Source organism: Balearica regulorum, chromosome 11, assembly GCF_011004875.1.
Source record: "Balearica regulorum gibbericeps isolate bBalReg1 chromosome 11, bBalReg1.pri, whole genome shotgun sequence".
Classification (NCBI taxonomy): Eukaryota; Metazoa; Chordata; class Aves; order Gruiformes; family Gruidae; genus Balearica; species Balearica regulorum.
Window position 1 is genome coordinate 24,128,917 of NC_046194.1, and position 270,929 is coordinate 24,399,845.

The 270,929-nt window shown below is 59.5% G+C and overlaps 13 protein-coding genes and 1 long non-coding RNA gene across 38 annotated transcripts in view; 10 read left to right on the plus strand and 4 right to left on the minus strand.

The window, feature by feature from the left end:
* The window catches only part of TSC22D3 (TSC22 domain family member 3), a 430,696-nt gene extending 379,813 nt beyond the window's left edge, over nt 1–50,883 (plus strand). Inside the window, exons 2-4 of one of the 2 annotated variants that reach the window (XM_075763838.1) lie at nt 48,605–48,730; nt 48,995–49,046; nt 49,609–50,883. In XM_075763838.1, coding sequence (XP_075619953.1) covers nt 48,609–48,730; nt 48,995–49,046; nt 49,609–49,854 — 420 coding nt within the window. In that variant the 5' untranslated portion in view covers nt 48,605–48,608 and the 3' untranslated portion in view covers nt 49,855–50,883. Of the gene's footprint in view, nt 1–34,137; nt 34,653–48,604; nt 48,731–48,994; nt 49,047–49,608 lie in introns of those variants that run through there. The other variant, XM_075763837.1, reaches the window with a different exon arrangement.
* Nucleotides 50,884–95,642: 44,759 nt separating this feature from the next.
* Nucleotides 95,643–102,912, minus strand: LOC142603410 (uncharacterized). Of its 2 annotated transcripts, XR_012837337.1 has the most exons (4): nt 102,751–102,912; nt 102,077–102,182; nt 99,981–100,143; nt 95,643–98,065 (listed from the first exon to the last, which is right to left on the minus strand). It is a non-coding gene; the product is annotated as an uncharacterized LOC142603410 (long non-coding RNA). The 2 variants fall into 2 exon arrangements; XR_012837336.1 differs by having other exon boundaries at nt 96,842–100,143; nt 102,751–102,882.
* Nucleotides 102,913–103,605: 693 nt separating this feature from the next.
* Nucleotides 103,606–112,042, plus strand: FAAH2 (fatty acid amide hydrolase 2). The gene is made up of 11 exons (XM_075763852.1): nt 103,606–103,826; nt 104,165–104,247; nt 104,554–104,687; nt 104,993–105,202; nt 105,635–105,754; nt 106,260–106,395; nt 107,267–107,384; nt 108,125–108,244; nt 109,210–109,321; nt 109,995–110,189; nt 110,916–112,042. Exons 1-11 carry the CDS (start codon nt 103,650–103,652, stop codon nt 111,089–111,091), a joined length of 1,581 nt encoding a protein of 526 aa, XP_075619967.1. The 5' UTR covers nt 103,606–103,649; the 3' UTR covers nt 111,092–112,042.
* A 639-nt stretch (nt 112,043–112,681) lies between these two features.
* LOC142603409 (uncharacterized) lies at nt 112,682–120,255 on the plus strand. 2 transcript variants are annotated; one of them, XM_075763839.1, is made up of 8 exons: nt 112,682–112,752; nt 114,402–114,573; nt 115,047–115,167; nt 115,631–115,806; nt 116,797–116,975; nt 117,450–117,603; nt 117,906–118,030; nt 118,999–120,255. In XM_075763839.1, the coding sequence occupies exons 2-8, from the start codon at nt 114,519–114,521 to the stop codon at nt 119,794–119,796; spliced, it is 1,608 nt and encodes a 535-aa protein (XP_075619954.1). In that variant the 5' UTR covers nt 112,682–112,752; nt 114,402–114,518; the 3' UTR covers nt 119,797–120,255. The 2 variants fall into 2 exon arrangements, with proteins under 2 accessions (XP_075619954.1, XP_075619955.1); XM_075763840.1 differs by having other exon boundaries at nt 112,738–112,752; nt 118,996–119,935.
* Nucleotides 120,256–126,098: 5,843 nt separating this feature from the next.
* LOC104642228 (chloride intracellular channel protein 2) lies at nt 126,099–135,319 on the minus strand. The gene is made up of 6 exons (XM_010311134.2): nt 135,185–135,319; nt 130,248–130,357; nt 129,681–129,806; nt 128,531–128,637; nt 127,904–128,085; nt 126,099–127,764 (listed from the first exon to the last, which is right to left on the minus strand). Exons 1-6 carry the CDS (start codon nt 135,239–135,241, stop codon nt 127,603–127,605), a joined length of 744 nt encoding a protein of 247 aa, XP_010309436.1. The 5' UTR covers nt 135,242–135,319; the 3' UTR covers nt 126,099–127,602.
* A 374-nt stretch (nt 135,320–135,693) lies between these two features.
* Nucleotides 135,694–147,354, plus strand: LOC104632195 (protein eva-1 homolog C). Of its 6 annotated transcripts, XM_075763846.1 has the most exons (9): nt 135,694–137,763; nt 140,754–140,953; nt 142,372–142,638; nt 143,994–144,117; nt 144,334–144,486; nt 144,653–144,796; nt 144,960–145,031; nt 145,406–145,495; nt 146,205–147,354. In XM_075763846.1, the coding sequence occupies exons 1-9, from the start codon at nt 137,385–137,387 to the stop codon at nt 146,588–146,590; spliced, it is 1,815 nt and encodes a 604-aa protein (XP_075619961.1). In that variant the 5' UTR covers nt 135,694–137,384; the 3' UTR covers nt 146,591–147,354. The 6 variants fall into 6 exon arrangements, with proteins under 6 accessions (XP_075619961.1, XP_075619962.1, XP_075619963.1 ...); XM_075763847.1 differs by lacking the exon at nt 145,406–145,495; XM_075763848.1 differs by lacking the exon at nt 142,372–142,638.
* A 3,527-nt stretch (nt 147,355–150,881) lies between these two features.
* Nucleotides 150,882–155,483, plus strand: CCNB3 (cyclin B3). Its single transcript, XM_075763853.1, has 12 exons — nt 150,882–151,024; nt 151,660–151,778; nt 151,861–151,944; nt 152,133–152,251; nt 152,486–152,567; nt 152,909–153,007; nt 153,185–153,277; nt 153,537–153,674; nt 154,137–154,292; nt 154,585–154,734; nt 154,973–155,103; nt 155,269–155,483. The coding sequence occupies exons 2-12, from the start codon at nt 151,686–151,688 to the stop codon at nt 155,339–155,341; spliced, it is 1,218 nt and encodes a 405-aa protein (XP_075619968.1). The 5' UTR covers nt 150,882–151,024; nt 151,660–151,685; the 3' UTR covers nt 155,342–155,483.
* Nucleotides 155,484–155,720: 237 nt separating this feature from the next.
* On the minus strand, nt 155,721–178,461 carry LOC104637016 (diacylglycerol kinase delta-like). 4 transcript variants are annotated; one of them, XM_075763842.1, is made up of 30 exons: nt 178,342–178,461; nt 177,102–177,346; nt 167,462–167,572; nt 167,267–167,347; nt 166,948–167,052; nt 166,591–166,723; nt 166,277–166,383; nt 165,696–165,821; nt 165,452–165,554; nt 163,348–163,510; nt 163,154–163,262; nt 162,830–162,969; nt 162,609–162,690; nt 162,050–162,141; nt 161,688–161,787; nt 161,113–161,353; nt 160,700–160,798; nt 160,492–160,591; nt 159,896–160,003; nt 159,233–159,329; nt 159,043–159,150; nt 158,743–158,856; nt 158,422–158,556; nt 158,162–158,328; nt 157,892–158,009; nt 157,716–157,802; nt 157,486–157,602; nt 157,280–157,391; nt 156,621–156,751; nt 155,721–156,170 (listed from the first exon to the last, which is right to left on the minus strand). In XM_075763842.1, the coding sequence occupies exons 2-30, from the start codon at nt 177,297–177,299 to the stop codon at nt 156,096–156,098; spliced, it is 3,459 nt and encodes a 1,152-aa protein (XP_075619957.1). In that variant the 5' UTR covers nt 177,300–177,346; nt 178,342–178,461; the 3' UTR covers nt 155,721–156,095. The 4 variants fall into 4 exon arrangements, with proteins under 4 accessions (XP_075619957.1, XP_075619956.1, XP_075619958.1 ...); XM_075763841.1 differs by having other exon boundaries at nt 166,591–166,726; XM_075763843.1 differs by lacking the exons at nt 177,102–177,346; nt 178,342–178,461 and adding an exon at nt 171,543–172,038 and having other exon boundaries at nt 166,591–166,726.
* A 3,884-nt stretch (nt 178,462–182,345) lies between these two features.
* Nucleotides 182,346–194,909, minus strand: SHROOM4 (shroom family member 4). Of its 10 annotated transcripts, none has more exons than XM_075763860.1 (11): nt 194,666–194,909; nt 191,142–191,293; nt 189,834–189,965; nt 187,300–189,289; nt 187,006–187,067; nt 185,990–186,589; nt 185,620–185,735; nt 185,319–185,385; nt 185,050–185,236; nt 184,145–184,417; nt 182,346–184,066 (listed from the first exon to the last, which is right to left on the minus strand). In XM_075763860.1, exons 1-11 carry the CDS (start codon nt 194,789–194,791, stop codon nt 183,797–183,799), a joined length of 3,975 nt encoding a protein of 1,324 aa, XP_075619975.1. In that variant the 5' UTR covers nt 194,792–194,909; the 3' UTR covers nt 182,346–183,796. The 10 variants fall into 10 exon arrangements, with proteins under 10 accessions (XP_075619975.1, XP_075619974.1, XP_075619973.1 ...); XM_075763859.1 differs by having other exon boundaries at nt 185,620–185,738; XM_075763858.1 differs by having other exon boundaries at nt 185,319–185,466; nt 185,620–185,738.
* A 2,631-nt stretch (nt 194,910–197,540) lies between these two features.
* On the plus strand, nt 197,541–200,712 carry BMP15 (bone morphogenetic protein 15). The gene is made up of 2 exons (XM_010298089.2): nt 197,541–198,598; nt 199,091–200,712. Exons 1-2 carry the CDS (start codon nt 198,277–198,279, stop codon nt 199,864–199,866), a joined length of 1,098 nt encoding a protein of 365 aa, XP_010296391.2. The 5' UTR covers nt 197,541–198,276; the 3' UTR covers nt 199,867–200,712.
* Nucleotides 200,713–204,895: 4,183 nt separating this feature from the next.
* Nucleotides 204,896–227,508, plus strand: PHKA1 (phosphorylase kinase regulatory subunit alpha 1). Its single transcript, XM_075763866.1, is given in 34 exon segments — nt 204,896–205,096; nt 205,272–205,430; nt 205,966–206,013; nt 206,545–206,713; nt 207,087–207,169; nt 207,348–207,428; nt 207,835–207,933; nt 208,048–208,194; nt 208,511–208,564; nt 210,172–210,294; nt 210,410–210,505; nt 211,189–211,296; nt 211,501–211,579; nt 212,014–212,148; nt 213,246–213,355; nt 213,996–214,140; nt 215,060–215,138; nt 215,567–215,742; nt 217,663–217,839; nt 218,203–218,297; nt 218,500–218,639; nt 218,788–218,944; nt 219,113–219,192; nt 219,386–219,464; nt 219,551–219,680; nt 220,044–220,145; nt 220,540–220,655; nt 221,002–221,040; nt 222,116–222,160; nt 222,394–222,564; nt 223,101–223,133; nt 223,135–223,155; nt 223,297–223,497; nt 223,750–227,508. Coding segments are annotated over 34 exon segments (3,729 nt in total). The 5' UTR covers nt 204,896–205,018; the 3' UTR covers nt 223,924–227,508.
* A 170-nt stretch (nt 227,509–227,678) lies between these two features.
* HDAC8 (histone deacetylase 8) lies at nt 227,679–254,895 on the plus strand. 5 transcript variants are annotated; one of them, XM_075763867.1, is made up of 11 exons: nt 227,679–227,781; nt 228,349–228,401; nt 229,809–229,939; nt 231,697–231,838; nt 237,931–238,082; nt 239,088–239,165; nt 239,581–239,689; nt 246,876–247,048; nt 248,719–248,813; nt 249,559–249,664; nt 254,351–254,895. In XM_075763867.1, the coding sequence occupies exons 1-11, from the start codon at nt 227,740–227,742 to the stop codon at nt 254,371–254,373; spliced, it is 1,104 nt and encodes a 367-aa protein (XP_075619982.1). In that variant the 5' UTR covers nt 227,679–227,739; the 3' UTR covers nt 254,374–254,895. The 5 variants fall into 5 exon arrangements, with proteins under 5 accessions (XP_075619982.1, XP_075619983.1, XP_075619985.1 ...); XM_075763868.1 differs by having other exon boundaries at nt 237,931–238,043; XM_075763870.1 differs by lacking the exon at nt 227,679–227,781 and having other exon boundaries at nt 231,697–231,797.
* Nucleotides 254,896–256,995: 2,100 nt separating this feature from the next.
* On the plus strand, nt 256,996–257,859 carry CITED1 (Cbp/p300 interacting transactivator with Glu/Asp rich carboxy-terminal domain 1). Its single transcript, XM_075763064.1, has one exon. The coding sequence runs from the start codon at nt 257,141–257,143 to the stop codon at nt 257,591–257,593; it is 453 nt and encodes a 150-aa protein (XP_075619179.1). The 5' UTR covers nt 256,996–257,140; the 3' UTR covers nt 257,594–257,859.
* A 799-nt stretch (nt 257,860–258,658) lies between these two features.
* RPS4X (ribosomal protein S4 X-linked) lies at nt 258,659–263,190 on the plus strand. The gene is made up of 7 exons (XM_075763873.1): nt 258,659–258,762; nt 258,979–259,056; nt 259,644–259,824; nt 260,262–260,359; nt 261,495–261,666; nt 262,302–262,459; nt 263,028–263,190. The coding sequence occupies exons 1-7, from the start codon at nt 258,760–258,762 to the stop codon at nt 263,127–263,129; spliced, it is 792 nt and encodes a 263-aa protein (XP_075619988.1). The 5' UTR covers nt 258,659–258,759; the 3' UTR covers nt 263,130–263,190.
* Nucleotides 263,191–270,929: the final 7,739 nt, after the last annotated feature.

Sequence of the window (270,929 nt, forward strand, 5' to 3'; positions counted from 1 at the left end):
GCACAGCTCCCCAGGCGAAGCAGCCTGTTCTGCTGTGGTGGCCTTCGCAGACCAGCTGTGGAGCACTTCGGTGAGGACAATGTCCCTGCAGCCGGCACAGCCATTTATTCACAGCTTATTTCTGAAAGAAGGGCTCAGACGCTCCATGTAGGCTCAGGAAGTTTGCAGACCCAATGTGAAACACAGTGCAAGGCAGCCCCGGACGGCGAGCGGGTGCCACAGGACACGGATGGGCATTGCCCAGCGTGGGGGGACGCAGTCGCGCCCCACAGCCTGGTGCTGTGGTGGTGGAAAGTGGAAGGGATAAGCGAGAAGGGAGAGAGGCCCGACCCTCGTGCTTCTAACGGGCAGTGGGGAGGGATGGGCAGGAAAGCACCGCTGGAAAACATTTCTTATCTGAAGGTACCTGTCTGCTGAAGTCAACAACAATTTGTCAAAATGGCCCGGTTTTGCCCAATTTGCAATGGAAAGCACCTGTCTGGCTCACAGAGTTTGTTTGAAAAGAAAAAGAAAAAGAATGGTGCTGCATTCTCCGTAGAAGCTCAGGGAAGGCAGGATGGCTGCGGGGTGTTTTGTGTGCCGTGCCTCCTCCCCACCTCTAATGACATGACCCAAAGCCTGCAAATTTACTGGGCGTAAGAAATACGAAGAGTTACGAGTCTAAAAGGAAGCCTGCATGAAAATCTTTCCCAGTGCCAGCAACACGAGAAAAGAGCAGACCCCCTGCAATTAAAATATTTTCTCCTCTGCCCAGGTTTTTAATTTGACTCCAGATTCTTTGGAAATAAACATACATCAAAGCTTAAATTCAGGAATCCTGGCTTCATCTCTGTGTTGTTTACCCGTACTGTCTTTGTTTCCCTGTAAACTGGTACCTGGCATGCCGAGACGGCGAGATGCAGAGCAGCCATCAGATACAAAGCTGCTGTGTCAGACTGAAAATCCCATGCGCTCCTCCACCACGGAAACCCGCGGCAATTCAGCCAGAGCTGGAGCAGCCCCTCACGGGGAGGAGAACCTCAGGGAACGGCTCTCCCACACACAGACAGCCCGCTGGGAATGCTGCCTCCATCTCAAAATTGTATTTCTTTGCATGTCCTTGGTTCAGCAGGAGCACTTGGTACCAGGGAAGTGGGAGGAGAGTCTAAAAACTGAACTAATTCTCCACTGGTGTTGCTGTTTTCTTGGCAGTGCTTCCTCTCCATTCAGATGTGGGAGAGCCGACTCCTTGTTTCCCATGGGTGCAGCAGCGGCTTTGCCACATAGTGCCAATCCTCAGGGTTAAAAAAAATATACATATTTGGGTTTAATTCTAGTGTCTTATTTATGGTTACGTTTCTGCTGACTCCTTTTAAATCACCATTCCGGTAACACTTCCCTTTTCCCAAGCAGACCCATTTTTCACACCTAACCCCCCCCCCTTGAATTCTCTAAGAACAAACAGACGTTAGAAGCACGCCAGAAATCACACAGCTTCACAGGCGGGAGGGGTGTTCCCCGCGTCCCCAGCCTGGCCGCCCTCTCCGAGCAGGACTCTGCACCTCTGGGTGCCCCTCGGGTGGGGGGGACACCCCCGCCCTCAAGCACAGGTCTGGAGCAAAGGGCTCCCTCTGCCACTGTCCTGGAAGGGGCGGCCGCGGACACTCTTATCTGGGCAGCTCACAGCTCTTTGTCCCGGCGTTTGTAACCCTCCTTCCGTCACACCCCCTTCTCATCCAGGCAGCTGATCGTGCAGCTGCAAACAGTTTTGCTCGGGTACTGCTGCGCGGGGAGACGGTTTGGGTACAGCCAGATACTTACTGGCCCCCACCAGAGAAGCCTGCTCCTCTCCCCGGGAGCAAAGGCGACGGGATGTGCAGGGTGTTAGGGCACCCCTTTATCCATCGGGGTGCACAGCTGTCGTGCTCAGCAAGAGCAGAGGTTTGCCAAAGCCTCCTGGCGTGATTTAACCCACAAGAGGCCAGCGTGAGGCTTCCCCTTCGTTCTGACCCCTCTGCTCCTGCCTTCGCCCCGCAATCGCAGTTGCTTATTGCTCGCTGAAGCTGGGCAGGCAATGCCAGAGGCAGGCAGACGGCGGAGCCTGGCAGCGCAGGCTGTGTACCATCGCATCCCCATCCTTCCATCCCAGCAGTTTGCCAAAACCTTCCCATTTTCTCGGTGCCAGTGGCTCTGTTGACAGGGACTTGCTTTGAGAGAGCAGCAGGACAGCGAGACCATTTGTGCTGCCGGCACCCCCCTGCTGCCTGCACCCACAAGCACAGCTGGAGCCCCACATCTGCAGCCTCCATGCTGCAGAAGATTCTCCTGCCTGCTCTGTCAGCTGCAGGCAGCTGTCTTTGCCCTGCGCAGCTCGACTGCCCGCATTGCCGCCCTGGCAGCGGCGGCACCTGGTCCTGCCAAGGACACCCCAGGCTGCCTCCCCAGACAGCGGGGCGAGCTGCCCAGCTCTGCATCTCCAAACAAAAGGTCTTAAAGACCTTTGTGGGAGAATGTGGCATTGCTGAGGGCTAGAGGTGCTCTTTTCATGTGTCGGCCCCTTCACAGACATGGCAGGACCTTTCTCCCTGTGCGAAGGCTGCGTGGGCTGCTTGCTCCTTCCTCCTGGGCGTGATTTCTTGGAGCAGGGAACGGCTCTGCCCCACGTGCAGCTTTTGTGTTTCAGAGGAAGGGTTTCTAGGGAGTCCTGCAGTCCTTCAGCATGGGTATGTGCTCCTCCAGCCGAGATGACCCCCTCAGGGCCTCTGCCCGTGGTGCTCCAGTGTGGAAAGATAAGTAGGGAGGCGACTCTGATAGCGCGGGTGCAAGCGATGGCAAAACTGCCGATGGATGCAGAATGGAAGTGATGACGCAGCCAGTCAGCGCAGCAGCAAGCTGCAGCCGTGCCCTGTCACATTAATCTCGCCACGTGCTGCTGTGCTTTTGCAGACTGAAGCGAGTCCTTCTGACAAGGGCCACCCTCCCTGCGATCAGTTTTTAAGCCTCTTCCAATGCCTCGTCCTCCTGCCTGCGCACAGGCACGCACACCCCGGCTGCTGGGCGAAGGAACGGCAGCTGGAAGCCCCTTGCAGAGAGCAGCACCTGCGGCCACGCCACCCTGCGAGCCGGCTCTCAACCATGCTGTAAGCCTGATTTTTTTTCTTCTGTCAATATTTAAACTCTGGCAGTCTGAAACCATCCCAGAAAATACCTCTTCTTCTCCTGCAGCTCGCTGATGGAGCATTTGGGTAGCACCGAGTCAAGGGGGGAGACCTGCAGCATCCCCTTGCGATATCCCTGCCGTGCGATGATCTCCAACTCACAGGCGAGCTCTATCAGCCAGGAAAGATCTAGTCTATCTGGTGTACGGTTTTACAGAGCGGTAACTTTTGAATCAGTTGTGAACGCTACATCGAACCCTCACAAGAGGTAAAGTCAGCATGAGGACATTTGTTAACCCAGCTTGTCGCCCCATGGCAAGTGATCTCAGCTCTATTTGACAGGGTTCTGGTATAGTTAAATTAAATTTACTCACAAACAAGCCTTCAGGTCTCCAGCTCTGTGGCGGACAGAGCTGGGAAGCATGGCCAGCTGAGGTTGCTGGCATGCTGGTAGCACTGGGCTGGAAGCCCAGCTCCAGGCATATGGAAGGGACCCACTGGCAGTTGTGGGCGTCCCTTTCTCCTTCACCCCCGCCTGGAGAGGTCGGTCCCTGCAGTGAGCTCCCTGGGTGCCTTAGGACAGGCGGCTGCAGCTCCCTGTGCTGCAGGCTGTCTCTTTGCAATGCCAGTGCCGGCTGGTCTGCACCAACCGCCTCGAGGGGCTTGGTGGGGAGCACCCGCTTCCCTCCTCTCCAGGTTTCCAGAGGCTGAAGACCTGTGTTTGTCTTCTTATTAATGCTTTAGCAGCAGAGATGCTCTTGTCGCACATTCACGAGATGCCGGAGCGCTCCATAGACACCCCGGTCCCCAAGGCAGGGATGTGCAGGAGGACGATGCTGCCCCAGACATGCTGTACCGCACATCCCACTGTCACCATGCCACCAATCAATGTCACACCATCTCAAGCACGTCCTCTGGTCACCACTCTGGCCCAGGGGCTCTGCTGCACTGTGCACACAGGAGATCCGGTCGCCCACGGGTGCAATGCCATTTGCCTCCTGCTGATGTGAACATGCAGCAAACGAGAGTACAGAAGGGATCTGGGCTAGGAAGAAAGCTACACTGATTTATTTATTAACCCAGATCCTGCAAAAGTGGGAGAAGCTACAAAAGCCAGCCCTTCCTCCCAGCTTCCCTGTGGTGAAGCTCAAACGTTGAAGTAAACTCCAAGACCTCAGTTCAGGCCAGAGGATTCCTTTCAAGGCATCATCGCTGATGGAAAAATGATCTCCTGCCTCGTCCCTTCCCCAGCTCCCCCTGTGTCCCCCCGCCCCGTTGTAAAATGGATGCGCAGCTGTGTCGCAAACCAGACGGGAGGATTTGGGTTAATCTAACCAGGCAAAGCAGAAAGGCAAGTTTTAGTGCCAGAACCTCCTGGCATTGGTTCCTTACAAGGCCACACAAGCGTTTCCATGGGATTAGGGGGAAGGCAGCACCACGTCTTTTGGCAGCCCAGCTTTGCAGCATTCAGGGCTTTACAAGGCTCAGACCTCGCGTAGCTGCACCCGGCTGACTGGATGGAGCCGCAGCCGCGGCCGTGCCCCTGCCCTCGCCCTGTCCTTGCGCTCGCTGTGTCTTTCCTCAGCCCTTTCGGCACAGAAATCCTGCCAAAAGCACGGCCCAGCCAAGCAAAGCGGCTGCTGTGCCGGCAGAGTTGCGCGCTGGGATGCTCACGCGGGTCAGAGCTGGGGTGAGGCAGCGGGACTGGGGCGATGCGGGCTGGCTGCGGGTTGCAGGGGTAGCAAGGAACCTAAACCTTCTCAGAGAGTGGCTACACAGAAAGAGGTGAGCTATCTCTGAGCAAAACTACCCAATTTGACAAGAAATGCAGAGAAACCGTCCAGACACGGTCCTGAGCGACCAGCACAGGGTGACGCCGCTCGGGCAGGGGGCTGGACAAGGTGACCTCCTGAGGTCCGTTCCAACCACAGCCGCCCTGTGGACGTCAAAACCAAAGCTGGGCACTTGCTCTATGGGTAAATGTCTCTTCCCCTTTACGCCTGTACCTTGGTGACAGCATCTCGAGTTTGGTTTTAAACCTCGAAGGAGTAGATATAATCCCATCATTTATGGAGCAACTCCTGTTATTTGAGGAACTGCAAGGATGTCATTTATTTCCTTCTCAAAGCCTGTTCTCTAGAAATGATGTGCGTGACATGGCATCAGAAGGAAAAGGGATCGCAGAGGCCAAATACTTGGGGAACGGCAGGTTCAGAAATATTAAACGCATTTTTCAGAAAGGAGGATTACTGTTAAGATCTGTGTAGCGCAGGGGAACAAAATAATTAAAAGAATCCAAGAAATGCATTCGATGCCGGCGCTGCCTACTGCATATTGGCAAAAGCAACAGAGAAATTGAAACTTAATCCAAAACCCCATTTGACAACGATCTGTTAGGAACCTTTCCCAGAGGCCCTGAGCGGGGGATAGGGGTTGAGGGACGGCACGAACGCCCACGGTGGGATCTGCAGGAAACCCGCAGAAGCTGCAAGCACGCCAGACCCGTGGGCCAGCCAGCTGGCCAGACCCTTTGCCACGGCAGGGCTAGCAGCCTGCCGAGAAGCTGTGAGATTGACTGCAACCATCACATCGCTCTGTCGATCCTGGAATAGATGTAGCTGAAACCGATCCTGCTGAGCGAACATGCTTTCCAGCGGGACCGCAAGGCAGGAGGGTGTGGACTGCGACGGGCTAATGCTGTACGCATGTTTCCTCCTTTGTAAGCTCAAATAAAGCTAGCCTAAGGGAACATCAAACACTAACTTAAAGCAAGTGCTTCTGATGTTTTAAACTAATCCCTTTCAAACAGGGACTGGGGAGGGGAAAGCAACACAGCCATTGGAATGCCTGCGGAAAAGCCCCCTCCCTGCCCCCCCCCCCCCGAGAATGACTTCAAATGTGATAAACATATTCGAGAGGCCAAATAACTGATAACTGTTGGCTTATAAATAAATGCATGAGGCAGCCTTCCTCGTACTGTCCTTCTATAATGCTGCTGGACCCAGAGACGTGCGTGCTCCCTGCTCCAGCCTCTAACTCATGCTCTGGGCAGGTTCCATCACTCGCTGTCCTCCCAGGGTGGGCTGGGATGCCCGAGGACAGGGATCCCCGCACACTGCCATGTGCTCTTCAGATCCCACCAAGCAGAGCTGGTCTCATCTAACAAGTGTCCGTGGCAGAGCTTGTTCTTTGGGATCCCTATAGGGTCACTGCAGAGCGTGGCCCCATATAGCCCCGGGCTATCAGACATCTGCAGGGGCCAGGCAATCGTGCTGCCAGCCCCAAGTGATGGGACCCAGCTGCCCCACGCCAAGGATAACCTGCAGCCTGCACTGCCTGCTCCAGGGCAGCCGAGAGAGACTGAATCCCTCTGAGCTGTAAAACCTCTGAGCTGTAAAATTCCTCAGGCAAGGAATTCTCCCACTGGCTGGGTAAAGCTCCCCATCTCATGCAAACAAAGTAGGACAGACTTAAAATTAATAATTCACATGCTCTGGTCCTTATAAAAGGGCCTGTCCTTGTTAATACTGTTCAGATCTTGCTGATAGTTTTCATCCATTTTGTCTGTATGTTGACAAGGTCATCTCTTGGAGCTCAGCTGTAGCTTATAATTGGTGCTTTGCAAATTTATAAACTTGAGCCATGCTGTGGTTCTTGTGCAATCAGCTAATAATGAGCAAGGGGCTTGGTCTTCTGCCTTGAGGGATGCTTGTTCAGCCTCCACTGCAGTCTGCACTGCTGCAACCTCGCTTGGGCAGAGTGAATTTGGCTTTCACCCTTTTGGTGCTCAGAGACGCTATGCCTTCCCAAGGTCTGTGTTTTCTGGGTCCACATATTGCAAAATGTAAGCTCACAGGACTGTGGGTAGGTCTTGATACAGGAACAGAGGGGGAACCTCTGGCCAGATGCTCATGTATATGTGTGTGACCATTTCTGCTGGGGAGCTGCAGGTACCAGATGTGCAGATGCCCGTGTGTGTTGGTTGGAGCCATGCATTTTGAGCATGTCACAGATGCTGCACGTCACCCATGGCCGTGTGGCTTGTGAAAGCGTGTGGGAAAGGGCTTGGGTTTGTCTGTGTGCAGTTTTTCCTTCCAAAAGCCCAGCCCTGTTGCTCTGATGAGGTCCTCTGGCAGCACCCTTTATGGGGGATGCTAATGCTGACGTGTCGTGGGATATCAGAGATGCAGCCTGCAATTCCTCGAGAGATGCCAGCAGCATCCAGGTGTGGCCAGCAGGCAGGGAGGGGGGCCCCAGCCAGCCCCCCATAATGCCAGGGAGAAGGAGCACAAGTGCTGGGAACTGCCTGGATGAGTGTAAGTCACTGTCAGGTGATGGGTTATTTTGGTGAGTGCACACTGGGGCAGGGCTGTGCCATGGCTCCCTGCCCCACAGCTCCTTCGAGGCTTTTAAAGCCCATGCACCAAACAGGCCACGCTCTGCCTCTGGGCTCCTAGGAGATCTTTGCTCCGGAAAGTGCTGGGGTGAAAGCACCAGCTCTTAGCGTCTCTCTCCCTTTTGCTCCAGCAACGGATGTGAGACTCAGACTTGTACCAAGATACTGGAGATTTCCTTCAGTCCCGCAAACACATCAGCACATCTCCTCTCCGTGTCCTTAGTGCATGCTTGGCCACAGGACCAAAACAGGAGCAAAACCAGCCAGTGTGGGGCTGGGACAGCGAGGCTGCAGCACGTCCAGGGCTGACTGCAAGCACAAACACGCCAGCTCGGTGATAGCTCTGAGTCATTGGCTTCTGCTTTCCACTGTGCTCCTCTCTGCTCTTCGTGTGGGCTTCGTCGCCAGGCAGAGACGTGCTCGGTGCTTGTGGATGATAAATCCCCGTCCAAGGAGGGATTAGGTGACAGTCAACGCTATCTCTCACTGCAGGAGGTTGCTCATTTCTCCAGGAACAGCCGGCTGCTTGCTTCTAACTTTAAAACGTATGGCAGCAGGGTTAATTTTATAGCTCTCGATGACTCCCCTGTGACTGAACCCTGCAGAGAGCAAGTAACAGATGGACCCAGGCCCATGCCCTTTCCAGAGAGCTGCTGGGGGACCACCAGCTTTGGGCACACGGGGCTGCGTCTAGGAGTAAGGATGACCCTCTCACATGGGCAAGGACTGAGGAGAATAACTAGATGCTGGGGAGCCCCAGACTGGACCCATTGCCTGGGCTTGATCTCTCCAATGCCCAAGAGAAGGGAGGAATTCACGTGAGCCCCTTCAAACCAGAAATTTCACACAAACAGGGCTCTTCCACAAGATTTCCAGACTTTGGCTGGATGAGAAATACCAAGGACAAAGCATTTTCAGGGAGAGGAAAACCGAAGGGCTCCAGGAGGGACCTGGAGTGTCTAGCTGGGCTCATGGCCTGGAGGTACGGGCGAGTTTGGGGCAGAGGATGGGGCCAGAAACCAAGCACCAGCTGCCACGTTCCCAGCTGTCCCCTACCTGGCACCTTTGGCTCACGAAGATGCAGCCATCCAGTCAATGCAAACACTGCTCATGCTGCAAACGCCGTCCGCAGTGCTCGCCTTGCCCAGTGATCAGCAGCAGGAGGGAAATCTGGGCTTTAACCATCCTGAATCAGCTGCTTTTAACTTATAATGGGGGTGTTCCCCTGAAGGTACTTTAATCCTCGCTGGTTATTAAATGCTGTTTCTCTGAACCACTTTCGGGGAGGAACAAGAGAGCAGCTCTGTGCCTCACGCCCTGCCAGGGGAACCAAGACCTTTTCTGAATCTAGTTTGACTACATCAGGACAGATTAACAGGAGGTAACTCTTCCTTTGGAGAAAGGAGACCTTTGGGCTGGCCGTTCAGAGTGGACGTGAGTTTCTGAGCCCATAAACCCAGCGCTTTAATACCTAAAGCTAAACATACCTGGAAGCTTCAGAGCCTCGGATTTTTCCATCACAAATTGTCCAGGACTTCAAAGTCTTTATCGGCTCTCTCATGCTCTCGCTCGGAGGAGCTGTCGGCAGTAATTGCATCGAGCCAGCTCGCCTTTCTGCCCTGCTTCACTCCAGAGCTTGCATTTTTTAACAGGGCTCTCCAGCAGCAGCTCCAGCTTCGTGTGCCCACCATTGCCAGGGAACAGCAGGCTGGGGGGGGTTTGCTCGCATCGCCCGCCTCTGTAACGAGGCCTCAATAAAACATCACACGGCTGCTGCAGGGACCGCAGCCGGCGCGGTACAGGCAGCAAAAGGGGAGGAGTGAGATAAAGCCCAGCACAAACTCACATCGCTGCCACATCTCATCTGGAGCAGGGGAAGTTCTGTTCCACTGCGACTCGCAGAGCGAATGAAGCTTTATGGAAATAGATTCGGCCAATATTAATCAAAACCCCGTCTTAATCGCAGAGAGGAAGCGGGTCGTGCAGCCGGGCTAGAGCCACTACAGAAAGTGAGACAGGGAACAGATCACAGCTTGGATAAGAAAGTCCCTGAGCATTTTATAATCCAGAGCTCCTCATTAGCAACATTCAGGCAAGTCGTGTCTAGAAAGCTGCCAAATTAAGCTGGTAACGTGAATAAATAAGAGACACCTCTTTACCCCAAGTCAAACCAAACACGCTAGGCAGCAACGGATCCGCTGGAGGGTGCAGAGGCTGTAGCTAACGGTGCATGGGCTCAGGTAGGGCTCCACCAAAGCTACACAGAGCCCTCAGCTCCGTCCAGTGCCTGGGGCCTCCAGCTCCGTGCCCGTGAGGGATGCAGTGCCTCTGAGCATCTCCACAGCTCGCCCTCGCAAAGGGCAGCGAGACCTGGGCACGGCAATAGCTCCCAGAGGGAGTCAGACGTCTGTGCGTTTAACGGATCACGAAATGCTCTGCAAAGCACCCCTGTGCGGTTGGGTCCCACAGGATGCTGGGGGCCCTGGAGCCCTGCTCAGGTGGCGAGGATGCTGGCGTGGCAGGGATGCTGAGCTGCCTGCAGACCAGAAGAAGGTGCAGGATGGTACTTGCGTGTGGCTCTGAGAGCTGGTCCCAGGTGAGAGACCTTAAAATGACACTTTATGCTGCTCCTTGCCCCAGGCTCTGGGACAGTGTCGGGGGGTGCCCTGACTGGACCACGGCTGGCCAGGCAGGGTGCAGAGCAGGCAAGGAATGATTCAGGCTGGGCTCTCTGCGCTGACCGTTCTCCTTTGTCTTTCCTCTTACGCTGGGCTCAGGGCAGAGGTGCAGACTTTGAGGGGTCCCGGGGGTTTTCCAAGAATTTGGATTTTTCCATCACAAATTGTCCAGGACTTCAAAGTCTTTATCAGCTCTCTCACGCTCTCGCTCGGAGGAGCTGTCAGCAGGTGGCAAAGCTGGTGGCATTCCCTGAAATATCGCCCGTGCCAGAGCAGAGAGAAGGGATTTAGCGGTGTAGATTCCGGTAGGAATCTGGTAGGAGAGACAGAAAAGCTTAGCTGGCACCACAGGAGTCCTGGGCAGGGGGGGATTTAAACTAGAGGGCTTGGGAAGGCAGCAAGCGGGGCGCTTGGTCCAGACTGATCTGATTTAGAGGTGGATGCAGCCAGAGCTCGGTGTGCCTCTGGAAAGCCTGGAGGGAGACATGCCATCACAATAAATAAGCAAGGCAAATCAGGCTGCCTGCGGGGGAAAATCCCAGACTGTAATAATGATAGGGCTGATGTGGAAAAGTTAACTAGGATTAGAGAAACTGCAAATTTCAAGTGGAAGATGACAGCAGGAGACTTCAGCTACCCTGTATAGCTCTGACTGCTGTCTTGTCAGGATAGACAGGTGGAGATACATGCAGAGATAACATTCTTGGACACAAATTATGATCCCTGAACAAAATTGTCTAAAAGCCCCAAGAAAAGATGCTGTTCTGGACTGAGTGTGGAGTGCTGCACAGGACCTGGTTCAAGCTGTGTCAGCGGGTGAACCGCTCTGTACCAGGGACTACGGTACAATTAGGTTTAATGCTGCAGAGGGAGAGTGCAGGCTAAAGAAATCCAGGGTACATACAGTCAATTTTAGGAAAGGAAACTATGTAAAAATGAGACAAGTTGTCAAAACATGAAAGAAACAGCATCAAAGAGAGGAAATCCACCGAAAGCAAGAGGCGTTGACGTTGGTGGGACCAGCTTGACGGCTAAGGCGTAATAGGTGCTTGGGGATGCTGAGGCCACGGCAGAGAAGGTCAGTGATTTCTTCGTGTTGGTCTTTACTGTCAGAGGTGCTGGGGACACTTGTGGTTTTCTGTAGCAGCTCCATCAGAGGAGGTGCATCAAGCTGAAGTAACTGTGTGGGTCATATTAGACCCTTGGGGGCTCCCTTGGCTCCTCCTTGTCCCCCCCCCCCGCCATGGCCCTCGTGCCACAGGAGCCACCGATTGCCACTGACAGTGTTCTTTATGAGAAAATTAAGTAGAATAGCAGTCTTATCCCCACATCATAACAGCTTTTCCTAATGCCAAAATAAAATACAAAAAAAGCTATTTCATGCTGTAATTACAAGTCATAAAAAGAGCTGTGCTGACAGATATATAACACCCCAGTAACTGCCTCTGGCAGCCAGGCCCCACTAACACTAATCACGATAACAATCCCAACAATAATTAGAGATAAGACTCTCCCTGCGAGCCCTCGCTCCGCATCTGTCCCCGTGGCAGCCCCAGTTTGCTGGAGGAGACGTGCGGTGCTGGGGCAGGGGATGCGGGGAGCCCCGCCGTCCTGGGCAGGCGTCTGTGCCCGCCAGCTCCAGCACCTTCCGCAGCTCTGAAGCTTCCAGCCCAAACCCACGATGGTGCAGACACCTCAGCAGCTGGGTGGTGACACTAGAAGGGGTTGGGGGGCTGGCCTCTTAGGACTTATGGCCTCCACTGGCTGTTGGTGACCCACGGCATCTCTGGAGCTCTTTGAGACATCATGTCCTAGTATTCCTGTACTGGGAAATACATTCTGGGACAAGAGAAAAGTCCTAAATGTTTCCTTGCTTCTCCTTGCCACGAGGAACCAGCCCGTCTTGCACAGTGCGAGCGCACTTGCACATCGCAGAGAGGTGTGCCTGCAGTCTCACCAACATGGGCACACGCGACCCCAAACGCGCGTGCTGCCAGCTCCAGGTTATCTCCCGCTGCCCCATAGCTCCTCTTGCTCGTGGTCGCAGTGTGCCAGACCGCAGGGCCAAGCGTGCCCCCCAGGGGCAGGGGCTGCTGGCTCCCGCTCTGCCTCCCGCTGCCTGCCTTCCCCGCGGTTGTGCCTACGCCCCGCTTCACTGCTTGCTCCCTCTTGCATTTGCGTATCATGCATATTCATGAGAGAGGTGGCTAATTAAATATTCATGTACACAGTCATTGAACTTGCAATTAATCTGAAACTTGCAGTACTTCTTATATCCCCCCACCCCGAGAGGAGTCACGAGCCAGCTCTGGCTGCCGGAGGATGCTGGGCTTGCTGGCTGCTGTGGGCTGCAGCCCGGGAAGAGAGGTACCAGCACAGGCGTACCCTCTCACTGACCCCCTTTGCCCTGATCCACGCTGTTTTGCAGGAGGGAGCATGACGAGAATTGTGAGCTGCCCTTCCTGGTCCGGGGGAGGCCGTGGTGCATGGCACGAGCACATAAATACAGCAGCAAAAATTCCCAGCGCTGCAGGGTGCAAAAGCTTTGTCTCCGAGTGGGGCTGGTCTTACGGCAAAGCTGCCCCCCCGTCTGGCACCAGCCCCACGGTGGGGGTATGGCAGGGCTTGGGGCGAGCGCTCCCGCCCCAGCAGCCTGGCTCTGCCCGGGCCCTGCAGGAAGGACGGTGCTGGGGGGTTGCTGGATGCCATTGCTCCTCCATGTGCCCCAGCCCAGCCTCTCTGCACCCCCAGTGCCTGGCTCCTGCTCCGGTGTGCCCGAGGGGGATGGATGGGCTGGAGCGCTCACACGGAGCCCTCTCCCTGCTCCCCAGTGCCTTCTTCCCCGCTAACGAATTGGAAGCTGCGCCTCGCAGCATCACTCTGCAGCTCCCACCGCTCCCACAAACCTCCTCTCATCTCCGCGTACTAACAGTGTGTCAGGAGCTTCTGCTTCAAACCACATCTAGTCTGACAGCCCGCCCTGGAAAAGCCAGCTTCAAACAGCGCCGAGACTGACAGAATCAGAGCAGAGATGGGACGGGGTGGCAGGGAAGGTGGGGGGAGGAAGCGGTCGCAGGGCTGCGGAGGTCCCCAAAAACGCACGGCAGGGCTGGGCTGCCAGCTCCCTGGGGCCACAGAGCCCAGCCTAGCTGGTCCTGCCGCCCGCGTTCCCGCGAGCCACGCACAGCACTCATCCCTGGCCACGCGCAGCCCCGCGCACCGGCACCCAGGTGTCACACACAGAGCTCCGGACCTCCCCTTCCATCACAGCCCCCCGTCAGAGAGACGCAAGTGACTCCCGTGTGAATACAACACTTAGAGCTGTCTGTCCGTCTGTCTGTTTTATCAGGAGCGGCCAACAAAAAACGTGGGTTGTGTTGCTTGAATCTATTTGCTCTGGCCAGGACATGGTCTGATGTACTGGCTATGCTGGGTATATCCCAGACAGCAAACATTTGTTAAAACCATCAGAAGTGGTTTTTAAAACTCTCTCTAGTAACTCCCTCGGTTTCTCTGGGGGGTCTGGGCAGAAATCGAGATGTTTGGGGCTATTACAGCTGACCCAGAGCATCTCCCCAGATAAGCAGAGGCCACCTTGAAAATGCAGTCAGAGCAATCCAGAGTGTTTGCTCACCTAAAAAACTTCCAGCGATATTCTCACCCTCCCCTAGCCTTTTTGTACTGTCAGTGATATCCCTGTCTGTTATTCTTCACTTTTCAAGTAGGTTTTGAAACCCGTCCTCTTTGAAAAGCCCTTGTTTAAAGGAGGAGAAAATATCCGGCAGGGTTGCAACTTGTCAGCTCGGCAGCACTGGCTGTGGATGGAAGTTTGAAGGAAGCTTGGCTGAAAGGGAGCAAGGTGTTTGGAAATGCTTTGTGTGGAGCTCAGGCTCCAGCGCCACTCCGCTCCCTGCACGAGCGGGCGATGGCTCCCGTCTGCCGCTGCCTTCTCCTGTGTGGGTTTTCCATCCGCAGCTCGATCTCTGCAGACGCCCGTGTGGTCTGCATCAGGAGAGCGGAGGGTTGGTGGTTTTTTAAGGCAATAAAGTTGTTTCCTTCCTGTCACTTGCTTAAAGTCACCTAGGGAGCTGGTAGATTTTACATCAGTGTCTACACAGGAGACCTTCCTGGTTTTGCGGGAAGAAAGATTTCCAAATACAGCACAGCTCCCAGACGTAGCAGCGGAGGTACCGGTCTTTTGCTGCAGTTCAAGTTTTAGCTCTAATTATGCCATCGAAGTTTGCTGCCCCTGGGTGAAAGACACTCGTTACAAACCTGGTGTGTTGGGAACAGCCGGGCTGGTTTGCAGAGCCCCCAGGGGAGTCGTGCTCGGCAGCTGGACGCGCTCGTCCCCGTGCCCAGCAGCACACACTTGTCCCCTGGCACTGGGCACGGTGGGTCACAACAAAAATCACTTGTGTGTGGGTGTGGGGGTGTGTGTGCGCGCGTGCATGCACATGCACAAATCCTTCCTGGTCCCAGTTCTGGCCGATGACTTGGTGACTAATGCCCCAGTATTAACCTCAAAAGTGCCCGGTCACCCCCAGGGCAGGACCAGGAGCAGGGGTGCTCCCCATCTCCCTCCCGGGGTGCAGCTGGAGATGTACCCCAGACCCCACGGAAGGACTGGGTGGCAGTTCCTAGCTCTCCCCACGAACATTAGCAGGACTGAAGTGGCTCAGGGGTCCCAGGCAGGCCGTAGGGGAATGTTCGGGCTGCCAATTTAATGGCATTTTGCAGATGACACCCCCCCACTGAAGCCAGCAAAAGGTGACGTCCAGCCAACTCACTGGGGCTGTGCTGGGATACTGGGCTGCGGGCAAGAGATCACAGCCTGCTTTGCTGCAGGAGAAGGCGGTAGCTGGGGACACAGCATCTTAACCAGCCCTCTCTGGAGCTTCTTCACTGAGCCCCAAGCCTCGGACAGAGCTGAGAGCAGTTTGGTCACTCCACAGCCTTCAAGCAACGATGGAGGCAGTCACGGCAGCGCATGGGGATGGGTGCACGGAGATGGGCCACCAGCATCCTGGTGGACACCACAGCCCTCCGTTGTCCAGCAGCAGGCTGATATGGCCAGGTTGTAAGGCAGTGAAATCCCTACTTTGGTGCCTCTGAAACCCGGATAGGGGCCCTGAGGCCACATCTACAGGTGGAAAAGCTGAGCTGGGGGATGTGTCCCACAACAACTGTGCAGCAGCACAAACCTTCTTCACAGCCTGGGCTGTAAGCGGCTTCATCTGGCGGGGGGGGGGGGGGGGTGTACAAACCATCCTTAATGGTCTTTTCTGCTGGCATTAAAGCATCCATTTTGCAAGTGTGATTGCTGCGTGCATTGCTGAGGCGCTGCTCTGCTGAGCTATCTTGAAGACATGAATGCAAATAAATCTGCTCTGAGAGGAGGCTGAAGGGCAGGAGGTTCAGGGCTGGGTTTTCTTCCTCATTGTAGGAACATTAACATCGGGCTCCAGCTGCACTATCTACTGCTCTGATCTGCTCCACATTTCTTCCTCGCATTGCTCAGATGCCAATGGCAGCTCAGAATATCTTTCCGGGTGAATACATTGCACTATTTGCCAGCGACTTCTCACTCCTTTCTTCCAGACTCTGTCAATGTTGACCCAAGGGTCGGTGGATGCGAGGTAACTCTCTGGGAACCCTCCGTAAATACCAGCAAGGCATTACAAGTAAATGGCACAAATATCAGGGATGAGGTTGCTGCCAGGAGCTGGGGAGGGCAGCCTGAGCTCTGAGCAAGGCAAAGCCTCGTTGCTGGGGGCAGGACTGCAGGAGCTCGATTCCCACCCGCTGGGGTGGAGGAGCACAGCCTGGGCAGCTTTACCCAGAGGAAAGTCTCGTTGCTGATGTGACAAGGAACAGCAGCCGTGCCACAGCCGTGGTCACGTTAACATCTCGACGTGGTCCCCCATCTCCCCCAGTACTCTGGAAAGAAATTTGCAAGTGGCATTTGCATGGATTTACCGTCACGCACAGGTGCCCAGGCTCTTTGCAAACAGTGCGCTGCCACCACAACCCCCTGATGAGGACAGCACGAGTCCCAACCCTCCCTTGCTATACAGAGGCACGGGGAGGAGGAGAGATGGCTTTTGGCCACAGCAAACCCAGGACTGGTCAGGATGGGGACTCGGGGTGCCTGCATCCCACTCCTGAAGCCTGTGCTATCCAGAGGACTGCTAACTCACCTCGGTTCAGGCTGTGCCCAGCGCCTGGTGCTTCAGAAGGGATACAAGCATTAACCTATCCCTTGCCCAGACTGGTCCCAGCTGGAACTGCTGCACTACGGAGCGGTGCATCGCATCTGTCCATGTTTTGCTGTACAAGGTCTGAAGCACAAACCGGTCCTCCGTGGCCTGTGTTTGCTCCTTGTCCATCCCACCCATCTGGTATGGTGGGGGAGCGCGTGGTCCCCACTGAAAGAGTCTATTTGCTGCCAGCCAACCCCAAAGTGTCCTGGTCCCCCACCTCCTGCCTTGGCAAGATTTTATCAGAGCCAAAGCCAGCTCAGTTTACAGAATGATAATGCTGCTCTTGTGGGTGTTTAGACACTTTCAGCTTACTGTGGCTTATAAATAAATATTTATTATTAATTTTATTCCCACTCTGGTGCCAGGGTGCACAGGATAAATCACCGCTGCTCTGTGATAAAGGATCCAGGAGCCAATCTTTAGCCTTGCCTGAGATTTATGCCCCTTTAAAAACAAAGATCCTGACAGAGAGATTTCCTGGCACAGAGCAACTCTGTTTAATTAGAGAGATGATTCATGTTTTCAATCACAGTTTAATACCAGGCCCTTTACAGTCAGCAGTAAAGCAGGAGCCTGCGGGTCTGCCAGGCCCTTGAAAACAAGCCCATCCCGGGTTCCTCCGGCGGAGGCCACGTCGGCACGACACGCTGCTCTGCAGGGTCGCAGTGCCGAGAGGCTCTGCCGGACCCCAGCACCTGCCGACCTTCGCCAGAGCCGCCCGTAACCCTTTCCCAGCAGATCCGGTGCTCCGGGGAGACAGACCCCCCCACGCCCCAGGGATGGTGGCAGCTCCAGCAGGGAAATCTCCCCCTTCCCCAACCCAGCCGACGCGCTTCAGTCCTGGGCTGCTCCGGGCAGGAGCTTTGCTCTCCACGCCCCATGCTTTGGTTGCCAGCATCCCTGCAGCAAGTGGCCAAGGTCTGTGCCACGGGCCACTGCCCTCCCACGGCAGCCCCTGGCCACGGGGCTCAGCAGGCTGTGGGTGGAGGCTGGCTCCCATGCTGGTGCTCCCCCAACTGGGACCAGCATTAGAAACACGCTGGGGATGGGAAGGCCGAGGTAGACTGGTCTGAGCATCCTCAGGCTGAAAAAGCTCCACCAAGCTTCTGTGGCCATGGAGGTCTAGTGGAGACTAGCACTGGAAAGAAAAGCTTTGGCCCTAATTCTGCTCCAAAGTGGGGGAAAAAGGTCCGGGGGGGGGGGACACGACAAACTCATGATGAGGCAACGTCATGCTGAGCTGGCCCCTGAGAAACAGGGACACCACTGTGGAGCAGACCCCGTTCCTGGCATGTGGTGCTTGGACTTGGGTTCAGCCGGTGCGGAACCAGGGCACAACCCAGCCAGGACAGGGGACCGACCCAGCATCTTTCTCCTCTCTCTCCTGCTCACCTGGGCATCATACTGGAGGGGTAAGAGCAAGCCTGGTGAGGAAGTTAAGCGAGTTACCAGCCTCGTGCACGGCTGTCAGCCACATTTACGAGCCATGACTGTCTAGACAGTTTCCAAGAGTCGGTGGCTGCCTCGCTCACTGCGCTCCCTACCATCACATCCTGGGCATCAATTCAGAAATAAAACAGACACGGCAAAGGCCCATAAAATTAATTAGCTCTCACTTTAAATTAAGCATCTCAAATGGGTGTTTCATGGAGATTTAATTAAAAGCCTTGAAGTTATACAGTAAGCAACGGCTGGAGCTGAGCCGGAGAGGATGGGGTGTGGGCATGGGGCTGGCAGCCGGCACCTCGTCCCCGGCCGTGCCGAGCGGTCGGACAGGCAGTGTGCACAGCGGCGGCTGCTGGGTGTGATGAGTGTGGATGAGCTGGTGTGTGCCCCCCCAATGTCACTGTGTCCCCCCGCCTGAGCCCGTCCTCGCGGGGGCTTCTGCAGCCCGAGCGGGGCACAGAGGTGTGCAGGAGGGAGACCTGAGGTGGGTGGCATTCTGCTGATAGGGAGGGACTTCTCTGAGGCAGAGGGGATTTGGGGTCTGTCCCCATGCTTGTCCGTGGCCCTGGCGACCCTGCCTCAGCACCGGAGGATGTGGCACCTGGAGTCACACCATGTCCCTCTCCTTGCGCTCCGCCACCAGGTCCCCTCCAGCCTAGCCTTGGCAGGGCTCCACGTGGCCACAGCAGCGTCCCAGGCTGCGGCAGGCTAATGTTCATGGTCCCAGCACACCACTCGAGCTTGATGCTAATGAAGAGGAAGAACTGGAGAAGGAAAAGAAAGTTATTTCCATCCCTAAAAAGCCCTGAGGTTGCTTAGCAGCGTATCCAGGCAACACCCTTTCTGATTATAGAGTTGACTTCTGCCCTTCTCCGTCACTCCTGCCTCTAGACCTTCGGTAAATTCAGGGCAGGATACCGGGAGCACACAGCAGCAGGAACACATTGCAGAAAAAACCCATCTTCATTTCCCAGCCAGGCACACTCCTCCCCAGGTACCCCCCACCAAACACTCAGCTGTGCTAAGGACTGGAGTGCCAAAGAATTTCCTTCTGCTGGCGAATGGGCAGGTCTTAAAATCCAGCAGCTCTGAAGCATGAGAGCAAAGGCTCCCTTCTGAAGCTCGCCAGCTCTGCCACCTTCGCTGTAGCCTGGCAGTCCCTGGGGACCGGGGCCTTCTTGTTCAGCTTGCTCCTGCCAGCAATAGCAGTGCTAAGGCCAGACCAAATGCCCGGATAACCACAGCCCTGGTGTCAACCTGGGACCGGAGCCATCATCCCGTGGAGAGGACCGTCCTGTCCCATGCTGTCCTTGGAGCCCGTGCTCCAGAGGAACCTCCCGCGGGCAGCCCCCGGAGGCAGGCACATTGCCGGATGGCTGCACGGCCCGGCTCTGCTGTGATTTTTCCTTTGCTTTGGTGTCATATTCTGATCTGAGGTTCCTCATCGGTTAAACTGAAGCCCTGCAAGATGTCAAGTAAAAACCAGGCTGCAGCAGGCTGCCAGGGCTATTTTTACCCTGGGGAGCAAACCGGGACCAGGCAGCCTGTCCTTCCCCGGTCACGCTGAGCACCGCTGGCTCATGTGCCTCCCAAACCAGTGCCCAAGGAAAGCAAGTCTTTGGGGTAAGAAAAGACCTCTCCCAGCTTCCCGAGGCTGCCCAGCTGGGTGCTGGCAGCACCTTGAGGGTGCACCGCCTTGGCCAAGCACCCTTGCATTACTCTGGCCACCATGGAAAACAGCAGCACAGAAGCGAGGGAGCTTGTTACGCTGAATCCCAAATGGAAAGGGTTGATCACTATCTTTAGCGATGTGCTGCTAACACCAAAACCGCCCCTCCAAGGCCTCCCGGCTCCCCGGACTTCCAAGGGGCTCTCTCTGCCTCCTGGGGTTTGGCTCCTTAGATGAAACCCCACGTTGGGTGAAGAGATTTGGGCTGGGGAGGGAGAGGCCCCTTTGAAGTCTGCTGGGGACTCCAGTCAAAGCACAAACGACCGCAAGGCTTTCCTGTATTACATAAACTTGATGCTTAAGATACCACTTTTAACATTTCTCCCAGGAGAGCGCCGATGTTGGAGTCTTGCTGTTTCTTGACGTACTGTTTTCTGGAGAGGGAAGGGAAGCTTGAATTTGAATAATGAGGCTTTGACAGGAAAGCATCCTGCCTCGCTTTATTGCTTTGTGCTGAAGACCATTCCTTCCCCCGAGGAGCAGGCAGACCCAGCCTGGCTGCTGGAGGCTGGGGAAGACGAGCGAGAGACACGGTGCTCGGGAACACGAGTCCAACAGGTCGCGGTGCGAGTGCTCCCCCCCCGCTCCCCACCTTCCTACACCCGCCTGCGCTGCAGATGTGATCCCAGCAGCTCTTACTCATAAAGGCCACACACATAAGACAGGCCCAAAGGGCATTATTAAATGTGCATGTCTCACCATTATGTAATGGCTAATTTACCTTAATTATATTAAACTTATAACAAACTTTCATTTTATCTCATTCGTAAAGTATTTATGCTGCTTAATTTTTTGCTCTGCCCCAGCTTTCTGACGAGCAATTCTCAGCTCTTTAAACAGTGGCCCATTCACAGCACAGCCTGTTGCTACCTGGCTTATTTTGCACTGGAAATTTTAATCCCCATACTGCTACTGATGTGCCAATACTGCCAGTGCCCCGGTTACTTCATCAGCACTTTACATTTGTGTCCTGCACAGCCGCAGCCAGGCTGGGCCACGCCAGTTCTGCCACCCGCCTTCCCTCGGCCACTCGTGCATCTGGTCCACACGTGAGCTGTTAAAGGTGACGTTCTCCTCAGCTTTCTCGAATCCCCTCAGACTTGCATTCAGTTCATGAGAGCCCGTTAATTTGTGTCTGAGGCTTGGAGACATCCCCAGAGGAATATCGCTAAAGCGCCTACCCGAGCCCAAGTGGGATCAACAATCCTGGCGGGAGCATGAGGCTCTTTGCAAAGCTGCACTGGTATCAGGCTCCCGTGGCTCAAACAGCTCCTTCCTCCCCGATTTCCTCCCCACCATCTCCCTGGGGGCTGGCTTCGTGACCTCAAAAACATGGAAGCAAGTGGCCCTGGCTCCCAGCGGGACCAACCACGCCATGCTGCCCTCGATCCTCCTAGTCCTCGTGGTCCTCAGTTCTGATTGCCCTGTGTGGTCTCCCAACCCTTCTTTCCCTGCTGGGTCTGGATAAGTTAGCGGTGCTGCAGGTTTTAAATCTCTCTGCCTGTGTGTGCTCAGGAGTCTGTTCTCCCCTTGCTCCTCTCCTCTCGTGCTGTACTGTGGAGCTAATCCCCAGAACCATCTTTGGGCCATTTCACTGGATGCAAAGATGTTGGCAGACTTCATCGTCTCAGGGCAAAGCCCTCTGAGTTTCGCTTCCTCTGCAACTGAAACAGCAGCATCCTGCACCCGCTGGAAACGTTTCCAGAGGAGCTCGGTGCACATCTGGGTTTCTGCAGCCAACAGGCTGAGACCTGCTTTTCTCTTGCAAAGTTCCAGAGAGGTGTAAAATGCCTGAGGTCAGGTCAAAGTGTCATGCTTACACCTGTGCAAATGCACGCTTCTGTGCAAGGTGTATCTTCATGATCAGAAGCCATTTGCTACAGAATCCTCTGAAATATATCCAGTTTTAAGGGCTGTTCTCCCCAATACGCTTATACAAGTGGCCACCACAGGAGCTGCAGCCAGCGTGCTTTCCTTAAGTCTGCAATAATTAGCATCGAAGGCTCAGGAGGACGCCTTATGGGCCAGACAGGAGCGTCGTTCGCTCCATGGTGTCTCTACCACTTGCATTTGTGCGGGCTGGTGCTGTGCCCGCCGCTCCTGGGGGAGCTTCCAGCACTGCTGGGCTGTTTGCGGCAGGATCAGCCCCGTCCCCCGCTGCCCCGGCTTCACAGCAGCCCCATCTCTGCCGTTTGCTCCCCGAGCAGACATCCTTTGCGGTGAGATCCCCACGGGCCACCCCGGCTCCAGCCACCCGGACCACAGGGAAACCCTCCTCCCTCCTCCCCCCGGGGCACTCCAGGGACTCCGCCTCCCCTGCTCTGCTCCCCACAACTCCCCCAACCCTCGGCAGCCCGCTCGGCACAAGCCGGCCCAGCACCCCTCTGCAGCGGCGCTCAGCACCGGGGACTTGCTGCCACCCAGCGGCTGCCGCAGGCGGTGACGGGGACCCGCTGCCAGCCCCGCGCCCGCCGTGAGCAGCTCGCGCAGGCGTGTGCGCGCGTGTTCACAGCCGCGTGACGGTGTTTGCACGCTGGTGGCTGGCTGCAAGCGCGTGCGTTTGCGTGTGTCTGCCCATGTGCACGCGCGGTCTGGGCATGCGTGTGAGCAAGGGCATGGCCTAGTGCAAGCCGCCAACGCGGCCAGCGTGCGTGTGCATGAGAGAGAGCGTGCACGTGTGCGTGCACGGCCGTGCGCGTGGCCGGGAGCACTGTGCGCGTGTGCAGGCGGCGGGCGGGTTGCAGCTCTGAGAGCTGACGGTATGGGCAGGTCACTTGGCCCAGCCGCCCCGTAGCGTCTGCCCCGTCCCCAGCTGCGGGGCTCAGCCTCGCGGGCTCGTACCGGGTGAGCGTGAGCCCAGCAAAGCAGCAGGCAGCAGGGCTGGCTCTGGAGAGAGCTGGCACCTCTGCTCCAGGCGGCAGAGCCAGCGACACGCGTCTGGTGCGCTGGGCTGGATGTGCGGCAGCATCCTCCCCCGGCAGTTTTAGCCTCTGGTTTTGGCTGTTTCCTGAGGCATCTCAGGGTGATTCTTGCAAGGGCTGCAGAGCAGGAAGCAGCAGACTGTGGGGATGTGTGTTGCCTGGCCCAGCACGTCACGATGAGAAAAATGGGAGAGCCAGCCCTGCTCCAGCTGCTGCAGAGCTGTGCACCTGCTCCCAAGCATACGGCTCTGCTGGTGCTGATAAATCTTCCCTCACTCTCAAGACTTCGTGTAATTGATGGCAGAGCTGAACTGTATTTAACAAAAGTCTTTTCTGTTTGGCAATATGCATCTGCCACCCAGCTGCAGACACGTGAGATACGGAAGAGGGAGGTCTCTCCAGCTCTGTACTCCTCCTCGGGCACAGAAGCGGTGCATGGTGCCCCACTCCAGACAGCTCTCCCTGATCTTTCCTGTAAGCTGCTAATGGACTAGGTGGCCTCCTTCACCCAGGACATCCTGCCCCATCAGCAGCAAGTACAAGGCAGAGCCTCAACTATGCCTGCCAACCCTGGCTGAGCATTAAAGGTCCCAGCTCATCCCACTGCCTGCAACTGGGAGCCCCAGGTGAGATGCGGAGGCACGTGTCAGCCAGAGGAGCAGGACATCTTCTCCCGGGAGGATCTGCAAACACGTGCCAGGTGGGGGACAGAGCGCAGGCCAGTCATGTGGGTGTCGCTGGAGCACAGCGGTTCCACAGCAGTCCTGCAACTGGATGCAGGGTTTTGGGGTGCAGCATCCCCATGGCACCCCCCAGAAGAGAGCTCAGTGTGAGTGTCAATGTTCCAGCCCTCTGCTTCCTTTCCCTTTTCCAGGGTGTGCACTGGGCTGTCACAGCCAGGGGGGTGGCAGCAAGCTCCTGGTCCCAGCCGTGCCTGTGGGCATCTCCAAGGTGGGAGTCTCCCCTGGCACAGATCGGGGACACGGCAGCTCCATTCACCTCCTCCCCAAAGGCAGCACGTGGAGGTCCCTGCCACCGGGGTCATTAATTAGTACAAGTCATTCTCTGTATAACTTCTAATGGCTATTCATCGTTGCTGCTGCTGTGACCTCCCCTGACCACCCCCCAATGCAGCCAGGCGAAGCCCCACGGCCCCATTCTGCCCCCACTGCCCCGCACCACGCAGCCCAACGAGGAAGGACCTGGAGGCGACAGGTCTGCTTTGCCCTGGGCAGGCTGTGAGCAGGACCGTCCCTGTGGACCCTCACCACCTAGGGACATTCGAGTGGGCAGCTGGAGCCACAGGTCCCTGTGTGATCGAGGCTTAGCTCGTCTCAGGAATGCCCACAATTGGACAGCCTCCATCTTCATCCTCTGACCACGGGAAAACTTGGCAAGAACGAGACTTTGTCCATCAATCTTGGCACTAACTGGACAAGCGTTGAGCACCATTAAATTAGTTTCCGCACTCAATTGAACATAATGCAACTTCATTCATATTAATAAAGCCCTAATCTCCATGGTCACTCAAGTGAGTGTCTTAGATGGGGGTTTACTGTGTGGCAGCTGCTGGCAGTGCCACAGCTGGGCAACCCATCACCAGCATTAATTAAAGGCAGAATTAGAAATTATAACCATGGCTGTGCTGCTTCTGTCCTTTTGATAAGTTGTAATATCTCCCATAAATTAACAAGGGTAGGGAAGAAATGACCCTGTAACTGCAGGGGCTTTCCAGGGAAGTGAATTGCTTTGCAGGGATGATAATTTTTTAGTATCTTGAATTACGTGGTTTTGGAAGCATCACTGCTGTGTCACGCCTCCTCCACCAGCGACTGTAAACAACCTTCGTGGCAGAGACCAGGGAGGGACGGGGGCACTCACCGGCCCCAGGACAAGGGAGATGGAGGATTCCTTGGGGATGAGCCCGGCTGGAGCAAACACCGGTCCCTGGCTGGTGGCAGCACTCCAGGAGCACAGGCCAGGCAGATGGCTGGAGGAGAGGCTCCTTGGGCTGCCAGGGGTGGCCAGGGGACCTGGCTTCCAACGTCCCTCGCTGTGTCACAGCGGCAGGCTGGAGAGCCGTGGCACGGAGCTGGGATCCACCTGGGAATGACATCTGGGGACACGCGGCCAGGAGCGGCGTCTCTGCCACCCAAGGGGCAAAGGCGGTCGGGCGGTGGGATGGGACTCATGGCTGCCACAGGCTTTGGCCCAGGGCTCTGGTGCTGGCATCCCCCAAGCTGGGTGTGCGAGACCTGAAGTGAACCCAACACAAGCAGTCTGCACCCAGCCTGGGCACACAGCACCCGGCCCAGACAGCCCAGCACCAGGAAAGCCTTTGTCCTGCCGTGTCGGCCCTGAAAAGCCCCCGTTAGCCTCAGTGATGTGACCCCCTAACGCAGAAGCAAGAGCCCATCCATCCCCCACCCACCCAGTCCTCTGCCCACAGCCCAGGGCGGCAGGAAGGGAGGACTGCCTTGTTTTCCCTGAGGGCAGCTGGAACCTGCCACCGGGTCACAGATCTGTGCATAGGGCAGTTACTGTCCCCAGCCTCTGAGCCAGTCCTCCCTGGAGCATCCTGGTCCCCGTCCCTGCCCCCTCTCCACAGGAGTTCCACACACCTTTAACACCTGGGAAATCAAACACTTTTAACAGGCCATAACTCACCCTCCTTCCCCTTGTTTTGTGGCTCAGGGAAACGGAGCCAGAAAGCCTGTGCTAACAAATGCTAACACAACCGCTGCAGCTGGGATAGGCAGCGCGGGATGGGGTAAGTCCTCCTCCTTGGCCAGGCACGGGCGAACATTCCCCCGGTGCTGCCCAGGGCTCCCACAGTATCTGTCCTAAGGCAACTGGACGATTTTGTGTGGGGCTGGCACCAGTGAAGAGGGGCTGAGTCTGTGGGGATCCCAGCAGGTTCCTGGGCTCGGTGCAGTGGCCGTGGCTGTTTCAGCTGTCCCTGCAGAGATGGTGGCCCCAAACCATGTCACCCTCTTCACCAGAACCAGGGGATGCTGCCGTTGCCAGCTGCCTGCTCGTCAGCTCGCTGCGCAACGTGGCCGTGCCACAGGCTGGGCAGGTCCCTGTGCAGGAGGATTACCGTCCTCGCGTGCGCTGGCGTGCAGAGCCCTTTTCTAACGTGCAATCCCAGCCAGGTCAAGTCGCTCCTACCACCTCACAGCTGTGCAAACGACCTCCCTGGGGAGGATTAGCCTTGCTGCAGGAGACAGTGTCTGCTCAGATTGGCATTGGGTGCACCCGTCAGAAACATACTGAGCTTTGGAAATGGAGGCTGTTGCCTCCTGCACCTTGCCCCACTCCTCAGGCCCCCAAAGGCAAATCTAGGTGGCATTTGGGCTATTGCTTGGGGAGTTTTTCTGTCCGTGCCCCCCCAACCAGCACTTGCTCTGTAGAGCAGACAGGGAGCACCTCAAGGTACCTTTGTGCACGCTGCAATCGCCCTGGCACTGTGCGCTTTCGTTAGGCAGGAGTCACTCAGCCCTGCTCAGCTTGGCACCAGCACTGACACCTCCCTCCTGATTAGGGACAGGGAAGACAAGGGACATTAGGAGCTCGGAGGAAGCAGTTAGCCAGGAGCTGGCATCATTCTCTGATGCCTGAGCTGAACTAGCAAAGCACTGAGCAGGGCTTGGGGGGGGTGGAGAGGATGGGAAGTAAAGCTGCCATGCCTGACAGGAGCAGAGAGGCCGGATCACCTTTTACTTCTGAAGTCTGGGCTCCAGGGTGGGAGCAATCCTCATCAGGCACTCTGGAGAGGACACACTGGGGGCAGGGTGTCCAAGGCTCCCAGAAGAGCTCCCCTCTTTTCCCCCAGGTACCCTGTGCCAAGTCTTCCCCTTTTGCCTGAGCTGCTGCAGAGGGACCCTGGGCAAGTGTGCGGCTCCTGTCCCTGCAGAGCTGGTGTGTGCATCTGGGCTGGCCGAGAAGGGTCAGCTGGACTTTCCCAGTGGTCCCTCACCCTCTGCCAACTGCCCAGCCCCACGGGCAAGGGCCACATCAGGGCACTGCTCCTTGGCACGCTGCAACAGATGCCTGGGGCAGGGAGGTCTTCAAGGCTGCCTGCCTGCTGCGTGCCCACTGCAGGGATTTAAAGGCAGGTGTAGGGGGCTGGGCAAAGGAAATGTGCTGGGGAAGGTGCCTCAGTGGGGTGGTACCCCAAAAAAACTCTCCAGATAAGGCTCAGAGGAATGAGGAACTGCTTGGTACCCGGCCAGGATGAGGTAGGAGAGCTCCAATGTGCTTTTGGGCCACTCCAGACAAAACACATCCACAGCCCCCCATGCTCCCGCCATGCGACCATTCAGCCTCCAGAGATGAGCCTGGAGGGGGATATATCTCCTGTATCTCCAGCAACACCCCAGAGGACCCTGCCAGAGGATTGGGACATCGGCATCAGGTCTGCGGTGACACCAGTGAGGGGATTTATCTGCCGCGCCAGCAGTTGCTAGGCAATAGCATGTCAGGCTAATGCCACCGCTGCTGCTGCGAGCTGGCGAAGGAGCTGGCAGGGTGGTCCTGGTGGCATCTCTTGGGGCAGCACCCGCGTGTCCTGCCCCCCCTTCCCAAGGAGCATCAGGTGTGATGGCCTTCCTCCAGCCCTGGAGGCTTTTCTGAGATGATTTCCCTGTGAAGCGCAGCCATGACCTGGCATGTCCTTAGGAGCCAAGGTCAGGCTTAGACGTGTCCTGCGAGACCTTGGCTCTCCTGGTGCTCCCAAGGGGTGGATCTCCAAATGGCGAGCTCACATCAGCCACAGAGACCGAAGGGGATGTCCAGACACGCTCCATGCCTGCGCCTGCATCATCCACGTAGGGTCTGCAGGATCCATGTCTAGGCGCTGGGACTTGCTGCCCTGTCAATGACTGGGTGCTTTCACGTCAAGGGTATATACTGAAAACTCTCTTTGGCCATCTCCCGCCTTGCATCAACATGTTGCATTGAACTGCAAAGTCAGGATGGGCCCTGTGGGCTTGGCTCATCTTCCACCAGCAGATATGAAACAACATTATCGACGAGGCTGTCCTGTGGGTTGTTACAAAGCTGCCTCTCCGTGTGTACAAACCTCTTTCTACTTGGGCCTTTCTATCTAAGCAAGGGTTTTCCCTCCAAAAGGGCTGGGAACATGGATTCACAGCCAAAAGCATTGCTTATAATTCAGAATGCTCAAAATTGGAGTTTATTGCCATGGGGAAACAGCTAGCAAGTCCCAAGGGAAAGACATAAATGTCTTGTTGAATATTTGTGCATTCTTTCAAATGCCACCAAAAATAAGACATTCCTGGTACTTGCTGTGACTGCCAGAAATGACTGGAGAATGGAGAAGCCCTGCAGAGAGGAGAGGATGAGGAGGGGAAGCGCACACGAGCGTGCACATGTGTGCAGGCACACACGTGCCTGGGAGAAGCTCGGGGCTCGTGGTGTCCACGTTCCCCTCCAGACTGCTGCCGGCTGCCGCCACGCAGATGCGGGGAGATGGAACGGCTCCCACCATCTCCTGTACCCCCCGCAACACCTCGGCCGCCCCGCGTCCCCTCCTAGCCTAGGACGATCCCGCTATGGTCTAGCATCGCCTGCGTCCCATGTCTCACCATGCCACCCCAGCAGTGCCCCGTGTCCTCTTTGTTCCACCTGCCAGCTGGGCCAGAGCCACCATCTCCTGCACGTCGTGCTGGGGTCTGTTCCACCTGGAGCAGGCCAAGGGGGAACGGGGTGGCTCTCCTAAAGCACAGAAATGCCAGCGGGCGACCGGGAGGGAATAACCTCCCCAGGTGCATGGGAACAAGGCAAGAGTCGCAGGCTGGAAATTAAGGCAGAAGAGCGAGTAAGTGAGAAGCTGTGTGCACAGGAGAGAGGGGCACCTGCCTGCAGCGTGGCCCTGCGGGGTGCCTTGTCACCCACAGCCACTCTGAGGAGAAGCGGGCACCGCAGGAAGCGTTTTTCACTGCGGTATGACGCGTCTAATCGCAGCCACTGACTTTATACCCCCCAGCGCAAGCAATTCTTGCTCACCAGAGGAAAGCACAGCCTACTTTACATTTCCAAAAAAACGCTGGAAACTGCCCAAACCGCCAGCGTGGCTTCGTCCCTGCTCAGCCCCTAGGCAAAACCTCACCTGGCATTTTCAGAGGCTTCCCCCGGTTCCAGGCCATGGGCAGTATACAGCCAGCCCCAAAACATGATTTCCAACGGGAGGAGCAGCACAGAGCTGTGCCCCATTGCCTGCCCTCAGCTTGCTCTGTGCTCTGCCAGACTGCCCAGCAGCAAACCCACACCCCTGGGCGGCCGTCATTATTTTAAGACACCCACCCCAACGCATCCCCGAAGCTCCTACCACCCTTTTGCCTGAGGGCAGTTTAACAACGCCGACGGGTGCTCGCCCCAGCGGACGCGGCACGAAGCTGCCGTGCTTTAGTTTTACCCCCTCGCTGTGAGGCTTTCCCAGGCTTGCACCAACCCCGTGGGAAAGCCGATTTGACTGTAACCCCTTCCAAACGTGCTGAAAAGTCTTGCATTGCAATAACCCGTCACCCTCTGGCCCAGCTGGAAGAGCCCCTCAGCTGCTGGCACTCAGCCCCCCCGGTCGCTCCCCAGGGCCGTGCAAGTCCCCGCGCCGGAGCACGGGCAGCGCGTGGAAACCCACGTGCCAGGAAGCTGCTCGGCTGGGGCCTGTCAGGGCATTTCCAATGGTTTGCTGGAGCGTTACACAAAGAGGAAAACATCCGAGACTCACGGCGGGCTGCGTGACTCACGGTCGCCTGGGGAGGAAGGGCTCCATCGCCGCTTATGCAAGTGCCGGCAGCTGCTGGGCTGCGCTAGCCCTTGGTGGGAGCGCTGCGTCCCAGCAAAACCCACCCGTTTTAGGGCACAGCCGGGGTGCTGGGGGAAACACCGCGTGCAGGTCCTCAGAGCAGGAGCAGCAGCTCTGCTTTCTGCTGGCCCAGCCTCGGGAGCCGCAGGGCTGTGCCAGGGTTGCCATGCCCTGGGGACCCAAACTGGGTGTCGGGGAAGGTGATCCCGTCCCGGACCCAGGAGAGGAGGAGGAGGAGGAGGTGTCTGGGTAGGGGATTTGCAGGCTGGGGGCAGAGGAGGTGACCTGGGCTAGGAAAGGCTGGGTGTGGGAAAAGCTCCAGAAAAGCTTGGCAAGGGGAAGGATTGGGGATTTTTTTATTGTTATTTTTTATTTTTCCCTGCTAAGTCCTGTTTTCTCACCATCCGGATTGCTGCCTGCAGGAGAGCAGACACAAGGATGGCCACACCAGGATGAGACCCTCTCACTCGGTGCAGCTGGGAGAGAAGGAGCCAGCAAGTCAGGGCAGAGCCGGGCAGAGCTCTGGGGAACAGTCTGTGTCCCCCTGCACAAAGGAAGGCAGAGCTGGGGGGGGGGGGGGGGCATCACGCCCACATTTGCAGTCAGCGTGACAGGGTCCTCTCGACAAGCAGCTCCGGGGTGTCTCTCTCATCCCCCTGGATGGAGGAGACCCCTTTGCCAGGCCACAAAGCGCAGCTGGGTCCCCGTCCCTCTGTGCGCGGCTCCGGCTCTGTCGGCAGCCGTGGGGCAGGGCCGGGGCAGGAAGGCAGAGTTATGGCCACCCGGCCCTGGAGGCTTCCTGGGGGTCCTGCAGAGCTCGGGACGAGGCGTCTGTTTATGGGACACTGGAAGAAGCAGGACAAGGTGGGCCAGCAGCTCCCCGGGTCCCCACACTGGGTACAAGGATGCAGGCAGCAATAACCCCATGTCCCACCGCAGCGTTCATGCTCCTGCTCAGGCAGGAGGGGGGGACGACGGACCCCCCCCCTCACCAGCCACACGTGGCCCCCCCAGACTGCCCACCCCGTCCCCCCTGCGTGGCTAGCGGCTGACGTCAGGCAGCAGATGCATCCTGTGCCCAGCAGGCTGGAGTGGGGGTGGCACCAGCGGGCGCCTGCAAATATCACGGCTGCTGACGGCGCTGGTTATTCTTAGCACCCCGCGGAGGCGCAGGGGGGTCTGCCTGGCAGCATAGTCGGGAAACGGCGGGCTCCCCTGGAGCAGATGGCCCGGCTACATAAACCGGCTCCCTCCAAGGCATCAACGGGGAAGGGATGGGGAAAGTGGCATGGCCAGATTGCATCTAGAGCCCTGCCTGGGAGGGATCTATGAGGGGGTGGCTCTGGAGACACCCTGAGATCAGGACAGGGTGCAATCTCCTCCCCCAGACCCAAAGCGTGTGCTGGGAGGATGGGCTGCAGCTGCAGGACCTGGATAGACCCTGCAGCTCACAGCTCCCGGACAGACAGCACATGGTTTGGGTCCCCCTGTGAAGAGAGGAGAGGGCTGCTCAGCCCATGGCTGGCACAGAGCTGGCTGAGCCCAGGTCCCTCCACAGCCCTGCACACTTCCCTGTGTGCTCTCCTTCCCAGCCCATCACCCCCTCCAGCCAGGGGAGGGGGCTGCAGGAGGAGCAGAGGCAGGGCTGGGGTCCCTGCACTGAGCCGGGAGCAGAGCACCCCACATTTCAGCCAGGAGAAGGCAATCCCACTTAGAGCCGAGAGAGTGATGTGGAGCCTCTCTGTGTGCACCACGCCGGCCTCAGCCATCCCCTGCTTTCCAAGTCCACGCCAGCCCTGAATGAGTCCTCACCCCCACCGGCTCATCGGCTGTGCCGGCCACGGCACAGGGCTGGCAGTGCCTCTGCCTGTGTCTGGGGTGCAGGCTCCGCCTGGGGTGCGGAGCAGCTGGGTGCCCTTGAGGAAAGCGGGTGTGCAGAGCTGAAGGCAGAAATCAGCACTGTCCCAGCCCTGAGAACAGCAGGACCCAAAAAGGCCAGAGCTAAACATAGGAAACCTACTTTTCAGCTGTCGCTGCCAACAGCGGGGCTGGATTCCTGCTCCTGGCTGATACCCTCGTCCCGTCATGTGGCTCCAGGATCTGGGGCTTTAGGGAGCCCGTCATGGCTTGCAAGGCTTGCAAGCAAGAATGCGGCAGCCCATGACACGTGCCCGTTGTGGATGAGGAGCGAGGAGCTGATGGCCAAGGAGTAGCAGGGCTGGTGTGGAGAAGCCCTTCCCGTGGAAGCGTGCCGGCCGTCAGGCTGCCCCGAGCCCCAGGCAGCAGCTCCCGGGGTTGCCGGAGGGGTCGCGGGCCAGCGGCCACAGCCGAAGGGCAGAGGAGCCTGCAGGAGCCAGCGACCTGTACCCCGGGCTCCTTCCAGGACAAGGGAGGTGATGCAACCTGCTGAAAATAGCAGCAGCCCCGAAACGCTCCAGGACCGTCTGCCTGGACCAGCCTGGCAGGGCACAGGCCGCCGGAGCCGGGCAGGACCCCCGGGCCTCGGGCACCGCGGAGGGACAGAGCCGTGGGGGGCTGGAGGGGCGGAAAGGGGTGCCAGCGCTGGGCGGACAGGGGGACGTGTCCTACCCACTGTGCCCACGGGATGGCAGCAGCCACCCGCGGCTCCTGCTGGGCACACACCCCACACGCCGCCCCACAGCGCCCGGTGTGGGGCACAGCTCTGCCCGGGGCCGCATCCCGCTCCCCGGCTTGTGGGAGATGTTTTCCAGCCGGAGGGATGGAGGAGAAGAAACCTCAGCGCCTTCTTGCTCCCGTGGGCCCTGGCAGCAGTGGGGTCACGCAGGGACCTCTTCGCCAGCAGTGGGGTCACGCAGGGACCCCCTCGCCAGCCCCACTGCCAGGTCGTGCCAATGCTGCTGGCACACCCCGCGCAGGGCAGATCGGCAAGGCTCTGCTTCTATTCCCTCCCACGGTGCTCAGCCCCTCAGCGACCTCTGGAAGGGGTGAGGAAGCACCTCGAAAACAGTCCTCAGCATCCACCAGCCCCACAGAGAGAGGGGACACGCATGGGTCGCCCCTCCTTTGGGGGTTCGCCTGGTTCCAGCATCATCCCAGGGCTGCCAGTCACCCCCGTCCCGCACCTGGACCCCCTGCTAGTGCCACCTCCACTGGCAGGGCCAAATCCTGGCCCGTCCCCAGGACGTACTGCTGTATTGGGACAAAATGAGAAGCGCTGCCCGGAGATCTCCTTGGCCACTTTTACAGCTGTTTATCTGTGGTAGACGTTTTCTTGTGCCTTCCTTGGTTACTAATGGACTGGAAAGCACTTCATCCTCATGTGATGCGAATGCATCTTCCTCCTCCTTGCCAAATAGGGAACAGAAATGTTTATTGAACACTTCTGCCTTTTCTTCAGCAGCTTTAGCCGCCCTATTAACATCTCATGTGAGCGCTGCTCTGCCGCCAGGATCTCTGCTGTCCTGGTGCTTTTGGTGGTTTTGCCCTGCCGGATTTTGACCTGGTTTATCTCTTCTTATCAATTCTGTGCACTTCAGACCCGCTCCTGTCCTCCGATTGCTCCTTTCTGCAACTACCTCTATCAATCCATTTGCAATTCCTCCATACAGACTTCCTCCTGCAGCCTTCACTTCCCCTCCTGCCTGTGGTGGGTTTTTAAAAGCCTGCCCGCTCCTTCCCTCGGGCAGCTCTGCTGCCTTTCAGATCCTTGGCCAACCCTTCTTCAGCAGCTCCTGGTTGTTTTGTCCAGATGTTTTCCTCTCCGAAGGGGTGAGGGATCTCCCGGCTGGCTCGCACGGTTCATTGACTGACAGTGATGGCAGCCCAGCCCAGCTTCCGCCCCACACGCCGTCCGCCCTCTCTCACCCTGTTTCTGCGTGTGCTCCTTGGCCGGGACCTTGGCACCCTCCCATTCCTCATCCCAGGTGTCACAGCCCGGCCATCCCCACATCTCTGCCGGTTTTGCCCTGTATCCCAGCACCATCAGGGCAGCACAACGTCACCAGCCCGCAGAGATAAGTGCATCTCACTGGCAGGAGAGATGCTCCCTCTGGGACGCAGAAGTGCCAGGGAAGTCACTTTTCCCCCTCTGCAGAAATTTCCTTTTCCCCTTGCGTACCCCCGGAGCCCCCTGCACACTGTGGGCAAATCAAAACTTCTCCCCACGTCCTCGGCCACCCCGGCTCTACGGGCTCGTGTTCCACCTGTGCCTTTTCTTGGCTCTGGGTTAGCGGCTCCCAGCCACAGTGGTGGTGCCAGGTCACTCCGGGCTCTTCTGCCATCCCGGCATCTTCTTTCCCCTTTCCCTCTTTCCTGCCTCTGCTCCGGAGCCACGTGGGCTTTTGCGGGGCCCTGCCGAAGCCCCGGGGGTTGATGCGGTGGCCACGCTCCAGGCTCCCCGAGCCCCTCTGCTCCCTCCCCAGGAGGCACGGCGTGGGCCAGGGGGTTCCCTCCGGGGAAGGGAGCGCCGTGGCCCCTTGCCACCCCTTGCCACCCTCTCCCGGGCCACCCCGAGCCGCCGGGTCGGGGGGGGCCGCGCACCCCCAGAGGTCCCGCTGCTGGCTCAGTGCTGCCCGGGGGGGCGGGGACACGGGGACACAGAAAGCGCCTCGGGGACCCACGCGTGGGGTGTGCCGGGCTCCGGGGGGCAGGACCGGCCAGGGGGCGGGTGCCCGGGGGGGGAGGCGGGCGGTGGCGGCGGCGGGGCGGGGTGCTGCGGCGGGCGGCCCGTGCGCCCGGGGCCGCCGTTACCAATCAGCGCGGCGGAGCCGGGGCGGGCGGCGGAGCCGGGGCGGGCGGCCGGGCGGGGCGGGCGGCGGAGCCGGGGCGGGCGGGCGGGCGGCGGTGCGCGGCGCTCGGCAGCCGGGCGCGTCCTGCCGCCGCTCGCCCTCCGCGGCCCCGGGAGCGGCCCCGGTTGCGCCGCCGTGGCAACGCGCGGGGGGATCCCGGGATGTCCTCGTCGCCCGCGGAGGAGTGCCGGTCGCCCGTGGGGCTGGACTGCTGCAGCTGCTGCCTGGACTTGGCCAACCGGAGCGGACTGGAGGAGGGGGCCGGGGGCGAGAACAACAACCTGGGCAGCCCCACCGTCAGCAGCTTCCGGCAGCTGCAGGAGCAGCTGGTCCGCAAGAACCTCAACACCGACAAGCTGAGCTCCATCATGCGCCAGGACTCGCTGGAGCCCGTCGTGCGGGACCCCTGCTACCTCTTCAACCAGGGCATCTGCAACAGGAACATCGACCAGACTCTGCTCTCCATCCTTCTGCTCTTCCACAGGTGGGTGTCACCGGCGGATGCCAAGGGGCTGCCCATATGCTGGATGCCCCTGGAGCTGGACTAGGGCTGACTGTGCGCTCGGGCGCTGGCAGTATGGGGGCAAGATGTGGGGCCTGCAGCCCCCCAGGCTGGCAGGGGCAGGGGGATCCATATGACCCTGGAGCCGGGTAAGGGTGGCAGCACTGAGGGTTTCTAGGTGGGGCGAAGGATGAGCAGCCACGTGTGGCAGGGAGCCCAGTCCACCCGCCATGGGTGGTGTGAGCCCAGTCCCTGGGCGCAGGTCCGGGTGGCTCTGCCCCACGATGCCCAGCGGTGCCCCTCCGTTAGTGCCCTGTGCCTGTCCAGGCAGTGACAACAGCCTCCAGCTGTATGTCTTGGCCCCTGGAATCTGTGCTCATCTCCCTGGCTACATCTTATCCACACAGACATTGCCTACAGGGGCATGGACAGTGTCCAGCGTCAAACGGGCATCGTCCTCTTAGTCCTGCATGGAGACGGGCAGCTTGTCACTTGAGAAACAGCCGTGCTGCCTAGAAAGCCACCTTTAGAGTTAGTGAGAAACTGGATAGGGAGCCCAAGAGTCCTGCTGCCAGGTCCTGCTCTTTCAGCAGCTTCCCTGTCTCTCCTTGGCATAAATTGAGTGGAGGCATATTTGGCCTGGGTGGTATTTCCCATCCCTGGAAAGTGACTCTGCCCCTGACCGAGCTGCTCCCTCTTGGCCCAGGGCAGGCCGCTCAGGGACGGGGCCGCCGGTGCACAAGCAGCGGGACGTGCTCGGGGCTGGTCTCATCCGCTTACCAAGGCTGGGGATGGTGGGAGTGAGGGGTCCGTCCCTGCTCTCCCTGCTCCGGGACTGTGGGCAGAGGAGACCTCCCTGCCACCCTGCGGTCTCCAGCCCTGGTGAGGGGGACCCCAGGGGTGGGGAGGGGACAGAGCTGTCTCAGGTCCTGCACTGGTGCCTCTGGCCACCCTGGAGGGGTGGTGAGACAAGGGGAGCAGCCTGTGCTGCGGGCTGGCAGGCCCGGGGCTCTCCAGCTTGGCCTTGGGAAAGCCGAGCTGGACCAGGGGGTGCTGCAGGGAGCCGCAGGGTGGTAGCACCCAGAGCTGCCTGTGGCTTCAGCAGGTGGGAGACATCCTCCCTCCCAGGGCTGAGGGGACACGTGGCCCATCAGCGCGTATGTGACAGGCATCTGCGTGACTGGCAGGGCAGGCAGTGGCTCTGGGGCTCGATCCTCTGCCATAGGTGGGGTAGCGTGCAGGTGCGCTGCATGGCAGCACCCACGCGTTTGCAGACACCTCGCCATCACCTCCCCTCCTTGCATGCACATGCACCTGTAGGTGTGCTCCTGGTCTGTGCACAGGCGTGCAAGCCACCCTTCACACCCCTTGCCTGGCGCGGGGAGGCGGGTGGGCTCACACGTGGCTGCCCCACGCGTGCGAGCCACCCAGGCGGTGCGTGCACGCCTCCTCGCCCCAGCCAGCGTCTCACGCTGAACAGGCTGCTCCTTCTGAGCCATCCTCGGCGGAGACGCTCTTCCTGCACTTACATAACGCTGAGCTGCCGCTCAGGTGGGAAAGGAGGAGCCGGGACGCCCGCCAAGGCACCCAGCACCCGGCACGGGCTCCCGGCTGCACGGCAAGTAGCGAACCCGCCCAGCCGGGAGGAAAACAGGAGCAAGAGATTTCCCTTCACTCCGGGAGGCTGCAGCCAGTTGGCATCGTGGGCAGAGAGGGGAAGCGAGACACCGTCCCCAGCGCAGGCTGCTGGGGCTGGGTGTCAGAGCCAAGCATCCGGGCTGCTTGCCTGGGGAAGGCGGTGACAGTGCCTGTGAGCGGGAGGCAGGCGATGTGGGCACGGCTTGCTGCTTTCCAACTAGTCCCTGCTGGAGCAGGACCCACAGTGCTCCTGGCAAGCACTGGTCTGCCCTGCTGAGGTAGGGAGCAAGCGGAGGTGCCAGGGGACTGGGGTTTCTCCCCATCTGTGCCCCTCAGTGCCCCTCACTGCGGTGTCCAAGCCTGTCCTCCATGCCCCGGTGTGTGTTGTGTCCCGAGAGGCTCCGGGCATTCCTGTTTATGACAGGCTGTGCCGTAGCGTGGTGCGAAGCTGTGGTGTCCCTCCATTGCACCCTGCTGCCAGCCTGGTTTGGAGACTGCTTGGGTGATCCCCCCCAAGCCGCCCCTGGGTGGCACAGCGTGTGGGAGCTGGGGGGCACGGCCCCGGGCACTGGAGGCAGGTGTGCCCACACCTGTGTTTGCTGTTGTTTTGCTCCAGCCTGAACTTTCTCCTCCTGGGGAATGAGCCAAGATACCCAAGAGGTGATAGCATACCAAGCAGGGGATTGTGGGTGCCAGAGGAACACCCCGATAACAGGCCCGATAAGGGCACCCTTGCTGCTGGCACCGGGGAACCCGAGCACATTTGTGCCCCTTGTTTTACCTGATGTGCTCCTACATTGGCACAGGAGGAGAGGGAGGTCACGTGGATGCACACGCTTGTGCATGGCTGAAGTCCAGCATGGCACGGGAGGACCAAGCAGCTGCATCGGGAGTCCAAGTCTGGCTGTGGGGCTGCTGGAGACAGTTCAGCCCGTGCTGGATCAAGCCCTGGGCTCTGCAAGTCAGGCTCACATCAGTGCTGAGGGTCTCGGACAGCTTACATCCAGCATTTCCAGCCTTTTCTCTGGGGGTTGCCCTCTGGCTGGGTGGTCCCTGCCAGGCTCTCCACACTCTTTGCTTGCTGCAGGGATGCTGTGAGGGCTGCATGAGGTAGGGATGCTCTGGATTGACTGCCTACAGGGCTGTCGCTCCTGCAAGAAACCCTCCTGCTCAGGGAGTACGTGGGATCCTGTTGAAAAAGGGCTTCTCCCCTCCGTGCCCTCACATGGGTCATCGTGAGCTGCTCTCCAAGGACACCCAGGCGGTGCCAAGGGGCCAAGCTTGCACGGAAACACCAGGCAGAGGGAGGCCAGCTACCGCTATCCTGGCTGGGTTGCTCATCTCCTCGCCACAGATGCCGGCGCTGTGGGCAGAAAGCTCTCTGCCATCCCTCCGCAGTGCCAACGTTACCCTGAGATTGCTCATTCAAGACCCAGGCGTGAGCCCGACCAAGCGTGGGCCGGGGAGAACAGCCCCATGACTGCATGGCACGTTTCCCAGGGCTGGGGGGAGCTGGTGGCTGGGAGGGGGTCAGTGCTGCGGGGGGAGAGCAGCACCCTCCCGGGTGCGTACTGGCGTGTGATTCGAGCAGGGCCCCGCCTGGCTCTGGGGTGGGGAGAGGAGATGTGTGCCAACCTGCTCGCCCACATCGACCAGCCTGTACCAGCTCTCCGTGCCCAGCCTCTCCTGGATAGGGTCAGGCAGCCTGGCCAGCCTGTGCCCCGTCCCGCTCCGGGCAGCAAGGGGACATCTCTGCCCTGTCTGGGCACTGTGGGACCTGCTGCTCCACCCAACAGGGTGGGCAATGACCCACCCTTTGGTCTGTGCTGTGAAAGGGGCTGGGGACCACCTTCCCCCGGATCCTGGGCAAGCCAAGGGAATTGCAGGGAGGCAGGGGAGCGCTGTGCTGCACCGGGAGGCTGCGGGAAGGATGAGTCGGGGCGAGAGAAGCTGGGCAGCACCGCCTTTCCCACCATAAGGTCAGGCCGGCGAGCAAGAGCTGCCCAGGCAGTGGTGCCAGGGTGGCATTTGTGGCATGGCACCACTTGTTCCCGTCTGTCGGGTGTCACTTTGCGGCAGCGATGCGGGAGGAGGAGACGGAGCCAGGGCATAAAGGGCATCCTGGGGCGGCGGGGCCGGGGAGCGCATTCCTGCTGGCCGAGTGGGCTGGAGCAACAAGGAGGCATTGACGGGGAGAGGGGCCGCGCGCGGGAGCACGTGTGAGTGTGAGAGAGGTGTGGGTGTGAGACCGGAGAGCTGTCCCGCCGGCCGTTCTGCCTTCCCCAGCCCCGCAGGGCAGGTCTGCCCGGGGAGGGGGCTGGGAGAGCCACCCTTCACGCTCAGGACTGGTGCCCCGGGTACTTGTTTACTTTGCTCTCGTGGGACAGAGCTGCACGTGGCGTGACCCATGTCTTGTAGCGTGGTTTGCCGAGCCCTGCAGACTGCCGAGATGCCGGGGAGCTTTTGCTATAGCAGCAAGAGCCTCGGCTCCGGGGAGTAGCTGACCTTGGCGTGCCCAAATCCTCCCACTGCCTGGAAGATGCCAGGCAGCCAGTCTGCTGTGCCTGCCTTGGTTTCCACTGTGGGCACCCTGCCACCCTGGGACCCCCACCCCGTGACCCAGCAGGCTTCGGAGTGGTGTCCCTTGCAGGCCAGGCTTGGCCGTGGCACACCGCGCTTGGCTCGGCACAGCTCAGCAGGGCTGACGGCAGCACGCGCCGCACCATGCACCATGCACCATGCACCATGCACCATGCCCGTCCCTGCCTGCTTCTGCAAGACCCACCTCCCTCCAGCAAGGAGATTCCCCAGTGTGCCCTGGAGCACGGGAGAGTCCTGCTCAGCACCTCCAAGCCCTCAGGATGAAACCATTTGCCCCTGGCCATGTGGCTATGGCCAAGGGGGCCTGGCACAGCTGAGCTGAGGTCGGGTGATGCCAATGCCAGCTGCACAGAAACCCATCACCTTGGCCTCCCGCGGATGCTCAGGCGCTGTCTGTCTGCCAGGGCATGTGCCCAGCTCCGAGCAGGCAGGGTGTAGGTGTCCCAAGGGCAGGCAGGGATGGGCAGAGTGGCCGCATGGGCAAAATGCTGGCCAGGATTTATTTCAAGCTTTGAACTTTAGGTGTGGAAGAGGTTGGAGCTGGAGCAGGCTACAGGGGTCTGCCCCAGTCTCAGCATCATGCCCCTCCTTCCCTGGGGACATGTGGCCCGATCCTGGATGGTGCTGAGGACGGTACCACCGAGCTTGGCTGCGAGTTGGGGCTGGCACACAGGGGAAGCCTTTTACAGCCTGACAGGCATCTCAGCTCCCACCAGGCACAGGGCATGGCTGTGGGCAATGCCTTTGCGGGCACATCGTGCCCCTGGTGTGCTCTTCTGTGCTGGGACCCGATGGCACCTCCCCAGCCGCCTCCCAGTGCAGAGAGGGTTAAAGCCGACCCTGTAGCTTGGGGGAGCACCGTGTCCTGTGTGGGACTGAGGGGTCCAGGGCACTTGTCGGCAGAGCCTGGCAGCTGCACGTGCGCACAGGGGATGTGACGGTGGCGCGTGTATATGCACCATAATGTGGCTACCAAGGGGAGAGAGGGTCCGGGCAGATCCTGCCCTCGGGAAGCGACTGAGACCCTGTTTGCAGAGGGCAGAGGATACCCTGCGGTGCGCGGCCAGGGGGGCGAGGGCTGGAGAGGCGTTAAAGGCTGCAACCTGTCCCGAAGCCATGCTTTGCCAATGAGCTCCGGGTTATATTTATCCAGGTGCCACACATTGCTGGCTTCGGGACAGGAGTTCGTCATCCTCCGTCTGTGTCCTTAGAGAGGTGTATACATATATTTGAGGGGGTTTTGCTGCAGAAGGACTCTGGCGGCAGAGCAGAAGCCCTGGGCCTCTCCCTGCCCTGCTGATCCCCTGGCCCCGGGGTTAGGTTGTCATCCTGTCCTCGCCACCCCATGCCTGGACTCCCCTGGGGATGGCAGCCCTGCCCGGGTGGGCGGCGAGGCGGCCGATGCCGCAGGGTGGGACAAGACATCCCCGTGGCCTCGAGTGAAACCATCCCAGTGATCCCCCCGTGGCACGGAGCAGGGCTGCTCCGGGTGGTCCGGAGGCAGGGGACGGTCTCAGGTTGTCCCCAAGGGTTGGCACGAGCCAGGTGACGGCTGGCAGCCAAGGCTGGGCACACGGAGAGCCACAGCAGCGCCGCAGGTACGTGTCCTGCCAGCAGCTTATTGTCTTTCATGTTTTTATTGTTCTGAAATGTCAGCAAGGGAAGGGTTTTAACGAAGCGTCCCCAGTTTGAAATGCCCGGGATTCTTTGCAAAGGCCAGGCGGGGTATTAATAACCGGCTCTGCTGAAACTGTGCAGCCCCAGCGCGCGTCCTTGTCTGACCTCCCGTGGGGCGGCTGGCTCACGCGCCGGTGGAGTTCGGCTCCTCTCCCACTCCTGACCCTCACCGGGTCGTGTCTGGCCAGGCTTCGCACCCCCCGCTGGGTCCAGCCAGCCGGCCCCCGGGAAGGGGTGTTGAGGGGCTGCCGGGGCTCCCCCCGAGCATCGGGCCAGGCAGGAGAGCGCAAAGCTCGGGCACCCTTGAAAGGGGAAGGTGAGGGATTCAAGGGTTTCCTCGAGCGTGGGTTAATCTGGGCTGGAAGAACAGCTTTTGGTTGCACGGGGTGCCGACGCGCTGCTCTCTCGCAGCTTCCCAGCCGCTGTCCTCTCATTATATAATGAGCTGCCTTCCAATTAGCGAGCAGGGCACTCCCGCACGCCGCAGGGCAGCAGCTGCCGGCGCTGAGCGTGGCTCCGGAGCACCCGCTCCTGCCTGCAGAGTTGCCTGGGATTTCTTTTGGCGGATGCCGGAGGCCCTGCCTTGGGGTTCCTCTCTTGGGCTGGGGATCTCCGGAAAAGCCGGCTCTGCGCCAGCGAGGGGCTCAGGGAGGGCAGAGCCCAGGCTGGCAGCCCCCTGCCTGCCATGCGCTCTGGGGTCCGGGGGCACCGCGTGGCCCTGGTGCTGCAGGGGGTCCCTTCAGCATCACAGCCACCTCCGCTGTGTCCCCGGTTCCCTGAAACCGGACTGGAGAAGGGGAGCCAGGACCTAGGGATGATCCAGCTGGGACCGTCCAGGATGATACAGTGGGCTACGAAACGAGGTCAGACCTGAAGTTCACAGCCTGGGCTGGCAGGAGACCTGCGGGGCAGGGCATGGCTGACCAAGGGAGGTGATAACATGGAGTTCAGTTACGGGACTCCACCCCACAGGGCCCGTGGGTGTGAAATGCTTGCTCTGCGGACAGATTTGTGGATGAAAACTCTGCTGAGGGTTCAGTCCACCCATCCTCCCTGGGGCTGGGCATCCCTGACCTGCGGGAGGGGCAGGGAGCGTGGCCAGGGGCTGGCTGTGCTCCCCCCCCCCGCAGCCAGGCATGATGCTCGTGGGAACGCCACGGGGTTTTTTGCCGGGCTGTGCCATACCTGACGCCTTCCCCCCGCAGCGTGCTGTGGTTGTGGGACCCTGCACGGGCCAGGCGTGAGCAGGGGAGCAGCGGGGTGGCGAGGTTTGCTGCACGGCCCCTGGCAGGGCACGCGCTGGGGTGGCCCGAGCTGCGCAGGCAGCAGCGTGGGGCTGGTGTCGACAAACGCAGGCAAGGCGGGAGGTTGGGTCCAGGGCTGGTAATAAGCAGATCAGCCCCTTTTTCCTCTTCCCCTCCTACCCCAGCATGCCTGGGGAAGTCATGGCTTTGGGGGCTTCCTGTGTACAGCATCGCAGGGAAGGCTCTGCGGGAGCCGGGTCATCTCTGACCTCCCCTCCTCACACTGCTGCTGGGGGGCAGCTGCTACTGGGGTGCACCGGGTAGGGGGCACGGGAGGAAGAAGAGGGGCTGGTGACAAAGTTAGAGAAAGAAAAATTGCAGCTCTCAGCAGGCCGGCTCCAGGGTGTGCACTCGCACGCCAGAAAAAACAGAACTGGGAGTACAGCCAAGTACCTTTATCAGAGGAAGCAGGCAGCCCAACAGCTGGACACGGGAGCCTGCCAGGGCTCCCTGCTCCCGCCCCACGCTGCCTCCAGCCCAACAGGTTGGAGGAGTCCCCACGCCGCAATCCGTGCCCGTGCCCCGCTGCCCAGCCGGGGGGTTAGCCATGTCCCCTACCCACAGCTCCCGGCACTCTGCAGGTCCCCGCTGCTCGCGGGAGCTCGCTCTGCCTCCGTCACTGGTGAAGGGAGGGCAGGACGGGTTCCCCATCGGCCTTCCCCGATTGCAAACCCTCCCTAGGCTTCCCCAGCATTGCAAAGGCCGTGACCGCCCTGCGCAGCTCACCCGTTGCTCTGATGTCCCCTAGCCCTGGGACTGGGACTAGGTCTAGCAAGGCCAGCAGCACTGGCTCTGCAGGCAGGGGCTTGCATACCTGCCTGGGCACTTACAGATATACCCAGGAGGGGTTGCCCTCTGCTCTGGGGCAGCACGTGCCCCGGGCTGAGGGATTAATGGGTCCTCCAAAGCTCTGCTGGGCGTGAACCAGGTCCCCATGTCACAGGGCTCCTGGTTGCACGGGGCTGCCACGGGTCCCGCGCAGCCCCTGGAAGGCACCAGCTGAGCCGGGGTAGTGCCAAGTCTGCAGTAAACAGCTTGGCCAGGACGTCTTCAGGATGAGGAAACCAGGAGCTGGCCAACTGGTGTGCTCCGGCAGCCCACAGCTCTGGCCCCGCAGCCCTCGGGACTGGCACAGCAGCCCCACGCCAGCGCCGCAGGGCGGGCAGGCGCAGTTTGGGACACTGGGAGCGGGACTGCCGAGTGGGACAGCAGATGGCACAGCTGCCTGCTTGCCCGTGGGCAGCTCCCTGGTGTTACCTCTCCCTCCCCAGCACCAGGATCTGGGGCAAGAGTTGGGGCTCCACAGCCCTATCCCACGCCCAGCCCTTCCCACCATGGGCTCCCACAAGACCCCGCCATCACTGATGTCCCCGGCCACCCCTCCTTCTGGCGCTGGCATCCCCCGTTCCCTTGGCCGGCACAGCCATGGCTGCAGGATATCAGGCTGTGAAAGGCAGAGTTTTCTTAGCTGTGTGTTTGCAAGCAGTGGCTTTTCCTCTCCCCCTCTGCTCTGACCCTTTGAGCTGGAGATCTGGCTCTGCAGAGCAGCCTGGGCAGCTTTGGCTCTGAGCCTTTCCCGTTTTGCTCTCCAGTGTCTCCGAGGCCAGGCAATAAACATTTCCCACGCCTCGGACCCTCTGAAGGGCCTTCCTCCCATTGAACTGAGTCCTTGGGAGAGAGCAAGGCAGGAGCACTGCCACAGAGCAGCGAGAACGGCCTGGAGCTGGGGGAGAGCAGAGGCTGAGGAGCCAGGACTGCTCCCGCAGCACTGGCCGTTCCTCCGGCTCCCACCAGCCGCTGACAGGGCAAGGGCATCCTTTGGCGTGTGGCACCGCAGTGCCTGGCACAGGTTCAATGCACGAGGCTCAGTGCAATAGCAATCTCGTCCCTGGGGCCGTGGGGACGGGGCCACAACAGAGTGCAGGCGTGGGGTGCCAGGAGGCAAGAGAGGTGATCCCGTCACCCTGCTCCCCGTCGTCCCTGGCTCCAGCCAGGCTTAGCCCTGCAGGGGCTGCAGCCCGGGTGCCTCCATGCCTCCGCGTCCTGTTGCAGAGGAGGAGGGGGTCACTAAATGTCACCCTGGCGATTGGGGCTGGCGTCTCCCAGGCTGGGGCACAGGCTGGCTGCGGGCTGGCTGAAGGGTTGCTAGCAGCTTTGGGGTACCCTACAGGGCCATTGCTGGGGGTGACACCAGCAAATGGTGGGTTTCACCACCTCTCCTAGCTGCTCAGTGACAGCCACCAGGTTTTTTTCCCCTCAGAGAGCGCAACGATTAGTGTCACAATTACACCGTATCGTGGCTGCTGTTATTGTTCCCAAAATAACCACAGGCACGAGCCAGAGCCCTGCCTGACGAACCTCCCATAGCTGCACACGAGGCAAGAGCTGCCGCGCTGCTGCCCCGGGGATGTAGCTCGCACCGCTGGCCCCTCTCACCCAGCCTGCTCCAAGGTGCCCGTCACCATGGCCACTGGTGCCACAGGGTAGCAGCGAGTCCATGGCCCCCTGCTCTGTAGGAAGAACCAGGAGGGACATTGCCCACCCCGCTCTGCTGCTGCCAGGCCCTGAAGGAGCAGGAGCAGGGTGGTGGGAGAGGAAGCGGATCCCAGCAGCCCTGCTGGAGTGGGGCCAGCAGCCCGGCAAGGCTGTCTGCTGGGGCCACGGGGGGCTGGGAAAGGTCCCCCCACCGCTCAGGGCACAGCTGGAGCCCCACGCAGGACTCTGCTGCTGTGGGAGGTGTTTGGACAGCCCGCAGGGGCTCCCGTGCAGATCCCTGGGGAAAGCCGAGCACAACCCGGGGGGTCCGGCAAAGAGCTGTGAGCTGCTGCTCCCAGCCCTGAGTTGTGCTGCAGTGGGGCCGCCCCATGGGCTGGGGGGTGTCTCCCCCCTGCACAAGGGGACAGCTGGGCTGCCCCCCCTCCGCACTGCCGACACCGTGTGTGCGTGCACGGGTGTGCATCTGCGTCAGCTGTGAGTCAGGGCAACGCGTGCACGTGCAGGGGGAGGTATCTGCAGTTCACAGGCGGGATGCATCGGCATGCACGCAGGATGGGTGGGCATGCACAAGTGCATGTGCATGCACCTGCGTGCAGGATGCATGAGTGTGCGCGTGTATGAAGGGTGTCCACTTGTGTGCAGGGTGCATGCCCACGTGGGCTAGAAAATGCCCATGTACGTGCAAGGGGCGTGGGCGTGCCTGTGCATGCAGGGCATGCCTGCGCGTCTGCAAGCAGGACTGGCACGTGTGCGCGTGAATGTATGGGTTGCAAGGCGTTTGTGTGCACCCAAACATGCCCAGGCCACGTGTCCAGGGTGCCTGCAGCAGAAGCCACATCCCCCAAGTGGGTGTGCGGGCGAGGGGCTGCAGGGAGGTGGGCTGCATCCCTGTTGAGGCCGTGCCAGGAGGAGGAGGCAGCCCCGGTGCCCAGCATGACCTGCCCCGGGGCCGGGCAGGCTGCCTTGGGATTAATTAACTGCCGGGAAGGAAAGAGAAAGCAGAGCCTTTTGCACTTCCATCCCTAAAAAGCCATCCCTCGCCTGGGGGTCTCATGGAGGAGGGCAGCATCCTTCACAGACGGGGAGCCCGTGCCCCAAGCAGTGATGGCCATGGTCAGGGCTGTGCAGGGCTGGGAAAGACCCCAGGAGGGGGAGCAGGGAAGTCAGCGACTTCTGTTTATTTTTGCAATAGTCCCAGCTCCATGGGAAAAATATTGGAGGTGACAGAGCTGAAGCAATTTCCTCACGAAGCGCTACGCTGCTGCGCTTCCCCGCTTTGCTCCAGCAGCCGCGGAAATTGCCGGCTTTGCCCCAGCCCTCGGTACTCGAGCGCTGTGTGGGGAAGGGGCTGCGCAGGGTCCAGGACCCCAGAGCTGTGGGGCAAGAGCCACAAGCCAGGCTCCGGTCTGTCCATCCTGGAACCTTTGGTCCCTGGCACTAATGATTTAGGGCTTTCCTTTGGGAAGGAGGCTGGCCCAGGTCTAAGGGTGCTGTAGCACAGGAGATGGGGAAACTGAGGCACAGCTGCCAGGGCTAGGGGCAGGCTGGGGTCTGCCTACCCTATCTCCCTGCTGCTGCCCACCTCTCTGCAGGAGACAGGAGGTGGCACAACCAGAGACGCGCCCAGCCATGGGAGAGAAAATGTCTCTCCCTTTCTTCCCTGCCCTCTCTGCAGTGAGACGGACACCTTCCCTGAGCTGTGATGAGAAATCGAGTCACGGGACCCCCGCGGTGGGTGGCCTGGGCTTGTCTGGGCCGAGGGGACAGAGCTGTGCCCCGTGTCCCAGGGGCTGCCAGCCTGCCCACCACCAGCCACCCTGGGGACAAGTGCACACAGAGCGCCTTTCATCTGCCCGTGGAGGGGGGCAGCTGCCCGCTCCCCGCTCAGCACCCGCACGGCTCAGGGTGGCACGCTGGCCCGCCGGCCCCTGAAAGGGCTGATTGAGCATGGCTGAGGTCATCCACCCGGCGTGTTTACGCCGTGCCCGGGGCCCCAGGATGCAGCCGGCACCCAGGCTGTCCCTGCCACCCGGCAGGCCGGGGCGACGTGGCTGCGGGCAGAGCCGGCATCGCTGCTGGAGCGCCGGGCTGCTGCCGGGGAGCGGAGGGGCTGGAGTGGGGTCGCAGGTGCCAGCATGACCTTCCAGCCGCCGTACTCCCCAAGCCTCTTCAGGAGGAGGGACTGGTGAGTAGGGCCTGGCCGCGGGCAGGGCGGGGGGACACGCGCCAGCCCCGGGGCTTGGGGGGGGAACAAGCCCCCGCCAGCTCTCTGCAGCACCAGCCCCCCTGCTCAGCCCCTGCCCAGCGGCTTTGCATGGGCCGGGCTGGTGCTGGCACGGGGGGATGTGCATCATCCCCCCCCGCAGACAGAGGGGCAAACAGGTCCCACACGTGCCCAGTGGGGAGAAGCACCTCTCCCATGCGCAATCCCCCCACCAGGGAGGAGGAGATGCTTTCTCGCATCCCCACAGCAGACCTGTGTGTCTCAGGCCACCTGCGTGTGCCCGGCCGTGGTTCATGGGTAGCACAGTGTCCCACGCAGGGTGCCCGTGCCCTTCGCTGCTTGGGACACCGTGGTCCACATCCTGCCCTGGGAGGTGGGGGTGCGATTTTCTGCAGAGCAAGCTGGCAGAGCCTCGCTCTAAGCAGCAGCCACGCTGCACCGTGCCTCAGTTTCCCTTTCTGATGGGGAAATACCCTTCCACCCACCCTCAGCCCTTTCCCCGAGGAAGGAGCATGGCAGCACACCCGCCAGTTGGGACTCCTTGGGCTGCTCCCCGTGCTGGCACCCACCAGCCAGGTGCCGGGCACCTTCGGCACCCCCTGGATCACAGGATTTGGGGTCCTCTGCAGCACCTCTGGGGTGCACATGCCCCTGCCAGCACTAATGCTTTCTTGGACGCTGCACCGTGGCACGAGCTGTCTCGCAGGGTCTCATTCAGCATCAGCACCCGCTCCGGCTTGTGAAGGATGAGCGCCGTGCGCAGGGTCAGGGGCAGCAGGCAGCAGTGGGGCGACCGCCCGGGGTGCTGAGCAAAGTCCCTCCAGGTCCAGAGGGCAGAGATAAGCGCTGGGGCTGGCAGGGCAGCCCAGGGAGGGCGGCCGAGCTCACGGGGAGCATCACCCGCGGTGGGCAATGCCACCCCCGGCCCCCCCCGTGTTGCTCTATGTGCACGTCGCTCCGCTGGTGCAGCGCGGGACTTGGCGTGACGCCGGCGCTTGCACACGTGTGTGCACACGCGGGGACGTCGCTCCGCGCAAACACAGCGCAGACCCGGCCCCCGGCCGTGCATCCCCCAGCATTCCCCCAGCATCCCCCCAGCCCCACGGAGCGCCCCGATCTCCCTCCGCGCGCAGCTCGGGGGGCGGCCCCGGCCCCCTGCAGTGCCGGCCCTGGCCGCGGGGCGGCGGCCCCCCCCGGCGGAGCGCGGCCCCGGTGCGGTGCGGTGGAGGGTTATGCAAGGGCGGGGCGGGGCCGGGGGCCGGCCCGGGGCTTGTTTTGCACCCCGGAGATTGTTTTGCAGGCCGGTTTTGTTTTTCGCTCCCGTTTTTGTTTTGCACTCCAGGTCTTGTTTTGCGCGCCCGGGTTGTTTTTCCACTCCCGTTTCTGTTTTGCGCTCCCGGTTTTGTTTGGCACGGCCGTAGCTGCCCCCCTTCGCCGTCCCGTCCCCCCCACTTGCACCCCGGCGGATCCTGCTGTGCGGGGTCCTGCAGGGGTGCGCACCCCAAATGCAAAGTGGGTTTCCTCCTTTTCCCAGCCTCCCAAGCGGGTCCCCCCACAGCTGAACCCCAATCCCGGGGGGACGTGGGGAGCACAGGAAGGGGGTGCTGAGGCGTGTGGGCTGCGGAGGAATGTGGGGTGGAGGGATGGGTGCCGGGGGGTGCCACGGACGGATGGGGTGCCAGGACTCCGGTGGCGGAAGCCGAGGGGTGCAGGAGTGGGTGCACAGATTAGGGGTGCAGACTGGCGAGGACGCAGCGCCGGGAGGCAGGGGCCCTGCGCTGGGAGAGGGCCGCGCTGTGCCGGGGTGCCGCGCAGGGGTGCAGCACCGGGGAAGAGGTGCCGCGGCACGGGGGCGGTACCGGCCGTGGGGCGGTGGGCGGGCGCGGCGCAGCTGGCACCACCCACGGGGCGGACACCGCCGATATAAGCGGGGGCGGTGAGGGGGGTCCCGCAGTGCGTTTTGCTGCTGCTCGTCTGTTCGCCTCGCTCTGCGCAGCCATGAGCACCGGCATGTACCAGTCCCCCATGGAGGTGGCTGTCTACCAGCTCCACAACTTCTCCATCTCCTTTTTCTCCTCCCTGCTCGGGGGGGACGTGGTCTCCGTGAAGCTCGACAACAGGTACGGGCAGCCCCGGTACCGGCCGCGGTTCGTCTCGCTGCTTCTCGCCGTGGCCCTGGGTGGGCTGGCGTGTTGCTGCTGGGGGGGGCCGGCTGCGTTGCGGCTCGGGGGGCGGCGGGACGGACACCGATTGATTCGCAATGAAGGGGAAAGCCCCGGCGCGTTGAAGCCTGCGGTGGGGGAGTGTCCCGGTGCCCGGATCCTCGGGGAAGGGGGGTGCTCGGGGGCTTGCCGCTAACGCTCTGCCTCTCCTCTCTCTTCCAGTGCCTCCGGAGCCAGCGTGGTGGCCATCGACAACAAGATCGAGCAGGCAATGGTAAGCCGCAGTGGCCCTCCCCCCGGTGCCTTGCTCTGTGACACCCCCCCTCCCCGGGTGCTCTTGCTTGGGGGGATCCCCACTCCCCGGGTGGGTGCTCTACCCAGAGTGGGGGGGTCTCTGCTCCCCAGCCTGTTGCCGGGCAGAGCAGCTCCTTTGTCTGCGTGCTGCAGCTGGCTGAGCTCATTGGCTCCGGCAGCACCGCAGTGTGCAGGGAGCCCGCTGAGGGGGGGACCTGGGAAGGACCCTCCGAGGATTGGGGGTGACCAAGTCAGGTCCCGTGGGTGATGGGGAACTGCAGCCTGCCAGACCCCTGGGGAGGTGTGAGGAGCTGGAGAGGGCCTGGGAGATGGGGGACCCGAGGGATGCTATGGGTGCTGGCCTGGGGGGAGCTACATGGGGCGAGCACCAAGCCCTGGCCTGGGTGGGAAGGGACAGTCTTTGGGAAGAGCCTTTGTGGCACTTGTCGAGTGGCTGGGATCAGAGCTTTGCAGGGCAGGGTGGGAGCAACCCCCAGGGCATAACACTGGAGTGATCTGGTCCCTTTGATGGCTTTTTGCAGGATCTTGTGAAAAATCACCTGATGTATGCAGTGCGGGAGGAGGTGGAGGTCCTGAAAGAGCAAATCAAAGAACTGTTGGAGAAAAACTCCCAGCTGGAGCGTGAAAACAGCCTCCTGAAGACCCTTGCCAGCCCTGAGCAGCTGGAGAAGTTCCAGTCCCGGCTTCCCACGGAGGTCCTGTGCCCAGAGGAGCAGAGCCCCGGGGCGGCTGCCCCAGCCCAGCACTCAGGGGGCTCTGCGGTGTAAGGTGGCTCTGTCCTCGGGGTGGGCAGAGCCACAGAACTCTTTCTACTTAATCTCCTGCAAAATCGTTTCCGCCTTCATCTCACACGAAGGACTGCCAGACCCCGGTGCTGAGCCGTGCCCCTCCAGGGCAACCCTGGCCAGCCAGCAGAGCCAGTGGCTGTCTCCTGCACGAGGATGCTCTTCTGCGAGGGAGACGCGGGCAGCTGACCCCTCCCCATCCAACCACCCGCCGTGTGCCAGGAGTAGATCTGTGGCCTGCCTGTCCTGGGCTCTGCTGAAACCTGGGCATCCGCAACACCCCGGCAGTGCCAGGCGACCTTTGGCACTTTAATGGGAATCCACGGTTGGAAGGAGTGCACGCCGAGTCCTGCGCCTTTGCTGCACTGTGCAGGGGGGGTCTCTTTCTGGCAAGGCCTGACGTTGGAGGAAGACCGTTGTTTAGTGAGCGATGCAGATTTTGTCCTGCTAGCCACCCAGGAGCGTGCTGGAACCCACATCTGACTCTGAGCAGCACTGGTGGTAGCAGTTGCGGTGTAGTGCATGGCTGTACACACATCAGTGTGGGGATTACAAGGAAAAAAGCTTGTTTTATTAGTTTGGGCATCTTCTGTAGCCGTATATATGTATAAACACACGCATGAGCGGTGCCCATGAGGCTCTAGGCCAGCTGTGCCCATCTCTGTACAGCTGGGGGATTCAAGGCAAGACTGGAATGGCGAGTGGCTGTAACTGGGTGGCCAGCGCTGCGAGTGGCCCAAAGGAGGGATGGATTCACCCCTCTCCAGCATCCACTGCGACAGAGCCACGCAGCAGCGCTGGGAGGATCTGGACTGACCACTGGGCAGAGCCACGACAGGGGCTGCGCTCCAGCCCGCTGGGTTGGGGGGAGCCAGCCCATGCTTCTGGGCTCCCCACCTTTCCCAGCCAGCTCTCTGGGAAGTGACGGGACGTCTCTTTTGACGTCAGAAGCGGTGACACAGTTGTGTAAATCTAGGTAGAAATGGCAATAAACTCTACTTTTTATAAAAACGTGCACCCCAAGCTGTGTGTCTGTGGTGGGGAAGGGGGAGGTGTTGGGGGGGGGGAGTGGAACGTGGGTCGCTGGGGAAGGGGCTGGAGCTTGCTGGGATGAGACTGGTGAGGATAGTGTGCTGCCAACCCAGTGGGGGCTGGGCTGGTGCTGCTCCCCACCTTCGAGGGGGATGTCAGTACCCTCTAAACTGCCCTGGTTGAGCTAAGATGGGATTTTGGAGATGTGAGCAGACACCCCCTTCCCAGGGGGCTGGGTGTGTGGAAGGGAAAGGTGCCCTGAACCTACAGGTCTTTGTCCTCTGTGCCATGCCTGTCACCAGGGGTGTGTGCAGGGCAGGCTGGAAGGAGGCTCTTCCCAGGCTGCCTGGAGCTTTATGCACCCCAGCTCTGCTCTTCCTCCTGTGACTTTTGTTCTGTTGCTTCTCATGGATATCACTGATTTTTTTTTTGTTTTTTTTGAACCATCTTGAAACATGGTGTGATAGTCAGCTGGACTGGGGCTGAGGGTGTCCCAACCCTATCCTAGGGTACAGCCAGCCTTGGATTCAACCCCATGGGGGGGGGGGAACCACCCCAAAACCAACCCCTCCATCTTTGGAGATGCTGAGTGGCTATGACCGGAGCCCCAGGCTGACAGCATGCTTGAAGCTAGGTGCAGTGTCCTCCCCTGAGATTTTATAACTCCTTGGCCAGCTGGAGACATCCCCAGCCAAGTGAAGGGGGCCGGCAGTGCCCCAGGCCCAGGGTAGCTGGTAGGTGGCTGTACTCTGTGCTGCCGGCAGCACTGCTTTGCACTGCTTTTGGTCTTTGCTGTGGTCAGCGCGACTCAGCCCCAGCCTGGTGTGAGTCACAGCAGAGCCAGGGAGCTGACAACGGTTGGCTCCCTGGAAACGCCGGGTAAACATCAAAACACAGGCCACGAGGGCTTGAAACCGTTACGGGGTGCCTGTCCCCTTCCTGTCCTGTCTCCCAGGGCTGGGACCCAATTGCAGCCTCGCGCAGGCAGCCCTGCACACCATGTAGTGCAAGGGCTCAGCACGTACACGCGTGTGCCTTGAGCGTGCGAGTACCATGTGTGTGATTGATTGCTTTCCCTGCTGGGTGCGTGCGTGCACAAACAGGTTCAGGCGCCCCCATACCATGTGTACACACATCCTTTGCACATACAGGCATTGCAGCAAGCTGGGGGGCACACATGCAGCACCCCCCCAGTGCTGCCAGTCTCTTGGGTGGCACAGTTTCTCCAGGAAGGGCTCTCCCCCAGGGCAATTGGGTGCCAGCAGCTTGCGCTGGCCATTTCACTGTAGTGGGTGTTAGGGGTGCTCCTGGGCTCCCAGCTGCTGGGAAATTGTCCAGCAATTTCTGCACCTCTCCGGCTGGGGAAGGTTTGGGCTGCGGTGATGAGCTCTGTACTCCGTCTGGCCGTGCTGCACCCCACACCCCAGCTGCATTCGAGAGATGCAGTGATGGGGTTTGGAGGCTGGAGCCCTGTTTGCCACCTCTCCCCCTCATCCTCTGTCCCCTCCCCACGGCCCTGGGATTCCCCACGGCCCTGGGATTCCCCACGGCCCTCACGCCAAGGGCAGACAGGCACCCGCACCCAGGCAGATCCTGCTCATTGCAACCACTCTGCAAAACCCACCCTCCCCAAACCACTTGCCTCATGAGCTTTCCTCCCACGGGTGGGCAGAGCCCGTTCCTGTCCCCGCAGCGTGGTGTGACACAGAACCAGCCAATGGCACAGGGCAGCCCCACCAGAAACCCCTCCTTGCGGCTGGCACACGCCACGGCAGAGCCGAGCCCAGCCCCGGTGGGGTCCCCCGGGAGCAGCACCAAAGGTGATGCACCCTTGGCTGAGCAGCGGCCAAGGGAAAGCAGCCGCCAACCCCAGCCCCCTGGGGAGCACTGGGCCAGCTCCCCAGCTCCTGCCGCATCTACCGACACCCCTACATCACTGAAGACACCCCATGCCCTTTCCCAGGCCCTCTGGTTATGGAAAAGGCTTGGAAATACCCTTCCCAGGCTGCCAGTTCCTTCTGGACGCAACGTCCCCTCGCGCTGTGCCACAGGCCCCGAAGGAAGCGGTACGCGTTGTGCAGCACCCGAAATGAGATAAGGCCCCCTCCCTTCCCGCTGCCCAGAGCCTTAGCCCCTGCTGTAGCGAGGGTGCCGGGTACCATGGCACCCCAGCCCGCTCCGTCAGCCCCCCTCAGCAAGGATGCACCTTGCGGGAAGAGGCAAACCACGGGCAGCAGCAGGAGGGGCCAGGCTGGGAGCTGACGGCCCCCTCTGACCTGAGCTCCCCCAAGCAATTCGTACCCCGCTTCCCAGGGTCGAGTCCAGCTCAGACGTCCCTACGGCGGGGACGCGGGGACCGCACCAGCCCCAGCCCGGGAAGCGGAGGGTTAACGCTGCATCGTGGCCATCGCGGGTTGCCCTCGCTTGCTGCTGCCCAGCGGCGCCCCAAGGGTTAACGCCCGCAGCAGGAAGTGTCTCGGAAACGGCTGATTTGTAAGGAAAAACGAGACGCCGCTGCTGCGCAGAGCGGTGCTTTCCCGGCCCGGCGGGATGCTGCCCGGCCCCCGGCCCCCCCGCACCCCGGCATCCCCGACCTGCCCGGGGGGTGCAGATGTGGCACTGGGAGGAGGGGGGGCTGTGCACCCACCCCTTCCCCCTCGTCCTTGGGCGCGTCGGGGGTGGGGGAGGGGGTGAGATGAGGATGGGGATGGGGGGGTGATGGGGATGGAGATGGGGGTGGGGGTGGAATGAGGTGGAGATGGAAGGGGGAGGGGGAGAGGAAGGGAGATGGGGTGAGGATGCATCCCCCTTCTCCCACCCTGCTGGGGCCGGCTGAGCTTCCAGGGCTCCATCCAGCCAGGAGCCTGGCGCAGCTCAGCGCCATGATGGACAAAAGGGGTTGGGGGACTTTTTGTCGCAGAGACGGGGAGTGCACGCGTAGCTGATGCTCAGTGCAGCATGCATAGGGCAAGCAGCTGCCCGGGGGTTATTCACAACAGCATGGGGAGAGCAGAAGAGTTTGGAGGTCCACCCAAGGGTCAAGTGTATGTGAGGAGACACTCCCCAACTCTGCATGTTCCTGCTCTCTCCCCGCTGCACCCCGCTGGGCTCTGCATGCCGGGAGCCCATCTGGGAAGACTCAGCTGCAGCCAAAGCAGTCGGCCTTATGCAAGCGTCCCTCCCTGCTCCTCGAACGCCATGTCCCAGCCCGGCCCAGCCCCGCGGGAGCCTCACAGATAAACGCATGGCTGGGATTTTCCACGTAGTCCTCAGAGCCCGGTTTCCCCTGTGGATCCAGATCAGCTTGAACCTCCAACTGGGCTGGGGTTAGCCCACCTCGGGCTGCTAGGGACCAGGCCTGGGGCCCTTTGGGAAGGGGAAGCCATGCTGTGAAATGGAGGTTCACCCTGGAGAGCAGCATGAGTCATGGCTGCCAGGCCTGAGCAAGCAGTGGCTCAGAGCGGTGGAGATCTGCGCACGGCCGGAGCCTGCACACGGGCAACATAGGACTGCTTGGGCTCTGCGCGCAGCAGCCTCCCGAGGACACGTACACAAGCGTTGCATAGGCACTGGCACCCCCTCCCCAGCTGGGCACTGCCCTGCAGAAGCAGCCGGAAGAGGAGAGAGATGCAGCCAGAGGATGAGCCAGCGACAAGACTGGGGCACACCGGAATGGTCTCCCAGGGACCTTTGCAGCAGGGCAGATGGGGGCGAGCAGAGGGACTAGCCCCCCCATTTGGGGCTGCACCCAGACCCAGACGGTGCTGAGGGTTGGGAAGATGCTCAGAGCCAAGGCTCTCGGTCCAGCCTGCCTCCTCCCCTGCAGCTCAGCAGTACCTGCCCTTCTGCCATGCCTCAGTTTCCCCTCTGCTGTGTTTATGTCCCCTGGGAAGGGGGTTCCTCCAGGGCAGGGCCAGACTGAGACCCCAGCACTCCTGCAGATAGTCCCCAGCTGGGGATGGCATTGTAGGGGCCACATGGCAGTCAGGATCAGGCACCAGGGTCAGGCCAGGTAGAGGGGAAGGAAGCTGTTTCCAGCATGCATGCGTGCCAGGACCAGGCTTCAGCAGAGCTGCTAGCAAGCTGGCCCACCGTGGGCACGCTGCTGCCGTGCCCTTTGCCAGCTCTGCCTGCCCATGGGCACTGGCACCCGTGGGCTGCAGGCAGTGCCTCCCGAAACAGCACAGGCAGTCCTTGCGGAGAAGCTGTTGCTGTCCCGGCATGTACCGCGCCGCCGTTATACAACCATGGAGAACCAGCCCAGACTTGCACCCTCCTGCAGAGTGCTGGGATGGGACCCAGCAGTGCTGGCCTCCAGTCCCATCAGGGTTTTTGGGCCCATGGCAGATCATGGGGCTGTTTCCCCTTCCCAAGTGCACTGCCACCCCGTCACCCCTGCACCCCCGACAGGATGGAGACCTTCCAGAGCAAGAGCCCAGCCTGCCGCAGAGGGCAGGGGCTGCGTGCTGCGACACCGGGCTCGGTGTCAGGGTGGGATCCACAGGCAGGGGTGCTCGGGTGGGTACACGGTGTTCACCAGTGGTTTGTGGTCCCTGGCACCCTGCGCTGACACCCAGTTACAGGCATTTGCTGGTGTCAGGAAGTGAAATAAACAGCGGGCAGTCGCCAGGCAGCGGGACCGCAGGCAGCCCTGGTGTGCCGGGTGTGCAGGGTGCGCCGGGCTGAGACACCACCACCACTGCCTGCCCTCAGGCATGGTGCCTCTCCCCGCCTCCCTAGGGACTGCTGGGACACCTGAAGGGAGCAGGCGGGGCGTTTCTACCCCAGCCAGCTCCTCCTGTCCACACTCAGATGTCCTCCCTGCATCCTCGTGGACCACAGGATGAGTTTTCCTCAAAACTTTTTTGGGACCAAAAAAAAAATTAAAAATTGCCCTGAACACCTCCATGGTTTGTGGCCTCTGGGCTGCAGGCATGTCCTCAGCTTGGTCAAATGCTACAGTCTGGTGAGACACTGAGTCCAGCTGTCCCTAAAGGTCCCTGCATGTGGCACAGGGGTGTAATGCTTTGGGGAGCCAGCAGCACTGTCCGTCCTTTCATCCCCAGCCAGCTGGCGAAAGGGGAGCCCAGAGAGGAGCCATCTGCCCACAGTCTGCTATGGGTCAGCACAGGGAGAGCCACAGCTTTGTCCCCATCGTGAGGTGGCTTTGTGTGCTGGGATGATCCTCTGGGTAGACGCTTCCTGGGGCTGGGACGGCGGTGGGAGCTGCTGTTGCACAGCCACAGAAGGATTTCATCTTCCCATACAGAAACAAGGTTGAACAGCCCCAAGGAGCTGAGCTTAGAGGGACAGCAAGAGAGCAGAGGGAAGGAGATGTTAAAGACAAGTGGGAGATGATGTCGAATGACAGCATCGACTACAAGAGGAGCTGAGGAAGGTGGAAACCAGCTGGATCACACAGGAGGGTGAAAAGAGTGCACCAGACACACAGCCAACCTAAGATTCCTCCTGCCTGTCTGTGCCAGAACCAGCGTGACTGCTCCACAAGGTTAATGGGATCTATTAGAGGAGATAAGGAGGCTGCTAAGCAGTAAAATGTTCCCGAGAAAGTGAACTTCCTCATTCCCGCCAAGAAAGGGAGATTCATTCAGAGCAAACAGCACCAGAACAAATAAAACAATTAGAAACAGCAAGTTCTCAAACCCAGACAAACACCCCAGGGACCCGGAAGGCTTTCACGTAGCAAGAGCCATGCTTGGAGCAAACACTTCTACCCAGGAGACTGCCACATAATGAATGAGCAATGGGAGTTGAAGAAGGTGCCAGGGATTAGACAGGATTTAGGGGCCTGGGGGACCTGGCCAATTTGCTTTAATTGATCATTAGAAACAGCATAATCCCCAGGAAAATCAGTGTGGGAAATCCGGGCGTCCAGGCTCCGGGGAGGACTTTGCTGGGGCTTACCAGTGGGCACAAGTCACGGAGGGGTTGTCTCCATCTCAGAAGGCGGCACAGAGGGTCCCGAGCATGAGCGGCTCAGCTTGTGCTGCGAGCCCCCCCGGGGGGCTGCCCACAGCCTGCACAGCCAGCTGCCCGCACTGTCCAGCCCCAGGGGCAACGCTTGGAAAGCAGCCCGGGGCAGCACAGAGGGACACGCGTTGACTCGCACCCTGGGGAAGGCTGACCTCTCCATCCTGTCCCTCCACGTCCCACCCAAGACTGCCCATGGGCCATGCCCCGGGAAGGCGCGGGCAGTGGGCTGGTGACCTCGGTAGGGGTGATAGTGGGGGCAGCTCCGTGCCACGTTTATACTGTCCCCAAACACTGCCGTGGAAATTTCCCCTGAGCTCAGCACTTGGGTTTCCCTGGCTGGTGTTTCAGGTCTGCCCTGCCAGCCGTCCCAACCTCGTCAATGATTACCAGGGACGGAGGTTGCCCAAGAGACACCGGGGCAGGAAGGGATCAGGTACGACATCCCCGAACAAACACAAACAGCCCTGGCCGGGGCAGGGTGCCAGCTCCCGCTGTCTCCTGCAACAGCCCTTTGCTGACACAGCCGGTGGCATGCCAGGCCACCCTACCACCTGGCCACCCAAGGGTGAAGACACCCCAGAGAAGCCCGACCCTCCTCCCCGCCCCTGCAAAGCCAATATCCATCGCGACAGTGGATCAGCCGCGACAGCCCCCTCTGCTGCTGGAGGAGATGCCCACCCCCACAGAGGCGGTGGCACGGCGGTGCTGCCCCACGGCCACCGCTATCGGCTCCTGTGTGCCGTGCGTGTTTGCCGAGGCAGGCGTGGTGGGGAGGAGGGCACCCGCCGGCCGGTCGGTACCATACAAGGAGAGGAATGTGGGTGCAGGGCACACCCCGCTCCCGCTGCCTGCCCATCACCCTGGCATCACCCTGGCATACTGACGGCTGCTTCCACCCCTTTCCTGGCCACCCCTGGCTCTGGGGAACAGCCAAAGTTCAGCCCTGCTTGGGGCTGGCTCCCGGTGTGGTGGGCAGCTCTGCGCCGCAGCTGGTCCGTGATCCCTGTCCTGTTTGGGGACCTGGAGGCGGTGGCAAAGGCACCAATAAACCCCAGCAGGGTCAGACAGCTGATGACCCACTGTGCATTGCCTTTCTTATCATCAGCCCTCATCACAGGGAAAATAGCCGCCCAGCTCATATACACCAGATTTCCATGGTCCCATCTGGTGGGGATGGCCCCTGCAAAGGGGAAGAGACCCCTGGAGCCCCCCAGCACTTGACCAGCTGCCTTGGAAACCTGTTTCGAACCCCATCTCTGCTGCTCAAGGCTGGGCTTGGACCGACCAGGGCTCCTCATCTCCCCCTTCCCACCCCACCCCATGGAGCCTCCAGGAAAGCCTCCCACTCGCAGAGTGGGTGCCCTGGCTGAAGAAGGAAGGGGGGTGTGGGGCTCCCCTCCATTGCACCTTAAGATGGGGGACAGCACAAAAAGTAGCTGCATCACCACCATGATGCTCGCAGCACAGCCCTGTCCCCGTGTCCCTGGGGAGGGGACTCGCTTTGCCCTCCAAGCATGGGGGGTAGAGGGAGCCTCCGTGCCCCGACACCCCCACGCCATCGCAGCTCAGCAGCCCCTGTGCAGGCAGTGCCCAGACAGGGCCCCCCCTCAGGGCTCCCGCCCCAAACTGGGCAGAGGGAACCCTGCAAAGGGGACGAGGTCGGGGCTGCAGAGGGACCTCCAGTGAGCAGCCTCCCCTGCAGCCGGCGGGGTCACAGGCCGCTGCTGCGCAGGCAGAGATAAGGGGCCCTGGAGCTGGCTGGCGATGCAGCGTGGCGTTCAAGCGTGTTTGTTTTGTCTGAGCCCTCCTCCACCCTGTGTGACTGCACGCAGCCAGCAAAGCTGTGGCTGCTGCCCGGGCGCTGCCTGCTGAAGCCGGCCACCGTAACCCCAGTGGGGCTAAGGGCTGACTCCGAAGCAGGAGATCTCCTGGGCTGTGGGATCTCCCAGGCTGTGGGATGACAAGCCGGAGTCCCTGCCATGGTTTTTGGTCTTTGCTTCTCGCTGTGGAACCTCCCTGGCGTTTCGGAGAAGGGCTCCCCAGACGAAAGGCCCTGTCAGCCCTGCTCGCTGCAGCAAGCACCAGGGGCACACAAGGCTTGGAGGAGGTGGCAAGAGATGGTCTGCGAGAAGCCACCACCCTTCTGGAGGGTGTGTGGGCCCTGTTTGTACTTGCACCAGTGCAAAGCAGCGTGACATTTCCAGCCTTTCCCCTCCACCCCTGGAGAAACTTCCCCCGAACCTGTCCGTACTGTCCCCTCAATCACTTTGGTAATTCTTTCATGCCTACAGCAGAAGACACATTGGTAAGGTCAAAGATAGTCCTTGGCCACCTTTGAGCCAAACAAACACAGCTAAACCTCCTGTCTCAGAGATCTCGGAGGCGTGAAATGGGGCTCCTGACCTGCCAAGAGCATCCCGGTGCTCTGGAGTGTGAAACGTCAGCGTGGTCCCGTCTTCAAACAGCAAACTCTAGCACAAGTGTCACACTGCCTGCCCACAGCCACGCTGCTTCTGCTGCCTGAACAGCTGCTGCTGCCCCACGCTTTCAGGAGAAGCCCCATGAGGATGTTCAAGCCGGGGTGATGCAAGCAGGCAGGATGGTCTTTGCATGCTGGAGCCTTTCGGCTGCCCCAGCCCTCCCTGCAGCACCCCAAAGCACACCCCTGCGCGGGCTCACTGTGGGTGACGCCGGTTGTGCGGTGTGGAGGGGCATCGCAGCTGGGTTGGTGCCCCGGGAAGATGCTCCCACAGGCAGAAGGGGAGATGTGCCGGGTTGGGAGCTGCCAGGCGCCGGGCCGGTGGCTGCTGCCTTGCCAGCAGCCTGTTACTCATTCTTCAGGAGGGAGACCTTTGGACTGCGGAAAGTTCGAGGCTTGGGGAGGGTGTGGGTGAAGGCAGAGTCCAGGCTCAGATCCCGCTGTCCAACCTCCCTCGACTGGGGTGACCGCCGGGCTGGGGACGCCTGTTTGCAGGGCTGGGGTGAATGCATTATGCAGCGGCTGGTGCATCTCCTACAGTGGCAAAGCACATACATCAAGAGGCCCTTTTTAGCTCCCCTGTTCACTCACGTCCCCCTCAGTTTGGGCTAGGCCAAGTGTGTGTGTGTGTGGGTCAGACCCCGCAACCCGTGTGCAGGATGAGCGGGTGTGAGCACGGGGCGTGCGGAGCCCTGGCTCTGTCTTGGGAAGGTCCGAGCTGCAGAGCCACCCTGCCATGGTGCAAAGGGGCTCCTTGGAGCACGGCTGGCGGTGTGGGGACAGCTGCAGAGAGCTCGTCCTGGGCAGGAGAGCAGCGGGGTCTCTCCATCTCAGTGTCGACCCCACACCAGTGCAGCTGGCTCCTGCACCCCGGACTATGCTCACGTGGCCACAGCAGCAGTCCCAGCCCTGCGCTTGGCAGCAGGGAGGGACCACCGGGCGCCGCGGCTGCTTGTCGGCCGCCTCGGCTCCCAGCCGGGACCGGCTTCCTCCCATGGAGGCTCCCAATTAAACCAATTTCTTGGACGGCTCCAGCGATGCAGGAGCTAGAGGCTTTGTAGTTGTGCAGCCCCTTGGGCCACCCCCGGGGTCTCCCTGTCCCCCCAGAGCCCTCCCCATCGCCGGGGCAGCACCTGCTCTCTTGTATAACACGTGGCCCCGATCCCCCGGGGCAGTGCCGCCGCCAGCCCTGCTGCTCTCCACGAGCCTTATTGGGAACATATCCCAGCAGGGGCTGAGCGCCGGGGACTGTCCCAGCCTCGCCAGGCGAAAACAAGGCAGCACCGTGCTGGGATGTGAGCCGGAGACGCCTCTGAAGCTGCCGCCCGGCCCGGGTCCCGCTGGTGCCAGCCCGCTGTGCCCAGGAGCCGTGGCGCCGAGCAAAGTGGCACATCAAAGCCCTTCTTGCCTTAGCTCCTCACGGCCCCCAGCCAGGCACAAAGAGAGGATTTGGCTGGGGAGTGGCAGGGAAGACAGGGAGGCAGGGCCAGGGCCCCTGTGGGGCTGGGGCTCGGGGACATGCCAGCCCTGGCTGTGCCGGGGAAATGGGCGTCTTCCTGCTCCCCACTTGCCGGAGCTCAGCCCCAGCATGTAACAAATACTCAGAGTGGTTGGGGTGGAGTAAGGATGGGAGCATCCGCGTGGGAACGCAGCGGATGACAGAGCAAGGCTTGCAGGCACAGCCTGTGCTGATGGCCGGGGGCTCAAGGGCCAAGAGCTGGGTGGGCTGAGCGGTTCGTCCCGGGGCACAGGAGCTGCACTCCCATAAGCCCGGGACAGACGGACGGACAGCACGGGGGCAGGGACCTGCGCTGTCTAATGGAAGGATGCTCTGAGGTGCTGGTGCAGCAAACTCCTGGGGCTGTGACTCCAGGGAGACAGACCCAAAGGCGTTCCACGCCGGGTGGGACAGTGCACGGACACGTGCCCGGGTCCCTGTGCCAGCCCGTGGCGTGGGGACAGTGCTGGGGGCAGGAGGGACGTGGGCTGGGGCTGGCCGGCAGACAGAGCCCGTTTGTTGGTGGCGGCACTGCTGCTGACCCTGGTGTGACCAGGACCGTGGGAGACTGCACCCACACAGGGACACACACAGAGCCCGGCACACACGTGCACGCACCTCCGGACACATGCACAGCTCCATGCTCAGAGGGACCAAAGCCTCACTGTGTCCCCGGGCAGCCTCTGGGATGGCTAAAGGCTCCAGAGGTGCAAGTAAGACCCTGCTGCAAGGGAGTAGGGTGTGAGCAGCTCAGCTGCCCATGAGAGCGTTTTGGGAATTCAGATCCAGTGGCAGATACGGGGTGGAAAACGCTGGTGCTGACATTGTCCAGAGCCCTGGCCCCCCCCCAGCCCCGGGGCTGAAGGCAGCGGCGCTGCAAAGAGCCTGAGTGGCAAAACACTGAGCAACTGGCTGCCTGCAGGCTCTGGCAGACAGGGTAATTGTTGTTATTATTGTTATTACGCTAACAATAAGACTAACAATAACAGCTACTGCTTGCTACAATTGCATCATTGCTGGCATCATCACCATTATCATTTCACTTAGAAACTGCCGCCCCAAGGGCAGGAAGTGCAATGGGAAGGGGAACGCACCCTGCACAAGTGCTTGTCCTGCGGCCTGTCCCCTCTCTCAGGGGACCCACAGCCCAGGATTCTGCTTTATTGCCTGCAGGTGCCTTAGCGTCTGGATTGAAGAGGACAGACGGATGGGGCTGGAGACAGACTGACAGCTCCAGAGCACCCTGCTGGTCCAGGGGCTGTGCCTCTTCCCTTGCCAGGAGCTCACCCCATCCCCAGGGGCCTGGCAGGGTGTCATTTGGAAGACAACCAGGGCCGGTGTCACTGGCCAGAGCTCTGCCTCTGCCAGGGAGGATGCCCCGCTCATGGGAAGGGACTGCTTGGCTTTCCAGCTCTCCTCCCGCCCCAGCAAACGTTGCTGTTAATGGACGGATTATTAGGGAATTAGGGGTTTGTGCGGTAAGCAGGTCTGGTCTGTGGGCTGCTGAGGGACAGGGATTACCCTGGGACAGCGGCTTAGTGCCAGCACCTCTCCAGCCGGAGCCAGTGCTGCCAGAGAGCTGAGTGAGCCCCATTAGTGCTGGCGCCCAGCCCAGCTGCAGCACCCAGGCTCTGCTCCCTCCAGGAATCTGAAGCAGGGATGCTGCATGCCTTTCTCCTTCCATGTCACCTGCCTATCCTCGACCTCCGGGTCCCGGAGGGGTCCTGCTGCATGGCTGGGGCTCCCAGCTCTACTAGAGACTGAGACAGGGCTGCCAGATCTCCTGGTGTGGTGGAGCAGTGCCTGGGAACCAATATTACTCAAAAGCTTACCAGCTGCCCTGGGCAAAGGGAAGCAATCCCCAGCTTCCCGTAACTGCTCGCTCTTCCCTAATTCCACACTTATGAGAAGCACACAGACACTCAGCACAGGCAGCCTGCACCCAGCAAAGGCCACCCGTCCCTCCCGCTCTGCCCTCACTGCCTTTGCCCCAGGCTGCCTGCTTCCTTCGGGCTGCCGTGAGGCAGCAAAGCAGCCAGCGCCTGGGGCCAGGCAACTGCTGTCCCTTGCAGGGCTGAGCCCCAGGAGCACCCTGGAGCATTTCTGGCCAGCCCCAGCTCTGCCCTGCTGCGTGCAACGCAGCCGTGACGGAGCTCACACATCTGCTGAGTGCCACCACGTCACCGCGCAGAGGGGAGGAAGGTCCTTCTCGCCGCAGAGAGCAAATCCCTCCTCTGAGCCAGGCTGGATTACACTAAGGAGATTGCTGCAGCAGCAGGTCTACCCAGGAGCCCTCCCCGCCGCCCTGGGGCTGCAGCGTCATGCCGAGGGGAGGAAGGAGCACACGTGTGGGGACAGGGGAGCACACACAGAGACCCTCCACCAGGGTCTGGGGTTGGGCATCCCACCGGTACCTGAATCACTGAGGCTGTGACCTCTTGGCATTTTTCTGTTGGGGAAACAGAGAAGCAACGCGTCATTTTAACAGCTCCAACGTGTTGTGTCGTGGCTTGTTTCCCTAATACAAAAATGCCAGCAGCGTTAATGTTTTCCTGATACATCCCAGCCCTGCATAAAATCTGCTTGCTATCAGAAGACAAGCTCTGTTGGAAAGTTTCTATCCAGCTACATTCTGACCTCCCCAGTCCTGAATCCCAGCAGCTCCCAGTCCATCCCAGTCATCTCTGCCAGCTCCGCTCCCCTCTATCTGCCCGGCACAAAAGCTTTGCTTGCTGGTGAGCCGTGGGCATTGCCAGCAGAGCAGAGCAGGGTCAGGCTGCGAGCGGGGCCTGACTCTGCACACATGCTGGATGTGATTAGGCAGCTGGAGACTGCTGAGAATAGCACGGCCGCACCATGGGAAAGCTGTAATACTAATTAATCCAGGCACCAGCTTGGGGCTGGGTTAGATCCTTCAGGACTGGCGGGGATTTGGGCAAGAAGAGAAAATGCCCCTGCAGTGCGTGGGTGCCTAACCAGCACCTGGGTCTGGCAGCCCATCCCTGGGCTGCATCCCTGCCCCACGGCTTGGGGTGACCTGCTTCTGCCCAGGGCTGGAAGAACCGTCCCCTGCTCCCCTTCCACCACCCTGGGCTCACTTCAACTCAGACCTCAGCGGCCAAGAGGGGCCAGGAGCCAGGCGTGGGAAGGTGACAGGATTGCTTCATGGCCCAGAGGGTGCTTTGAGGTCCCTGGCTCTCTGATCCCCACCCCAGCCATGGGCCAGCCTCCCGGTGTGCTCATCCCTGCGGCATCTGGGGCAGCCGGCAGCCAGGCACAGCATTCTATATAAGTCCAGCATATCTGCACTCTGCCTGATGCTCTGATGGCAGTGGCAAGTGGGCGCCAGGCCAAAAATGCCTTTCCCTTCCTACCTTCCCAGGGCAGCAGGACTGATGGAGCTGGAAAGCTCCTGGGGAAGGCTTAGGAGAGAAACCAAACCCCAAGGCTGGCCTGGTCTCCCTCCTCCCCGCCGCCTCTTCCGCTGCACCCCATCACTGGGACAGGTCCCATCACTGACGGGTTATCTGCTGCCATGGCTCAGCCAGCTCTGCAGGCTTGCCTTCAGCCTTCTCCTCCTCCTCCTTCCCCCATGAGCCTCAAGCTGCTTCTGAGCAGCCTCGCACCAGCTGCCCACCAGCTCTCACACCTTCTGCCACCCTCCGTCAGCCTGAGACCTGGCAGGGTGGTCTCTCGTAGGGCAGCTTCCAGAGATGGGTCCTCAGCACTGGGTAGGAGCCAGCCCTCGAAAGCATCCAGGCACCCTGAACCCCCGCTCATCCTATCCAGATGTCTTGGTTATGGATCATTTGGATGCACCCACATGTACCAACCAAGGCACTGGTGCCCAGGTGGGCTGAGGAAGAAGCTGAAGGTACTTTCCAGCCCAAACCACTTCCAAGAGGGATCAGCTCCCAGACACATCAAAACCAGAACATTTGCTTCCTGTTTCAAGCTTCTTTTTTTGCACTAGGACTGATTATTTTTAACTGAAGCCATAAACATAGAAACAGGCACCGTGCTTCTGCTAACTTTGTTTCTTTTGGGAATCCCCCAGTCTTCAGGTCTAAAAGATCCCACAGGTGATGCTTGACTAGCATGGTGGAAGCCCAGTGCGGAGGACCTCTGGGCTGAAAGCTATGTGCTGTGCCCTGTATTTTTAGGAGCTGGAGCCAGCCAGCTGGATCCCCCTCAGGACCCTCCCCTACCTTGCTTTGACCCTCTAAACTCTGCATCTCCAGATCAAGATGCCTCGAGGCACCCAACAAGCTTCTGCCCCCAGCAGTGTTGTGCTGCTGATGAAGAAAGTAACGCAGAATAGGGCTTATTTTTTGTTTAAAGCTGGTCTCTTCAGGTGTTTGCCACGTGTATAATATTAATCAAGTTTGATGTACCCGTCCCCAGAGAGGGAACATATTTTGAAGCTGCCGTTCGCATTGCAGGGGCTGACGCAAGACGCGTGCCTAGGGCCGTGCGTGTGCAGCAGCGCTGGAAGGATCAGGCCATCCTGGTCCGTGCCCAGCTGGGTACAGCACAGCAGTGTGATGCAGGAGTGCCCCAAGGCACCCGTGCTGTGCCACTGGATGACTCTGCCCAGATGTGCCCCAGGGAAGCACAGGTCCTGCAAAACCCCAGCTGTGCGTGGACACCGCACCCCTGCCGCAACCACTTCCATGCCTGGACTCCAGCCGAGCTCTGGTCCAGCCTTGCCGGAGGAGCTGCTGTTCGGCCTGTTACCATGTTTGGGTGTTTTTGAGCCGGCGGATGACTCAGATCTTCGTTCCCAGGACTTGTTTACACAGCCGGAGGGGGGGGCAGGAACGTGCGTGAGTGCAGCTGGCAGCACAGCGGCCGGGCAGCGTGGCCGGCCCTGCCACCCGCTCCTGTGCTCGTGCCAGGGACGGCGAGGGATGGCTTCTCCCTTCGGAGCGGAAGCTCGCTGGACCCCCGCCAAGCCCAGGAGAGCCCCTGGGGAGGGACGAGCCCAGGCTCACACGGGGAGGCAAAGGCAGACCCGGGTGCGCTGCTCCAAAGCAGGTTGTTTCAGGTTGCTTTACCCACTCCTAGCAGGATCAGCCCACCAGCTTCTTTCTTCCTTGCTTAATTCTGATGCTGTGCAGCCCCTCGCCCTGTGCCAGCTGTGCCCACGGCACGGCTATGCCCCTGTCCCACCGCCGGCTCTCTCAGCTAGCAGCTGGTACGCGTCCCCTTGCACGCCTGGCTGGTGGAGCTCGTGCCATAGGGGTTTCTTGGAAATCAAGCCACTTCTTTGGTCTGGAATTGCAGCTCAGCAAACACAGTGCAAAAATCCCCAGGGTTGAGCAACGAGTCGCTGCTCTCCTGCCTCGCCCCCGCCATCTGGCGATGCCGACAGTCTCCGGCACAGCCCCTGGCACGGTGCCCTCCGTGAGGGAGGGAAGATGGATGTTTCTGGGCTTCTCCAGGTGGCTGCTTTCAGCCAGATGCCACCAAGAAATCTGTAGCAGGGCAGGCAGAGATGCAGATGAGCGGAGGGGAAGGCTGGTGTGGGCACGAGCGTTGCGTTTCCACAGCCTCCAGCTCCACGATGCTGGAACAGGACCCCGGGGGCTTGTTCACAGCCCTGCAGCGGGGCTGGTGCTTGCACACCCTGGGAGATATTTCTTGTTCCACAATCTTCATCGTAACAGGTTTGTTTGCCGTTAAGTGTTGACTTTGTGCTGAAAAGACAATCTTTTTTCCAATTACTTGGTGCTCAACTATGAAAATATCTGGCTTTACAAAGAAAATGAGAGAGGGAGAGAGAAAAAATTATTGAAGCAGGCTCTTCCGCCTCTATTTTACTATCCCCACGTGCCCTAAGCAATGGGCTTACCCTTTAGCAAAGCTCTGCTGGGAAGCAGTGCCCAGCCCACGCTGGCACAGACCTGGCGCAGCCTGCCCGGCCAGGTGTACCTGCTTGGGGAGCTGAGCTCTGGGGGCTCTGTCTGGGGGAAAAACTCGTGGCTTCGCAAAGAGGGGGTGCTTTGGGACTGGCCAGCTCGCCCGCTCATGCCTGGTGCCAAGGCGGCACGTGGCAGGGGAGGAGAGCCGTGCCGTGCAGCCTGGCTGCTCCAGCCTTGCAGGCGCTGGTGTGACAGAGGCGACGTCACCTCCATGGTGGTTTTAATCCCTGGCTGGAGCTGAGCAGGCAAAACATGGCTCTTCTGCAGGACCGAAAGTGAAAACTGCACATTTCCTGAATGCGGAAAGAGTCGAGCAGCGGAAGAAAGCGGCTGAGTAAAGCAGCCACCCGCGTCCCAGCGCCTGGGGGAAGCACTTGGGTGGAAGCAGTCGAGCAACAGCAAATGTCTGCTGCAAGGCAGTGTGCCAGCCCCGGCGGCCGCGGTGCTGTGCTGCTGTGCGGCCCCGTGCACGGCAGGGCTTGGTGGCGGTGGGCTGCAGCCATGAGATAAATTAAGGACCGATAGTGCTGGGGAGCGTTCGTCAAGGAGCTTTGTAGGTGTCCTGGGTGCTGGGTAGTGGGTGCTGGAGCTGGGTAGGTGCTTGCAGGGTGGGAGAGCAGGCAGCTCCTGCCTGTGTGTGGGAAGCTCTCCCTGCTGAGGAGGGGTGCTGAGATGAAAGGGCTCTTCGGAGGCACTGCTCCTCGCTCAGCCCGCTCAGCCCCAGGGCTCTGGGGATGGACGTGTCACCGGTGCCACCACAAGCCCACCAGAGTGAGGGAGGCTGAAAACAAACTCTCTGAGCAACCTCTGCCCCCTGCTCTGCTTCGATGTTCCCAATCCACACTCTCATCCTCACACAGTGCATGAATGGGGGCAGGATTAGTGGGGAAACTGAGGCACAGGTGACGCTGAGCGGCACACTGGCATGACGCCTGCAGCACAAGCCACCCCACTCTCTGGACAGGCACCATAGCTGTGTTCAGCTACATCCCCCTTCGATACCCAGGCTGCGGGAGGGGAAGGGTCTGTAAAATGACCCCAAAACCCTGGGCTGCCCTGCAAGGCCTTTCTCCACAGCACCACAGCCCCTTGTTGGCAGGATGGCTGCTGGATCTGGCCAGGGAGTGGCCAAAATCACTAGTCTGCCGCAGCTGATCCTGCAGTCCTTGCCTCCAGGGCAGTGTTCCCAGGGGATCCGGGAGCCTCTCCAGCACTTCCCCCCAGCTCCCGGCCACACTGCACAGTCAGCCCGCCTGACCACGGCAGCTCCCCGGGCTCTCCTTCAGCTGCGTTCCGCGGACATCCCAGGGCTTTCCTCCACCCTGCCCTGCCCCAGCCATCCCCATCCCCTCTGAGAGCAGAAACCAAAGCCTGGCCCTTCCTGCCTGCCCACAGTGTCTCACAGCCACTGCCCAAAATAGCTCAAAAAGCCCTAAAATAACCTGCTGCTGCCCACTCAGCCCATTCGGTACCCTGAGGAAGACGTAGGCGTGCGTGCAAGGGTAGTGGTGGGCAAGCAGAGGGACCAGCCCAAAAAAATACATCCCGTGGGAGCATGATTTCCCCAGGGTTTTACAGGAAAACAGCTGTTGCTGTGGCGACAGCTCAGTGCTTTCTGTTTCCTCCCGCAAAATGGGGTGAGCATGACGTCAGCAGCCCGTCGTCCGACAGCGAGCGCAGCTCCAGCCTCTCCCAGCCATGACTCAGTGCTAGCACCAGCACCGGCCCCGCCTGGCCCCTGGCAGGGTTAGGACATGACTTCCCTGGTCACCTTGTCACCATGCCTGGGCATCTCCACCTTTCCCAAAGTGCCCGTCAGGTAGTGGGACGTGGAGCCTGGGTCACACTCAGCATGTTCAGGCTGGGAGATGGGGTGTCCCCGTCCTCTCCAGCCCTGTTCTGGCTTAGCCATAAATCACCTCCAACGTGCCACTACCGTGCAAGTGATGGTAATTCATGCCGAGCCACCTCTGTTCAGGCTCCCTCTGCCTGCCTTCCCTTTCCATCCGGGGCAGCTGGCAGGGACCCTGCTTCCCCAAAGCATCCTCGCTGCAAGTGAAACGCTTCCTAGTGCCCTCAGGTTAATCCTGCTCCGCTGTCAAAGCACCCAGGGGAGATGCTCAGCTGGAAGCTGTCAGAGGTTCACTAGCCAGGGAAGCAGGAATGGGGTAAGCTGGGTATAGGTAGAGCAAATTGCCCTCTGCCTCCCCGGGATCAGCTCTCCTGACATGCTCATGTGTGTCCCAGTGAATGCTAACCCCCCCTCTCTTAAACTCAGATTACATAAAAGTCTCTTTTTCCCGCTCTGGCTCTCCCTTCCCGCTCCAGACCACCGGAGGACTCCTCTTCCCACCTCCCCCATCTCCGACACCGGGCCAGTCTCAGGGGCTGGGCTGTCCTGACGTGCCCCTCTCCCCTTGCAGAGCCAGATATACGTAAGCAGTCCCCGGAGGGTGCCCCCCCCCCAGCCAGGCACCCCAGCAGACCCTCCGCTTGGCAGGGTGCACGGACATCCCCCCCACCGAGTCGCCTGTCCCCAGGACATGTCCACCTCCACCGCGCACAGTGCTCCATGTCCCTGTCCCACACGTACAGCTCATGGACTTCATCTGCCAACGGCACTGCTGCCCTCTCCCCTCTCAGCCCGTCACCACCACAAAGCCGTCGTGACAGGTCGTGATGTGATACAGCTCAAAGGAAAGACAAGGCAGGCGGGTGCTGTCAGCTGGGGCACGGAGCCGGTATGGGCTCCCCTTGGATGTTTGCAGGCTGCTCTGGGGCCAGAAGGTACAGTGGGGGGGTCAGACGTGGTTGACCAGAGCCTTCACCCCAGCTCCACAGCCCTGGGCACCAAGGGGTCTGACATCTTACTCGTGCAGTCTGCAGAAAGGCTGTAGGGGGTACCAGACCTAAAACCCCACACTTGGTTCATGCTAACTTCCCGTGTACCCAAATCCTGGCCCGGAGCAGCCCACAGTGGGCTCTGGAAGCAGGGCAGCACCTTGCCCTGCTCCAGGCAATAGTACGATCCCACATCTGGCTGTGAAATCCCACAGGAGCATCCCCGATGGAGCCAACTCCCTGCATCATTCCCTGCTGACGGTCAGTCTCTGCAGCCGCTCCAGAGCTATGTTGGCCAGGGCAAGCCGAGAAGGGCCATGTGCCCGGTGCACCACCAGTTCTGCTTTGTGGCACTTAACTGCCCCCTCTGCTCCTTTTTTCACCTCAAATTCACGCACAAAATAAATCAAACAAACAGCCCTGTTCTACAGCCCAGACTGGCAGCAGAGCCATGGCACAGCCGGGCATGGGGTGCTGGGTCAGGGGGTTACGGGAGCAAGCAGGGCGATGCTCAGTGGTGCACAGCCACCCTCTCCGACAGGACTGTCACCCCTCCCTATAAGCAGTTGCCACCTGGCCACTAAAGCCTTTGCTCCCCTCTTTCCTTTTGGTCCTCTGGCATCTTCCCCGCCCACAGCCTGGTGGCAGGCACAGGGGGGTGGCCAGGACCCCTGCCCACGTCGTTCCCAGCGTGGAAACTTGCTAAAGGCATTTTACAAGCTCATCTGTTTGTGCACAGAGGACGTCTGGAGGAGGCAGGGCTAGGAGCTGTGGTGTGATGTTTTTCAGGAGCAGTTCTCCTGAGAAGGCAAGGAAAGGACCAAAAGTCACGGCTGCCCTATTCCTGCCCGTTGCCACCCACCGAAAACACCCAACCAAAGGAACGGCGGAGACACTGCACCCAAAACCCCAGCCTCTCCCCAGGGCTGCAGCATCTCAGCCAGGAAAGCCAGGGACTGTCCCAGGGAGGCTCTGCTCTGCCCACGCCGCGACATGGCAGCAGCAGGCTCCTGAAAGCCTTTGGCTTGCTCCCCTGCCATCTTCTCCTTGGGGTTTCTCAAATAGGCTCTGGCCCCCCACCCACCTCTGAGCAGAGCCCAAGTCTGGGTGCTGAGACACCCCGAGTCTCTCCTTATCCCCGTGCTCAGCCCCAGCAAAGGGGCCAGGAACCACCACCAGCTCCCCTGGGTCCCCACGGCCCCTCCTCGCCTGGCCGCAGTCCAGCCGGGATCCCCTGGCCCCCGGCGTGCTCGGCACTGTTTGTGTGCTGCTGCCCTGGTTACCCGCCACTGAGTCACCACGAAACCTCCCCGCGCGGGCAGGGAAGCCCAGACTCATATTTTCCACGGGAACCCTACAACTCATTCAACCTTTTGAGGTGGGGAGAGTTGTCGACAGGGTGTTATACAGAGCAGGGACCTCCCAGGGACCAGCACTGCCTGCACAGGGAGCAGCCAAGGACACGTCCAAGTCCTGCAGGGACCTTGGGGTCCCTTTGGAGCAGTGCAGCCACGGGCTGCTTAGGGGCAACGCGTGAACGCAGCTGTGGGATGGTCTGCTCCATCACCCGTTCAGCTGCATCTTCATCCCCACGTCGTTGCCCGTGCTGCCCTGCACTTTGCCCCCCCAGTCCCACACACAGGGACCCTGCCAGCCCCAGAGTCATGAGGTTTCCAGGCAGCCCTGGTCGGCTGCAGAGCAAGGAGCTGGGGGAAGTGAGCTCAAATGCTAGCGAGATGAGGCAAAGCTTGGGCAACAGGGGCTGGCAGAGAGGCCGCAGTATGACAAGCAGCGCCCGTCACTTCATGGTTGCAGCCTTACACCAGCTTTTTCCAGGGAAGATGGAAGACGTCACCTGTCAGGCGGCTCTGCAGTGTCTCAACGTGAGCTCAGGGCTTGGCGTAGCAGTTCTGCTGCGCCGCACTGACAGGTCCCAACCGCCCCAGGGCTGATGATTGGTGTCAGGGCCACCGTGCAAGCCCCTTTGGTACGACCGCACCATCCAGCGAGGATCCAAGCCCCTGTCCGTGCTGCAACGTGTCTCTCTGGAGGAGACAGGGACAGTGACAGTGCGTGTGCAGCCTGGCCGAACCAGCTGGGGACAGGGTCGAGCACTCTCCGCCCAGCCCCAGCGTGCCCCACAGGCCCTTCGTACCCGGGAAAGTGAATGGCAAGTGCCTCCAGCACAACGCCCGGTGTGCCTGGCCCCTGTCCGCAGCACAGCCAGGCAGCCTGGGCTGCACGGGGTCGGGCAGGGTGGTGTTCACAAAGCTCCGCAATTGCCTGCACACAGGAGGCAGAGTTCGTGCCGAGCTGCCCGGGAGACATTCGGTCCCTGGGCAGTCAGGGAAGAGCACCTCAGTGAGGGTGGTTCAGAGAGCCAGGGTCTGTGCCAAGCTGGGCTCTTGCTAGAGCCTCTGCATCCTGAGAGCAGTTTGGGGACACACGGACAACCGTGATCCCGGGTTCTGCAAATACAACTCATCCTGATGTGCTGTTGCACTCTGATGGTAAAGCCATTTTGCTGCCAGTTGGCCAAATCCTGCCCCCCTTAGGGCCCAGCAGAGCCAAATAGCTCTCAAACAAACAGCAGTGAAAGCTTTTGTTGTCCAGAAAGCAGCTCCAGGGCAGATGAGGATACAGGGAGGGGGGCTGTGACGCAGGGATGTAGGGTAGTTGCCAGAGGGGAAGGGGATTCCTCCGTCCTTTTCGGGATGCTGCTTGATCCCGTCTGCTCTGAAAACCCATCTCTTCACACTCGGGACCTCCCAGGGTCCCATCACCCCCTCACATGTTCAGGTCATTTGCAAATCCCCCACTTGGGTTGGAAAGAGGAGAGAGCTGGAGGTGTGCCAGGACAGGGAACGGGCACCAGCCAGGAAGGCACGGACCCAGCAGCGGCAGCGTGGCAATCCTGCATCAGCTGCCGCACGTGGGAGCTTGTCACTGGGGATGGGACGCAAGGGACGGTTGGGATCCCTGCTTACACAAGCGCCCTGATGCCACGCGAGAGGTGAGCGGGTGCGCTGCTGCCAGGCAGGCGATGGGGCAAGCAGACTTCCTGCAGGCACCACGTCACCTCCAGTCCTTCCTCTCGCCCAGAGGGACAGACAGACCGCCGGTGCCCCCCCCGCCCCGGGTGAGCAGCCTCAGCTGCCCCATGCGTGCGTGGGGAGCGAACCCGCAAGCGGGTGCTGAGGCCGCTCCCCCCTTCCTGCCTGCACACCTGCCTGCGGGGAAATTGCAGCCAAGGGTGGGGATGGAGAGCAGAGATGCCGCCTGTGGGCACCGAGGGCAAACTCAGGCGCAGCTGGGTGCCCATGCTCTGCCATGGGCTGGAGGGATTCCCCCCCCCAGGGATGTCCCAGCTCTCCCCCGCTGGTCCATCAGCAGGCAGGGAGAGGCAATCCAGTCAGCCTCAGCCCCTGTTTTTGGCAGCACTTCGACCAAAGCGGCTGGCTCAGAGATGGGGCAGAGCTGGTGGGCATCCCCCAGCCCCACATCTGGCCCCCTCTGCCTCCCCAAGCCGGGATCAGCTCTGCCAGGCAGCCCCCGCCGCAGGTAGGACCTGGGGCTGCCTGGGAAGGGCTGGGGGCTCTGCAGGGAGCTCTTCAGCCTCCCTCAACCAGGAGCTGGCAGAGGTAAAACAGTTTCTCAAAAAACGTAGCAAGAAATGTTGCTGCTTGCTAATCCAAGCCTGAGTTGCCCGGGCATCCCTTGTGACTCCCCGAGGAGCTGGCAGCCCCCAGACCCCAATGCAGACACGCCGCTGGCATTTTGCTCCCCCCAATGCTGCAAAATCCCCCGGTTTTGCAATGCTGCAAAATTATCCCCAGCTCCCCAAAGGTCAGTGGGATCGCGGGGGGCTCCATTCCCTGCTAGGACCGGCCATTGTGGGGGCTAGCGATGTTGAAGCGGCTCCTCAAGTCCCAGCCTGCTCCCCGTGCTGCCGGCCAGCCCCGCAGCCCCCCCGGCCCCCCCGGCCCCCCCGGCACAGGCTGCAGGCCTGTGAGGAACCGGCATCTGGAAGGGATCAGCGCTGCTAACCGCTGTGGGGAAAGGGGAGGGCTATAAATAGCAGCAAGTTTCCAAATCAAAGATTAAAAACAACAACAACGAATCAAGAACACAGGCTGAAGCACTGGCTTTTCCACCCAGCATGTTTATATATATAAAATCATATTTTTTTTATTCCTAGTTTGTTTTCAATCTTCCCTCATTGCTGTGATGTTCTGGGTCTGTCCCTTTCCCACTGGGCAGCTTCCCAGAGACACATTTCTTGGAAGGTTGTAACCTCTTTAGTAGTTTTAAAATGAATCCCAGGCAGGAACGTCACAGGACCCTTTTTCTGCTAGTTTAGCAAAACAGCTCACGGGCTCGTCCCTGGCCAGGCAGTGCCACCGGGCTGGCCTTGGTGGACCCAGGGGTGCAGCAGGCACTGCAGGGAAGCAGCTGAGGGGACGCTGATGTTTGCATGGGTGATGTTTTCTGGGGGAGCTCATTGGCGATGGGAAAGTCTCAGCACCTCCGAGGAGAGGTTAGATGGACACTCGAGTGTAACCCGCGTGGCTAAGAGGTGGTGCTGGTGGAGAGATAACGGCAGAAGTATTGCCCAGCTGTTTGGAGGATACCCTTTGGCCCATCCCCAAACGGTGCCCCTCACTCATGGACCACAAGCAGCCACTCCTTGGGACTACACAAGCCCAATCCCAGTAATTGGGTCCCAGCTGGTCCCAAGGGCAATTCTGTGTCCCAGGAACAGGCGTTGCACCATGCGGGTACTTCCCACTCTCCCTGCTGGTGCCCAGGGTCCGGCACGATCCCAGGGGTCACTCTCCAGCTTCTCACAGCCACACAGCTCTTCATGGGCCGTTTGTGGCCCTAATGGCATGTCCAACGGGCATCTGTTCTGCAGGGCAGTGGTCCCCAGCTCCCAGAAAGAGTGCTACCAGTTCCTGGTCAGGCAGCTCAGATGTTGCAAGACAAGGGAGAGAGGAGAAATCACACCTTTTCCCCAGCAAATTACTCCCCATCTTGAAATCCCCAACCACAGCTCAAAATCCTCAAACCCTGGGTAAGTCCCTACCATATCCCCCTCTGCTCAGGGCACTGCAAATGATTGCAAATAACGGACAGCCTGGTTCTGGGAAGCACACATGCGTGGCCTCGGGTGCAGACCTGCTCCGAAGCCGGTGCTGCTGTGTTTATCCCAGTTTTATTGCCCTCTGAAGTTGTTTTCATGGAAGGGCTGAGGTTTGGCAGGCTCTCCACTGGCAGCAGTGCCATGATGCAGCCCAGGCCAGGATGGCATGACACACACGCTCAGCCTTCATTTGAGAAATAACCTCATAAATCTGCTTAATACAGCTGATGAATCATTCCCGCTCCCCGTGGGCTCCCTTCCCGTGAGCTGAACCTCACTGCCCCTGCTCTGGGAAAAAAACACAGACAAAAAAAAAAAAAAATACCCAAGCAGCATCTCTTGAGCAATAGCAGCAGCGCTGCCTGTCTGCACCCTTCCCCACACCCTTGCCACCCTTCCCAGCACACCTCCCCGCAGAGGGCCAGCGAGCTGCTTGGCATTTCAGTGCCAGATGCCCGGGCTCCCTGGCTCAGGGGTTGCACAACCGCAGCAGCCAGACGTCCGTCCTCCAGCTCCCCTCTCCTGGCTTCCTCAGGCCAAGCAGGGAAGAGGACAGCAGGCACTGGAAGCAGCTACAACTGAAAGACGCAGGGACAGCTTTTGCAGCCACCCCTCGGGATGCTGGTTGCTGCTGGTTAAAACCAGGTGAGACGGGGAGCAGCTTCCTGGGGACCTTTTGGACACAGTTAAAATCTGGAGCAAGGTCTTTAGGAGCTAGAACAAGGAATTAGGGTGGGGTGAGATGAGACAAGGCTGCTTGGTTCAAACAGCTTGGTGTCCCCCATCTCCAGACACCATGGGCAGGGTGTGAGGACATCCCTGCGTGAGATGGACCACAGGAGCAAAGACCGGACGCCCATGGTGGGGAAACTGAGGAAAGAAGAAACGTGAGGGTCTGCTCTCCTGGCTGCTCCTCCAGGGATGGAGGCTTCTTCTCCAGGGGTGGAGGAGGGCATTTCTCAGTCCTAACGCCTGGCCACTGCCACCCCACCACCACAGCCACCACCTCCTAAATAACCCCTGGCCAAGGGCAGAGCCACCAGGCACCACAGGGTCCGTGCTGGCAAGTGGCGAGGTCAGTCTGGGCTGCTCCGTGCCCATGTACCACTGACTCACAGCCGAGCCATGGCCCCAGGACAGGCTGCTTCAGGAGTGCCCCTCCGGATGGGTGCTAGCTGGGGACCCCCACCAGCACCCCACCGCTCGCCTCCCTTCCCACCTGCCTGGCTCACTTCCCAGGAGGGACAGAGGGATCACTGCAGGGGGGGGAGGCTGGGAATGGGGCCCTGCATCACTGCGACGATGTGATGCGTCACCCTGCCGGTGATGCATCACCGTGCCTCGGGCTACTCGCAAGCCCTCTGGCCATGGCCAGGAGAGGACAGCCAACCATGGTTTTGCTCCCATCGGGAAGGCGGGAGGCCAGTGACCTCTTTTGGGGGGAAGAAGGCAGAGCGAGGGGGCTGGATGCCACACGCCAAACTGCTGTGTCGGAGGGTGCATCCGTGTCTGACGGGTGCTGCAGGGTGGCTGGTGGACCTGTCTCCATCACACCCCTCGACGTGACAGAGGTCTGGCCCACGTAACACACACGTGAGGGGTCATGGTTCCAATACGTGATTTCCCTTGCTGTTGGCAAGACAGAGGCTCCTGTGCACTCAAGTGACTTCTCAAAAGTGCAGCTCCAGCACTGTTGTGATTTTCTTTAAATTCACCCTTAACTACCTGCTTTCTGCTGACTCCGACTGCGGGGATGCCCAATGGGTTGGACAGATGCAGACACAGAGAAGACAGAAGGAAGAGAAGATTTGGTGACCACAGTTATCCAGGAGCCCTGAAACAGCCCAGCTGGGGCAGAGGCAGCAACATCTGAGCAGCCTCAGCAGGGATTAGCACAGCCACAGCAGGGTTAGACATTGCCCTTGTCCAGCACAGACCCGGGGCAGATCCCAAGTGACCCGTGAGGTTCTGATCCTCCTTATGGCAGGGGGAAGCGGGATCCAAACTCCTTTTTGACTGCGAATTGATGTGGAGACTCGTTATGTCACTGAAATAGCAACAAGCACTGCAAACCTGATGGAGCTGGGTGGGGTGTCTTTCTTGAAGGCTTTGGCTGCAGGAGTCCCGTGATTACGTGACAATCTCAGTTTTCCTTTTAAAGACAATGACACAGAAATAGTGAGCTTCCTGCGTTCCCAATTATGGTGGGGAAAACTTGGAAACTTTTCTAAATATATGCTAACAACGTCTGCAAAGGAAATGTCATTAGAGAGATGGTGAAAATACGTGACTTGAAAGGACAAAAACCCAAAATCCCATGACGTCTTGGGACTTGAGCTCCTGGGATCACACACCACCCAGCTCCCCCGTGCTCCTATGGCACGTCTCACTCCTCTTACATGACCAGCTCACAGCATCTTTCCCAGCTGATGCCAGTCCAGCCAGTATCCCAATGCTGTGCCCCTAGGGGAAAGGACTTGCAGAGATGCGAGGAAAACCCAGGACGAGCCGTCGAGTGCTTTGCTGACACAGCACAAAGCATGAGCGCTGCGCTTGGCCGAGTTCAAGGTCGAGGACTGTAAATTCCTTTTTATTTTTAGCTCCAGGATAGTAGCTGGCTGAAAACAAGAGGAAGAACAGCTGGGATCTGGAGAGGGAGGGGAGGTGCAAGGAACATGGTTGCTTTTGCCTGCTGAAATAAGGGCAAAATCCTAAGAACCAGGCAGGAGGGGAGAGAGAAAATGGGTGCTGCAGGGGTGGCAGGGTGCCCCCAGAGAGGGGCCCGTGGGGATGAGCTGGGTGCTTGTGCCCCATCGGCCACGGAGCTGCAGCTGGACAGCAGCTGGGGTGACCTGCGAGGATGCACAAGGTGCTGCTGCAGCCCCGGGGACGTGGGAGGATCCCGGAGCACGGGGTGAGCTGGACCGCGGGTGTGTGCCTGCGCACACGTATGCAGCAGAGAGGATTTCTCCCCCGAAGGTCGTGTTGAAAAACAACAGCAGGTGGCTGATGTTGGGAAAGGGCGTTTTCTCCTCTTTGGTGCAACTGGCCAAGGCGGGGCAGGCACGCTGGCTCCCTCCCCGCAATGCGCCCCGGGCCAAGGGTGATCAGGGATGCGTGTTTGGGGCTCCGTGCTCTGTCACCGGCCACAACAAAGTCACGGTGCCTGCCGGCACGCTGCACCTTGTGCCCGGCCGAAGGAAGATGGGAGATGCCGGGTTGTGCATAGCTTGCGTGCGTCTCCATCGGATGGGCATTTCGAAACGCAGCCTACATGTCGTGTCACATCACCACAGCAACGGGAAGCACACAGCGAGGGGAAACGGCCCCAACACGGAGGGACCACATGCCTGCAGGTCCTCACACCCCCCCATCCCACACAGGGCATCAGTTTAGCTGCTGAGAGAAAGCAGTGATGTTCATGGGGTGCGAAATGTTTAAATACTGGGTTTTGAGGAGAAAAAAAAGCCAAGGAATAATAGGAGAGAGAACAGTCTTGCAGCAATTGCTGCCGGCTGTGCTGGGGCTGAGCTGTGTACAGGGAGCATGCCTGCACACACACCCACACCCACTCTCATGCGGGTATTCAGATCCTGTGGGATCCAGCTACGTACACAGGGCATGTGCGCACACACGTGCGTAGGCACGCTCTCACATGGGTGCGTAGATCCCCTGGGATCCAGCTACAGGCAGGACGTGCGTGTGAACAGACGCACGTGTGGGTGCAGGGTCCCCAGATCCAGCCTTGCACCCGCTGTGGGTCCCACTCTGCCCCCAGCCCTGCAGGGCTTTGCTCCCGGGAAGGACAGCGCGTAGCGGAGCTGGTTATCGTGCTCCAGGGGAGCCCTCGGATCCTTATCCCTGAACCCAGCAAGGATGAACCAGGTGATAAAAGAGCGGATTTCCTTGCTCACAGCCCTCAGCCTGCTGCTAGCAAAAACCTGTCTCTTGGCCTCCTCCCAAGCCTGCCCTTCTGTCTTTGCCTTATGCCCCTGCCCTCCCTTGCTGTCATCCCTGATTGCATCCGGTCCTGCGTTCTTGCTTTTCCACACATCCCACTGAGACACCAGGGATAATCCCAGCCCCTGAGAGGCAGCTGGGGTGGTGGGTTCTGCGTCTCCTGGTTCAGGGCAAATCCTCCCTTGGGAAAGCCAAGGTCTGACTTGGGAGACACCCAGGGCTGACGCTCTCTGGACTCCCCAGGAAAGCCCCGTAGGTGGTCTCTGGGTAGCCAGGGGTCTGAGACAGCCACCAGGCATGACCCCTGCTCCATCTCAGCTGCGGGTTGACAGTGCTTTCCTCATCCCCACAGCCCTATCCTGGGGTGTTGGACGGCAGAGTCCTGCCAGACCCTCCATGCCCAGGAAGCCCAAGTGGTAGAAGCAAAGTTCACACTGCCCTGCCCCTGCCCTTCCCACCGTGCCACTGTCCTCAGGGGACACCTGAGCTGCCCAGAGCATCACCCCTCCCGAGGTCTGCATCCCTGAGCAGCTCAGCCAGCGTGCACTGCCCCACCGCTGCTCCGGGGACGCAGGCAGAGGCACTGCCGGGCAGAGCCCATCAGCCAGAGAGCGTCTCTCCCTGCCTGGCAGTGCCAGGCCTGGCAGCTCTGGCAGGAGGATGGATGCACGTGAGAAGATAATTCATGCTCCAGTCAAAACCAGTGCAAACAAAGCAGGGTGATCTGAGGAGCGAGGGAAAGACCCTGCATGGGGAGAGAACCACTTTTGTTGGCACACAAAGGCCCTCTTCACTGACCTAGAAAGATGAGCAGTGTGTGCAGCCGGCACTGAAAGTAGGACAGGGGACAATAGTGGTGCGAGTCCTCCGCAGACAGAAAGGGCTTTGTGAGCCACTGAGCATCTCCAGCTCTGCAACCACTGTGGGTCCCCAAGCACAGCCCAGGCCATGGAGCGGGGCTCCCCTGGAGCCAGGTCACCCCAGACCCACCCCAGACAAGGTCTGCGTGGATGGCCCAGCGTGCGGGAAGTGCTGGGAGCACCGTCTCACCTCCGGCAAGGCTGGATGGCACCCAGGAGGCTGAGGTGTTGGGAGCCAGCTGCTTTCCGCAGCTCTGTCAGATCACCAAATCCCTGCTCCATCCCAAAAGCTCTTCCCCGTCTCCCCATCAGCGTGACTCATGCCTCGTGGCCACACGAGCTACACTTAGGAAGAGCCTCGCCACCCCACAGCCAGCCTGGCGCCTCCGAGCACTGCGTGATAGCAGGGAGAAGCAGCACCCACTGAGTCACGCCGGCTGCTGGCAGCACCCTCCCCCCCACCCCACCAGGCAGACTCGGACCTGCTGGGCTCCCAGTGGTGCAGACCCCCGGGGCTGGAGCATTGCTGGGGACTCACTTGCCGCTGAGATGTGGCTCACAGGGTTTCTCCATGGTGCCACTCACCAGATATCACCCCTCCAGGGTCAGTCATGATCGGAGCTGGGCAAACAGGGTGCAAGGTGACCAACAAGCAGGAGGTGGTGGCTTGCTCACGCCGTTGATCTGGACTCACGGTGCAGATGGACCAGCTCAGCAGCATTTCTCCAGGCAGATTTGCCGCTGTGGTCCTGTGAGCACATGGCCCATCCAAACTGGCTCCCACCTAGTCTGGGACCTAGTAGTCAATGTCTACTGAAGGGCCAAAGGGGATGGGGAGACCTGGAGGGCTTTGCAGCCCTGCCAGTTTTGGCACTCATGAGTGCCTTAGGAGCAGCGGCACCATGTAGACCTGTGCAGGCTCTGGGGTGGAAGCCCTGTACAGGGGTCCTGCTCTATCACACTGCTCTCTTACTGCTCTCTTCCCACTACCTGAGAGGGGGGGTTGTGTGGCCAGCTTGGTTCCCAGCCCTGCAGATCCCCAAGCAACCCCACAAGCTGCGAGAGGAGGTTTCTGCTGAGTCCCTGGCCCCTGGAGGAGCGTGAAGCATGAAGAGCAGCATGGTGAAACTGGAGGCACTTGACCCAGGGCTCCTTCCCCAGGGAGGCGGGTGCAAAACACAGTCAGCTTTTCAGACAGGGGCAGAAAACAGCCGCTGTGGGGGATGACAGCATAGCCAGGTATTCTTCACCAAAAGCACCAGCCACACGTCGTGCTTTCTGTAAAAACGAAGGGCTGAGTTCACCCCCCTTCTTGTACCTCCTGGTGGTCACATACACTTCCGTAAGTTTAGGATGGACTGCAAGGATGCTACACGTGCCAGAGAGCCCAGATGCACACAAATTGAGGTTTCCTCAAAACGCAATCCATCTGCCAAGTGCCGAGTTCACAGAGAGAGGTATCATATAGGGATGGCAGGGAGCCATGCAGAACACCAGACAGCTCCAGACCCTCGACGGAGCTCACTGAGATCAAAGCCCATCCCAAGTGAGTCACTGGCACCCAGCCTCTGAGCAGTGCAAAGTCTTCTGCAATGATCCCTCTTTCTGGAGGCAGGGTTTCTGCAAAGACCACAGTGCTTCTGTAAACTCAATTAAACACAAGTGGATGCTGCCAGATCATGCCCTGGGGAAAGGCAAGTTCTCTCTGCGTCTATGTTGGGCAGGCAAGGAGCAGGTAGGCTCACGCAGCAGCCTTGCCAGACACCAGAACCCTATAACTGGCATATGCCATGCCAGCTCCCAGAGCCAGCCTTTGCCCAAGTCCAAGCCCTCTACGGCAGAGGGCTGCCCTCAGGCTGCCAGCTGCAGGCAGCAGGTAGGCAGCCTTGCCTCGCTCTTCCCTGGGCCAAGACGGTGCAGCAGGAGGAAGCAGCAGTCAGCGTGTCTGCAAAGCTCCTGTTTGCAAACAGTACAGTGCACGCCTGGGGCCACATGCAACACTACAGCCACACTTAGCTGAGCCAGCCCCATCTGCACATGAAGCCAGGGCCCTGTCCCTGTGGGCAGGCTAACACCCGGCCAGGCAGGGTGGCTCATGGGCAAACCACAGTGCAGGAGCTGCAACCCAAAGAAAGAGGTTGAGGGATTGGGCTGCCAGGTCCCCAGAGCAGTATTGGCTGCGCCCCGTGCCAGTACAGAGCTACCAGAGCATCCTCACTACCACGAGTCTCAGCTGGTCCTTCCAACAGGAGGGTGAGCATCAAGGCATTGCCATGGCTGGGGAGGACCACCTTTGCCCACTGACACTGCCAGACTGGCCTGGGAAAGAGCCAGCGCTGCAGCTTCTGGAGAAAACTGCAGACTCCAGCTCCCAGCCTGGAGTGCACTGAACTGGGCTTGGACCGGCTCTGTTTGACTTGAGCTGCACAACACCAGCTCCATCCAGGCTGGCTGGGTCCCCATGCAGGTCCCTGAGTAGGTGGGAGTGGGTGGCGATTCACCCACCACCCTCTATATAACCCCCAGGACACGACTGAGTTTGGCTGGGACATCTCAGTGGCAGCCTCTAGCTAAAGGCACTTCTTGGGCTTTAAGGTGCTCTATCTCTGGGCTCAACCCCGGTGCATTTCCTAGGGCTATCCTCTTGCCCTAGGCACAAATTCCCCCAACCGTAGGACAATCCCCCCAACCTAGGCACAAATTCCCCCAACGTGGTCCGCCAGAGCCTGGTGTTCTCAGCCAGTACTGCTGCTATCCTCAGGCCTGGCTCCTCGGAGAGCTGGAGGGGAGCTACCCCCAAAGATGTGGCTGTTGGGGTCAGAGGAGGGGGAAGCACAGGAAAGCACCTGCCTTTGCCCACAGCATTGCTGGAGAGATGGGCAGGCAGATGTCTCCTCCAGCACATCCAGCACACACACTCCAGTGGCTGCTGGGTGCAGGGGAAGCGTGTCTCCCCCCAAGGTCTCCACGCACAGCCAGGAGCTGCTGCATCCCCTACTCCTTGATCTGCCACGACTGTCACAGCCCCCTTGCTGCCGCTCGGTTCCCACCAGCAAGGTGACACTGCTCCTCTGAGGGGACTCACGCTACTCAGCATGTGCCAGGAGATGGCCAAGACAGAAGAGAAACCGGATGCAAAAAGCGTCAAACGGGCTTACTGTTTCTCCTTCGGGACATGGCCAGCTGCCAGGGCCGCTGGCACGGCCAGGCCATCCTAGCTCCACGGTGTCTCCTCCCATCAGCCCGTACAGCCGCAGTGCACGGAGAAGAGGCACTGCAGAGCCAAGCAGGGGAGACCCTGGGCTTGCAGTGGGGAAATGCGGCAGGGCAGACATCCCATTGGGAAGTGCACCCCAATGCCATCCTTTATCCGACCCCCTCAGCTGGCCCTCACCCCAGTAATCCATTGCAGGGTCTGACTTGAGCAGGAGGGATGTGGGCACTTGTGGCAGAGACCTCCGAGCAAGGGGTTGCCCCAGGAGAAGTGACCCGGAGCCCAAGGGAAGGGGCCAGAGGCTGACAAAGCACATAGCCCAGCCACGGCTTCCTAGCCCTGCTTGGGTCCCTGCTGCACCAACAGAAGCGTTCCCCGGTGTTTTGTTCCCTGAGGAAGGACCACAGGTCTTGGGCACCTGGAAAAGCCAAGCCTGGAAGCTGATCTATGCTCCGAGGGCACTGCGGGGTGGACAAGCTCTCCTGCCGACAGCCAGTGCCTCGCCCCTTGTTTTCAACTTTATGCAAGCAGGGAACCCAACCCTGCGCTGGGACGTGGTGAAATTAGATCCATACGGAAACAATTAGAAAGGGGAGGGATAAGGAAGAAGCTTTGCTTTGTTGGCACAACGCTCTGCCCAAAGAAGAAAACGGAGCCCATGAGCCAGTCCACATCTATTTGTGCTGGGAGAAAATAACTCGTGAGTGAAGGAAAGACACAGAGCTGGGATTCACCCCTGAGTGCGCTGGGTTTTGGTGGCAGCCGACCCCACACCCAGCCCCTCTGTGACTTTGGTTGAGGGTGAAACAGGCAGGTCCTGCTGCACCAGGATGGGGAGGCTCTGGAGAAGGAGATGCTAGGGGAAGCTCTTCTTACCAGGTTGGAGACAAACCGCCCTTAAGTCCAAGCCAAGGCAGTCACACAATGATTGTAAAGCGCCCGCTGGGATCCCCTCTGCCAAGGCCACCTACGGGTCCCCACTCTGCCCCCAGCCCCGGTGCCGTGCTCCAGAGCCAGCACTGCCCACACAAACAGGAGATCACCTCTGCCCTGAGAACCTGTCCTCTCCACAGGACAGGGGAGAGGACAAATGCTTCATTGCAGCCCTGGATTACATTAAATACCCCACCACACGTGGTCCTGGCTCAGGATCAGCCTTGCCGCTCAGCCCGGTGCCTGGCAAAGGAACGGTCCCTCCAGACTCCTTGCATTGTCCAAGCTGGATGGAGCCGCTGTAAAAATTTTGCCCAATGTCCATGGTTTTCACTGTTTCTCCTTTTTCCCCGTTGCCCCACAAGGAGATTTATGTAAGGCTGAGGTCAGCACATTGTGCTGGGAGGAGGCTGGTGGGGGGGCACAGCAGGGCCGCAGGGTCGCAGACATGCGGAGAGCCCAGCGCGACTGCCTGCACGCCCGATGCGCTCCTGGCTGCTCGGCAAACACCCAGCAGGCTCTGCTGCTCTTTCAGGGATGTTTTATAACTGCAGGGATTGTTGACAGGGAACGCTTGCCACTGGAGCTGCTTGAGAAAAGCACCCTGTGGGCATGGCATCTTCCAAAATTAAAACGACTTCATCCCCCAAACCGTGAGTCAGCTTGCAAAGTGGAGTCTGGGCGAGCATCTTCAGGGGTGATTTCAGGATTACACCACTGCAGTGTGAGAGTTTCACCCTCTGCTTGCACCCACGGAAGAGAAGTGCTTGGTCAGCCTGTGTGGGTAGGTGTCCACTCGGACATGTGAACTAGCGCTGGTGCTGCAGGGCATTGCCTCTGCCTGCAGCACGGTACCCCTCAGACCCACGGAGCCACACCGACTCCCATACCGGCTTCAGCATCCTCCCCTCTTGTTCACCCCTTACCCTCCAGCCACAGGTCCTGCATCTGACCTGGGCCAAAACCTGTCCCTGCTCAGGCTATCTCCAGGGCAGCCGAGTGGGGAAGAGGAGCAAAGGAAGCCACTTGTTTCCAGGGTACCCGTGCAGATGTAGCCATACTCTCCAGCTCCCCTGCTGGTCTCCCCAGCAGGACCAGACCACAGCAGCAGCTCCCTCATCTCTTTTTGGGACAGGAGGTCAATGGGACAAACGAAAGCTTTGCAGGGCACAGAGTCCTGGCCATGCCTCTCACCCCAGTGAAACCTGGGAGCCTGATGCAAGTAGACAGGGAACTTGCTCTGCTGGCAACTTCCACTGTGTCTTTCATCAGCCAAATGCCTGTTCCAGGTCTGCGTCTTTCATCAGCAAAGGTCTTCGGAGTGGGAGTCCCACGAGGTAAATACCTGGAATGTGCTGGGAACAGCTAATCCCGGGTTTGCCCTTCCCCGCAGGAGAGGAGGAGCAGGACAGGTGAGATGGGGCTGCAGGCGCTGGCTTGCTTCCCGAACTGCTCAGCAGGAGCTTGCACTGCCCTCCCAGGTGGCAGCGCTCTGCACCAGGGCAGGAGCTCCTCCTTGCTCTGACCCTGCTGCAAATCATCTGCAGGGACCATGCCTGTGCCTGCATCCATCCAGACCACAGGCTGCGCATGGGGGTTTGTCCCCTTCTCTCTTCAAAGGGGAAGGGGTTTCTGCCAAACCGCTGGAGTCCTGTCATAAAAGTGTCCCTGCCGTCGCCATTTGATATTCTCTGATAAAGCACTCAGGACCCCCGGTTTGCTGTCCCTGGCTGAAGGCTGTTCTCAGCTGGTGCTCAGCAGGGTGGGAAGTGGCATGGGGACCTGAGACTTGCCAACTCTTCTGAGCTGCGGGAAGACAGCAAGCCCTGTGCAGCAGCACCGGGCTCGGGCTGAAAAACCCCGTGAGATGCAAATGGCTCAAGCCAGCACTGGGGGCCAGGAATCCATAGCCAGAGGGCAGAGGATCCGACTCAAGGGTGGCCAGAGCCAGCTCAAACCACCCCAGGCTACGGCACGAAGCACAGCCTCATACCCACGTGAGGAGGTGTGCTCATGCCAGACACAGCTTGCCTCCTTGTGACAAGCAACCACCGATGCTGGAGCCACAGCCTGACACCTCCTCACCTGCAACCTCCAGCCCTGAGCTCACCGACGCTGAGCTCTTCGAGAGTTAACGGCCTGTTCCAAAGTGCCCTAAAATACCCCAAAGCATCTCCCTGGGGTCAGCAGCCCAGCCTTTGGGCATCACGGAGTGACCGGAGAGACCACCGGCCCCAGGCTGGGCAGCCCAGCTGGGCCTGTTTTGTGACCAATTCAGCTTTTTCAGGTGGCTGTTTCCATTCCCTACCCAGCTCCCCGCCAAGTGTGGATTGTTTTCGGGTAGGAAACGATGGATTCCTTCTTTACTGCCAAATCCGAACGCTGTTTTCTCTTGCGTGTCTTTTGTTTTTGTTGTTTTGGACATGGAGAGGAAATGAAAGCAAACACTGCTCAGCTGAGAGTGAGGAGGCTGGAGGAGCTGGAAATTTTAAGCACAAACTAACCCTAAGCGCTTTCCACGTCTTACAGCCAGCCCTTGGCAAAACCTTTTGCAATGACCGGGCGTCTTCGTGCCATGTCTTAGCTCCTCATTCCCAGCTCACTGTTTCCCATTAGCTGCAGAAATCCCAGCCCAAACCAGAGCTTATCTCAGCCTGCCCTGGCCCAATGTTACCCAGGCGTGGGAGCAGAAAGCCAAGGTGTGCCCCCCAAAAGGGACGCAACCGCTGTCCACCTGGGACCACGCACCTCTGTCTGCTCCAGGGGACAATCTCCAAACTCACTCTGGTCCTTCCCTCTCTGCCTGGTCTTGCCACCATACTAGCACTTCTCTAACACAAGGACCAGCCAAAACACACTCTCACCCTCCCCAAGCCCCCCAGCAGTTCCTAGCCTTGCCCTAACTCTTATCTGCTGCTTCTCCTCTCCTCCCACCCTTGGTGAACGTGTGCCGATGTGGTCAGGGGAAACATCTCATCCTCCCGGGGTGTTCCCCTCCTCGGGGTCTCCATAGCCCCATCACTCCCGTTGCAGCGGCAGCAAGCCGGGGGGGGGGGCACATTTCCCTCCCCAGCAGCGCAGCGCAGCCCACCTGGGCTGTGGGTGCCAGCCCTGGGGAGCTCTGAGCCCGCCGGCCCCGCAGCCGTGCCTGTGGCAGCCGGGAGCTCGCTGCTCACCAGCCCCAGATAATTATAGCTCAGCTGTTTATATACCCTCAGCCTGCGGCCACAGGAAGGAAGGCTGGAGGACTCACTATGTAACAGGGTTCCCCACCCCTTTCCCACTTCCCCCTCCCACCTGCACCCCCACGTGTGAATTCGGCACTTGTGACAAGACACCACAGCACAGCCTTGTTTTTCAGAGCTGATTACAGCCCACAGTTTCCCCTTTCTGCCACCGGCCGGGGCTCAAGGGCCACCCATGGGACCCTGCTCTAGGCTCTCGGCTGCTGCCCAGCTCCAGGCACGGCTTCCCCCTCTCTGCACCATTTGTGGTCACCTCCTGCATCCCTCAAGCTGGCAGCTTCTTGGTCCCACAGCTCGTTGGACACGGAGGCTCGTCCCTGTCCCCACGCGTGGCTGAACCACGTGGCTCCTCCCCCGGCTGTGGGCTCCAGCAGCCCGCACCCATCTCCGGAGCTGTGGGTTGCACTGAAGCACCCAGGGATGGTGGGTCAGCGCTCTCTTTCTCTGTACAGGCTGGCTGCAGCATCTCTGTGCCAGTCCTCCCTCCCTGCCCTTGCACCCCAACACATGGCATTGGCACGGCGATCCCATGCCGTTTCCCAGTGGCCAAGCAGGACTGGGCAAAGTGCAAGGGAACCCCTCCCAAGCCACGGAGGTTGTCCATCTCTGCGGCGACAAGTGACCCACAGCCGTGGTTGGAGAGGGATGCCTGGGAAGCTGCCCCGTGCCAGGTGGCATTTGCGGTGGTGCCGGAAGGGGGTGCACAGCCACGGCGGGGAACAGGGGAGCGGAGCCCTTCGCTCACCCCACGGAGAGCAGCAGCAAGCGATGACCCGGCACGGCTTGCTTGGCTGCAGGATTGGGAACGGGACAGGCTGTGCCTGCCCTGTGCTGCTGGGCTGGGCCAGCCAGATGCGGCTGAGCCAGCGCTTTCTGTGTTTGTTTGGGCTGTTAGATAACTTCGAAAGCAGAAGCTGGAAGGGCTGGCGGCTGAACAGTTTGTTCTTTCCGACTTCCACACACTGCTGCCTCAAACCACAACGCCTCGCAGGGCCTGGCGGCGAGATGCTTAAACCACAGCCCAGCTGTGCCCGCTCAGAGAGGCGCTGCGTAGAGAGTTGCCAGGTGCCCAGGTCTTCGTCCCAAAGGCCCCTCCAGCGCATCTGCCCTCGCAGCCCAGCGCGGAGCTCTGCCTTCCTCTCCCTGTGCCCTCCTTGCTGCCAGAGAAGGGACCAGAGCAGCGGGAATGCTTCTTTGCAGGGGTCTCAGCCCTGCACCCCAAGCCTGGCACCACGGTGAGGGGCTGCTGCCACCTCCTGGCCATGCTCCCGGCCCCACGGCGGGCTCGGGGTGCTGCCAGGGCTGCCCCCCCGCACCCAGCCGCGCCAGCTGCGCAGGGGAAGGAGCAAGGGCTAAACAGCGCTGCGCAACCCGGTGGCATGTCCTCCCCCTGCACAGCCCTTATCTGCCCTACACGTAGCTGCTGTGAACTGGGGCAGAGAACAACGGAGGACAGCAAGGCCACGGCAAGCTGTGTGCCAGGGAGCATGTCGGCATGGCTTTGCCAAAGGGCAGCAATGGGAAGTGGGTTTGGGTTACGTTCGGGCAGTCCGTGCCTCTCCCCGGGAAGGGCAGCCTCATTTCTGGAGGCAAGGAGGGACTGCGGGGGCTGCAGTGCTCAGGTGTCACCTACTCAGGGACCAGGAGGGTCTGCACAGCTCCTGAGCCCAAAGAGGGTGTCACTCCCTGGCACAGCGCGGTGCTGTGCCTCAGTTTCCCAGCCACCAGGAGGACACGAGGCACACAGAGCTCTCTGCCACAAAGGGAAAATAAGCAACGCTGAGAGACTCTCCAAGGCTCTTCTGCTCCTCTGTACCCAGCTGAGATGATGGCAATGGTAGTGCTGGGAGCAGAGCTGCAGGCTGGGCACCCAGGTCTGAACTGGGGCCGGGATGCACAGTTCCAACAGCCCCTCAGGTGGCACAAAGCCCACCCCACAAAGGGGGACACCCCTACTTGATCAAAGGGGAGGGCATTTTTCCACAGCTGGGGTCCAACATCCCTTACTGGGGCTGCATCACATGCGGTTGGAGCATCTCAGCCAGTGACACAGGGTCCCAGTTCCCAGCAGCAACTGGGAGCTTTCAAGCAACTATAGAAGGCAAGGTTGGGCTGAGGCCAAATCGCTAGCACAGACTTTGCCCCTGTCCAAAGGATTGTGATGAAGGTCTGATCCTGTGTCTGATGATCAGGAGCTAGGCACATCACCCTGGAATCTGCCAAGACCCCTCTCCCAGCGCAGGTCACTGGGGATGAAACACCCTCGGGCTGAGACCAAGCAGCAGGTGAGGAGCAGGGTGTGCTGCAGCCCTGTCCAGGAGGTGGGGTGAGGCGGGGAAGGAATGCAGTGACATGGCCGCTCTGGAAGAAAAGGGAGGACAGCCAAGCTGAGCAGCAGAGAGGACGAGCAGGAATGGAGCAGAAGCCAAGTGAATGCGGAGGAGGGGATGCTGCAGACTTGTTCAGGCTGGGGCTCACCCAGCTGAGGACACAAGCAAGGCTGACCACCCACCCACAGCCCTCCCGAGCTTCACCCGCTTTGGTCACGCTGTGTGCCGTGGTGGCCAGAGAGCTGCGGGAGGCTGGGGGTGCCACAGCGTGACCGGGCATCACGCCTTGACTCAGGCCACCGTCACCACGCATGAGGCAGAGCAGGGAGAGGACGGTGGCCCAGGCAGGAGGCACACAAGGGCAGGCAGCGTGCTCGCCCTGCAGCGCTCAGCCAGATGCATAGGGAGCTTGTGGCCTGGCCAGAGGCAGCCCTGTGAGTCCTGGGAAAACCATTTGGTTTTGCAAGTCCTCTGGTGCCACTGACCTGTGAAATCGTGATTCTAAAAACCATCCCAGGGCTGGCACAACACCTGCTCTCCACATCCAGCTCAGGAGCCCCCACATTCCAGGAACCTCTCCTGCTGCCCACCAAGCTCCCCACGGGCAGGGGCTGGGGAGAGCCCCGGGGGGCTGACCAAGGAAGCCCCATGGATTCCTCAGGCAATGGAGGGAATGGGGTGGGACGTGTCCCGGCAGGGTTTTAGTGGTGAGGGCAGGCTCTGTGGCAGCCTGTGTGGTTTCCCTTCACTTAGGACAGGGTGTCCTGGGGAGCTGCGCAACCTCAACGGCTCTGCACCAAGCACATTGGTGAACAAGCAAGATCAGAGACAGCAAGAAAGCTACAGGCTCCTGCACTTTTATGTGGTCCCAGGGCAGACTTGTTTTCAACCTGTCTGAAACGACGGCAGGTTCAGGCTTCAGCTCTGGGGACAAATTCTGGCTCCAGCTCTGCTTTGCAATTCCCTGTGCCAGCAGCGCACCCTCTATCCATTCTTGCGTGCTCCTGGCCGTGAGATGCTATCTGCTCGCTCGTGACTTCCACCAGGTCCTCAGGAGCCCCTGGCAGGGAGACAAGAGGAAGGGGCCAGATGCTGAACTAGCGTATGGCAGGAATAAAAACCCAGCCCGCAGCATCTGAAAGCAGTGAGGTTAGTCTCCTGTGGAGTCCATTTCTTCAGCCTGAAGTCCCCTTGCTCCCTGATATGAGGCTCCTCTGAAGGGAAAGCTGAGATGCAGTGCTCCGGGCTGTCCTGCCGCGGGAAGGCAGAGCTGCCCAGACTGCTGCCTGCAGGCTTGGGAAGAGCTTCCCATAGGCAGGATGTCCCCAGTGTGGACATCAGAAATAGCAGTCTCCCGATGCAGTTGCTGTCATGCCAGGGGATGAGGAGCAGAGCCCAGGGTATTTATTCACCGCTTTGCATGCCGCATTGCTCCCTGGGAGGAGCAAAGCAACAGCATGGAGAGCGAGATAAGGCATCGCTGCTGCAGCGGCGCTCACTGGAAGCCTCCGCCGCCGCTCCAGGTGCATTTGAGGTCAAGCAGCGGAGAGACTCCTGACATCAGGAGCACTTGGCTTCACTGCTGTCCATGGCGGGGAGGGCCCGGCAAAGCTAGCCACCTTACACAGGCTGCTCCCTACCCCAGGGAACTGACCTTTGCACGCCACAGGAGGGTTGGGATGTGGTGGGCATTTGCCGGATCCAGTTGACCAGGCTCTGTAAACGAACTTTTATATAACTCTGCTTTCTGATTGCCTCTAGCGCCTGCCAAGGAAAAGCCACAAGTACCCAAAAGCCTGCACGCCTGCTAGCTATGAATGGGCTGCAAGGGGCTGGTTCCCTCAATTGCTATGAGAAGCTGTCTGTTCCCGCAGGGAAACCTCGCAAGGCGGCACTGGATCCTCTATATTAGACTCAGGCTGCTGTAGCAGTGAACAGGCTATTGCTGCACAAGGAGCTTGCAAGCCATCCTGCGGCGAGTACAGGCCCGGGAAGGAGACACGCACAGCCTGGCTCCCCTCACTCTGATGGCTTCTCCCAGGCCTCCCCAGCCACGTCCCTGCTCTCCATGCCAGCAGCTGCTGGAAACCCAGCAGCCCAAGCTTGCGTTAGTGGGAACTGGGTGTATATGGTGTATTGGGACTAACCCTGTCCCGCTGCTCTCTGCAGGGGAACGGCTTCCCAGGGGCACAGGCAGCTGTCCCCGCAGTGATGGAGAGTGTCCAGCTGACGCTGGGATGGGTCCCCGTGTCCCGCGCTCCCCCAGACGGGAGCTCAGCGGGGCGTGGTGTTCAGACGCGGTGCAGGAGCACGGTTCTCACGAGCGTGGTCTGCCCGTGTAGGCTGGCTGCCTGCAGAAGAGCTGGGAACTCGGTGGCCCGGGCCGGCTCCCCGCGAGCGGATGTTATTTTTAACTCCCAGTTCCTCTCTCGTTTTTGCCAGGCGGCAACTGATTCTGCTGTTCGCTGAATGATAAAGAGCCCTTTTTTCCCCCCCCCTCCACCATTTCTAAACTATTTTTAGGCTTTTTTCAGTGAATCTTTGCCGCAGACACTTTCAAAGGGCTGGAGCAGGTGGCTTGCTTTGTGTGCCCAGAGGAAGAGGAGAGATGCTCGGGGCGGGAGGTGGTGGGAAGGAGAAGGGCTTCCTGAACCAAACAGGGAAAGCACGTGCCTTGGAGCACCAGCTGCCCTGTGCTGCACGCAACAGCGAGCTCCTCTCCTCACACGCAGCCGTGGCGTGCAAGAGTCAGCCTTCCCGACCATGCCAGCAACAGCCTTTACCTCTCCAAAGCCCAAGCAAGGGACATCCTCCATGGGGTGCCAGCAGGCCTGGGGGTCCTGCGCTCGTCACGCTGCAGCGCAGAGCAATGTGGGGGTGCTCGAGGGAAGCTGATGGGACAGGACCTGGGGAGATGTGCAGGGCTTGGGATGCCCAGAGAGGGTGAAACACAGCTGTGGCAGTGCAGGAACCGCTGGAGGGGGCTGGCAGAGCTGGGGTCAGCTGGTGTCACGCTCAGGCTTGGGATAAGGACCAGCCCCCATGGGACCCTAAGTGGGAGAGAAGAGTGTGAGGGACATGGTACCCACCAGCGCTATGGTGTACCACTGCCATGGCCGGAGCCTCTCAACTGAGAGCACTGATGGGGATGTTGCTGCCCTGTCCCCGAAACAGAGGACACAACATGAAATAGCACATCCTGAACCCCTTGCTATGTTCAGGAGAAGGAAGCGCTCTGTGGGCAGCAAAGAAAGAAACAGCCTGTATCTTCATCAGGCAGTGAGAGTCCAGCCTGAGGCTGGGGTCCTCTGACTGCAACCCCCAAAAAAAAAGGTTATTTCATCCTGAGTGGGGCTGAGTCAGGACTCTCTCCTCTCGGGGCAGAAGGAGGAGGTGGTACTGTGTGTGGCCCTGCAGCCCTTTTCCCCCTGGAAAACTGCAAAACCTTGCAGCTCCAAGAAGCTAAGAAAGAGCCAGAACGTGCTGCAGGACAGACGCCCACGTCAGCCCTCAGCTGGCTCGAACCTTCCAGGCTGTTACGCAGAGCTGAAGCCCCACCACCACTGCTCGGCGAGGGCACTGCAAACCTTCCCACGTCACAAGACCCAAACAGTCCTGATCTGCTGCGTCCAGGAGCTGCGTTGGGGTTTGGGGTTTTTTTTTTTTGCTTTATCAGGATCTTGCTGAGATCGGCTGTGTTCTCAGCGAGCGGGTCATGTTTGTGCAGCGGTTTGTAAATGCAAATTGTTATGTAAGTGCTCAGGGTTACTCCAGAGGCTTGGCTGGCCGTGCCTCACCAGTGCTGTTAGCAGGGTAACGAGCACACGCATCCCCGTGCATCCATGGGACCTTCGTTACTGTCCTAGCTCTTTACTGAGGTGCACAGCGTGTGCATGCATGGGTGTGAGCTGCTGCAGCAGCGTCTGTGCAAGGGCAGCCACCCGAAGGTGTGAAGGGCCGTGCACCCGGGGGGTGCCTGGAGGCTGCCAGCCGTGCGCTCGGGGAGCACCACCGCACACTCCACCGTGCACATCCAGCAGCACTGTTTACCCTCGGCTTGCTCCCGACAAGGCGCTGCTCTCGCCACTGCCAAGAACACCTGCACTTGCTCCAGTAACCCAGCTCCTGAAGGTCGCTGGCGGGAGGCTGGGCTTGCGTCCCGCCTGGCTGTTTTTATTATTGACTGTCCTTATCATTGCGCAGAGAGAACACCATGTCCCAAGTATCCAGGGGCAGGACGGGACCTGCTGCCTCTTCTGATGCCTTTTGCCTAAGCTCTGCCTCTCCCCAGTGGAGAATGTGCAGGCACCGAGTGCCCCGCTGCCTGCCCTAGCCTCTGCCTGTGTGTGCAAGCCACGATGCCAGGAGCTGGGGCCAAGAGGAGAAAGTAGCCTCTCCTCTGTTCCCAGCCACCTGCTGCCATGAGCAAACCACACATTCCCCCTTTCTCTTGCCCTGTCTCCATCCAAAGACCGGGTTCCCCACACATCAGGCCCCAGCACGTGCCCTTTCCCAGGGAGTGCATCCCGTCAGCCCGCCACTGCCTTGGCAAGGGTCTGACTCCCACCATGCCCTGATCCAGCACACACCAGCCTTGAGCCTGCAGGGACCTGGGAAGGGACGGGGGAGCCTGATCTGCCACCAGCGTCAGAGCAAGTGCTGGTGCTGCTCCACCACAGCAGCACCCGGCTGGGCTGGCACAGCCATCGCACATGGTGCAGGAGGGACAGCCGAGTGCAAAATGGTACGAGCAACTCTGGGCTGTGAGCAGCTGTGACGCTGGCTGGATCCTGTAACTACAGCAGTCACTTGACTGTGCAGTAAAACCCCAATTAATCATTTTTATTCATCCTGTGGGTGAGACACGGAGCAGGCAATAGGCAGGTGCCCTGCCAAGGCAGTTCTAGGTGATGGCACTTGAGCACAAGGGAGTCCTGGGGAAAACCTGTGAATTGGGAATTGTTTCTACCTGGTGGGAAAATCTGGCTTTGGGGACTGCCAGTTTTTTTTTCACAGAAGCAAAGGAAACCTTCCTTCCTCCTCCACTGCCTCCTCTCTGAGGCCACAGCGAAGATGCCATCGCAGCTCTGCCGACACTGCCATGGGTAACGCGGAGGGAAGCAGCCCCAGGGTGGCTCTAGCTTGCAGGGAGAGTGGATGGTCCAAACCAAGACAGGGAGAAAGGGAACACAAAGGCCTCCTCCTGCCCTGCCAGACACCCTTGATGGAAGCCGGGTCTGCCTCCACGCCTGCCTTTGCCGTTGGGGACTCGCCACGCTTCCCCACCTCCACTGCATGTGGGCACAAGACAGGAGAGAAGGTGGTGTGCCCAAAGCTTATTTGTTCCTCCATAATACCAGGTTGGTAATAATAGCAATTACTCTGCATTAAAACCATGATCCACCTGTGTTCTTAGGTCAGCACAGCCACAACGTGTGGCAAGTGCAGTTATATATAGCTGACACATCAGTGGTGCCTTCCCAGCCATGCACATCTGCTCCCTGCCCACCCTGTCCACCCCACGCAGGGACCTCAGCCCCAGTGACATGGGACACAGGGAGAATGGCCCCCCTGGTTGCTGGAGTGAGGGCATTCGCCCTGGGCATGGGTCCCTTTCATGCACTGAGGGTTTGCTGGAGGACTCCCCGCAGGCAGGGGTGTCATGCCATCTCTGCAGCTCTGCCGCTGCCAGCCCTGATGTCAGGGGGATGAGCACAGGGGCACCAGCGTGGCAGTAGGGGCATGTCCAGGAGGCAGCAAAAGAGAAGAAGAAAAGGAGGAAAGAGAGAAAAGAAAGAGAGAAACAGAAAGAGGAAGTGAAAGAGGAGGAGAGAGTGAAAGCAAGAGGGAGAGTGGAAGGAGGGAGGAAGGGAGGGAGGAAGGAAGGGAGGAAGGATCCTGTCCACAAGGGCCAGACAGGGGCAGCTGGGACACCAGCAAGTAAGTCTTTGCCTTGCTGGGGACAGTTCCCCAGCAGGGTCAGACGCGCCTGCCATAGAGGAGTGGAAAATTCCTCTCATCGCACGGGCACTCCCTGCAGCCCGAGCACATCAGCTGTTGTCTCGCAGGACTTGGCATGCCCTGGAGTGTTTATCAACACCCTTTCCACCCTTTCACAAGGGCCACAGCACAGCTTGGCAGGGGCACGCAAGCTGCTTGGGCAACTGGCTCTGCTGAAAGCCAGTGCTCTTGGGAAACAATCCTGCAGCCTGCCCTGGGCAGTGAGTCAGGCCTGGGACTCCAGTGCAGGGCTGTCATCGTTGAAGTGGCCATCAGCACTTGATGGCCATCAGCATTTTCTCCTCTTTTCTGTCTCCTGAATTCAAGGCACCAAGCTCGAAGCTTCGCTGTTGGCCCTGTCTCAGTCCTGCAGACCCCTTTTCCCCGCTCCTCGCAGGGCTGGCTAACACACAAGGTTGGTCTCTCTTGCTAGGTACCCATCACCCAACTACCAGCCAAAAGATTGAGAGTTTGGCACCGATCCCACAAGTTTCTTCCAGCCTCTCTGCCTGCCTGTCCCTAGCTGTGTTATTAGGCTGTTAAACTCTGCACACTGGGACGCTCCATCTCATGAGACTCTCCCAGCACACCCTTAGCATGTACACAAACACGGGATAGTGACAGTCTCCAAGGCAGCGTTCAACTTTCAGGTCCATGGAGCAGATGTCAGCACTAGTATCCATCTCCAAGTCACATCTACATCCAGAGTTCCCTGTAAACCTCCAAACACCTCTCCTTGGCTTTGGTTTCACCTGGCAGGGTTGTAAATGACCTCAATATGCTCGTCCTCCCTTGCCCAAGGCATGCTGCTCCCTCCCCATAGGGGAAAGAGCTTGGAGGGGAGTTATCCCACTCCCTCCGAGGGGTTTGAAGGTGTCAGCGGGAGCAACACCATGAATATAATGATGGCATATGTGGCTGAGGGCTGCCGTGCAGGCATGGACCGGGCAGCTGCACACTGCTTGAGAGATGACACAAGGCCAGCGGGGCCAGCCTGTCCCCGGTTAACTTCAGATGTGCAGAACTGGCACAAACAGTCCCTTGGGCAGGGAAGGAAGCAAGCACATCCTGGTCGGCACTGGGCAGGACAGCGGACACAGAGCTGCAAGCAGACCAGCCCTGGAACAGTGTTAGCCTTGCCATTGCCCTGGATGGTGCCCCACCCTACCCCATGGTATGGTACATGGTCATGACGAGTGGGTGGTCACCAGGAGGGTGTTGAGACGGCACAGTGTCAGGAACAGTGTTCTGCACTGCCAGGAGACACCCTGGAGCCCAGGAAATGTCTTAGCTGTTCCTGAAATCTCAAGATGCGTGCCAAAGCCCTGCTCAAGTGGGAAACAGGGAGCGCGTTCATGGGATATGTGTCAACCCCCCCAGGATAAAGAAGTAAAGCATGACCCCCCTGCAGCCCCTCAAAGGGGCCAGCAGCTCCCCTTGGCACCAAGGGGTTGCAGGGCAGCTGCCTCTCCTGGCAGCCACAGCCCCTTGTAGAAGAGCTGGGGGTGCAGGGACTGAGGGTGGGGGTTCCTGGAGTGGGGACCATCCAGAGAAGGCCAGCAGGCTCCTTAAAGTTAGCACCACATAGACCCTTCCCCAAACCTCCCAGCAGCTGGGGCTTGCACCCCGGCACAGTTGGAGCTGTGGCAGAGAACAGGCTTCATGCAAGCCAGCCAAGATGTTCGTCGGAGCAGAGGCATGCATAAACATTTTGTTTAATCAAGGACTCTGGGCGAACACAGTGTACTCTGGCTCCGTGCAGCGGGAACAGCTGCGGCCCTGCGGGGCAGGGGCCGGGGACGCCGAACAGCGGTGGCAGAGCGACCTCCCGTGGCACAGTCCCAGCTCCGGGGTGCTCAGCACCATTGTTGCGATGGCAGCGGGCACAGGGAACCTGAAAACATGCAGCATCCCCAGCCCACAGCTCTGCTCCAGAGGGAAGCCGTCCCCCCACTGCCAGTGGCTCCGGCTGCATCCAGGAGGACAATCACGCTGGCAGCTGTGCCATGCAAGACTTGGTTTGGTCCGGCCCTTCTGCAGTCGTGCTGGGACAGGGGTTGAGCTGGGAGAGCTTTGGCAGCAAAACCCACAGCTGCTCTGCCAGTGGGTCTGCGGGTGCTGGCCCCATAGCAGCGTTTTACCCAGACCTCTGCAGCACCAGCTTAGTTCCAGGGCAGCATCTCCACATAGAGAACTCCCACAGCAGGCAGGGAATGCCAGTCGCCACCACCTTGCCACATAGCAACAGCCTGCCCCACAACCAGGCAGACCTGCACCCATCCCGAGCCTCAACCAAATTGTGAGGAGGAGGCACCAGCCGTGCCTGGCAGCTGGGACCCCACTGGCCTGGCCTGGTGGGTCATTACGGGGTTTTCCTGCAGGAACCGCGCCGTCCATATGTCTGGGGGACCTGCCATATGTGTGGCAGGTGGATAACCTGACAGCCTGGTAGCTAGCAAGAGCTCGCTGCAGGAGAAGACAAGGACTTGGGGAGCCAAGGAGGAGATGCCTCTTTCTGAGAGCTGTTAGCAGCAGTTAAATAAACAATGCAGCAAATAAATCAAATATCGCCTTGTCTCAGTTGTGGCTTGTTCCAGTTTTTATTTCCAAAAAGAAAAGCAGCCCAGCACGTGCTGCCATGCCCAGCTGCTGCTCAGCTCCTCCTGGGCGCAGCTCCTGGTGACGGCTGCGGGGAGCTGAGCAAGCCGGCAGACGCAGCCCCCCGCTTCTGTGGCAGCCCCTGGAGAGAGACAAAGCTGAAACCCAGCCCCTGCGCCTTCAGACAGTGAAGGGGAGAAAAAGGCACTCTTTGTATCTCTAACTGGAATTGGAAATGGTGTCCCTGTGCCCACAGCTCCAGCAGCCCCAGAGCCCAGTTCCAGCCAAGCCTGGGGCTTCCCTCCCGACACTGGCAGCGGGGCCGCCCCTAACTGGGCGCTGCACTGTCCCCACCGGACCTGACAGCCGTGCAGTGGCAGCCAGGCCTGCCGAAAGCGCTCCCAACATCGCCATAAAGCACAGGGTGTTGATGGCAAAACTTCTCCACCTCGTGGGGGCTGCAGGGCAAGCATGGACACCTGCTCACACCTGCACCTTCAGCAAAGGGGGACAGCTTCCCAAACCATCTCAGTGAGCAAATGGTCCGTAAGATGTCCCTGAGGGCTGCCCCATGCTGGAGCTCAGGTTTATCTGTGCTCCTGCACAGATCAAGTCCAAGTGCACAGGTAAATTCCAAGCCGGGTGGCCTTTCCCATGAGGAAAGAGCACTCCAGGCACTGCCTCTGCAGTGCAGCACCCTGCACCCATTTCACGGCCCCAGAAACAGCCACCCAACGAACATCTCAGTGATGGGGTCCTTGCAGACACTCCCAGGATTGCCATGTTCCCAGGCAGGCAGCATGGGATCCCTTCTGGGCCCTCCTGCCCCTCTAGGAATGGGGTGCTCAGACCCCCAAAGCCACACTGGGATTTAGGTTTGGTGGGGGATGCTGGAGGAACCAAGGTGCCAGTTGTGGCATCTCCATCCTGCTCCCAAGCTGTCCCCAAGGCCAGTCACATATGGAAGAGGGTCAGCAGTGTGACACGGGTGGCCGTGGAGCCATCCTGCCCCCCCCCCCCCCCCCGGCTCACCCCAGAAGCAATAACCAAGTCCTCGAGAGCTTCGCTGGCAATAGCAGAGCACCCAAAGCCAGACCTCTCCATGAGCACCAGCCCTGCTCCCCAGCCACCCCAGGGCACAGGGAAGAATGAAATGGCTCTGCCCCTGCCTGCCAGGGACCTGCAGCTCCTGGCACACAGCAACCATGATGCCTTCTCGGGAGGCTCCTCTGCAGCCTGGGGCGGCCAGGACAGAGGGACACACCAGGGTGCAGAGCTCACCCAGCCTGGCCCCCTGTCCCCACCCTCCCCACCAGCCAGGCAATGCAACTGCCTCAGTCCCTCTCCCCAGGGACTGTTCTCCCTCTGTGCCCAGCCAGGCTCCCCTGGTCTGGTTGAAGAGACTGAGCCACCATTTCATTTACCAATAATGGCCAGTTTGCAGGGAAGTGCCCAGCGATACCCTCCCCAGCGTGGCAGAGATGATGGCATGAAAGAGCATGAACACAACAGCCAATTGCAAAGCAAACATCTGCCCCTTCCTTAATTCTAAAGCTGCAACCAGTGCTTCAGGGAGCAGCCCAAGGAAGGCAGCCGGCACAGAAAACCCACCTGGAAGGGAGCTGGCATTTCTCTAGCAAGGCTGGACTGACATTGGCAACCTCGCACCACCAGGCAAAAAACCCTGACCAAGGCAGGTGCTCCAGGCTGGGACATGGGTCCCCAGGCACCTCCTGGCAAAGCTCTGACCCACCATGAGCACAGCATGCTCAGCACCAGGTTTGGTGAGCTCTGTGTCCCATCTGGGTGACACATGGCCCTGCTCACTGGGGCAGCGGAGATATATTTTTAAATATCCACATATATTTATATGTGTAGGCAAACACACCCAATTTGCAAAGAGATTTCTAACTTTCAGGTGAAAGTTTGTTGCCTGATATACTACTTCAAGTACCTATGCTCTCTCTCCACTGCTGCAACCAGGAGTCCAAGTCTCCCCCAGCAGCTGCTCAACGGAGGGATTCGAGCTCAGGCACAAGAAACAGGTCTGGACTGACCTTTCCAGAGGCTTCATCCCCAGTAACCCCTCTGGGGACATGGTGGCTCCTGCTCCACACGCACAAGTTGCCCCTCTATGCATCCAAGGAGCCTCCAAGCGCCGTCCTGTGCAGTGCAGGGGCCTCCGGGTACCTTCCTGTGCAACGGCAGGGCCTGTGACTGCTGCTTGAGAGCAAGGCCAGGACACGTCAGAGACCTTTCTCTCCAAACCCTGGGTGTTACAACAGAGATACTCAACAGCCACCTAACCCTGGCCTGGCTCCTGGCAAGCTCACAAGACAAGCTAATGGAAACGCAGAGCGCAGCATCCCTCAGTGGTGGATATGGTTAAGAGCAGGCTCAGAGGAACCGCCTTTAAACTTGGGGTTTTTTCTGGGATCAGCTGGGAATTAAGCATCCGAGTTGTTGGGTTTAAATCTGAACCTTTAACTGTATCTTCCCTCTTCCCCCACCCCAGCACTGTTCTACACAAAACCCAGTTTTCTTCTGAAGTTTTATTTTAAGGGTAAGTTTTAAATGACTCATTTTGCAAAGGAAAGAATTGTGCTGCCAGGCTCTTTTCTTCTTTTAATTTCCCAAAAGATATTTTTTCTGCATTGGGGAAAAGACACAGAACAGCTTTGGTGAGGTCAGTGAAGGCAACCAGATCTCAGTATTGTCGATCGGCGTACGCCTCTTTGCTTCCCACCAGCCCGAGCTCTGCTGCTGAGCCTGTTTCATGGTTTCCTGCCCAATTAGTGGTTACAACATGCATACATACGAGCAGAACCGCTCATTACAACATGTGTACATACAGCGAGCAGAACCGCTCCAACTTTCCATACATTCTTGCTAATCTCCGGTGTGTTTTTAAGTTTTTGGTAATAATGAAACGACTGGGATTAATGACAGGCATAAATTCCTGGAGCACAAGACCCTGAATCATGTTTTTGTCTAACCAGCTGGTGTACCTTAGGATAAAGCAGTCGGACAGGTTTAGATGTGTGAGCTTTGTTGCGTATTTCCAACTTCCTTGCTCTTGGCTGCTTGTTTTTTATTCAGATTAGAATTAACTAGCTGTTTAGTGTGCGTATGGGGTGATGTCTGCTTGTTTGGTTGGTAATTGAAAAGCAGTCTTAATCACTTTGACCTGAGGCTTCCAGATCTTAGTGCTTTATTTCTAGAGCACCTTCTATCCCATTTTTTTCCATTTTTCATGGAAATGAAGCTCCACCAGGCTACCACGAACTATGGTAGCTGTTCTTTTGGCTCAACCCTCAGAAAGCTCATCAGCTTGACCTAACGAGAAACAGCACAAGCTGTTATCTGGGGCAGCGCTGGTATACAGCGTGATTAACAGGGGTGCGGGGAGCTCATGCCAAGTATGCGGCAGCTGATCTGGTATGAATTTCAAAGCTCTGTTCTCAAAAGTTGAGAGACAAAGATTAAGGGGGACGCTTCCCATGGCAAACAAGATGCCAAAGCTGGGCTGCTTGGGGAAGATCACTGCTAAAGCTCCTGGGCAGCAAAGGAAGCAGAGACCCAGAGAAGTGGTTTTGCTCATACTCCACTCTGCCAACATTTGGGCAGAACTTGAGGGAAAAATAGCAAATCCACCAAGAGATTGAGGAGAAAAATGACAAAAGCAGTGCTGGGATTACACTTAGGAGGGACATTCTCTCCCTGCCTCCTTCCAGAGGACACATTTTACCATTCTAGCTCTGGAAGAAACCTGTGGGACAGCTGACTTACCCAGGCCACTCCTAAGCTCTGAGGAAGCTTTGTCATCCCTAGTTCCAGATCTAGCAAACTGCAGATGCAACTGCCAATGCTGACAGAAGATTTCACAAGCCAGGTTTTAACAAGTCCTGACTTACAGTTTCTTCTAAGGAGGTGAATTTAGGGCTCTGTTAAGCTGTGATTGCACAGAGATGCAGGTACGAGGAAAGATTAGGGCACGTGTACAAACCATTTCCAACCTCTACCTCCTGTAATCTCAGGGTGCAGCTGCTCAGATATCGCAGGGGGAAAAGGCAAAGGCTACATAAGGATCCAGATAAGGCCACAGGTACTCCAGCAATGTCAGAGAAATGGAAAAAAGCAGCTTTTAACCTGCCTTTGACTGCCAGCCACACGCACACTGGCCTGCCCGAGGAAGCGCTGAGCACAGCACTGCTTGCAACCTGTCCCCAAGCTGGCTGGAACGTGTTGTCCGGGCAGACCTGCCAAAGAAAAAGGAGAAACCAGGTGATTAACATCAGCAGGGGACAAGTGTTGTCTTGTCCTTGTGACAGTACAGGACTCCCCCGCCTTTCTGAGCCCCTCACAGGTATCTACCTGGTGGCTAAACCCGCCAGTGGATGGGGAAGCTTTCTGTGCTTTCCTAGGGCAAAGGACACTGACTTCAAGCAGGGAAAGCAGCTTTGCCTTTCCTTCTCTCCTCCATTTGCATTAGGCAGGGGAAACAAGGTCTCTTCGATAAGAGTTTGTAAAAAAAGAACTATTATCAAGATGACTTTCCTTTTATTTTCAGCTTAGGTTTTTATGGGACAGAGGTCAACCCAATATCCTCCCAGGGTGTGCAGGCTGCAGATTATTTTTATAAATGCTGACTTGTTGACTTTGCGGTCATAAAAAGATTTTCACAGGAACTGTATCCCCTGATCTCCCTTGCTTTTCACTGATAATTTAATTGCCAACTGTGCGGATGGAAATAGATGTAATAAGGCCAGCTCAGATGCTGCTTAAATACTTGCTTTAAAAGGCATTATTTTTTTTCCCCAGCATTACCAACTCATGTAACTTTCGTCTTGAGGGCTGAGGATTATCCGGTGCACTTTCAGTGCCCGTAATCAAGCAAATGAAAAATCTTAGTGCTTCTTTGAAAATATATTAACGGCTGTGTTTTATGAAAAGCCCGAGAATGAAGCTCAGTGTTTAAAATGTAAAGGAACAATATAATTAGATGGCAACTTTTGCGTTAAGGTCCCGTAGCTCGGTAACGCCCGCCCCGTTCGTGTGCGGAGCTACACCTCCTCCAGGACAGGCCTTCGGTGGCGGACGGGCAAGCGCCGGAGGAAACGGACGCCCCTCCTGCTCACGCCGGGCACAGGACGCTCCCGCAAGCAACCCAGAGGCGCGGCGGACGCGCTTCGCCACGTTGCCGCTCAGCCCCGGCCCTTCAGGCTCCTTCCACACCTCGCCCCAGGCAGCTTGCCAGCGAACACCTTTCCGCACAGCCGGGTTACGCTGCCCTAAGGCGCGCCTTAGGAGAAGCGCGGGCCTCCCTCACCAGGCTGTTCGCAACCAGCGGCCCAGCTGCCGCGTTTACCCTGACCTGCTGCCTTTGCCCCCACCGCGGCAAGAGGCGAATCTCCACGGGCTGCAACACCGCAGCGCGGCCGCCGCTCGCACCTGTGGCGGACAGAGAGTCGGCCTTAGTTCCGCGTAGTGAGGCCGACGGTGGGCCTCGCCACGCGTAGCGGGGCCGCTCGTCGCCCCGCCGCGGAGCAGCGCTGCGCTCCCAGCCCGCAGGGAGGGACGGGCGAGCAGGCCGAGGGGCCCGGCGAGCGCAGCAGGACGGTTGCTACAGCAACGCCATCGGCACGGCGCGCTGGCGTCACTTCCGCAGCGGCAGCGGCGCCCCGCCTCGGGGGCGTGGCCCCGGCGGCGCCGGGCAGTGGGCGGCCATGGCGCTGTCGCGCGCGGAGCGGTGCCTGGCGCTGCTGCTGCGGTTGCTGTCGCGCGCCTGCCTGGCGCTGCTGGGGCTCGTGACCCCCGCGCCGCCGCGCGCCGTCCCACCGCCGCGTCGCGAGCTGCTGCTGCTGCCCGCCCGGGAGCTGGCCGCGCGACTCCGCGCCCGGCAGGTGGGACCGGCACGGGGGGGGGGGGGGGGAGAGTCCGCGCGTGAGCGAGTGCGCGCGTGAGCGAGTGTCCCCCCCCCCCCGGGGCTGGGGCCGCTGCGTCCCGTGGGAAGTGCCGGTGGCGGGGGGGTGCCGGTGGCGGAGGGGGTGCCGGTGGCGGGGGGGTGCCGGTGGCGGAGGGGTGCCGGTGGCGGGGGGGGTGCCGGTGGCGGGGGGGTGCCGGTGGCGGAGGGTACCCGCGGTGCCCGCGTCCCTCGCCGGTCCTTCGGAGGGCCGCCCAGCTCCCGCCCCCCCCGGCACCCCGCATCTGAGCGCGGTTCCCGCTCTCCGTGGTGTTGTAGGTGACGTGCGTGGAGGTGGTGGAGGCGTACGTGGAGAGGATCAAGGAGGTCAATCCCCTCATCAACGCCGTCGTTAAGGACAGGTGAGCCGGGGAGGAGAGGGGGCGGCTGGCTCGCTGCCGCAGCCTGCCTCCGGGCCCCCCGCTTTCCCAGGCTCGGGCGCTGCATCGCGCCGGGGGGGCACGACGGGCTGGCAGTGGTTCGGCCAGGGGCAGGAGTGAGTGGTTCTTGCAAAGACTGTGAGGAAGAGCTGGGGAAGTCTCTTCTTCCCCCACCGACTCCTGTCATGCACTTAGCATCTGCCCGCCCTGCGGAGACACCTGCTCCTCGCCAGTCCCGCAGGGCCGGAGAGACGCGCCAGGGCATCCCCACCGGTTGCTTCTTCGCAGGTTTGAGGAGGCCCTGCAGGAAGCCCAGCAGGTAGATAAGCTGCTTTCGGAGGGCCCTGCCGATGACTACCTGGCGGAGAAGTTCCCCTTGTTAGGCGTTCCCATCACAGTCAAGGAGGCCTTTTCTCTGCACGGTGGGTTTGCTCTTGCTTTTCTCCAGCTTCACAGGTCGTGACTCGCCACGTGCTCCCCAGGGTGGTGGGTGGCTGTGGCAGGGCGCTTGGAGGGAAGCGGTTTCCCTTTCCTGGTCCGCATCCCCCCTCTGCCTGGGCTCGTGTGTCTGTGTTCACTTGTAGCAACCAAACGCTGTGGGCACTGCGGTGCCTCAGAGGGGCAACCCTTGCTGAGGACCTGCTTCTCGCAGCCTGCTGCCCCCCAGGGTGAGCTCGGGGGAGCTGGCCCTGACATTTCCCTCCATCTGTCGGCCCTGGCACTACAGGGATGCCCAACACGTCTGGCTTGGTCAACCGCCGCAACGTGATTGCCACATCAGATGCCACGGTAGTGTCCCGGCTGAAGCAGGCTGGCGCCATCCCGTTGGGCATGACCAACTGCAGCGAGCTGTGCATGTGGTACGAGTCCAGCAACAGGGTCTACGGCCGGACCAACAACCCCTATGACCTGCAGAGGATCGCAGGCGGCAGCTCAGGTGAGCCCCAGCACCTCAGCACAGTCCTGCACAAGCAGGTTAAAACGCAGCAAGGAAAGAGTTCCAAAGTCCTCTGCACGCTGCTTTAACTGATTGCTGGGCTCCTGCAGAGCTCATGGGCCTCTCTCCTGGGCAGCACAGTAGGCCATTTGGAGGTCCAACTGCTTTGCACCTTCTGAACGTTACACCCAGCATCGCTTCAGCTCACTCTGTCTTACTCTACGTGCAAACGGCAGTGCTGGTGTAGCACTTTGGCAGGGAAATCCCTTTGGCCCACGTTCCCCAGCTGTCCCCCAGACACGACTAAAGCCGGGGCAGCTCCCACCCCCTCTGCACGCGAAGGGAAGCGGCCACCGCGAGACGCCTCTGCTTTGCTGGGTGATTTGCGCTGTAAGCCCGTGAGGTTTTGTCCTGTATTTTTCTCCGATGCAGGCGGGGAGGGCAGTGTCCTGGCAGCTGCCTGCTCAGTCATAGGGGTGGGCTCTGACATCGGTGGCAGCATCCGCATGCCTGCCTTCTTCAACGGAGTCTTCGGCCATAAACCCACAACAGGTAAAGTGGGTGTGAGGATCTCCTCTCTTCCCCAGCAGAAATGCCAGGCGGTGGAATGCGGGGTGTGGGAGGAACCTGTTCAGGACACTCCTGTGCTTATCTCTGGTGGGATTGCTGTAAGGGGACAGGCAACTTCTTGCATGGGACAAGCCCGCTGCGTGAGCACAACCTGGCTTTGGCAGTGGGAAGCCGTTTGGTGGCAGAACGCCAAGCGCGTGGGAGGTGTTTTACCCCTGGTATTGCATCCTCAGCGTGGGATGTTTTCCCAAGGTCAGGATCTGCTGCTGGGGTGTTTCCCTGGCAGCTGGCATCCCAGCTGGGTGCTTCTCCTTTCCCCACCCCGTGCACCTTGCCATCAACTTGCAAGCACTGCCGATGTGTGCGATCCCTGGGCGACAGCTTCCCCCTGCACCCGGAGGCCACCCTCTTGCACAGCTTGCCCCGGCTGTAGGCGATGCTCGCGGATGCTCACGGGGTGGTACCCAGCATCTCCCTCTGCTCACAGGGGTGGTGCCCAACGATGGCCAGTTCCCAAATGCTCGAGGGGTGCGGACCAGCTTCCTGTGCACGGGGCCCATGTGCCGCTATGCGGAGGACCTGGAGCCTATGCTGAGGGTCATGGCTGGTCCTGGAGTTAACAAGTAAGTTGCTCCTACTGCTGCAAGCTGCTGAATTGATCTCAGCTACTTTCTGGCCAGCGCAGCAGGTCAGTCCTGTTTGGTATACAAGACCTGGTCTGCACTGCCCGGATTGCTTGTTACTGGTTTCATTCCTTCACCCCTGGCTCCAGCAGGACCCTTGCAGCCAGGGCTGACCATCCCACCACCCCCATGCCTGCAGTTTGAGCAGCTTTGGGGAACGGGCAGCCGTGGACAGCCAGGTCCTCCTCGCAGGAACGCTTTGCCTATGAGCTGCTCCAGCCGGCGCTGTCCAACGCAGCCCTTCCGTCTTGGGGGCTGGCCTTTCTTCTGGGTTTTACATCTGCTTTTTTTCTGTCGCTGAATAATGAGTTTTCCATCCCACACTGCGGCCTTATTTGGTCTCTTCATACATCCATGCCACCAAGCAGCCTTTTATGCGTATGTACCAGTAAGGAGCAGAGCGGAGATGGGATGGACTGGGCACGTCCTGCTTCTTTGCCGCAGCCCGCACGGGGTTGCTTTCTCCGTTAGCACTTTTGTTTCTCCATGGCTCTTGTGGTGCAATCCCAACCGTGGCCACGGCCAGGGTCTGTAATTACAAGGTGCATCATGAGAGGTGAGGGTTTTCCTAACGGCAACGATTATGCAGAACTGGCTGGGACTAAGAGGGTGGGCGAGCAGCTGGATGGGTTGTGGGCAGCAGGTGTCTGTGTGTCTTCAGGGACTCTCCTTCCCACCCTGATGGGTAGCGCAGGGTGTCCTAAGGACATATCAGGTGTCTTGAGGACGCATTAACAAGTATGTGAGCAGCTCTGGCAGCTGGGGAGGAGCCAGGGATGGATTTGTGAACAAAGTGCTGTTCCTTTCCCAGGCTGAAGCTGAATGAAAAGGTGTTGCTGGAGAAAATAAAATTTCACTGCATGGATCATGACGGCGGGTCCATTTTTGTGTCACCTGTGGACAAGGAGATCTTGCAAGCCCAAAAGAAGGTAGGAAGGAATGGAGGTTGGCTCTCACTGGGGTGAGCCTGGAGATAAAACCTGGGGAGACCAGTCCGAGGAGTCGCTTGGAGATGAGGTGAGCTGCCCTGTGCATGGCTCCTGCAGGGGCTGGCGGGATGGAGGGCTGCTGGCCGCAGTGCCACACAGGCAGCCTCAAGTCCCAGTCCTGTGCTTCCAGTGGAAAAAAAGTAGAAAAATCTTTTTCTTCTTCTGCGATAAAGAAGAAACAATGGGAAAGTCTTGTGAGCAGCTGCAGATGCCCTTGCCCGCAGCACCCGTCTGTTGGAGTGCACTGGCATGTCCAATGTTTTTGGCCCAATTTCCATTGCAATAGCTGTATTTTGCTTTCTTAACGTCTCTTGTCCATGTTACGGAGACCTTCTGGGGGCACACTGCATGGCAAAGGGATGGCTGTGTGTTTGCGGCCTTCCCACGGTTGCTGCGTGGCACTTAGTCATGCAAGGGAACTTTTTCAGTGCTGCTCCATGTGCTCTTCTGGATCTTTGCTGGGGGTGGCATGGAGGGCTCGTTGGGGAGCTGCAAGATTTTTATTGGGTGGAGGAGGTCCCGCTGCTCAGGGTGGAGGGGAGCGGGCAGGAGCTGCAGGATCGCCCGTGTGGCAACAAAGAGAAGCTGCTCCTGGGCGGTCTCCTGTCCCAGGCTTCCGTGGGCTGACCACAGCACATCACATCCTTGCGGAAACAAACCCTTCCCGCTCTTCCCCTTAGGTGGTGAAGCACCTCGAAACTGAGCTGGGGGTCCAAGTTCGGCACGTGGCAATCCACAAGATGAAGTATTCTTTCCAGATCTGGTCAGCCATGATGTCGTCCAAGGACAGCGATGGGCAGGTGTGTCAGACCGAGCTGGCAAAGGCGCAAATTTGGTGGCAGCAGGGAAGAATCGGCTGTTTGGGACCAGCCATGGAGAGCTGTAGGCTTCCCAGACTTGGCCTGGGGGCTTTCTTTGCTCTGTTTGTCCCCCCAATCCTCCTTTCATCTCTTTCCAAAGCTACGCAGCCCCTTCTTCCTTGCTTTCCCATGAGATGACGATGCAGCTCCCAGCAGAGGAGCAGCACGGTTTAGGGAGGGTGAGGCCCTTTTAGCATGTTGACCTTTTCTGTGCAAGTTGGTAAGGCAGCCAAGCAGGTAAGGTAGCGTCCTGCCTCTTACCTCTGTGCTGTGTCTCCTGACGTTGTAGGTTGGGATTAATGCCTGCTAGGATGCCAGGACTGAGGCGATAGATTAGCAACTTTTCAGCAGCAGGCCTGCATGTGTTATTTTTTTCCTTGAATTGTAGCCACTGTGCCATGCTCTGTGCATGCATGGAAGTATTTTGTAGCAAAAATAAACTCTCAGGATTATTATACTTCATGTATTCTGCCACGCAGGCAGTGGTGAAAAATAAACCGACCCCATTTTGCTAAGGAGGGCGTGCCTGTCCCCCTCTGCCTCCTTTTTCCTGATCCCACAGCCACGTAACAGCAGTAAATGCCTCCAGGGCACATTATCCGGAGCATCATCCCTTGCGTCATGTCAGAGGAGGGGTACTGAAAGGTGCTGCTTTGGGGGGCTCTCCCTCTGCAGAGCGAGGTCCCCTTCTTGCTGTCTCTGGCAGGGAGAGATGCTCCTGCTGCCACTCCGGATTAGTGCTAGAGCTGTGTAACACTCCTGACAGGCATCTCTTGTCTGAAAATGGGAACAGCTTGCGTCGGGATAATTGGACAGCCGGAGATTTTGCTGTCGTTTGTCAGCCTGTTCTTCCCCGCCGTGCGCTGGCTGACAGCGCTGATGGAGGGAGCGTGTGTGTGTTACAGGAGGCCCAGCTATTCACGGACCTGCTGGGCGATCACGGGAAGCCGGTGTGGCCGCTGTGGGAGCTGATGAAGTGGCTCGTGGGGATGTCTTCCCACACTCTCCCAGCTATCGGTAAGGGCAGGAGGAACCCCGGGGCGTGCGGGGGCGGTGGTGGGGTGGGCAAGTTGTTAAATGAAAATAGGGCCCTTCCGGTGCCCCGCGACGGGACTCTGGAGTTTGCACTGAGCAGATTCAGACTGGTTTTTGTAATGATACTTGGTGCCTTCAAGTCAAACGCATGCTCGAGGGGGAGTTGGCTGGATCTTTGATAAATGGGATTGGATATCCTAGGAGAAGGAAAAGTGAGGACGATGGCGCTGCAGGCAGGGTTTGCTCCTGCTGTGAGCTCTGCCAGAACTGCTGGGGCTCAGAGGGAGCCAGTCAGCGGTCTGCACCGATCTCGTTTCTTAGCAGCAGATACCAGAGAACCCTAACGAGCGCTGTGTGCTGCTGTCTAACGAGTGCTGAGCCAGCTCTGCTCCATCCCAGTAGCTGGAAAAACTTGAAGCAATGTGCAGGCTGAAAGCCTTTCCCTTGGCAGAGCTGGGGAGACACTGGCTGCAAAGTTGTGCCTCGTGCAGGGGGAAATCCGCTCTGGGGGCCAACATGCTGGCAGGGACAGGGACTTGGGGGCCCCGCTAGGAGCTGGGGGATGCTGCGTGTGGCCAGGCAATACGCTTTCAAGCCTGCTTAACCCACAGTCCTCTGCTCACTCTCTGTTCCTGTTTGTGCCCTTGTGCTGCAGCCCTGGGGCTGACGGAGAAGCTGATGAAACTCAACCCTGGTGGGAATGCCAAGCTGGTGAGCATGGGGAAGAGCCTGCAGGAGGAGATGGAGGCCCTGCTGGGGCCGGACGGGGTGCTCCTCTACCCCTCCCACCCCACCATAGCTCCCAGGCACAACTCCCCCATATGCATGCCCTTCAACTTTGCCTACACAGGTGAGCAGCTCTGACTCCTCTGCTGGGGGACAGGCAGGGGTCACAGGCATGCCCTCACCCGCTGCAGCAGTGCAGGCTGGGAGCCAGGGTATTTTACCCAGAGTATTCCCCTCACTGACAGTGGGCTTTGCAGCACAGAGGGTTGTCTCACTGCTCCGGAACACGGGGCAAGGATTATGGTCGATGCTTTGAAACTGTGGCATTTATACCCACTGTCTGCAGCGGGGCAGGTTTGATCTCGGGGGCGGGTTGCGGGGGGGAAGCTCTCCGCCCCAGAGGGATGCTCTCACACTGTTACAGCTGGCGCTGTGGTTTAGCAGGCACCCGAGAGCTGCTGCGTCCCTTCGAGTACAGTTTGGGTGGCTTTCCCATAGCTTGAGCTCCTTGATGCCAGTGCTGTGTTACAATGCTGTCTGCCTTTGGAGTAACGGAGGGATGGTGCCTGGGGCAGGAGTGTCCCAAAGCAGATCTTGGCATGCCACAGCAAGTGCCACATAAGCGTGGCTGCAATTTGCATATGTGATGCGGGCGCTGGAATCCTCTGGCCAGCGATGTCCCCTTGTCATCATGTCTCTGCACCACCTGCCTTGACTGCACCGCTCCGGCGAAGAGCTCACAGGAGCCCAGCACCGTGCATGGCAGCAGCCACCTACCAGGGGTGGGAGAGCCAGGCAGCGACTTATCCCGGTTGCTGTGCTTGCTCTGATGCAACCTTCTCTTTTCCAGCTATCTTCAACGTCCTGGGCTTGCCGGTGACGCAGTGCCCGCTGGGCCTGAGCAGCGAGGGCCTCCCGCTGGGCATCCAGCTGGTGGCAGCCTCCTACAACGACCACCTGACGCTGGCGGTAGCCCGGTATCTGGAGAAGGCCTTCGGAGGATGGGTTTTACCTGGGAAAGCTTAGCCTGGGCTCCTGGCACTGCAGCGACAGAGACAGAGATGGTGGTACCCAGCAAGGCAGTGGCAGGCGCTGATGCCGGATCCCGTCGTGGCACTACCTGCTCCATCCTCATCCCCCCTTGTGCCCTCCTGTGAGCGGCCGAGCCCCTGGGGAAGCCAGGCTGTTGCCACTGGAGCCATCTCTTCCTTGCAGCACCCTCTGCCAGAGGAGAGACCTGCCCTTCCCACGGCCCCTCGGGAGCCCTGGTGCCAGCAGGCTGCCCGCATCCTGCCTGCAGCAGGCACCTATCTTCTGGGCATGGAGATGGCCGTCTGTCTGTAACGCTTGCTGCTTTGAAGATGCTAAATGAAGGCTGGGGAGAGGAAGTGCTGCCAGACTGCTTGGGGATGACTGCCCAGCACCACCCTCGGGGCTCCCTGGGTGCATCCATCCTCCTTGGCCTTACCCAGGCTACGGGGCTGGGACTGCGCCTGGTGCACCGCAGGCTTGCCGGCCACTGCAGCCTCCCTGGGCTGCCACAGGTTTTCCCCCACCCTCTAACCGGAAAGGGACTGAGGGTGCTGGAGGCAACCTTACACTCGTCTCACCGGTGGTGCTTTGTGGGGTGGAATGTGCTGGACTCTGCCCAGTGCGGAGCTGGCAGGCAAGGGAGAAGGAGGTTTTGCTCTTGTGAGTTTTTGACAGCACTGGAAGAGCTCTTGAAATGCTCCTCTCCATGTGCTGAGACAGCGAAATCATCTCCTGCCTGTGTGTTCTTCCCCGTCTGTCCCAGGGGATCACCCAGCCTGATTGGTGTCCCTGCCCCTGCCATCCCCCCTCCCGACCTGCCCGGCCTCTCTGCCCCCGCAAGTGGACGCAGGCAGGAGTGTGGGCAGCTGGCTGTTTCTGGGGTGGGCAACAAGTGTAAGATGTTCTCAGCGAGGGTGGGATTAAAGAGTCTGTCTGGTTTGCTGCCAGCTGCATGTCCTTATTCCCAACCGCTGTTGCCCTGCCGACTGCGGGGCTCCCATCCTGCCGGGCAGCGGCCCCGTCTCCACCGAACGCTGCCGGCTGCGGGCACGGTGCAGGGACAGCAGTGAAGATGCTGGTGTCTGCCCCAAGGGTGGCACTCGGCCGCTGCTGGGGACGGCCTGGCTTGCGTGTGCCCCGCCATGTGTCACCCCTGGTCCTGCCCTGATCCTTGTGCTGCTGTCTTGTGTCCCCAAACCACTGAAGGTCCCTGCGAGGGGGCAGGTGGGCGCTGGGTGCTAACGCTGGGTGCAGGCTGGGGTCAGCCTGCGTCTTGCCGGTCGCTCCCAGAGGGCACTGCTGAGCCCCGGGAGCCTGCAGCAAAACGAGACACCCATCAACGAGGAAGGAAGAAAGAAAAAAACAAACGAAAAACCCTGACCGAGGAAAAAGGACACGAACCGCCAGGGCCAAATCATGTGCGGTGCCGTGGGACCTCGCCCGCAGCCTCCCAGCGCGGAGCACCCGGGTCCGCCCCCCAGCCGGAGGGAGCCTGGGAGCTGGGCAGCCCCGGTGGTGCTTCGGGCGAGGCCGGGAGCCCGGCGGCGGTTCGCCGCGCTGGGGGCGGTTGTGTTTAACAGCGCGGGGCGGGGACGGCGCCGCTGCCTTCGCTCGGGCAGGTTCCTGTTGCGGCGGGAGCAGCTGCGCGGCCCGAGGTAGGGGGGGGCTGCGGGGCGGGGGGGCCGCGTTCGGGAGAGGGGCTTTAACCTCTGCGGCCTCGGCCGGCGGGGCAGCCGCTAAACTGTGTTTTTACGGAAATCGCAGCGTGGGGAGGGGTGCCGGGTGTTTGCCTCTGGCCGAGGCGGGCGGGGACGGGGTGCGCTGGGGTCAGCAGGCGGTTGCCGGGGACCGTCCCGAGTCCCCCCCCCCCCCCGCCGCTGCGAAAGCGCCGGCCCCAGCGCGCTGCCCCCTCCTGCGGCAGGAGCGGCCCTGGCGCTGCCCGCACGGGCAGCCGGGTCCCCGGGTCTCCCTGCAGAGCTGACTTGCTGCTCTGCACCTCCACAAGTCCTGGGAACGGTCCTAGGGGCCCCTTCTCCCTCCAGGGAGAAAGGCCTGCCACCTTCGCAGGGGACCTGCTGCAAAGCTGGGAGGGTTCGCGCCAGCTTCGGGGCAGGGGGAAGCCGTAAATGTGCTGCCCCTTCCCGCGCTTCAGCTCTGGATTTCTAAGGTCTCATCTCAGGGCTCGGAGCCCTTGCCCGTCGTTTGCAGCTGCTTGCTGGCTGCTCCTCCTTGTCTCCAGCTCTGAATGCTTGCAAGGGACGGAAAACATGGAGAAAGCATTTTATACGCACCTGCCATGGTGGTTGCGCTCACAACATCAATGCAGAGTCGGTATAAAACGGCAAGAGCAAGAGGCAATGGGTGGGAGTCAGCTAGCCCTACAGATGTCCGGTCCAGCCAGGGAGATGGTCTCACCCGTCTGCATCTGGAGGTAGCGCCGGGCTCCCCACCTTCACCAAGAGATGTGTCCCCGTGATCAGGTGGTGGGCGTTGGTGGCCTCAAAGCCCTTGCATGTCTCTCCTTGGAGAGCGAGGTTACCTCCATAGCCAGCAAGAGTACGGAAAAAAATTCTCTGGGAGCTGAGTGCTGGTGCAAGGCCAAGGTAAGGAGCTACCAGCCAGCTTTCAGAGAGACGGAGGAGGAACCGGGGCGGTAAGGTGCTGCAGTGCTGTCCCAGCGTCCTCCCAGGGCTGTGCGGGGCGGCCACGCAGGTGCCCTGCAGAACCAGCCTTGCCGTGGCTCACATGAACTGAGGTCTCTACTCGGGGCATGGCACCCCAAGGGAGTGCCTTAGGGTCCCCATTTCACCTGGCCCTCTCTATGCCACAGAGGTTGTGGGAGGGCTGGGGGTGTCTGGCAGCAGTATCACTGGTTCTGCCGGTGTGAGTCACACCCAGAGCAGGGCTGAGTCACCACCAGAGCGGTGTGAGCATCAGGCCAGGAGCTTTCTCAGACCCACATTCCGGTGACACCGCCAGCGTGATATCTTGCTGCTTTTAGGGAGGGACCAAAGCCACAGGGAACCAGCTAGAAGTGGGTGCAGCAGAAGGTCCCTGCGGCACATGCATGGTGCCATGGCAGAGCGTGGCAGCTGCCTGCTGTCCCTGCGTGCCCGCTTGCCACCACAGCCCTGAGGGCACCTGCCTTGGTGCTGCTTCATCCCATTCCTGGGGGCAGCAGGAAACTCCCCGCCACTCTGCAGCAGGCACCTCCGTGCCATGGCTGGGCACACAACCTCTGTGTGCAAGGCGTGCCTGCAGCAGCTGTCACAGCTTCGGGAAAAAATACTTTGTCTTATCCTAGGTTCCGGCTGTCCGTCGTGTTTGCGGGTGGCAGAACAGTTCCAGCACACTCGTCCTCTTGCCGTGGCACCCAGCATGGCAGCACAGAGCTAGGGGCAGATGGACAGGGTGCAGCGGGATGAGCCCTGCCCTGAGCCTGCTTCTGTCCTTGGCCAGTTGCACCCTACTCCTGGGTAAGTCCGGCTCTAGAGCTACTGCAGCGGGTTGGGGGGTGACCCTGGCTGCAGTGGGGGAAGAAGCACGGGGACAACTCTCAGACCTACAGAAGGTACCCGCAGGGAAGAGGGGACTGAGTGGTCTTCACAGTGTGACGGGAAAGAAAACCTCAGTCACCAGCAACCACGTCAGGGTGTCAGTGCCTTTTGCAGGGCTGTAGGCAGGATGCTCCAGGGTGTGCAAAGAGATTTGTGTGCCATGGATGCTGAGCACCGCACTGGCAGCCAGCGCTTGCCTGAGCCTGGCAGTGAGTTAGCGTTTGCCTATGCAGGACTGGATCTGGGGGTTGTAGGGTGGGGGGAGGCCTCATGATGCCTATGCAAATTGGGGAGATCCACACAGCACGGCTAGGCGGTGAGCAGCCAAGGAGCCGGTCCCCGCAAAGCAGAGCGAAGCTGCCTGACACCCCTGTGCTTCTCCCCCTCCCCAGGCATGCCGCTGCCTCCGCAGGACGTGAGGCTGGAGGCACAAAACTTCCACGTCCGCTTGCAATGGGAGCCAGACCCTGGCTCGCCCAGCGGTGCTGTGTACCAGGTGGAGTGGAGGAGACGGTAGGTGGGGCGGCGGGGAGGAGCAGGCAGAGGTGGTTCATCCCCCCTGCACCCTGGCAGAGGGCTGTCGGGGACCCCTGGTAGCCAGAGGATTATTGTCTGGCAGTATCTTTTGAGGCTAAGCAGTCCCCACTCCCTCAGCCTTCCTCATACCACAGATGCCTCAACCCCTTGGTCATCTTTTTGGCCGTTCGCTGGGTGCTCTCTGGCACGGAGATGTTTTTTCTCGTAGGAGAGAGCACGGGTCAGGGTGCAGCACTCCAGGTGCCGTCCCACCAGTGCCGATGAGAGGGCACTTGACTTACTGGCAATGCTCTTCCTAATGCAGCCCAGGATGCTGTTGGCCAATATCTGTGCTCTCCCACGCTTTCCACTCGGATAGGATGGCAATGACTGGGCAGCCTTCCTTTTGGGCTAGGAAGGTGCCGAAAAGGAGAAATTCCTGCATTTTCTCCATGGGCAGAACCTCCCACTGGACCAAGGCAGATGCCTGCTGGGGGAACAGCACCGGCTCCTCCTGGGCGTGTGAGCTGTATTTTGACAAGATCCACGATATCTACTGGGCGAGGGTGAGAGCGGTGGCCGGAGGCAAGCTGTCCAAGTGGGCCTATTCCAGCGAGCTGCAGCCATACAGAGACAGTAAGGACCAGGGAGATCCTTCAGCTGGGCTCCTGCTCTTCCCAGGGGGGCCGATGGGGAGGGGGGGTCCTTGGAGAGGTCTGGTGGGATACGGTGGTAAATCATGTGAAGATACTGGTGGGAAAAGTGCCATGAGCCCCAACAAGAGGAAAGGGATGGGAGCAGAGCTGCTGGAGAAGGGCTGGGTGAAGAGCAAGGGGACAGAGGAGGAGACACAGCGAGGTGAGGACCATGGATGGGAGGCCCCAGGCCACCAAGGCACTGTGAAAATTTGGGTCTCTGGAGGATGCAGTGAGATGGGTTAGGAAAGAGGATGCCCCTCCAGGCTGGCCTTTTAAAAGCATCCCCTGTTCATCCCTGGCATGGGTTTGGGAGATGCTGGCTGAGGGCATTTTTGTTCCAGCAAGGTAAAGCTGGCGCAGGGTGGTGAAAGCAGGAGTAGTCCCTCCAGCACTGCCTTTGCCCTGGCTGCCGTGTTTGCAAGGTGTGGGCATGTGCCTCTTCTCAGTCACAGACTAGTTGTCCTGTCCAAAAAGCCTAGCTGTCTTTTGGAGGAAGGAAAAATTTCAGGACCTTCCCCTAGCCCACCTCGTAGGGGGTTGTTGCAACAAACTGAATGTGCAAGCAGCTAAAATGGGATGCATGGCAGCTATTTGGGTTCCCTTTTTCATTCCCTCTGCATCCAACAAGCATGAAAATAGATGCACCAGCAGCAGGGACCCGGAGGTGCTGGCAGGTCTGTCCTGGCCTGTGTTGGTGTGACTGGAGGAGGCAGAAGCTGGCTGTCGTAAAGACATGGTGGCTGCCGCTTCTAGAGCTGGTTTTACAGCACATAGTGCCGTCAGGCTAGACCTGAGGAAGTTTCTGTGCACTGAGAGTGGGATGTCCAACAGAAAAACATAATTTCTGGAAAAATGAGATGCTTACCTTCTGTTTTGAAGGGCTTAATTTTCCTCCTCTTTTTTTTTTTTTTTTCCCCCTTCCCTACAGCAATTGTGGGTCCTCCCGAGTTGTCCTGGGTGTTCCAGGGTCACAATCTCAGCGTTAACATCATCATGCCGCTCACTCCCTACCAAAGCAAAACTGGTTCTTACAAGCCAGTTGACCAAGTGCTGCTGAAGCTGTGGTATTGGCTGAGCCTCTACGAAGGGGACATGCTCATCCAGCAAGTACGTGGCAGGGTGGGCAAGGCTCGGAGCGCACAGGACTTGCAAAAGCCTTCCTGATGCAGCAAAGATGCCTGTGTCCAGTTGGAATGGTGTAGTAGTGCCCGTGCCCGTAGAGTTGCCTCAGCCCTGCCCACACCCAGCGGTGCAAGTGGGCATGAGATGCTTTGCACTCCCGATTTGGGGCTTGCAACCTGGGGGTGGCAGGACACCCCTTTCCTCTTCTAGATTGCATGAACACAAGAAACCTGTAACAATTTCTGTTCAGATGAAAGCATGTAGTAGGTGTTTAACAAGATGCTCTGGTACCTGAACATCTCCTGGGGTGAAGAAACAAGCGGTGGAGGTGCTGGAGAGCAGGGAGGGTCTGTGCTCCACACCATGGGGCAAGTGGGGTGTCAAGGCTGCACCGGGGAGTGGAGCAGCGCACAGACCCCACCTCCATCTGCCTTGGCCACGCATCTACTCTGCTTCCAGGTGCCCTGCAAACAGAGAGGGAAGGACGCACCATGCACCTTCAGGTACCTGAAGCCCAGCATGCGGTACTGTGTCCGGACGGTGGCCGCAGGCATGGCCAAGGAGCAGAGCCGGGAGGCTGAGCAGTGCATGGTGACACCAGCTGGTCCCGCAGGTGGGAGCTCTCTTGCCAGCTCGGCCGCTGTGGTTGCATCTCAGGTCCTGCTTGCAGCACAGGCGTGTGTGGAGGTGTGGGTCACTAATCCCCCAGCCATTCTGGTCAGTGTTGGTGGCCCAGTAAGGCCCTGTGGGGACCTTTCTCGGGGAGATGCTCTCTCGTCATCTGCCTTGGGCTTGTGCCGCCTCTCCTCCAGCTGCCGCCTCCGGGGGCTCCGGGGAGGTGCTGGCATAGGGCAGGCTGGGGAGGATACCAGCTGGGGTTCTTCCACTCCTCAGCCTGTTGTGACCTCCTGGCAGGCTTTCCCTGGGTCATCCTTGCTGTGCTGAGCGGTGTCTTCCTGCTGCTGAGCGTGGCCGGGTTCTGCTTCGTCCAGCTGCACGTCTTCCCCAGCCCCTCGGAGATGCAGCTCCCAAAAACACTTGTGAGTGAACAATCCTCCATCTTCCACCCTGCATGTGCTGCAGCAGAGCCCGGGTCCCCTGCATTTGCAGGGGGCTCAGCATCTTCTTCCCTCAGCCTCTTGCACCATCAAACCCGTCTCAGTGCCCAGGTGCCTCCCTCGCTGTCCATCTCACCATACCCCGGGCCTTGCTGCGTGGAAGAAAACACTAGTGGGATGCATCAATCAGCCATGCATCCCACTGGAGGAGGGTGTCTCGGGCAGCATGTAGCCTGTGAGCTCGGCCCCCTTTGGAGCCTCCTGCTTCAGGCAGTTGGCTTTTGCTTGGCTGCAAAGGGGAGAAAGAGAGGAAGAGAGGCAAACAGCGGGACTGCTATCCCGGGACAATCTGGCCTGGGTGAGATGCAGCCCCTCACTGCTCTGCCATTGAGATAAAAGCGGCCCTGAGGCTCAGAGAGGCTCCGGGGGCTGCAGCCCTGCTGAGCTGATCCAAAACATGTTCTGGGTCAGCAGGACTGAGCCCTGTGGAGACAGTCACCAGGGCAGCCTTTCTCCCCAAGTCCCAGTTCCCCCTCGCATCTCAGTTTCCCAGTGCTGGGGGTGGTAGCAGTCTGGGCTGAGCAGCCCTTTGAGTCCTGGGGACAAAACCAGTCTTGCTAAGCTAAAGAAGTTCCCTTTGCTTTCCTGTTCTTGGCCTCTGTGTGGGGATTGCTTCCATCTCTGAGGAGGTGAGAGCTCTTCCATCAGCCTCTGATAGCTGGGGTGTAGCTTGAAAAGCAGCAGCGTTATAGCTGCTGTGACTGTCCCCAGGCACCAGAGCCCCCACGCTGTAGCAAGCAGAGCCCTGCCTCTGTTTCTCCCAGGTGTGAGCATGGCAGACGGGCTGTTCAGGACCGTTCCCTTCCCCGGGGTGCACAGTCCGTCACCCCCAGGCTGGCAGAGGTTTCAGCGAGCTGAGGCTGACTGCTTTGCTGCTTGTTTTCCAGCAGACTCTCCTGAACGGGGAGCTGAGTGTGACCATCAGGGTGCCCACCCTTGAACTCAAGGAGGACTCGCTCGCCCTGCTCTTGCCGACCATGCTCCCCTCCGACGGGCCCCCTGCAGCTGAGCAGACAATTCCCGCAGTCCATCTGCTCCTCGGAGAAAGCCTTTCCCGGGACACAAGTGGCTACTGCGCCAATGGGTTTGGGCCGGACTGCCATCAGGGAAGGGACCCATCCTGTACCCACAGCCAGCTGGGGCATGCCTTGGGCTCCCGGGTCTCATCGCAGCTGGAGGAGGATGAGGGGGCGCGTGATGGTGAGGATGTGCTGGAGCTGCCGGTGCTGGTGGGACTGACCAGAGACAGCTACACGGGTGACCGGGACTACCAGACATCTGAGACATGGCTCTCCCTGCACCTCCAGCTTTATTCTAAATGCCAGTGCCCAGCCCTGGGAGCAGGCAACTGTCTTCCTCTGCCCACGCTGGGCAGGAGCTTCAGCCAGGAGAACCTGCAGGAGAGCCTTGGCATGGCAGGGCACTGGGTACCACTCAGCTCTGTGAAGCTGCCAGCCAGCAAGGAGGAGGATGGAGGGCAGCTCATCCGTGCTCTTCAGCCCCTGCATGCCCGTGGGACTGAGCCACAGCCAGGTGACAGCACTGTGCAGCGGGGCAGCTCGGAGCAGGCAGCACCAGGCGTTCCCCTCGCCAGCCCCTGCCAGCTGCCCCAGTCGCCCCCCAACATCCTGCAGGCAGCTGCCTTCTCCGGCTATGAGCTGCGTCCCCCAGCTGACGGTGAGCCGTAGCAGGCAGGCAAGGGCATGCTGGGGGCTCCCAGCACCCAGGTCACAGCATCGAGCAGAGGTCGAGGGGCTGCCCAGAGCTGCCCCGGCCACGATGGCTGCCTGCTTGGACCTGCCTGTGCCTCGCTGGGGACAGGACTGGGGCAGGCTCCCGTGCAGGCAGATGGGTGAGATCAGTATCTTCAGAGCTTCCGTCTGTGGTTTTGGTGCTCTTGAACCAAAGCGTAAGGAATACAAACCAAAGTTGGAGACTCCAAGCTTTTTTCTATTTATCCATCTATTATGTGTGTATATGTGTGTGTACAGTATATATACTAATGCAAATTTATGTATATACTAGTATATATATATAAAAGCCTCTTTAGTGAAAGAGGAGATTTTTTATTTTTTTTTTACTTGTCTGGAAATACTGATTGTGCACTAGAGCTGTTTTTTTAAATATTACTAATTTATTATGGAAAACTGGCTTCTGTGCTTATTCTTTCTGTGTTACAGAACCAGCGCTGCCCTGCTTGAGCCCCATCTGGGAAAGGCACTAGGGAAACGTTTCCCTGGGAGAAAATTGCACCCGCAGCTGGTCTGCGTGTTGCTGTTGTGTGGGAAAAGGCTGGTTCTTCAGCAACTGCTGGATAGTTTTATTATTCCTTCTACCAGCACTGGGGCAATTTACTTCTGAGGAGCCCTGCCCTGCGATTGTCTCTCCAGGATGTGTTTGTGAGGCTGTGCCTGCAGCCACAGAGGCGAAGGGAAACCCTCTCCCCCAGCGTTGGGCAGCATTGTGCTTTGCGGGCTGGGATCGGTGGATTCCAGCTCTGGGGGACAAATCCAGGCTGCTAGACTCACAAGATTTAAGCCAGATTTGGGAACAGGTGAGAAATTGGTGTCCAGCATCCAGGCACCTGGTGGAGGGGGCAGAGGGGACAATGCTGCCAACCTTGGGGAGTCTTTTGGGTAAAGCGGTGCTGCTTCAAAGCAGGCAGCTGTGCTTCGTGCATCTCATTAGCAAAATCTCTCGTGGTCAGGATGTGAGGGCATGTGCTATATTAAATAGATTGAGCTGAATTTAAAAAAAAAAGGGGGGAGAGACAATCCCGTGGGCTACTTGAAGGAACGTGCTTGTTACCCACACGCTGTTTGCTGCCAACAAAGTTCTTCTCAGACTCAGCTGAAACAAAAGTCTGATTCTCCTGAGTTTGTTTCACTTTCTCTTTTTGATAAAATGAAAATTTTGGGTCACATGAAATGGCCTTTTTTAATTTTCAGGTGTTTAGAAAGCAAACCAAAAGCCCAGCCAGAAGAATTCGCCCATGCTAAAATCAGACAGACTTCAGAGGACTTGAGGTTTTGATGCAAACACAGGAGCTGAAACATTGCAGTCTGTAAATCCTGGAGCAAAATGTTCCACGCTGACCTTCCCTCCTGCCATCCCAATTATTTTTTTAACTTGAAGCTTTTCGAGGCATTTGATCTGTAGTTGTGACTGCTCTGCCAAAGCTCACAGAGCCAAAACCATGTGTCTGCTTTTCCTCCTCTGCGGTCTCACGGCTACATCATCCTTCTAGCAGGTGAACAGGAACCTCGCCGGCGATTGGTCTCCTTGACAAGTGGCCAAGATGTGAGTTCTGCTTCTGTTTCAAGACTTCTGGGAGTGGAAACCCTGCTCTTTCCCTGAAAATGGTCAATTTTCTCCACTAACAGTTTCCCCAGGACATGTCACAGTTTTCCATGTTGTGATTTCTTGTCCTGTTCCCCGGGAAATAGCTTATTCCCTTTCTCCCCACAGTTCTCTGCATCTTCCTTCACTCTCTTTTCTAGCCTAACTTCTTGATCCTGTTGGTCTGGTCTCATAAACTTTGTTCGTTATGCCCTGTATTGGAGTGCTGAGCTCTTTCGGAGCTGGACCACTGTGTTTCCTTTGGCCGTGCATCCACCCACACACAAGCTTCAGCATTTGCTGCTGGCCAGTATCACAGCTGCAGCCTGGGATGAGCCCTAGAAAACAACTTCCATCTGCACCAGGGAGCACGCATCCGTGCATTGTTCACCTGGAGATGGGTAATGCCAAGCTGTCTCCACACGGGTGGTGTTCCGTAGATGCAGGCGTTGTGCTGTGAGCTGAGTTTTGGAGCGGTGCGGCATTGCGGCTCTGCAAAAAGGCAGGCGTGCTCTTACTGCCAGGCCACTGGCTGGAGGCAGCAAGCTCGGTGAAAGCAGTGCCGTGTCCCCACGCAGCAGGTTATAGGACAGTTCGGGTGGGAAGGAAGCCTTGGGAGCAGCCTAGTACCTCTCCCTGCTCAGAGTGGGGTCAGCAACCTGAGGCCTGACCAGGTTGGTCAGGTCTTTTCCAGTCTGGCCTCGAAAACTTCTGAAGGTGGAGACCACACAACTCTGAGCATCCCACAACAGTCCTGGACTGCCCTTGGTGATGGGAGTGTTCGGCCAGCAAGACAAGGACATTGGGGGGGCCATTGTTCAGGAGTGAACAGAGATGACATGCCACGGACTTGCTCTCTTCCCATCATTCACTGTGGCGTCTGGTCACCGTTACCTTTGTGCTCCATAGTCTCTGATGTGTCTCAAGGTCAGAGTCAAAACCCCACACGTGTGGAGTCCTGTTTGACTGATGTGTTTGCCTTCAGCCCCACCGCCTTTCCTGAAGGTCATTGCGTGATGGCAGGGCATTTGCAAGAAGCTGTTCAACAGGAGCGTTGGTCAAAGCTACCCTGTCGCATGTGCCACTAGACTCTGGGAAGGAGCCACAGCCTGAGCTGGAGTTCCTCCAGGCCAAGCAAAGAGCGTGCATCGTGCCAGTCCAGCCTGCGCTGCACCAGTCAAGACCCGGGCTGTTTGCTGGGAGGCGCTGGCCCAGCATGGTGGGACTAAACCGGCTCCCGCAGCTGCCTTGGCTTTGGATGCTGGGCTCATGTCTGGGCACAGCTGGTGCTTTTATAACAGTCTGCCAGGTCTTTAAAGATCAAAAGAAAACCAGCTCTTTTCTGAGTTTTTGATGTGACAACCGTGCTGGGAACCCCACGGGTGATTCAGGCGAGTTACTCACCGGCAGCGGGGACTCACCCCAGCCCAGGGGGTGGTTGAAGCAGCTGAGATGTCCCTATTCTGTATGAAACAGAGATGTTCATGCAGAGTGGAAAAAGGCAAAAGGCTGGTGACATTTCAAGATGGCATTTTAGCAGCTGAAGTTTCCAAGTGGATGTGAAAGGGGTTTTTTTTGCTTCACCTTGGAGGTGCAAGTGGCGTGTGGGGCTCTGCCGAGCCACAGAAAGAAGGTACAATGCTCACTGTGGGGGGTGAGGTCCCGGCACACCCCAACAGAGACCTGCCACCACCATGCACAACTCAGGGTCTGGGTGGAATGTGTCTGGATCACAACCCGCTCCGGTCTGCCGGGCCCGGCGTTACACATTGAGCAGGATGGGGTTGTGCTGGAGGATGGAGCCGAGTCCAGGGGCAGGCCCCCAGCCCCAAAGTCCAGCAGGATGCCGGGCTGGGTCGCTCTGTCACCGCTGCAGCGCTCAGGCGTGTGCACGCGCCTGGCTTCCACCTTGTGCTCGCGGGCGTCGCACGCTCCCTCCGCAGCCTGGAGATGGGCGAGCCAGTGATGGGTCCTCAGACATCCAGCCCAGCCCTGCAGCGCCCATCATCTCTGAGGTCGGCCGCTGTTTCTCATGCTGGCCTCAGGCCCACGGCCATAATGCCGTGCCCGGAGGTTATTTGGTGCAGAGGTTTGTGAAAGCTCTGACTCACCGTGATCGATAGGCTCATTCCCGGCTGCTCTCCGTGTGCTGCTGACGGTGTTTTCAGCTTCTGCCGGTACCAGATCAAAGCAATGAGAGGAATGCAGCTGAAAACAGCTCTTTATTAGAAACAGCAGATTTAGGACTGTGCAAGAGGGTATTTCTTATTACTAATTCTCAGAGAGCTGAGCTGACAGCCTATAAAAGTATTGGAGAATGGAAATTTGCTATGCGGGGGCTAATGGGACTTTTGCTGCCACATAGGAAACATAGCACCTAACAAACACGAGGGAGACGGCAGCTCCTGAAATGACGGGGGAAAATTAATATTTTCTAATGTTAAATTCTCTAATATTTTGCAGGCTGACAGAACAAAGGAAGATCCCTATTCTCCTTTGGAAGACATGGGAGGCAGGGATGCCTCGGGCTACGGCCCACCCCCTGGATCTGCCCCAGCCCTGTGCCTACCCTGCTCTGCCTGCTCTCCATCCTGCCTGTCCCTGCAGCTGCCCTGCCAGCACCCTGGCACAGCCAGAGACACCCAGATCCTTGCAGCCATCCCGAGCGCTGCCCGCCGTGTGCCTGTGTATCTGGCAAGAGACCTGGGACTGTGGGGCCCCAGGCTCGCCGAGCGAGGTCCTGTTCTCCAGCCGCCCCTGTGCAAGGTGCCTTTGCGATGGCTCTGTAGCTCCAGGTGGGTCCCCCGAGTGGCATGGAGCTGCAGCCTCAGAGCTGTCCTGACGGACCCCATCCTTCAGCCCAAAAAGGCTTCGTGGTCTGACAGGTCTGAGCTGCGATGTGACCCAGGCCATCGGTTCCTGCTGCATCTCTCCCCACGGTGCTGGGCCAGCAGGTCAGGAGACAGGCGGCCTTAGCTGCTTGGCTTGACTGGGAAGCCCACCGGGATGTGAGTGGGGACTATGGAAACCCCAAAAGCCGGAGACTGAGCGTAATGTGTTTGGAACGCGCGCAGATAGGGCTGCAGGGGTGATTGATAGCCTATAGACATGTGAACTTGTTGGTTCACACCTGTGTGATTTCTCCCCAGGCGGGAGCTTTCCTGTAGCTCAGCAGGTCGGGACCCAAGCGCTGAGCACCAACGGGCGATGCGGATGCCCAGGTCACCCCAGGGCCAACCAAGCTCTGGGGCTGGGAGGCTGCAGAGAGCAACTCTTCCCACTTCGTGCGCTGGTCTGGGAGTGCCCTCGTCTGGGGACGCATGGCAAGTGTCTGCATTCGGGAGGTGCCGCGGGCGCCCTGCTGAAGCCAAGTCGCTGGAGCCATGTCACCCAGCTCTGTCACTAGGTCCCTTTGCTCCGCAGGATGAACTCCCCTGTGTCGGATGGAGGAGCCTGACAGCTCACCCTGCTCTTCCCAGCAGCGGGCTCAGACAGGGTCCGTGAGATATGGCCAGTCCCTGTGCTCCACCATGTGCCAGGGGCTCTGCTACAGCATGGTGCCCTGCCGAGCGTCACTGCTGCAGGTCAGTGCCCCAGGGGACTGCAGGCAGCAGAGCCAGCATCCGCTGGGCTTGGGCCTGATGACGCCCAGTGGTCCTGGTCCATACGTGCTAGTACCAACCAGCGGGGTAAGCACGTTTAGACGCTCTGGGCTTCCTGATGTTGGAGAAAAAGTCACTTGGGCAGAGCTTGAGCCCTGAAGGAGAGCATGACCCCAGCCCATTGATCTGCTTGCACAGCCCCTGCAAGTGGTCCTGGTGTGGCGTGCTGCCTGGTGCTCTGGGAAATAAGCAGGCACAGGGGCTGCTCTTGGCGCTTGGCTGACTCACGGGGACTTCCAGAGCTTTAGCAGCTTGACCGCGTGGCTGAGGCAAAGGAAATACAAGGCCAAGTGCTTGGGATTGCGTGGCTCCCAGAGCTTGGTGGGAGCTTCGTGGGGGCTGTGCACAGGCAAGCACTGGAGGAGGGACTGGTTGAAGGGTGAGGTGCTGGAAAGCCCCCAGCACACCAGCTGGTTTCCAGTTAAGCAGTCAGACAGCAAGGGATTTGTTGCCTCAGCAATGTGCTTAACATTTGTTTCTGTGGTGACCTTAGACTAGCCCTTTCCTCAGAGCAGCACAGACAGGCGGCGGGACAGACTCACCTGGGGAAGGATTTCTGCGTGTACTCATGCGAGGTGTTACCTGGGGTCTGCACTTAACCCTTTGCAGCTTCCACCGGAGCAGCACCCTGGCTCAGGGAGGCCAGGAAGGGGTGCTGCAGAGCTGCCCCCAGAAGGGTCTGTGGCGGCAGGGGGAACCCGTGTGGCTAATGGGGACCTTCCCTCCCTGCCTGTTCCAGTCACGCTGAAGGCAACGCCAGGCAGCGGACGTTGTTTGCCTCGGCTTTTGGCACTGTCTCCCACAGCATCCTCATAGATAGGAGGGAACATGTCTCCTGCGGGCAGGAGCTGCCACAGGCATCCCAGTGATCCAGAGCAGCAGAGACTGGGGGCTACAGCTTCACTTACGCTAAATCTCAAAAAGGGTTTCCACTGCAGAGAAGCCCCTTCCACCCCTGCAGCACCCTCCATGCCCAGTACACAAGGAAGGCATATTAAAATATAGTTTATTGCTGTTCTTAGTTTAAAAAACCCAAACAAACTAAAACCCATCAATAACAAAACCAGTCCCCAAACCCAGTGCTATCAAGAACAGGCTTGCGAGGACACACTTAGTGCAAAGAGGGAAGTGGCAGTGAGGGCTGGGGGGGGGGGGGGGGTCTGTCATCTCTGTGTCCCCACATGACCCACCACACTCACTGTACAGTATTTTTTTGGCTGGGGAGGGCTGGCTGAATTCACAGGCACTGGCGGGAGCCCTTGGGGGAGCTGGGGGTATCAGATGGGGGAGGATGGGAGGTCATGGCTGTGCAGAGCAGCTCTTGCACCAGAGACACTGGATGGGAAGGCACAACGCTGAGCCAGGGAGCACCAAACGCACCCACGTGTCTCCTACGGACACTGCACTTTGCAAAGCAGCTTTTGCCTGCTCTCTTAGGCTGTCTGGTACTGGGGTGTGGAAACCAGATGGATGCCCTACCCCATGCCTCCGTCTCCCACTCAGGCACCTGAAGTGTTGGTAGGCACCGGGGACGGGGTGGTAGAGCTGGAGCTGCACACAGCTGCATCTCCTGCAGTGTCCTGAAAGGCAGGGAGAGGCTTCTGAGCTCACAGGAGCTAGGCGGGACCTTGCAGCCAGCAGCACACGGCCCTGCATGCTGGCACACATGCAAGGGATGCTCTGGTCCTCAGCCCTCCATCCTCAGCCCTTTGCAAGTCCCCGCACTCCTCCTTCTCTCCCACAGCAGGTCCTGGCACTTTCATGCCAGGCATCATCCCCAGCATCTTCTTGCCCCCATGTCCTAACGGGGAGTTAGATGCACTTTACAACTCTAGCAACAAGAACAATTTGTCACTGCAATAAACTACCGGGGCAGAGCCTTTTGGTGTCTTCAGATGGAGCCTGGATGCCTTGGTGGAGGAGAGGGCTTGCCTAAACACAGGCTGCAGGGTGCTGCGCAGAAGGGCGACTGGGCGAATTCGAACAGCTCCAGCCCAGATGATGCGCTGGGATCCCAGGACACCTCTTCCTGAGCGTTCGGGATGGCTGGGACCGCACGGAGCTGGCAGAGCAGAGCACCTCCAGCAGTGGATGGGGAGGCAGGGCTGGCCCAGCTGCCTGGCGGGGCGGTCTCATCTCTTCCACCAAAGTGCTGCTGCAGAAGGCTAGCACTCGGCGTTTTGTGTGGCACATGGTCACAGGCCGTGAGACCCGTTTTCAGGGAGTAAGGATGCAGTCGCCACTGCAGCCACGCAGGGACCGGTCCGTACACGCAGTCAGCACTGATGGCATGCAGGGGCTGCAGCCAGCCAGCGGAGGAGGAGAAGGGAGCGGCAGGGGGCTGTGAAGCAAGGCACTATTTCTGAAAGGCGGGGAATAGCGATGCCATAAACCCCCTCCAGTCCCTTCCTTGGCCAGGGTTTGGTTATGTCAGGACTGCGGAGGTGGAGGGCTCGGCCAGGGGCAGGGCTGCCGGTGCACCCCGCAGCGGGGTTAGGTCATCTTCCTGGCGACGCTGGCATAGGTGTGCTCTATCTCCTCATCCGCAGGACACGTGTGGCTGAACTCATCGCAGGCGTAGGCGTTGTCGAGGTAGCGCCAGACACCCGTCATGTCCCGTGGGATTTCGAAGTCGCGGTACTTTTTGGCTGCGATCTAGAGAGGAGAGGAGGAGGAAGCTGAGACTTTCGCTCTCTGGCTTGCGAGGGGGACACATCCCTGTTGGCATCATCCCGCCCTGTCACCCTCTTGGAGTGGGTGCCCCCATCTTGGCCCTGGGAGCTGGTGCCATTACCTTGATGATGTGCAGTTTGGGCAGGAGGTTGCAGTCAGCCAACGTCAAGCGGTCTCCGTCAAGGAATTTCCTCTTGGAGACGGTGATGTCCTCCACGCTGTCCTGGTCAATCTCCTCAGGAAGAGGGGTGTTTAGGTAGACATCCAGCCGGTGAAACTCCCGCAGCAGAGCCTTCTCGAAATCTGGGTAGGCGGGGAAACAAGTGCCGTTAGCCCAGCGCCCCGGGCCCGCAGCACAGCCCGGGGCTGTGCCAGGGTGGCTGAGCATCTCCCAGGCTTTGCATACAGGGACAAAGTCCTCAGGGCCACACCGGTGGTACACAGCATTGGACCCTGGCCAGAGTCTCTGCTCCCAGGGGATCCCAACACCCTCACCCCATGCTCCCCCACAGGACCCACTCTCACCCACTCTCCCCAGCGCCTGTACACGGGTCCATTAGACCCGTGGAGCACACACAGGACTGCCTTCACCCTTCCTGCCCATTCCTCCACTTGCCAAGGAGGCTTTGGTGGGGAACACAGCAGGAACCCCAACCTGGTGGCAGGATTTGTCTGCAGACAAAAGCGTCTTTCCATCCCGCCCAGCGTGGCAAATCACAGCCCTGCAGCCCCCATCCACATTTCTTACTGATATTTGCTTCCTTGCGCGGGTTTTTGATGTACGCTGAGAACTTGGCAAAGATGTCACTCCCCACGTCGAAGGACTCCTTGTACTTGGGGTTCAGGCACGGATACCTTTAAAGAGACAGTGTCAGTGCAGGCAAGGATGGAGGCAGAGATTCAGCTGTGTGGTCCTCAGCTGTGTTATCTCCTGGGTCATGGTGTCCAGACTGGTACTGGAGGATGCAGGTGATATTCAGCCGGTTGTGGGAGAACAGTGATGTTTTAAATTCCTGCAGCTGCCACCCTGGGAGCTGTATTATCTTGGATGCTTGCTAGGGGGAAAATCACGGGGCAGAAACTCCACGTTTTGGGGATGCTGGTGGCAGCAGGGCCCTGCCTGCAGGCAGCTCTGGCCCGGCCCAGAGGTACGGGAGGGGTCTGGGAAAGCCAGAAGCTCCCAAGGCTTCCTCAGGAGCAGTCTCTTGTTTGCTGATGCATCCCAGGGTGCACCGCAAGGGCAGACACGTCTGAGGAGGCAGATGACGAATGCATTTGAAGCTTCCTCTTTCGCACTTGGCGGGAGGGCTTGCAGTCGCGCAGGGCACGGGGCAGGCTGCCTTGGCAGGCTGCGGGCAGTGCCCTGCCTGAGCTCATGGGGGCCGCACCCCTACAGCAGCCCTTTGGGCCAGCTCCACTGCTGCCTTCAAGCGAGGGCATTTGCTTCTGCTCAGCTGAGCACACTGGGTACAAATGGCAAAGGGGGTCTCACGTTCCCCCTTTGCCTCAACACCAACCACCACAGCCAGCTGCAAAACCACCAGCTCCCGGGGTCCACCAGCGCCTGCAGGGACCTCCCCGCACTCTCCCTCTTCCCCCCAGCCCTGTCTGCACCAAGGGACCAACGCGGTTCCTCCCATTGTTTTCCATCCTAGCCCATCCCCGTCCCCTCGCAGCCCAACCTGCTGCCTTCCCTGGGGACGCAGCGCCTCGGCATCACAACCCCTAGCCCTGCAGAGCACGGCTCAGGGTGCTGGATGGGGAGCCAGCCCCCTCCCTGAGCTGCTCTCAGGCACATCTTAGCACCGTGCCTTGGTTTCCCAATCTGCCGAGCACTACGCAATGCTGCGGCGTGCCCGACGGGCCCCAAAAGGGGGAAGGAGAAAGCTTGCAATTACATGGGTGGGCCCAGGGCCTGCTCCAGGAACTCCTCGATCTTCATGAAGTCTGTTTTCAGCTCCTTGTTGAACAGCAAGAAGGGTGGGTTGATGCCCGGCGCTAAATCTTTCAGCTCTTCAGGTTTCCTGGAGGGGAGATAATAAGCGGGCTCAGAGCCTGCGCCCTGTCTGCACCCGCCGGCCTCCCCAGAGCGAACGGACAGAGCTGAGGTGGGTGTGTGGGAGGGGGCACAGGACCAGGAGCATCCCCACTTGCTGGGTTTGGGGGGCTAAGAAGTACCCCCCCCAGCCTCTCGGTCTGCTCTGTGGTGCCTTGGACTCGTACCTACAGACAGCAGGACAGGGGGTCCCTGTGCCATGCACATGTTGGCATGCGGCTGGAGCTCGGTGCTGGCCCACCCCCTGCACCCCAGGGTGTGACAGGCAGGGACTGTCACCCCCGTCCCTCTCGCAGTGGCACGCTGGCTGCGGTGCAGGCGGGAGGGAGGAAAGTGCTGATGGGGGGAGCCAAGCCAGGGGTGTCTTGCCCCACTGCTGTCACAGGGCTGGGCCGTGGTGCCATCTCACCTGGTCATGTCCACCGTGGTGACATTGAACTTGACCCCTTTGAGCCACAGCACCATGAAGAGGCGCTGGCAGAAGGGGCAGTTTCCGATGTTTTCTCCATCCAGACCAGCCTGCCGGGAAAGCAGAGAAACGACGATTTAACCGATTAGCTGGGCTCACCCAGCTCAGACGGGGTGCCTGGAGGTGAAGAGCCACTGGTCTTGGGAGGAAGGCACATGGAGGGCTTGGTCTGGCACCCTGGCACTGCATGCTGCAGGGAGCTCCTCCTGGCTCCCTGTAGCCTCAGCCGCAGGATCCTCTCCCTGAGCTGTGGCCATGCTGCCACTGGAAAGCATCAGAGAGCATCCTCGGGATGCCCAGGGTCGGATCTTTCCCAGAAATGTCAGGTAAAGCCGTGAGGAAGAGAAGAAGGAGGCAGGGGAAGGAGGTGGAGGGTGATTGCTGATGGATGGGGAGGAAGGGAGGTTCCCCTTGGCTGGGAGGCCAGGCTGGAGAGGGCGGCGAGAAGGGAAATGTGCTCATGTTTGCCAGGAAAAGAGCAGTTTGTTTTTGTGTGCTGTTAGTGTCTGCTTCCGGTTTTGTGTACATTTAACGAACCCGGGCATGACTTCCCCAGGCTGATCATGGCCAAGAACCACCCAAACAGCCTCCTCAGCCTGCAGAGGTGGATTCACGCTGGCATCCCACCCAGCACCAGCAGGGAACACAGCCGCGCGTCAGCTCCTAAAGCTTCAATCATGTGCGGACAGTCCCTTTCAATCCCTCTGCACGGACACAGCCATGGCATCTCAGCACTCATGGGGCTGCTCTGTGACCAGGATGGGATCAAACAGCAGTGGGGACACAGGAAAGTGAGGAGCTTGGACAACCTGCCTGAGTCCCACCAGGTTCTCCTCATCAGGGTCTCACCCCGTTGATGCTCATTCAGCAATCCCAAGGGAAAGCAGCAGCAGGTGGAGTGAAGCTCATTTCCTTGCTATGTAGCAGCTGAAAATATCCTTTGCAAAAAGGACTGAAGCTCCTTGTGAGGAATTTGTTCAAGAGGAATGGGGCAGGTTCCCTCCAGCGCATGCAAAACCAGCGCAGATGCTGCTCAGAGAGGGAAGCTGCGTTGTGGTATGAGAGGTAAAATGGCTCACAGGAAGCTCGACTTCTTTAAGAGAATTAACTAGTTCCTCAGCTGCACACGAACCATGGTTCCCCCGTGTGTGTGTGGCAGTCCTGCCACTGCAGGGAGGAGCAGCACAGCTCACGCCAGCTCCTTCACAGAGGGGTGCCGCTCCCACGGAGCGGTTTGTGTCAGCGTGTAAGCCCTGGTGGGACAGCTCGTGCCCCGCGGCTCTGCACTAAGCCTTGGTATCAGCTGGCGAGCTGACGTCCAGAGGCTAAGCAGGAGGGTGATGAGATTTGGGAGGATCTGGTGGTGCAGAAGTCAAGTAGCTGCAATAACATCCAGGGTGGGCAGCTGGAGATGGTTCCAGAGCTTGCACCTCACTGGGGCCCCAGAGACAGGATGGCTGAGGATGCTTCATTAGCAGAAGATACAGAGACCTGTGCCCGGCTCTCCTGGGCTGAAGGTAAGTGCTAGGAGTCACCTGTCTGTATCTACAGGTGCCCAGAAACCTGTGGACTCTGGAGTGCTCAGCTTCTCCAGGAGAGATACGCCAGCCTCAAACTCATCCGTAAGGGAGACAGTAAACTGATCAAAACAAAACCCCGTCGCTCTGAACGGTCAGCTGGCAGTGATGGTCTGCTTTTCCACTATGCCTACACCTTTTAGTCCTTCCAGAGGAATGAAAATCACTTTTAACCAGTATTTCCTATGCCCAGCTGTCATGAAATGATGCTCCTGAGAAAGGAAATGGGAACTGAGAAATGTATTGATTCTCTGGGATATACCCCGAAGGGAAGCTGAATTCACACACGAGGCTTTTTGCTGGCTATTAATAAGAAATGCTCCCGGGTAGCTGCCACTCAGGAGCATCCTGTGCCAGCTTACAACAAATAAGGCTTCTTCGGTAACAGGTAAAATTGTGTATCAGATGTCTTGTGAGGGAGCTGGAGGGGTGAGCCAGAGAACAGCCACGAGAGCTACCCATTGGTATGAGAGCAGGACATCGCTGTTCCCCTTCCCCTCTCCATCGTCACTGGCACCTACGAGCCAAAGCTAATGCCATTCTTTGGAGCATCTCCAACACCAACAGCTCAGAAGGTGCTTTTGTGGCTGCCTGGCATGAGGGCTGATGCTTTCCTCCCTGCTCTCCTGAGATGGCACTTGCTGGTGGCAGAGGAGAGGGCAGCCAGCCGGCTGGGTCCCCTTTGCTTTCCTCTCTCATGAGTGGCACTGGTGGAGTCACACAAGGGGACACGGTGGTGCTAGAGGGGATGGTTGGGTGGGCAGGATATCCCTCAGTGCTCAGGGGCTGCGCCGCGCTCAGGCTGTGCTTGCCTGCTTCAGGCTTCTCTGTGCTTGTCTTGTAGCTCCAGCCTCCGAGTAGCTCAGGCTGGTTTTCCCCCTTTTAAAAATAGAGAGGTGGGGAATTTTGGGCCAGAATTAAAGAAAAATCAGGATGGACTCTGCAGGGAAAAAAAAAAAAACAACAAAAAAACCAAGCCAAGACCATCCTAGAATGTTCAGAGGCAAATCTTTATCTGGAGGAGGTGGAGGGCAGCCCCATGAGTGCTTGGGCGCTGCCGGGGGGGCACTGGGCTCTGCCGTGGCCCTACTGGCACCCACGTGGCCGTGGGGAGGGCCCTCCAGGAGCCAGGGGAGCTCAGGGGACAGGGGTTTGGGGACACTCATAGCCACGCGCCCTCCCTCCCCAGCAAAAGCCAAGCAGCACGGCGGGGAAGTCATCACTCTACTTCCATCAGAGAGTCTCTTCCCCTGCTCTCCCTGGGCTGCAGCAGGGACTGGGGTGGGGGGGTGCAGAGCCTGCACCCCCCCCAACTGACTTTCCTCACTCTTCTCCCCTCTGGATGATGGATAAACCCAGTGTGGGCTAGCACAGCATCTCCAGGGAGGTATTTAGCCGCAGCTCTCTGAGGTCTCCCAAGGCCGCATGAGGCATTAAAACACCAAAATTAGTTAGCAGTTCCTGGGGTTTCCCCTTCGATGCAACAGCATGAAATGCAGTGGGAGGAGGGAGCAGCACTGCATGCTTGGGGCACCGTTAGGTGCTTGACACCCACCAGGACCCGCCTACAGTTCCTACAGTCACCCCGAAAGCCAGGAAGCAGTCTTGGGGGCAGCTAAACGCCTCGTGGGGCTGAGGGGCAGAGCCTCCTCCCGGGCAGGGAGACACCCCCCCCCAGCTGGTGGGTCTCTCACTGGGACCATGGCAGGGTGAGAAACTGCCAGCCCTTTGGGGACCACTCACTCCAACCCAAAGGCGACGCGGGACCTGCTTCGCACCCTCCCTGTCCTCGCCAAGTTAACGTCAGCGTTTGCCGACGTGAAGGCTGGGCAGGGGTGGCGTGTCGGTAGGCTCCCCCCGTGATTTGCAGCCAGTGCAGGTTACACCGGCAGCTGTGTCTGAGGGCTGCCCCAGCCCAGGAGAGGTGCGAGGTGCCGATGGCACGGGAGGGTGCCTGTCTGCAGTTGGGAGCTGATGCGGCTTTGGTAAAACTGAGTCCTGAATGGTAGGAGAATGAGGCACAGCATCAATTTGTCTGTTAACAGACAAGCCAGAAGGGGTTTGGGTTTTTTTGTGCTAAATTAAGGCATAGAGGAAGTCCTGACCACGCTGCGCTTTGTTTTCTGTTTCCCTTCCCTCTGAAAACCCCCTTGAACGTGCTGCCGCCATTGCAGTCTCCTCATGTATCATTTTCCTTTTCTCCCCAGCCATCCCAGGGAAAAAGTGGTGCTAAGAAGGGAATACAAGACCTAAATTACTTTCACCAAGAAAATACACCTGCCTGGATTCGCCTAGTGCCTAGCAAGCATTGCTGTGGCTGCAGTTTTGGCAAGGGGATGGGGAAGATCCCTTCCATGAAGGTTCAGACAATCCTTTCCAAAATACATTTTCAACTACGACCCAAGCAAGGTGCCATGCGGTGTCCAGCACTGCCAAGTGCCTGCACCAGGAAATCCGGTGCCTCCAGCCAGGCACCACGGTCCTTTCGGGCACCGAGCTGCCCTAAGAGGAGAGGGGCAAAGCCCACGGAGCTGAGAGGCTGCGTGGAAACTGCCTTCAAAACCTCGGTGTGGTGGCACACGGGGGCATCGCTCCCCTGGCCGCTGTCACTCGACAGCGTGCCCCGGGCCCTGCTGGCATCGCTGCTGGCACACGCAGGTACCAGCTGCCAGCTTTGGCTCCCGTCTTTCTACACCCCGCATGTCCGCTGCGGATATTTTGAACTCCAGTGTTAAAATGTTCCAGGAGAAGTGTTTGGAAAATTGCTTAACAGGGGGAAAAAAAAAAAAAAAAAATTCCAGCAAATAATCCCCCCGGGCTGCTCTGCAAAACCGCCCCATCCCGCCCACATGTGCGCCGGCTCCCCAAGCCATCGGTGCTCTGTTTCGCAACCCAGCCTCACAGGAGAAGCTGAAGTGGCTGCTCTCAGCTCTCCTGCTTGCTGTTCTCAGGCTGGGGCTTGTCTTATCTGGGTTTTGAGAGGCGTATGTGTGCCTGCTCCTTCGTTACACCAGCTGCCAGCAGCGCTGTTCCCCTGGGGTATACGGCCACTGTGAGACCAGGGCATCTTGTAGGATGCTGGGCGTGACACCCCACCGGTCCCTGGTCCCCTCCTCTGGGCACCCGCTTAGCCAGCCTTCTTGGAAAGGATCCCAAACTTGGTACCCATCTCCAGCCTCTGGAAACGTGAAGACACCCCTGAATTTCCACCACCTACGCCCAGCTGGAGCCTGGTGAGGATGAACCTGCAGGGAGCCACCAAAGAGCAACTGTGTGTGTCCCCCCCTCCCCGAGACCCACCTTCACAAACAGCTCGATCATGGGCTCCTTGGTGGCGTTGTGCTGCTGACTCTCCATCCCGGCAGCGTGGGGAGGGACCGCTGGCCGCTCACGGCTGTGGTGAGTTGGTCGGTCCTTTGCGGAGCTCTGACAGGGGAGGCTTTCAGAGAGCTGGCAGCTTGAGCACCTCGGCTCCGCTGGCGCCCTGCGGAGGGCTGGGACTTGCCCTTTCCTTCCTTCTGAAATGGGAGGAGCGGGCAGGGGAGGGGGAAGCTGCAGGGCCTCCCAGCTGTGACTCAGCACAGTCGGTCTATCGGTCTATCGGAACACTTCATGGGTCCCCTTCCAGTCTATCTCTCGAGCCCAGGCGCTGCTCCAGTGCCTCTGAGCAGTGGGCTGGTGGCCCAGGCAACCCTGGCCCTGCTGCCATCACCTCCCAGCTGGGAACAGGGGTGTTTTGTAGAGGAAGCACCTTGCCGGCTGCTCCTCGTGCTGCTCAGGTCTTGTGTTGCCCCTTCACCATCTTCCCACCCTTGCCCCCAGCCACCGGTGCCCCAGGGCTCGCCACTTCTTTTCTCTTCGTGGAGAACTGAGCTGACCTTCCCGCTGCCTTTCCCCCTCCTGCTGCTGCATCACAATACAGGAGGTACGGCTCCTCTCCTTGCCCACCGCCCCCCGGGGGTCCCTCCGGGTGGGCTCCTCTGAGCACCCCTCACCGCAAGGAGCGGAGGCTGAGCAGGACAAGGGTTCCGGGCAGACAAGCGGGGCACCGCGGCTGCTTGCCACCAGCTCTTTGCAGCGGGCCGACGCTGCAAGGGCGCAGACCTCAGGCAGGAAGGACTGCAAAACAGCCAAGGAGGGAAATCAAAGAGGCTGGAGTGTGTCGGGGTGCAGTGGGGAACCCCAGAGCGCTGCTGGCAGCAGCCCAGCTGGGATGGTGCGTGGTGGGGCGATGGGAAGGGACGTCTCCAGGGCTGACTCCCAGAAGGGCCCCATTCCCGGAATTTGGGCTGTTTCACAGGAAGGATGACCAGCTTGCTTTCCTCCCCAGGATGGGAGGGAAACGTTTGCTGTCATCATCCTGGCTGCCGTCCCAGGGGAGATGGCTTCCCAGCACCCACGGGCTTAACTCCCCTCTTGGGCAAGTCCCATCTGGCACCTTGGGACCCCATAGCTGGTGCTGAGCTTTGCACAAAATGGGGATCCTGATGGCTTGACTCAGCCCCACCCGCTCCCCCAGCTTAGATAAGCTCAGACTTTCCTAAAAATAATCAAACCCTTATAAGAAGGCATCCACCCTGAGGCAACTAGGCTGGGAAATGATTTTGCAGGTTCCCACAGGAGTCTCCCCAAGGGAGGTATTTCTCCCGGGTACTGCTGCACAGCCCAGAGCAGTGCTTACACTGGCGGCTGCACAGGAGGGGCTGGGGGGCATTTTTCTTTCTGCCCCAGGTTTTAGAGAACCTGAAACTCCGCTCAACGGGAAACTCCACTCGATGGGACAGGAAACTCCGCCTGACATTCTCATGAGCAAGAGGGATGAATTAATGGCATCACGAGTGCCAAGCAGGGCCATGGCAGCACCTTCAAGCATAAACTCAGAGCCCGTCTCACTCCCCCCACCCAGCTCCCGCTGCAGACCCCTGGGTGATGTGTGCCAGTCCCTGCTGCTGCCCCGGCACCACCCTTGCAACCCCCGCTCGAGCGATGCTGAGCCTGCGGAGAGCCGCACCAGCTCCTGGCGCTGCGGGCTGCTGCCTTCTCTGCTGACCTCGGCCCTGGGGCAGACACAGCAGCTCCTGCCCGTTGCGTTTCCAGCTGGAACAGCAGGCAGGGATTTAACTCCTGCAGGGCCGGGGGCACGGAGGTGGCACAGCGTCCTCCTCGTGAGGTGTCGGCCCTGCGGAGGCTGTGGGGGCAGAAGGGTGGCATTAGAGACGTCCCTGCCCACGGTGTTTGATGCGGGATGGGTGCTTGCCTTTTCTGCAGGAACAGCTGCCTTGGGAGGCAGAGCAGGCAGCCCTTCCCTTCCTCCTCAAACAGTGAATGGCCGGACATTTGCTGAGATGGAGATTACGGCACACGTGTATCCGGATTTCTGCCTCACCGTGTCCATGAGAAAGCAGGGGGCACGTTGGAATCCTTGCCAAGCCCTGTTCCTCTGCTCGGGGGAACGGAGGCGGAAGGGAAGGGGCTGCTGGTTTCTCCACCAGCAGCGGTGATGCCAAGGCACCGGCACCCGCTCATCCGCCATGGAGCACCTTCGCAAACACGTTGCTCCCTCCCTGTGGGAGGTGTCCCTGTGCTGAGAGTGTCTCAGCTGTCCAGAGCAGCCCCTTGCCCCGGGCAGCAGACAAAGAGCGGGTATACAGTCGCCCGCCTGGCTCCAGCGCCTTGGCAGGGCAGAAAAGCGAGCCATTGTCCCTGCACGCTGCCAGTCCCAGTGCCAGCCACAGCTGAGGACCGGACTGGCGGAGGCTGCCTGGTGGGACGCAGCAGAGCTGGCAGCAGTTGCACCATGGCCGCGCTGGTGGGGCCAGCAGCAGCCCTGGTCCTCCTCTGCCTGGCTGTGGGGCTGGAGGCCAGCCCGGAGCTCTCAGGTGAGTCGGGGCGTGAGCAGGGTGACAAGGGATGCCGGGGACCGTGCCGGTGCGAGGGGAGGGCGAAGCGACAGCTGGGTTGGTGGGGTAGGGACAAGAGAGGCACAAACCAGTGCAGGGCAGAGGGAGTTTGCCAAAAACACTGGGGTTTTTTATCCCCACGGCAGGGCTGGGATCTGAAAACTCCTCGTGCATGTGCCACAATCCTGATGTGAGCAAGGGAGCAGCTCCCCCCCCTACTGCTTCCGTGCTCCCGTGGACAGTTTGGAGGCAGAAATGCAAAAAAATAAATCTTAAGACAGTCCGTGAGTTTTTCTGAGACTCCCCTAGCCATGATGCTCATGAGCTCACTGCTGGGCAGGGTATGGAGCTGAAGGCTCCTGGAGTACCCAGGACTCCCCTGCAAGCCTTTGCTGCACAGAGAAGTGAGGGAAGAGATCGGCTGAAGCCCTACCTGCTCCCCGGCCAGAGCCGGTGGCTGCCGTCCCCAGACAGAGCCACCCTTGAGTAGGGGGGCTGTGGGGTGCACTGCCACAAGGCACAGCAAGGGCCAGATCCGGTCCCCGGGAACAGCACCAATGAGCCTTACAGAGATAGCCGAGGCAGAAATTTGGGATCCCTTGTGCCCCAATGCTTGGGACAGTCAGGACGGGTGCAGGCAGGCTGGGTGCCCGGGGCCTGCCATTCCTCTGAAGGATCCTGTAGAAATAGCCACGCACACCGTCCACTCCACTCTGCCGGGCCCAGGTGGCGCGAGAGCCTAGAACAATGCTGCCGAGCGTGGCAGGGCGGGCTGCAGCAGAGAGGATGTGATTTCATCTGGGCAGAGCTAACTGCACAACCGCACCATCCAGGACTGAGTCAGCGGCACCGGCAGGCGACCAGAATCACTCGCAAAATCTTCCTGCAGCCTCCTTGCCATGGTTTCACCCAAAAAACACCAAACCATCTTTGCAATTGCTAACTGCCCCAAAATGGTGTGATGGAGAAACCTCTGTCCCTGTGGCACTGTTTGAGCCTCAGTTTTAAAATACAAACTGCTGGTGCTGCCAGCCGGCATGGCAGGACAAGAGGGTGCCTGCTGCAAGGCAGGCTGGATTTGGGGAAACCCATTTCTCCTCCTATTCCTCCCCTGTGTCCCCCACACAGGATTTGGCTCAGCCCTCTGTGCCCAGGGATGGCCCAGCGGCGTAGGCAGCCCCACCGCCAGCCATCTCAGGGCAGGCAGGTCTGGAGTTGGTGCCAGGCAGAAGTCGAGCCCCAGGTGGCTCTGGAGCCTGCACAAGGAGCTGCCGCAGAGGATGCAGAGGAAGGAGACGGCAGCCGGCAGCCCGGGCACGGTCCTGTGCCCCTCACGGCCCCCAGCGTCTGGTGATATGGGACAACCAGAGGGGCTGAGGCAGCTCTGTGTCCCCCAAGGAGCATCTTTGCATCTCACTGGAGCTTTGACCTGGCTAAAACAGCTTGTCTGCCCCATTCACCCTCCTCTGCCTCTCCTTTCCTCTCTCCTCCAGCACGCAGAGGAGTGAGCAAGAGCTGACTTGTGCAAGGCTGTGGCCCTCCCACTCGCTCATCCCATGCTTGCAAGCAAAAGGAGCCGAGAAATGCCAGCAGCTGCCCAGTGTTCAAGGGAAAGATCAACTCCGAGCAGGGGCAGCTCCCAGCCGCATCCGCTGACGTCTCCCCAGGGAGGGATGCTGGCCGTGGATGCCAAAGGGTTAGTGGCAGCAGGGAAGGTGAAAGGGGCCCTTTGTACAGCTGAGCCTGGCACCGGTTTGCAGACTGACAGAGGGAGAAGCATGGGACTGGGACCCAGCGCTCCCACCTTCTTGTATTGGTTTGGGGGGTTTGACACGCCGTGGGCTGGGTGTGTGTCCTGCCCTGACCCCATCACTGGGCTGGGGCTGGGGTGCAAGTCCCTGCAAAGACCCCACAGCTGAGGACTGGGGTCTGTGACCCACCCAGCAGCCCAGGATCCTGCCTGGCAGGTACTGGGTTGCCCTGTCCCCACCTCCCAGCCTCCCTTTGTTTTTGTTTTATTCAAAGGCCTGATCAAAACTGCTCTGTCCAGGGCCCTACACATCATTTTTTGTCAGCTTTTCCTGCTTCCTCAGCCTCTTCCAGCAACTGGTGCCTGCTCAGGGCATCCCTGCCAGCTTGCAGAGCTTTTATTAAAACAAGCTTCCTTGCTCACCCAGCATCCAGCACAGCTGACACCAGCCAGAGCTGATAGCTGCGTGTTCAGCCCTCTTAAAGGCTGGGCAGGACAGCCCCACCTTACTGTCCCATGTAGGGAAAACAACAGGGTTAGTGGTTTGGGACACAAACTAGGCAGGATTAAAAGAAATATCCCGCGTGGGAATTCAGGGAGAGAAGGACCAGTGCCCATTGGAAAAGTCACGGGCTGGGAATGGCTCGCACCGATGCTTCTCCAGCAGAGAGACCAGGGATTAGCTGGGCTCAGATGATGACTCGGTGGCTCACACCCGTCCATACTGACCCAGCCAACTGTGGGAGCCGACAGCAGCCGCTGGACCCTTCTCTCCTCCAGCTCATGGCTCAGCAGAAAGCATCCTTCTCTCCCCGACTCTGGTGATCATCTCTGGGTGATCGTCTCTGTCTCATCCTTGTTCTCTCCTCCCCATGTCTCCATAACAAGTCTGATTTTTCTCTAAACCCTTGACTACTATTCATGGGATTCTTCCATACTTTTTTTTTTCCTGATCTGTCGTCCTGCCTCCAGCTTTTGCTTCCCTTTGCTAACCAACTTGGCTACTCCATGCTTCTTTACAGCCTCTTGGCTGCAATGCTGGATGTAAGATTTGCTGCAAGTCCCCCTTCTCTGCTGCAGCCCCACTCTGGTCCTGTTTGCCCCATAAGTGCCCTGGCCCAGGATGTCCTCACTGCCACCCGCTGTCAGGAGCCCAAGCACCACCGCCGTGGTCCCAGTGTCTCCTCCAGCCAACGCCGCTCATGCTCTCCCCTTCCAGGGTACCTGCGCAAAGTGCTGAGGAACCACACCGCCCACACCTGCGACGGGGAGCAGCTCCTGATCCTCTGCCCTCGCAAGACCACCATCAGCATCCTCAGCGCCTTCTATGGGCGCCGCGTACCCAGCCCCAACCTCTGCCCCAGCCCTGGCAATGCCTCCCAGGAAAGCACGGAATGCACATCCACCACTGCCCACCTGGTAAGGGCGAGGGGGTCTCAAGGGACCAGGCTGCACATCCCTCCTTCCCCAGGTCACTGGGCTGCCTGCTTGGGCTGGGTGGCTGCAGGCAGTGCAGCCTCCCCGTGCCCAAAGGGAGGCTGCTGCCCTCAGCATCAGGATTCACTCTTGGAGTCCTTTTCCCAGTGTTTTCGGGAGATAAGGGTGGATGAGACTTGCAGTGGGTCCCCGGGTGGGGCAGCCCGGCCAGAGGAGCCTGGCAGGAGGCACTGCAGCAGCAGGCTTGGAGAAAGCCCTGGCAGCCGGGGCTGGGTCGCAGGAGAGGGATGGTGCAGCAGCCAGGGTGCCAGGCTCAGGAAGCAGGACAGGGACCCATGAGGGATGCTCCTCTCAGCCCTGTGGGTGCATCCCCTGGGGTTAGCACAGAGCTTGGCTCTTCCCCTGCCAGAAGAAGCACTCGTCTGTGCTGGCAGCTCCCAAGAAGCAGATTAATGAAGCAGGCCCAAAGGAGGATCTGTTGATTGCGGTAGCCAGTGCAGGGAGAGGGGAGGAAGGCAGGGCCCGGCAGAAGGGAAGGCACCTGTTTAAAGCTGATGCCCGGCTGGAGGAAGCGCTCTCTGGGCTCCTCCAAAAGCCCCGCAGCCAGCTCTGTGCTGTGGCTGTGCTTGATTCCTCTTTGTGTTTGGGGGAAAACCCTGTGCCCAGTGAGGACATCAGCGCTCCACCAGCCCCAGACATGAGACATCATGAGCAGCTTGAGGAATGAGGCAGAGAGGAGCTGCGATAGATGTTGTCCCCTGGAATCCTGCAGCTTTACGTTGGCTTCTGGCTCTCCACACCGGCACGGCTGGCCTCAGCATCCGTGGTCTTGGGATGCCTCGGACCAGACCAGCTCTTGCAGCTGGCAGCAGCCCAGTCCAGGCATCGTAGCAGTCACCTGGGAGAGCAATAACGCTCATTCCGCAAAGTCTCAAGTGCGTGTCCTTTGCCAGCCAAACTCCTCCAGTTCTCAACAACTTCAACCTTGGCCGAATGCTGCAGTCCCATCTCCTGGGGGCCGCGCTCGCCTATGATCCCCTCCTCCCACAGCAGCGCCTGGGGCTGGAGCTGGCCTTGTAGTCACAGGAGTCTGGTTGCTGCCTTTTCTGGAGCCCTGCTCGGCCAGGCAATGCTCCTCAGCCCCAGCTGAAAGTCCCTGGTCCAGCTACTCAGCTCTACCCATGGCTGGGGAGACGCTACACCCACCGGCTGCGGGAGAGTGGGTGAGATGGGCAATGTGCCATGCCAGACACGAGTACACCCAAACCGTACCTGACTTCTCCCTCTTAGTCACAGGGCTCTGACAAAGCCAGGGCAGCCGGGACACGTGGTGGGGGCCAGCAGGAGGGTCCCTCGATGGGGACAGGATTTCATGTGCTGCTTCTCTATTCCTGTTCCAGCTCCTTGCTAGGGCAGGGGCAAAATCACAGCAAACCCAGCTGTGTGCAGCCGCCTGTGGGGAAGGGGAACATGGAGCTGGAGAAGAGGAACAAGAGCTGAGGGGCCAGTTCCCTGCTCTGGGAGCTCGCGAGGCTTTGCTGCCCAGTCCTACTCCAGCTGCAGATCCCCTCCTGGCATCCCTCATGTCCCAGGAGCTCTGCAAGCACCAAGCTGGACTGTGCTGCTATGGCACCAAGCCAGCCCTGCAAGTCACCCTGCAAACACAAGTCAGGGACCCCAAAGTTTGTGTGTTAAGTGCAGAATGGAGGATACGCCCCGGCACAGACTTTTGGAGGCTGAAGGGCAGGTCTTTGAGCAGGATCTGTGCAGCTCAGGTTTGCAACAGGATAGAGCCGCTCCACCCGGGGAACTGTGATCGTACAGGGCTGGGTTCCCCACTGCCTGGAGGCTGCTGTTGTAGGAGAAAGGACTTCTGGAGAGCAGACAGCAAGGCGGCTGCTGAAGCTCAGCTCTGTTTAGGCAAAACCTGGAGAGAGAGATTAATGGCATTTCCTCCTCAAATTTAATTTCTGGCAGCCAGTGAAGACCAAGAGGAGGCTCAGTCCTGTGCTAGACTGGGGGGGACAGGGACAGAGAAGGGGAAGGACAGATGAAAAGGGGCTCCGTCGTCTCAGACAGTGGGATCCCAGGGCCCAAGTCACCGGGCAATTTCCCAGGGGGGCGGCAGCGAGGGTCCCCGCACACACACCCCACACACACACCCCCACTGCCAACACCCTCTGCTCAGGCTGTGGGTTTGCTGCTGCTCAGGCTTGCAGCGTGCCCAGCATCCTGGGGGGCTGCAGGGGACCAGGAGCCACAGCCCCACGGCCAGCCCAAGACCAGGCTGCCCGGGAGATCCCTGCCAGAGCCACGGGCCCGGCTCAGCACCCCGCCGGTTTAGGCCACCGTGGGCAGGCAGGGACAGCGGGCAGCGGCAAAGGCCCCCCCGGTGCCCAGCGGGGACCCCGCCCGGGCGGTGCTGCGAACTCCCGTCCCCATCTTGCGGCCGCGGGTCTGCATTGCACGGAGCCCTCCCGGCGCGGGCGTGAGCGCACGGGGGTTGCAGGGAGCCGCGTAGCTGTGCACGCCTGCACGGGTGTTGCACGGCGCCGTGTCGGTGTGCGTGCCTGCATGGGTGTTGCACGGCGCCGTGTCGGTGTGCGTGCCTGCACGGGTGTTGCAGTGGGCTGTGTGTGTGCGCACAGGTGCATGGCCGTTGCACAGGGCCGTGTCGGTGCCCGCACCTACGGGGTGTTGCACAGGGCTGTGTTAATGTGCACGCCCGCACGGGTGTTGAACGTGCATTGCGTGGCATGGTGCTGGTGTGTGTGCCGGCACAGGTACTGGCAGAACTATGCTGGCACACGGCTCCGTGTGCGTGCAGGGGAGGAACAGACTCAGGAGCCGACACGTGAAGCAGGGTGACTGCAGCGGGGGTGGAGGCGTGAGCAGCTGTAGGACACCTCTGTGGGGTGAGAGGCCATTTCCCTGAGCCTGCTGATGGCACTGAAGGAGAGGAGGCAAGAACAGCCTCAGGCCCCCTCACCCATCTTCACGTCTGCCCCGCTTTGCTCTCCAGAAGCTGCTGGCCGAGTGCCAGGACCAGCAGTGGTGCCAGTTCTCGGTGCACAGCCAAGTCTTTGGGCCGGACCCGTGCCCTGGGACACACAAGTACCTCATCACTTCCTACAAGTGCCGGCCAGGTGAGGTGGAGCAGGGTCTGGGCAACGCTACATGGGCTTTTCCCTGGCCTCGGCTGCTCGGAAAGGGGCGGAGAGGGGAGCCAAGATGCTCCTGTATCTTGCAGCCCTCCTCCAGCCCTGACCTTGGCAGCTCTCAGACCTTTGGCTGGGCTAGGGGAAGAGGGGGCTGCAGGTGATTCGGGATGTGTTGGGACACTCTGCAGTGTCACTTCCCAGGGAACCATCGGGTCAAGACCGTGTGTGAGAACGACAAGCTGAGGCTGCAGTGTCGACCAAAATCCATCCTGGCCATTTATTCTGCAAATTATGGACGATTCCTGCGGGGCAAACCAGAGTGCGATGCTTTGAACACTGGGGGACCCCATATAGGTATGCTGGAACAGTTCGAGCCAGAAACGGGGCCAGGAGCCATGCAGAGAGTGTGGCACAAGTATGCTGTCAGGCTGTACCTGTGCCCCTTGGCCCCAGCTGGCTGGTGCCTGGTGGGCAGGGGCAGGCAGGTCTGTCCGTGTGTCCATGCCCCATGTCTTTGCAGAGTGCTTGGCTCCAGATGCCCTGCGGAGGGTCTCCAAGAAGTGCCACCGCAAGAGAAACTGCACCGTGGCTGCTGACCAGGCCACCTTTGGGGACCCGTGCCTCCCCGGCATGAAGAAACAGCTGCGAGTCTCCTACACCTGTGGTGAGAGCCACCCGCGTGGCTGGGGACATGGGGGGACCCTGGCTAAGCCCCCACTGTACCCACCCTGTGCCATGCAGGCAGGGCCACGTGGCTCCCTGGGGAAACGGGGGGAGCTGTCGGGGATGAGCAGGATGGTGATGCTTGGTGTGTGCTCTCCTTGCAGTGCCCAAGCAGCTGCTGGAGGAGGTGGGCCCTGACACCTCGGACCCCTTCCTGCTCTCCGACTACATGCACGGTAACGTGGTGGGGAGGTTACACCAAAAGCAGTGCAGTATCATGTCCTCACCTGGGTGAACCACTCCTTCCATGGCCTGTCTGCATCCGTGGTACCCAGCGCTGGCACAAGCCCTGCATCTCCATCCCAGCATCACTGCCCTGTGGCTGAAGCCATCCATCAGTCAGGGCCCATGTCTGAGGGGTGGATAGGTGTGGTCTGCTGGGAGCAAGGGAGAGGAGGACCGGCAGGGGAGCATCCTTGCGGGCAGAGGAGCACTTGTGCAGGAAGGAAGGAGTGTGGCGTGGGGAAGGAGGCAGGCAGGGCAGGCAGCCAGGCAGTGGGGCACTAGGGAGCACCTCGTGTCTCAGCCCGCATCCCCTTGTTTGCTGCAGGTGGCTGGTACAAAGGGCCCAGGTTCTCCAGGCTCCGGGAAGACCAGATGATTTTTACTAGCTCTCTGGCAGCTTTTGCCCACCTTTGGGGTACGTGCCCTCCCCAGCTCTCACGCAGCACCTGGGGGAGTGGGACAGGCTTGGGAGGGTGGCTCAGGTCCCATGATGGCCCCCACTCAGCCCAGGGCTTGGCTCAGAGGCAGCCAGACCCCAGACATCTCCAGCAGGGTTGGCAGGCATGCGAGGAGGAAGGAGGGCACCAAGCGCCCATGCTGGGTTTGGGAGGGGCCATGTAGGGCGGGAGCTCAGAGGTTGAACAAGCCTCGAAGTCCTGCAGCATCAGTGGTCATGGTGCTGCTGCGATCCTGCCCACGGACCTTCCTTCTCCAACAGGCTAAATTATCTGCCCGGTCTCCTTCCTTCCTGCCCTGTCTGCAGGGGCACTGATGGAAAGCACCTCTCTGCAGGCAGTATTTCCCTTGCCAGGGGAAATTACCCATTTAAATCCCTGGCAAGATGATTCCTCCCCCTGTGGCGCCTACCCTGCATCCCAGTGGGAGTTTCCTATGGGGAAAGGGGCATTTCGGGACACTGGTGGGTGCTGATGAGGCTCTGGGTGATGCTCCCACAATCACTAGGGCAGGGTCTGTCCTGCCCCTGCAGCCTGGCTGCTGAGGGCATCCCTGGTCCCTTCCTCTTCCTCCCGTGTGCCTGGCAGAGGGAGTTTTCCAGGCACTGGTGCTCTGCAAGCTGCAGAGGCGGTTTGTACCTTGGTGTCTCTCTGCTCTTCGCCCCCCAGGCGTCCCAGAGAAAGTTGGCCTCTACTTTCTTTGCGGGGTCTCTGGAGGCCTCCTGCTCCTGCTGTGCATCATCAGCCCGAAAACGACCTTCCTCCAGGAGGTGGGGGAGGCTCTCAAAGACCCGGAGGTGGGGAGCAGCTCGGAGCTGAGCAGGACAAAGCTGCGAGATGAGCAGGATGAAGACCTTCCTGATGACAGCTCCTCGGACTCCTCCTTCCGCCGCCTCACCCACACCTACCGGGCCACCGACAGCATCTTTGGCCCAGAGCTGACGGCAGCCATGGAGGGAGCAGTGGAGCACCGGGGCCGTGGCGGGGAGGAGATCTGGATGCCCAAGGAGTCGAGCCCATACGCCATCCACAAGATCAAATCGGCCACCAAATAAGAACTGGAAGAAAATGGCTGGAGAGCATCATGGGGTGGAGACTAAGTGGGATCCGACATCGGAGAGACACAAGAGTTTGGACTCCTTGGGGTGAGTGGGCATCCTGAGTGGCAGCAAGGCCACAGCAGCCCCAGTGTGGCCATCAACCCACTGCTCCACCAGCCTGGAAACCTCTAACTCAGGGGTAAGATGCCGTCCCTAGGTGTGATTGAGGGACTGCGCGATGGCTCGTGGGGCCACTGGCTCCTTTGCCACAAACACACCGCTAACCCTAAGCTAACCTCCGCATTCTTGGCTCACATCGGCAGGCTCCAGTACTTAACCCTTCGCAGCCACGCCGCGCCCACCCTGAGCCTTTCTAGGCTGCTTGCTCCTGTTTCTTCTTGGGTACTGGCTTCCACCCCTGGTGCTGCAAGCACCCCCAGCACTTGGGCAGTGTGCCGGTGGCAGAGATGCAGAAATGGCCAGGACGCGGGGAGGATGCATGCAGAGCAGGTGGGAGAGAGCCATGAGCATCACCCAGCACAGTCCTACCACGCTCTGTGCCTTGCAACCCTGGTATCCCCCAGGGAGCTGCACCCCAGTGCTGGGGCAGCCAGCAGCTTGGCTCAGCGCTGGCTCTCACCTCCCTGCCGGCATCCAGGAGCTCTGTCACCCTGCGTTGCTCTGTGCTTTCCTTCATGCTTCCCCCACTGGCAGGAGACCTCCCTGGGTTAACTTGCTGGGGCTTTTTCCAGTAAATAAATGCAACAGCTCGTAGACACTATGTCCTTCCCTGACCTCTGCCATTAATAGTGAAAAGGGAGGATAAAGGAAGCAGCAAAGCTCAACCCTCCCTGTGCAGACCAGCTCCTTGCCTCCCGCTGGTGTTTCTGGCCCTGGGCCATGGGGAACAACAAGTTGGGCCTGTTTTAGGATCGGAAAGGATAAGGTTTTAGCCTGGGGAAAGGAAAGGAAAGGGGGGAAAAAGCAGTCCATGTGGATCCCATGAACAATGCTTACCTGCCCTTGCTCCTTCTCTTGAGCCTGAGGCTTTCTGTCTGGTAAGCAGTCCTGAAGCAAACATCCCCAAATGCCACACAGAGGGGCTTCTCAGCATCCACATGGTGCCAGGGAGCTGGGCTGGGGCTGGGGGCTGCTGCAGCTCCGAAAGGCGGTGTGGACTCTTCAGTGCTGTGGGAAGGGGCTGGATGGAAGCAGCGACCCAGCTCTTGTCACAAAAGGGACACTCCAGGCACCGATGCTCTTGAGCTAGCATGTAGCAGGGTCTATTTTTCCATCTGCCACCACACATGAAGTGCCTGGGCTGCACGCAGCAAGACGGGGCTGTGGGGGACATCAGTGCACTCATTAACCTAGCTGCTGGCCGCACTCTGTGGCCAGAGCCGTGCTGTGCTCAGTGGTGGATGCTCTCCCAGTGCGGAGCCGAGTACCATGGCAATGCAGCAGGCTTGCATTTCTACTCCAACAAGGGGAGGCAAGGACTGGCATCCTGCCTGATTTGGGGGTTTGCTGAGGGATGCCAGCGCCCAAGGAGAGCTGGGAGGGCTCTCACCTCAAACCAGCCTCTAGCATCCTTAGATGACAGGCAGGACTGAGACCACAGACTTGCCTCTGTGCTTGGACAGCTGGCACAGCTCCTGCCATGGCATTCACCTCGCAGGGTCCACTTCTTGCTCCCCTCATCCTTCCTCCAGTACTCCCTGATGGCCAGGTGGGATTTTGGCACGTGTGGTGCGAGCTGCAGCCCCTGCAGTGGAGCTGGGCTTCCTGAGAGCCTCCTGACAAGCACCAGCACAGCAGCGCCATGGGGACTGGAAAAGCCGGCTTCCCCCTGCCAAGCCTGGGTGGGATGGGCAGACGTGGACCTGTCCCAAAGCAGGCAGCTTGCCCAAGCCCCCGCAGAGCCGCAGGCAGACTTGGATGGGGCTTTTTGGCTGGGAATCTTATCCCACAGGCTGATGCATCGTGTTTCCATCGGCGGTAGGATGCATCCCAGCTCTGCCTGGCAAGTATGCACCCGTCTCATATTTTTGGCTGGAGTGTGCACTGCTCCAACATGCACAAAGAGAGGCAGGCACCTGGATCCCACAAGGATCCCAAATCAATGGCAAGCAAACCTCAGGGAGCTCCCAGGTCAGGGGCGGCAGCAGCAGCAGCACCAAGGGAGCTGGGGCGGGAGAGGACAAGTTGCCAAGAAGGAAACAAGATGGGCTGGAGCCACAGCAGCCCTGACCTTGGGGACTGAAGGTACCCAAGATCTGTGGGACCCAGCTTTAAACTCCCGCTGGCCCTGCTGTAACCCAAAGCCTGCCGTTTCTGGCTGTCAATAGCCCCAGGTCTTTCTGCTAGAGACGTGACAGAGCTGCCTGTACGCAGCCTGAGCCACCCTGCCTGTCAGCAAGGAGAAAGGACTGATCCTGCCTGCATGGCCCCTGGGGCAGCAGGTTTAAGTCCCCTCAGAAGCTGGCACTGGGATTTTTCACCAGCTGATGGGTTCATCAGCTCCACCAGCAACAGTGGCACGTGCGTGTGGGATTATCCCAAAGGATTTCCTTGGGTTAAACTTAGGAATCTGGAAGGTTTTGCCGAGAATCTGCCAGCTGGGGGAAGCTCTCCTCTGCTGCAGTGCTGAGCTCTGCCGAGCTTACCTCGGCTGGCGGGGGGGGGGGGGGTGTCCTTTGAGCCTGAAGCTTGGCACAGTGCTAAAAGCCCCCATGAGCTGGAGAGGGGAAGGGACCTCTGCATGACAGGTGGCAAATGTGCCACCCGCCATCCCAGTCCCCAGGAGAATGGGGATCAGGTCAAAGCATCCCCAAAGCCTCTGGAACCACGGGAGCAGCTCAGACAGTGCAGAGGCGGGTCAGAAGCTGCACAGCGAGAACCATCCCACACAAGCAGGGCAGCTTCTGCCCTCAGAGCCACCTTTTGCTCCCACCAGCCCGGCTCAGCATGCCCCAGTTGAGCTCAGGCGATGGGCATGGGGCAGGCGCCTCCCACCCTGGGGCTGCTGGCAGCTGCTGCCAACCCCTGCTCCCCCAGGTACTTGTCATGGCCAGCTGTGACATGGATGTTGCTCAACGCCTCCATCCTCCTTCCAGAAAACAAGATGCTGAGGGGTGGGTGGGTGTGACTGGCTGGGGACTCCTCGCTGGGGAGGTCAACCCACCCCTCTTTCTGATATCAGCAGGGGATGAGAAGCGGACAAACCCTCTGAGAGCAACTGAGCTGGTGGAAGAGCCCAAGATGGACCCTCCTGGGTCCCCTGCGTCCAGCAGGCAGGAGCAGAGGGACGCATAAATAAACACATAAATAGCAGGTGGCTTTCCCAAGACTCATTTATCAAGGAACAAAGAAAGTTGTGGGTATAAGGAGTCTCATGCATACCTTTCCCATCACACATAATTTGACTATGAGCCAACCACTTTATTCCATAAATACGACAGCCTGAGTGAGTTTTCCGAGCTCTCCCTGCTAGGCAGCGTGGCTGCACGGCGGTGATCTCCCCTTGAGCTGGGACACCTCTCGAGGTTGCTCCTCGAGGCAGAGAGACCTTTCACCAACAGCAGACCTTTGGTAAGCAACTGGTATCGTGCATAACCTCGTATTATGGCAACTCTGATTTGTGCCTTGGTAACTTTGATTTTGTCTTGGTCGTCTTGAATCATTGTCCAAATGATTGTGCAGTAGATTAACAGAGTGAACCTTGCCATCGCACTTTCATGACATCATGTTAAAACCACTTTTGCTGAACGTTTGTCACTGTTTAAGCAATCTGAATCACCCATTTGTGACACCATGTCACAGGAGCTGCATGGCCAGCCCGGGGTACAGCCTGCCCCCCAAACCAGAGACCCCCAACCTGCTGAGAAAGGGCAGCCCTGGTGTCCAGGGAGGGGCCGAAGGAGGTGACCCACAACCCTGGCAGCGGGCTGAGGAGGTGGGCAGCAGGCCAGGGTCGAGGCCCCTGGGGGGAGCGCTAGGCCCAGAGACCTGGGCAGATTGCTCCTTTCCCGCCGTGACCCGGGGCTGCTCTCCCAGAGCTGCGGGTCCCACCAGGGCACGGCAGGGGTTGGTGGAGAAGCGGCCGCTCCTCCAGCGGCACCAAACCCGACCTGCTAACCGCCATGACACCACCCCCCTCCGGCCCCCACAAGACGGATTTGAACGGCAACCCGTCCCACCAATCACCATCCGTCTGGGCCGGTCCGCCCCGCCCCCCGCCCCAAGTCTACCCTTCGATTGGCCGCCTGGGCTGAATTTTAAACCCTGCCGCCCTGCCCCTTAGCAACCGCATCCCTACCCGCTCTCCGATTGGCCGCCGCCTGGGACCGCCCCGTGCTCTGATTGGACGACGCTCGGCCAGTGCTGGCCGGCCGCTACCTAACTGCTACTTTCAAAAGAGCCGGGGCCGGCTGCGGGGTGGCGGCGCAGGTGAGTGGGACCCCGGGGGCTTCCTGGTTCCTTCGAGCGGCCCCGGGGGGCGGGCTGGCGGCCGGGCGGGCCGCACATGGAGAGTGGCTGCTGGTGGGGGTCCCCTGAAGGCTTAGCCCTTCCCTCTCCCGAGGGTGTCAATCCCCCGCTCCCCCGTGGGTCCGGTATCGCCCCCTCTAGGCCCGTTCCCCAGCGCCCCGGGGGGGGGGGGCAGGGGTGGAGACTCCTGTTCTGGGGGTTCCTGCTCCCCTGGGGTGCGGGGGTACCCCTGGCCTCACTTCCTCACCTGGTGTTGGGGGGATAAGGGAGTAGGAGCCCTTATCCTTTTCTGGGATGCAGGGAACTGGGAATTGCCTCTCCCAGCAGGGTGCTTTTGGTGGGAGTGGTGGGGCTCCATGTGCCCCTCTCCCCTGGGAGGAGCACACAGGCCCTTCCCCACACCCCTGTAGCCAGACCTGCACCCTCCCTGTGGTTGCCTCAAGGCACCACCCGCCTGCTCAGGGAGGGGGTTGGGGTCTGTCCCTGCTGCACTACCCCCCTCAGGGGGGACAACTGCCCCATGATTCTGCCCCTAGCCCTTGAGGGTGTCCCTAGGGGCAGGCAGCTGCCTGTATCAAGCCCTGCTCTGCTCCCAGCTCGCTTGTAGAGGCCAAGGGAGAGAATGCCATTGCCACGCAACGCCAAGATGCTGAGCACCAAGCAGCCCCGAGCAGGCAAGGTGGGCCCTGCTGCACAGAATGCCAACTCTGAGAAGGTGAGTCTCAAGCTGGGCAAGGGGTATGGGGGGCTCCTGTGGGGCAGCAGGCCCTCCCATCTTCTAACAGCCTGTATTGCAGGAGGAGAGCTGTCAGGCCAAGAGGTCTCCATCCTCACCCCAGGGTGGGCCCAAGAAGAGATCAGCATTTGGGGACATCACCAATGTGAGTGCATCTGTGGGGATTGGGGGCTTCGGTGCCCCCTTTGAGCCTCCTATGGGAGTGGGTCTGGATATCCCCCCACTCTGCATGCTGCAGGGGTGCCCTGTCAGCAGGAGGAGAGGTCTCCCTGCAGGGCACGTCTCGCTTCCCTCTGTGCACTCCTCTGTATATCCCCATTCTCACCCAAACAGGCTCACAAGAACCAGGTGGTGGCAGGGAAGAAGGAAGCAGTGAAAGCGGCACCACACAAAGTACAGAGGGCCCATGCTTCCCTGGGGGTGGCCAAGAACAATGAGATCAACCTGAAAAAGTGAGTAGCCAGGGGAGATGGGGGACAGGGGGCATGCTGCAGGGCCAGCACCTGCAAATCTGTCCCTTGGGGAAGAACAGATCTTTTTGAACCTAAATGATTCTAAGTTTCTATGGGGATATTCTAGGGGTAGTTTAGTGCTTTCCCAGAGCAGCAAAGGGCTCTGGAAAAACCCCTTTTAGCCAGGAGATGTGGCCTCCTCCCAGCCATGATTTATGTTCTTGTCCTGTCCAGGTCAATGAAGAAAACTCCCCCAACAGAGGCTCCTGCAGAGCCCAAGGAGGATCCTGTGCCAGAGGAACCGGTGCCCGCGCAGGTACCGAAGCCCTCTGAGGAGGGGGCAGGGACCCTGGACTGCACCCTGGGCCCTAGTCTCATCCTAATGGTGCTGGTCTATGGCTGCTGCTGGTGATACTGGGGCATCAGGCAGTGCTTTGGACCTTGGAGATACTTGGGCCAGTGTGATGGAAGCTGGGGAGGGGGGTAAGCCCCCCACGCCGCCTTTCTTCCGAAGATCTCCCATGGACAAGAGTGGGATAGTGATGGGGGCAGATGGGGAAGGAGGTGTGGAGGTGCAGCAGCCTTGCCCTGAAGGGGTGACTGGCACCCTCAGAGCTCAGGGCCTCCCCCTTACTGCTGCCTCCTCCATCCCACCAGGTACCAGTAATAGAGGACATAGACAAGGAGCAGCTGGGTGACCCCTACGCCAATGCAGAGTACGCCAAGGAGATCTTCGAATACATGCAGGGAAGAGAGGTGGGTGATACCTGGCTGGGCGGTAGCAGCTCTGTCTGAGGAAGGGGTGATTGTGTGGGCAGGGCCACCCCCTTTCCAGAAGCCCTCAGTACTTGGTGGAGACCTGCATGGGACAGGAGGAGGCTTGCTTGAGAGTGGTGGTATCTGGCAAGTCCCTGACAGCTGGTACCTTGGCAGGAGAAATTCGTGCTCCCTGACTACATGGAGAAGCAGCCAGACATAAGTGGACACATGCGTGCCATCCTAGTGGACTGGATGGTGGAGGTGCAGGTATGTGGGCATGGGGAGGGGGCATGACCTTCTACAGAGCAGCCCCCACCCCACCTTTGGTGTGTGCCACCTCAGTATGCTGGCAGAGGCTCCTGTGAGTGTCCCCAGCGCAGAGCTGATCTTCCCCCTCCCTAGGCTGGGGATGAGCCTGCATTCCTCCCTCTGAGCCTGGCCCTGTGGGCACCTCTGGCCCCTGTGAGGGGATGGACCTAGCCTCTGCCTGACACCCTCTCCTGCCTCCCTGCCCGCATCCTTGTAGGAGAACTTTGAGCTGAACCACGAAACGCTGTACCTGGCTGTGAAGCTGGTGGACCACTACCTGGTGGAGGTGGTGAGCATGAGGGACAAGCTGCAGCTCATCGGCTCCACTGCCATCCTCATTGCCTCCAAATTTGAGGTGACTCCTTGTGTGCTGTCTTTTGGGTGCTGGGGCAGAGAGGGCTGTGCCTCTCTGGTCCCTATGGATTATTGGAGAAGACCAGGTCCCTGTGGTGCCAGGCCTCTGTCCTGAGCGTTGCTGGGGTGGTGTCTGTCCTCACGTTACCCCTTCCTATCCCAAGGGCTGCAAATGCAGTCCCAGTAGGCTGGATCCTGTCTGCTGGTGTCACTGGAGACCTGGCTCCTCTCTGCTCTGCAGAGACCACCAGGATGCTTGCGTTCATCTTGTGCTAGCAAGGCTTGGAGTTAGGGCCAAGGGCTGGGGCAGTACAGACAACTCACAAGCCACACTGGATGTTCTAACAGTCCTTTCAGGGTGTGGCAGGGCATGAGCCCTTACAGGGCCTGCAGACTGGTAGGATTTCCTGAGCATTATCAGGATGAGCACCCATTAGGGTGCTGAGCAGTTGTGCCCTGGCAGGAACGATGCCCACCGTGCGTGGATGACTTCCTCTACATCTGCGATGATGCCTACAAGCGGGAAGAGCTCATTGCTATGGAGATGAGCATCCTCAGCACCCTCAAGTTCGACATCAACATCCCCATCCCCTACCGGTTCCTGCGACGCTTTGCCAAGGTGGGTGCAGCAGGAGGGTGGGCTGGTGTCAAGGTGCCTCCAGGCACCCCTTGTGTTGATTTGTGGTGGCTATTTGCATCCCTGGAGCCCTGGGCTCCCAGCTGGGAGCAAGGAGGTTATGGCAAGGCCCCCCCAACAGGTTTGAGGGGTGAAGATGCTAGTCTGTGCCAGGCTGGGTGTGTGGGATCTGTGTCCCGTGCCCCAGGGGCAGCACTCTAGCTCCCCAAAAAGTTGGGGTGGGGGAGCAGCATTGCTCAAAAGCCTGAGCCTTTCCCTGCCTGACTGGCTGTAGTGTGCCCATGCCACCATGGAGACGCTGACACTGGCCCGTTTCCTCTGCGAGATGACCCTGCAAGAGTACGACTATGCTAGGGAGAGCCCCTCCAAACTGGCTGCCAGCTGCCTGCTGCTGGCCCTCACCATGAAGAACCTTGGTGGCTGGGTAAGTGCCTGCTGTGTGTGTGTGTGTTTTGGGGTGAAGGGGGGGGGGTGTGTGTATATCCATCCATCCCTTACCCCCAGGCACTCTGGGAAGCACCACAGGGGTGCAGGAGTGCATGGACCGATATGCGTGGGGCTTATGCCCTTGGGCTATACTCATATTTGAGGGGCTGGAGAGGCAAGATGATGGCTGTACCATTGCTGAGAGGATCCACCTCAGCCTCACTGTCCCTTTGCAGACCCCTACGCTAGAGTACTACAGCGGGTACCGCTCCCAGGATCTGCATCCTCTGGTGAAGAGGCTGAATTTCCTGCTCACATACCAGCCCCACGACAAGCTGAAGGCTGTGCGCACCAAGTACTCGCACAAGTGAGTATCCTGGGGGTCTGCCTCATGCCTGCCCCCCCACCCCACCTCCCCTTGGGAGGGTGGTACCACCAGCATGCACCCTTGGGTGCTGCAGAGAGCTGGAAGGGCCTGGGGGATGGGTGTCAGGGTTGTGGCTGAGGTCTAAGCCAACATGGCTCCTTCTAGGGTCTTCTTTGAGGTTGCAAAAGTCACGCCCATGGACATGCTCAAGCTGGATGAGATACTGAAGAACTGCTAGCCCTGTCTTTGTAAATAGCCTGTAAATAGCTGGGTGCTCTCTGGCAGGGGAGCACCATGTACATAAATAATAGTAATTTTAACTGGAGGGGAGGGGGGGAAAAAAGTCATGTGGAGCTGTCAATAAAATGTTGTTTGTCTTAGGAGCTGGTGATGGCTGTTGGGATGGGGTAGAGGGTGGTGATGGAGATTATGCTGAGCCCCTGAGCTGTGTTTTCCCCTTGCTGGGTTGGGGCAGGGGGTGGGGTGGGGGGGGTTGCACAATGAGGAGCAGGAAGGGATGAGAGCACCAAGCTGAGGCGTGAAGGCTGGAAGGGCCCAGATCCCCATCACCCTCCCACACCTTTTGCCTTCCTTTAAGTAATGACACTACACAAACAGCAGCAAGGAGTATCTTTTCTCCAAATATTTACACAGCTTAAATACCCATGTGGGGAAGGGGGGATCTTTGTTTTGGCCCCAGCTTAGGCACACATATAGCAGCCCAAGCACCTGTAGTGACCCAGCCATGGGCTGGACTAGAGGTCACGCTGCATTGCCTACAGGACTAGACCTCCGCTTTAGTGTTCCCAGCCCCACAGGCTTGGGGAAAGGCAGCAGCTCGAAGGACACCGGGGGACAAACAGACAAAGCAAGGCAAGCAGAGTGGCTCCACACACATGGGGCATGGTGGGGACCTAGAGCCCCCCTGCCCAAGCCCTGGTCCCTAGGGGCAGCACCCAGCACGTGGGCTGGGCTGCTGCCCTGCTGCTGGCCTAGGGTGGGTTGCTGAGCTCCTTAATGGCCTGGAGGATTCTCTTCATGTGGCCCACTTTGGTGATCCCCAGGTCCTGCAGGAAGGAGAGAGGGGAGCTGATGTACTCATAGAGGGCAGGCCCTTGGCTCTTGCTGGCAGGGAAGCTGTGGGGTGGCAGACAAGCCTGCAAAGCCCAGCTTCCCCTGCTCTCCCTGCCAGAGCACGGTCCACGCTATGCACCCTGTCCTCTTGCAAGCATGTCCCCGTGCCTGGGTGCGGGACGGGGCATGGTGCTGTTGATCCTGCTTTGGGCAGGCATACAGAGCCTCGCAAGCCAGAGGGCCGGGGCCAACCCCCTCCCCTGCTTCCAGCCCCCACGTGCAAGTTAAGCAAGTGGCGTAAGCTCAGCCCTGTGGGGCCAGGATGGGTGCAGGGTCAGCACCTGCCTCCTCTCCCTCCCGCCAAGGGAAGGGGAGAGGAGGGCTGGAGGACACCATGCTCCTCAGGGCTGGGTGCTCCTCGGGGGGCACAAGGAGGGTTGTACCTTCAGGTCTCTCCTCTCCAGCAGGATCAACTCAGAGCCCTGGATGTCATGCCGGACAAAAATGTCTCTGTACTCCCCTAAGCCGAGCGCTTCCAGCCAAGCTGCCACCTCCTCGGAGCCCCACTTGTCCGCTATCAGGGAGGAAAACCACAGAGGTGGACTGGGCCCCCGCAGAGGCAGCTGGACGCGGCAGAGCAGGCAGCTGAGGGCAGCAGTGGCAGCAGGCTGCAGCCAGCACACACACACATACACACCCCCCCAGCTCTGGCAGGGCCAGAGGGCACAGCAGGCTCAGGCTGGAGAGGTTTCTCCTCTCCTTAGCTTACTTACGGAGCATTCAAGCTTCTACCCCTCAACAAGCCCCCCCAGCCCTGGGGCAGGGACTTACCAGAAGGACTGAGCTGTACCATAACCCCCTTCTCCCCTTGCGGTGGTGGTGGAGCTACAAGGCTAGGGCGGCTCTGCACGTCCCTTACCAGAAAAATTAAACTCTAAGGGGCTGTTGGTGACATCCCCAGGCAGCCAGGACATGCCCTGCTTCCCCCCGCCCCGGAGGGTCCTTCCACAGCATGCCCAGGACATGGATAGGTCAGCACGTGGGGGTCCCTACCAGTGTGGGCTGTGCTTGTCTCCCTCCCTGGCGTTGTCGCCTGCTTTACCTGGGAGCGCGCTGTTGGTCTTCTGCTTTTGCACCTTGTCCTTGTCCTTCCTGGGCTTAGGGATGTTGAGGCGAAGCTTGAAGCTGCCCTTGTTAGCGCTGCTGGTGCTTTCCTGCGAGAAGCCAGGCTGAGCAGGGTGCTACAGCCCCCCTTGGGGCCACCTGGTGGTCTACGCCCTCCCCCCCCCCCAATCCCTGCGCACCCACCTCCTCAGCGGGGTGTGCAATGGGCCCCAGCCAGTGGATGTCCAGCAGCCTCTGCAGCTCCTGGCCCAGCACGCTCAGGGGGCCGTGCAGCGCCTCCTCCTCCTGAGGCGAGTCCAGCTGTGGGGGACAGGGACCGTCCCCAGCCCTGCTGCCACACAACAGAGGTGCCAGCGGAGGGGACAGGCCCCTCCATTGTGGGTCTTCGGTGAGCTCTGGCCCCCCCCACTCACCGCCTTCCCTTCCAGGAACGCCCTGGTCTCGGCATACAGCTCCTTGATGCTCAGCACCACCTCCACAGCCACGTTCCTGCTGAGAAACTAGGGGGCATGGAGGGATGACCCCTTGAGCAGCAGGGCTCCAGGGCGGCTGGATGAAGGGTGCCTAGCACCTCCCAGCCCTAGCTCACCTCCGAGGTGCCAGCAGCTTTGTTGGAGAGGGCTTCGCTCAGCGCCAGGGAGCTGGTGTTGACAGCATGCGCCAGCTCCTGCTCCACGGCTTTGTGAGCCTTGGCTGCCTCGTGGATCCTGCAGGCAAGAGGGGCTGGAGCTGCTGGGGCTCCCCCAGGCTGGACAGGCAGCACGGGACTAAGAGACCCCCATAGCTCTGGGTGGCCACAGTGAAGCTCCCTCCTCCCTGTGCCCCCCCTCCCCCCACATCCCCCATCCCACAGCCTGACCTGGAAATGAGGGTCTCTGCGACCCGCGAGACTTGCTGCAAGAGGCTGCTCTCCTCCTCGGTCAGGTACTCCATGGACTGCTGGGAGCTGAGCCGTGGCCGGGCAGCCGTTCGGTAGCTCTCCCCCTTCTGTTTGTCCTCCCAGGACTTGAGGGTGCTTTCAAATGCCTGTGGAGGATGGAGGTGGCCCCGCTCAGCCTGTCACATCTCCCCATGGCTCAGCATGGGCCTGCTGTGCGGGCTGTGCAACCCCCAGCTCACCCGGTCCCTTGTCAGCATCTGGGCTCGGTTCTTGTGCTGGATCTTGATGATGCCGGGTGGCTGGATCCAGGCTTCTCCATCTACCTGCACGGGGACACCTTCGTCCCCCCGGATGGTGATCTTCACCACGCGGCACTGTGGGGCAGACAGCCTAGGATTGACATCATGGCTGGCACTGCACCAGTGGCTTCAGCCGCTGTGCCAGGGCTGAAAAGCCTCACAGGGCCGTGCCAGTGCCAGCCAGGAGCTCAGCCGCACCACCCCAGGTTCAGCTGGTGTCCCAAAAGCTTTCCAGCACCACGCAGGGTCCCTTGTCCCTACCTGTGCGATGCGATGGTGCTGGAGGTTGATGACCCGTGACACAGCCATCTGGATGCTGCCAAAGACGGCCACAACCTCCAGCTTCTTGTCATCAAAGGATGGAGCCCCAAAGTTCTGTAGAGGACCAGTACAAGTGAGACCCCCCCAGACCGGGCTCATTTTGGAACCCAGCTTTTTTTCCCTATGTGTGCCCAAGGCAGAGACACCCTAGAACCCTGACAGAGGGCTCCCAGGTTCCTTGGGACTATGGGAAGGATGTCGTACCCCCCCCCCTCCACACTCTGCATCGCTGGCACTCACATTGTCCTCCTTGGTGCCTCCCCAGAAGTTGATGCCCCCAGCGTAGCTGGGGATGTTGAGGACAGCGATGCCCTGCAGGCTGGGCAGCGAGATGGGCACCCCGTCACACTGCAAGAGAGGGCTGAGCCTGGGGGGCTGCCGTGCCACCGCACCCCTGCCCCATCCATGTTCCCCCCGCCCAGCCCCATACCTCCAGCTGCACCCGCTGCTCCAGGTTCTTGTAGGTACGCTGCAGGAGCTCCTTCGTGCCCAGCACCCCATACCACATCATGTTCTTGGTGCGGCTGCTGCAGGGTGAAGTGGGCCAGGTGAGAGGGGCTGTGGGCTCCCCGCTGCCTGCCTCAGGCTCTGCGCCCTCCCCAGGGCACTGGGCTCAACCGGCTGGCCTGGACTGCTGGCCCTGCGTCTGCCTCAGTTTCCCTGCTCCAGAATGGAGGGGGGCTGCGCACTGCCTCCTAGGAGATACAGGCTGCAGCATGTGGCACCCTGGCATGCACCCTTCCATGCCAGCATGGCAATGTCTCCTCTATCCAGGTGCAGAGTGGATAAATGCCACCAGGCCCTCCTGTGCCTGTTCACACACCCACGGAGCAGTGGCAGCTGGAGCCTTGCAGCAGCTCTCCCCCTTCCCAGGGATGTTCGCAATCTGCTGCCCACCCAGGGGTGCTCACCCCAGCACCACAGCACTGCATGCAGGTGAAAAACTTGCCACAGGAAGGGGTCCCCAGCCAGGCATAGCAGCCCTGAGCCAACCCCGTGGCTCCTGGCATCCTGGTGGTCCCTCCTGGTGCGGGCATCAGAGAGCCAGGAGGGTACATGTTTTTCCCAGGAAATCTGGGGGGTTTCAGCCAACCTGCACTTCTTGGGGTGCTCATCGCGTTTGTTGTTGAACTCCAGGGAGATCTTCGCATCCAAACCAATGCCAAAGTAGTTATTCATGACGCATTTCTCCAAGAAGTGGCTGAAAGTGGCAGACAGGGCGGGTGGGTTAAGAGAGGCAGCTGCACATGGGCAGCCACTGGGTTGTCACCAGGGGACAGGGTATAAAAACCTGCTGGAGCTGTGGTGTGAGCTCCAGGAGGGGCTGGTACTGGCAAGCCTAACCCAAGCCAGCAGGGATGGCTGCGGCCCTCTCCATCCCTATTGTGGGACGCCCGTGGTGCACCCAGGACCTGCCGGCACTGGGCAGGGGGGACCTCCAAGCTCCCAGTGCGAGCATGGTGCTGGTCAAGGGGCAGCAAGAGGTCCTACACTGGGCACATGCAAGCTTTGCCAGCACGGGCACTGCTGGGCCAGGGAGGGCTGGGCACCAGGGATGCCACACTGGTGGGCAGAGGATGCCCCAGTGGCCACCTCCAAGAGGCAGCCTGGTCCCAGCTCTGCTCCTGCTCTGTGACAGGTAGCAAGGGTGGGCCAGGGGCCCCAGGGTGGGCAGGACCCCAGACTCACAGGGCACTGGGATCTTCGGGGAACTGCAAGCTGCCAAAGGTGTCCGGACGGTCCAGGATGATGGAGGAAGATGCGGAGGTCACTGTCTCCCGCCGGGAGCCTGGCCGGGGGAGAGAAGGCAGCTGCTCTACTGGCTTTTAGCCTGAGCCAGTCCCACGGCTCACACCCATGCCTTCCCAAAAAGCCATGTGCCCCATTGGCATCTTACTGAGCCTCTCCTCCTCCTTGCTGAGCTCCTCTGAGCTGTCCTTGCTGGGGCCCGCACTGCCCTGGTAGGCTTGGGTCTGCTTGTTCTGCTCATCCACAGCTGGATGCAAAGAGGGGCATGACAGCGAGTCCTGGGCAGCTCCATGGCCCTCTGCCCTCTCCCAGCATCAGCCTTGTGGGCTCATCCCAGGCAGGGCGCAGGGTGGCACCTCTGCCCAGCCTTGGGGACCTGCCTCAGCCACGCCAAACATCAGAGAAGGGCTGATGCCCTTGGATTGCACAGCATTGCTGCCACCCCAAGGATTCAGATGGGGAAACCAAGGCACGGGTCCAGCACCAAGCTGCAGTGGCTCTGCAGCCTGTGCCAGGCTGCTGCAGCACCACGCGAGCTGCCAGCCCCCACCACCCCCTCACCTCTCTCCACCTGCTCAATGATTTGCCGCAGGGCTTTCTTCAGGCTGTTCGCCCGCAGCATGAGCTGCTCCTTGGATTTGAAGATGCGAGGCACGGGGCTGGGGTTGAAGCTGCCGCCTTTCTCCTGGTCCTTGGTGTCAACAGGGGGGGCCTGCACCATTCCCTCGGGGACCACGATGGCCTGAGCCTCCTCATTCAGCTCCCGCACCAGCGAGTCCAGCTTCTCGTTCAGCATGGCGCACTGCAGGATGCCCACCACGCTCAGCACCCTGGCACAAACTGCTGCCCCCCACCAGTGCTGGGTGCTTCCCTGGGCACTCCGTGTTTGCCTGAGCACCTGTAGTGCCAGGGCATCCCGAGCACAAGGGCACTCCATCTTTGCCTGGGCACTCCATCTTTGCCTAGGCACTCCACGCTTGCCAGGACATCCCAAATGCCTGGGCACCTCAAGCACAGCCCACGCTGATGCATGTACAGCAAGGGCATGGGCCACCAGCAGAGCCTGCCAGCCCCTCCACTGCCTGGGGGCTGTGCCGCCCAGCACATGCCAGCCCTCCAGTTCCCTTGCAGCCTACCTTCCGCGCCATCAGCTCAGCCTCTTGCTTGTTCTCCGTCGCCCTCTTGTAAGCCCGGCCGACTTCAGCCACGAAGTCATTGACAGTGCTACAGAGGAACCTGCCAAGGGAAGCAGCGGGCAGGTGGAGAGGGGCATGGCACGACCAGCCAGGCACCGATGCCAGCCAGGGGGGCTTCTGGAATAATGCCCCCCTGCACCGAAGGGGCAGTGCCAGAGTTCTCTGCCAGGCACCAGCTTAGCCGGCAGCCGCTGGCAGCCCGACAGGGGACAGCCTGGCCCGGGGGGGTCTCAGCACCCTTGGGGATATGCCCCTGCCCAGCACGGGGGCTCTGGCACCCCCATCACCAGCCCCCTCCTTACTTTGCAGATGAGATCACCACCGAGTGCTTGTCCGACTCCAGGATCTTGGCCAGGTGGAAAGCAACAGAGTCAGCGTAGTGGGAGATCTGGGCCTGGGTGGGGGACGACTGGAGCCATGACACCCTGCCAGGTGCCCTGCTCCTTGCCCGGTCAGCCCCGGCCTGGGGATGAACAGCCCTCCTTGGCCCGCTCCCCTAGCCCCGAGGGCGGCCATGCCCACACCACCAGGCACAGGGGATGCTCAGCCACAGTAGGAGGGAAACTGAGGCAAGGGGTTGAGGGGGAGCACATGGAAGAGTCCAAACTAGCCTGATGGTAGCAGTCCAGCTCCACCTCACCCTGCTGCCTGCTCCCTAGTGAATGTGCCGGGCTGAGACCTGCCAGACTCATTTCATTGCATGCAGCCGGCTGCCAGCCCCCTCGCAGCCCCAGTCCCCAGGGACCCCTAGCATGACCTCTCACTTTGCGATCCCACCCCGCATGTCCCCACATCGGCTGACGGGGTGAACAGGAACCTGCCCCCCGACATCTCAAGCCCTCAGTCCCCAACGGTGCCCACCTGGATGTTGGAGTCCCCATTCTCCTCCTCCTTCAGGGCTGGGGGGGACTGCTTGGGGGCCTCGTATGTCAGCACGCTCCACCTGCCAAGTAGACACCACAGTTAGCTGAGACCTCCCAGCACCCCAGCACAGGGACACATGGGCAAGGGACAAGGATAGGCTTCCTGACAGGTGCTGAGAGCGGGGGAGCGGAGAGACACGTGCCCCACACCGTGCTTACCGGTCCAGCATCTTGGTGGTGGCCCTTTCCAGCTTCTCCAGGATCTGCAGCAGCTGGGTGTCATCATCGCAGAGGCTGCCCCAGCCCAGAACCCGTGCCAGGTCATTGCCGGTCCCCAGGGGCAGGACGCCCAGCTGGCACTGCGGGAGAGGGATGGGGCAGGGTGTCCTCAGAGCAGCCCCCCGGGCACCCACGACACCCCCAACCCCGCCATGCGCATCGCTCACAGCACCCAGGGCACATGGTGGGGCTCCCAGCTGCGGTGGGTGCCGGCGCTGGGGATGGTGCCAGCCCGTGCCAGCGGTGCCAGGCACTCCCGCTCACTTGCTTGTGGAGGCCAAGGGCATCGATCTCAGAGAGCACCCAGCCCACGCTGCCGTCCCCCCCACACACCAGGATTCGGAAGGTGGAGAACTTCTGGAAGAGGCGCAGCCTGGGGGGGGCGACAGGAGAGAGGGGCTGGGGGGTGTGCCGGGACCCCACCGGGGCCACCCTGGGGCACCCAGGCCATCACTTACCCCAGGTGCGGGCCCCCATTCATGAGGTCGAAGACTTGGGCCGGGTTCAGGAACTGCTTGAACTTGCGCAGAAACTTGACACCCTGGTTGTCCCCACTCTTGGAGTTGACAAAGGCCAGGAGAGGGCTGGAGCAGGTCGAGGGGCAGGTGGCCTTCCAGAAACCTGCAGCAATCCCAAGCTCATGAGCCCCCAGTCCTGACTGCCACCCCCCCCCGCAAGGACACTGATGGAGACTCCTTAGGAGAGCAGGGGCTGCGGGGACAACCTGACTCTGCTGTGCGCAACCCACAGGGTGCTGGGGCCTGGAGGGAGGGACAGGGATCGGCATGCCCAGGGGATGGTGAGGGGTGGGAGGAAGAGTAAGAGATGGCAGTGGGGATGGGAACGGGGTGGAATGGGGATAGAGACGGGCAAGGCTAGCACTAGGGCAGATCCAGGTCAGGTTCCTGCTCCGCCACTGTCCCTGCAGGCACAAAGGGTGTCACTGAGCTGACTTGTGCCCCAGGCCTGCCGCTCCAAAAGGACTGACCCAGCAAACCACAGGGGAACGGGGCATAGTCCCACCTGGGGGTGCTCCAGGGGTGGCACTGGCGGCTGGCGTGACTACAGGGAACAAGCTGCAGCCCCGGGGGGCTGTACTGTCACCCCCAGCTCTGCCACCTGCTCCTACAGGGCTCTGGGGAGTGGGTGTGAATGCTGCAGAAGCCTTGGGAGGCTTGGCAGCCGGCACTGTGCTTTTAAAGAAATGAGATGGGGAATGAAATATGCCCAAGGCAGGAGAGGATCGATAGCTGGCCCATAGCCTGCACTCGCCTCAGGCACATCTTGGCCATCTCGAGCCACAGGGCACAGGCCGGTGCCCGCTGGCTCCTTCCCTTGGCAGACCCGGCAATGCTGCGGCAGAGAAAGCGTCAGCCCTCACCGCCACCGCACCAGCCCCAGAGCCATTGCACCCAGAGCCCCATGGGGTGCAACTGGGAGTCCCAGTGCCTCCACCGCACGGGAAAGAGCATCCCCGCAGCCCACCGCCACCTGGCCCAAGCATCACTCGATCTCCAATCCCACCCTAGCCAAGCAGAGCAGATCAGCAAAGCAAAACACTGGGGGCTGCTGAGTCAGAGCGTGGGCTGCCACGGAAGAGCCCGCTGCCAGCGGCACCCATATGCCGGGTGGGGGGACAGCTCGGCAGGAGGGGGCTGAGGCCTCGCCAGGCTGCTTCCCATGGTAACGGAGCCCAGTCAGCTCAGCAGCAGTCACGGCTGCCAGTCCTGCAGCCGTGCTGGCCTCGGCCGACTGGGCTGCCACGAGAGGGACAGGGCAGAGAGACTACCAGGGAGCCGGCCGTGAGCAGCCACGGCTCTGAAGCCAGAGGAGAAGCTGCGTGATGGTTACCCTGACAGCATCCCGATGAGTAACAAGAAGCAGATGAGCCACCGGCTGAGCCGAGTGGTGAAAATCATTAAAGAACGAGGAAAGAAATATCTGGAGGAGAAGAACAGATTTTGTTCAGCAGAGGCCAGCTGGGCTCCTCCAGAGAGAGCGAGTGAGACAAGTGGGGAGGTCCCCCCCGCGCCACACATTGCTTCTCCCCCTAGTATCCCACAGCCACCCATGCCAGGGGGAAGCTGTGCTCTGCACTACCAAAAAAACCAGCTGAGGTTCAGACACTGAGAAATAACCCAAGCAAGGGCCTCATCCTGCCCTGCAAGGTGCTGAACCATAGGGGTGCAACAGGGGGGACCCCACATCACGAGGTCAGGGCTGGCGCCGCTGACTTCAGCACAGAGGAACCACGACCAGGGCCACTTTGCAAGAGGCAGCCTGGCAGGAGCAACTGAAGCTGCACGTGGGGAAGAAATGCCACCCCAAAGCATGGCACTACCGCAGCCCTGGGACAGAGTGCAAGGCAACGAGCAGCCTTCAATCAAGGGTGCGGCAGGGAGGGGCATTGGCTCTGGAGCCTACTGATGGTGGTGGTCCTTGTGCCCCGCAGGAAAGCGGGCACAGTACCACAAGTCAAAGCCTGCAGAAGAGCTCAGAGCCCTGTCCCAAACAGCCTGTCGCTCCCACCCACAGTCCAGTCCTGTCCCCTCTGTGACTCACCATCCGAATCGATGCTGTTCAAGGCAGTTGGCGGGATGATGGACACTTTGTACTGGCCCAGGGGGCACCTCTTGCCAAAGAGCTCCTTGCAGGCGCTGTGAACCTGGGGACACAGGGACATGCGCATAAGCAAAGCTATAGGGGACGCAGCAGCAAAGCCTCCAGCCTCAGTTTCCCCAGCAATGCACCCAGGACGAACGGTGCTGTCTGCGCAGGGATGGGGGGGGACAGGACATGGCCTTACGATGGCCTTGCACCAGAGACACCGCCAGTCCTGCAGCCTCCGGACGCTGCCACAGGTCCGATCGCAGACGGCGCAGCGTGCGCTGACAGGCAGATTCCCCTCCAGCCACTGGTGAGGCATGGCCACCTGCAGAGAGGGGCAGTCGCTAATGGCACATCACCCCCGCCACCCCCACGCGCTTGAGGGACAGTGACATGGGCCACCCCCTTGCCCAGGCACGACGGAAGAGGTGAGCAGGGGATGATGCCCCACAGCAGAGCAAGGTAGCCCTGGGACCCCTCCCATGCCTTCTCATCCCTGCCTGACCGGCCCCTTGCAGCCGCCAGCACACGGGGCAGGGCAGGGGTGTCCCCAGCAAACTTTTAGGGGTTGGCCCCACTTGGAGAGCAATAAGGGATCCCGATGCTGGGTGGCAGAGGAGGTGTCCCCAGGTCATGTCCCTGCAGAGCCAAGCCCAGAGGCCACACAGTGCAGGGGACAGCTGAGTGCCAGGTTTCCCCCTGCTTCTGATTTGGGCACAGCAAGGCCAGCTCTGCTGGCTCTGTCCTGCCAGGGTCCCCCACGGGAACTCCCTTGCTTACCCCATCCTCGTCCTCAATGATTTCAGTGCCGATGGAGGCCAGGGTCGTCCACTTGCAGTTGTTGGTGGCTCTGACGGCGCAGCGCTTGTGTGCCTTGAACTTGCAGACTGTGCAGGGAGGAGCAGGTGAGGAGCAAGGACGGTCCCCACAGGATGCACAGCCCTGGTCCCCAACCCCTCCGTGGCTGGTGATGGTGCTGTCCTGGCAGCCAGTGGGCATCACCCTGCATCCCTCCTGCTCCAGGCCAGCACTGGAGAGGGTCCCCCACCCTAGTCCCAGCCCCAGCCCACCCCCAGCAGGGCCCCAGCGCTGACCTTCACAGGAGAGGCCGTGGGAGGTGACCCCCGGGAGGGCTTCACGGCAGACGTTGCAGAAGGTGGGGCGGGCGTGGGAGCAAGCGTACCAGTTGTGCATGCCCGAGAAGTGTTCCATGTTGAACTGCGTGGCCTGCTGGGGGGCAGAGCCCTGCCCCATCAGTCCCCTGGGACCCTCAGCTGGCACTCCCTCCCTCCTAGCCCTCCTGAGTCCCCCTAGCCCCACTCCCGGCTCCTGTCCTCCCCACAGGGCTGCACCAAGGACAGCATCTCCTGTCCGGCAGCCAAAGGCACCCCTGGCTCCCGAGGGGCACCCACTCACAGACAAGCACCCACACAGCCCCCTGCCTGCATCACCTCATGGATCTCCCACTTCTGGACAGATTTCAGGGCACTGATCCAGTCCTCCATCTCCTTCCGGTTCTCTGCACATAGGATAAGCTTCCGGAATGGTGTGATCACCTGCAACAGCCACCGTCCCCGTGTCCCCTCGCGAGGCCATTCTGCGGCCAGTCCCCAGGAGGGCAGCCCCCAGCACACCGCTACTGGTGCCACCACCAGCAGCATGAGGCCACACTGCGGGGTGCCCCACAGCTCTGTGGGGAGGGGTCTGCGGTGCCTCCCTGCAAGGTGCTGAGGTGGAGGGGCTCAGCAGGTAGCCCCACACCTCCCTCACCGTGAAACTGTTGTTGATGTTCTTGGTGCTGGTCTCAGCCACACTGGCATCGGACAGGTCCACCTCGTCGAAGATCAGGGACTGCGGGGGAGAAACCGGAGCCCCAGTCCACCAGACAGGGATTTTGGGCTCCTCCTCAGGCTTGCAGGCTCAAGCCCTGCCAGCTGAGCGTACTGGAAGCCTCCCCCAGCCTACCTTGGCGTCCTTGGCATAATAGAGTGTCCTGCCCCGCAGCTTGAAGTATCGCCTCTTCCACCTCTGGAATGAGCTTGTCTGCTTCAGCAACAGCCCCTCCTTCACGCTCTTCTGCAGAGTCCACAGAGTCATGAGCTCCCACAGCCCCCAGGACCCCCAAAGTCAACCCCCCCACAGTGACACCAGCCCCTGGGTCCCCAGGAGCTAAACGGTGCCCAGAGCACCGATGGTGCATTCTGGGGTTCACATTGTGCCAGATGTAGCACGGTAAATGATGTCCATCGCCCACCACACCCTGGGCATGGGGCACTTTACGTGATTCGGGTGGATGCTGCTGGGCACAGCAGTGCTGGCAGTTGGAAGTCTCCGCTGGCACAGAGCCACCACTGCCAGTCGCCTCCTCCCCATCTTCAAAGCAGCGCCCAGGAGAGCCTCGACCTGCCGCAGCTCCCTGGAAGCCAAGGGCAGAGCTAGAGCTGGGAGAGCAACCTTGGAGGGGACTCCAATGCCCCAGAGCCACCAGAACTGCGTCTTGGAGGTGGCATTACCCAGGCACTGCAGCCGCAGCCTCTAGGTTGGGGAGCAGCCAGCCGGGATGCAGCCAGCCCTGCCTGGCACCCACAGGCCCTGGAGGGGACAACCTGGGGCCGAGGGCAGCCCGCAGCAGGCAGAGCATCCCCTTGCAGCACAGCGCGTCCCCGCAGCCTTGCCACCCATCCGCTGCCCTCCTCAATCTGCAGCACCTGCCAACATTTACCCTCCTCACAGCGGTGTTTACAAGGCTCACTTAATTAGTGTTTGCAACGCGGCTGCGAGCCTGTGTTGAGCAGGGTGGCAGAGATGCTCTGGCACTGCCTAATCTTTGATTGTATCTTCTTTAAACACCGCCGGCAGCCCCATTCAGCTGCTCCTCTGCAATTAGCCGCAACAGTGGTTGTATCAGATCCCAGTACACAACGACAAGGCACATTTAATGGTGAATTAGCACCAGGCACTAAGGGTCCATGAAAGAACCGCAGCCTCAGGGGTCCACGCTCCTGTGCCCAGCCCATGTGCTGCAAAAGGTGGCACCCAGGCACTCAGCAGCCTGCAAACACACTGGCCCCTGGCCTCAGCATTAAGCCACTGCCCTACGGCCCCGAAAGAGATGGCCAGAGCACCAGAAGTAGCAGGAACCTCCAAAGTCACAAAGAAGCCAAAACCCCACCTCGGGTGCTCCCTGAGCCTCAACTCCCCCAAATGCCTGACCCCTCCCCAAGCCCCCCAGGCCGTGCCCTGGGATGTCCCCGGCTCTCTTATAGCTTGCAACCCCGAGTTCGGAAAGGGCCATGTTAAGCCTTTATCACTCCCTGTCAACGCTTTGTTCCCCCCAGGACTGGTGCAGGGTTTGGCTGTGGTTGGTCCCCATGCTACCTGTGAGTGTCGGTGCAGGTTCAAACAGCCCTGGTGCCCCCAGTGCCAGCACCCAGGGACCCACCACATCCCCTCCCCAGCCTCTCAGCCGCGAGAACGCACGGATGAGATGGTGAGCCCAGAGCTGCCCCGAGCCCAGGCTGCAACACAGCCAGTAAGGGGAGTGTGGCCTTTCAGGGGGGTCCAGCTGCAACCCCCAAATCCACATACACACTACCTCCTTAGCAGTCCCTGCCCCACGTCCAGGTGGGATCCAGCCACAAATGCCACTTCCACCACACCCGTTTGCATGCAGTGGACACAGGCACAGGCTCTGGGTTTGCTGCAATCATTGCTTTTGCTGAGAAGGACCAGGTAGGATGGCAAGGAGTGGCGTAGGGGAGCCCGCGATGGTGAGGAGCAGGAGAACACGATGACACAGAGAAGGAAGAAGAGGCAGATCCATGACAGTGGCTCAGGACTATCACAGCAGGGGCTGGAGCCAGCACTACAGCGGGGCGCAGGCACTCAGCTCTGCCTGGCTCCAGGGCCATGTGGGTGGCAGGAAGGCTACCTGTGGGGATGGCATCCCCTCCTGTGGGGGGGCCAGAGCTGAAACACCCCCAGCTGCGCCACCGTGGCAGCCGCAGCAATTTCTCCTGGCAGACAGCGGCAACAAGGCATCGCTTGGCCCCAGGATGTCACAGTCCCAGCCACTGTGGGGACAGTGAGGCAGCTGCCAGCAGTGTGCCAGCCACAGGCTAGGGAAGATTCTGAAAGGCAAAGCCCCCACCACCTCCACCATGACACCTGCAAGTTTTACACCACCTGCAGTGCCGTGGCTATTGGGAGTGTGCCTCAGTTTCCCTCCAGTGTAGACTAACTAATCACCAGCATCCCAGCATGGGGCAGCAAAGCTGGTGCTGAGAAGCTTGGGGGGCACCTCTCCCCACATCCCCCCTTGTGTGCTTCCCAAAACATGCCCAGGGTGCCCCAGGCATGGCAGCAAAGCCCAAGCCCTCTGCCCCGCCACGCATAGCATCTTGCCGCACAACCCCTTACGCCTGTGGCTGCCTGTCCGGGTTCTGTCACCCCCAGCGCTGACACAATGGAGCACAGGTTCAGTCAGTACCGGTGTTGCCAGCGTGGGGCCAGCCAGCCAGCCCCCTCCCTGGGGAAAATGAGGCAGGTTCCCTCTCCAAAACAAGCCATGGAGCTCGGTTGTGCCCAGGCAGGCACACGAGCTACTCTGCCTGGGGTGCCAGAGGGCTGTTTCAGGGTCTCACTGGGGTGAGCCACCCCACACGCACCCATTTTTTTGTCCATGGGTCTCAGCCAGGAGCACCTGGTGCCGCCCTGTGCAGGGAGCAGCTCCCCAGTGGCTCAGCGGTTTTGGACCCCCGCTTTTGGCACTAGGGCCAGGAGGAGACCTGGGAGGCACCTGATGGCCAAGGCCACCAGCAGACCCGGCCATACAGCGGGAAGCTGCGCTGCAGCAGGCAGAGTCGAGAGAGCCTGTCATTTCCCCTTTACAAACAGGAAAGGGGTGGGGAGGGCAAAGGACAGCACTCAGGGCAAGCAACAGGCGGGAGGTGCAGGGGTGGCATCGCCCCTGCCATGCTGGCTCCCCCACAGCCCCAACCAGGGCTCCAGGGTGACCACAATTACATAATCCCCTATAGCAAGCGGCTGTTAGGTACCCTATAGCTCCCAGGAGCAGGAGCCACGCAGGAGCAGCACAGGGTAGGGACTGCCTCTGCTGCCCAGAGAACTTTGGAGGACTCTGACAGTCCCCGGGGGCTGGGAGCTCTGCACTGGCCGCTGCACAGCCCCGAGCATGGGGTGCCACCTCCATCCCGAACCAAGCCCTAGCCCCTGTGCTCGCCCCAGCCACAGCTCTTCAGGCTGGCAAGCCCCACCCAGCGCTGCAGGGAGCCACGACGGAGCCAATGCTCCATCCCAGCAACGGAGGTGGTGACACAGCATCCGATGCCCAGAGCCCAGCCACCAGCCCGAGGCTGGCTGCCCTCTGTGGGGCTCTGCCTCAGCCCTCCCCTGCCCCGTCCTGGGGACCCTCTTTGCTCTCTCCAGTCCAGGGATATGCCCAGCACTGGAGGGATCCCAGAGACGCAGGGTAGGGAGGCAAAGGCAAGAACAAAACCACCCAGGATCTGCAGAGAAACTGCCACCTCCAGCTCAGCCAAAGCTGGTGGAGGGCAAGCAGCACAGGGCCTTGGAGGGGCCACAGCTAAATACAGCCTGGGAGGATGGCCAGCCACCAGCAATGTGCCCCGCCAGGACTAGGCTGGTCCTCAGGGGCCATCACGCTATGGGCTGGCTGTGTGCTCAAGCACAGGCAAGGGGGCTTTAAGCACAGCTCAACTCCCTCCAGGGCCACGCACAGGGTTTCTTCCAGGCCAGGGTGCACCCTAAAATGCCAGCTCTTCCCTCAGCCCTAAGGCCAAGTCCCGGGATGGTGCTTTGAACCCCACTCCACGCTCTCAGCTCTGCCACCACCATCCTTGGGAACAGCCTGTAGTGTAGCCAGGTTTGACTACAGCTGGGGCAGGAGGGTCAAACCGGCTTGCAGACCTACACCACTCCTGTTGGGATCTGCTTGGCCCCGTGGCAACACGATACCTTTCCCGGGGAGGAGGAGAGGGGACTGAACACCCGCCAATACACTGACCTGCATTGCACCATCATCATCCGAGGCAGCCACCTTCCTTCAAATGCAGCAGCCCGACAGATACGTGCCAGGGTCCGGCCGAGTCAGAGCTCATACCCTTCCTGAGCCAGTGGGTGCCAGGAGAGCGGGGGAAAGCCGGCAGCCCCACGAACAGCCCGGCTGTGGGGCCACCAGCATCTGCTGGGCACCCCGTGGGCTGGAGACAGTTGGAAACCTTATCAGGCTTTGTGATATGGCAGAGCTCTTCCGGGACCAGGCAGCTGGGGGGCTCGGTGCGTGGGGGTTGCCACAGCCCTGCAGGCTCAACTGTATCTGCAGTCCCCAAAGATGCAGCCTCCTGCTATTGCAGGATCCCAAATCCTCCTTCCCAGTGCTGGGGGCATCCTTGAAAGGAGATTCCAGCACTGGTCCTGACATGGCATTGTGTGGTGCCACAAGGCACTACTCAGGCCATTGAAAGGGGACAGAGGATTAACAGGAAGGAAGGAGCCCCCAGAAGAAGGGCGATCCCCCCTACACCTCATCTTCCAGCAGTCACGATCTTCAGCTTCTTTTTAGAAACGAGCCCGTGCTTCCCTGTCTACAGCCACATTGGTCCCTGAGCATCCTGCCGGCAGGCATCCTGCGCCAGCCCACCCCATGCCGGTCCCCCCTTGCCCCTTGTGCCCGGGTTACCACCACAGCTCTCCCACTCTGCCCGGCCACTGACGGGTGAAAGCAGCGCTTGCATAATGGAAAATGTGAGCGGGGAGAGGGCAGCACATCTGAGAAACCTCACAAACATCCGGCTGGCGACACTGGGGCTATCTTTACACCCCAGGCACTGACTTGACAAGCCCTAATTAACAAGAGCAAGCCCAGCCTCCCCTGCCCTGCTGCAGCCTCCTCAGCAGGGACAGTCCCAGGCAGCATCACTGTGCCCCGTGGTAGGGTCCCACTGTGGGGGGTGACCCAGTGACCAGCCACTCTCCCCTCCAGCCCCCCGCAGGCCACATGCCACTGGGCTGGGAGCAATGCAGGGCATGGCTGGGGTGGAGATGGGCTTTGGTGTCGCCAGCTACGGCGTGGCTGGGGCTGGTGGGAGCGGTCACCCAGAACTGTCCAGGATCTTGGAGATACTCAACCTGTGGGTTCTGAGTATCTCCACAGATGGAGACTCCACAGCCTCTCTGGGCAGCCTGTGTCAGCATTTGACCAATCTCATAGTAGAAAAAGTGTTTTCTTGTGTTCAGATTATTTTTTAATCTGTGCCCATTGTTTCATCAGCGGACACCACTGAAAAGAGCCCAGCTCCCTCTTTGCTGCACCCTCCCCTTCAAATATCTATCCACATTGCTGCAGACCCCTCAGCCCCAGCCTCCCCTCCAGCCTGAACAGCCCCAGCTGTCCCAGCCTCTCCCTGTACAAGAGATGCTCCAGTCCCTCACCAGTGTCAAGCCAGGAGGAGGTACTGCCCAGGAGCCACGTGCCACCCTCCCACTGCAGAAAGGAGGTTTCCAGGCCTGGCCCCAGGGGCCCTACCTTGCTTTCCTTGTCTTTTGGCCAGGATCTGGCCCTCAGCAGGCAGCTCTCCCCACAGCCTGGCTCTGCATCACCACCCTATCAGGCCTCCCACAGCTGCCCCTACAACCACAGGCACCGCTCACCCCATCCCTGGGGCACCCTGAGCCTGCGAGTTGCCCAGTGCCTCCAGCAAGGACCAGGACCACTCATCCCCCAGGGTACCAATAACCCCACTGACCTCCACCAGCCCCCTGGGAGGATGTTGGCAGGTCCCCCAGCCCCACCGAGCAGCTGCGATGTACCCCAGCATCAGGAATTCAGGAACATGATCCCCCTTTCTAAATGGCAGACAAACCATGCTCCTGCCCGCCATGGCCGTGCACGCTGTGCCCACCCCACGAGCAATGCTCCTATCCGTGGCATGCACACCCCCTTACCCCCCTCGGTGCCTGCAGCCACTCGGTTCTTGTGCAAGCACCCCAGGACCAGTTGCTTGCTGCAGCTCCTTGCAGCCGGAGCTGAACTGAGCAGAGCTGCCGGATTGCTCCCCGCCTCCACTCAGCTGCCAGGAGAACCCATGCCGAGGCAGCACCAGGAGCTGAGCACCCAGCCTACGCGGGCAGGATGTGCCCCCCCGCATTTGCCAGCACCTCAAATGTCTTGATGCACCCCAGAGCCAGCACTCCCTCCTTCCCCCTTGCCCCTTCCCTCCATGCCCAGCCCTAAGGTGACCAGTGCCAAGGTGCAGCACAGCATCCCCTTCCCACTCTGCCCTTCCACTCCCAAAACCTAGTGCAGGCAACCAGCAGCCCCAGCCACGGGGAGGAGGAGGAGGAGGAGGGGGCGGCAGCAAGACCCCATGCGTCCTGGGGCCATTCAGCCCAGCGGGGACACCTGCGCCTGGCAGCTGTCATTGTCACCGAGCACAATGGCCTCACCGCCTCCGCCAAAGCCGGCACAAAGCACCCCGCGGGGCGCCCTGGCAATTACAGCCCAGAGAAAAGCCAAGCTGGGGGTGTGGAGTGAAGAGACGTGATTGATGGGGGTGTTTGAGGGGGAGATGAAGGAACGGGCATTGCGGGGGGGGGGGGGGGGGGCGGCACTTAGAGTAGGGAGCAGTGATCACGAAGGATTCAGCAGATCCCAAAATGATCCTCACCTGCTCCTGTCCCCATGGGGCTGGACAACACCCCGGCATGGGTGAAGCCGCTCGCTCCCATCACTAGGGACCAGGGTCGCCCCAGTCAGTGTGGGTGGGCAGTGGGGTGGGGGTCCTGACCCTTCACAGCTCCTCAACACGGTAGGCTCCTGTAGACCCCCTCCAGCACCCCAACTACCACCAAGAGCCAAGAAATAAGCCAGCCTGCCCCTATCCCCCACCACCAACCCTGTTATCTCTCAGGAACTGCAGTCCTGGCACTAGACTCTCCCTCGCTCATTAACTGTGTGCTAATTAGGTAACTGCTCCAGTCTCTGAGGTGCAGGCAATGGTTACCCCCTCCATCCCAAACCCACATGGGTGCAAAGGGGTGTCAAAGCGGCTCAGAAAGGTGCCTGCCGCGGCACACGTGCTGCTCATCCTTCCGACTGCAGCTGTGGCCAGCACGTGTGCCATGGCACACCTATGAGCCAGGGACAGCCCAACCTGGGTGGAAGCGGCAATCGCATCCCAAAATCCTCATCTCCACAGGGAAGAAAGGAGCCCATCCAGTGAGGAGCCAGGCTGGCGAGTGTGGTCCTGCCCACCTGGACCAAAGCAAAGGAATCCTCAGGGAAAACCCTGAACCCCAACACTGAAAAAACAGAGATTTGGGGGAGTGGGATGCACGCACAACTTGCTCTCAGCCCCCTTCAGCACCAGCCCTGCCCAGTTCTATCCCCTCTCTCTTCTCTCCCAGCTCCATGGGCCATTAACCCAGCCGCGTCCTTTCCACCTGCCCATCCATCACACCACCTGCCTCCTCCGGCACGCTGCATGGCATCACCTCCTGCATGGCTAATTGCCGACATCGGGCAGGATGCAGGCAGTGGCCGCAGCGGGCAGGGAGCCAGCAGCTCAGCCTCTCCCCACGCGTAGCCTGTCAGCCAGCGAGGCCAAACCTGCTGACGGCACAGAAAGGCTTTGATGCCCGGGCTGGGGACTCAGGGCACGCTCGTGTCCCTGTGCTGCTGCCACAGGACACGAGCACAGCCTGGTGATCCGCCCTTTTCTCTCGGGTTTCCTGGCATTGGCAATTCCCTGCGATAATCCCTGTGCTCCACAACATGGCAAACCCCTCCAGCGTGGCAAATGCTGCATGGCAAACTCCAGTGGCTGCTGCCTCCCCTCCAGGAGGATGCTGAGGACTCGCACACAGTGCTAAGCATCCCCAGGACCCTGCCCACCAACCTGGCTTCCCACCATGCCCCCTGCACAGCACCCTGCACCCCAGCACAGCCCATGGAACCCACCTGGCAGCCAGGTCAGAGCCAGGCAGAGGAGGTGCCAGCCCGCTCCAGAGAAGGGGAAACTGAGGCACATTCCTTGAGCAGCCAGAGGGACTCGGCAAGACCCCCCCCAGCACCGCATGCCCCAGAAATGTCTCCTGCCAAGTGGGAAAACCCCACAATGCCAGGTTGGGAGTGTGCGACTTCTGCACCCCTGGGCAAATGCCCTTTGCCCACCTCGTGCCAGTGCACCAGGCTTGGCACAACAACGAGGCCTGGGCCAGCGGGAGGGGAGCTCACCCCAGCCTCAAGCAGCCCCAAGCCGCCACCAGACCTAGGACAGTGCCCCGTCACCTCTGCTTCCCTCCGTGCCTGCGGCACCAAACACCAGAGCCCAGGGGCACCCCCTGCTCCGCAGCTGCTTTCCCCCCCACGGTGTTTTCTCAGCTGCCCCCCCTCCCCAGGGTGGCATGGCCACCAGATTCCCACCAAGGGGTGGCTGGGGCCGGAAGCTGGCTTCGGGGGGACTTTTGGCACAGCCCCAGGGTGAGGTTCCCCCCCCGCGGTGCGGCAGCCCCCGCGTGCCCGCCAGCACTGCAGGCACTGCCTTGACTCACACCACCGCCTCCTTTCTGCAGCCAGGAGGTGGATGCAAAGGAACCACTCACCCAGCATCTTGCCCAGAGCATCCTCCCCCTGTCATGACCAGATCCCCAATACCCAAAAACATCCCCCGAAAAAACTCCTCTCCCCACTTCCCACCTGGTCGTTCAGCCCAGGTTATTTCTCCCTGCGCTTCAGGCAGGAGGTGCCTGGCCGTTTCACCATCCCCACCTAGGACACCTATGGCCACCCACTCCTGTTTGGCCAGAAGGCGCCACACCCCGTATTTTTGTAGGTCCTACCAAAATAGCTTCCTCTGATCAAGCTGTGCGCACACACACAGGCTGCCCTCATGCCAACAGCCAGGAGGCAAAAGCGTGTCACGTCGAACCTCAAAGGTGTCCCCATCCACCCTGCAAACTACCACGGGGGACTGGATCTAGGGAAGGCTGCGGGAGTGGGGCCCACAGGGGCGCTGGTACAGTCGAATTAATCTGGGGCACCGGGAGAGATGCCGGCTCCATTTTGCCATCCATCAGGCCCCACACGCACACCGCCTGCAGCAGGGTGCAGGATCTCAGGAGCCTACAGCACCACAGTCACCCTAAATCTCATCCCCAGAGCATCTGTGGGGCGGAGCCTTCCCAAAAGAGCCCCCTTTCCCAGGGGCAGGTGGGGGGAACCCAGAGGATACAAACATGGGAAGAAGGCAGTTGGGGGGGGGGGGGTTGGGTTTGGGAGAGACCCTATCCCTGAACAGTGGGGCAAAAATCCATGCTCCACAGCCCCACAGGACCAATGCTGACCCTGCCACCGTGGGGTGTGCACCTTTGCACGTGCCTTTCCGTAGGGCACAAGGGGCCAGATCCCTCCTGGCACTGCCCCAGGCACTGGCTGGGTTGGCTCTGCAAGCAGCAAATGCCCGGCACTGACTTACACCCCAGAGCAGGCAAAAACCCCACCCCATTCTCGGCAGGGACCCCGTGCACCAGCCAGCCCCTCACCCCAGGCCCCCGCACCCCTGACCTTGCTCCTCATCTGCCCCGAGGTGGACACCTTCCGGATGAGCTTGTGGGAACTGTCCTCCTGCTCGCCCTCGCTGTCAGACGACTCCTCGCCGCCCGCCTCGGGCGAGATGGGTGCCAGCTTGTCCGAGTCCAGGGATGACACCGATTCTCGGGTCTTCCTCAGGAACAGGTCCCTGGGCACCAGCTTCTCAGCCATCTTCCCACCCAGCTTGGCTCAGGGCTCCGCCGCCTCCTGTGACAGCCCTGGGAGAGGACAAGGACATACAGGAGTGGAGGAAGAGCCTTGAAAAGGGGGTACACGGCCCCTCACCCTCTATGGCTGGGCCAGTCCCGAGGTGCAGTCCCGGGGTAGACAGCGCTTCCTCGCCCAGGAATGCCGCTCAGGGTTGCTTCCTTGCCGGTAAAGTTTTCCTTCCTTGCGTTTTTTCAGTGTCCCAACTCTTCCTCACCCTACCTGACATCCCAACAGTGTCCCTCGTTCCCCTGTGAGGCTGCAGCCACCCTATGCCCTGGCACTGGGGTGCACCTCCCTTGCCGCAGCCTGTGCCAGCCCCCCTCCGGTGCCCATCCCCAGGGTGCTGGGCTGCCCTCAGTGGCCGAGGAGGGGAGAAGGGGGGGGGGGTCTCCATGAAAAGCAGCTGCCTCCCACCACCTGCCTCGCTCCGGCAGTTGGGAAGGGCTGGGAGCATCTCTCGGTCCCGCACCAGTGGGTCGCCAGTACCAAGCAGGTGGCTGCGGGTGGGGTGTGATGTGGGGGGGGAGCCGCGGGGCTCCCCGCATGCGGGGAAAGCCATCTCCCCACGGCATCCCTGCCCGCCCCGGGGGCTGCGGGAGGGTCGGCGGGGCACCTACCTGGGCGAGCGAGCCTGGCCGGCTGCAGGGCTGCCGTGCCCGGGCCGGGCGTGGCGGGGGGCACCCCACGGCGCTGTGCCCGGCCCCACGCGGCTCCCGCGGACCGGCTCCACCGCCCCCCTCGCGGCTGCCGGCAAACGTGGTGCCGTCTCCCCGCGCAGCAACAAGCGTTTCGGGCGGGGTGGGGGTGGGGGGGAGAAGCGAGGGCACCGCAGCGCTGCCGTCCTCCCCCTCCCAGGCGCAGCCCCCCCCTCTCTGCGGACCTCGCACACCCCCCCGCCTCCAACCTCGGGGCTGCCGGGTGCCGAGTCTCTGCCGAGCATCCCGCAGCACGCCCGGCAGGGGGGAGGCGGAGCGGCCCCCTCCCCCCCCCCGCGCACACACACCTTACACACCCCGAGCCGCCGCCGCCGCTTGTGCAAGGTCGCTCTTCCTCCGGCCCCCGCCCGCAGCCCCCCCGGCCCCGCAGCGCGGCCCCGCAGCGCGGCCCCGCCGGGATGTGCCTCTGCAGGCAGCCCCGGCCCTGCCCCTGCGCCGCAAGCCCCGGCCTGCTCCGGCGCGGCGGGCGCTGATACGCGCCGCGCGCGGCGGCACGGGCGGCCCACGCACGGCCCCGAGCACGCGGGCACGGGCGGGCACCCGCGCGGGCATAGGCGAGCACCCGCAAAGCTGCCGTGCACATACGTGTGCACCAGCCACGCGGGCACGGGCGGGCACGTGCACGGGCATGGGAGAGCACATGCATCGCTGCCGTGCACATACGTGTGCGCCGCCCACGCGGGCGCGGGCGGGCACACCCCTGCGATGGGCACGCACATGCGCTGCTGCCGTGCGCGTACGTGTGCACGCTCCGGCACGCATACAGGCACGGGCGAGCACATGCGCTGCTGCCGTGCACATACATGTGCACATGCCCACACGCGCATGGGCAGGCGCAGCCCAGGCATGGGTGTGCACAAGCACCGCACTGTGCACGTACAGGTGCACATGCAGGTGAGTACATGCACGGGCATGGGAGAGCACATACACCACCAGTGTGCACATATGTGAACACCATCCACATGGGCGGAGGCAGGCACGTGTATGGCCATGGGTGAGCACATGCATGGCTGCCATGCCCATACGTGTGAACGCTGGCACACATGCACATCCCGGGCATGGGAAGGCATATGCACCACATCTGTGCACATATGTGTGCACAGACGTGGGTGAGCACATGCACTGCTGCTGTCCGCATACATACGCACCACCCATACAGGCAAGGGCATGCAGGTGGATGGCATGGTTGAGCACGCACACTGTGGCCACGCACATATGTGTGCACACACCCATGCGTGCATCAACATGCACAGCTCAGGCACGGGCGAGCACATGCACCACCTCTATGCAACTGTATGTGCACATGGCCACACATGCATGGACGTGCACAGGCATGGGTGAGCACGTGCACTGACGCCTCCACACACTTGTATGCACGCTCATGCGTGCACACGAACTGTACGAGTCGGCAACATGCGCTCGCAGCCCAGAAAGCCAACCATGTCCTGGGTCCATCACCTGCAGCGTGACCAGCATGTGGAGGGAGGGAATGCTCCCCCTCTGCTCTGGTGAGACCCCTCTCCAGCGCACGGTGACCAGCTATGGGGTCCCCAGCACAAGGAGGACATGGACCTGTTAGAGTGAGTCCAGAGGAGACCACAGAAATGGTCCAAGTGCTGGAGCACCTCTGCTAGGAAGAAAGGCTGAAAGGGTTGGGGTTGTTCAGCCTGGAGAAGAGAAGGCTCCACAGGGAGACCTTATTGTGGCATTTCAATACATAAAGAAGGCTTCTAAGAAAGATGGAGATACTTTTTACTAAGGCCTGCAGCAACAGGGCAAGGGACAATGGTTTTAAACTGAAAGAGGGTAGGTTTAGGTTGGGCATGAGGAAGAAATGTTTTTTGCTGAGGGTGGTCAGACACTGGAGCAGGTTGCCCAGAGAAGCTGTGGATGCCCCATCCCCGGAAATGTTCAAGGTCAGGTTGGACAGGGCTTTGAGCAACTTCATCTAGTGAAAGATGTCCCTGCCCATGGCAGGAGGGTTGGACTAGATGGTCTTCAAAGGTCTCTCCCAATCCAAACCGTTCTGTGAGTCTATGGTGTACACGCATGCAAACACCTCACAAAGGTGTATTTGTACAGCAACATGCTCTGGAGTGTGCACGCATGGGGGTGTACCCCCAAACTCACCACTGGGAGGGAGGAAGGGTCTGGTCCCAGCCCCGCAGTGTGGGGTGCCGTGGCACCTGGTGCCCAGCCCTCACCCACTGCTGCTCTGGGACCCTCATGCTGACAACTGGCCAGGCCCAGCCAAGAGTCCCACGTCCCCCCAAACCACAGCCCCCCCCCCCAAAAATGGGCCATGCCCAGGGCCAGGGGGCCTGGGGCTCCCTTGCCCCCTACCTTGTGCATGGCTTTGCCCTTTGGGCTGTAATAAGGGCCGGGGGCGGGGGGGGCTGCGGGGTTTGGACCTCCACATTTTGTGATTCCCCATTTCCCATGTGGGGCAGGTGGCCAGGGGTGGGGTGGGGCTTGGCTCTCGTTGAAGCATCACTACCTACCACATCCTCATCCTTCCCCAGCTCCTGGTCCTTCAGGACCAAGGATGCGGGATACAGGGGGATGGACTGGAGATCTGTAAAATGGAGATGGTATAGAAATGGGGAGACGGGCAGCAGGGCCAAGGGCTACCCCGGCATGTCTGGGTCCCATCTGCACCTCTGAACCCCTGCATGTTACAATGAGCCTGCTGGCCTGCAGCTCCCCTGGGGTCCCACGCAGGTATCCCCAGGACACCTCCCCCCCCTGCAATGGCCGCATCCAGTGCAGGCACTGAGGGCTCCGGCACCCAGCAGCCTGGTGTGCCCCCCCGATGCCCTGGGTCCACAGACCCGTCTGGCAGCAGCGGGACCTCCATGGAAGGACAAGCAGGTCTCGAATGGGCCAGAGACACACACATGCATACGTCCTCCTCCCTGTGTGCCCTCACCCATATGTGCACACATTCACCCATGTGCGCTTACCTGCCCGTGCATTTGCTCATTTGCATGTGCACACACATGTGTGCATGCATTCACATGTGCACACTACACATGCATGGACACATTCACCCACGTGTGTTCACCTGCATGTGCAGTCACTCACCCCTGGTGCTTGTGCTCCCCAGCATGGGACTGCGCTCCTCCCTGTGCACGTGTGCTCACATGCACAATGTGTGCTCACCTGTGTGTGCATGTGTGCTCACACGTGTGTTTATGCATCACCTGTGTGTGTGCATGTTCAGCTGTGTGTGCTCACGCACGTGTGCATGCATTCACCTGCGCGTGCATGTATTCACCTGTGTGCGCTGACCTGCGTGCGCCTGTATTCCCCCATGCAGCCACGTGCTCACACTCAGCGTGCTTTCAGCCATTCATCTACACGCTCCCATGTGCACGCATGCGATTACCCCGGCGTGTGCTCACATACGTTCACACACGCTCACCCCTCTGCTCACCCGCACGTGCATGGGCTTACACGCAAGCATCCTCCCGTGTTTATGTGCCAACGTGCTCATGCATACGCTCCAACACATGTGCACGCACCCACCGATGCGCGCCCGCGCCCACCCACACGTGCGTGTGCTCGCACACACCTGCACCCACGTGTGTGCGCGCGCGCGCACGTGTCCTCCCGCGTGTGCTCACCCGCGTGTTCTGGCGCCACCCAGCGGCCGGCGCCGCCCCTGCACGGCGGCTCCCCCCAGCCCTGCCCGGCGTCGTGGGGCTGCCGGGAGTGGGCAGGGGCCCGCGCCGCCCTGCCACGGGGAGAGGTGCCGGGCCCCGCTCCCTGGTGCCCGGCTGGCACGCAGAGGCCCTGGGGAAGGCATCTGACCAGCAAGGGGGCAGCGGCCGTGACCACGTGCAGCACCCTCTCGTGCTGGGGTGCACCAGGGCACCCGGGAGCCCCGGCCCCGCAGCAACAGCGCTGTGCTACCCCCCTGGACGCTACCACCCCCACCGGGCCACTCCCTCCCCGATGCCACCCCAAACGTTCTGCCAGAGATGCTGTGGCGGCGAGCGCCAGGTGCAATGCTGCAACCGACACCCAAGCACTATGCCCCCTCCGTGTGCCCCTGGGGAGGGGTCCAGGCACTGCCCCTTTCCCAGACCCAGCGTGGTGGCACTGGCTGCAGAGCACCCCCCTGCCCACCATCCCAGGTGCCTGCAGTGCCACGGGGGCATTTGGGTCCCAAGAGCTTGCCGGGGCTTGGCTCACCCCATCCGGAGCATCCCCCCAATGGTGGGCACCCGCCAGACCGGGCGCCATTGGCTGGGGGACACAGGGACAAACCACACGAGACACAGGACAGTTGTACAGCTCCTGCTGCTCCTTTAGTGTGAGAAAGGCACAATGGCACACGGCAAGCCACGGGCACTGGCACCAGGACATTCCCCCAGCGTGGTGACCTGCTGAGGGCTGCTGGCTCCCCGAGAGCAGCATGTCCCCCAGCTCCCAATGGATGCAGTCTTTGGTCCTAGCAGTGCCCCCGGGCAGGCACAGGGGTCGGCTGAGATGGGGGCATGCAGCAGACCCCGCTCCTGCCAAGCACTGTCCCAGGGTAGGGCCTGGTAGATGGGGAGCGTAGTGTTCAATGGGCTGGGGTGCGGGGGGCCCACGGGGCAAGCAGCCATGCAGAGGGGCTGCTGCGGTGCTCAGCGGCCAGGCATGGGCACTGCCTGCACCCTGGGGCTGAGCTGGCCAGATGTTGCCGCTCCCAAAGGGGCTAGGGCCCACTCTGCCTCCCCAAAAGCCCCTGCCTCCCCAGAAGGGTTTCCCTCCCCGCCCCCCCCCGGCCCTGCCCCAAGCTGCTGCCAGTTGCATGCAACCCCTGTGCAAAATCAGCATATAGGTGTCTGCCCGTCCCGTGGGGACAGACGGACAGTGGTGGTGGGACCCAGGGTGAGATCTAAGTGCTACTTGGGGCTGCTGTGGCACAGAGCGCGGACAGGTGCCCCATTTTGTTCTTAGCATGGCTTTTCCTCTGTTAATTCCTCCTGGTGCCGGGGCAGAGGCTGGATAAGGCCGGGTGGTCCCCAAGCCCACAGCACTGGTGGCAGGGGGTACCCCCAGTCCCTGGTCTACTGCTCCCAGCACCCTATCCCCTGGCAGGGCACCATCCCAAGGGTATCCACTAGCAGTGTCCCGAGGGGTGCACAGCACCCACCTCAGCCCCCTGTGGTGCCTCGGGGTGGTGGAGAAGGGGTTAAAGATCTGCTGGCCAGGTCCATTGTTTCAGACACAATGGAGAGGAAGAGGATGCTGGGGGCCGAAATTCCTCCAGCTCCCATCGGACCGATGGATGGAGCTGGACAAACAGATACGATGGAGGCCAGGGGGTTTAACCCTTCCAGGCACCGAGTAGGGATGCCACGGGGCGGCTGGCAGGGGGTTTGTTTAAGGCACGTGGTGCAGCACCAGCTGCGGGACAGGCACTGGTGTCCAAGACAAGGTGGAGGGACCCCCACGAGCACAGAAAGACTGGGGCAAGAGGTGGGGTGGGGGTAGGTTCCGTCCATCTGGTCCTGCTGGGCCACAGGGTGCTGGGTGGCCATAGAACTCAGGGCAACTCTATGGCACAACCGCCCCTGCCAGTGCCTGGACTGGCACCCCCTCCCCTTCTTGGTAAACCGGAAAAATAAATAAAACGCGTGGGCTGGACACAGGGACGGACAGACACAGGAAAAGCCCCTGAGGGGCCAGATCTGCTTTGGCAGCAAGCTGGGGCCACGGCCAGGGTCCGGGAGGACATTGGGCAGTGGGCTAACAGCCCTTGGGGGCCTGGCCAAGGCTCTCACGCAGGCAGCGGAGCTGCTCCTGGCCCAGCTTGATCTTTTCCTCCAGCTCCCGCTGCTCGGCAATGAGGGCTGACTTCATCTTGACGAAGTGCTGGTAGTCCTGAAGGTGCTCGGTGGGCAGGTACCGCGCCACCATGGCACCCACCGCCTCCTCCCGCCGCCCCACATGCTCCTTCAGCTCCTTGGCGTCCTCCAGCTGCTCCGCCAGCAGCCGCTGCTTCTCCTGCAGGGCCACCTGTGGGCGAGATTGGTGCCGTTGGTGGGGGGTGTGGTGCCCCGATGCCCCACGGGTGCCCACCTGCCCCGTGCCCACCTTGTCCTCGGCGGGGGCGTGTGGCCCCAGGCTGTCCAGGGCAGTCTCCACCCGGGCCAGACGCCCCGAGAGGGAGAGCAGGAGGTTAACCACCTTGTCCAGGTCACCCACGAAGAGGCGGTACTTGTCAAACTCCCCCGGGGTGCAGAGGGCTTGCAGGCGGGCAGCCACATCCTCGCCCAGGGCCCCATTGGCGCTGATGTCTTCCTGCAGCCCCCGCTGTGCCTCCCGCAGCACCGCCAGCTTGCGGCTCAGGCTCTCAATCAGCTGCAGCTGTCGGAGGGAAGGAGTCAGGAATGACTGGACCGCCCCCCGCCCCCGTTGGGACTGGGGGACTGGCGCATGGGTGTAGGTGCACCATGGGCCCCACAGACCAGGTGCCCCTGGTTACCGTGAACTATTGGCAATGCCCCCAGTCCCTGCGAGCATCTGGCAATGTCTCAGACCCTGTGAGCACATAGCAATGTCTCATTTCTGTGAGCACCCAGTGATGCCCCCAGTCCCTGTGAGCATCTGGCAATGTCCCAGTCCCTGCAAGCACTGAGCAATGCCCCTGGTCCCTGTGACCATCTGGCAAAGCCCCCAGTTCCCATGAGCATCTGTTGATGCCCCCAGTCCCCCTGAACCTCTGGTGACACTCCCAGGCCCCACAAGCACTCAGCAATGCCCCTGGTCCTCACAGGCATCTGGCAATGTCCCAGCTCCTGTGAGCATCCGGCAATGCCCCTGGTCCCTGTGAGCACCTGGTGACATCCCTGGTGCCCACGAGCATCCAGCAATGCCCCTAGTTCCCACAAGCAGCCAATGATGCCCCAGTCCCTGTGAGCATCTGGCAATGCCCTGGGTCCCCGCAACCACCAGGCGATGGCAGTGGGGAACCCCAAGGGCACTGTCCCCAGCTTTACCTTCTTCTCCACCAGCTCATGGTCCACCTCCTCCTCATCATCCTCCGAGCTTCCCTCCACCACCTCCGGCAGCTCCTTCACCTTGCTGAGTGGCTCGGCTCTGCCTGCTGCCACGCCGTAATACGCTGGGTAGGAGATGGAGCTGGCGGTGCTCCCAGGGGGTGGCGAGATGGGCTCGAATCCCTGCCTGCGGGGACAGGGGCTCAGCACCAGGGGTGGCAGAGCGCAGACTGTCCTCAGCATTGTGCCCGGTGCCATGCCAGCCCTACCTGTCCTGTGCCAGGGCCTCCAGGCGCCAGTCCTCCTGGAAATGCTCCCGCCAGGCCTGCCGCTCCCCTGCCACCAGCAGATTGCCCATCACCTCGGTGCCAAGGGGGGCCGAGGGTGCCAGGATGCCAGCCAGGGCGCGGTCCCTGCCTGCCACGTCCCACAGCAGCTCCTCTGAGTCCACACGGTGAGGCTGGGGCCGGCCCCCACGGCAGCTCGCCCCCTCCACGGCTCCGGGGCTGCGCTTGGGTGCCCCTGGGGTGGCGGGGCTGGGGCCACCATGCAGGGGCAGGGAGCACTCACCCGCCCCACGGGGGCCAGCCCAGGCCCGCTCCTGATTCCAGCCGAGCCTTTGGGGCTGCTCCTCCATCTCCCAGGGGTGCTTCATCTTCGGCCGGTCCTCCCCGGCCCCCACTGCCCTGCTGACACCCGCCCAGGGGCACCCAAGTCAGCTTGCCTGCCCGTGGGGGATGGGGACCCACAGGGCAGCGCCCACCCCAGGAAAAGAGGTCAGGGACAGCCCCCGCCCTGAGAAAACCCCACAGCCCACCCCAAAGGGTGGATGAGGATGCTCCAACACAGGGTTCAAAGGGCCACGTGGCCCCAAAAGCCACTCCGTGCCCAGGCTGTGCCTGCAGCCTCACTCCCACCCCCACGCTGCGGCGGCACTTGCCTGCAAATCTCGGTGCTGCCAGCATCGGGCTCGGGTGTCCGGTGGAGTGATCCAGAGGGCTCAGGTCGGGGCCAGGCACCTGGTGGGGCAGGGGGGCGAGCAGCGTGCCCCCGGGACCGGCCCCCCTGCTCCCCGGTGAAACTCTGCGACCGCTCACGCACGGCCTCAGTGATGCTGCAGGTCGGCACTGGGGTGGCGGTGAAGGCAGAGCCATGCCCAGAGCCATCCGGCAAGTGCTGGGATGTCCTGCGCTGCCTGTATTTCTCCCAGTTGGGGGGAGGCGGGCGGGGAGGTGGGGGGCCCTTCTTTTTTGGGACACCTGGTGGGTCCAGCTTGGCACGTAGAAGGTCCCTTCGGTCACGGCCCCGGGGGCTGGTGGGCTCCAGGTTGAGATGGCTCTCAGAGAAGGCTCTGCCCCGCAGTGGGCGGTGCAGGGAATCCGGGGGGCTTTCAGCGGAGTGGGCCAGGCGGTTGCCATCCCACAGAAGGTCGTGTGTGGACGTGGCCCGGTAGCAGGGTGGCCACTCTGGCTCGGCACTCTCGAAGCAAGGGCGGAAGGGGCCAAGCCTCGGAAAGCCCAGTTGGTAGTGGGAGAGCTCACTGGGGAGAGAAGAGGGCACCCACGCCCCCCAGTAGTCAATCCCCGTGGCAGCTCATGCCCACCTCTGCCTCAGTTTCCCCAGCTGGAGTCACCCAGCCCCGCTGGTGGGGAAGCCCAGGCTCTAGCAGTGCCCCAGCGCTGGGCACAGCTCCCCCCGAGGTGCCCCCAGCCCCCTAGGGATGGGTAAGGAAGGACCAGCACTCCCATGGGTACTTCCCTCCCGCCCCTGGGCCCTGCTTGCCCAAGGTGGCCCACATCCCCGCTTCACAGGGCACAATGCAGCTGTGGCCGGGGTGTTAAGGGATGCGCTCTATACAACACCAACCAAAATCAAAGCAGTCCCCAGGCCTCATTGGCAGAGGTCCCCGCTGAGTGGCATGAACACCCCAGCACCCCAGACCCGGTGTGGGCTCACCTGATGGACTGGCTGGCTTTCCTGGTTGTTGCTGGTGGTTCCCACTCATCCGGAGGAAATTCCTATGTGGGGGGAAGGAGAGGGAGTGTGAAAGCAGGGTCAGCATCCCCCTCCCCAGCTTCCAGGCTCCCCAGCACCCCCTGACCCATCCCCATCCAGGCGCAACAAGTATGCAAGGGGTCTGCAGCCCCCACCATGGGCACAGTCCCCCCAACCTCAACCCAGGGTCATGCTCCAGGAGCACAGGGTGGTGCCAGTGCTGATCCCGGGCACAGTCCTGGAGGATTCACTTACCGGGGCGAAAGCTCTCCGAGGGGGCCAGGCATCACTCTCCTCCCGCCCAGGGCGGGGGGCTGGGCAGCAGCAGTCAGAACAGCGCACCCAGGGCTGGGGGTGGCAGCGGCAGGCATGGCCACGGGGTAGCGGCGGGGGGCACAGGTCACCCCCGCAGTAGCGGCAGGGCTCAGGGCGCACAGGACCCCCGTAGGGATAGGAGAAGCCCCGCAGGTACTCCAGCTCCCCCGGCCTCCCCAGCGGTTTGTAGCAAGGGGGCTGCTCCCGGCAGCACTCGGCATAGGGGCTGGCAGAGCCGGGGCGGCCGGGTGAGGGAGAGCCGTAGGGCTGGTCCACGGAGAGGCGGCGTGCATCCCGGCGCTCGGGGCCGGGGGGCTGGAAGGCACCAGGATCACCTGCCGGGGGCTTGCAGTGCCGGGGTGGCGCTGGCCGGCTGCTCTCCTCGAAGAACCGGCGACGGTCGGCGAAGGGCAGGAGGACAGCCTCGTCGTCATCCCGTGGCGGGGAGCTGGGGGCCGCCGGCCCCTGGCTGTAGCCCTCCAGCTCACCGGGGCTGGGCGAGCGCTGCCGTTGCAGCTTGCGCTCCGGGGACCAGCGCCAGCGGCCCCGGCCCGTCGGCACCACCCGCTCGGGCGATGGGGGCCCTTTGGGAACTGGCAGCGGGTCAGGGGTGGGGATGCCCCGGTCCCCCGAGCGGCCTGGGTTCCTGCCGTCCTCACTCGGGCCGGGGCTCAACCGCTCAGCTGGGGCGCGAGGTCCCTCTGCCGGCACGCTGCCCTCGGGGGGCTCCTCTGCCTCATCCACCGGCTCCTCGCTAGGCATCGGGGCGCCGGGACCCCGGCTCTTCTGCAGCTGGGCTTTGCGCCGCTGGATCTCGTTGCGCAGGCTGGTGGCGAAGCGATCGCTGCGACGGCGCATCTGAGCAGAGCGGTGGGGAGGACCCCCAGCCCGCCGCCCCGCTGCCCGGCTCTCCTCCTCCGCCAGCCCCTCGGTGCCGCGCACTGGGCTGGCCCCCTGCCCGTCCTGCCTGCAGGCTCGCTGTGGCTCAGGGCAGCAGCGGCAGGGTGGCGGACGGCGGCACGGCTCTGGGCAGAGCGGAGGATCCTCGGTGGCCCCTGTGGCCCCTGGCCGGCTGCCCTCGGGGTGCAGAGGGGAAAGGGTCCAGCGGTGCCCGTCGGGGGCTGGTGAGGCTCGCCCGCTGCCAGTGCCCACCTGGAGGGAGCGGAGCTGGGAGGCCAGCAGCTGCTCGGGAGCGCTGTGCCGGTGCGGCATGTGGCTCTTGAGGGGGGAGAGCAGCAGTTTGTCACCTGCTGCTGCAGCATCTGGCACTCGGTGCATGCTGCCATCTGGGTACAGCCGGTCGCCTGGCTCCGTGTTCTCCCCCAGGAGTGGCTCGGCTGGGCACCGGTCCGGGTGGGAGCTCAGCATGTAGTACTGGTCAGCAGAGAGACGGTCCTTCGTGGGGTACGGCGCCGGCATCCTCCCACCCACTGCCTCCACCTCCCCGTCCCGCTGGCAGAGGAAGGTATCGGAGATCCAGCGGCCTTTGGCATGCAGCATGTCAGCCGACACAGACACCCGGCGCCTGTCCCCTCCGCTGGCCGGGGCTGCCCGCAGGCTGTCCCTCCTGACAGGGGGCTGGGGGGGCACAGGCGCCCGCCAGGCCTCGGGGTGCCGGCTGGCGGGTGACTCGGCCCCCGTGGTCAAGTAGCGCCCGTCGGGGGGCTTGCAGGTGCCTTGGAGGCCAGAGTCGACAGAGGCAGCCTCCTCAGGGCGGAGGGAGAGAGTGCAGTCGGAGGCGATGGAGCTGGCAGAGAAGGAGCTGTAGGCCGAGTCCCGCTTGCTGTGGTACATGCCCTGGTCAACGGGTGAGGGGTCCCCTTCATAGTAGGCCTGGCTGGGCTGGTCCAGGCTCTCCATGCTCCCAATGGAGCTGCTCTGGTCGGTGCTGCAGTGCCGGGACAGCGGGTTCCACTGCAGGGACAGCTCGCTGCCGCCCAGCCCCATGCCAGCATTAGAGGTGCATGCCAGCCCCCACCCAGCTCCCTGCCGGCCCCTCCAATGGGCATGAGATCCCAGGGAGCAAACACCCCCCCACCATATACACACACCCCCCCAGGATAGAGGGACACAGGCCAGCACAGCCCCAACCTGCCATTCACCCACGGGTCTGAGAGCAGCACCAAGACTACCCTGGCACTGGCAGGGGGGGTGGGCAAGGGGACACAGGGCCTGTGTGGCTTCAGCTACTTGAAACCTGCCTGCTCTTGTTGGGGGGGGGGCACTGGGACTTGGCAGCTCCTGGCCGGCTCCAGCGGAGCCACCGCCCCTTCCTGCCGGGAGCCGGCGAGTAAACAGGCAGGGGAAAGGGCAGTGCGGCGGCAGGATGCAGGGGGATGCCCGACAGAGGCTTGGGGCAAGCAAGCAAGCACCCACCCTGTACCCCCCTGCCCCAACCCAAGCGGGCGCCCTGTCTGTCCACTCCCCTTGCGCAGGCCCATGGGTGCCTCCGGAGGTGGGTTGGGGGGTCTCACCTGACATCACAACCTGAGGGCCAGGAGAGGCTGAAGGCATCAGCAGGGCAGTGCATGGCGGGGATGTCGGGGCGGCTTTCGGCGAGCTTGGACACATGCCAGGAATGGGGCCGGAGGACGGGCACGCTCCTCCTGCCAAGAGCAACAGTGGGAGAGGACAAGAATGGGGAGGAAGCTGGGCTGAGGAACCGGGGCTGAAGTCACTTCCTACGGGGCTTCCTGTTCCCCCCCAGGCCAGCGCCCGCCCGAGGGGGACGACGGCAAGGAGGGTCCAGCCCTGCCAGCACCGGGCGCCAGGCAGGGGGATCCCATGGTTCCCTCCCTGCTGTTAGGGCTTCCATGCCCGCAGCGTCCCTGCGGCCACCAGCATCAACAGGGGACCGAGGACGTGGCCTCAGTGCAGCCCACAGGCAATGCCCTGGCAGGGCGACGGTCCCTGCCGGGACTGGACCGGCTCTACAGGCACACCAAGGGACCCTGGGGCCACATCTGTGTCCCCACCACAAGCCTGACCTTCCTCCTCTTGTTCATCAGTCCCTCAGCATCTACAGCAAGCGCCGGCCACATCGCATCCCCAGGGAGGGGTCCCGTGCCAGGCCTCGTCCTACCCCCTGTGCCAGGCAGACATGGGGGGTGTCCAGTCCCCCCAGCACATGCAGGCAGCTATGTCCAGTGCCACCGCACAGACGTGAGCAGATGCCACCTCCTGTACCCCCCAAGTGCCCGGTGCTGACCCAGCATCCGCCGGGCGGGCAGGGACGAGCTGCGGGGTCAGCACAAGGGTCCCTTCCCCCCAGAGCCCCCAAACTCACCATGGATGATGCTAATCACCGGCACAGCCCTGTGGCACCCCCTGCCCTGTGGGCAGTGCCCCGCACAGCCCTAGCCCCTGGGTGCCGCTGGAGCGGGAGCCCAGTCAGGATGAGCTGGGGAGTGGATGCCGGTCCGGGCGGGTGGACGACACTGCAGGGCCCAGCCCTGCCTCTCCTTCCTTTCCCAGGCAGGCAGCAGGCAGGCAGGCAGGAAGGGAGAGGAGCGGCCACACTCAAGGATACCGCCCAGCAAGGGGGTGGCTAGCCTGCCGCACTGCCCCAGCTCTGCTGGCGGCATACTGGGCTGGGGAACTCCCAGGCACCACAGCGTGCTGGCAGTCATGGTGGGGCTGCCCCCACCCCATCCCAGCACGGGGCACCTCCAGGATGGAGACAGGGGCACTGCTAGGTTCCTGCCAGTCTCCCAGGCAGGTGATGCCCCCCGGCCTTGGCGTCACTGCCCCCCCTGCTATCCCCCACCACCAGTGCTGCCAACCTGCGGACGATCATCTTCAGGGTGCGGTAGGAGCCCTTGATGAGGATCAGGGCCTCCTGGCAGGACCCGTACAGAGGTGTCCCACTGATGTTCACCAGCTCGTCGCCTGGCTGCAGCCGGCGGGACAGCGCAGCCTTGCCTCCGTCCTCCACCTGGGCAACAGAGAGGGGCGGTCAGGGGGGGCACGGCCCCCTAGAACGCCCCAGGGGGAGCGCTGCTCCTCCAGGTGCCAGGGGAGAAAGAGGCTTCGGAAAGGGAGTGCCTGTCCCCTGGGCGCTGCAGAGGGATCTGCGGCGCTGGGCTCCCTCCCTGCCCCGGTCACATGAATTTCTGAGCTAGGAAAGGGCATTGGGGAGGGGGGGAGAAGAAAAATGTCCCATCCCAGCAGATTCCCCCGCAGGCGCGGGCAGCACAAGGGCCCTTTGTCTGATGCGGATGCCAGCCCCCTGCCGCTGCTCCCAGTCCCATGTTGGCCCTGCCCGGGCACCCACAGTTATTTTGATGCCTGAAGGATGCCATCACGCTGCGCGTGCCCAGGACAGCCAACAGCAGGGGAAGCGCTGAGTTGTGCCCGGCCCCGGCACATGCCTACCCCATCCTGGCACCTATGGCCAAAATGCACCTGGGTACCTCGTACTACTGTGGCTTGAAGGACAAAGGGCCACGGTGCTGCTGGCATGGAGGGGCCCCAGCGCGTCCCTTCTGTCCCAGCAGGTAGGTGCATCTCCCAATGGCCAGGGATCGCCATGCCCAGCCCTTCACACCACAGGGCTGGCAAGCGAGCCCAGCTGCTGGGCTGTGCTGTGGCAGTGGCACAGGGCAGGACCTGGAGTGCCCCATGCCCGGCATGAACGAGGAGCTTGACCTGGCTGAACCTTACAGTCACCCACAGGGTGACTGGCAGAGCTGGCCTGGCCCCATGCCGGGGCTCCTGCTCCCACTCTGCCCATGGGCTCCTCACCCTGCCCTGCTGCTCCTGGCCTGGCAGAGAAACGAGCTCTGCCCGTAGTGCCCGCAGCGCTGTCTCCACAGTCCAGCCTGGGTGGCAGTCAGGCCCCAGTGCCAGACAGCACCCGTGGCTCCCCAGCAGGCCAGCCACCACGCATGTGCGTCCGGGCACCCCTTCCCAGCCATGGTGCTGGGCAGGGCTCAGGGAACATCCCCCTGCCTGTGGGCAACATGGCACCTGGGGAGCCAGGCAGGGGCAGCCAGGCCTCCTGCCCAGCCCAGCACTGCCCATGACTCTGCCTGGCACGGCTGTGCCCAGCACCCCACAGCTCTCTCATTTTTTCAGGGACCTGGAGATTGCAACGCCATGCCTAGGCTGGGCACAGTCCGACGCGCCTGCCTGTGCAGGCAGGCTGCCCTCCCAGCCCGGAGTCGGTGGTGGGGCTGCCTTCCTGGGACGGGGCACCAGCTACCTTCAAGGGCTCCCAGTCCCACTATGCACTCACTGGAGCACCTGGGTTTAACCCCTGCCATGCTGCTGGCCACCACTGGGCAGCTCCCGCAGAGCAGGCAGGCAGGGCAGGCTGCACCTTCACCCCAGTCCTCTGCCCAGCCACATGCCCACCCCATCCTGCCACGGCCATGGGGCTGAGTCAGTGGTGACCGATCCATCCCCCACCCAGGACACTGCCAGGGCTGCACCCACATCTGGGTCACCATGTGCACCAAGATGGACACGGCTCAGCCCTGGCATGGCTCACCAGGAGCTAAATCTGGCACAAAGAGCCCCTTGTTCTGTCTTTGCCACCAGTGAACTCAGTGCTGGCAGCCAAACACCACCGCCTGCTGCCCTGGGCACTTCCCTGACACCACCCCTGGTGTTCACTCTGGGCCCTAATGGTGGGCACTAGCTGGCTCACATGAACATCTGCCTGCCCCACGAGAGACTTGTCTTAGGAGGAGTCACAGCCAACACAGTGCCCAAGCTGTGCCCATCCCACGCGGACCTCCCTCCATGCCCCCGACGTGCCTGGGGGGGGGCTGTGCCAGTGAGCGCTCAGCAGGCCCACGGAGCCCACCCAAGCCCTGTCGTGGGACTCTGCCACAGGAAGGGATCCTGCCCAGAGCATACTCAGAGGCCAAACTGTCTCACCGAGAGCCGGGACTCCCTTCCCCTTTCCGGCGCAGGGCCCGGGGCCCCCAGTGCCGCAGGCGGGGGCTGCCCCCTCCCCGCACGGGCCGGCACGCACACACCTCGGCCGGCCGCGACGGCGGAGCGGGCGCCCCAGGGGACCCTCCCCTGAATGCACAGAGCTCTGGAACAAGCCCCCTTTGTCTGCAGAGCACACGCGGCGGCGGCGGCGGCCTGGCCCGGGGAGCGCGGGGGCCGGCACCCCCCGGCCCGCAAAGAACCCCCCATTCTCAGCAGCGTTGGGGAACATCCCCTGGTCCCCCTATCCCCTCCTCCAGCAGCCGGCGGACCCACCGGGACCCACAGCCTCGAGGCCCGGCAGCCCGTGGAGGGGCGGGCAGCAGCCAGCCCCCCCCCCCGCCCCCGGCAGGGCCCAGGCTCCCGCCCGCCGGCGGTGCCACCCCGCGGCGCAGGGCAGGGACTGGAGCCACTTTTCCAGCTCCCCCAGCCAGACCACGCTGCCCGCGTCCCGGCGCAGGGCGTGGAGGGCCCCGGGGGGACAGCCAGCCCTGCTCGGGGCAGGGAGGCAGCCCCGGGGCCGCGGCACAGCCCAGCCCGCCAGCACCCCGGCCCCGGCAGGACGGTGGCACCGGGCGGGCAGGCAGCCAAACCGCCCGGTGACAGGGGCTCGGCCCGGCTCCGCGGGGGAACGGGGTGCTGCGGCACCCCCGGCTGCTGCCCGGCTCCCAGCGATGCCCCGGCGGGGGCCACGTGAATCGGTGACTCCCCTGCGTGGCGGGGCGTCGCGGCCATGGGGCCCCACCCTCGCTCTCCTGGCTCCCAGCTGCGGAAGGGATCCGGACGGCCGGGCCCTGCGTCTCCCCCGCTCGGCACCGCAACCCGACACCAGCCCCCTGTCCCGGGCACGGCCCTGCTCAAGCGTTTCGGGGCTGCCGGGACGGGGCGGACTCCGGTCGCTCCCACCGTGGCTCCCAACGTCCCCGCAGAGACCGGTCCCGGGGGTGCCCGTGGGCCCGGCACCCACGGGTGGGTACGCGACGGGGGGCTGCCCCCTCCCCCGGCTGCGCCCCGCGGGACGGGACCGGGGGGGGGGGGACGGACACGGACGTGGGGCCGCCCCCACCGCCGGCCCAACGGATGTGCCGGAGGAATTTCTTCCTGCCGCCGGGCCCGGGCTATCCCTCCGCCCCCTCGCCCCCCATGGCCCCCCACTCCCACTCTCCCCCGCGGCTCGGGGTGGCGGGTCGCGGGGGGGACGTGGGTGCGGGTGACCGCCACGGCCCGGCCTCGCCCCGCCGGGACATGCGACCCCACGGCCGGGACTCCCCGCGCCCGCAGCGCCACCGCGACCCGCCACGGGTCCGGAGGCCCCTCGCGGGGGACGCCGCGGAGCCCACGCGGGACCGCGTCCGGCGGCGCCTACCTTGGAGATGATGAGGGGCTCGCCGTGCTCCAGCCCGCCGCGCAGCGTGAAGCCCCAGGGCGCGCCCCCCTGCAGCTGCACATGCACGTACTGGGGGGCACCGGGCCGGCCCTCGGCCCGCTCCATGGCCGCTACCGCCCCATCCTGGCCCGGCCCGGCCCGGCCCGGCCCCGCACCGCGGAGGAAATGACACCCCCGACCGCCCGGGATGAGCGGCGCGGAGCCGAGCGGCGGGGCGGGGCCGGCCCGGCACCGGGGCTGCTCCGCCGCCGCCAATGAGGCGCGGGGGGACGGCGGCGATCGGCTCGGCTCTGCACGGCATGGCTCGGCTCGGCACGGTATGGCACAGCTCGGCTCGACCCAGCACAACGCAGCATTGCACAGCTCAATTTGGAACATCGTGGCTTGGCTTGACTAGGCACAGCATGGCTCAGCTCAGCACGACATGGCATGGCTCAGAACAGCATGGCACAGCTTGGCTTGGCATGGCTCGGCACAGCATGGCACAGCTTGGCTTGGTACAGCTTGGCTCAGCCCGGTTCAGCGCAGCCACGGCACAGCTTGGCATGGCTCAGCTCATGGCACGGCTCAGCGCACAATGGCACAGCACAGCACCGTGCTACTCAGCTTGGCTTGGCATGGAACGGCACAGCTCAGCCCAGTGACCTACCTACACTGAGCTGCTTGGCCCAGCCAGCATGGTTTGACTCAGTCCAGCTCAGCCCAGCATGGCATGACATGGAGGGCTGGCACAGTTCAGTTCAGCACGGCACAGCACAGCTCAGCCTAGCACAATTTGGCTCAGCTCAGCGAGGGGGCCAGCATGGGTTGGCTGGCCTAGCATGGCTCAGCCCAGCACGGTTCAGTGCAGTTCAGCTGGGTTGGCACGTTCTGGCTTGGCTCAGCCTAGCATGGCATGGCATGGCATGGCATAGGGCTGGCACGGTTCAGTTCGGTACAGCATGGCACAGCCAGGGGTCTGACCTGGTTTGACTCCACTTGGAGTCAAAGCCCAGCTTTGCTCAGTGCAGTTCAGCTTGGGTTGAAATGGACAAGCAGGGCTGGCTGGCACGGTTCAGCTTGGCACAGCATGGCCTGGCCTCACTTAGCTTGGCCTGGCACAGATCAGCACAGCACAACCCCATTTGGCCCAGCAAAGTATGGTGCCACCAGTGACCAGCACCATTAGGGCCAGCTCAGCACAGCTCAGCCTGGCATGGCACGGCACCGCTTGGCTTGGCACAACTCAGCAGCGCGGTGGGGCCGGGAGTTTGGCGGTGCTCATGCAGGCGTGAGAGGGTGTCTGCTCAGGTGGCAGTGGGGTGATGCAGCACCCGCAACAGCTCCCCGAGGCAGAAGGCCCCCAATGGCACTCTGCCCCCGCAATCACACTGGCGCCCTGAGCTCTGCTGCCTGTGGGCAAGCACACGCTGCTGGCTGCTGTCTGGCCCGCTGGTTCCGGTCCCCACCCTGTGCTGCTGGGCACGGCGGGACATGTGTGGCAGTATGGCCGTGTTTTGCCTCCGCCTTTCCTCGCCAGGTCCAGGAGGGGCTGCTGCGACCTTTTGGGGAAACTGAGGCAGAGGAAGGAGGCAGAGGGTGGCAGCTGGGGGCTGTGGGAGCGGATCAGCACTGGTTCCCTGGGGGAGCCCGGGAGTCCCGCTCCTCCCCTTCCTGCCCGGGGCCCCGGCTCTTACTCATCTCCTTCCCAGACAGCACAGCCAGCCCAGAAAGCTCTGCCCTGCCAGCAACGTCCCACAGCCCCTGGCTGCCTGCAGGCTGGATGGGCACAGCACCACAGCCCGGGAGGGTGGGCTTGCTGTGCTGAGCTGGCAAGCTACCCCTGGGGTCCTGGTGCAGGAAGGGTCCCTCAAGTTCTTCTTGGCAGCCCCCGTCCACCAGCATCTGCCTGGAACCCTGCCTGTGCCCTGCCCAGCCCAGCTACAGGCAGCCCAGTACATGTGCCCTGTCCTTGCACAGGGGGGTCCAGGGCACGGGGATGGGGTGTTTTGCAGGCTGTGGCGCTGGAGCCCACCCAGCAGTTATGCATGGTCCCCTTTGCATGGCCTTGACATGTCCACTCCCGGCCCAACTCTCCTGCTCTCCCCTGTGGCCTTGCTGCCCCCCTTGCTATGCCCCCCGCTCATGGCTGGCTCCTGCCATGCCCAGACTTTTCGCAGCGTCATCTGGGTTCAGCTGACCCCGTGCCCTTTCCCAAATGAGTAACCAGGGCTGCGCAGTCAGGCGTGAGGGCTCAGCACCCTGGCTCGTCATGTGGCCCTACACCCCATTAAGCACCACATCCCACCCCGGCACCCCCCCACATGGCTCTCAGCCCTTACCACTGTGTCCAGCTGCCACCCGGAAGGGTGGGCAGCACCCAGGGCAAGACAGGCACCAACACACCCCCCCCAGATCCCCCCATGTCCCTATGCCTGCACCAGTGGTTCCCAGAGTGTGCACCGCCCCAGTCCCTTCCATCCCCACAGGACAGCAGCAGTGTCCTATGGGGCTGGGCACCGTGCCAGGCGCTCTGCCGGAGGCGTGGGTCACAGCTGCCTGCACCATGCTCCGTGGTACACCCGTGGAGCCTGCCTTGGGCAAGCACCACGGAGCCACAGAGCAGCACCGGGGCTGGGGGGCTATGCCTCAAATGACCCATGCCAGCGAGAGGGTGGGCATCACCCTCACGGCCCCTCAGCCTTGGGCAGGTGCTGGCAGAAAGACCTCAGAGCTGGGACAGCCAAGCCCGGTGAAGTTGCAGGCATTGCAATGCCTGCAGCATGGGTACCACCAGCTGACCTGGCCACGCTCAGTGCTGCTGGGCTCTGGGTTGCTCTGCCCACCCCGTGTGCCTCAGCGCCACGGTCCATCTCTCATCTGGGGAATGTGAGGCACTGGGCAGCCCGACTGTGCTGTGGGGCCGGTCTGGGAGCAGGCTCTGTGCCTGCTCCGGGCAGCGCGCACCAGCTTGCAGCAATGGGCACAAAGGTGCTGAGCCCGCCGTTGGAGAGTCGGCATGGCGCAAGGGGGAGCCGGAGGGGCTCTCACTGCAGTGGAGCACCCCACCGAGTTCCAGCCAACCTCCCCTGGGACACAGGGAGGTCCTGGCCCTTTAAATGCTGATTGGGCCCATGCCTTTAAAACGGGCCTTGGGGCTGAAACCTCTTAACCTGCAGGAGGAGGCTGGTCAGGAGCAGGTGGGCTGAGCGAGCTGGTCCTCCCCACCCACCCCACCCCACTCCATCCCACTCCACCTCCCCTCCACTCCCCTCCACTCCTTTGCCCCTACCCCTACCCCGGCATTTTTACAGCCCCTGTAGCCAGGCTCCTGTCCAACTGGCTTTGCCCCTGGTCTGGGTTTTAGTCTGGAATTTGCACCCCTTTTTGCATACAGAGCCTCCCCACCTTTCTGCTCCTGTGCCAAGCTGAAGCAGCTGGCATGGTTGTCCTGGCTTGATAGCAACTGGCAGTGCTCTGGAGTCTGCTTTTGCTGGTGCCAGCAACCAGCTCTGTCTCCCCAGGGAGGGAGAAGCATGACTGCAGGCTCCCCCTAATCCTGCTGCTGGTTAGCCCCACCTTGCCCTGCTCACCCCACAGACACACCTATCATGGCTTTGATTCATCCCTTCACCAGCCTCCTCCTCCTTCTGCTTGCTGTGCCCCTTTCCTGGGCTGCAAACCAGTCTCTGCTGCCCTCCAGCTCCCTGCCTGCTGTCCCCCCCCTGCCCCTCCTGCAGGCCCTGCAAGTGCGGGCACCAGGCAGCTGGGGCTGGCAAGCTGGGCCAGCGAGTGGGCAGCCCCTGCGCTACATGCTGAACCTGTACCGGCGTGCTGCTGACCGTGAAGGGCGACCCCGCCAGAGCCGCAGCCTGGGCACCAACACCGTCCGCCTGGTCCAGGCCAGTTCCCACGGGGGTCAGCCCTGGGCAGGTAAGGAGCAGGCAGGCACCAAGGGCAGCGTGGGGGCTTAGCGGAACTAGAGGGGTAGGCTTGAGCCCTGGGGGGGGTCTCTGCCTGCCTTCTTCCCCCTCTTAACAGTGTCCTGGCCAGGGCTGCCCTTGGCTGTGGGGTCCCCCTTGGTAGGGGATCTAGGTTCTCCCAGCGCCAGGGGTTAGATGAGCAAGGGCATCTCTGGCCCCACGTGCACCTCTTCCCCATCCTTCATGATGTCAGGCCAGTGGTGTTGGTGCAGAGGATGGGAATTGTCCCAGCTGCTCTTTGCCCTTCACCCTGGCAGCTAGCTGCAGCACATGGCTGTTTGCTGAGGCTCCTGCCTTGTGCTGGGGCACCTGGCTGTTATGGGGTTTGAGGGTGGTGATGCCATGGGCTCCACCATGCCATGTGGGGCCATGGCAGCACCCTGGGAGAAGTCTGTGCTGGCTGTGCCGTACCAGGGAGGCACTGACCACTGGTTCCCTGCAGGTCGCTGGTACGTGCAGCCCCTCACCTATCGCCTGGAGGGCCAGCATGAGGCCGAGCACCTCCTTCGAGCCACCGTGGTCTACCTGCCCAGCCTGCCTCTGGCCCACAGTCGCCTCCTCTGCGCCTTGGAGCTGGCAGCCACTGGCAAGGAACCCAGGGTACTGCTCAGCCCTGCCGCCCGCTCCCGCCATGGCTGGGCCGAAGCAGATGTCACCCCTTACTTGGTGCTGAGGAATGGCAGCATGGGGAGCCTGGTCCTGAGGCATGTCTGTGTGCATGCCGGCCGGGCAGGGGGCCACAATGCGCCAGTGGCCCCCAGCCACCCCTTCCTCCTCCTCTACCTCAACGACACCCAGGCTGGGCTAGCACCTCCAGCAGCAGAGCCCCGCCGGCACAGGCGTGACACAGGGACACTGGCCCACGACCTGCCTGGCTACTTGAGAGAGCAGGGAGGGGAGAAGAGTGACTGTTCCCTGCGCCCCTTCCCCGTCAGCTTCGCCGAGCTGGGCTGGGACCACTGGATCATCGCTCCCCACCGCTACAACCCACGCTACTGCAAGGGTGCCTGTCCCCGCCTGCTCCGCTATGACTACCATGCGCCCAACCACGCTGTGGTGCAGAGTTTCGTCCATCAGCTGGTGGATGCCAATGTGCCCCGGCCCTCCTGTGTCCCCTACCGCTACAGCCCCATCAGCGTTCTCATGATCGAGCGTGATGGTGGCATCCTCTACAAGGAGTATGAGAACATGATTGCGGAGTCCTGCACCTGCCGGTAATGCCCGCAGCCCTGGCACATCACTCCCAGGCTCTGCCTGTCCCTGCTGTATCCAGACTTTAGGGTTTGTCTTGCTCTGCCTGGGGTGGGTACATCCCCATGCAGCACTGCTCTGTGGGAAGGTTTTACAATGGCAGTTTTATGTAAATTGTAGGTTTTTAAAGGCAGGAACCTGTGCTGGGGCGGTTGCCCTGTGGCATCTAGCCTTCCTGCAGCCCTACGGCCGCTGCCTGTTTTTGGGGGGGCAGGGGGGCTTGGCCTGATGCTCCCAGAGAAGAGTTGGGTCCCTGGACTGGAGCACAAAGCCCTTAGGAGGTGGCTGGGGGGTCTCCTGGTGGAGACAGGGCAGGGAGGGCGAGCGGTCCAGGTGTCCCCATGCTTAGCACCAAGCTGGCGCCGTCGGTATCCGGCGCAACCCTGCCCATGGGATTTCTTCCCAGCTCATGTGCACCCCATCCTGTCTAGTCCCAGCTGTGGTGGCATCTCACTGGGCTGGGAATTGGGCTGGGGAGGGGAAAGCCCCTCTCCTCCCCTGCAGTTCTGCTCTGGGGGGCTGTGAAAACTGGAGGGACCGGAGCTGCCAGCTCTGCTCTCCGTGCCGGGGACCAGGCAGCTGCCTGCACTGAGCTCTGCCCACTGTTTCCTCTGCCACCCCTGTCCTTCACCTTCTTGGCTGGCCCTCTAGCAGGGCTTGGGTCTCGCCTTACCCCAGGGGTCAGACCTCTGTCACAATGTCCCTCTGCCTTCTTGCATCCTTGCTGTCCCACGGGGCTCAGGCTCTGCTGGGCTCCCAGCCAGTCCCTGTTCCCAGAGGGGTCGGTCCCTCTCCCAGCACCCCTGCCGCCTGGCTTTCCTCTATTTATTGCTGATTGTAAATAAATAAATTGATGGATTTTGCTAAAGATCATCTTGGCCTGTTCTTGCTCTGTCCCTGGGGAGCAGCGGGTGCCCCCTGGGACAAGCTGGTGCAGACTGTCACTGTGTGGCCACCCTTGTGCTTGCACTGGAGGGGGTGGGTGCTGCTCCCTGCTGTGTGCAGGGGGTCAATCCCAGCTGGCTCAAGCAGGAGCTGGGAGAACAGGATCCCTTGGAGCATAGACCTGCCCTGGGGTAGGGGGGACCAGACGTGGCTGCAGGCAGCTGCCTCTGTGGGGCTGGGGACAAGAGATGCCCCACATCCCTTTATATGGGGCAGCTCCCAGGTGACATGGGGGACCAATGAGCTGGCTTTCCCCGGGCCGGCTGTCACTGTGGCCAAGGCATCTGCCTGCCAGGGTTATTTTGGGAAGGTGTCTGCAAGCAAACCTGCCTATTCCTGGGCGTGATGCCCTGTGTTTGCAAAGCTGGGGCAAAGTTTCCCTTCTTTGAGTAGTGAGGCACAGGTGGCAGCCATAATCCTTGTCCCCAGCGCTCAGTGGCACTGCCAGCTGGGTATGGCCTCTGCATTCTCAGCTCATGGCTCTTGCAAGGGTCTCATCTCTTGCTGGGCCTCCAGCCTATCTGTTATTATTGGTCCAAGCTCCATGGGGGTGTTTCAGCACTTCTTCCATCCTGTGGGCGTTTCTTGTGGGGCAGGGTGCTGCCAGCCCCCATCCCTCCCCTACTCATCAACCCCAAAGTTTCTCCCCCATCCTGGCAGAGTGAGAAGCTGCAGAGCCCCAGACTCCTCTCCCGCCCCTTGTTCCCAGTTGGCTGCATCCTGGCCACCTCCAGCCAGGAGGCTGTGGGGAGGGGAACATCATCTGCTTTTTTGGAAGCTTGCAGACAAGACCATAGGGGGAAGATTTTCCCTTGTCAATAATTAAGCGTGTGGTGTTGACTCATCTAGGCAAGCGATGATGAAAGGCATGGGAGCTGGGCATGCTCCCAGCCCTGGGCACCACTGGATGCTAGGGCCTGGTACCTGCACCCCAGCCCGCTGTGGGCACCCGGAGACGGATGGGCGCTGGGGTTAGTCTGTCCCAGCCCTGCGTCCTCGTACACACCGTGCTGATGGGCTCTTGTGTTCATTGGGCTGAACCCCGCGCCGGCGTACCCCCAGGCACGGATGGGTTGCCCCAGCAGCATGATCTCCTCTGCACTGGTGGCAGGGCAGGTGCTGCCAAAGGGACAAAGGAGCAGCAGTTCAGGGAAAGAGCCGCTGTCCCTGGCTGATCCCGGCGCCGTTCCTGTGTCAGCGCCAGGGCTGCCAGGACAGAGCCGCGTGGAGGGTGCAGGGCCCAGGGCCTGGTGCGCCTTGAGGGGTGGTTCTTCCTGCGGGTCCCACAGCCATGTGAACCCCTTGGGCACAGCCTGGCACCCCCTCTGTGTCACCCATGCAGGGAGCACCAGGAGCCCTGGCTTTAGGTACATGCCCCCACCCTGCTCTCTGGCAAGGCTCTTGCCTGTGGGGCTGCTGCCCATTCTGGGGGCTGCATCGCCCCCCCCATTCTCTGCCAGGCCAGCCAGCACACCCCTGCCCCCTCCTGCCCTGCTCTCAGCCCCTTCTCAACCCCCACGCCGAGGCTTTGCTCTGTTTCCACTGAGTCTTCATTCGCCACCCCTCCTGCTGCCTATCCCAGGTGGGCACTGCCACCTCGCATGCCCCATCCTCTGGGGTGACACCAGGCAGGGAGGGGATGACCTGCCCCACGTGCCCGTGCAGTATGGGAGCAAATCTGGGCCAGGCACAGCACAGGGGTGCTGGATACGGAGCTTACCCAGCTGTGGAGCACAGTTGCCCCCCAGGCACCCGGCTGGGAACTGTAGCTGGAGGCAGATGGTGATGCCCAGGCACTGGGTGCCTCATTGGTGCCCCATGGATGCCCCTCAGAGGCCGTGGCAGTCTGGGGTGGGGGGTTGACAAGGGGTTGTCCTGCTGTCCGGGGCCACTCAAATATTTGTGCAGGGCCGTGACCGGGGAGGAGCAGTGCCCAGTGGAGGCACTGGACGGCCAGAGTCAGCGGCACCATGGCAGTTTCAGCCCCTGTTGCGCCAGGCACCAGCCGAGGTGGCTGGGCCAGCGGGACCCCCTCCGCCTCCCTGGTCACCACCACTAGCCTGGCATTGCTCCTCTCCCTCCTCTTGCTTCTCCCCAGCTCCCTCCAGGTGGGTCCGGGCATGGGGGGTGGGCACTGGTGGCCAGTAGGCTCGGCACCCCTCTCCCCACCCCGTCTGCCCCTCTGGGTGCTGCAGGAGCTCCAGGGGGCAGGGCGGCACGCAGCCCCACGGCTGCCCCGCATGACACCCTTCTGGAGAATGGTGGGCAGCAGACCCCTGGGTGCCCACTGCCGGCACAGCCTCGAGTGCATCACCAAGGCCTGCAGGTGAGTGGGGACCCCTGCCCATCCTCCGCATCACCCCCTGCCCAGCGTAGCCTGTGTCCCTGGGACCCCGCATGTATTTCCATCCCCACAATACCTCCAGTCCTGGGACCTCCCCCCCATGTACCCCGATGTCCCCAGCCATGGGGCCCCACAGGTACCCCAACCCCACCAGCTTCCTCAGCTTTGGGAGTTCTCCGCCCCGGGAACCCCTGCTCCTACACCAGTCCCTGCTGCCCTCAGCCCAGGGACCCCCTGTGCACCACAGCCCTGGTGTCCCCCAGTCCCGGTGCTCCCAGCCTAGGCACCCCCCCCCATGGCTCCAGCAGAGCCCAGCTTTGTCCCCCACCCCAGGTGCCCCCAGCCCCGGGATGCACCGCCTCCAGGGACTCCGGCACAGCACTCATGGCTGCTCTGCCCCACAGGGCTGGGCGCTGTGCCCCACCACAGTACGAGTGCTGACAGTCACCAGCAACCTCAGGAAAGCCCACCCTGCGCTGGGACCACCAGAGACCGGGGTGCACCGTGCACTCACCACCGGGACAGGACTCCTTGGCAGCCATGTGCCCTGCAGGGCTGAGCTGGGGAAGGACGGTGCCCCTGAGCTCCCTGGGGCAACACCACCGCTCAGCTGCTCCGGATGTTCTCTCTGTGCAGGCAATAAACCCGCTGCCCCCCTGCCCGTGTCCGGCAGCTTCCTGCCCCCGCCTGCCTGTGCAAAGACAGGCTACGTGGGTGCCGTGTGGCACCCGCAGGCTCCTGCCTCTCGTCTGACGGGTGCAGAGTCTGTCACAGCACCCGCTTGGCCCCCACCTGCCCCAACGGGTCCCCAGGGCAAGGGGTGCTGGGATCCCCAGGGGCCTGCTGCACCCACAAGCTACCAGTGCACCTGCGTGTGTGCGTGTGCGCGCGCACGTATGCACACGTCTGCCTGCACCTGTACACGTAGATGTATATATGAGCATGCCTACATGTGTGCATACATGTGTGCGTGCATATGGTATGTGTGTGCACAGGAAGCGTATGTGTGTACTTGTGTGTATGTACGTCTATGCACGTATAGATGTACGTGTGTGTGTACATGTGAGTGTGTATGTGTGTACACATGTGGATATATATGTGTGCACGTGCCAGTACGCATGTGTGTGTGCCTGTACGTGCCACGTGCGTATGTGTGCTGTGTACACATGGAAGTGCAAGAGTATGTATGCACAGGTGTGTACACACGCGTGTGCATGGATGTGTGTGTGCACGCACGGGTCTGCCTGTGCACGCGTGCCCGTGCAGGTAGGTGTGTGCACGTGCACGTGGGTGCATTTGTACGTAGCTGTGTACACGCGTGCGTATGTCTGTGCCTCTGCGTGCGTGTATGCCCACACGTGCACGTCCGTGTCTCTGTTCGTACGCGCGTGTGTGTGTGTGTCCACCCGTATGCGCACATTGGCACGCGCGTCCGGCTGTACAACCCCACACCGCTACGTGTCTCCTCCCGCGCCCCCGCACGCGTGGCCGTGGGTCCGCCCGCAGCGCGGCGCGCCCTCCGCCCGGCAGGGGGCGCCGCCGGTCGCTCCCCCCCCCCCCCGGCAGCCGCCATGCCGGCGGGTCCTGCCCGCTCGGTAGTGAGCGCCCCGCGGCCGGGATCGCCGCCGCCGGTGGGGAGCGCGGGGCAGCGCGGGCGGGAAGGCCGCTTCACACGTGCCGCGTTGCTGGGGGCAACGCTGCGGACGGCAACGAGCGGTCCGCGCGGCGGGGCTAGGGAGGGGCGCTGCCAGGACCCGGGGGGAGGCGGGGCGGGGCGGGGCCCTCAGCGCCGGTGCTTGCGGCGTCTGCCCGGTTCTGCCGACCGTCGCCATGCGCAGCCGGAGTAACTCGGGCGTGCGGCTGGACGGCTACGGGCGCCTGGTGCAGCAGACCATCCTCCGGCACCAGGTGCGGAGCCCGCTCTCGGGGAGGCGAGGGGCGGAGGAAGTCTGCCTCACCGCGGGCCCCGGGGCGCCCGGCCGGTCGCTGGGCCTGGGCAGCCGCCGCCTGAGCCCGCGGGTCAGGTCGTGGAGTTAACTGGGCGAGGGGGCTACGGCCCCTCGGTGTGTCCCGCCCTCCACAGGACGCGGTGACGGGCCTGCTCCCCGCCAGCGCCGACCACCGGGATGCCTGGGTCCGGGACAACGTCTACAGCATCCTGGCCGTCTGGGGGCTGGGCCTGGCCTATCGCAAGAATGCCGACCGTGACGAGGACAAGGCCAAGGCCTACGAGCTGGAGCAGGTAGGAGGGAGCTGGCAGGAGAGAGGGGCTCTGCTGGCCGTCCCAGCCTGGCTGGTGGTACTGGGGAACCGGCCGTGGCCTCACAGCTGGTTTGCTTTTGGCACAGCTCAGCTCTGGGGCCGAAGGGCCGCAGGAGGCTGTGCAGTGAGGGTGAGGACAGGGCTGTCCCCCCACGCAATAGGAAGGGATGTCCGAGCCCGCTCTTCCCAGAGAGTGCTGGAGCCCAGCTTGGAGGGTCCGGCTGTCGGCTCCGGGATGATCTGGGGTCGCAGCTCTTCTCCCAGGGACTGGGGAGCTGCCTCCTGCAGCTATGCCCTCGCCACCCCCACACAGCACAGCAGCTTGGCCTTGCTGGCAGGCCAAGAAATCTTGCTTCCCTGTGCTGTTGCTGAGGGAGCAGGGTCCGTAGAAATGTGAGCAGGGGCTCTGGTTACAGATGCTGGAGCCCTGCAAAGGTCAGCAGCCAGCTGGTCTTGAGTCAGGGCTTCTCCTGGCTGCACGGGGATTAACAAGGCTGTTTTCCATGTTCCTGCAGAGCGTGGTGAAGCTGATGCGGGGGCTGCTCCAGTGCATGATGAGACAGGTAGGGGCTGGGGAATGCCTCTGAGAACTGAGTGGTCTCCTCAAAGTCCAGCTGTGTCAGCTCTTCTCAGCCTTCCCTGATGAGCAGAGGGAAGGCTCCCTTCCAGCAAATGAAATAAGCTCTGACTTGGCATCTGTGCCTGGTGTGATGGGAGTCCCAGTGCTGTGGGCTGGTGGCCAGTGGAGCCTTTGCCAGCTGCTCCCTGTCTTGTGACCCGGCTGGTGCTGGGACTGTGCAGCTCTTCTCCCTGAGGGCATTTGGGGTGACCCTTTTCTCTCCACAAAGTACAACTGTGGCTGTGGGCCCTCCATGGCTGCAGCCCTGTGCTAGGATGGCATGTGAGCCTGCACTTGCTGCCTTGCTCTGTGGAGGGGCTCAGCCCACGAGCTGTAGGATTTCTGTAGCATTTTCTTGCCAGGTACAGCTCCGCATGCTGGGCTGACAGCACGGGGTAGCCCTTGGCTCTGGGGCTGTCAGACTTCTCTGGAGACGGGGTTTGATGAACTCCTGCATCTCCTTGCCCTTCTCAAGGTAGACAAGGTGGAGGCGTTCAAGTACAGCCAGAGCACCAGGGACTGCCTGCATGCCAAGTACAACACCCACACCTGTGCCACTGTGGTGGGGGACCATGAGTGGGGTCACCTCCAGATGGATGCTACCTCCCTCTACCTGCTCATGCTGGCGCAAATGACTGCCTCAGGTGATGCTGTTGGGGGATGTCATTTCAGCTTTGAGGAGCCCCTCCAGGGCTCTCCACGTTCGCAGTTTAGGTGCAGCTTCCTGGGTGCCAAGCTGCCGCAACGGCCTCCCCGACCTCGCTGTTTTCTTACGCTCACGGCAGCTGAGGTGGATTTGGGCCCCTCAGTGTCCGTCTCTCTAAGAACCCCCCGTTTGCCTGAAGCCCCAGAGCTGCTGTAGGGGTATGGGAGTGGGGACGGGAGCCAGCCAGGATGTGGCTTCCGTGGGGCAGGTGTGCGGTGATGAGGAGAAGTCTGGCCTGGGTTACTGCAGCCCCTTCCTAGGGGTGCCTGTGGGGTTGAAGCAACTCACGTGAATTCCTCCCCCTGCTTCAGGCCTCCACATAATTCACAGCCTGGATGAAGTCAACTTTATCCAGAACCTCGTGTTCTACATCGAAGCAGCCTACAAAACTGCGGTGGGTAGCCCATGCTGGGGAAGGGGGGCATGCCCTGAGGGTGCACGTGGTGGACTGGTGCCTAGGGGCAGCTGTGGGTCCCTCCTGAGCCCTGGAGGGAGCACCGCCAATGGGTGGGATTCAAAAGCTTTCTCCATGTGCTGGGAGCCACTGCCTGCTCCAACGTGTCTCTCTGCAGGACTTTGGGATATGGGAGCGTGGGGACAAGACGAACCAGGGCATCACTGAGTTGAATGCTAGCTCTGTCGGCATGGCCAAGGTGAGCTGGGGAGAGGTGCTGGGTGCTTCTTTACAGGGAAGGCTGGGCATGTGAACTATTGAGGCTCAATGCCCTGTGCAGTGATAGGTTCCTGGGGAGGAAGACCTTTCTCCTTGTGTGCTGGGATAAAACTGTGCCCCTCTTGCCTGAGTTTTGCCTGAACTGGGAGTGAGAAATTAATTGGGGTCTGTGGCAGAAACGTCCAGGGCTCTGTTGATGCCTGGCTACATGTTGCTTTGGAGTTGTGGTCACATTCTGATCAGGGGTGCTATGTAGTCACAGCAGGGTTTTAATTTGTTTGAATTTGGGTAGTGCGTTACACAGAGGGGCTGGCATGGGGTGAGAGCTCTTACGGATGAGCAGCGTGGTAGAGGTCTTGCTGCTTTGGATCTCGCCCTGCTTGCAGGCTGCCCTGGAGGCACTGGATGAGCTGGATCTCTTTGGAGCAAAGGGAGGCCCACAGTCAGTGATACAGGTGCTGTCGGATGAGGTGCAGCACTGCCAGGTGAGACCTGCACGGGCTTTACACCATTGCAGGATGAACTGTGATCTGCTGAGGTTACGGTGTGAACAACGCCCAGCTTGGCAACCTAATCACCCCTCCTTCCCCTTCGCTCAGTCCATCCTCCACTCAATGCTGCCCAGGGCCTCCACGTCCAAGGAGGTGGATGCCAGCGTGCTCTCTGTTATCTCCTACCCAGCGTTCGCTGTGGAAGACAGCGAGCTAGTGGAAATTACCAAGCAAGAGATCATCACAAAGCTGCAGGTGAGTGGCTCTGCCCTTGTCTCGCCCTTCATGGGAGACAGCTGCAGTCCAAACTGTCGTAGCCCTTTTCTCCCCAAAAACATGCTTAGGGAGGGGGTTCTAGGGCATGTTCTCTCCCAGTCTACACGACCTGTGGCAGGGGTGTGCAAAGAAACAGTCTTGTGTGCTGTGGCCCTAGGCTGTGATCACGGTGCCTGAGCACTAGGTGAGTGAGGGGGGTATTTGGCTGGAAGAGACACACACGTGATTCTGCATCGAAGGTATAAGGTGTCTCATGCTGTGCCTCCTGCTCAGCACCTCTTTCCCTCCCTTCCAGGGGCGCTACGGCTGCTGCCGCTTCCTCCGGGATGGATACAGGACCCCCAAAGAGGTAAGTGTTCCCAGCCCTGCCACCTGCCAGAACTTGTGACAAGCAGCAGCTGTCCTGGGTTGCGTTTGCGGCCCCTGCCGGCTGCAGCACAAAGGCCGTGGTGGGAAGCACTGGGAAGATGACAGCCCTGGGTAGCCCCAGGCAGTGTCATGGGTCTGGGCAAGGCTTCCCAAAATGCCAGACCCCGTTGCAGAGGTGGTACATCCCACCCACATGAATAGCAGGTGGGCAGAGGCTGACTCTGCCTGCATCTTGAGACCTGGTAATAGTATGCATCTCTTAGGCTGGGGGAAGATGGGACCACTGCCCTGTGTGGAAGCCCTGCTGAGGTGGGCTCTTTCCCCGGCCCTCCCAGGGCTGCACAAGCCCTGACTGAGGGCTGGAGGACTGTGGAGGTGACCATGCAGTGCTCCTCCCCGATGGTCTCAGCTCTCCGGCAGCACTGGAGATCACAAAGCTGCTTCTGCCTCTCCTGGGACAGCAGGCGGCTTGTGTACTGCCACGCTCGGCTCTCAGTGCAGTGAGCGGAGACTTTCTTCTGCTGCTTTGGGGAGGGAAAACAGGAAAATTTTATAAGCAACAGTTGCGTTTGATAATCACAGAATGAGGAAATGGTACTTGGAGGTTCTTACATCAAGACTGGCTGTTGGGCCCATAAACCTGGTAGGGCTCCTTTGGGCATGAGTGCTTCTAAATGCTTTTCCTCTGCTGCGCCTCTTCAGACCTGACCATAATAGGCAGCATGTGTGGCTGCATCTCTCCAGAGCCAAAGAGCAGCAGCATCTCCAGTCTGACTTTCCCAGCGCTCACGAGCTTTGCCAGTGTGCAAGGCCATGGATTACTTCTGGGGAGCTGCCAGGCATGGGAAGAGCAGCGTTGCTTGCAGAGGCACTGCAGCTGGCTGGAGTCAAATGGGAGTTTAGGAGCTTATGGCCAGTGTGCTGGCACTATAGAAAACATCTGTTCCCTTTGTCCCTGCTGTCCTCTTTGCCTTACAGTCTGCTAAGGCCAGCTCTCTCCCCTCTCTGTAGCAGAGTTAAAGCACTTAGCAGGGATGGTCGAGCGTAGGTCCCTTGGAGCACCACACCACGCATATCTGAGGTGAGAGGATTTGGTGAAGGCAGCTCTCTGTCCCGACCACTTCCCTTGTGTCAGGACGACAGTCACACCAAATGGCAGGAGGGACCCTGCTCTCTGACCCCGTGGGACAAGCCCAAGTCCTGGCCCAGCTGGTCAGGTGATGCTGGAGGAGGCCGGTGCTGAGGAGCTGGGTCAGAGCAGGCCGGGTGAAGGGGACATGGGTGTCCCCAGTGCAGCAAGGGGGATGTTGTGCTGTTCTACAAGGCTCTGGGGTGCTCTCCTGAGGACTGGGTAGGCAGGCTCCCTCTGCCCAGGAAGGGTGAGTCCCTTCAGCATCAGTGCAGGGGGCTTGAGAGGGGATGTCTGACGGAAAGAACGCAGCCTGGAGTGGCTCTTTCTCAGCCATCATCTGCAGAGTAGGACTGGAAAGGCATTTAAGGCTGGGGTCTTGGCGGGAGTAGGAGCCCCGTCAATTTGAGGAGATTCTGCCACCCACCATCTGCCTTGCTGTCGTGCCCTCCCTGCAGGACCCCAACCGTCTCTACTACGAACCTGCTGAACTGAAGCTGTTTGAGAACATCGAGTGCGAGTGGCCTCTCTTCTGGGCATACTTGATCATTGATGGGATTTTCAGTGGAAACATGGAGCAGGTAAGGGAGGCAGGACCTGCTGGCCGGTGGAAAGATGTCCCTGGCAAGGGAGGCATGTGGGGGAAGGATGCAGGAAGCCGTGACCAGAGGCAGATCTCCCCATCTCTCTTCTCAGGTGCAAGAGTACCGGGAAGCCCTTGAGGGAGTTCTCATCAAGGGGAAGAACGGGGTGCGCCTGGTGCCGGAGCTGTACAGTGTCCCGCCAGATAAGGTGAGTGGTCCTGAGCTATGGTGGGAGCAGGAATGTCTCATGACCAGATAATTAGATTTTAACTGCTTATTAACCTAAATTGTTAGTAAAGCAGCACATGTAGTGCTTGGAAACCCCATGTAAAAAAAGCGTGGCTTGGAGCTGTTATAAAACCATGTTGGATAAATAAACTGCTTTTTTTCCACAAAGCATTTCTTGCCTCCATACACAAGGGTGCTTTGCTGACAGTCCGTTGGCCTGGAGTCAGAGTCCTCAGAGAGCTCAGGACACATGGACCTGAGCTGAGGAGGTTGTGCTGAGCTCCCATTCAGTGGTGAGGGTGTTTGTGTGGGCCTGGGCTGAGAGCATTGGCTTCTTGGTGCCTGAGTGGTACAGGAGAGATGTTCTCCCTACTAGCATCACCCTGGTCCTCCTGGGGCATGTCAGTCGTTCCTGTGGGACGGCCTGTGTTGCGAACCCAAGCCTGGTCTGAGCAGCTGATCTGTTGTCTGACATGGGTGCCTGGGGCAATCTTGAGATGAGGGGAGGAACATGGCCGGGAAGTTTTGGACCCTTTGCGGCAAATGCTTCCGTAGGCTCTTGTTTTAAGTCTTAGACTGCTGGACTTCAAACTGCAATGATGATGCTTCCTTCAGCATCCTGTGTCTATGGATCCCTCCCTGATCTCCGGGCTTGTTTTCCAGGTGGATGAGGAGTACAGGAACCCCCACACTGTGGACAGGATACCTATGGGCAAGCTGCCACTCATGTGGGGACAGTCCCTCTACATCCTAGGGTGCCTGATGGCTGAGGTACGGTCACCCCTGGTGATGGGGAGGGCTGTGGGGCCAGGCTCTGAGCTCTGAAAGAGCAAATGCTGCCACCCTGAGCCACCTACCATGGGGAAATTGTCACCTCCATCCCCCCAGGACCTCTTAAAGGTGGGTTGTCCGTAGACATCACCCGTTCTGCCCTGCCCATGAAATGTTTACCTCCTCATACCTCTTTTTCTTCAGGGGTTTCTAGCTCCTGGTGAAATAGATCCCCTCAATCGCCGTTTTGCGACTGTCCCCAAGCCGGATGTGGTGGTCCAAGGTGAGGGAAAGGGGCCGATCCCAAACCCCTGTCCCTGGCAGGCCTAGGGGCTCTGCCTGTGCAGAATTCATGAGAGTGGTTCTGCTGGGTGGATGCCAGTACAGCCACATCTCAGCTGTGGCAGGGTGGGTATAAGATGGGTTACAAGTCTTTCCACTCCACCCTGCATTGTCACAGGGAAATATCACCTGCTACTGCCTCCTCTGCAGAGAGGTTGATAACTGTCCTGTCCTGCCGCTCAGCAGGGAAGGCTTGGGTGTAGAGAGTGTTAGGAGGAGCAAGGCAGACCTCTGCAGTGGGAACTGGTTTCCAAAAGGGACACCAGACAGCTGCCTCTGTGAGGTGGCATCTTGTATGTGTCCACAAAGGCCAGGGGCAGTGCTGTCACACCCATGTGCCCTTGCTGCACTGAGCCTGTCCTCCTCACTCCACAGTGTGCATCCTGGCAGAGACGGAGGGGATCAAGGCTGTTCTGAGGAAGGAGAACATCGATGTGGAGACTGTGGCAGATGTCTACCCTATCAGAGTACAGCCTGCTCGCATTCTCAGCCACATCTACGCCCGGCTGGGTGAGCTGGACTCCCTGCTCCTGCAGCAAAGGGGTGCAGAAGAGTCTGTCCCATCCCCTGGCACTCCTGCTTATAGATGCTGATGTCCTGCCCTGCTGCTCTCTGCCTGGCTGATGAGGGCTCTGTCACCCATTCCTGGGCCTGGTAAAGCTACTCCTGCCCAAGGGGAACTGGGCTGGCAGGCAGTGCTGTTCAGGGTGATTCTGAAAGGGATAAAGCTTTGGTGTTGCGGTTTCAGTCACCCTAGAGGGTGGATCAGAGGCTCTGATCCATATAGGATGGACCTGGTGTGAGCAGGAGCCAGCTTTTTGTTCCTGTACCCAGACCTCAACGGGGGAGGCAAGCCAGACCCCAGAGAAAGGTCTCCTAGCAGTCTCTGGCAGAGAGAGCCGGTAGCTCAGGCAGGATGGCTGTTGTTGGAGGGCAGTGCTGAGTGTGAGGGGAGGGTGTGCTCCAGAGCTCTGCACACTCATTCCCTGATGCTGCAATCCCATGGTCATGGGGCTTGTTGTGCAGGAGCTGGAGACCCAGCCTGGGCCAAAGGAGAAACCTGATCTACACTGTAGGCTGCACACACTGGCTAATTTAAGCCAGCAAAAGGCCAAGTGTGACATGGGCAAGGGGGACGGGGAGCAGCCTGGCAGCTGCCGAGGCTGACATGAGCAAGGGAGGGTGCTCCCGCTGCACCATCCTGGGCTCTGGGAGTAATCCAGGAGCAACGGGAATGCTGACGGAGCTGTCAGCTTTGGGGGGCCAGGCCTGTGCAGGAGGGGACCCTTGGCCCTTACCCCAGCTTCTGGCATCCCCAGAGACCTGGAGGTGTGGCATGTTAAGGAGGTCAGGGCGGGCTGTATGTCCCTGTTTCAGCAGGCATCCCTGGGGAGGGCCTGGGTGTCTCTAGCCCCCCTGGGCAGGGCTGGGGAACAGAGTATCACTGTCCCTTAGAGCTATGTCAGCTCAACACAGGGTCCTGGGGTACCCCAACCACAAACCAGCCTTTTCCTGCTGGCTGGTAGCACAGGGACCTGTCTCTGTTTGCTACTGCATCCCCTTTTGTGAGGTTTGCACTAAAACCTCCTCTTCCTGCCCCCCCCTAGGCCGCAACAAGCAGATGTGCCTGACAGGACGGCCCTACCGGCACATGGGCGTCCTTGGGACCTCCAAGCTCTACAACATCAGAAAGAACATCTTTACCTTTACCCCGCAGGTGGGTGGCATTGCACAGGCTCGTTCCCAGCTGTTATGTGATCTGGAACTGGACAGGGGGTTTCTCCACTGGCTGAGCACTCTAGTTGCTCTCAGGGATGGCCCTGGGAGGGCAGAGCAGCCCCAGCTCTGTGGTGTCAAGCAGCAGAGTTGGTGATCCTAGCTGTGTGCATGTTGGAAGGAGACGGTTTCAGCCTTCTGATGATCAGTGTTGGGTGAAAATCTTTGCTCACCCTGACAAGGACACCAGGAGGAGGCTGATGGCAGGACAGGGATCCCTCTGTCCAGTATGGTGCAGGGATGAGCAGGTTTGCAAGCCTGGCACTGTGGGAAGTGTGTATTCACTTGGGATAGGCACAGCATGAACTGGCTGTGTGGGGCCTGGGTGATGCTGCTGCTGAGCTGTAGTGCTATCTCCTTGTAGCTGTTAGTGGCCAGTAGCTGCCCTGGGGATTGAGGGTCCCTTGCTGGGCTGTACTGGTACCCACCAGGTAAGGTGGAATGAGCTGTTGGTGCAAAGGAGCATCCCCTCTGGGTGCGCTGTGTGCCTGGCCTGGCTGAGTGCCTGTTGGAAGACATGGGTGGCACCAGAGGAATCTGGTGGCTGTGGGAAGGCCTGCTCACGTCTGCTGTCCTCACAGTTCATAGACCAGCAGCAGTTCTACCTGGCTCTTGACAACAAGATGATTGTGGAGATGCTGAGGACGGACCTCTCGTACCTCTGCAGCCGCTGGAGGATGACTGGGCGTCCGACCATCACCTTCCCCATTTCCCACACCATGCTTGGTATAGCTCCTCTGGCCTTGCAAGGCGTTCAGCTAGAGCAGCCCTGGGAAGCAGCCTGTGGGAGGAAAGGGGTGGGCAGATGTGGGACTGTCGCAGGCATGGGGACACAGTGGGGCTGGAACAGCCAGTAGCACCCTGTATAGAGTGTACCACTCAAAGGAGCCACACTGAGTTGGTAGCTGTCCTGGCAGCTAGCGGGACTGCCTGTCAAGCACTAGTGCCTGCAACTCAAGAGATGTTTGCTGGTACAGAAGTATTCAGTCTTCAGGCAGCTAGGCTTGTAGGGAGGCCTCTTGGGAGCAAGACAAAAGACAGTCCCCCTCTAAAAGTGTTCTTGGGGCTCTTCCCGCATCTTAACTCTTCACGAAGGCTAACCACCTGCTAAAGGCTTTCCTAAACAACAGGGAGGTGAAAACAGAAAGAACAGAGAGCTATGCAAAACTGGCTTCTCTGGAGCAGCTCACAGCTTTCCTATGAGCCTGGTGCAGCAAAGGGACTCTGTTCTGCTTTCAGGCCTTTTTGGCTCTCCTTGTGTACTTGAAATCCCCTTGGTGTCTTGATCATGCCCTTTGCTGTGGTATCTTCTGCCCCTGACAGCAGCACCCCCTCTGCTGCCTCGTGTGAAAGCCAGGGACAGAGCAGGGGGCTGTTCGACTGCTGCTCTCTGGTACTGTCAGTGAAATCCCAGGAGCCTGGAGTGTGCCTTGGCCTGGCTATCCTGGAATCCAGCCTGGACAGTCCTGAATTTCCCTTTTTGGGTGGTGCTTTTGGTGCCACAGCCCACCTGCGCACTCCAAAGCGAGGATCTGGCCAATGCCATGGGGCTTTGCCTGTCTGAATGCGCACTTGGCCCTGTGTTACCTTCTGGGAGCCTGTTCGAGTGGGAGAGCCTGACCGCCTGTGTCTCTGTCCCCAACAGATGAAACTGGCAGCAGGGTGCACCCCGCGGTGCTGGCAACGCTGCGGAAGCTGCAGGATGGGTATTTTGGTGGCGCAAGGTGAGCACAGCATCCTGGGGTGCAGGAGGGGAGCGGGCTGGTGGCCTCTAAGAGCCTGATGATGAGGCCCATACCTGATGGGCCTGAGCATCGGCTGTTGGGAAGGAAGCTGTGGAGGATACATTGGGGTGTGCTGGGCTGTGAGTGCGCCCCAGGGCTGCAATCCCAACAGAGGAGATGCAAGAGAGGGTGTATCTCTTCATGCCATTAAACCCATGGCTGCAGGATTCCTCTAATAGCTTTTGGGCAGTCCTTCCATGCCCGCCTGTGGCTGGAGGAGTTGCAGGCAGCTAAAGCAGGCACTGGGGCATGTGTATGCTCCTGGGCAAGTGTGTTGCTGCTGAAGAGCCTGCCCTGGATCCAGGAGGCAAAGCCAAGGGTATTGCCTCCCCCTTCCTCTCTGTGTGACTTCCTTTCCTCTCACCCAGGATCCAGACGGGTAAGTTGTCGGAGTTCCTGACAACGTCGTGCCGAACACACCTCAGCTTTATGGACCCTGGGCCAGAGGGTAAGGTCTTTGCCAAGAGTTCCGAGCTCAACATTGACAGCTTTGAGGAGCTAGACACTGAGGAGTGGCTGCATGGCTTGCAGATAGCAGAGGATGGTAAGGGGGAACAGGCCAGTTGCTGCTGTGGTGTGGCAAATGCCAAACTCACCCATAACAGACAACCTCCTTGCCAGCGACTACCGCTGTGTTCTTCACACGCTTGGGTTTTCACCATGTTTCTGTTCCCATCTGACCCTCCATCAATTAACCTTGTCTGGGTGGTGCTCATGGTGACACCAGTGGGGTGGGACTGGGTGAATAGTTGCAGCTGTTGTAGCCCCCTCACTGGAGGGGTTTCCCAGCCAGGCAGGGCTGAGGCTGGTGGATGTGGACATTGAGAGCACAGAGGACGCTCTGGAACGAGCTGCTCTGACTTTGTAGGCTGTTGCGTGGGGAAGAGATGAAGGCTCGGCAACCTGCCTCCACTTGGGAGATTTGGCTGAGTATCTTTGGTGCACAAGTGATGGTACAGTGCCCAAGATGGTGGGGAAGAGCCACCACGTCCCCAAGCAATCTGAGTGTTGTTTTCCTGAAGCCTTTCACCCTCCCTGGGCAAAGCTGTTTCAGTGTGTGCCAAGTTGAGGTCTTGCTGCTGTGGATTGGGTGCACAAGAGGTCCTTGGCCTGTCACAGTGTCACGGACCGACCTTGTCCTGAGACCATGGTGGGGTGCAAGTTTTGCTGCTCCCCTTGCAAGCAGACCTGGGTGCGTGACCTTATTTTGGTCATCTTCCTGGCCTTCCCGTCAGTCTGCTCTGCCTCTGCTGCTCCTGTAGCTGATGTTTGCACTGCTATGACTGAATACTTATTTCCCTTGCCCTCCTCTTGCTTCACATGCGGTCTCCTTGCTGGCTGCACCTGGGCTTCTCCAAAGTGTCTGCTTCCCCCCAGCCCCAATGGGAGACAGGGCCTGCCTGGCTTCTCTACAGCAGCTAGAAGATGCTCAACTCTAAGTTTTTCTTGTGGTCAGATGCTGCAGCCAGACAGGATTTTTCTCAAGCCTGATGTCTGGGGAACTCCTCCAGCTGATCCTTCAGGCGCTGGCATGAGGTATCCCCACCAGGTGTGGAAAGGGGATGCTGTGCTGTCTGCCTCACATGCAGTCTGCAGCTCACCTCCTGGGGCAGACACACCACAGAGGTTGTCTGCCAGCTGGAGGGCAGCAAGGCTTTGCTCTGGCCCACTGGCTGGAAATGGATTGACGGCTTCGTGTTGCATTGCATTGCCTTGGCATGGGGCATCTCCCCCCCCCCCCGCCTCCAGGGGCATCCCCTTCACTGCTGGGCAGCACTGTTATCTCCTGGCTGAGCAGAGACTCCTGGCCTCTGAGCACCCTCCTCCATGCCGTAGTTAGTGAGTGGTGGCTCTGGTGTTCCCGATGTGGCTTTGGGAGCAATGGGAGCTGCTGGAGAGCGGGCAAAGAGCAAGGCAGGAGCTGTAACTCCTAATTAGAAATAACCAGTATTTTCTAATTAGAAATAACTCATGCAAAACCCACCCTGCCTTGCTCCTTCTGCTGGAGTCCTGCTTGGATGAGGCCCTTGCTGTGCTGGGGTGCTCCTGAGTGGCTGCCCCCGGCTGTGCCTTCCCTTCTTCCCCAGAGACAGAGCATGAGGGTTTCACCACGGGGTTGGAGCAGACCCCGCCATCCTTGTGCAGGTTCAGACCAGATACACGCTGCAGCCCCATCACTTCCTTCATCCATGTGGGACTTGGAGGGAGCCCCAGTTTGGCCCCAGCTGCCAGCCAGCGTCCCAGGCAGCAGAGTAGTGCAGGAACAGGGGTGCTGTGGCTGCCATGCTTTGTGAGCCTGGCTGCTGGCACTGTCCATCTGGCTGCTGCCACTAGCCCCATGTTGTCACGTTGCGCAGTCAGCAAAGCTTTGCCCTTGCAGAGGCACAGCTGGGGAGCTCTCCGGGGTTTGGGGGTGCCCCAGCGCAAAGCGACTGAGTCCTGCCTCTTCTGCCTCCCCTTCCAGCGGACACGTATGACGAGGTTGCTCAGTATTTGGACCACCTGCTGCAGCGCACAGTACCCCAGTCAAATCTCCCTCCCACTGCTCAGCGGGGAGGGCTAAGCCGCTTCCGGGCTGCTGTCCACACTACCCGTGACTTCATGTCCCTGGCATCCAAGGCCAAGGACCTTCATGTCCAGAGTGAGTAACTCCAGCACCCTCAGCACCTTTGCTCAAGCCTGAGGTGAGGCTGAGGTGCTTTGGGAGCTTTCCCAGCTGTGCGATGCTGGGGGTTCCATGGACTGCAGAGCAATCCAGCCTTTGCCCGGGCAAAGGCACATGATGTCCATCATGTTAGTCCTGGCCATGGAGTATCTTGGAGTTGGTGCCCATGCAGTCCTCATGGAAACTGCAGAACAATAAGAGATGGCAGCTCCCCGTGGCGTTCCTCTAACCGGATGGGCAGGGGCCTGCTGCGCAAGCAGCGTCAGATGAGGTGGTTTGGGGTACAGCAGTGGTGGTTGGGGTTGAGAAGTGTCTGCATCAGCCTTGGCTTTCTTTTAGATGTTGGGATGTACGTGCCCAGCAAGATCTTCCAGGCATCCCAGCAGTCAGTCAAGCTGCTGAGTTCACCCCACCAGCACGACACGGATGGCAAGGTGAGCCCTGTCCTTCTGGACTGGCCAAGCAGTGCTATCCTTTCAGTTGGAGCCAGAGGGTCCTTGTGGGGCTGCCTGGGAAGGCTTGGTGTTTGGCAAGGGAGAATATCTATGGGTGAATGGCCTTTGCTCCATAACCAGACCGCACTTAGTGTGAGGTGCTGGCAGTGCTAACCAGGAGCATGGGTCTCCCCTCCCCCAGAGCCATGCACTCCATGCAGAGATGAACCTGCCCCGTGATGAGGATGGCAACGTGGACTGCAAGGCACTGGTGGACCAGCTGCGTATCTGCCCCACGCTGCAGGAGCAAGCGGACATCCTCTACATGCTCCATACTCTCAAGTACGATGAGCTCCAAGTCCTGCTGGCTCACTAAGCAGAGAGAGCTGGCACAGCCATGCAGACGTCCCAACGTGCAAAGCCTGGGGGCTGCCAGGGAGCTGCCACAGGGCAAATTGCTGGCTATAACCCAGCATCTCCTTTACTGCAGGGGGCCTGAGTGGCACACGGGGCTTGATAGCGAGCCTGGCCCCACTGTCAAGGAGCTCCTCACTGAGCTATATGTGCGGGTGGGGGACACACGCCAGTGGGCCCTGATCCGCTACATCTCTGGCATCCTCAAGAAGAAGGTGGAAGCTCTGGATGAGGTAACAACTGTGCAGCTGGCCTTTAGCGGGCTGAGGTCTGTTGGGGAGGAGGCAGCAGAGCGAGCAGGCAAACTGTGGCTACATCAGCTCTGTCTCCCTCTGGTTTGTGCTGAGGCCCCAGGCACTGAACATTTGGTGATGCCTGGGGTTGACCTTTTCTGTCCCCAGGCCTGCACTGACCTCCTGTCTCACCAGAAGCACCTGACAGTGGGGCTGCCCCCGGAGCCACGCGAGAAGACAATCTCCACGTGAGTGTGGCACCTCTTCCTCCCAACACGTGCATGGCTGGGGCTGGATGTGAGCCCACCACTTGAGCCTGTGGGCAGGAGTAACTGGGTGGCTGTCCCTCAGCCTGTATCTCTCGTCTCTGGGCTGTTCAGACCAGGAGGGATGCAGGCTGCTCTGCTGCCTCTCATCTGCTCTGCCGTTCATTCCCTCCAGGCCGATCCCCTACGAGGAGCTTGTTCGCCTCATTGATGAAGCCAGCGAGAAGAACCTCAGTGTGTCCATCCTCACACAGGTGAGGGGCTAGGGTGGCGGGGAACCCCACAGCTGGGTGTCTGCCCTGGTGAACAGCAGTGGGGTGATCTGTCTCTTCCCCTCCAGGAGATCATGGTGTACTTGGCCATGTACATACGCACACAGCCCGCACTCTTTGTTGAGATGTTCCGCATCCGCATCGGGCTCATCATCCAGGTGATGGCAACGGAGCTGGCACACTCCCTGCATTGCTCGGGTACGTGCGGCGGGGACAGCAGCCCGGTTGGAGTGGGTGCTGCAGTGCATGAGGCCTAGTCGGCCAGGAAGGAGAAGTGCTGTTAAAGATGGGCAGCACCAGGACGAGACATGAAAGTGCTGGGGTCTGCAGCTGGGGCTGTTCTTGGGCAGCACAACAGGTCACTTCGCTGCGGTCTCTGTTCGGGCATGTGTTGGACTGGCCTGAGGAAGAGTCTCTGGGCAACACCTGGAGTTAGCATACGTCCTTGGAGGATGAGTTCCTGTACCAGTGCTTCCCCTGCTAACAGAATGAGGTGCAGGGTAGCAGTGTCCCAGGAGGGCTGTGAAATGGGGTATATCATCTCAACTCTCTTCTCTCCAGCTGGAGAAGCCACTGAGAACCTGATGAATCTCAGCCCATCAGACATGAAGAGCCTCCTCTACCACATTCTCTCCGGCAAGGAGTTTGGGGTGGAAAGGAGTGGTGAGTCTCTCAGCAGGGTTGTGAGAGCATCGCTGGGCAAAGCTGGGTCCTGGTGTGGAGCATGGCTATCTCCAGGTGTTTTCATCTGTGAGGGACATCCCTGTCCTGCATTTTCAGCACAGCTGCTTCTGCCCTGCAGTAATCCAGCAAGAAGCTATGCTCTTCAGCAGAGGGGTGCTGAGCTGATTTCCAGGGATCAAGCCCAAGTCCTGTAGCTACTGGGGCTTTGCTTAGTTTGGCACTTGGCCTGGTCAGGCCTGAACTGAAGCAGTTCTGTGCTGTGCTGGTTGGGATAGAGGGTGAGAATGTGCAGGGGTACCAGTGCCCGAGCAGGAACAAGAGATGTCCGTGCTCTGAGCCGTGGTACCCACTCTAGACCTCTCTTCCCCTCCAGTGCGATCGGTTGACTCATCACTCACTACCACTGTCTCCATCTGTGAGGTGGGGGCTGTTGGGGCCACCAAACCTGAGCGTGCTGGAATCGTGAGGCTGAAAAGTGAGATCAAACAGGTGAGGGCAGGTGGTGCAGGCTGCTCCTGCTGGGTTTTGTGGGTAACAAGCAGCTACAGGACAGGCGGGATTTATGGGACAGCAGGAGGGAGCTCACTCTTGGGCTTCAGAGAACTTGCAGTTGCTTCCAGGAGCTCTTTTTGGCTCCAGTACTGCCCCGGGGGGAGAATTGGGGTAAATCTGTTAGTGGGGGTGGGGGTCGCTCTGGCAGTGCGGTACCAAGGAAGCACAGGGGTGCTTGAGAAGGTGCAGGGGTGGGGAGGACTATGCAGTGTCCCAAGGCACAGCTGGCATCCTGGTGGGCCTCTTCCAGCAGCAGAAACTTCATTTCCTTCTTCTCTTGCAGCAATTGGATAAACGTAGGCAGTCTCTGACTGGGAGTAAGGTGAAGCCACCCTGGTCCTCCTGCAGCCTCAGCTTTTGTCCCTCATGCCACACACCAAGGCAGCTTCCGAGCATGCATGAGTTAATGAGCTTTCCTAAACAAACCTGCTGAGCAAGCTGCTGCAGCAATGAGCTCGTTTCCCTCTTGGCAGACCCAGGGTTCCTCTGTTCAGGATGGGGGAAGGAGGCTGGCTCCCTGAGAAGAGGTTGGCATGGCTTCACATGCTGTGGGGGCCCAGGGCTGGCACAACCTTTGGGGAGCTCCCCTTTGAGTGGGACCAAGCGTGTTTGGACTGGCAGGGAGGAAGGCTTCTCTAAGCCATGGGTGTATTGGCCTTGCAGCCAGCTGTGTTCCACAACTGCTATGGCTGAATAGATCCCACTATACCCACAAAAACTTGCTGAGTGGGATGGCATGATGTTTCCAGTGCCATGACCAGCAGTGGCCCTGCTGGGCTTTCACTGGTGATCCTGCCTGTAGCCTCCTCAGCTATTTCTTTGGGGGAAGAGGTTCCTGCCCAGCTTCAAGTGACAAGGATCTCTGGTGCCTGGTGTGTGTCCAGGAGGAGTCCTGAGCTCTAGGAGGAGTCCTGTCCTCAAAGAGACAGGGCCTGCGGGTACCAGGCTGATGCAGCAGGTTTATGGACATTTTGCTGCAGTGTGAATCCTGGCGTTGCAGAGGGACCACGTATGTGATGAGGAGGGTCATCCATGGGTAGTAACCTTGCTGCTGGCCCTCCAGTCTGCCTGAGACTGAATCCCTGCCTGTGCCAGCAGCCAACAGAGCAGTAGCAGCCCTGTGTGCCAGCCGGCATGAGCCTGCTGTTACTGTAGCACTGGAGCATGGAGGCCCTGCAGCTGCTCCATGCCCTGGCACAGTCCTTCCCCTCTGATGCTAATGTGAGACTTCCTGCAGCTCGCCTTTCAAAACTGCCTCTCAGTCTCCAGCTAACCACAGCCCCTGAGATAACTGCCCCATGACCTGAGCATGGTCCGTGCTGCTGCTGCTCTGCTTGCCGTGATGGCTGCCCTGCTCCAGCACAGTCTAATTTTTGTCTCTCCCTTTCTCCTTTCAGCCCCTGAGTTTGCAGTCCGGGGATGCTGACCTGAAGTCCTCTCTGGTAACCTGCGTTTGTGGGCTCTTTGTGACTACAGAAAGGAGCTGTAGTCTGGGGGGGGGGGGGGTGCTGCAGGAGCTGGGGCTCCAGGGTGGGCTTTACTGGGGGCAGGGGGTGGCAGCTGAGCCCTGGGAACTGGGCTGGATGAGCACAAACTCTTGAGCAGTGGTGGGCTGCGTTCTTGTGGGGTATTTAACTTTGCAGCAGTCTCTGTGGTCCTTGTTTTGTCTGCCCAGTCTGCTGGGCACTCGGAGCTGCTGGGCAAGGGCTCCTTTTCAAGCATGCTGGAAGACCAGGGCAGTAAGGACAGCCGCCAGGGCCAGTGGCAGCGGAGACGGCGGCTGGATGGGGCCCTGAACCGTGTCCCTGTGGGCTTCTACCAGAAGGTCTGGAAGGTCCTGCAGAAGGTGAGCTGGGTGTCCGGCAGGCTCCTCTGCATGCATGTGAGCCTGTGGTCCCAGGCAGCAGCCTGGGGATCCTGGGCACCCAGCACTGGTCCCTGATGTTGTGTAGGTATGTGCTTCATGGACAAGGCCTGCAACTGGCCCTGGGAAGCTGGGGAAGACCTGGAGCTGCCTTGTAGGCATGCAGGACCTACCTCATACTGTGCTGACCCTTGCAGAGGGGGGCTAGGTCTGCTCAGGTGCTTTATACATTAGCCAGGCAGGGGCAGGGTTGGAGCCACAGCTGGAGGGGCACCTCTGGGCACAGTTCATCCCATGGTAAGCCAGGGAGCAAAGCCTCATCCTGCCTGTGGGAGGGCTCTGGCTGATGCCGAACTGAAGGGAAAGGAGTGATGCTGTGCAGAGTCAGGAGGTGGAGCTGGGGTGTGTGGGCAGCACGCACCAATGCTTGAGTCCAGAGTGAGTTGGTGGGCTGGACCTACGTGTCTTAGCACAGTGCTTCTCCAGGCCCATAACCGTTGTCTCTCCTTGTTCTGCAGTGCCATGGCCTCTCTGTGGAGGGCTTTGTTCTCCCCGTCTTCAACAACCAGAGAGGTAGGAGGTTTATGTGAAGGGGAAACAGGGTAGGTGGGTTGGTGTTGGGTGCTGGGTTGTCCTGGGCTAGTGCCCAGTATAGCTCAGGACTTGTGCTGGTGATACAATGCTCTAGGTGCATTTCTTTCTCCCTCCTCGCAGATGACCCCAGGGGAGATTAAGTTTGCTGTGCATGTGGAGTCAGTCCTCAACCGCGTGCCCCAGCCAGAGTACAGGCAGCTGCTGGTGGAGGCTATCTTAGTGCTCACCATGCTGGTAGACATGGAGGTGCACACCATTGGCGGCATCATAGCTGTGGAAAAAATCTTGCACATGGCCAATGACCTCTTCTATGAGGAGCAGGTAGGAGCCAGGCCTCACGCAGGGGTTGCAGGCCACATTCCCCACAGCTATGCAGGGTTCACCCACCTGGAGGGTCCTGCTGGTTGTCCCCATTGTGTCATGAGGCACAGCAAAGATTTAATGTCCTCCTCCCGCCACTCACCATTGATGTGTCACACTGCAAGTGCAACAGAGGATGCTTGGGGTGGAAGCTGGTGAGGGGGCTGCCCTTATTCCTAACGCTGCCTTTCTCCTTCCCTGTCCAAAATCCAGAAAGCCCTGGGTGCTGATGACCACGTGCTGGAGAGGGATCCTGCGACAGGCATCTGCAGCCTGCTGTACGACAGCGCACCGAGTGGTCGGTTTGGCACCATGACCTACCTGTCCAAGTCAGTGGTCATGTACGTGTATGACTTCCTGCCCACCGACGGCTGCTCCATGCAGTAGATCTCGCAGCTCCTCTTCCCGAGTCACCGATGCCGTGGGAGGATTGTTTCATACAGCTTTTAAAGATGGGCATTAGGCTAGTTTGCAGGCAGCCTGCGTGGCCATCTCCTCTCCTAGTCCTGACTTCTCGTGTGGGTGAGCAGCTCTCCTGAGGAGCTCTGCAGGAGGCATGCATGCTAAGCTGAACCTGTGCCTGCGTGCAGCCTGTGGAGCAAGGGCTGGCAGGGAAAGGCTGAACTTTGAAACCTGCTTTGTGTTAGAAGTGTCTGTCTGCACACTTCCTCCTGGGCCATCACCCCCGGAGAGGCCTGTATTTGAGGGAGATGAAGAGGGCCTCCCTCACCAAGCATGCGTGCTTGGCACTGCAGCACTCCCAGGCCAGCTCACACTCTCCCTGTCCTCCAGCAGATTTGAGGTTTTTAACATGTTCTGTGCTGCTTTTTATTCTAAATCTGCAAGGTTTTACTAGTGTAGTCTGGAGCTCTTGATCTTCCCGCTGCTGATGGAAAAGCTTTGTTACAGGAATAGGGGATGCCACCTGAGCCTCTCCCAGCACACCCAAAAATCAAAACAGTCCAACCCAGATACAGCTGTGCTGCTAGGAAATAGCCCATCATGCTTCCCTCAGGACTCGTGTGTGTGGAGCTGGGGAGGCTGGGGGAGCCAGGAGCATCCCAAGGCAGTAACAGATCCCTGTTACCACCAAGTTGTGAGGACAGGGTTTCTTGCTTGCTGGGGGATGCGGGTGACAGCCCCTCTGTGCCATCTGCTCTGTCCCTGGCAGTGTTGCTGATGGTTAGTTGCAGGTCTCCCGAGTTCATATATGCCTGTGAAGCAGCTCCAAGCTGGCTGCGTGGCTTGGCGTTAGCTGTGCCATCACAGATGTGCTCTTAATGCTCAGCTCGGCCTTGGTCAGGAGAGGGGTGGAGGCTTGAGTGCATCCATTTCCACTCTATCCTGCAGGTCAAACCCCACATAGGATAATGCAATTGAACTGATGGAGATCAGGCACACACACCACAAAGTGGTGAGGGGAGTGGGGTTATAGAATCATAGAATGGTTTGGGTTGGAAGGGGCCTTTAAAGGTCATCTAGTCCAACCCCCCTGCACTGACCAGGGCCATCTTCAACTAGATCAGGTTGCTTAGAGCTCTGACCAACCTGACCTTGAATGTTTCCAGGGACGGAGCATCTAACCACCTCTCCAGGCAACCTGTGCCAGTGTTTCACCACCCCTCATTGTGAAAAATTTCTTTGTTCTCTCTAGTCTAAATCTACCCTCTTTTAGTTTAAAACCATTACCCCTTGTCCTATGCAACAGGCCCTGCTAAAAACGTTTGTTCCCAGTGAAAGGCTGCCATAAGGTCTCTCCAGAGCCTTCTCTTCTCCAGGCTGAACAATCCCAACTCTCTTAGCCTTTCCTCATAGCAGAGGTGTTTCCATCCCTCTGATCACTTTTGTGGCCCTCCTCTGGACTCGCTCCAACAGCTCCAAGGGGGGGTCCAGAGCTGGATGCAGTACTCCAGGTGGAGTCTCAGTGGAGTAGAGGGACAGAATCGCCTCCCTTGACCTGCTGACCACACTGCTGGACATGGTTGGCTTTCTGGCTTGTGAGGGCACATTGCTGCCTTAGGTCCAGCTTTTCCTTCACCAGTACCGCTAGGACTAGGGCCTTCTTGGCAGGGCTGCTCTCAGTCCCTTCATCCCCCAACCTAGATGTGGGATCTTGCACTTGGTCTTGTGGACCCTCAAGAGGTTCATGTGGGCCCACTTCTCAGGCTTGTCCTGGTCCCTCTGGATGGCGTCCTGTTCCTCAGGCATGTCAACTGCACCACTCGGCTCGGTGTCATCTGCAAACTCGATGAGGGTGCACTCAATCCTGCTATGTCATTGATGAAGATACTAAACAGTACTGGTCACAGTACAGACCCCTGAGGGACACCACTTGTCACTGATCTCCATCTGGACATTGAGGCATTGACCACTACCCTCTGGAGTTGATGATCCAGCCAATTCCTCATCCACTGAACAGTCTATCCGTCAAATTCATCTCCCCAATTTAGAAGGATGGTGTGGGTGACAATGTCAGAGGCCTTACAGAAGTCCAGATAGATGACATCTGTAGCTCTTCCCTTGCCCACTGGTGTGGTCGCCCAGTCATAGAAGGCCACTAGGTTGAGCAGGCAAGACCTCACCTACAACTATAACCCATCTTTTCTTCTTCATGGAGGTGGTCATGATACCGGGGGCTAGGCGTTTCTGACTTTGGCTCCATCTCTGGTGTAGATGGACCAGACCATCATCCATTGACTGGCCTTCCACATCCAGAGCCTCACACCTGTTGTATAGAGGCACCTGGGAGGGTGAGGTGGGCAAGCCGGGGGTTTGCCTGCTGTGCCAAGCATGGACTTGCTTCCATTCACTCCTTTCCTTTAAGCTAGTGCCTTCAGCCTGGGAGGGGGAGGATACGTGGTCCCCTTGATCTTGGCTTTTTTTGTAGCGGCTATTTCTGTCTCAGGGAGGGCAGAGCATGGCTCTGCTAGCCTACCTTTTTCTCTGCCTCCCTGTGCTCCTTAACCTTTCTACTTCCTTGTGTAGCCCTGCCACCAGGCTGAGCAGATCATCCACCTGGTCACACCTCACACAGCATTCTCACTACTGCCATCCATTCCCAGTGACAGGCCTCTGGAACCCTGCAGGCCTGAGGTCTGGATGGCTGCAGGTTTTCCTGGGAGCTCTGTCTGGGTTGCCACATCCATTCTGGTGAGTGCATATGGACAGGGCTTTCTGCCAGGTGGATGCCATAGCTAAGCTCCTGAGAGGTGATGACCACCAATTGAGCTCACCTCCTGAGCTAAGTAGGGTGGCAATGCCCTTCCTACACACCCTTCCACGTGAACTGCCGCACCACACTCTGCCTGCTCTGGTCACAGCACTCCTGGTCGCTACTCCAGCTCCCCAGGCTGCTTTTTATAGGTTGCAAGGGTGGCCCTGTGCCCCGAGACCCACCGCTCTGCTGTGGAGCATGGCAGCCGCTGGAGCAGCTCACCTCAGCAACTGACATTTTCCTGTGTGTTTTCTGATCTCCAGGTTTGTTTGGCCTTAAAGCTGGGCTTGAGAGTAGTTCCTAGGTTGTCTTTCAGGGCCGCTTCTTAACAGTAGCAGCTGTTTTATAGTTGTTGCACACTGATCCATCCACACAGGGTAAACCCTGCCCCAGGCAGAAAAGGCTTGAAGACACTGTGAGCCCCAGCCCGACTTCCCTCTCTGTCCCAAGACAGCCAGGAGGAAGCTGCATTTGGGAGTCAGCAGGGCTCTGGCCGAGCGCAGGAGCCCCAGCAGAAAGCGTTGGGCACCTCCTGGACTCCGTGGGGGAGCAGGGCACGGGTGGGTGCATCCTCTCTGGCAGGGGGCCTCCCCTCGTGGGGCAGGGGCCCGGGTGGGTGGGTTCGTGTCAGGCCTTTTTTAATGACAAAAGGCCCAGTCTCAGGCCTTTCTTAATAACGATTACTATGGTTTTAAAGAAAAACCACCACCCCGAGCAGCGTGGGGTGGGAGCCCCCCAATAAAACGTCTCTCACGCGAGTGTGTGGCCTGTTCTCCTCGCCGGACTGGGCACGGAGGGTCCCCGGCGCTGCGGGGGGAGCTGGGGGGGCGGGATCGCAGGCACCGCAGGCTGCTTGTTCCCGCCGGTGAGTGGAGGGACTACAGCTCCCGGCGTGCGCGGGGCCCGGAACTCTGTCCCGGAGGGGTAGTGCCCGTCCCGGCGTGCCGCGGGCGGGCGGCAGTGCCGGGCTTCCCGGCGTGGCGGCTCTGATGGCGGCCGCGCTGCCGCCGGTTCTACGTGTACAGCCCGGAGTACGTGGCCCCTCTGCGACTCCCCTCTGCAAATAGTGCCCAAGGCGGGTCGAGCGCCGGGGGGCTGGCGGGGCGGGGGGTTAACGGGCCCTGTGGGACCCCGGCGCGGGGGCGGTGGGAGTGCAGTGGCGAGGCCTGGGGTCGGAGGGGGGCCCCGGGGAGGCTATCGGGAAGTCCGGGGGCTTTGGGGAGGCTGCCGGCACCTGGGACAGCGGGAGAGGCGCGGGGAGCTTGGGGAGAGGGCAGCGGGGGGGGGGGTGCGCTGTCTCTCCCCGTTACAGCGGCTCTGGCAGGGCGTGAGCAGGGGGCTGGGGCACGGAAGCGGCGCTTCCCTTGGCGCTCCCTCCCGTTGGGCAGCCGTGCCTTTTCCTGACACACCGGGAAGTCCCCGCACACGCACCCTGCTGCGCTGCACGCCCGCCGTGGGGGATGCCCTGTCAGGGGACCCTGCTCGGGCTGGTGCTGGTTTAGCTGTGCTGCTGGAGAAGTCATAATTACACCGCTGCGAGTTGCTATGCTTCTGTCGCCTACGCTAGAGCCGCTCTCATGGTATTCTTCTTTTTTTAGGCCAGTATGGTACATTCGTTGATAGAAGCGTATTCCTTACTTGACCAGGTGAAGTAAGTGCTCCCATTTTCTGTGAAGAGAATATTTTCTTCTCTGCTAAGGTTTGGAAGATATGAGTAACCGCAGGTCTTATACTGTCCCCGCTGACAGCATGATTAGAAGAGCTTCACGCAGTGTGTATTTCTAGGATCTAAGGAAAGTCTGCTTGTTTTCTAAATGCACAGGATTATGATCATTAGGGCAGGTGTAATTTATGGTTACCCTTCCTAGTCTGATGGACCACAAATTGCCTTGTGCTTTCTCTGTAGAGCATGCTGTCACCTGCTGCTCTCGTGACTCTGAGCAGAAGCGATGGCATAGAAACCATCCTTGTTGCACTGCTCCGGATCACTGGCCGGTGCTGATGCTGAGAGGGACCATGTTGTTTTGACTGATTTGGGAGACTTTTTGCGAGGTCTTGGTGCTGTTCAGGAGAGGCAACAAGATGAGCTCTGAGGCGGAAGAGTGAAACCCTCCTGCCCCATTAGGCTCTTGACACTGAGGGATATGAAGAAAAAAAACAGGCTTAGCTCAGCCTCTCTTATGTAGCATCTCATAAAACCTTAAAAAAATCCCCATGCTGCAGTTCAGTAAGGTCAGAAAGTCCTACTGGGACTTTTTCCTAAAGTTTTTTTTTTTTTTCTTTCTGGTCATTTTGGTAGAGTGTTCTTGGGAAGTGGCTGCAGGTGTGATTACAGAGGCAGAGCCAAAGGGCCGTTTGCCCTGGCATGGGGTGAGAGGTGCTGGGACCTGGGCTAGCTTGGAGCTGGGAGCTTCTTGCATTCTTCCAGTAGCAATAGACCTGTTCTGCGTTGCCTGAATGCACCCCCCAGAGTCTGAGGTTTGGAGAGGGCTTCAACACGTCGGAAGATTTATTTAGGCAGATTGCAAAGTGCTGAAACCCAGGAAAGGTGATGCGCGAGTTGCTGAGGACAGAGACGGTCTCTGCTTTGGATGCAAGCAGAGTTAAGAACAGGTAAAGAGGTGCTGCTCAGCTCTTGACCCAGCAGGCTGGTGTCCTGCCATAGCCCTGGGCTGGGCCTGGACGTTTCACTCTGTTATTTCCTCTGTGTTTAACCAGAATGTTGGATCTGCTGGGGATAGCTCAAACTGGGAGAATGCACGGAAGATGGAAAAAATATGGAAGTGGAAAGGTTAACACAGCAGCACCTGCAGGTTTTCCTCGTTGGGGTGGGCACTGCAGACAGGGCCAAGCTGGGGGAAAGGCCTACTCCAGCTCAGCTGAGCAGCTTTCTCACTGAAAGCGACAGTCCGGTGCGAGAGGAGGAGGGGGATTTGTTTGCTGTTTCAATAGTAACTGCCAAAAGAAGGCTCCTAGTGTGAGGACGTTACAGCTGGGCGTTCCAGCCGAACCCTGGAGCCTCTTGTCCTGATGTGCTCCCTTCCTCCTCTCTGCCTAGGATAGTCAAGCCAAAAGTGGCCTCCATGGAGGAGATGGCAAGCTTCCACACAGACGCCTACCTGCAGCACCTGCAGAAGGTCAGTGAGGAGGGGGATGATGACCATCCGGAGTCCGTGGAGTATGGACTGGGTAAGGACGCGTATCTTCAGCAAGAGATTGAGTATCAGGTCAGGATGCTTTTTGCTGGAGCTGAGGTTAGACAGGGGGGTGAGCTCAGGTGGGCTGCTGGGCTGTTTGTGGAGGGAAGCACCCTTTGATGGGGTGTTGCTGAACCCTGTAAGGCTGACGTTTTCACTGTTGCCAGCAGAGGGTACTGTCAGCATCACGCTGCTGCTCTGTGCCCTTCAGCCTGTCCCTTGCGTACTGGGAGCCAGTGCCTTTTGCTGGTACTGGGAGCCAGTGCCTTTTGCTGCTACTTCGAGGATCTCAGCCCAGAGAGAAGGTCCTGACATGCTGCCCTTGGAACAGAGCTGAGACTGGCTGCTTCAGGCCTGCCTGTGGTAGAGGGCACTCATGAACAATGGCCTGAAACTCCAGCCAGGGACCAGAGCGGCTGCCGTTTGGCTGGTGACTGTGCTTACATCTTGAGCAGAAGGCTCTTGCCTGCCTGGGCTTAAGACAGCCTGAGCAACACAGTAGTTAAAGCAGGCTGTGGGTACTGTCTTAGTCTCAGGAACAGAGGAATGACCTGGCATTGGGGCAGATTCTGCACCGATCTCGTGATTCTCCCCTAGATCTGCCCTTTACATTTCTGAAACTGATATGTGTACAGGCAGAGGAGCAGCCCTGGGGTCATGCCTGGCTGGGGAACGGCTCCAGAGAGTCTGAAGATCATGTTCTAGCTGTAGACCTGCAATGTACCTAGGCCTGACTCCTTTGTGGATGTCTGATTTTTAGGGGCGATAAACAACAGCGACTGTGTCAGGGCTTTCCTGGTCAAGTAGCCAGAGAATTGAGAGTGTTTTTGCAAGATTGGTATCAGGGACCCGTGGGTTGGGCTGGCCCAAGCACGCAGATCAGAAGTTGGTTCAAGACCCATCTGTGAATGATCTGAGTGCAAGGAAACATTTTGATTGTTGATTTTTGTGGTGGGTTAACCTTGCCTGGCTGCCAGGTGCCCACCAAGATGCTCTCTCTCTCCCCCTCCTCGATAAGGTAGTGGAGAAAATACGATGGAAAAGATTGTGGGTCAAGATAACGACAGGGACATCACTTACCAGTTACCGTGATGAGCAAAACAGACTCAACTTAGGGAAATTAATTCAATTTATTGCCAATTAATAACAGAGTAGGATAGTGAGAATTGAAAGCAAAACTAAAATCACCTTTCCCCTCATCCACTCTTCTTGCCAGACTCAACTTCGCTCCCAGCTCTTCTACCTCCCTCCCCCCTGAGTGGTGCAAGGGGATGGGGAGTCAGGGTTGTGGTCAGTTCATAACACTTTGCTGTTCCTTCCTTCTCACACTCTTCCACTGCTCCAGCCTGGGGTCCCTCCCACGGGAGACAGTCCTCCGTGAACTTCTCCAATGTGAGTCCTTCCCACGGGCTGCGGTTCTTCATGAATTTCTTCGCATCCCTTCCATGGGGTGCAGTCCTTCAGGAACAGACTGCTCCAGTGTGGGTCCCCCACGGGGTCACAAGTCCTGCCAGCAAACCTGCTCCAGCATGGGCTCCTTTCTCCACAGGTCCACAGGTCCTGCCAGGAGCCTGCTCCAGCGCAGGCTTCCCACGGGGTCACAGCCACCTCTGGGTGCTCTGGCCTGGGGTCCTCTGCGGGCTGCAGGTGGATATCTGTGATTAGAGAGAGATAGCTCAGAACAAAAATAATGTGCTTCCTCCAGACAAAAAGGCCTGTTGCGCCTGACATGTGGACTCTTACCTGCAGGTTACGACTGTCCAGCTACCGAAGGGATCTTTGAGTATGCAGCAGCTGTGGGAGGAGCCACCATCACCGCAGCCCAGTGCTTGTTGGACGGCAAGTGCAAGGTAGCAATTAACTGGCCTGGAGGGTGGCATCATGCAAAGAAGTAAGAAAACAATCTCTTCCCTTGTGTTTTCTCACCTGGTGTCTGAACCCTGCCTCCTAGCTCCCAGCTTCCCTGCGAACCCTCAGGGTGCAGCGATCCAGCTGGAAGAGAGAGCAAGGTGTGAGAGGGGTGAGGGAAGGCAGGAGATAGATAGGAAAGAAGCAGAGAGTAGGGCAAAGGCCTGAGAGTAGGCTGGTTACTGCCCAGTCTTGGTGCTATCATGGACTGAAGTGCAGGTCTGGAGCTGTCCCACCATCCATTGATACTTGGTTATCTCTGGGAGTTCAAGTGAGAATTGATTTTGCAAAGTCTATAGAGAAGGGCTGTGGAGAGGCAAACAATTGCAGTTGCTCCCAACTTGAAAGAGAATGGGAACATGGGAACGTGGCGACACGTTGTCCAATTTGTTTTGTGTGACTTTTTTGGTTTCTTAAATAAGAGATTTGAAACAGTGCAGGACTGACCCCTGGTTTTCCCCATGCTGTGTGGGTGGCTGTTTGTTCTGATCTGTAATGTCAATAATGATCTTCCAGAACAACAGGAGAGGAAGTAAAATTTTTTTCTCTGAGTCCTGTGATTCTGTAATGGTAAAATAATTTGTTTCCATTGCTTTCCTGTTCTCCATGGGTGTATGTTTTATTTTAATTTAGAATCATAGAATCGTAGAATGGGTTGAGTTGGAAGGGACCTCAAAGATCATCTAGTTCCAACTGCCCTGTCACAGGCAGGGACACCCTCCACTAGCCCAGGTTGCCCAAAGCCTCATCCAACCTGGTCTTAAACACTTCCAGGGATGGGGCCTCCACAACCTCTCTGGACAACCTGTGCCAGTGCCTCACCACTCTAACAATAAAGAATTTCTTTCTAATATCTAATCTAAATCGACCCTCCTTCAGCTTAAACCCATTACCCCTTGTCCTGTCACTACACTCCCTGATAAACAGTCCCTCACCATCTTTCCTGTAGGCCCCTTCAGGGACTGGTAAGCTGCAGTTAGATCTCTCCGGAGCCGCCTTTTCTCCAGGCTGAACAGTCCCAACTCTCCCAGCCTGTCCTCATAGCAGAGGTGCTCCAGCCCTCTGATCAGCTTCGTGGCCCTCCTCTGGACTCTCTCCAACAGCTCCATGTCTCTCCTGTACTGGGGCCCCCAGAGCTGGATGCAGTACTGCAGGTGGGGTCTCACCAGAGCAGAGTAGAGGGGCAGGATCACCTCCCTCGACCTGCTGGTCGCACCTCTTGATACAGCCCAGGACAGGGTTGGCTTTCTGGGCTGCAAGCGCACACTGCTGGCTCATGTTGAGCTTCTCATCAATCAATACCCCCAAGTCCTTTCTCCTCAGGGCTGCTTTCAATCCCTTCCCCACCCAGCCTATAGTCGTGCTTGGGATTGCGCTGACCCATGTGCAGGACTTTGCACTTGGCCTTGTTGAACTTCATGAGGTTTGCAGGGGCCCACCTCTCCAGCCTGTCAAGGTCCCTCTGGATGGCATCCCTTCCCTCCAGCGTGTCGACCACACCACACAGCTTGGTGTCGTCGGCAAACTTGCTGAGGGTGCGCTCAATTCCGTTGTCCATGTTGCTGACAAAGATGTTGAACAGTGCCGGTCCCAGTACCAACCCCTGAGGAACGCCACTTGTCACCGTTCTTTACTTGGACATCGAGCCGTTGACCACAACTCTTTGAGTGCGACCATCCAGCCAATTCCTTATCCACCGAGTGGTCCATCCGTCAAATCCATGTCTCTCCAGTTTAGATACAAGGATGTCGTGCGGGACAGTGTCAAATGCCTTGCACAAGTCCAGGTAGATGATGTCAGTTCCTCTTCCCTTGTCCACCAACGCTGTAACCCCATGATAGAAGGCCACCAGATTTGTCAGGCACGATTTGCCCGTAGTGAAGCCGTGTTGGCTGTTACCAATCACCTCCTTATTTTCCATGTGCCTGAGCGTAGTCTCCAGGAGGGTCTGCTCCATGATCTTGCCAGGCATGGAGGTGAGACTGACCGGCCTGTAGTTCCCTGGGTCTTCCTTTTTTCCCTTCTTAAAAATGGGGGTTATGTTCCCCCTGTTCCAGTCGGTGGGAACTTCGCCGGACTGCCAGGACTTCTCAAATATGATGCAGAGTGGCCCGGCCACTTCATCCGCAGATGCATCTCATCAGGTCCCATGGACTTGTGCACCTTCAGGTTCCTTAGATATTCTCAAACCTGATCTTCTCCTACAGTGGGTGGTTCTGCATTCTGCCTTTGCCTTCTGTGACCTGGGCAGTGTGACTCAAGCACTTGCCAGTGAAGACTGAGGCAAAGAAGTTGTTGAGTACCTCAGCCTTCTCCATATCCTGGGTAACCAGGTCGCCTGTTTCATTCCGGAGGGGACCCACATTTTCCCTCGTCCTCCTTTTATCACTAACATACCTGTAGAAGCTTTTCTTGTTGTCCTTAACATCCCTGGCCAGATTTAATTCTATCAGGGCTTTGGCTTTCCTAACCTGATCCCTGGCTATTCGGACAGTTTCTCTGTACTCCTCCCAGGCTACCTGCCCTTGCTTCCACCCTCTGTAGGCTTCCTTTTTTTAGTTTGACTTTGCCCAGGAGCTCCTTGTTCATTCATGCAGGCCTCTTGGTGTTTTTGCCTGACTTCCTCTTTGTTGGGATGCTTCACTCCTGAGCTTGGAGGAGGTGACCCTTGAATATTAGCCCATCTAATGTCCTCCATCTCCCAAAACATGAGGCCTGTCTGCAAATGCAGACAAGACAGCATCCTTCCTTGTCCCCAGCTAACTGACCTTTGCAGTACCTTTCTGTTTCCCTGGGGAGCCCCCAAAATTAGCATGAACCACGTGTCTAACCCTAACAACTTGTAGATGAGCGTGTAAGTTTCTTGTCTTGCTCCAGTGACTTTTCTGACCTGGCAGAGAAACTCTGGCGGTGTAACGGTGCAAACTCCACGATGGCAATCAGGACCCGTTTCCTGGTCAGGACTTTGATGAATATGGGTTCAGCTATGGCTTACTGAGAAAGGAGAGAGTTTAGCTTGGCTGAGCCCTCTTGCTCTTTGCGGTAGGGATGGCTTTTTAAAAATCTTCTGTTCTCTTTTGTCTTGATTGCACGGTTTATAAAATCCCTGTGATAGAAGAAATCTTAGCAGTGTTGCTGCCACTGCTGTGCTATTAGCACTGTTCTGAGAAGCAAACAGTCTGTTTAAAAAAGGCATTTAATACTTAACTGATCCCAAAGGAGCCTTTTTGGTCACCCCAGTGAGGTGGCATGGGATGCTGCAGGGTAGGCAGCAGCTGTGGTAGGTGACACCCTAGACTGACGCCCAACTGCAGGTGCCTGGTCCTAGGGCCTGTGTCCTAGCAGAATACATGTCCTTTTCTCAAAAAAAGACCTGCTGTCTGGTGGCTTAGTCATTTTCCAAAGTCACAAAGGTAGGAATGGTAACCACTGTCATCTGGGGCTTTGAAGCTCCCAGTTCACTGGTATGTGTTTGGGGCAGAGATGCTGAGTCGGTGCTTTTTGTTGACCCAGCCCTGCCCTCCCTTCCGGCAGTGACCGTCCGAGCTCTGCTGTGTGGATCTGTGGGGTGGGAAATCCCAAGTGCTGGCCCCGAGCTGCACCTCTGATGCTGGTCAGCCTCTCTCTGAGCTGGTGTCCAGCTCTGCTTGGCCTCGAGTTTGAAAGAGATCATGCGTTACAGCATGGAGGGAGTGCCCGAGACATGACTAGTTCACTTTGCTTCCTTGCGGGGCTGGGAAGGAGAGGAGGAGTACAATGTGTAATCACAGTTAAGGAAGATTTCCATGACACCTGCTAACATCCCAGTTCTCAGCATCACTGTAAATGAGCAGAGTCACTGGGAAGCATCTGTGCTCCGTTACATTTCCAGGGAGTGAGAGCAGTGCAATTGTGCTACCCCATGCTTGCTCCTTGCCATTTCCAGCTGTTTTGCCGAGCAGGGAGCTGTCGGGGGAAACGAGACGAGTACTGTGGCTGAAAGTCAAGAAGCATTTCCAAGACGCACATCTTGGATCCTGGAGTTGTTTGAGGCTGGGGAAGAGGGGGTTTGACGTCCTGTTGCAAAGTATAAAGCTTTGTTTTAAATTAGCTATCCAGGGCTGACCTAAGAGTGCATATGGGCTAGTCCATGTGGTGATAGGGACTTGACTTTGAAGCAAGTCTGGAGTAGGCATTAGGAAATTTTCTTGTTCTTTTGATGCCAGCAATATGGAAGCTGCACCCTGACGTATGTCAGGGATAAATCTTTCTGTGCAACATCCCTTGTACTCTTCGCAGGGTAAAAAACTGTCTGGATGGCCGAGCTCAGAGAGTTGTGGTGAACAGAGTTAAATCCAGTTGGCGGCCGGTCACAAGCGGTGTTCCCCAGCGCCCAGTCTTGGGGCCAGTCTTGTTTAATATCTGTATCAATGATCTGGATGAGGGGATTGAGTGCGCCCTCAGTAAATTTGCAGATGGACACCAAACTGGGTGGGAGTGTCGATCTGCTCGAGGGTAGGAAGGCTCTGCAGAGGGATCTGGACAGGCTGGGTCGATGGGCCAAGGCCAACTGTATGAGGTTTAACAAGGCTCAGTGCCAGGTCCTGCCCTTGGGTCACACCAACCCCAGGCAACGCTACAGGCTTGGGCAGAGTGGCTGGAAAGCTGCCCAGCAGAAAAGGACCTGGGGGTGCTGGTTGACAGCTGGCTGAACGTGAGCCAACAGTGTGCCCAGGTGGCCAGGAAGGCCAACAGCATCCTGGCTTGTATCAGGAATGGTGTGGCCAGCAGGAGTAGGGAAGTGATAGTGCCCCTTTATTCGGCTCTGGTGAGGCCGCACCTCTAATACTGTGTTCAGTTTTGGGCCCCTAAATACAAGAGGGACATTGAGCTAGACCCTGTCCAGAGGAGGGCAACGAAGCTGGTGAAGGGTCTGGAGAACAAGTCTTACAAGGAGCAGCTGAGGGAACTGGGGTTGATTAGTCTGGAGAAGAGGAGGCTGAAGGGAGACCTCATCACTCTCTACAATTACCTGAAAGGAGGTTGTAGTGAGGTGGGTGTTGGTCTCTTCTCCCAAGTAACTAGCGAAAGGACAAGAGGAAATGGCCTCAAGTTGTGTCAGGGGAGGTTTAGATTGGATATTAGGAAAAATTTCTTCGCTGAAAGAGTGGTCAAGCATTGGAACGAGCTGCCCAGAGAGGTGGTTGGAGTCACCATTCCTGGAGGTGTTCAAAAACCGTGTAGATGTGGCACTTCAGGACATGGTTTAGTAGGCATGGTGGTGTTGGGTTGACGGTTGGACTTGATGATCTTAGAGGTCTTTTCCAACCTTAATGAGTCTATGATTCTATGATCTGTGCTCTGTTTAGCTGCTGGGGTTCTCTTCTGGCTGAGACCAGGAGCTGTATTGTGAGGGACTGCATGTGGGGCATCCTGTTTGCATTTTCCTGGGGAGGAAGGGAGAGTGTTACTTTGGGAAGGAGATTAACCTTCATACCTCGAGACTTTGGAACAGAGCAGCAGAGTGTTGCAACTGCCTTGGACCTGCCTTTCACTACCAGGACTTTCCTGGGAGTTGTGACCTGGACAGCAAGGATGGAGTGGTTGCCTGCCTATGCCTGTCCAGCACTTGCAGGAAAATGGCCGAGCAGGACTATGTAGGGGCCTGTCCTCTTGCCTCAGAGGGAGAGGTACAGCAGAGAGAGGGTTTGAGTCAAGCCGGCTCTGAACATTTTAAAAATATCTCAGGTGCAGAAAGCCAATGTTTTATTTGTACAACAGTGAAATGGGCAGAGGTACCCTACCAAGACCCCACAGGTCAGGGCCTCTCTGCAGCAGACCCAGCTGATGCTTTACTAGCTGCCCGCAAGCCCAGGGTTGAGAAGCGATTGGCACAAGCAGTCAGGTTATCTGTGCTTCCCAGCCATTCTTTGAGCTGCTCCTGACCCATCCCTTGGTTGCTGCCGAGCATCGACCGGGCTCTTCATCTTCCTCTGTGCCCTTGCAAGACGGAGACTGGCAAAGTAAAAGTGACAACGCCGAGATCAGTGGCGATTGCCTTGGTGATGTTCAACCTCATGGACATTGTTTTCACAGAGATGAAGCTTCTGGCTTCTGTTACCTGAACGATGCTGTCTTGGGGATCCTGCGTCTGCGCCAGAAATTTGACCGAGTCCTTTATATCGATTTGGATTTGCATCATGGGGATGGTAAGGCCCAACACAGGCTGCAGACAGCACAGACAGAGGGTGAGGAATGGGAGAAGTGAAGACCTGTCAGGGCAGTAGGGCTTTACCTGGTGCAACAGCCACGGCTTTGCCTCCTTTCAGTGCAGTTAAGCTCCCTCAATCCATTTCTGCCTTGTCCTGCTTTATGGATTTGCCCAGTGCTGCTCATCAGACCTCTCTTGAGAGCCTGGGCAGCGGTCTTGTACGTAAAGCAACAAACAGCATGTTCCCATTCCAGTAATCCCCTCTGCCAGTGGCTCTCCATCAAGGACTTCCCCCAATCCCTTGTCTCCCATCCCGGCAGAACGGCTGCTGACAGTGTTTAATTATTTAATGCCACCAGTGCAAGAAGGAAGTAGTCAGTAGTAAACGGTGCTTTTAAAAGAAGGCTTGATGTTATAAAGCAAAAGCCAGAGCTGGCCTTGCTTAAACTGTTTTCTCCTTCAGGGATGTTATTTCAACACCATTTAACACTTCCTGCTCTCCTAAATTTTGTGGTGTGTTTCATTTTGCTCTGTTTTCCACCCACATTTGGTTTCTGTTAAGTTCCCTGTTACTTCTTATTCCCTCCCCACCCCCACTATTTTAATAAGTCTTTAAGGAAAAGGTGTGTTGAACCGCGGCAGCGCTGAGAAAAAGCGAGAGAGCCCTGTAATTCTGGTTCTAATCAGAGGCAAGCTCTGGCCGAGGTATCCCTGCCCAGCTCCCTTCCCCAGCCTTGCAGGCCAAGCAGTGCAGGCGAGTGCTGCTAACATGGGCACTGACCTGAGGTATTGATGTCCATTCAGTACTGATTAGCATGAGACCTGCCAAATTAATTTCAGTTGTCATCTTTGCTGCAGTTGAATTTGTGTCTCTGTTGATTAAAGATGGATTTATTGAGCCACATCTGGTTTTCTGCTTCGTTCATTCCATTCCTGCTCTGCTTGCTGCCCTGTGTTTATCGAGTGGTTCATTTATGTTTTTAGACTCTGTCATTTATGTGAGTGATGCATGAAAGCTTTTTTCTCTTCCCTTTTCTGATAGGAGTTGAAGATGCCTTTAGTTTCACCTCGAAAGTCATGACTGTTTCTCTGCACAAGTTTTCACCGGGATTTTTCCCAGGCAAGTTGCGAGGTTTGTGCTAATTTGGTTCACGCATCACTGACGAGGCCCCAGCAAAGTCAAGTCCCATCCCTTCTGTCCAGCAAAGGTGTCTCCCTGCTGTTCTCTTGACCCAGGAGAAGGAAAGAGGGGGAACTACATGATTGGCATTTCCCCCTTTCTGGCTGTGGCTAAGCTCTGGGCAGAGCCGCTGCTGCGTGGCCACCTGCAGCCCTTGAAAGCTGCACGACAGAATTGGGCAGAGGGCGAGAACCAGGTCTGTCCAACCCCTCCTTTATTGGTGGTGGCAAGTGGACTTCTCCATAAGCATGCCAAAGGTCCTGGCTCTCTGCTCTCTTATGAGACATCCCCACGTTTCTCTTGCTGCTGATCCCCTTTCCCTCGTAATTGACTGTGGGGTGTGTCTGTTTTTCAGGCACCGGTGATGTGACAGATGTTGGCCTGGGGAAAGGTCGCTATTACAGTGTGAATGTGCCTATTCAAGATGGCATTCAGGACGAGAAATATTACCAGATCTGTGAAACGTAAGCCCTCTTGCTCTGATACAGTTTACTGAGATGGCATTATAGAGAACAGAGACTGCATAGATTTTGTTTGTTTACTATTTTTAATTACAGCCCTTCCTTAAGGCTTGCCCCTTCCCCTGTTACAGTTTTTTATTACAACAAACACAGATCTTAAGAGATCTCAGAGGTCTTGTCCAAATCCATAGGCAAACTGAATATACAGAGGCATTTGTGGGTGGCTGGTGGGTCTCTTTGCCACAGGTTAGCCATGTGTGTTTAAGGAGAGACTGAGAAGGTACAAGTACTTTTTAGCTGTGGAGTTAGGGCTGGATGTTTTTTCTTCAAACAAATGCTCTGAACCCTGACCATCTGTGGCAGATATCCTTGTGGCTGAGCTAAAAGTGTTCTCCAAGCACTTTTTGTCTGTGCTGGAATAATGAGAGGCTGAAGGCTGAACGTCTGCCAGTGATTAAGCTGCCTCCCAGCAGGGCCCTCTATCACTCAATCGGCGATGGACTTCACAAGCCATTGCCCATGTCAAAACTGGGCTGTGGGGCCTGTTCTGAAAAGGGGGAGAGGAGCCTCAGTGCAGGGCTGCAGGACACGGTAGCACATCCACCTCTCAGCTCTAACAGCTGAGGGCTGAAAGCTCTCTGGACTTGTAGCCCATTAGGGCAGTCATGCTGTGGCCGTGCCTCCTGCTAGCTTGTTGGTGCTGGTCACTGCTGGTGGTGGAGCAGCCCTCTTCCCTGCTGGGTGTTTGTTTCCAACAGGCAGGGCAGCTTTAGGTGCTGAGTATGGGTTAGAAGCCCAGTCAGGAGTAGCCCGTTGCATGCGTTCCCAGTTGAAGGACATCAAAACCTACCATAGGTTCCAAGCTGCATATAACCAAAGCATCTACAAAGAAATGTTGAGATCTCATGGGCAAAGAGGAAAAGTTCTGGCCTGGCCGGCAGACAGCCATGTGCATGACTGTGGGTGTCTCATCCAGCTGATGTCTGAGCATGATTGCTTGTGGCTCCCAAACCCGTGGTGGGGTTGGAGCACGTGACTCCCTCTGACACGGGTTTCTGCAGGGTGACTACACCCCGCGCAGAGCATTTCCTCGTATTCTTCTCCTGTGTCCCTTGTGGGTGAGAGGAGACCTGCTCCTTGGCAGCCCTCTGCTCCTTGCCGAGGCGCCGCCAGATCACGAGTTCCTGGAGTAAAAAGCCAGGCAGATGATGTGCAAAATAGTCCTGCCTCCCTCGGTGCCGGCAACAGCTGCCTCCCCGGTCTCGGTGAAGGCTGATCTGCTGCAGCATAGCGATATAAATAAATGGGGAGGGAGTTTGCTCTTGGTGTCTCAGAGCATGTGCACTTTGAACTTGCCTCTCTGTAAATTAGAGTGCTTGTGTTTGATTGCTTTTGTTCTGCTAGATGAACTCCTAACCTTCTTTAGAGGCTGTGTGGCACACGGATAATTGCCTATTGTTTCTGGAAGCTGAATGACACTGGCTCCAATTAAAGTACATTGTTACTAATAAAGGGGGCCAACGTGTGACTTTATTTATTTGTTTTCTGGAAAGTCTAAGGCCTTTAAAGTTTTGAAGACAAAGCCAGGCAGGAATGAAACGTTTCAGAGCTGCCATGAGAGTGACAGCACCAGGGCTGGATGCTGAGTTTCTGTGGTATGCTCTGCTTGTGCAGAGATGTGTCCAAGGCTTGTTCCCACTAGGAGCCCTCTGGGAGCCTACCTGCTAACGTAGTCTCTCCATCAAAAGAGAAAGTTGTTTGGCTAATTGTCAGCATTCAGAATAGCTGATTTGCTTGATCGCCTTTCAAAATCACCCAGATTAATGAATGACGTTGATTCTGAAAAGATGTCATTAACTTTGCCTGGAGTTTGAATATTAAGCTTTTGAAGACTTAAAAAATGCAATATGTGAGAAACATTGCAAGTGCAGAAAACTAAATTTAGAAATAATCCAGAGACATTCAAAAGCATTATTTTTGCTCCAAAGACAAAGAGAAATCTGACTTAATTTAAATGGCTGTAGTAGGTTGCTTGATAAACTCACAATTAATTATAGCTGAAACAGATAAAGAATCAGCTATTTGTCCTCTAGTATTGTCCAGAATGTAAAAATAATAAAACCAAAAACCCCACCCCAAAATCCGAATACTGTTTGACTTGTTGTTATATGTGATGCAGGGGAGCTGTGTTAGCGGTGTGTAGGCATGAATCTAGCAAAATTCTGCTTTAGCCAGTGCGGGCTGGACTGTGTGACAAAGATCTGCTCGAGCGGAAGTTGCGGTGTGTCCATTATGTTGGTGGCAACACCGGTAAGTAACATGGGTTACTTACAGGGAAAGCATGCAGGACTTTTGTGGCACCAAAGGCTTGCCTGCTGTCTAGAAGGAAATCCTATTTCTCTATTTACAGTGTCTTAGTAAAGGAAAAGAGGATGACTGTAGTGGATATGTTGCATCCCAGCAGCTAGCGGTCTCTGTTCCTTTGGACTCAGCTGCCACTGCCCGGTGGTAGGACCATGGGCTGGGTTCTCATTGTGCTGCCCGCAGTGGCACGGACAGAGCAAGGTTGATTGTTCTCAGGGCACAATATAGGAGCAGCAAGGCCAGTTCCCGCTTCTCTGATCTGCTTTTTCCTATTCTGCAGGCTTTTGGCAAGATGAAAAATAATACTTTTTTTTTTTAAATCCTTCTAAGTGAGGGCTTTCAACCTCTGTCAATACGTGGGCACCTACAGTGCTCCAGGTGGCAGCATGGCTCTCTGTAGATCCAGTTTCAGCCTCCTGATGGTCAGCTGTCTGTCTTTTGGTGCCTCTTATGAAGCCCTTTGACAAGCCCCTGATGGGAAAACCCAGAGTAGACTCTTCTGGGTTTTTTTTTTGAAGCAGAAGTTTCCCACTTGCAAGAATAAGACTAAAAGCAGAGACCGCTGTTTCTTGGGAGGCTGCAGTGTTGCTTTCACAGTGCATCCAGTTGTGCCTGTTCCTAGCTGCAATGGATTGAGGGTATCTACTGACATATCCTTCCCCCTGTTTCAGTGTTGGGGAGGAGGCCAACAGAGAGGCAAGTGGCCTTTTCCCGATAGAGTGACAGTCTAAAGCAGACAGCGGTGGGGGGAAATGAGGTCAAAAAATGAAGTGCACGATCAAAAGCAATTCCTGCATGACTGTCAGTGTCTAGCAGGGCTTTTTCATGTCGTGCAGGTATAAAAGGAGACCCCTGGGGAGAGGGTGCCTGCTCCCTCAAGGTGTTGGGTGCACATGGCGTGAAAAGCACCACGTGGCCTGCAGTAATATGAGGCCAGTTCTGAATCTGGTCCTCTGGCGTAGTCACTGAACAGTACAGACCCCAGAGTGACTGTGGTGTTGGGAGGCTCTGGAGATTAGGGACGTGATTGATTGCTGGGTTTGGGAGCTGCTTGGAAGGGGTTGGTCTTCCTGTTGCTGTAAGGGTAGAATACAGTGTGGGGCAGGCGGTGAGCACAAGGGACCTAGCGCACCATCTGGACTTCATTGGTTGCTTTTCACTGGCCGCAGAGCAGAAATCCTAAATGTTCTTCCAGAGTCTGAAACTTTAAAATACATTTGTAGTCCCACAAACTTTGCAGAAATTTCATGTTCTGAGTTTTTCGTGGTTTGGGATGAAATTTTGAAACTTGGGCTGAAATTCCAGACCCCTGCTTTCTTTTGAAAGGTCCCAAGTTTTAACCTGGGGAAAAGGCCCAATTTAACCCCGTGGATCACGGAGCTTTCTGAGTGCCTGTGCTGGCAGGCACTATGTGCGCGCTGCGTTTGGGAACGACCCCCAGTTCAAACCTACTTTCTAGTTGACAGAATAAGTCTGACTGCTTTCTTTAGCTTACGGATAGGGTTTGTGGTGTTTGCTGGTGCAGCTGTCACCTTGGCATATCGTGGGTCTTGCCGGGATGTGTACAGAGTGGGGCAGTGAGCATCGGGGCAGCAGACCCATGGGAGCCATGAGGCGAGCTGGCGTGGGGAGCGTTTGCTAGCTCTGAGAGCAGCAGGGCTCTGGGCAGCTGTGGGTCTTGTCTGCCTGCAGCGTGGGCATAAGGAGGAGCAGGCAGGCCCTTATGTTGCTCCTAAGGTGACAGCGGATGTAACTTGATTGCTTGGTGGGTATGGGATGCGGCTTTTTGGAGGTTGGAGGTGTAAGTCACAGCCTTGCTTGTGTATCCAGGTAAAGGAAAGGCCACCAATTTGGGGACCTCCTTCCTGTGCTTCTGGCCATCTCCCAACACCAACGGGAGGAAACGTCGCACGGTGCTGGTCCTCTTCCAGTGGCAATCTTACTTGCGCTGTGAAATTTTGACTCCTATTCTGAGTTTGCTTGAGCAGTTGTAGAAGCCTGTTCTCTTCCATCCTCCCTGTGAGCCGCTAACTTTCAGCTGTTCCTCTGACCTCTCCAGGGTAACAAAAGGAGACTTCTCTGTCAGCTGCTTCCTTTGGGGGCAGGGGGGGACACAGGGAATTGGGTACTGCTGAAAGAAAGAGCTTGGAGAAGTCTGAAAACTGGCAACATCTGTTCATCTCCGCTGCAAGGGCAGGCAGTGCAGCCCTGCTACGGTGCACCGCTCTTCCAGGGCCAACAAGGAACCCCTGGGGTCACCTTGTCTTTATCGCCCTACATTTGCTTATGAGACTTCCCTGAACTTGTTAGTTCAGGAACAGAAAGGGGGCAGAACATCCTCCTTGCACATGTGCCAGATGAGCGCACAGCCCAGACAGCGTGGTCCTCGCTGGCGGTGCCGTGCCCTGGCTGCTGCGATGGGGGCACCATCCCGCTGGGGCCAGCTGTAACAGGTCAGAGGTTCCTGTGCCCGCAGCTGTGGGGCGGTGAGAGATCTTTGCCGTGCTCATGATCCATCTTGATGCAAAGTCAGTTTTCTAGCTGGGAGTAGTCTGCCGTTGCAGGGAGGCATATCGGCAGTTTCCAGACAGGCTTGGAGCTCTGATGGTGTGACTGAGCTTGTCTCCCTGAGGGATGCTGCCAGAAGGGGGGAAGAGTCCTGTTCCCACTGCTTTATCCTTGGCCGTCGACTCCTTTCCTCTCTTTTTCCTTGCCGTGAACCAGTTCAGGGAGTTAACCTAGCAGAAAACTAACCCTGCTAAGCAACTTTGTGCTAGTTCAGCTCTGTGAAACTGCATACTGTGGGATCAGAGCAGCTTCATCGTAAGCAAAAGGAAGGGGCTGGGAAGCCTGGGTGGGAGGGACTATCTGCTGCTGTGTGGTCAGTTTGGCCATAGTGATTGCATTTTGGTGGAAGTAGCTGTCCTTGCACAGTGAGATCGGTGAGGGGGCAGGGGACCGCCAGTCTTTGCTAGTGAGAGGTAAGCCTTCTTTTGTCTGTGTTATTTCACCTGCATCTGCCCATTTCTGGTGGATCCATGAGGAATGTAAAGCTTTCTAGGGAAAAAGTAAGCCGTTTGAACTGGCCAGCGTCAGCTGCCTGTCTAGCAAAAGTGGAGAAGCTTGTCTGAGGGAGATGGGGGAAGAGTGACCCAGAGACAGCTCACAGGAGCTAGATGTGCTTGCAGAGGTCTGCAGACAATGAAAGCCCTCACCAGCAGCAGACAGTGTCAAGAAGCACTACAGTGTTTGAAGAAAGCTGGTTCAGTCCTCCTTACTCCAGGGAAGGGTAGTACAATGAGGGCCTTGGGCAGAGGCTGAAGCCCCTCTCATCCATCCCATCCTTGACATCTGCAGAAGAGAGTCTGACTTTGGGTCCACTTCAAGAAGGAGGCGTATGCCGATTTGGCGGCTCTTTCCTGTGATTTTCACCATCTGCCTCAGTTTGCTTAGCTTGGTGGGACTGCGTGGACAACGTGGCCTGGTAGCTGTCAAAACATGAGTGGTGTGAGTAGCTGTCGGCTAGCTGGCCCTGCCGGATATCCGAGGTGCTGGAGCCAGGATCATGGCATGTTCAGGCTGTGCTGCCATACGCGGGGTGAATATGCATGCTGAATGGAAATCCCGTTTTCTCCCAGGCTCACTTATTTGTTTTCGGGGGGGGGGGGGCGTGGTAGGGATGAGGGGGGATGGGGGGATTGTGAGGGTGTGGGGGTGTGTTTTTTCCCCAGAGTTTTTTCTCATCACCAGTCGAGTTTTTTCCCCAGTGGTGCCTGCATATCAGTAGTGAATTTGTGGTGCTTGTAGAGCTCATGGCCTCAGCCCTGCAGGCATCTGCCTTGGCAGACCGCACCGACTCAGTGTGGTTCCTCGGCTGGGTGCAGTGACGGGCTAAGTTTTTGGGGTGAGTGCTGGTAGATGCCAGGTCTTTGTCATGGGGGAGCAGCTCTCTCGTTTGGCACCACAGTGGTTTGTAATTGCATATCAAATAAGAACTGGCGATGCTTAGGTTCTCTTAACCAAGGCAAGAGCGTTTATTTCAGGGATCACATCTGTTTCTACTTTAGCAAAATAAAAACATTGTTGTGAAACGAATATGTGTTTCTCCATTATTTGCCTTGTATTTTGGGCTTTGGAGCACAGTGCTGGGAACAGGATTATTCCCTTTGTGGTGCTGGTAAAACTAAAAATCTCCTAGAGCAAAGCCAAATGTCTGACATGCTCAACTGCCTTCTGCAAGAGAGAATACTTCTAATAAACTATCTCCAGGGCACTGGCCCTGGTGCACCTCAGCACCCACTTGAGCCGGAGGAAATGTATTTCTGCCTCAAGAGCCGTATGGGAGAGAAGAGAGTGAGGACCAGGACAGAGCCTTCCTGTCTTCATCCTATCCTGTACTGGTGAGAGGTGTCTGAGAGTTTAGGATTGTTGTTTCACCAGACCCTGCTCTTCACTGTGACTTTTGCAGGGGAGAAGAGCCCCTGGATATGGGTTGCAGCCCTTCCGCTCAGGGCGACCAATGTAAACGTGTGGTTTGTTGCTGCCACTAACCTGGTCAGGACTAGATCCCTCTCCCTCATATTGTAAGTGATGCTTTTGCCTTCATCAGCCCTGTGATGAGCGCTTGAGAGCTAAACTTGCCGCAGGACAGTAGTGGAGGCAGAAGGCTAACTGGGAGCAGGGAGGGCATGGCTGGTGCGAGGGGGTGGGAGCAGAGAATGCAGAAACATTGAGAGGCATTGGTGGATCTGAGGGACCAGGACCATGCACCAGCATCCCTATGAGCCACGTTTGCGGTAATCCCCACCGCTTCTCCTCTCCACAGCGTGCTGAAGGAGGTGTATGCCGCGTTCAACCCAGACGCGGTTGTGCTGCAGCTGGGGGCAGACACCATTGCCGGAGATCCCATGTGCTCTTTCAACATGACGCCCGAGGGAGTCGGCAAGTGCCTGAAATACGTCCTGCAGTGGCAGCTAGCAACTCTCATCCTGGGAGGAGGTGAGTGCACACACGTCCTGCCGTTCAAAAGTAAATGGGTTTGTCCTCCTGTGCCCCTTCCTCAAGTGTGTGCCCTTGAGCTTAGCACTGACTGGATTTTAGCAGTGTGGCTGCTGCGCAGCATCACGAGGGCACTCTGTGGCATGGTGCTGTTTTCACACAGATCTAAAATCCTTGATAATGACGGGTGCAAGTCTCAATCCTGACCCTAAGATCTTGAGTTAAAGGCTGCTTGGCTCCTTGGGAGAAGAGCAGAGGCTGTTAACCCTAATGAACTGACCCTGGCTTCTCAATGGCACTTCTGATTTCCATCTCTGGTGATCAGCCCTTCAGCGGTTCTTTTTAAAAGTGAGGCCTGTGTTCCAAAACCTACCTCGGGCATCTGGCAATGAATGATTTTGTTTGGATTCAAGCAGGTGCTTGGGAGAAGAACCGGTTGGCTGCACGGTACAGCAGGGCTCTGATACCCAGCGAAAGATAAGGTTGACTTAGCTCTGCCATGCCACATAACCGCTGCTTGTCCAGTGGGAAAAGCCCAGGACAGGCTTTATGCAAAAGAGCATTTCAGAACAACAAAAGCCACTGTGTGCCCAAGAGAGACCCCCAGCTCTGTGTCTGGAGCCTTATCAGCTCTAGCTGTTGTCCTTTTTAAGATGGGGGAGATCAGGTATAGCATGTTAAGCCTAAAATTTGATGTGCCTAATGCAGTTTGTTTTGGAAAGGTTATGAGTGTTCAATCCTGCTGTGGCATGTCTGTGGGTGTGCTGGGGATGGCACCTTTCGGGCAAAAAGAAACCCCAAAACTTTTGTCAAAAAATGAGAGACAACTATTTGTCATCCGTGAAAGCACCAAAGTGAAAGTCGTCAAAGTCCCACCAGCTTGTGGACTGGGGAGGAGTCAATACTTGAAAAAAAAAGAAAAAAACAGAAAACCCCAAATAAAACAACCCAAACAGAAGGGAACATTGAAAAATACGGTCTCCCTCTCTTTTCAAAGTGTTTTTCTCTCTTAGTTGTCTTTGCTGGAAAAAAATTGAGTCTCTTGCAGGATTGCTTTCAGCTAAGGTTTCTCCTTGTGGGCTCACGTACCAGTTACCACAGAGGAACCCTTACCATACTGACTGTGAAACCTCATTTACTTGTAAAGCAGTCACAAGTTGTACTACTGAGCTTCATATTTGTCCTCTCAAAGGTGACAGTGCTGAACAGCTCACCAGCGAATGCCTGGGCATGCGTATTATGCTTTACGAGTCAAAGGCTAGCATTAAAAAGCAGGAATCCCCCATCTCCACTGCTGCCCTTGCACTTCTCTCCCTGTTACCTGTGAATGCCCCTCCTTGCTGCCAGGACAGAGCCCAGCACATGGGGCTGGGGGCTCGTGCTAGGTCTGAGATGGTGGCTGAAGAAGCCTGGCCTGTGCCGCACTGAGTGTAACTGGGGTTCAGTTTGGGAGGTCTGCCCTTGCATACAGTGTCATTCGGACCTGGCCTTGTGTAGCCAGCAGGTGCAAAATGCCATTTTTGGGCACAACTTGAGTGGATTAAATAAGCTGAATTCGTGTAAACTGCGCATGCTGTCTCTGCGACTTGTTCCTTGCACTAAAATCTCTCCCTCTTTCTTCCCTTTCCCCACTCTTCCCTCTCCAAAATCACAATTCTTGCTGGAGACAGGAGGCTACAACCTTGCCAACACAGCTCGCTGCTGGACATACTTGACTGGGGTCATCCTTGGAAGAACGCTGTCCTCTGAGATCCCTGATCACGAGGTAAAGCTTTGACAAACCCTCCCTTCTCCTTGCGTGAGAGCTGAGTCGTTCTACCTAATCCAAACGGCATCCTTGCCGCTCAATACTGTTTTGTTGAAACACTCCTGTAACAATAACGCACTGTCCTAGAAGCATAGTGGGTGCTTGTTCCCAAAACCCAAGGCTCTCCGCATCTTTTTGCAAGGGATCTCGAGGCGCCAATAACCTCCAGTCTCAGATAATTACAGAGAGGATGGGAAGGGGGAGTCACCTGTTTGCTCAAAGAACTCTTTAGGATGTGCACGTTCTTTTGCCAGGAAAGAGCCAGGCCTTTCTCAAGGCTTTACATTTTAGCCCTGCTTTCATCGACTTACAGAAAGTACCAGGTGCAACTCTGAAGCTTTTCTGACCAGCAGTCTTGCAGCGGGCCATGGGGCCAGGTGCTGTTCGTGATCACCTATGAGCTATTTCAATTCCAGTGCTGGCACTTTTAAAGTCTTGAGCGGGGCTGGACAGCTGGTTGGAGGGACGTAATCTAGACTGAATTTGGGTGGAATAACTATAGGTTCATAATATGTCTCAAACCACAGATCAGTGTTACTGACCCTACAGAAACAAACCTGCACGTGCAAAGCAGTTCAAGCCTACAGCGACTACAGAGAATTGTGGTTTTGCCTTTTTACAAACAAGTACCATGGGGAGTCCTCCCTCCAGGCTCAGCTAGCCGGAGACCTCTCTGCTGACTCTCCTCTCCTCTTCCCTGCAGTTCTTCACAGAGTATGGTCCTGATTACGTGCTGGAGATCACACCGAGCTGCAGACCAGACCGCAATGAGCCACAGAGAATTCAAGAAATTCTTAACTCTATCAAAGGTGAGTTGTCCAAGCCAACACTCCTGCTTTAGGCTTACAGGTCTTTTTAGAGAGGATTTCAGGAAAGCTCGTTGGAGTCTTTCTCACTGACTAGAAAGATGAACCACGTTCACTTGACCGCTCATCGTGTACAACATTGTCTGTCTTCTGCTTCATTTGGGATTCTCAGTGTTAGCGGCACATCAGCTCAGAGCTGTGTGTCCCTGTTAGCAAAAGTTGCCATCACCTTTCCTCTGGCTGGACAGAGGAGCCCGGGACCTCGTCCTTATTAGAATCATAGAACAGCCCAGATTGTAAGGGACTTCAGGGATGATCTGGTGCAACCTTTTGTGGGAAAGAAAGCCTAGATGAGATTATCTAGCATCCTGTCCAGTCATATTTTGAAAACCTCCAGCAATGGGGACTCTACCATGTCCTTGGTGGTAGTGTGATTGATTGTTCTCACTGTAAAAAACTTTCTTACTCAAAATGAGGTGAAATCTCTCTTGGTACAACTCATACCCATTGCCCCTTGTCCTCTCCATGTGGCTCCTTGTGAAGAGAGAGCCTGTGTCCTCTCTGTAGCTGCCGTTCAAGTACCAGAATACTGTGATGAGGTCCCCCAAGCCTTCTCTTCTCCAGGGAGAAGAGACCCAACTCCATCAGCCTTTCCTCATAGCACAGGTTCTCCAGCCTTTCGATCATCTTCGTGACCCTCCTTGGGACCCTCTCCAGTCTTTTTTGATTTGTGGGGACCAGAGCTGGACACGGTACGCCAGGTGCGGCTGACAAACACTGAGTAGATGTCTTGGTAAATCTATGTTGGCTTTTCCTAGTCAGGTGCTTCATTTGGTTTGTAACAGTTTCTAGGAGGACTCGTTCCATGACTTTCCCAGGGATTGAAGTAAGACTAACAGGCCTGTAGTTTCCTGGGTCGTCTTTTAGGCCTTCCTTGTAGATGAGTGTGACAGTTGCCCTCTTCCAGTAATCAGGGATATCCTCTGATCACCACAACTTTTCAAATATTATAGACAGTAGCCTTGCCACAACATCAGACACTTCTCTTAATGTAGATTTATGTGGGTTGAACCTTTGCAAGAGGTCACAGACCACCCACCCCTGCTGGTGGGTGGACACATGCATTGTCGTAGGTACCTGTTCCTGTGATCTGGGGTCCAGCTAAGCTGGTAAAGACAGAGGTAGAGAAGGTGTTGAGAACCTCTGTCTTGTCAGCATTATTAGTAATTTGTTTCCCTGCCCTCGTTAGCAATGGGCCTCTGTCCTCCCTGGGCTTCTGCTTACGCTCATGTATCTGAAGAACCCGTTCTTCTTGTGTTAACTTCTTGATGTTTAATAAAAATGTCACTGAACACAAGGGTAGTTACTAAAGCCACAAGGGTATGTAGCTCGCTATGGAAAAGTAGGCTCAGTAAGTATATCTGTAAATCTGTAAGTGTATCTGTAAATCTGCATTCCTAAGAGAAGCATGGCAGTTAGTTTTATATATCCTTTTCCTGGTATCTTTACCCAGCTTCTTGGATTTGGTGGTTTCGGGGCTTCCCAAGCCAGGCATTGTTGCTGGATGCACATTAGAGATCGACCAACGAACCTGTCCTCTGTTAATTCCTCTCTTCCTTTTCCAGACTTGTTTAGACTTTGGGTGTCCACAGCAGTGAGTGTCATGGTTGGTGTGTGGAAAAGTGCTTTCTTTTGTGTAAAACTTGGTGTTGGGTAATTTCACTGAGTGCCATCTTGTTCCTATAAATGAGAAGCAGCAAGTAACTAGTTCCTATTCACTAACTAGTTCCTATTCACCTTCCCAATACCAGCCTGTGATTTCACAGACCCGTGTTGCACTTCTGCCACCATCTCTTTTCCAAGCTGAAGGGCCTTAGTCTGCTCCATCTCTACAAGCAGAACATCTTCATCTGGGATTAACTGGGCCCAGCAGCAGTTTTATAAACCCTCAGAGCTTGCTGCAGTTCCCAAAGTTGAAATGAGAAAGAGTTCTCAGCTCCTTTTATGAGAAAAATAGGAGTTTCTATCCCATTATTCTTTTAAGTGCCAGAGAACCTAGCTTATAACAGCACCGCACCAAGAACTGAGACTCCTTAGGCCAAGTTAGAAATGTATCAAGTCCGTGTGCCACCGAGACTTTCACATCCACTGATTGGGAAAAAGGAAGCAAAGAGCAGAGGATTAAAAATTCTGTTAAAGTCAGCTGAATCTTTACAGAGGGACCGATTTTCAGCATCTCACAGAGAGATCACAGCTTGCCGTGACAGCAATGCCTGGCGAACACCCGTTGGTACAAAGCAGTGGGCACACATCTGCACTGGGCATTGAGAAGAGATTGCAGCATCCACTGTCTTGGTAGGACTGAAAGCATTTTGTGAGAAAGGGGCTTCTGCAAAGTCAAGAGGATATTGCTGCCAACTCAGCAGAGCAGCTGTGGACAGCCACTGTTCTGGAAATCCATTGCACGGGGCACAAGGAGTGCCGAGGGTCTGGTTCATTACAGAAGCTTGAGAAGCACATGATCGTCTCCTCAGTCCTGTTCCACCATGCAGCACTCAAAATGAGGAATGGCTTGGTGCTCTGGGACCTCAGTTCATGGCTCGTGGTCAGTGCTTTGGAACTGCATCTCCTTGGAGACAGTGCAGGTGAAGGAAGGGGGCTTCAGGCTGCCGTGGCGCTCCTGTCCATCCCTTCTGTCAGCACCAGCTTGTGAAGCCTGCTGAGGAAGGCAGGCTCTTACAGGAAGGATGTCAGGTGAGAGCAAGCACAAGCTGGGAGGCCCCCACCGTCTCCCTGGCCACATCTGGAAGACTCGTGGGAAAGCAGCAGGCAGCGAGTGCGTCTTGGGCGAGATGGACTGTTCTGGTCAGCTTCTTCTGGCCTGTAGGACAAGTATGACACTGCACAAGATGAATCCTTGTGAATGGACCAGTTTAATAGGAGCCATATGCCCAGACTTTTTAAACCTTATCTCACAGACAGCCTAAATTAAAGTCAGTTTTTATTGAAATCTTCCTGACAAATGGATGGATGGATGGATGGATGGCCACAACATGCCTGGTAGTGGCTTGGGTTATGCTTCTGTTACCTTGTTAAGAAGGGACCAGTGGGACCTGCTGTTCTGGGGGAATACGCTTAGCCTGAAATTAGAATAAAATAACACTTGAAGTCATGAGGACTTATTAAGTAGTTGGTAAACCAGAATGCTGATGAAATCACCTTTTAGGTTGGAAACAGCCTTTGCTGTGACTTGAAATTAGCATAATCCCACTAGTGACTGAACAACCAGGTCCTATTTATAAACTCTTTTGGTGACTTAATGTATGAAACAACCATTCAGTTGCTAAGGCCAGGGTCTCTAATTAGCACTGGGGTGAGTGTAGGGGATGGGTGGAAGGCCACAATTTAAATTTAATTACCCCTTCTATTCCCATGGACAAACTAATCTGTGGTTTGGCAGAGAATTTTTTTCTGAATTTCCAATTTGTGTATCAGACTGTCTCAGGACCAGGAAGGCTTAGAAATTCACACCCTCCTCAGCGTCCCTTCTTCAACATCAGACATAAGAGAAGGACCAGAGCCCCCGAGCAATGGGAGCAGGGAGAGGAGAGGGACTAAGGCACTGCAGGCTGTGCGCTCCCTGGACAGCGTCTCGGCACCCTCGAGTGGCACTTCCAGCTCAGATCACAGCCATTGCCCCTGGGAACTGAGCGCCTTCCTGTAGGAGCTGCAATGCCACGGCCAGTGCAAGCGCTGGATCTGATGGGAACGTGTGTTTTGTGCTTAGGAAGGCTTCTGTGCTTGTGGAAAAAAAAATGGATTCAGTAGCCATGGATTTGTAGAGGAGGATCCCAGACATCTTTCTTTGTCTTCCGGGATAGTACCTCTCAAAGGAGCCCAATGTGAGCTTGGAGACCAGCTGGCATGAGCACAGTCCGTGCCCCAGACAAGCTGCTCAGCTGATCGGGAGGCGGTCTGAGACCCCAAGCTTGGGCAGCCCCGTGCTCAGTGCTTGACTAGTCCCAGGCCACGTTGCATTTTCTCCTGGAGTGGCCAGGATGCCTCCCGTGCGTATCCAGACCTGTGGGTGAGCACCCAAAGGCTTTCCAGCCAGCATCACATGTGGCTGAAACAGAGCAGGAAGCTCAGGTGCTGGATGGCAGGATTCCCTCTGTTGTGCCACCCACTGAGAGGAAAACTCATGCCTGTGGCACAGGAGAGAGCGGAGAAACCCCATTCCTCCCTCCCCAGCCACAATGGAGAGGCTGATCCAAGAGCCTAGTGCTTTCCAGGACTGGTTTTCCCTGCAGGGAGTTTTCCATTGCGTTTGCAGTGGCAGTGCTGGAGGCAGCAGGAGCGAGCGAGGCAAAGAGGGTCTGTCTCCCTCGGCAGTGAAACGGTCACGGACTGACAGCAGCAGAACCCCAAATCAGCAATCAGCCTGCAGGAGAAGCTCGTACTGGCAGGGTCTCCCTTTGGTAGTTCCCCAGGTCCGGCTCGGCGGAGGGCAACAGCCTCTGCAAAGGGAGCGAGGGGTCAGCAGGGACCGGGGTCTGCGCTGGGGCAGAGATTCCTGTGTCGCTGCCCAGTCTGTCAGGTGTAGGGCTGGCACCCCTGCCCCTGGCTAGGCCACTCCATCAGGCTGAAATACCAGTGGGAATATCCTTTTCTGCCTCCTTTTATTTGCAGGGAATCTGAAGCATGTTGTTTAGCGGAGAAGGAAGACTCAGGTTTCTGCAAGAGCATTTCCCGCGTGGAAGACGGTGTGTTTATGTGAGCAGCCGGTGAAATTTGTGGCTGCGGGGAAAATTTGGAAGAAATTACTGTTGGTTGGTTGATTTTTTTCTCTTTCAAAGAAGAAAAGCTGCTGCGCGCCATGAGCACTGTGGCTCTTCTCAGGCAAGAGTGTGGGCCCTCCAGCCACAGCGTTCCAGTGCTGGCAGACCCTCCCTTTCTCCTTTCTCTTTCCTTTTTTTAACACCACAGAGTTTATTCTCACAACTGGTTTTGAACGTTTTTTAAGAGAGGTACCGCTCGGAGCTGTGAACTCTCCCCAGCTGGAGCCCAGTGCCGCATCGCCTTCCTGGCAGGAGCATGGCCTCTGAGCTGCCCACTCGGGGAGTGGTGCCAAGGGCCAGCCAGGGCCCGGGTCGTGCCTCTTACCCACAGAAAGGCACGGCCATTGTGGTTTTAACTGGGGTTTTTTTTTTTTAAATAAAGTATTTGAAATCCTCCTCCAGCCCTTTCCTTTCTTTCTGCGCCCACCCTGCCTTGCCAGTGCTCTTTTCCACAGCACTTCACATGTTCGGCGGAGGTCCAGCCTGTGCTGGAAAGCAAAGATCAGCAGTTGCATTTGTACTGTCCCTTCCAGCCCCATCACGTAAGGCAGCATGGACCCCCTCCTCCCCAGGGCGATGGGTGGGCTCCTGAAATCCTGTGCGGAGGGACCAGACCCCGGGATACTCTCCAGAGTGTCGAGGGAGATGCAGGGCAGGGTGGCAGTTCCTGTCCCGGGAGATCTCAGATGAACCTCCAGATGCCCAGCGCCCCATGGGAGCTGCCACTCAGCATCTTAGAGTGTCATCTCAGCCAGGGGACAGGTACACAGGTATCTGGGGCACATCCCACACAGTGCCTCAGGCCACGGAGCCTGGCCTCTGCTGCCCTTGTCCACTCCATCTGGGCCGTGGAGCTTTTATTTGTGCCGTTTCTTTTCAAAGATGTACGGTCGCTGTGGGAAAGCGTATTTCCTGTTGCTTTAATAAGATTACACTGGAATAAATAGCAAGATGAAGGGACTCCCAGACTGGGCTGGCTCTGTTTTGATCTCTTGTTTTTCACTGCTGATCCAAACAACAGGAAATCCAGCATGGAGGGAGTTCAGCTGGATGCGGCTCCCCTGCCCCTGTGGAGTGAGTCCTGACCCCCTCCCTGCTTGGGGGGGCTGGCCAGGGAGCAGGGGCTGCTGCTCAGGAACGGGCTGGGCATCGGCTCAGAGCAGTGAGCAACTTGCATTGTATATCACCTGCTTTGTATATTCTGCTGTAAGTATTGTTATTTTCCTCTTCCTTTGCTGTCCTAGTAAACTGTCCTTACCCTAACCCATGAGTTTTACCTTTTTCTCCAATTCCCCTCCCCATCCTGCTGGGGGTGGGGGTTGAGGGGAGGAGGAGTGAGCGGTCAGCTGTGCAGTGGCTAGCTGCGGTCTGGCGATAAACCACGACACCCTCATGTCCCTCCCTGGCACCTGCTGCGGCAGGGTGGGGAGAGACCAGCCTTGCGCCGTGACCGCTGGCAGGAGGCTGGCGCTGCCACCAGCACAGCAAAGGCTCTCAGTGTCCAGGGGCGATGTCAGCCCTGGGGATTGTTCAGCCAGGAGAAAAGTCAGGTATGAGAGAGCAGAGAAGCTGGCCGACTGCCCCTTCTGACCCACCTCGGCGCCCCACGGGCTCTGACACTGCACCAGGCACAGACGGCCCTGCGAGCTGCAGGAGCTGATTCAGGAACACAGCTGGGAAAACAAATAATAGGAACCCCCCCCGTGTCAAACATTGTGCAACTAAATGGGGTTTAGGTGAGGTGCAGGGAGAGCTGCACCTAGGGATGGCACTATAGGATATGGCAGGTTGCTCACCCACAGACAGCTGGGGAAACTGAGGCATGGGCTAAAGCACCCCCTCTGCCATCTCTGTCCACACCCCTGAAATGTGGAGAGACAACTGGAGCTCAGCTCGGTGCAAAGCAAGAAAAGTGCAAAAGGTGGGGAAAAGGCTTGGGGGGTACCCCCAGTGCCCCCTCAACACATCACACCCAAATCCCTCTCCAGCCGGCTGAGGGCACCAGCCCACGGCACCCTTGCCAGCACTGGCACCGCTTGAACCCTGTTCTTGCCTCTCCACCCTGGGTAAGTGTTACAAGTGTGTCCCAGCCTGGACGGGGAGGACATGGGTGTTCCCACCCAAGAGGTTGGGAGGCAGGTGGGAGAAAATGGGGGCGGGGGGTTGGGGGTGTCCAGGCTGGATGGGAAAGTGTGGGAGGTACCAGGCTGGATGGGGTGACATGGCGGGTCCCAGCCTGAACGGGGAAGACACGGAGGGACCCAGCCTGGAGGGAGGGGGCACCGCGGTCCGGCCGGGGCCGGAGGGGGATGTGGTGCCGGCACCGCCCCCCGGGGGCCGTCCCGCCCTGTCCCATCCCTCCCAGCCCGCCCCGTCCGCTCGCCGGCCCCGCTCCGCCTCGCCTTTCCCCGCGGCCCGACTGCACCGGGGCCGCTATAAATCCCGCAGCGGCGGTGGCTGCCCGGGCCGTGCGGGGAGCGGAGCCGCCCAGGTAAACGCAGAGGGAGCCGGGGCGCCGCTCCCCACCTCGGTCCAGCCTGCCACCCGGCTGGGGACTCCGTCGGACCCCATTTTCCCGGGGGGAGGCGGGCAGCCCGCGCCCCGCTGAGCGCCGCTGTGTCCGCCGCAGGCTCCGGAGGACATGAGCTCGCTACGGTGCTCCCCCCGGGGCACGACGGACCACCAGGTCGCGGCGACCCTGTGCTACCCCTCCGGAGCGGGAGAGCTGCCGGCGGCCCCGGGGGGAGCTCCGCCGACCCCCGCCGCTCCCTTGGCCCTGCAGGCGGGTCCCCACCTCCTGGCCAGCGTGCACCTCCAGAAGCTCGACAGCCAGCACCGCGCCGCGGGGGGAGGCCGGCGCCCCCGGGAGCCCGGCTTGCCGTCCGGCTGGGGCTTGAGAACGCAGCCACGAGGCGCGGGGAGCCGCTCCCCCCCGGCCGCCGGCCCCGGCATCATCGACTCGGACCCGGTGGACGAGGAGGTGCTCAGAGCGCTGGTGCTGGAGCTTGGCCTCGACAGGGCGGACGAGCTGCCGGAGCTCTGGCTCGGCCACCACGAGTTCGACTTCCCCGCGGACCTGCCGGCCGGCTGCTGAGGCTGGGGCGGGCAGCGGGGGGGGGCTCCCGCGTCGCATCACCGGGGACTCGCACTCCGGTGCCGCTGGGCGCGAGGAGTGTCCCGGCTGCCCCACGGGGGCCGAGGGTCGGCGCTGCGAGCGGGGTGGGGGGCAGGGTGCGGTCGGAGCTCGGCCGAGGGTGGGAAGGGGCCGCCCTGCCCGGCCCCAACGCGGAGCCGTCTCGCTGGGCTAGGCAGGTGGAGGTCTCAAGCTGCTGCCTAATAAAATCTGGAAAGACCCTTGTACCCCCGGCTGTGCCCATTTCCCTGCCCCGCTCAGCGCTGGGGCTGGGAGGGGGGACAAGGGGATCCATCTCCGCGGGGGACCCCGTGGGAAGCGGCCCGGGGTGGGAGGACGGCCTGCCCCCGCAGCCCCCGTGCCTTGTCCCAGCTTTACGGTGTCGCCAGGGGTGCCACTTGTGCGGTGTCCCCATCGTGCCCCCCCCGAGGACGGGACCTTTGTCCCGCCCGCACCCCGCTGCGGGAGCGGTGCTGCGGGCACCCGCCGGTGTCCGCCCGGTGCGAGGCCGCTCTACTCGGCTGCCTGACAGGGCGCGGGGGGTGCCCCGGGGGCCCTGGTACGCCGAGGGGACACGCCCAGCCAGCCTCCCCGGAGAGCCCAGCCGGGGACCGCCGCCCCCCGAGCTGGCTTCGTGAGCGGGCGCTCAGGCCTGGAGTCGAGTTTCGTGGGGGCTGTGTTGGGTCCCGGCTCCACCCCGGCAGGGGCCGTGGGCGAGGGGAGGGCTGTGACCCGGCACGCGTGTGCCCCCTGGCTCGGCTCCCGGGGCTCCCGGGGCTCCCGGAGTCATCCGGTGATCCTCACCACCCCCCTCCCCGTGGACACAGCCGCCCGCTGCCGGGAGCGGGGTGCCCCCGTCGAGGCCGCATGCAGCGGGGAGGGGACGGGGCACCCCGCCTCGTTGGTGGGAGCTGCCCAGAGCCCCTCTCACCGCCCGTGGGCAGCACGTCACGGGGCACCGCGTGGAGCCCGTCCCACGGGGCGGGGGCACACGCACATCGTCTGCCCTGGCACCGGGCCGCGCTGGGCCTCCAGGCCGCCAGGGGGCGCCCCGCGGCGTGGCCGCCTCGCCCGCGGATATCAGCGGCGGACCGGAAGCTGCTGCCCTTTTCCGGCGGAGCGCAGCCATGGTAAGAGTGCGGTGTGGCCGCTTCCCGCCGCTATCCGGTGACATCCACGGCCCGCCGTGGGCTGCTGTCGCCCCCGCCGCTTCGAAGGGCGTGGGAGGGAGCCCGCCGCCAGGGCCGAGGGGGGAGGGGTGGGGAGGAACGGCTGGGGGGGGGGCCGGGCCGGGCCTGGCGGCGGCCCGTAACGCATCCCGTTCCGTATCCCGTTCCGTCCCGTAGGCCCGTGGCCCCAAGAAGCACCTGAAGCGCGTGGCTGCGCCCAAGCATTGGATGCTGGACAAGCTGACGGGCGTCTTTGTGAGTGCGGGACGGGGCCGGGGATGGGGCCGAAGGCGGGGACGGGCCCTGGCCCGGGCCCGGGCTGCCCGCGGCAGCGGCCTTTCCTGCTCTCTGTGGACCCAGGCGGCTTCGCAGTCTCACCACGGGGGTGCTTGGACCTTGCGGGGTGTGCGGGGGTGCTCAGGTGCGGTGCTCGGGGGATGGCGGTGAGCTGGAGGAGTTGGGCAGCACAGGGGAGAAGGGGGTGCTTGCTGTTAAGGGCTTTGCGAACAGCTTTCCTGTTTCCCCCGTTTGCAGGGGATATGCCCATGGAGTACTTGGCTGCTCTCTTCTGACCTGTTGTGTTTTTCCTTCACTGGATCAGTAGATGGTTGTACTGTGTTCAGAGCAGTATTTTGTGAGGCTGGCAAGACTTGGGGGGGAAAGGTGCTGTGAATACCAAGAAAAGCTATCTGCAGCCTATCACTGCTTGCTTAGCAGTTGGGCTCCGCACAGCTGTCCTCAGGTGCTGCTGCGAGAGCTGTCGGGGTAGCAGGATTCTTCCCCTGGGGACAGTCAGTGCTGCTGTTGTGCTCGAGCACCCAGCACAAAGCTTCTGTTTGCAGGCACCCCGTCCATCGACAGGTCCTCACAAGCTGAGGGAATGCCTTCCGCTTATCATCTTTCTGCGGAACAGGCTGAAGTATGCCCTGACAGGAGACGAGGTCAAGAAGATATGCATGCAGAGGTTCATCAAGATAGATGGCAAAGTCCGCACAGACATCACCTATCCTGCGGGCTTCATGGGTGAGTGGGGAAGACTGGGGCAGGTACCTCAGGCAGCTCTGCTGCGCTGGGGTGGGGATGTTTTGTGAGGCCGGTATGATCTGGGGAGAAAGGTGCTTTCCTGAAGCATCTTGAAGAAAAGATAAGCAGTTGTTTAGTTTGGAGTTGTGCACTGCATTGAATACTAAAACCAGGTATCTGTACCCTGTAACCGCTTGCTCGCATATGTGTAAATTGGTGTTCAGACTTCAGCCTTCGGCAGATTTTGCTAATTTGCACTGTATCACAGTAAAAAGATGTGAGCCTGTGGTCAAGAGGAGATACTGACCTTGTCATTCATGCTTGAAGTATTGTTTAGCAGTCCCTGGCTCTTTTTAAACATGAGCTTCACGCTGAGTTACAGTGTTGGGTAACGTAGCTGAAAGTACCTGCTATTTTATTTCCCTCTCTGAAATCAGATGTCATCAGCATCGAGAAGACAGGCGAGCATTTCCGCTTGGTGTACGATACCAAGGGCCGGTTTGCTGTTCACCGCATCACAGCTGAAGAGGCCAAGGTGAGGGGCTTCAGCTTGGCGTAAGCATGGGCCCAGTTGGGTTTGGTCAGGGCGGTGTTTTCTCTTTGGCACCTCCTGAACAGGAGCTGTTGGCGCTCTTCCCTGAGAGCTGAGCCCGTGCCACCCTTGAGAAGATCAGGGCCTTCAGGGTTGGGGTACGAAGCCTTTGGCAGGGGGGAAATTTTTTGGTGTCACGAGAACAACTCCCAGGTGACTGCAGGTGCATTGCCTGGTGCTTGAAATCACCGCTATTGGCACGGGCTGGTTTACCTTCACAGGGAGCTTTGGGGTGGGGATGGCTCTGCAGTGGTGTGGTAAGCCTTAGCTTAGGGCTCTGCAACCTGACAGTGATCAGAAAAATGGTACTGCCTGTGGTGCAAAAGCCTTGAACTCCTTTCCAGGTCTGTTACGGAACTGTTTACAAAACTGCCCTCTGACTCTGGCTGTCGGGGAGCGACTCCTGCACATGTTTCCTTAACCCAAGCATGTTGGCGTGTCCGAGCTGTGAGTCTGTGCTCTCCTTTGCGTGCCGTTCATAAGGGCAGGCTGTGCAGGCACGCAGCAGTGCTGAGGGGAGCTGGCTGTGCTGTAGCCAGCTGTGGTGTGCTCCTCACCGTGATACGCTTTTACTTCTGACTACCACTCTGTGTTTGACCCCTGAGTCCCAAAGTAGCTGTGAAGGAGTTGGGGGCGAAAGGCAGGAGGGAAACCAGGGTGCCCTGGAGGAGGGATACAGATCTCTCTTGGGTCCTGAAGAGAGGCAGCCTCTGCCTCAGCTGTGTGACCACAAGCTCCCGGGCAAAATGAGGAAACTGCCTTGGTGTAGGTTTTCCTGGCAAAATGCAGCCAGTGTTTGCAGGGAGTCCGAAGCCCAGGGTGGGTAGCTGTTCCCGAAGCGCAGGTGTTTTCTGGTGAGGCTGTAGCATAGCTGGATGGCAGCCCTATGAGAGGCATTGCTGGGGCAGTGAGCCGGACAAGTCACTGCCTGGGCTCCTGTTGCGAACCCTGGAGCATCTGGGTGTTTTGCTTGGTGTCTGAGGCCTGCTGTGGCTGGCAGCTCTCTGGGGGACAAGAGTCCCCTGATCCACAGTGCCGCTTGCTGCCTCAGCTGAGCAGCGTTGGGTTTTATTTGCAGTACAAGCTGTGCAAGGTGAGGAAGATCTTCGTGGGCACCAAAGGAATCCCTCATCTGGTCACCCATGATGCCCGCACCATCCGCTATCCGGACCCCCTCATCAAGGTGAATGATACGGTCCAGATTGACCTGGAGACAGGCAAGATCACAGATTTCATCAAGTTTGACACAGGTAGGTCTTGCATCCCATGTAAGACACTGCACTCTTCCCCACCATGGAGAGCAGTGTGGAAGTTAAACACAAATGTCAGATATCTTTTCTCTAAAGCGGTAGCAGCCTTGGGAAGGGGGTTGTTTCCCTGGGGCATCTGCACCCAGAGCTGGGATTCTTCCCATGTGCTGGCAGTGGGACGCAGGACTTGGAGCAATTCGGAGAGCAAGTAGGCACCAGGTAGAAGTGAGCTGGTGGAGAGGTTGCTTGAGCCGAGCTCTTGCAGGGCCATGAGTGGAAAGCTCTGGGCAGCCATAGGGAGATTCCTGGGTCTTCGCTGTGGGAGAAGGTTTCAGAGCCATGAGCAGCGCCAGGACAAGTGGTACAGGAATGCCTCCGTGGTGCTGACACAACCGAGAGGGTGGTGGGGAATGGTTGGTAGTGGCCTTGGGGCCAGAGAACTGTTTGGCTTCTCAAAGTGTGCCAGGGTTCCTGTGGGACGTAGGTGTCACCAGGTGCTCTGGTGGCCGCTCTGTGGGCCAGTGCGGCTCTGTCCCTGCCCTTCTCCAGTGGCGCTCCTTAAAGATCCCAAGTGGAAGGGTTTCACCATGGCACCTGGTGCCAGCTCTTGTCACACCCATCTTCCTTCACTCCAGGTAACCTGTGCATGGTGACCGGCGGTGCCAACTTGGGCCGTATTGGGGTGATCACCAACCGGGAGAGACACCCTGGGTCATTTGACGTGGTTCACGTGAAGGATGCCAATGGCAATAGCTTTGCCACCAGGCTCTCCAACATCTTCGTTATTGGCAAAGTAAGCCTGCGCGGACACAAGGCGGGTGGGTTTTCCCCTGTTGTTGGGGGCTGCTGGCTGAAGCAGAGGCATTGGTGTCTTCTGTAAGCAGCTGCCTTCCCACACAGTGAAGCTGGCATCAGTTCTGGCTCCGCTCCCTGCGGTTCTGCCTGCTCTGGGAAGGGGAAGCATCCATGAATATAGGAATGGGGATGTTTTCAAGAAACAGCCCTGTGGTTTTTTTTTTAAACCTGAGAGTTGGGAGCTGAGCAGTGCTCAGATCTTGATGTGACCTGGGAGCCTGCTCTCACTGAGAGTGCCCCCCTCCCCCTACCCAATGCCTCTGCTGTCTCACCATCCGTGATGGGCTCTTTTGTCCGGGTTGGAAAGGGGTGGTGTCTTTGGTTTTGGCTCAAGCGCATTCTTCATGGCCATGACCAAAAGAGGCAGATGTAGACTTCTGCTGGGCCAGTGCTGTGGCCCAGCACAGGTAGGGACTGTCCTGCTGCTGCTTTTCCCTCCTGAGAGGGAGAGCTCCGCCCCTGTTTGGGTTTCGGGATGTGAGGAGGCTTCTTCTCCCTTGCTGCAGGGTAACAAGCCATGGATTTCCCTGCCCCGTGGAAAGGGCATCCGCCTGACCATTGCTGAAGAGAGAGACAAGAGACTGGCGGCCAAGCAGAGCAGCGGGTGAACTCCAGCTCGGTCCAGCAGTGGTCCTTTCAGTATATTAATTAAACCGTTCACCAAATGGCTGTGTGACTGGCTGGGGAGCATCCCAGGGCTGGGGGATGGAGCTGGGCCATTCCAGTACAAAGCCATGCTCTGCTCTTCCAAAGGGCCTGCTGATCTGGGGAAGGTTCCTGGTGATCCAAGCAACTGCCAGAGCCCTCTTCCAGAAGGGCAAGGAGGAGCAGTGGGAGAACCTCCAGGCTGCTCTATCCCCAGGAGGGCATTGGCAGAACCCTCCTTGTTTTTCCCAGGGATGTGCTGGAGGAGCAGGGGACTGGGAAGAGCCAGCTGGGCTCTTTGCAAGGCCAATGGTACCAGACAGGCTTGAGCCCTCTGGGATTGACCTCAGCTGTGGAACTGAGCCAAGAGGGGATGCTCTGTTACCAGCACAAGGTGTAGGTGGTGCATTGGCCAGTTGGTTGGGCTCCAAGGGTGGTGGTGTCCGGCCTCCCAAGCCTGGCTGGTGGCTGCTTACTGGGGAGGTCCCTCATGGGCTGCCCTTCTTCAGTGCCTTTCATCCAGAGGTGGAGCGTGCAAGGGATCACACTGACAGCCAGGAGAGGGGAGGCCCCCATGCTGGGGGTGGCAGTGAGGGTGCTGGAGCCAGGGCAGCTCTTAGGAGGGACTTGGCTGGGGCAGAGGAATGGGCTGCCAGGGACCCCAGGAAGTCCAGCCGAGCCACAGCCCAGTGATGGGCTGGTGCCCCACAGGAGGGGGGCCGGGTGGGGGGAGAGCAGCCGTGGCTATGGGAAAGGCCCTGGAGGCCAGAGTGCCCAGGCAGCAAGGGCAGTCCCGCAGCCTGGCCCGTGCTAGTAAGGGTGCAGGTGGCGCTGCAGGGAAGGGGTTCCTCTGTGCCCGGTGCCACCAGAGACATGGGCAGAGGCTGAGGGCTCTGCTCGGCCTGGAGAAGAGAGAGCACAGGGGCTCTCCAGCTCTACCTACCGGCAAGGGCCTTGCCTGGCACTTATCTTTCTCCTGAGATGGACCAGGCGCAGACGAGCATTGGGGGAAAAATTGTGAGCTTTTATTTGCCTCAGAAAGCACCCACAGCTGAGTGGAGGCTGGCAGCATGATATCCTCAGGGCAGCTGAATGCATGGGGCACTGTCCACTGTCCCCCCTGCCATCTTCGGGGACCTGCTGGGAGCTGGCTGCTGCCGCTCTTGTCCTGCGATCCTGAAGAGGGAGTGCCATCGCTGTCAAGCTGCATCTTGCTGCCAGGCTGACAGCACTTGACTTGGGGACGTATCTGGGTCATCCTCGGGCATGTCCCTGCAGCCAGAGGAGGGCTGTACATCACCCTCTGTGCTCAGAGGCCACCTGCATGGGGACAGTAAGGAGTACAGGCAGGGGATGTCACGGAGAGCACCAGACATCTCCCTGCTGCACACACATGGGCACTGTACCTGCCTCCAGTGCCTTGGGATGCCCAGTGCCAGCCACGCACACCTGGTGCCGAGGGGTCCAAGCCAAGAGAGAAGCCACTGTATTTCCTTTGTCATCTGCTGCTGGGGCAAGGTGGGGTTGTGCCAGTGTCTGCCAGAGGGTTTTGATGCAATGAGGAAGCCACTTCATCCTCATGTGCTGCCAGGGAGACAATGGCTGTGCTGGCCTCTTCTCGATGGTCTCCACACATGGGAGAAGCACATGTTTTCTCTGTCCTCACGTGCTGCTGGATGAGAGGGGCTGTGCTGGCCTCTCCCTGAGGCTCTCCAGCCAAGGGAGACTCGGTGTCCTGAGGTGCTGCAGGTGTTCTTGCTGCCATTGCCACATCCACGCTTTGTGCCAGTTCCCGCTGTTCTGCCAGCTGCTGGCTGGGTCGCTGGATCGCAGCCACAGCCTCACCTAGGAGCTCGTGTACAAGGCACTGGGCTGTGTCACTGCAGAGCCACGACACAGGCTGTGGGGCCGTACGGGACAGGTGCCTGGCGCTCTGCCTGCGCTGCTGTGACCTGCTTGCCGAAGACGGGAGAAGCCTGTGCCTTTGCCTCCCCTTGTACTGTGGGAGCGAGAGGCATGCGGTGCTCCTTTTCCTCAGGAACTCCAGCCAGGGCAGAAGCTGCCTGCTAAGCAGGCGTGAGCCCCTCCAGGGCAGGAGACATGCTCTACAGCTCGCCGGCTGCCTCTCTGCCCATGCTGCTGGGCCAGCTGGGCCTCACCTGAGGACCAGCGTAGGGGTCCCGGAAGAGCCCCGGGACCAGGGAATTGACCCCAGATGTTGTAGATGGTGATGTCTTCCCTTTGAGGACAGCTTTTTGTTGCTGTCATCTTCCCACTTCTCCTCAGTCAAGGCCCTGGCTCCTCCTATAAATGCATTAACAACAAAAGGAGAGCTAAGGAGAACATCCATTCTTTATTGGATGTGAGGGGAAATATAGTGACAAAGGTTGAGGAAAAGGCTGAGGTACTTAATGCCTTCTTTGCCTCAGTCTTTAATAGCAAGACCAATTGTTCTCCAGGTACTCAGCTCCCTAAACTGGAAGACGGGGATGGGGAGGAGAACGAAATCCCCCCCTAATCCAAGGGGAAATGGTGAGTGACCTGCTACAAACACTTCAACACATGCAAGTCTGTGAGGCCAGATGGATCCACCGAAGGGTGCTGAGGGAGCTGGTGGAAGTGCTCACCAAGCCGCTTTCCATCATTTACCAGCAGTCCTGGCTAACCGGGAAGGTCCAAGTTGACTGGAGGTTAGCAAACAGGCCCTTGCTTTTTAATTTTTTCTTTCTACATCTCTTCTAGTGTTGTCAAGCTCCCTATTCCTATGTTTTAATTCTTTCCTGCCTGTCATATACCCCATTGCTTTAAAAAAATTGTGTCTGTTTATTTAGTTTGCTGTCCCTGTTTTTCATTTTTTACTTTTCCTAGTCCTTATCACTTTTTAAATGTTCAATGCCTACTTTTATTGCATTCAATGTCTTTAGTTTTGAATTATTTCTTGTTCTTCCTTTTGCTGCCTTTTTAAAAATTTTCTTTCTATGTCTCCATTCTAGTTAGCTGTCCCTATTTTTTTAATCTTTTAATCTCCTAATCCCTTGGCTTTTAATATTTGTTTTCTATGTCTACTTTATCTACTTTAGTGTCCCTATTTTAAATTTTTCCTGGATGTCCTGTACCTCATGGCTTTTTAAATTTTCTTTCCATGATCACTTTCATCATGGTGTGGTTAGCCCCAGCCGGCAGCTGAGCCACCATGCCGCCGCTCGCTCACCCCTCCACTGGAGGGATGGGGAGGAGAGAACGGAAAAACAACGGCAAAGCCTCGAGGGTTGGGATAAGGACAGTTTACTGGGACAGCAAAGGAGAGGGAAACAATCAACAACAGTGCTGATAACAGATATTCACAATGGGTGATAAACAGAGAACGATTTACTGATCCCATGATGGAGCCACAAGAACCACCCCTCCCCGACCAGCCCCATTTTATGGTGAGCATGACGTCCCATGGTACGGAATAGCGCCGGCCAGCCTGGCTCACCTGTCCTGGCTCCTCGTGAAAATTAACTCTATCCTTGCCAGAACCAGGACGTTATCCACCCCTTATTCTATACCATCTACGTCATGCCCAGATTATTCGTAGATATCATTCCCTTAGTCTATAGGCCATTGCTGTAAAATGTCCATCGAGTTCATTTAGTCCGTGGCTTTGGGTTCCATCTGCCATTACAGCCTCTCAGGGCAGGAGCAATGGTGCGTGCTGCTGGATTGTTGCACGCTGCATCCGGAGTTTTCACGGCTGGTGTGACTTCATTCAGGCCACGATAGTCTACCGTCAGCCTCCACTCTCCATTGGACTTCTGCACTGGCCTTATGGGACTGTCAGGCGATGGCCCCTGTTCCTGCTGGGCTCCAGCCGTGGGTTGGGCTGGAGGAGCCCCAGGGGCGGGCAGTGGAGGCTGCTGGCCACGGCCCCTCCCTGTCAGGGGCTGGCCGGCGTGCAGGGGCTGCTGTGAGCCGAGGGAGGAGCGGAGGCGGCGCCGGGCTGCGGCTGCACGGAGGGAGAAGGGTGAGCGGGGGGGCAGCGGGATGGACCGCGCGTCCCGGGGAAAGCCCCGAGGGAGGGGCGGGGGGGGCGGCGGGGTCCGTGTCACAGAGGGGAGGGGGGCTGCCCGGAGCCGGGCGGCGGGTGGGGGGTGCGCGCCGTGTCGGAGCCGGGCGCGGGGGCTGCCCGGAGCCGGCGGGCGTCCGCGCCGAGTCGGAGGCGGCTGAGGGGAGCTGGCGGGGGGGGGGGTCCGGCCCGAGGCCGCGCTGCGGAGCTCGGGGCTGCCGTGGCGGCTCGGGGGGGCTTTCGGGGGAAGTCGGCGCGAGGGCACGGGGACGGTTCCCCGCAGGGTCAGGCGGCGTGGAAGGCTGCCTCCCGCGGCGTGCCGGGAGCTGCGGGCTTGGGGCAGGGGGGCTGCTTGTTCGGCCGACGTTGGCTCCCCGGGAGCGTGCCGGGAAGTGTAGTCGCCACGGCGCTCGGCTGCCAGGCGGCGCTTGCCTGTGCGTGCCGGGAGGCGTCGTTTTCGCGGACGTGGCTGACGGACAGCCCGAGTTGCTCTCGCAGGAGCCCGAGGTTGGGGGTTTATTGCCGGTTTCGAGTGGTTTTCTGCAGGCTTCCTGCCGCTCCCCAGCACCGGTGCAGCCGTGCTACGAGAGCGCGCGCGCGGCGAGACGTTCCCGGTGTCCCGAGACAGGCAAACAGACCGCACCCTCACGCACCGCCAGAGCTCCCGCCCCCGACGCAAACTCAGACACGCCTCAACAGCACGCACGGCCAGGGCCCCGCCGCGCCTGGCGCAAACTCCGCCCCTCACGCATGCCGAGGTGCCCCCGCCCCCGAGCTCAAACTCCGCCCCCCTTCAACACTGAGCACGCCAGGGGGGCCCCCGCGGCCCAAAACCCGAATACGCAAACATAACACCGCCCATCACGCTACGCCAGGGCCCTGCGCCCCCGACCTGCAAACTCCGCCCCTCACGCACGCCAGGCACCGCCCCGACGCAAACTCCGCCCCTCACGCACGCCAGGCCCCGCCCCCCGACGCAAACTCCGCCCCTCACGCAACGCCAGGCCCCGCCCCCGACGCAAACTCCCCCCCTCACGCACGCCAGGCCCCGCCCCCGCCGCAAACTCCGCCCCTCACGCACGCCAGGCCCCGCCCCCGACGCAAACTCCGCCCCTCACGCACGCCAGGCCCCGCCCCGACGCAAACTCCGCCCCTCACGCACGCCAGGCCCCGCCCCCCGACGCCAAACCTCCGCCCCTCACGCACGCCAGGCCCCGCCCCCGACGCAAACTCCGCCCCTCACGCACGCCAGGCCCCGCCCCGACGCAAACTCCGCCCCTCACGCCCGCCCGGCCCCGCCCCCGACGCAAACTCCGCCCCTCACGCACGCCAGGCCCCGCCCCCCGACGCAAACTCCGCCCCTCAACCCCACGCCAGGCCCCGCCCCCGTCGCAAACTCCGCCCCTCACGCACGCCAGGCACCGCCCCTGACGCAAACCCCCTCCCCGACGCTCCTGGCCCGCCCCTGACCCCAAACTCCGCCCCCGACGCAGTCTATAGCCAGTGCCCGCTCGGCTCCTTCCGCCCGGTCACCCAACGGCGGGACTGCGGCTACGTGCCGCCGTGCTTCACGTTGCCCCCCCCCCCCCCCGCGGTAACGGCATCGCGACGTTGCAGGCGCCCGCGGGGCGCTGCCCGCCGCCGCCGCCGGGGCGCTCCTTGCTGCTTCCGCTAAGGAAACGCCTCTGCCCCCCGACGGGCGCGGTGCCGGCGGGCGCTCGACACTGCAGCGCCGCTGCTTGCCCGGGCGCGTGCCGCCGGCCGGGAAGCTGGCCGCTGCCGCTGGTGCTGCCGCCTCCGCGCGCCTGCCCGGAGCCGAAGCGCCGGACTGCAGCGCCGGCACCGTCCCAGGGGCGCAGCAGCGCCGCCCTTCGCTGCTGCGCCTGGTGGCCGCAGTGCGGGTACTGCAGCCCGGCGGTCACGCGCCGGCTCTGGCCCCTCCGGCGCGCCGGCGCCGCCCGGCGCATGCGCGGTGCGCGGCAGCAGCATGGCGGCACGCTGGGCGCCGGTCCCGGCGGCGGCTGAGGGCCGGGCTCAGCGGTGAGGTGAGGTGAGCGAGCCCCGGCGGCGGGTGCAGGCTGTTCTCGTGCCCGCTGGCAGCCCCGGGGGGTGGCGGGACGGGCACGGCACGGCACGGGAAGGTTCCAGCCGCCCGCTGCGGCAGCCCCAGAGAGTGTCCCGGGAGCTGACGGGGAAGGGGGGGGCAAGAAGGCGGACCAGCCTGCCAGGCGCAGGCGCTGGCGTCTCCCCGACTCGCCGGAGCTCCCCCCTGAGCCTCCCCCGGCCCCGCTCAGCTTGTGCAGCAGCTCCCAATTCCAGCACCTCTCCTGAAGCCTGTCCGGCAGCCCCAGGCCGCCCCCAAGCCCTGGCGCCAAGGCGGCAAGCTGGCCCTCGCCTGTGCCGCTTTCTTCCTGAACGGGGGCGGGGCTGGCAGCAGCGCGGGGAAAGAGCGGCGTCTGCGGAAGCCCCTGCAGAAGGAGGGGGTGGGGTCTCCGGCCAGGGCCGACCCGCGGTAGTAACGGCCGCTGCTGTTTTCTTTCCCTCTGCCAGGCCGCGCTGAGGACGCGGTTGCCTGTTCCTCCTTTGGGGATTGCCGTTGACTGCCCCCGCCTCGCGCTCAGCGGGGGTCGTCCGTGCCTGGCCTGGCTTCTCCTGGTGGCGTGGCGGCGAAAAGGGAGAGGCGGCGGAGCGCTTACCGGCCGTGGACGGGAGCTGCCCTAAGGGAAGCTGGAACGGCCAGAGCAAGGGAAGAAGAGGAAGAGATGGAAGGCTCTGCGGCCGGCAGCTGCCTCCCGCTGCAGCAAGAGCGAGCCTGCCTCGCCGGCTGAGGAAAGATCCCTCGTCGTGCTCCGCGGCAGGTCGGGCTGCCAACGGGCACCGCAGGGTCGGTCGGTACGCGTAACCCAAAGCACGGCGCGGCCGTGTGCGAGGGAGGGAGGCCGCTCGTCTAGGAAGACTCGTCTCCTCGGAGCTCTAAGAAGACACCCGTGTATCCTCTGAGGCGGAGGACAGCCAAGCGACCGGAGTAATGGCAAAGGAAAGGCGGAGAGCAGGGGAAAGAAGGGTCTGCGCCGGCAAGCTCTCCCGGCAGCGCCCAGAGCCGGAGCTGCGGTGAGTGCTGGGCTCCGCGGGGCCCCGTCGCCTCTCTTCTGCGTCGCGGGCCCTCCTCTGCCCCCCCTCGCTTTCCCGCCCCGCTGTGGGGTTTTTTGCTTTGCTTTCTGCTCCCCTGTACGTTCTTCTTCCATCTCGCTCTGACGGGCTGCCTGTCCCCACCTTTTTTTAGGTCCTGGCTCTCTCTGCCCTGTAGCCCGTGGCTCTTGTTTCCTTCTCTCTCTCTCTCTCTCTCTCCCTCTCTCTCTGTCTGGCCCCCCAGCCGCTGGTTTTGCGTTCCTCCCCCTCGGTCCTGTAGCCCGTCGGTATTTCTGCCCTCTCTGGCTCGCTCTGTCCGGCTCCTCGTGCCCGTTGTTCGAGGTCTTCCTTCTCGGCTCTGTAGCGAGTCGTCGTGAGTCTCTCTCTTTCTCCGTCCCTCTTGAGCCTGTTCCCTGCCCCTCATTTTGAAGGCCTGCCTCTCTGTCCCGTCCCCCGTCGCCACGGTGCCCTTTCTCCCTCTCGCTCTGTCTTGCTCCCCGTCCCTGTTTTTCTAAGCCTCCCCTCTGCCCCCTAGCCCGTCGGTACCTTTTTCTTTCCCCGTCGCGGTTTCTCTGGCTCCCTGTCC

Coding starts and splice junctions, on each gene's coding strand:
- CITED1 (XM_075763064.1), top strand. CDS start 257,141: ATGAGCTCGCTACGGTGCTCCCCCCGGGGCACGACGGACCACCAGGTC.
- LOC104637016 (XM_075763841.1), bottom strand. CDS start 177,299: ATGGCTGAGAAGCTGGTGCCCAGGGACCTGTTCCTGAGGAAGACCCGA. Junction 167,053..167,266: donor ACATCAACAACAGTTTCACG/GTGAGGGAGGTG, acceptor TGGCTGTTGCAG/GTGATCACACCATTCCGGAA. Junction 157,392..157,485: donor TTGCACACCCCGCTGAGGAG/GTGGGTGCGCAG, acceptor GGCTTCTCGCAG/GAAAGCACCAGCAGCGCTAA.
- CCNB3 (XM_075763853.1), top strand. CDS start 151,686: ATGCCATTGCCACGCAACGCCAAGATGCTGAGCACCAAGCAGCCCCGA. Junction 153,675..154,136: donor TCATTGCCTCCAAATTTGAG/GTGACTCCTTGT, acceptor GTGCCCTGGCAG/GAACGATGCCCACCGTGCGT. Junction 155,104..155,268: donor CGCACCAAGTACTCGCACAA/GTGAGTATCCTG, acceptor GGCTCCTTCTAG/GGTCTTCTTTGAGGTTGCAA.
- RPS4X (XM_075763873.1), top strand. Junction 259,057..259,643: donor ACAAGCTGACGGGCGTCTTT/GTGAGTGCGGGA, acceptor TTCTGTTTGCAG/GCACCCCGTCCATCGACAGG. Junction 262,460..263,027: donor ACATCTTCGTTATTGGCAAA/GTAAGCCTGCGC, acceptor CCCTTGCTGCAG/GGTAACAAGCCATGGATTTC.
- LOC142603409 (XM_075763840.1), top strand. CDS start 114,519: ATGAGCCCTGCCCTGAGCCTGCTTCTGTCCTTGGCCAGTTGCACCCTA. Junction 114,574..115,046: donor CAGTTGCACCCTACTCCTGG/GTAAGTCCGGCT, acceptor CCCCCTCCCCAG/GCATGCCGCTGCCTCCGCAG. Junction 118,031..118,995: donor TGCAGCTCCCAAAAACACTT/GTGAGTGAACAA, acceptor CTTGTTTTCCAG/CAGACTCTCCTGAACGGGGA.
- HDAC8 (XM_075763867.1), top strand. CDS start 227,740: ATGGCGGCCGCGCTGCCGCCGGTTCTACGTGTACAGCCCGGA. Junction 229,940..231,696: donor GTCCGTGGAGTATGGACTGG/GTAAGGACGCGT, acceptor TCTTACCTGCAG/GTTACGACTGTCCAGCTACC. Junction 239,166..239,580: donor TTCACCGGGATTTTTCCCAG/GCAAGTTGCGAG, acceptor TCTGTTTTTCAG/GCACCGGTGATGTGACAGAT.
- FAAH2 (XM_075763852.1), top strand. CDS start 103,650: ATGGCGCTGTCGCGCGCGGAGCGGTGCCTGGCGCTGCTGCTGCGGTTG. Junction 104,688..104,992: donor GGAGGCCTTTTCTCTGCACG/GTGGGTTTGCTC, acceptor CTGGCACTACAG/GGATGCCCAACACGTCTGGC. Junction 107,385..108,124: donor TCTTGCAAGCCCAAAAGAAG/GTAGGAAGGAAT, acceptor TCTTCCCCTTAG/GTGGTGAAGCACCTCGAAAC.
- LOC104642228 (XM_010311134.2), bottom strand. CDS start 135,241: ATGGAGAGTCAGCAGCACAACGCCACCAAGGAGCCCATGATCGAGCTG. Junction 130,358..135,184: donor TGATCGAGCTGTTTGTGAAG/GTGGGTCTCGGG, acceptor CTTTCCCGGCAG/GCTGGTCTGGATGGAGAAAA. Junction 129,807..130,247: donor ACCACGGTGGACATGACCAG/GTGAGATGGCAC, acceptor TCTCCCCTCCAG/GAAACCTGAAGAGCTGAAAG.
- BMP15 (XM_010298089.2), top strand. CDS start 198,277: ATGGCTTTGATTCATCCCTTCACCAGCCTCCTCCTCCTTCTGCTTGCT. Junction 198,599..199,090: donor CGGGGGTCAGCCCTGGGCAG/GTAAGGAGCAGG, acceptor GGTTCCCTGCAG/GTCGCTGGTACGTGCAGCCC.
- LOC104632195 (XM_075763846.1), top strand. CDS start 137,385: ATGCCAAGGCACCGGCACCCGCTCATCCGCCATGGAGCACCTTCGCAA. Junction 137,764..140,753: donor GGCCAGCCCGGAGCTCTCAG/GTGAGTCGGGGC, acceptor CTCCCCTTCCAG/GGTACCTGCGCAAAGTGCTG. Junction 140,954..142,371: donor CATCCACCACTGCCCACCTG/GTAAGGGCGAGG, acceptor TTCCTGTTCCAG/CTCCTTGCTAGGGCAGGGGC.
- SHROOM4 (XM_075763855.1), bottom strand. CDS start 194,791: ATGGAGCGGGCCGAGGGCCGGCCCGGTGCCCCCCAGTACGTGCATGTG. Junction 189,966..191,141: donor CTGAAGATGATCGTCCGCAG/GTTGGCAGCACT, acceptor TGCTCTTGGCAG/GAGGAGCGTGCCCGTCCTCC. Junction 186,590..187,005: donor AAAGCCAGCCAGTCCATCAG/GTGAGCCCACAC, acceptor TTCTCTCCCCAG/TGAGCTCTCCCACTACCAAC.